The sequence below is a fragment of the Embiotoca jacksoni genome, unplaced genomic scaffold (assembly GCF_022577435.1).
Source record: "Embiotoca jacksoni isolate LCO1_2020_lvr unplaced genomic scaffold, fEmbJac1.0.p SCAF_29, whole genome shotgun sequence".
Lineage (NCBI taxonomy): Eukaryota > Metazoa > Chordata > Actinopteri > Embiotocidae > Embiotoca > Embiotoca jacksoni.
The window spans coordinates 5,767,340-6,055,697 of NW_027185380.1; the positions used below are offsets into that span (position 1 = coordinate 5,767,340).

At 41.3% G+C, this 288,358-nt stretch overlaps 5 protein-coding genes, 1 non-coding gene and 4 pseudogenes across 8 annotated transcripts; 5 read left to right on the forward strand and 5 right to left on the reverse strand.

Moving 5' to 3' along the window:
* The first annotated feature begins 470 nt into the window (after positions 1-470).
* kcnk10a (potassium channel, subfamily K, member 10a) lies at positions 471-31,992 on the forward strand. Of its 2 annotated transcripts, XM_069161578.1 has the most exons (8): positions 524-567; positions 672-934; positions 3,309-3,694; positions 16,526-16,643; positions 19,837-19,997; positions 21,042-21,234; positions 24,322-24,464; positions 27,614-31,992. In XM_069161578.1, exons 2-8 carry the CDS (start codon positions 880-882, stop codon positions 28,289-28,291), a joined length of 1,734 nt encoding a protein of 577 aa, XP_069017679.1. In that variant the 5' UTR covers positions 524-567; positions 672-879; the 3' UTR covers positions 28,292-31,992. The 2 variants fall into 2 exon arrangements, with proteins under 2 accessions (XP_069017678.1, XP_069017679.1); XM_069161577.1 differs by having other exon boundaries at positions 471-934.
* LOC138205516 (uncharacterized) lies at positions 28,351-38,250 on the reverse strand (annotated as a pseudogene).
* A 2,085-nt stretch (positions 38,251-40,335) lies between these two features.
* LOC138205550 (B2 bradykinin receptor) lies at positions 40,336-42,546 on the reverse strand. The gene is made up of 2 exons (XM_069161585.1): positions 42,479-42,546; positions 40,336-41,754 (listed from the first exon to the last, which is right to left on the reverse strand). Exon 2 carries the CDS (start codon positions 41,746-41,748, stop codon positions 40,627-40,629), a length of 1,122 nt encoding a protein of 373 aa, XP_069017686.1. The 5' UTR covers positions 41,749-41,754; positions 42,479-42,546; the 3' UTR covers positions 40,336-40,626.
* Positions 42,547-58,278: 15,732 nt separating this feature from the next.
* LOC138205517 (uncharacterized) lies at positions 58,279-61,467 on the forward strand (annotated as a pseudogene).
* Positions 61,468-74,546: 13,079 nt separating this feature from the next.
* Positions 74,547-74,618, reverse strand: trnad-guc (transfer RNA aspartic acid (anticodon GUC)). Its single transcript has one exon. It is a non-coding gene; the product is annotated as a tRNA-Asp (tRNA).
* A 3,417-nt stretch (positions 74,619-78,035) lies between these two features.
* Positions 78,036-191,006, forward strand: nt5dc1 (5'-nucleotidase domain containing 1). Of its 2 annotated transcripts, XM_069161580.1 has the most exons (12): positions 78,039-78,460; positions 80,130-80,221; positions 89,112-89,183; positions 89,287-89,396; positions 89,498-89,577; positions 89,676-89,757; positions 132,760-132,934; positions 141,755-141,852; positions 151,486-151,607; positions 180,443-180,616; positions 185,422-185,590; positions 189,841-191,006. In XM_069161580.1, the coding sequence occupies exons 1-12, from the start codon at positions 78,368-78,370 to the stop codon at positions 189,951-189,953; spliced, it is 1,380 nt and encodes a 459-aa protein (XP_069017681.1). In that variant the 5' UTR covers positions 78,039-78,367; the 3' UTR covers positions 189,954-191,006. The 2 variants fall into 2 exon arrangements, with proteins under 2 accessions (XP_069017682.1, XP_069017681.1); XM_069161581.1 differs by lacking the exon at positions 185,422-185,590 and having other exon boundaries at positions 78,036-78,460.
* LOC138205666 (uncharacterized) lies at positions 82,528-85,066 on the forward strand (annotated as a pseudogene).
* col10a1b (collagen, type X, alpha 1b) lies at positions 89,747-95,995 on the reverse strand. Its single transcript, XM_069161575.1, has 3 exons — positions 95,891-95,995; positions 95,289-95,421; positions 89,747-92,296 (listed from the first exon to the last, which is right to left on the reverse strand). The coding sequence occupies exons 2-3, from the start codon at positions 95,404-95,406 to the stop codon at positions 90,441-90,443; spliced, it is 1,974 nt and encodes a 657-aa protein (XP_069017676.1). The 5' UTR covers positions 95,407-95,421; positions 95,891-95,995; the 3' UTR covers positions 89,747-90,440.
* LOC138205503 (uncharacterized) lies at positions 153,346-161,628 on the reverse strand (annotated as a pseudogene).
* A 3,008-nt stretch (positions 191,007-194,014) lies between the features above and the next one.
* dse (dermatan sulfate epimerase) lies at positions 194,015-225,913 on the forward strand. The gene is made up of 6 exons (XM_069161571.1): positions 194,015-194,179; positions 196,076-196,541; positions 209,434-209,687; positions 215,398-215,637; positions 218,253-218,460; positions 220,425-225,913. The coding sequence occupies exons 2-6, from the start codon at positions 196,120-196,122 to the stop codon at positions 222,169-222,171; spliced, it is 2,871 nt and encodes a 956-aa protein (XP_069017672.1). The 5' UTR covers positions 194,015-194,179; positions 196,076-196,119; the 3' UTR covers positions 222,172-225,913.
* The last annotated feature ends 62,445 nt before the right edge of the window (positions 225,914-288,358 follow it).

Consider the following 288,358-nt stretch of genomic DNA (forward strand, 5'->3'; position numbering starts at 1 on the left):
GGCCGCTAGAGGGTGCTACAATAAACACATTATTTTTGTAGCGCCCCCTACATTTCGTATGTCATCCAATCTTAATCAAATTTGGTTTCATACATCTTTGATTTTATACACTTTATTAATAATATTTTACAAAATATAGTAGAGTTGGTCAGAAAATAACAGGCTTTCTTTGTTAGTTAAAAAAAAGAGAATTCAAAACAAATCATTGCATTAATTCAATTAATTTCGTTGCATTTTATAAAATGAGGTTTGTAATAAAATCAAGTAGGTTTTTAAAAACCAGTAACAGACGGTTATTCAGCATAGACCGGATGTTTTAAATTCTCCACTTTAACAGCAGCTATCTGCTGCTCATACGGACTCTGAAACACATTTAGCTTGCTGTAATTATTCCACCTCTCCCTTTCCCGCTCCTGGCGGACATCCCTCAGTAAACTCACGTCGTGTCCTGTATTGCGCAGCCGCGCGGCACGTCGGTGCGCCACAGCAGGAGATGCAGCTCTGTGGCGGGGAGTGGTGGATGCTGACAAGGCGCAGTGCAGAGTCGCTGTTCAGTTGCGTCTTCATGTAAATACACAACACACAAATCACTCACAATGTAAACGTGACATTCTTAAATGGAGCGTCGTCTCCCACTGCGCGCGCACACGGTGTTTACTACTCCACTGCAGACGGCGATGCGGAGAGCGGTGGGTGTGCGCTCCTGAAGACGCTGGAGAGAAGAGGAGCTCTCGGTCACTACGGCAGAGCCTCCGTCCGGATGATGATGTGCTTCTACTGCCTGCCGTTCTCCGTCCTCTCCCGGTTAAAGGATAACAACACCCGGAGAGATTGAACCTTTGTTCTCCGACAGCAGCGCCCACACAACGGAGGATCAAGATGAAATTTCCGACTGAGAATCCAAGAAAACCCGGGAGCGTGGACCCTCCACCAGGTGAGACCGTCCATTAGTCTATTATGTTGTGGAGGCTGCGGTGTGTCTGAAGGTTTCACATCGTGCTGCTCTGTTCCCATTAAGATGGTCCTTGTTTTCAGAGGGAAGTCTCCCTCCTGGACCTGGTCTCTCTGGTCTCTCTGGTCCCTCAGGGACTCTTTGAACCAGGCACCTGCACTCTGCAGGATTCATGCTTCTCAGACAGACATGGTGCAGATGTTGCATGCTGAAGTTTACAGACTGTTGCATCTGCATCTTCAGTCTGTCTCCAGACACCAGGGACATGTGTTGATATCGGAAGGATTCAGGGGGAGAGGAGGCTCCTTTGTGCCACTCGGCTGTCAGTCATCTGAAGCTTCAGTGTGCTGCAGTGGAGGTGAAACATTACCTCATCCACACCGAGCATGTGTGTCACGTCCTCCCCAGCATCAGCACCAGCACATGTTCACAGCATGTTCAGGTGGTTCCTGTCTGTTCAGGTGATACAGTTGGTTTCTGTCTGTTCAGGTGATTCTGTTCCGTTCAGGTGGTTCCTGTCTGTTCAGGTGATTCAGGTGGTTCCTGTCTGTTCAAGTAATTCCTGTCTGTTCAGATTGTTCCTGTCTGTTCAGGTGATTCAGGTGGTTCCTGTCTGTTCAAGTAATTCCTGTCTGTTCAGATTGTTCCTGTCTGTCCAGGTGATCACACCTGACGTCTCCACAGGCTAATGGCCCTCTTTCTTTGAAGTTTCACTGCCAACACATTAATTCTGTGATTTCTGAAGAGCAGCTTTCATCCAAACAGCTGATTACATACATCAAAGCAGTCTGTTGTGTTCCTCTAAGAGTGCCTGGTGTCAGTGAGATGTGGCCTAGCGGTCACGACTCCTCGTCTTACATAACACTGTTTAGTGAACAGATGAAGACGTGTTGGGTTTGGTGAGCTGTCAGTCTCATCAACACTTGGCTGAAGTCCAACAGTCTGCAGCTCTCATTGGAGCTCAGCAGCACTCAGCAGTCTGTTGGTCTGTAACACTGTGACACCGGTGAGGTTAAAGCAGGTAACGGTGTCTATTACCTTCACAACAACCGCTGGTCCTCTTCTGTCAGTGTAATCATCATATTCATACATATATGAAGAGGAGCTCAGTCAGGGAGGAAGAACGTTAGAGGTGTTAAAGGGTTAACTCTGCATCTCTCACCTCTCTGTAAAAACTTCACCCACATCAGGAAATCACCAGATCTGCAGTTGAAGACATTAACATGTTATAATGTTGCATATTATAATAATAATAATACCCGTTCTAAGAAGAATGAAGAATGTGGTTGTTTGTGTTGTTGTTGTTGAATCTGGCCATTTTCCTCAGTTCAATGATTCATCGTTGAAAATGTTAGAAAATAATAAAAGTCCTCGGTGACATCATCAGATGGTTTCTTTTGTTTGAGTTCCCGTCCAGAACCTGAAGATGTTCTGTTGGTCCTTGGACATGAACAGTGATGATGACTCTTGCATTAAAGGGTTAACTTGAACTGAAGGGTTTAGTTTGAGGGACTGGAGATGGATCATGAAATCTACCTGTAGATCTACAGGTCATCATTCAGGTCATCCAGACAGGAGGAGGAGTCAGAATACAGGAGGAGGAGTCCGAGTATGGGAGGAGGAGCCTGAGTACAGGCGGTGGGAAGACCTGAGCCATTTCTCAGCCATTTCAGTGGACTGAATGTGAATACATGTTGACACAGGAAACAGGAAACGTGTACCTGGTCAACATCCACATGTTTCCCAGCCAACACTGTCAGGTTGTTGTACAGACATCTGTCAGAGACACAGTCTCTTTTCTCAAACACATATTTCTCACATCATGAGTAGTTTTCTCAGACTTGATTTTTATTTACACTGGATTTTATGAAATCTGAAATGAGAACGATTTATTTGACACTTGTATACCAGTTTGGGCACATCAGTTGTGTTTACTGCAGGAGGTGTTTAAAGAACATCTGTGTAACTGTAAGAGAATGGCAGAAAATACCCCCCCACACCTCCCATTAAATACATATATACATTCTGTGTTCCCCTCTGAAAGCTAATGAAGTCATATCCTGACTCCAGTATGGAGACCCTGTCAGCATTAATGTTTAGTTTTTCTAAATGCAGCGGTGGGAGAGTCTGATTGGTTGAAAGCTGCTCCAATAGTTAAAAAAAAAAATCCCCGGATACCCACTGATACTGTTTGTCACTCCTGATGTCTCCAAATATTAGCCGACCTTTTGGAAATGAAACCAACTGCCTATTTAAAAGCTCATCCGTGCTTGTTCACCTGTTAAATATCAGAGTGCCCATCAACTCTCACACACATCTTTCAGTAACACTGTTCTTCATCTGTCCTGCGTTTCAGTGGCAATCCAGCCCAACTTGGTCCCACCGAAGAAGGTGCAGGCAAGCATGCTTCAGTCCAGCCTGGTGCAGGCTAGTGTGGCCACCATGCAGAACCCGATGGGCTGCGGTCCGTCGCGGCTCTCCGTCTCATCTCGCCCTGCCAGCATGGTGGTCAGCATGGAGGCGGTGGCGGACGGCTCGGCCCCCTTCACCATGATGAAGCTGAAGACGGTGCTGGCGGTGTTCGTGGTGGTGGTGGCCTACCTGGTGGCAGGCGGGTTGGTGTTCCGCGCGCTGGAGCAACCGTTTGAAAATAACCAGAAGATCACCATCACGGCAGAGAAGGCGGCCTTCCTGCAGAAACACCCGTGTGTGTCCCAGGACGAGCTGGAGGCTATCATCAAGGTAAGAATAGCTGCCGGTCGATACTCGAGCCTTTTCCTCAGCCCTTGATGGGCTCCCCAGTGGGGAGTCACGTCTACTGAAACCCGAGCTTCACATCGATCTGATGCCATTGGAGCTCCACACGTACTCCACGGTTTGTTTGCTTTGTGGAACTGGATACAAACCTCACTGAATCATCTAGCACATACAAACCTGTGGATGTTCAAATGAATCCTTAAAACTCCTTGAACTTCTGCTAATCTGAAACTAGTATTTCCCGGCGATTTTTAATATGGATGGAAGGAAATAATACGGCCAGTTCAGGATGATTAATTTAATTTATTTAAGTTTCGGTCTGTTGGTTGGTCAAAGAAAAAGTCTTTGCTGTCATGATGTCACTGTGTGATGGAAATTGTGACGGTATTTTTCACAATTCAAGAATATTATTAATATGATTTGTGAATCACATTAACTCATATTTAAATGGAAATAGACCAAAGACAACATATCAAATATTGAAACTGAGAAATGTTATTGTTTTCTATAAATATATCCTGCATGTCTCTAAAAAGTTGGGACAGGGTCATGTTGCATCACCTCTTCTTTTAACAACACTCTGTAAATGTTTGGGAACTGAGGAGACCAGTTTCTGGAGTTTTGAATGTGAAATGTTGTCCCATAAGAATGGGATAAAGGATTTCAGCTGCTCAACAGTTCAGGTTCTCCTTTGTGGTATTTTTCATGTCATGAAGCTCCAAACGTTACGACCGGCTTGAAGGAGGGACACAACACTGAGTTAGATGCAAAACAAATGTGACATTTTATTACATAACACAAAATAAGATTAATGTGAGAATCAAGCTGAAGACCAGGGTCTGGTGCCAGGAAGGTGAGAGAGAGCGTGGGCGGAGCAAGGATGCACTAATATAGGCCAAACCCACACCTTCATGTTGGTACCCTCTGTAGTTCATCAGGGAGCTGCACCTAGAACTCAAAGGCATAGAATGCATAAGCACATGCATTCACAGCAGGACATAGAATTAACACCAAATGTTTTCAGTGATTGACAGGTCTTGTCTGCAGGAGGTCAGTTTATCAGCAGACTCTTCTACTACGCAACCATGCTGTTGGAATACGTTCAGAATGTGGTTGGACGTTGTTCTGCTGAAATAAACAAGACCTTCCCTGAAAGAGACGTTGTCTGGATGGCAGCATATGTTGCTCCAAAACCTGAATATATCATTCAGCATTAATGCTTCCTTCCAGATGTTCAAGCTATCCATGCCATGTGCACTAATGCATCCCTGTACCATCACAGATGCTGGCTTTAGAACTGAACCCTGATAACCAGCTGGATGGCCCCTCTCCTCTTTAACCTGGAGGATGCAGCATCCATGATTTCCAAACAGAATCTCAGATTGTAATCCATCAGACCACAGGACAGTTTTCCACTTCACCTCAGTCCATCTTCAATGATCTCGGTCCAGAGAAGGCGGCGGTGTTTCTGGATCATGTTTTTATCTGGTTTCTTCTTTGCATAGTAGAGTTTTTGTGAGATTTTTTTTTTTTTTTTTTTTTTTTTTTTAATACCCAATCATGTTTCTGATCTGTTGCCAGGTAACCTAATTAGTTATCAGATGTTCCCCTGGGTGTTTGTTTTTTTTGCGTTACACAACTTTTCCAGTCTTTTGTTGACCCTGTCCAGATTATTTTGAGATGTGTTGCTGCCATCAAATTCAAAATAAGCATATATTTTTCATAAAACAATAAAATTTCTGTTTCAACATTTGATATGTTGTCTTTGGTCGATTTTCAATTGAATTAGAGTTTATGTGATTTGCAGGGCATCATCTGTTTTTAATGAAAATTTTACACAGGGTTCCAACATTTTTGGAAACAGGGTTGTAAAATGATGCACAAACTGGGTTTCTCTGTATAATATTGCTGTAAGGACGTTAATGTGTTAAGTGCCATGAAATAACCTATGTTGTGATTTGGCGCTATATAAATAAAGTTGAATTGAATTGAATTGAATTGGAGGCCTCCTTCTGTTTGGGCTTTAAAGAAGGTGTCTGTAATCTGTTATGAAGTCATTTAAAAATGTCAGTAAAGTGGCTTTCTAGTTTCTGCTATGAGCAGCTTTACAGAGCAGGAAGTGACCGTGGTAATCTTTCAACTTGTTTTTGGCAGATCTGATCTCAATGTGAGTCAGAACACCTTCATTCAATTGCAGTTGAAATGTGTTTTGCTTGTGGTTAAACCTGAACACTTAAAAGTCTAAAGAGGAAAACAAAGAGTTCAGGAGGTTTTGTAAAATGACAAGGCTCCCTGACAGCCTCAGGCTCACTGGCTGAAACCTTCATCCAACAGAAAAGCAACTGTGGGATTGTTTTACCTGGAGTTGCCCTGTAGCAGCAGTTTACAAGGCCTACAGTATAAACCCTCGCAGTTTGATGGAGAGCTACTGAGAAGTCCTTTAGTGAGGTGTCATGTGGTGTGTGGCCGCTGCCACTGGTTGTTGCTGTTTGAGTTCTCTGATTTATAATCTGGGTGCTTGTAATGTTGGCTCTGCCCTTCAGTGACACTCTTTAGGTCCTGGTTGAGGCACCCTGTGGTGACGTGAAATGACACACATTATATCTCTCTTTCACTGGAAATGTGAGCTGACTTCATGTCCGGGGGGCCGTTGTCTCATAACAGATGCAGCATTCTTATTATGGAAAAGGGGGCGTGGCATTAAGAACAGAACAGCTCTGGTTTAGTATGAGACATAGTCTGGTGATGATGATGATGGTGATGATGATGATGATGATGATTATAGTGACGATGATGATGATGAGGATTGTGATGATGATGATGGTGATGATGATGAGGATTTGATGATGATGATGATGGTTGTGATGATGATGATGACGATGAAGACGATGATGATGATGGTGTTGATGGTGATGATGATGATGATGATGATAATGGTGATGATGATGATATTGATAATGATGACGATGATGATGGCGATGGTGATGATGATGATAATGATGATTATGATGATGATGATGATGATACATTGTTGTCAGACAATTCAGAATCTTTTTCTTGTATCACAGTAGCTAAATAGAGAAATATGAAGACTGGAACGCTGTAGTGATTTGATGTTTCTGTCCTCTTGTCCCACTGAAAACTCTCCAACATGGGACAGTCCTGATCAGGTTTATTATTTCTCATTATCTGCTAACTTAACTAGGACCAGGCACAAACCAGATGGAGCCCCGTCGTCCCCTGGCAGGTGTTTCCAGGGATGCACACATTAAAACATAATTTCGATCCAAGACAGACGCCACAAGCTGCCGACCAGAGAACATCAGCACAGTCAGACACTTGCGTGTCTAAAAGACGTGTCGATTGGTGGAGCTCCACGTTCGTTCAGGCAGACACCGAGTCGGTCACCAGCCTCATTCCTTCTGCCTCCGCTCCGGGCTCTCGGCACCGCTCTACGATCCGCTATGGAACCGCTGCACAGTTTAACTTGTCGGTTTGACGTGAATGACAGTGGACATACCGGACATACAGCAGACAAACTCCACAACTGACAACTGCTGTTCGTATCTTCTCCTGAACACAACTTCAATCTAGTTTGATGAGTGATCTGAAAAGTAAGTGGAAATAAACAAAAGCAGGAAACAAAAGTGGACCTAGAAACACAGGTTTTATTCTGCATTTCTGCAGTGGGAAAATACTGCAAAAAAAAAAATCGACCTGCCATTAAAAAGGTGCATGTAGGTGATAGTTATTCACATGAGGCGTCCCTCTCCTTTCAAAAACCCTCTGGCAGGATTTGATTATGACGCATTCCATTTGAGGAAATGGTGTTAAATTAAAGTTTGAACAAACTACTGCAGAGCAGCGCTGGATGATTAAAGCTGGACAACATGAATTTAAACTTTGAGGCCAGATCTCATAAACGGTTCTTAATTTGACTCCTGCTGCAGCACTTTCGCCGACACCAGGTGACATCATCATCTCCACAGCCAAAATGCTCACAGCCACTTTTGTGGTAGCAGCCAGTTGTTTGGCCTGGACCATTATTGACCTTCAGCAGTGAAACCCGGTATGATAATGGAGCGGATAATGCAGAGCGGCCGCTGCAGCTGAATCTGGGAAAGCTGCTGTGGATCGGCGCCAGTTCCATTTTCACCACCTCACACGTTCAGTGGTGCGAACGGAAACACATAAACCCAGAGGCCGTACGGTAAAGCCACCCACCTCTGTAATTAACAGATGCTACTAGTGGTAGTGAGTGCTGTTACTGCATGCCTTAGTTCTGACAGCTCATACAGACAAGGCCATTCATCTTGTTTCAGTGAAAAAGGGAAAGAGGTAAAACCAGGAAGCCGTGAGGTTTCGGATTGATTCCCATTGGAAGGACCAGCTGTGGAAGGAGCTGCACACTGCAGCTGCTGAGGACTCCCTGCTGGGAGCGGTGATGCTGCCACATCACAAGCACGTAAACACCTGCCAGGCTGCTTCCATTTAACAGATGGACAGATGCCATATTTGGCTGCTGTGTGAGCGCTGCGGTGCGGCAGTGTTTTAGTGTCTCTGTGTCGCCAACACAACGTTTATCTCAAGCTTCGGTTTGCTGTGACGTCTGAGGTCTAATAAACACCACCGCTGATATAAAAATACACGTTTTAGCTCAGAGGTTCAATCGAGTCTGCAGGTCTTGAAAGCTTCTGGAAATGCGTTCATTATTCATTCCAGTGGTGACGCCAACAACAACAGGATTTCTTACTTAAGTTATGAATAGGAAGGCTGTCGGTATTTTTGGAACACATTAGTTTCTGTATGTTGTCCAACCACATCCAAGGACCAACCTGTTTTCAGTGTTGCGGCCACGCTGGAACTTCTTTCTGTCTTGATTGTCTTGACATGATGAAACATGAAACAAGTGATGATGGTGCACACAGGTCTTCATATGTTTACACAGAGACATACATGATACATATACTAACCCTAATACCGGATACAAATAATACATATACTAACCCTCCCTCCACCGCCCTCCACCTCCCTTCACCTCCCTTCTCCTCCTTCCAACTCCCTTCACCTCCCTCCACTTTCATTCACCTGCCTTCACCTCCCTTCTCCCCCCTTCACGTCCATCCACCTACCTTCACCTCCCTCCACCTACTTTCACATACCTCCACCTTCCCCTCCCCTCCCCTCCCTTTACCTCCCTTCTCCTACCTCCACCTCCCTTCACCTCCCTCCAATTCCGTTCCCCTCCCTTCACCTCCCTCGACCTCCCTTCCCTTCCCTTCCCCTCCCCTCCCTTTACCTCCCTTCTCCTCCCTCCACCTCCCTCCAACCCCCTTCACCTCCCTTCACCTCCTTTCACCTCACTCTACCTCCCTTCCCGTCCCCTCCCCTCGCTTTACCTCCCTTCTCCTCCCTCCATCTCCTTTCATATACCTCCACCTTCCTCCCCCTACCTTTTCCTCCCTCCTTCTCTCTTCAACTCCCTCCACCTCCCTTCACCTTCCTTCTCCTGCCTCCACTTCTCTTCACCTCCCTTTTCCTTCCTTCAACTCCCTCCACCTGTTACACCCACCATCCTGCTTTTTTTGTTCCTATAAGAGTTCCTGTGGTTAAAAATATTTTTATGTTCCTAGAAGAGTTCCTGTGATTGAAAAGGTTATTATGTTGCTAGAAGAGTTCCTGTGGTTGAAAAGCATCAGAGACTTAAGTCCATCCCTGGAATTGGAAAGAGCTTTGTGAGCCCTGCTGTGATTAATGTTCACTGGTTCCCTTGAGACTATAGTAAGTAATGAATTTGATGTATTATTCATTCTGGTTATATTGTCTTGACACCTTCACAACAGGGTGAGTCTTTATCTTTGAAAATCTATATTTACATTAAATGCTGATGTAAAGCTGACTCGTGGTGGTGGTTTTGCTGAATTTTCCTTTCTTTAATGTGTGCTGCCGGTGATAACAGAATGATGGCTGGGTTCAGTGCACAGGTCCAGTGGAGTATAGAACCTGTGCTTAGGCAAAAATGCTGAAAGATGAACTTGGAAATAGCATTAGGGGTGGTGTGGAAATCGGCTCTGTAGATGTCTAGATGTGAATCCAAAGTTATTCAGTGCTCCGAAAATGTATTAACTTACACTGGTGCACCAAGCATTTAGCAGGTCTGGGTGCAGACATTTTCCTTTACAAATTTTATAAACATATTTTCTGAGTTTTTGACTAAAGTGAACTATCCTGCTGAAGCTTCTTTTTTTCGCACATGGAAACACAAAAGGGCAACAAACCTCTGCGAGCATGTTAGATTGACATAATTCTGCTTTCTGTTTGACATTTATGAACCTTTGAGAAACTTATAATTTTCAAGTGCAGGGCAGGAAAATAATGTCACTGATTTATTAGCAACTTTCCTAAAATACATTATCCTAACTGCCCAGTGACCTGGTGACTGCTGTGAATAAAGCAGCTGACAACTAGGCAACATCCTAGTGACAGCATGGAGGGAGCAGCTGACGGGAGGGAATAGACCTCAACTATGGGCTGACACCTCACAATAGCTGCAGGAAGGTCTGCAAGCAGTCCCACTGCACCCAACCAAACTACGTCTACAGACAATAGAACGATATCCCGAGAGTCTGCAGGTGTGGAGGAAGACTCCCAGGCAGAGTGTACATCAAGCAAAGACAAGGGCTCAGTGGGGGACGGAAGAGAACTGCAGGTGTTGTTGTGGTTGGCAGATGAGTACAGCCAAGAGGGCTTGAAATACATGAAAGGAAGAAAAAGTTATTGTCAGAAGGGGTTTTTGCTTTGAAAAATGACAGAAGCAATAAATGAATGAGCAAATATTTTGATGATTAATTTACTGTTGTTCAACTAATCGAATAATTCTTTCAATTCTGTTTTTACCAGAAACCAAATAAACGGCCTCTACGGTGCTGATTGAGTTTGTATATGAAGAGCAAGCTTAACGTCAAGGAAACATTAACAGTACTGTCACTACGCTCAGTGCGATGTCATCTTTTCCAGCTCTTAACCTGAAACATCTTTGCAATATTTTTCAGAGCCTAATTATGGAAATAGTGTTATACTCGTGACTTTTCACTTGTTTGAAAGATCATTGCAGCATTTTGATATATCTCATGATGTTTCTTTAATGCTAAGGTTCATCCTTTTTATATATATTATACACTTTCACACACTGAGTTATACACACACTGAGTTATAGATAGATAGATAGATAGATAGATAGATAGATAGATAGATAGATAGATAGATAGATAGATAGATAGATAGATAGATAGATAGATACCGTATTTTTCGGACTATAAGGCGCACTTAAAATCCTTAAATTTTCTCAAAAATTGACAGTGCGCCTTATAATCCAGCGCGCCTTATGTATGCACTTGTTGTGCTTATTGATCGATTTTATGTGGTACAATGCGCTCAAAAATCTGTCGAAATGTGTAAGTACGACTTTGGTAAGCAACGAAGCCGCTCCGCTCAATGGATATTCGAAGCATTACGGTACGCTGTGTTACTACCTGATCGGCCCCGTAACAGGAATGTAATGTCTAAACTAAAAGTGCATTCATGTAAGGCAGCCCGCGCCCGGAGTATGCGTTAGCTACAATAAACCAATCAGAGAACAGTATTTAGTACGCTTACCCCCTCCACTTTTTATACGTAATACTTACTGTGCTTCAACATTATATTACAGTACATTTACCGGACTGTGTTGTTTTGCTTAATGCGCCTTATAATCCGGTGTGGTTTATGTGTGAACATAGACACGTTAATTCACAGTGCGCCTTATAGTCCAAAAAAATACGGTAGATAGATAGATAGATAGATAGATAGATAGATAGATAGATAGATAGATAGATAGATAGATAGATAGATAGATAGATAGATAGATAGATAGATAGATAGATAGATAGATAGATAGATAGATAGATAGATAGATAGATAGATAGATAGATAGATAGATAGATAGATAGATAGATAGATAGATAGATAGATAGAAATTCTTCAATAACTGATTAAGTTTCAGTATTGATGCACCTAAAGCATTACTTCTTTCAAAATTATTTAAAGAGATGCATTTTCAAAGGGGCTTAAAACTTATTTGAACGCGGTCCACTAGTTCTGAAGTGCTACCTGCTTATTCAAAGATGTGGTTTTGTTTCTGTGTGAGTTCCAGCCATCAGACTAGAAGTCCCAGTTGCATACCTTTTTTTAAATGTGGAAAAAACAATTCCAACGCTTAATAGTTCAATTGTCTACCTGTCTTTTCATGTTGGACATTATGATGGTTGACCTGTGATTTTGTTTGCTATTTGTTTATGTTTCACGTGAATTATAATAAGGCAACAAACAATGACAAAGAAAAATGCTGGTAGAGACAGAATCTGTTGATATGAGGTGGGGGAGGTGGGGGGAGGGGGGTGGGGGAGAGCTGGTGCAAAGAAACTCATTTAAATGAATCTTTTCAACGAAAACGGAAAAGACGTGTTTGTTGTTGTTCAAGTGTCATTTTTAACTTAAGATTCGACTTCTTAACAGACGAGCTGGAAAACATCCAAATCCTCCTTCTGACGTCTCAGCAGACGAACCGGAGTCCAAAAAAAAATACATTTGCATGATTTAGTCATGAAATTAAAGCTTTTAAGTAAACTTTTAGCTTTTGCAAATAAAAACTTGACACAGCACAAACATGTTCGGTGCAATTCAGTAAGATTAAAATAATAAAAAAAAAAAAAGGTTGTGAAAATGAAATTATTTGCATTAAAAAAAGAAAAAGCTTTCCGTCAAAGTGCTATGTACGATACGTCACAACAAAATCAGGGTCAACTCAAAACAAGAAAAACATTCTTGGCCTCAACCATACACACACAGCAGCATGGAAGACACAGAAAAAGCAATACAAATTTCAGAATAAAAATAGAGGTAGTAAAAGTATAAAAAAAAAAATTAAAATGCACAGTATATACAAATAAAATAGAATAAAAATAGATTAAACGTAATAATTAAACTTAATACACACTGTGAGTAATACACACTGTATTTCCCTCAATTGTTTATTCTATTTTACTGGCGGTGAAATGCAGATAAAACATGCTGTGATGGAACAAAGACCACAGAGCTAAGGCCTGCGACAAACTGAACTTTAGATGAGCGTTTGACTGTGGATGAGCCGGATCAGTTGTGTCCTTGTGTGTTTGCCCTTCAGCTGGCCACACAGCTATCTGTCTCACCCTGAGAGGGGCTCATTACACTGAGACTCCATCTGCCAGGATGGACCCTCACAGAGCAGACTGGCACTGAGTGTGATGCCTGATATCAGCACCGTCTCCGTGACCTCATCCTGCACCTCGGCTGTGCTCAGGCACCTGTGGAGAAACAGTCAGTATTATGTAACAAGATGAACAGCGTGATGGTTAGGAGAAGTCTGAAGAAAAGTTTTTTTTTGCAGGCCCTTGAGAGGTGTTGCTGCAGCCCTGCAGACGGATGATGACACATCGTCTATTCAACCAATCTATAACTAAGTTTCCAAAAAAGCTGTGAAATGTTGAAATATAAACAGAAAGGGATGATTTTTAAATCATATGAATCCACATTTAATTACAAATAGACCAAAAACAACATATCAGATGTTGAAACTGAGAGATTTTATCATTTATATTAAAAGTATCTGCTCTTTTTAATTTGATGGGGGCACCGCTACAATATGGAATTCTACAGGGCTCTGTTCTTGGACCCGAACTGTTTTCTATTTACATTTATCTATTCTACAATTATCACACAAGTCATTTTTTTATGATTAAAGAAGGTTGCATTCAGTTAATCATTTTGTTTGTTTATTCTGATGGTCAAATTCAATTATTTTACATGTTTCCGATATTGTAGGTTCTGTGGTGTCTAAAAGGTAACTCGGGTTAATTAAGTTAAAATTACACATAAAGGTGCAACAATTAAAAAGCACTGTCACCTGCTCATCGGGTTTAGTAATCTACCAGCTGCGCAAATAACCTTACGTCATTTAATTCATGATTGTAAAATAAATTATTCACACTCAAACTCCCGATGCAGTTAATTTATTAACACCACAACATCAGTTTATTAACACCACAACATCAGTTAATTTATAAACACCACAACATCAGTTTATTTATTAACAGCACAACATCAGTTTACTAACACCACAACATCAGTTTATTTATTAACAACATCAGTTTATTTATTAACACCACAACATCAGTTTATTTATTAACAACATCAGTTTATTTATTAACATCACAAGATCAGTTTAATTATTAACACAGCAACATCAGTGCCGTTTGGAGCACATTGCTCTTCATCATTATTGTTAATAAATTAGTTGCTTTGGGAGCTTTAAGTTTGAATAATTTACTTCTGCTCACTGCTCAACATGGTTCCAGCTCCTGATTTCACTCTATCGATGAGTATTCTTTGATCACTTTGATATTTAATTAATGTCAGGGTTTATAAGAAGCAGGTTTTTGTCATCTATTATTGAACCTCTTCCTCCACTGGGTTATGAGCGGTTCTCATAATACCAGTGAAGAGTTATTTATAATATTAGTTACCTCTTCAAAGCTGATTAACAACATCAGACATACATGTCTGGAGGTTCAGGCTCTAATCTCTGAGTACTATAAATCGGCCTCCATGGGAACCATCTCATAAACTTGCAGCAGCAGGGGGACATCAATCTTAAGAAACCAACTCGTTCCTGTCATTTTAATTATCACACTCCTTAAAGCACAGATGGAGGAAGAGGAGTGGCAGCCATCTTCCTGTCAAGCTCATCAATCAATCTGAGAGTGAAAATGAGACATAGCTTATCTGAAAGTCAGACTCTTCGTCTCTCACACCTGAACTGGAAACACAGAAACAGTTCTGTTGTTGTTGTTGTTCATCTCCCAGCGGCTCCTGACTCACACTTTCTAACTCTCTGTTGATCTGATTCAGTGCTGAGTACACATACAGTGATTATAGTGCCTTTAACATTCCTGTCAATGTGGATATTGACTCAGCTTAGGATTAAAAGCCTCAGCTCTCCATTTTCTTTAATTCACTTCATGTCACATTTTATAAATAGATACAATACAATGCAATATTTAATCAATCTGACCATCATGTTCCCCAACCCAGCATCACACCGAGGACTGACTGTCGTGCTGCAGCTGTTGAAATGCAGGATGATGTGACAGGTGGCAGATTCAGGAAAGTTTTGCTACTTTTCCCCCTGTGTGAGCTTTCAAATAGTTTTTGTGACTGAAAGTGCTGCAGTGAACATGTAGTCTGGACTACAGAGCGCAGCGTGTGGAAGCAGAGCGGTAGAAACAGAGTGGAAACAGAACAGTGGAAACAGGTGGAAACAGCGGTGAAAGAAGAGCGGTAGAAACAGAGCGGTGGAAACAGAGTGGTAGAAACACAGCGGTAGAAACAGAGTGGTAGAAACAGAGGTGGAAATAGTGCAATAGAAACAGAGTGTTAGAAAGAGAGCGGTAGAAACAGCGGTAGAAACAGAGCGGTGGAAACAGGTGGAAACAGCGGTGGAAACAGCGGTGGAAACAGTGGTAGAAACACAGCGGTAGAAACAGCAGCAGAAACACAGCGGTAGAAACAGAGGTGGAAATAGTGCAATAGAAACAGTGTTAGAAACAGAGCGGTGGAAACAGGTGGAAACAGTGCAATAGAAACAGTGTTAGAAACAGTGTTAGAAACAGAGCGGTGACTGTTCTGTCTCTGCAGCAGCAACAAGTTGCCACTCACTGCATTTTCTTTTACAACTCTACTGCTGTCACCACCAAACAACATGAACAGACTATCCTCCACCGCCATGTTTGTTTTAGAATAATTCCTCTCCCTGGTTTTTGTCTCCATTTTTGCAGCAAAGAACCACAGATCATCAACTCATTGATCTGCATCAACATTCACGGTACTTTGCATTGATCATTTCTGTGTAGAGAGCACATCATTCTGATCTACAGTATATACATAGTTCATCAACATACTACAGTACTTCAATCACTGTGTTCAAAAGTGTTTTTTGTTGTTAGTTGTCAGAGTTGTAGGCAACTTGTGTAGCTTGTAGGTCAATACTACTGCATCCCATACAGGAGTTTTCTAATCAGAAATTAGCTCAATTGCTTATCGATTTATATGTTTTTCCTGCAAATTAATCCACAGATTGAGCGGCACAGCAAACCCGGCAGCCAGAAACTCAACTCGCCTGCAGGAATCAGCTAGAATCCATCAACACCAATAATTTACAATCTGAATGTTGAACAATAATAACATCACCATGGAGTTAAATCAAAAACCACTGTACCCACTTGTACAGCCTAAGCCAGCTGCCTGTCACTCCCGAGAAAACACAATTTGTACTGAGCCACAGAATTTAACTACACTCATGAATGAAAGCACAGGCAGCACAGCAGCAGATACATACTCAGAGTGCAGCATGATGGCAATAAGTTGAAGTCTGTTGAAGTGTTTCCTGACAGAGCGATCGTGGTCAAAGCAAACAGAAAAACTGGGTTTCTGTTCTGCAGCAGAGGACGCTCAGCATCTTGTGACACATTGCTCCTTAGTAAAGTCATTCTGAAGCAGATGCACACGTGCTGGATGTGCTTATGATATGTTAGTAATAGTAAACAATATTTACAACTAAACATCATTAGCAGCGATAACTACAGCACCATCACCTTCATTTTACCTTTTTTGGGGAATGAAAGACTCCAAAGGACAGTGAGATGAAGTTTTTCTTATGTGCCTCTGTCTTTGCTTGTCTTCCAGCACTCTGTGGAGGCTGTGAATGCTGGAGTGAATCCCATCGGTGATACCTCCTACAACTCGAGCCACTGGGATCTGGGTAGTGCCTTCTTCTTTGCTGGAACTGTCATCACAACCATAGGTACTGAGACTGAATAGGTGAATATATTTCAATCGAGGGGATGTATTACATATTGCCTCATCTTTTATGTATGTAGAGATTTTTGAAGAAAAAAATGTATTTGTCCCAACAGTCATTGCACAACCCTGTTTCCAAACAGGTTGGGATGCTGCGTAAAATGTAAATAAGAACAGCATGTGATGAGTTGCAAATCATGTAAACTCATATTTCATTAAAAACAGACCAAAGTCAACATATCAAGTGTTAAAACTGAGAAATGTTGTTGTTTTATGTAAACAATATGCTCATTTTGAATTTGATGGCAGTAACGGGTCTCTAAAATGTTGGGACAAGGTCACTGTGCTGCATCACCTCTTCTTTTAACAACACTCTGTAAACGTTTGCAAGTCAATGTAACCATTGCAGCGATGAACTGTGTTCACAGACAATGGTTTTCACAAGTGTTCCTGAGCCCATGCAGTGATTTCCACTCCAGAATTGTGTCTGTTTTTAATGCAGTGCTGCCTGAAGGCCCGAAGATCACCACCATCCAATATTGGTTTTCAGCCTTGTCCCTTGTGTTCAGAGATTTCTCCAGATTCTCTGAATCTTTTAATGATATTATGAACCGTAGATGATGAAATCCACTAATTCTTTGTAGTTTTATGTTGAGGAACATTATTCTTAGATTGTTGCACTATTTTCCCACACAGTCTTTCACAGAGTGGTGAACCTCTCCCCATCTTCACTGCTGAGAGACTCTGCCTCTCTGAAATGATCTTTTTTTTATATCCAGTCATGTTTCTGATTTGTTGCCAGGTAACATAATTAGTTGTCAAATGTTCCGCGAGGTGTTTTATTTTTTTTTTTTATTTTATTTTTTTTAATCTTTACACAACTTTTCCAGTCTTTTGTTGACACTGTCCAAAGTTTTTTTTCAAACTTTGTTGCTGCCATCAAATTCAAAATGAGGATATATTTTACATAAAAATATGAAATTTCTCAGTTTCAACATTTGATATGTTGTCTTTGGTCTATTTTCAATTGAATTTGAGTTTACATGATTAGCAATTCATCACATTCTGTTTTTATTTGTATTTTAACCAGAGTCCCGGCTTTTTTGGAAACAGGCTTGTACAATTGTGTGCAAAGGTTTGGGCAGGTCTGGGCAAGTTATATTTTTCTTAGATATTTTAAGTGAAAAGGAGTAAATCCAGGAAATAGACATTTCCCCCAAGGTGCAGATCCTCTAAGCATGGGGGGGGGGGGGGGGATGCTACTTTTAGCTTGTGGCACAGAAAACTTTGTGCAAATAAAGGTAAGAATGATTTCCACTCAATATCAGCAAATATCTGAAAGCAAATGTCATGAACATCATAAAATATCTGTGAAAGATATATCTCAGAACTTTAAGTCATAAAATAGTGATGTAAAAAGCATTTGCAAGCTGTGCCAAAGGGAATTTGTAATTCAATTCAAATCACTTTTATTATTGACAAAACATAGTGAACATTATCAAAGGAAACCCAACAATTCAACAATTTCCACATGAGAAAGAGCTGGAAGGAAAAAGTTCTCTAATGAACAGAAAGAAACCTCCAACGGAACCAGACTCAGAGGTAGGAGGCCATTGGACTTGACCAGTTGGGATACGGGGAGAGGAGGAGAAAGAAGAACAACATAGAGACCCGACAACCAATAAACAGTTGTCAGGTTGGAGGAGCCAGTAACCACAGATCAGAAACATGCGGCTGCAGAAACACCTGCAGAATGCATTGAATGAAAGACAGCGAAGAAGAGAGGAGCTCAGTGAATCATGAGCTCAGCAGCTAGCAGCACTAACAGATGGTGCAGGTCACCTCAACCAGGATGATCTAAGCTAAGGAAAGTTTTCAGCCTAATCTTTAAAGGAGATACCATTTTACGTTCAAGTTAATTTATATAGCAGCAATTCATTATTTTTTATACACGTTAATGCTGGTACCGAGGTGTCTGGGTACTAGCTGTGGGGTCTCTCATACCTTTTATCAGCAGAACATGTCAGGATGGGGGTGGGCAGCGGTCATAGTCAGAGATTTCAGGTGGTTCCATACGTGGCTTCTTGGTTCATCCAGCTCTTGTCTCTTTGTCGCAGCCAAAGCCAAATGTTTCCCTCCTCTGCCTCTGCAGAGGTCTTATAGGGCTTTCTTCACCTTTGCCAACATGAACCTTGTCCCTCAGGAAGCGCCTGGTTGAAAGGTCTCACAAAGCCAACTTCCACTGAGTAGGTTGATGTTCTCAGCCTTACAGCATACCGCTACTGTTTCTGGACTAGCAAGACTCAATTGATCAGTCTGAGATTAACCTGGGGTCTCACAGAGCTGCTGGATTACTAAACCAGATCAAGAGATGAAAACACTTTTGAATTGTTTCCTCATTATGTGTCGTTTAATTACAATTAATTCATAGTTAACCTGAATGTCTTTTATGTATTATGGCTATAACGCCCTGATTGTTTCCTGCTGTGTTCAGTTATCCCCTGACCTCTGACCTCATGTGTATAAAGCCTACACGCTCCTCCCTCCTTTTTTCAGATCGTCCTCGTTGTTCCCTCTGAGCTGCTTGTCTGTGCTCTTTCCTGTGTCGTGTAACTTTTTTATGTGTGACCTGTGTTTTTCCTTTTTGGACTTTGTTTTCCTTTCACTGTTTACTGGGGTGAATGATTTGACATTTGTGAGTTTCAGGACAATCCCTGTAGCAACTGTAACTAGTAAAGGAGTCAAACTTTACTTTTTGTTTTAGTCATGTCCAAACCCCTGAAAATGTGACAAACTGACTGATTCCAGTTCAATAGATTCAGCTCTCATTTTTATATGATTAACTGAATCAGAAGGTTGCATTAAAAAAAAAAAAAATTGAGTTTTAATTATTAATGTAAGTGGGATTAAATCGTAGAACATCCACCAAACTGTCTGTCTCTGCCCTCTGAAGCCTCTAAAGTAGCTCTCGCCACATGTTCAACGACACACACCCCTTCGTCCCGCTCCGTCCATCTTGGCAAAGACAGGTTCAACTCGGTCCTACAAAAATTGCAAATTGGCACACGCTGCGGGTACAAAACCTAGGATACGTAATGCATTGAAGCAGATCCTGACATGCTGCTGTAAGTCCATCAGTGTAACAGTGTCCGCTGGATGTTTGTGTTGGTTTCATGGAAAGTCTCCTTGTTCTCCAGGATACGGGAACATCGCACCGAGTACCGAGGGAGGGAAGATTTTCTGCATTCTTTATGCCATTTTTGGGATTCCACTGTTTGGGTTCCTCCTCGCAGGCGTCGGTGACCAGCTCGGTACCATATTTGTCAAAAGCATTGCCAAGGTGGAGAAAATGTTCCGGGTGAGTAGAAGTGTAAAATTTCATGACTCAGCTTTGTGGAGATGGTGGTGAACTGAACATTTGTAATGTGGGCCCCTGGTTTAACATTTGGACTCTGACACCCAGTAATATTAAATCCAATGAGACACTCAGAGCACAATTTGTTCAGATGCCTGAAGGCCAGTGATGTTTCTATTTTCATTTTGAATTGACAGCTGCTGACAGCTTTGTACCCAGACTGGAACATCTTTAGGCCACCATCACGTTTTTCGGCTTCAGTTATTTAAGGGATGCAGAGCTGTGCTCTCAGATCAGTGTTTCATACTATTTACTGCTTAAAACCTGCTTCCAACATGCCTGTCAGTCAATGAATTACATGAAGCAGTGCCAGGTCAGTACCTTACCATTCCCACATTTTGTGACACACTCGTATTTATTTTTTAGAGCGCTTAAAAACATGGGACGGTCATCAAAGGAGTTGACCAACATAAGGAAGGTGTATATTGTAAAAGGAGGACACAACTCCCTCTTGTGAGACTTCCTGCACAGTCCTGCTGGGCTCATGCTGAGTGCTGGAGGCTTTCACACAGGAATATACAATTACAAACATGGCTCTTGGTCAGTGGCTTTGGTCCACATTAGTATCAGGAGTATGGTCAGCTTGTTTCTGGTCTCTGGGATGCTGCTGCTTCAGGTTTGCAGTTCCATGCTTAAACTGCAGGTGAAATAAGATGGACTGCACGTCCTACACAGCTGACATTTACAATGTTGTGCAATAATCTAGATTTCAATGTGCTGATTTTACACTATAAGTCCACTGCTGCCTTTTATTTATTTGATGTGTTTATTAAATTGTGGGATGTCCTTGGTATGTTCTTTCTTATTTTTATCTACTTTTTGTTTTGATTTTATCTAATAGTTCATCACTGCTGTTCTGTGGGTCACCAAATGTATTTCATTGTAAGCCTACAATGACAATAAATTGTCTTATTTATTTACTTATTGTAATATGGCTCATACAATGTATACACTATATTTGTGCATGTATGTGTTTTTCTTTCACAGAATAAACACAACCAGATCAGTCAGACCAAAATCCGTGTGGCCTCCACCCTCCTCTTCATCCTGGCTGGCTGCATCCTCTTCGTTACCATCCCAGCTGTGATCTTCAAACACATCGAGGGCTGGACAGCTCTGGAGTCCACATATTTTGTTGTCATTACTCTGACAACAGTTGGAATAGGTGACTATGTGGCAGGTGAGCTTATATCTTTGAAAGAGCACAAAGCTGTGATTACACCAACACTGTCGATCACATACTGTGATGGGGGACATATTTCAGTGAAACACGTGCTCTTAGAGTTTCTGCATTTTGGAAAAATTTACTTTTTTATTTGTCCTGCTGTTTCCAGAAAAACTTGGGATGCTGTGTAAAATGTAAATAAACACAATGTAATAATGTAATTTCATGTAAACTTATAATTAATTGAAAATAGACCAAAGACAACATATCAAATGTTGAAACTGAGAAATGTTGTTGTTTTATAAAAAAAAAATAGCTGCTCATTTTGAATTTGATGGCTGCAACACATCTCTAAAAAATTGGAACAAAGTCATGACTACCACTGTGCTGAATCACCTCTTTTTTTAAAAAACACTATAAACATTTGGGAACACTTTCAAAACTCTGGTTCTTTTTTGTCTTGATGGCAGCATATGTTGCTCCAAAACTTGAATATATCATTCAGCATTAATGTTTCCTTCCAGATGTTCAAGCTACCCATGCCATGGGCACTAATGCATCCCTGTACCATCACAGATGCTGGCTTTTGAACTGAGTGCTGATAACAAGCTGGATGGTCCCTCTTCTCTTTAACCTGGAAGATGCAGCATCCATGATTTCCAAACAGAATCTCAGATTGTGATCCACCAGACCTCAGGACAGTTTTCCACTTCACCTCAGTCCATCTTCAATGATCTCGGGTCCAGAGAAGGCGGCGGTGTTTCTGAATCATGTTTATATCTGGTTTCTTCTTTGAAGAGTTTTAACCTGCATTTGTGGATGCAGCTCTTTTAAAACATGTTACTGATCTGTTGCCAGTTAACGTAGTTCAGTCAGGACACTGTGTCAAGTTTAACCATTTATTAAAGACATGCATACATTTATTTGACTCGACGAGTGATGCTCTAGAACGGTCTGAGCAAGCATGACACAGACCAATTCTGAGATCACAACCCCTCCCCCCTTCCTTTTTTTTAAGCACTACACAACTTTTGCAACTTTTTTATAACGTGTCGTGCCATCAAATTCAAAATAAGCACATATTTTCATTTCAAAATTTGACGTTTTTAATCTCTTCAAATATGGGTTTACATGATTTGCAAATCATATTCTGTTTTTAATTTACATTTTACGAAGTGCCTCAACTCTTTTTTGCGAGTGGGTTTGTAGTTATTGGTTGTTTCTTTTGTATAACTTGTGAGTATAAAGTTGGATTGTAGCAGATAGATAAAAGAATTAGTGATCAGTGAAGCGTGTAGCAAGTAAACAGCCACAGTAAAACCAGATATCGACTTCAGTTTGAATGTTTTTTCATTAGCTGCACTAAAGATCAGTTTAGAAATAGCTTAACGATGAGCTAATTGAGATCATCACATATAGCTGGTTAACAAACAGCAAACGGAAATGATCATGTTTTGGTATCCGGCCCCTTAATTTCTGCCAGTGATTCAAATCTGTGATCAGGGCTACTTTTGGCTATAATGGATTTTTGCATTAATGCGATCAATTGCTTTACTATTTCTATTTAATTGGCTGGTTATCTGGTTCTCTCACCAACAAAGTGCCAAAAAAAATCCAAAACATTTACTATATCCAGACATACTGTATATAGTACTTATACTAAGATCAATATCCTTATATTACTGACGATGAATGAGACAGCTGATGTCAAGCAGCTGACATGAGCAGTAATGAGTTTCTACAGCTCATCACAGACCTATTTTAGTTCCCATCCTTCCTGGATCTAAATAACTGTGGGGCTCAAAGTAACCTAAGTCCAATAAATCAATGCTTTAAAGAAGAGACAGTCTGTGACTGTGATAAAGAATACATCGGCCGCTGGTTCTTGAAAAATAAGTACTATAAATGCTTTTTGAAATTAATGACACATATTGTATGCACAAAAACAAAGTGCGGTCTCTTACAACTGAAAGTGTGTTAACAACTAATTTAACACATACTTGTCACTATAACATCACATTTCCTATAAACCCAGGTTTATTTTCCATTATTTTTTTATTGTTTGTTTTGGTGGGGGGTTACATTTTTTTCCCCATCAGCCAGCATGTGGTTCGTTAAAATGATGAGAGGATAACCAGCTGCTGATGGTAAATTGGTTAATTGTTGATAATGCAAGTTCATTTTTTGAAAGGCTTGTTTTGTGCCCAGATACATTCTGCAGAGCTTCTATTAACAATATTCTTTGTTGCAGAAAAATCTTGGAATTTTTTTAAAAATTGCAAACTGCTGCAACTATTCTGGAGATTGCTTGAATTTGCGTAAACTATCGCGAACGCAAGATTCAAGATTGTGATTTCCTGGACAGACTGAGTAATACTATTTTTTTATGCCTTCTTGAACTAACACAAAGTCTGATTCACTCTGAAACAAATGAAAGCTCTATACAGATAGAATAAGGTTCAGACGATACATCCTCAGGAGTCCACAAACATCCGCAGCAATCTAAAAGGAGGCTTGTTCTTTATATTTCTTGTACTATATGTACAACAGTACTGCTGGGAGGTCAACATTATGGATAGCAATTGCTCTCCAGGGAAGATTTTTTTTACCACATGTATGACTCTAAGAATTATACACTTACTTGCATTGCCATCTCCTCACGTGAAAAAAAAAAAGTCACCAATTAAAGTTAGTTCCAAAGTTGGTGTTTTTATATCTGGATTGCCACAACTAACAAACCTTAGTTTTTCTTCGCAAAATATGTAAATCATTGTCTGCACACAAGTAATGTTAACTCTACAGTTTGTGCATGATGGACTTCAGATACTTCAGATAGAGTTGTCATTGTTCACTGGCTGAACTCAGGCTTGTTCTCACTCTGTCTCATTTGGTGATATTCCCAGTGAACAGGTTTATGCATGATGGTTGAATCTCTTACTGGAATATTGTGACATTCACTAAATATAAAAAAGCAGTCGTCGTTTATTGTTCACTTCCAGGCCCGTGTTGGCAGTTGACTGAACTTCTCCATCTTTTCTCTCAAAGATGGAAATGCTGCAAAGTGACATTTCCATGTTCATTCCTGTCTTGTTTTCTGATCAGGGGGAGACAGGAAGATCGAGTACCGGAAGTGGTACAGACCACTGGTGTGGTTCTGGATCCTGGGTGGTCTGGCCTACTTCGCTGCAGTACTGAACATGATTGGTGACTGGCTGAGGGTGCTGTCCAAAAAGACAAAAGAAGAGGTATGCTACTGAAGGAATAATGAATGGTGATCTGGTTAAGATACTGATTTTCAGATCAAACCCTTGAGCTGGGTTGCACAAAGCCTCTGTTGATTTGAGGAAAATGAGAAGCTGTGAAATTTTAAATTTGATGCCAGAACATGTTTCAAAAATGGAGGTTACCCCCTGATGTCAGTTCATCACAGGACCAACTCAGAAAGACAGACAGAATACAGACAACCAGACTCTTATTGACACTGACGGCTAATTTAGAATTACCAATTAACTCGCAAGGACCTCCACCTCGATTGGGTATGAACATAATTTATTGATTATGGTACGGTGGTAAGCGTTGGAGCTGAGCAAGACATGCGGTTTGGGGAAAGCTCAGCTGAGAATCCACTGCAGCTCTCAGGCCTTGCAGATCCCCAAGGTACTTATAAGAATCACGGAGGGAATAGAAAAATAGAAGGACGAGAGGGAGGGTTTGTGGGTCACCAACAACGGGAGCAGCGCACGTACACCAGTAGCAGACAGATGTGACGGATAGGCAGGTATTTGTAGGCACATGGCCGGAAGGGGAGTGTTTGAGGTGTGGTCCTGCTCTTTAAATTCAGATAAACTTTATCTCCAATTAACTAGCAAGGACCTCCACCTCGATTGGGTATGAACATAATTTATTGATTATGGTACGGTGGTATGCGTTGGAGCTGAGCAAGACATGTGGTTTGGAGAAGGCTCAGCTGAGAATCCACTGCGGCTCTCGGGCCCTGCAGATCCCCAAAAAGCCTTCAGAGAAAGCAGTGATGACCAATCCATGCGCAGCTCCTGGAGCCATGACGAGTGAGGAGCAGCTTGGAAGCCAATCTGAACATGGCCCAGGACGACCCAGAACGAATTGATTGATTCAGCCTTTCACAGGACACGGAAGAAGGAGCAAGAGCATTGGTTCCTGGGCACGCGGAAAGTAGTTTACAGGAAGGGTGGAAACGCAGCAGTGGAATACATCGAAGGCGTGAAAAAGGTCGAGAACATGTTCGACTCGGGCATGAAAAGTGAGCAAGTAACGGCCACGCGAGACAACGTGAAGGCGAGGGAGCCTTCTCTTTGCCATTGGTGTCGACGACGGGGAGGTCGCCAGAATGGATCATGGATCACGGCCCCTACTCCCATGAAAGGAAGCGATGATGGTTCTGTTACGTCAGGGTATGATGGAGGGAGTTTTGGAAAAACTGCTTTAATAAGATGGCTATTTGGCAGAGAAAACCCGCCACCATGAGGACCCCCAAAGATTGGCAGAAGAAACGGCAGCCGTTTGGAACCGAAACTCGGCCGGGTGGTACGGTTAATCGCAGAGGTGACACCGTTCCAGTTGGCAACGAGATGTAGGGATGGAGATGACACAAATGAGAGCGAGTGGCGGAAAGGAACGCCCAAAGCTAACCCCGTTTTCACGCGATATGGGTTCCATGAAAAGATACAAAGGGACTGTGAAATTTTCGACCAGTTTGTGACTGAGCTAGAGCTGCAAGTAAAAGACTGCAACTACCCTAATGGGGATAAGATGATTAGAGACCAGATGTTTTCGGCACAAGCTCTCCAAGAGTCCAGGAGAACTACTCCGTCGCCTTCCAGATTTGACGCTCGAGAAAGCAATTGACATTGCACGCTCACGAGTCATCGCAACAGCAGCTAAAGGCGATGGGTTGCTTTGCTGCTAATACAGCAAGTCAGTCTGTCAATGCAGTTAGCAGGCAGCCGTTCAGTTCTGAACAAAGATATCACGGTCGCAAGATAACTGGCGGGAACGATAGCAGCGGTGCCATGTGCAGCAAGGAGTGTGGAGCATGTGGAAGAGAGCAGTTGCACGGACAAACAACAACGGTTTAGCGTCAATGGTTTGTGATGTTGGGCTTTGCCCGTGAGTTTTGAAGTTAGAAGTAGTTCGGCTAACTTATCTCGTAATCGGAGTGGTGGTAACGGTCCCTCTTTCTGATGGGACTTTTGCCGTTTGGAAAGTTTTTGGGTTTTTTTTCAGCATGGCCGGTGGTGTGGATACGACTGGAGGTGCTCGGAGACTCCCTTTACTACAGGAGAGTGCTTGAGCAGGTGAAGGAGTGGAACTACTTGTGCCGGTGACTTTACAAATGGATGTTATTCCTCGGGCGAATCTCGGATGGAGGACGGCAGAGGTGGGGTTTTTTCTGGAACTTCTCCCGACGGCAATTGGACTGGTGACTGCCTTAGCTTGGTCCTTGGTGGAGGCGGGGTTGGTGGGTTTGCTGGACGGTGTGAGGACCATCTGCTGGGTGAAGAGGACGTTGGAGGATAAGGTTGATGATGGGGCCAATCCCGCAGGTAAAATGAGCGAGCGGCGTGGCGATCCTTCAGGAGCTGCGCACGTACACCAGTACCAGACAGATGTACCGGATAGGCAGGTATTTGTAGGCACATGGCCGGAAGGGGAGTGTTTGAGGTGTGGTCCTGCTCCTTAAATTCAGATAAACTTTACCTCCAATTAACCTCACATGCGTATCTTTGTACGTTGGGAGGAAGCTGGAGCACTCAGAAACAAAACGTACAGGGAGAAAATGTAAACACAACAAGGCCCCACCCACAAAAATAGTATCCTTAGTGACTTGTTTATTGAGAAAAATTATCCAATGTTACATATCTGTGAGAGGTAAAAGTATCTGAACCTTTGCTTTCAGTTTCTGCTGCGACTTCCTTGTGCATCAATAACTGAAAATAAATGTTTCCGATAACTGTTGATCAGTCTCGCACATCAGCTTGGAGGAATTTCAGGTGTTTGTTTCCTCACATAGATAGAACTGATTAAAATACACAATATAAACAACTATTGACAGCATTAAAAAGTAAAGACTTTACTTTATCAGACTGATTTAATACAATAATGCACACAGGCCTGAGAACTATCTGATGAATAGCAAGACAAAGAGCAAAGACTCGAGGGAACTTTAAGTGTGACAGACCAGGGATGAGTGTTGTCACAGTTGATGAAATTTACGTTGGTTTACAGGCTCAGAAAGTTTCATGGATTACTCGTGGTTTGTCATTTATCTGGAGAAGGACTGTTTCACTGTGCTGCAGCATTACTTTTGAAAAAGTATACATACACTGATACACTTGGAATAACTGTCTTTGTCCAGGTTGGAGAGATCAAGGCTCACGCAGCGGAGTGGAAAGCGAACGTGCGAGCAGAGTTCCGGGAGACGCGTCGGCGAATGAGTGTTGAGGTCCACGACAAGCTGCAGCGGGCCGCCACAATCCGGAGCATGGAGAGACGGCAACTGGGCCTGGACCAGCGCGCCGTGTCCCTGGACATGCTCTCTCCAGAGCGCCGCGCCATGTTCAACAGCCTAGACACCAACAACTACAAGACCTCTTCCCAGGAAAGCATCGACACCAAGCTAAACAATCTTCGGCTGCGGGGGGCTGAGCAGTGCGACCGGGGCTCTGACCACCAGACCACATCCGAGGACAACATTTTTAACCGCCTGGGATCCGTCACCAAGCTGGCCAAGCGCAACAGGAATCGTGACCTGAAGAAGAACATCCCAGACGAGGCTCGCCGGCCTCACAGTGAGGCCTACGGCTGCAGCACACCTACTTTCGACTGCAGCACGCCAACTGCAGATGAAGGAAAACGGAAGGACGAAGGAGAGGATGAGAATGAAGACAAGGAGTGCAACACCAGCTTGTCTGAATTTCCACTGTTTGTGGAAGCTTGCAAGCCACACAATGGGTTCCTTCCAGAGCAAACCAAAGAGAGCGAGAGTGAGAAAAAACTTGATCCAAAAGAGTTGCATATTGAGATGGACCCTTAGACTGTGTGTACTAATACAAACAAAGGTTGAGTTACCACCATTAGTGCCTTAAGTCTCCCTTACTCCTGTGTGTGCTTGAGCAGGGACAGCACCTGTCCCTTTGTGCTGGGGTTGCAGCGGTATACTGTGGTATTAAAATTGAGGGTACTCATACCGTGCACAAGTTCTTATTACTGGTATCAACAATCAACAGAGATGCTCGCCTCGAGGACGGACATCCAGTTATCCAGTTAACTTGAATGCATAAAAAAAACTTGATTGTTTAAACATCAATCAGAAAATGCGCTATTGAAATAATTTCCCACATCTCAGCTCCCAATTGACAGCAGTGTGTGAGTTTAATGTACAGACGGCACCAGCTGAGCTGAACACACCTCCAATGAACTGTCAACTTTTTAAAGCCCTTCTGATGACACTTCAAACAACGTGATACCGTCTTACCATGATATTTTCTCAGACGGTTGTCACTCATACCGTTGCAACCCTACTTTGTGCTATATACTGTAATGTTCACATATTCACTGTGCCCTATGGATCGGATGGAAAAACATTGTGTTGCATCAATGCAAGACCTTTGTAGGGTGTCTGCAGTGTTGCTGTGCCCAGTGATAATCACATCAAAGCAAAAGTCGTAAGCTAATAGGTTTTTAAAGCAGAACTCCATTCGTGTAGTTTTACTGTTGGCCATTATTTCTCTCAGTTTTGATGTTGCAGCACTCGACTATTTAGATTCAAGTTTCTCGTCGAGGGGATTTGAGTTGGAATCTCCCTCTGGAAGTGTAGCTTACACTGAATTCCTCCTGCTTCACGTTTAGTATACTGTTCATTACATCAACCAGCAGCAATGAACGTTCGTGCTTGACTCACAATTTTTAGGACAGCTTCTGTACAACGAGCTCAGATCCTGAACACACAAGGAAAACACACCATGCCACAGATCACATAATAAACCTGTCAGTGTTACAGCTGCGTAGCCATGAGAGTCTGCACTGACCTTCTATGAGCAGCCTAAATTTATAAACATCAGCGACATGCAGACAAACATAAAGGTGTGAAAAGAAGTGTGTGCATGTTCACATCCAGTTTGAAATATATCTGGTCATTCACACGTATGTTTGTATGGAGTTGAAATGAAATTTTTAAACGCGCACTAGTCCACACACTGGTGCTCATACCTCATACCTACTGACATCATCCAACATTTTTCTGTCTTGTCAGTATTGTTTTTATAGAACATGACCCAGTATGAACAACTTAACGATGATGTCACTGGTCCCTCACTGATGCCGGTGTGGCAGAGTTCCTCCTCGCTCTTGTCTGACTGTGGACTTTGTTCATGGTGAAGTCTAGATGTTCTGTGTTTCTTTCCTTGTCAAACGTTGTACTGATGTCGACACTATTATCATAACTGACAGAAATAATGGCTGAGACATTTTCAGATTGATGGTAACGAAATCTAAAATAATCTTTTGACAACGAACGTGAGTCGTTAGATCTGTGAATCTTAAAGCTGTGAACAGTCTGATGCACCCCGGTGTGAGATGGAGGGCTCTGTAGCAGCATTACAGTGCAGATAAAGATCATTCTGCAAACGGAAAAAATTACTCACGAAACGGGATGTGACATGATGTCGTCCTCTTCCTCTTGCACACGAACTGTCACGTTTAATGGATGACAATGAGATGATTGGAAATATCTTAAATAGGGTCTGACGGGTGCACATGGACCTCTGACTTGGTGCTGTGAGCCCAAATGTGACTCACGTCAGAACACAAGTAATAAATAAAAAAAACTGATCCATCTTTTGTCTATCCCCACTTTGTCCCTCATGCTCACTTTAACAGCTACGGCTGATCTAAAATCATCAATTAAGCTTGCAAGCATGTCTTTAGATTTTGTGAGGAAGTAGGCTGAGGTGCAAACCTGAACCTTGCTGCTGTGAAGGGGGCCGTGCTGACCACTGCACCACCGTGCCACTCCAAAAATACTGATGAACACAATCCAGAATGCTGCTGTGGAAGTATAAAATAGTAACACGTGGAGGGAAAGCTTGATTTTAAATGTAACACTTTCACTACATGCTTGTTGTCATGCTGGTGTTCATGTTGCCTATTGAAACTAAATTCTTGAAATGTGCATTGAAATGTGAATGAAAAAAGATTTACATGCCACATGTTGTTTGTGCATGGTCCCAACCTCAGCCGGTGTCTCACATTATCACCTCTTTGAACAGTATCTCAGGGCTTGTTGTCCTCATGTTTGTTGTTGACATTGTCTGACAAGTGCTGCATTCACACTTTGTGAGGATGAGGGGTCAGTGACTGCCACTGTACTCCGAAGGTTAGGGACAACAGAATGGAAGAGAAGCCATAATCAAAAGGAGGGTCTGTTTCATAATGAGAAGGGAACAGCAATGAAGGGAGGGGATAAGGTCTGAGATTAGAGACACTGCTGTTACTGTCACAGTGCATCGTGTACTCTTTGTTGTGCTTGACTCAAACACATCCACAGACGCTCACAAGTGACATGAAGTTGGATTAGTTCTCCCGAGAGACATTTGGGAGTTTGGAAAACCTGAAAAAAAAAAAAAAAATGGATGAAGCTGAATTGGGATACGCCACCACCACGGCCAGCACGTTTCATAGGCTGAGACACCTGTCAATCAAGTAAACCTGCTCCAAAATATACTTCTCAAGAAGCCTTAATATCTCCTTTGATGGATTCTCAAACTCATCCAAATGACACGCAGAAGAAGGGAAACGAGCTCCGGAGAACCAAACTTAATATTAAAAACAATTTTATTCCTTTGGACAAGTTGGGACACTTTGAATGGAATTCTATGCAGTTGGAGATGTTTGGAGCCAGCACCTGCTGGCCGTCACTGGTACTACATCTTCAGGCACTTGTGCAGCTTTTACCCATGGTGCTAGCTGCTGGAGTGTACAACGTTATTCCCATAAACCACAATACATTTCCATACTCGTGTAACACTGAGGGAAAACATCACATACAAGACAACACAAGGTCACAGCCTTCTATATATCGGTGGAAAGTGGATGAAATGCTAGAAAGCTTTTATTTTGAAACAAAGGCTTTTGATTTGAAATGGTACCAGGGAGTTTCCACATTTGGCCAGGCAGGTAACTTTATCACTCAGTCACTCAGTCACTCACTCACTCACTCAGTGACAGACATAGTCCATAGGGCTGGCCCTTGCAGTTGTGGTCCAGGCAAAAAAATTTGCGGCTGACTATATTACAGTGATATTGTGATGCTTACATTATGTTTTTCACATCCACTCCACAGCATCATGTTAATGTACTCACGTTATACATATACTGATCACATCACAAAGCGAAGCTCTCGGGTTAGTGTGAATGCAGCAAAAGCAAGGACCACGTGTTTTAAAAAAATGCTTCCAAGAAATAAAAAAAATTTAAAGCTTAAAAAGAAAACAAAGACATGGAAATAAAAAAGGCATGCTATATTGCAAAACTATATTATGATGTATATGGTGTTGATTGTATTCAGCCTCATGCTTCAGAGGATGACGCTTACCATGGCATTTTGTTATTTTTACTGTCTATGTTTGGACGCACAAGCAGCACCTGCTCTGTATTTGGACGTTGCTCACAGTATCTCTCATGCAACCATTACGTTCAATGTAGTGATTGCCTTTTGGAAATAAAGATCACTGAAAGAAGTGCTATTTTTGAGTGTGCAGCCATTATTTTCAAGGTCCTCGTGGTGGTTTTGGGTCTCATGTACCTCCTGTCTTTCACAGCTGCTATCTGTGGTTTTTATCAGAGCGGAAAGCAGGTGGATCGGTTTCACGGTCATTGCTGTGACCTCCCCCGACGGGAAATTTTCCAGTAATTTTAGCTGTTCTTTCCTGTGTCCACCTCTGAAAATGTCTGGGAGAATATTCACAGAAATCTAACACCTTCATTCACACTTCCTGACTCTTTCTAACTTTAAAAGCTCATTGGTTGAATCTATCTATCATCTCCATGCACCTTGGTAATTCCCCAACAGACTGTAGCCAGACGTTTTTTCATCAGTGTCACCTCTGGTATGAGCCAATGCAGAAGTGGTGCAACACCCTGTGTAATTTTTATGTACCAAGTACAATAACTCCAGTCGTCAGTTACTCTTTCACACAGACTTGCCGTTTTACTAACTGATTTGTCTCGTCTGATTTCATAAAAACATATGTGGGTGTCGTCTGCATAGCGATGGAAGTTTATGAAGTGTTACTTTACAGAATCGCCTACGGCAGCGGTCTCCAACCCCAAAGTGAAGCATGTATATAGAGTGTGAAAAGTATTGGGCCAAGCACAGAACCATGTGGAACTCAATAACGAGGTTTTGTGTTCCTGGAAGGATCTTTATTGACATAAAAAAATTGGAATCAATCTACTATATATGGTTTGAATCAACCCATTGCAGTTTCTTTCATTCTTGTAACATGTTCCAATCTCTGTCATAATTTTACAACAAAGTGCCAAATTAATTCAGAATAACACAGATAATGTCAACTGACTCAATATCTGCCATACATCTCACTGACACTATGAATGCTATGTTCATACACCAAAGTAGAAACCTCCAAAAACAAAGTAGGAACCACTGAAAACAAAACCTCAGTAACACGGTGACAGTGTTCAGTATCTAGTTAGACATGTGCCTACATACTTTGGCAATGATATCTTTGCTCAACGCCACATGATGAATGCTAACCACATAAAACCGTGTGATCAATCGTATCAAAAGCAGCACTGAGGTCCAGAAGACAAGTCCATTATCTGAGGCTATTAGAAGATGGTTAGTAACTTTCACCGGTGCTGTTTCTGTGCTATGATGAACTCTAAAGCCTGACTGAAAATCTTCAAACAGACCATTTCTTTGTAAATGATCAAAAAGTTGATTTGCAACAACTTTTTCGAGGATTTTAGAAAAATTCCAGGTTGGAAATCGGTCTGTAGTTTCCTAAAACAGCTTTTTTAAATAAAGGTGTAACTATAACAGTTTTAAAAGCCACATAGCTGTTTGAGATAGATGAACTGATTTGATCTAATAAGGAAGTTCTAATGAAGGGTAAGACATCAATGAGCAGTCTTGTCGGGATGAGGTCTAAGAGAGGTTGATAGTTTAAATGAAATAAATATTTCAGTTAAAATTTTTTATAGATCAGGTCCCACGGTTGCTTCCGGGGCTGCTCTCCTCAGCAACACATCAGTGACAGTGGCAGGAAGGGTCTGCCCGATTCTTTCACTAATGGTAGAAATGTTATTAGTGAAGAAGTTGATGAATTGAATTGAATTGAATTGAATTGAATTGAATTGAATTGAATTGAATTGAATTGAATTGAATTGAATTGAATTGAATTGAATTGAATTGAATTGGATTGAATTGAATTGAAGAAGTTGATAAAATCATTACTGCTGAGAGCTGAAGGAATAGACTGCTCAACAGAGCTGTGTTTTCCTCTATTAATGATTAATAATATGCGGTTCTGGCCTTATGAAGAACTTTTTTTTTTATATAGTATTAGACTAACCTTCCAGGCCAGGTGAAATTCTTCTAAATTAGTGGAACGCCATTTCCTTTCCAGTTTGTGCGTTGCCTGCTTAACAGAGCGTAATTGTGAGTTGTACCAAGGAGACGCCTCCTCTGGTTCATGACCCTCTTCTTCAGAGGGGCGACATCATCTAGAGTTGTAGCAGAGATACTGCAGTGTTTTCTACCAGATGATCCACTTGTGTGGTACTAAAGTGGACATAGCTGTCTTCCACTGCTTTAACACACGGCATCGAAGAAGATAAAGAAGTAATCACTTTCTTTAAACTTGGACACAGCATAATCAGACAGACATCTACTGTAATGGGATTTATTTCCACATGCTGTGTTGTCCATTATTGTAAATTCAAATGTTATTAAAAAAAAAGGTCTGTTAAAAGAGGGTTAAATGTTCAGTATCTCTGTCACATGAACCAGATGGAGGGTGTGGTTACCACAGTGAGTGGGTTTATTTACATTCTGAGAAAAGCTTATAGAGTCTAATAATGAGCTGAAAGTAGAACTGAGGCTGTCGTTGTCCATGTCAACATGAAAGTTAAAGTCACCCACTATCATCACTTTATCTAAACTCAGCACTAAATCTGATAAAAAGTCAGAGAATTCAGTTAGAAAGTGTGAGTCAGGAGCAGCTGGGAGATCAACAGCGACGACGACGACAACAACAACAACAACAACAGAACTGTTTCTGTGTTTCCAATTCAGGTGTGAGAGACGACGAGTCTGACTTTCGGAGGAGTGATAACTTTCAGGTTGATTAATAGGCTTGATTAGGAGATTGCTGCCACTCGTCCTCCTCCTCCTCCTCCTCTTCCTCCTCCTCTTCCTCGTCCTCCTGGAGGAGGAGGTCCTCCACCTCTTCAGCCAGAATCTGATAATTGATATGACTGGGAGGAGTTGATTCATTAAGACTGATGATACTGTTGATACTGTTCCTGCTGCAGCCAAAAAAGAAAACAATTTGATGATCAGCTATCAAATTATTATTATTATTATTATTATTATTTTTTTTTTTGGGGGGGGGTTACAGCACTAACGAAACTGCAGACAAAACTACCACAATACTGTTGTTTAATAGAAGCCAGCAGTGTGTTTAATGTGTGCCTTAAAAAAACGCGTTCATTTCTGGGTAAAATGATTAAAGCTGCAAATATGTTGGCAGGTGATGCAGTCAGATGCTTCAGTTATTTCCGGTAAGTGCAGAGAGTCAGAGTTCAATTTGAAACAAAACCACTCTGTTTAAATTGAAGTACTGACTGAGACTGAACACAGAGGAGACTGAGGGAGTGATACCAGGAATAAACTGAACAAACAAAAGGCAGATATAAACCATGACATTTCTACACTTGAACTATTTCCCCATTTAGTCATGCGGGTGAATGTTGAAGACCACAAGTGATTGTGTTGTGTTGTATGAGAGGTGACATCCAAATTTAAACAGTCTGTACCTACTACTGCTTTTCTTCATCCCTGCAGGCATCAACTGTCCATATAAATAAAAGACAACTTCTCTGACACTTTTCAGTGGAAAATCTGCTCCAAGAAACTCCACCTCATCTCACTGACTTTCTCTGTTGGAGTGTTATGTTGCACTCTGTTTACCAAGTGCATGCTGGGATATGTTAAAGTCCACCAAGACAGAGACATAGAGACTATGAAGAGTCTGCATTTTGGCATTTGTCTTTTCTGATGCACATGGCGTGTTAAAAACACAACAACAATATGCTGTTTTAATCCCATCAGATGATCAAGGAGGAACCTTCACATAGTTTACAGTGTGAGTGGAGGAGACAGTTTAAAGATGGTTTTAGTCTTGAGAAAACTGAGACACAGAGGGGGTGAGGGAGGGGCTACTACCGTGTTACCGCTGCTACTGCTGCTGCTGTTTAAAGAACTCGTCGTGATGTTGTCCATTCTGCTGCTTCGGCAGATTCTTCCAGAAAGATGCTGGAACTGGGGAACAGAGTGGTATTGATCCAGTCAGCTCTGTATGCACGTTCCCGGTGAGACTGAAATACTGCACGTCTACCAGCAGCCTGCAGCAGCTCACAGTCGCTTGTGGAGATCAGCCAGACATACGCATATTGTAACTATGGAAACGAGAGCCTTTGGGTCTGCTCGTGTCCAACCCGAGTGAAACGCTGCGTCAACCTTCGGACAGCGTGTCTGCTGCACAACTGTCACTCCAAATATCGAAATCTTTCAGCTTATGATAGATAGAAAAAACAGAGACTGACTTTAGGTTTAGGTTTAGATGTTGTTTATGTACATGTAGATTTGATGTTATGATTCAAGAGCAAGAGGCACACAGTAAAATAAATGTAGAAAAATAAGTCTGCGCATTTATGTTAGTTTGAGAGCAAATTAATTTCCTTTATTAGTTTTGGAAAAGCATTAAATCTTATTGTTTGCATTTCAAATTGAGTTGTATTGTCTTGACGTGTATTATGTAGGCTTGACCACATGAGGGCAGTATCTTCGCATACTGGAAGACGAAGTTGAGAGGTTACAGTTTCTCTTCATTGTTCAGATGTACTGAACGAAATGAGAACCTTAAATTACATTTCATTACATTACATTTCATTTAGCTGACGCTTTTATCCAAAGCGAATTACAATAAGTGCATTTCAACCATAAGGGTACAACACCCAGAACAACAGGAATACAATTTCTTCAAGAAAGCCAAACTACAAAGTGCTATCAGTAAGTGCCATTTTAAGTGCTACTAAAGTTCTACTGTTCAAGGTAAAGTCTGAAGAGGTGTGTTTTTAGTTTGCGGCGGAAGATGTACAGAGCTTCTGCTGTCCTGATGTTGGTGGGGAGCTCATTCCACCATTTAGGAGCCAGGACAGCAAACAGTCATGATTTTGTAGAGTGTTTAGCTCAGTGAGGAGCAACAAGCTGATTGGTAGAAGCAGAGTGGAGGGAGCGGGCTGGGATGTAAGGTTAGACCATGTCCTGGATGTAGACTGGACCCGATCTGTTCACAGCACGGTACGCAAGTACCAATGTTTTGAAACGGATGTGGGCAGCTACTGGTAACCAGTGAAGGGAGCGAGGAGGAGCGGAGGAGGAGAGGAGGAGGAAGAGGAGGAGGAGCGGAGTAGTGTGAGTGAAAGCGTAGTGTGAGTGAAAGCGGAGTAGTGTGAGTAAATGCTCCTTTCACGAACACCTACATCTTAAGCAGAAAGGATTTGTGTTTCACTTCTAAATGTGCAACAACAGAAGTTACAATTTATTTATGATGAGAACAATGTTTTGTGTCCTATAAAAGCAAATTGAACAACTTAACCATCAGTATGATGTACCTTTATACCAAGAGCACAATCGCATGTATGTATGCACATGTATGTTGTATGCAACAGAGTAACATAGTAAAGTAATATGTTACAGTAACTGAGAAAACATGTAACGAAGTTACAATTATTATTCGAAATATTGATGAGTACAAAGGGGATTCATCCAAATATGTTCTTTTTGGTAAAAAGTTTATATTTAGAATACGAGATTCATTCTGCTGTTTTGTATCTTTTTGCTGAGTAGAAATGTCTTCTGTGTCCATCTGGACAGACTGTAAACCATCCATGTTGGGTTTGTTTGCATTTTGTGGGGCGGTGGGACAACTACGTTTAATACGTCACCGGTTTTGCTATGAACTGTGGGTAATTCCATCAGGAACCGTCTGCAGAAATCTGGATTTATGGAAAGCGTGCTTGAAGATGCTGTAAAGCAAATTCCATGATTTGCTTCTGAGTACATTATATACATGTGAAATGAGTCGCTGAAAGCATGTGCAAAGCTAGAAAACTTTGTCACACTGAAATGTGGAGTTAGACCGTTAAACAGTTTCTCACCCATTTTCAGCTCAGGTTTTGTTTAGGCGGAGCTAAAACCCAACCTAATTACCTCACAACAACCTATCTACATCAGATCACAGCCAGTTTATTTAACCTTCTGCATGGCTCCTCCTTTCACACGGTGGAACGCTATAAAAGCCTGCAGCTCATTTGCATAAGAGGTCATCCGACTGGACTTCAGTTCTACTCCTGCCGTAGTCAGATTGTTATTGTACATCAGCTAGCTGCTACAGGACGTCTCCCTCCACCCGCAAGTGCATCTTTCCTGGATACAAGAACCTCCAAACTAGTGTTGCATCGCTATTTCAATTTCCTACTGAGGAAGAAAGGAAAAAGAGGTGGATTGATTTTGTCAAGAGCCACGCTGATGGAGAGCTTCGCATCAACAACAACAGCCGCCTGTGCAGGGACCATTTCACGGCGGATAGTTTCACCAACTTCCACCGGAGACGGATGGAGTTCACGGACACACCGCTCCTCCTGCAGCGCAGAGCCGAACCGAGCTTCACCCTCACGGCCGTTCATCTCTCAGTCGCATCGGCACCGTCCGCTGCCGCTGCCAGCAGTGTCCGCTGCCGCCAGAAGCGGTGGACACCGCCGCCACCGACCGTGTCCACTGGCGACCGTGTCCACCGCTGCCACCGCCGTCGGCAGGGTCCCCCGCTGCCTCCAGCAGTTCACCACTCAGCGCAAATTCTGTGTGCTTGTTATAATTATACTAGATAACTTTTCCACGGTAACTCTGCTATATTTGGCCCGCGTTGCAAATCGCTAACGTGATTTTACTCGGTGTAGACTAACTTTATTTTCATGAAATGGGAGCTAATGTGCTAATTAGCTTCTATTGAGCTCGTAGCCAAGCAGAGTTCAGAGAAAAATGCTCCGATAACCGCGGATTTTTTTATGCGTCTGAATAAGTCTCCGATAAGGAACTATAATATATGTAACTGTATTTTACATGTTGGGGTGATGGTAAACATGGACCAGAGGAGATCTAGTCCTCACGATTAATGAGGGTTGTTGTTTTTGTACTCCGGTGTAACGTTACAATCAGCGACCCTCTCGGTTACATGTACCGGTACCGGTCCGGATAAACGAGCCCAACTACATGTGCAGGAGGCTGCAGAGAGCAGGTGGAGGAGGAGGTGGAGGTGGAGGGACATCAGTGAAAGAGACAGACTGTCGGCTCGACCTGAGCAGGTTCAAAGTTTGAATTGACATGTGATGTAATGAATTGACGTGATGTAATGAATAGACATGTGTTATAATGAATTGACGTGTGATATAATGAATTGACGTGATGTAATGAATAGACACGTGATGTAATGAATTGACGTGATGTAATGCAGCGTTGTGGATGTTGCAGTCGTTACAGAACTAAATCAACTCCTCTGCTCTTATTATCTCCACTATTGTAATGCAGGTGCATTAGAAGTAGTTGGAGACTCACTGTCTGCTGTTTCTGGTGTCCAGTTTTACTCCTGTGTTACAGATCAGGGGGACAAGCTGGATTTGATTGCATCTGTATGTTTCACTCATTGGACAAATCAATTCTAATTCTATTCTGTTTTCCCAAAGCAGGCTGCTCCAACCACCAGAGACAGAGTACCAGTGTGACATCATGCATAAAGTCACAGAGAGGTTGGATGTCAGACGGACCGCTTAGTGGGGAAAAGAACTGCAGCCACAGGACTGTCATACAGAACACTGAATACCTTCCAGCGAGTGGGCGGAGCTTCAGCTCCTTCAGGCCCTCCCCACTCAGAGCGGAGAAGACTGATGATTTTCTCACTATTTCAAAGCCTAATTTAACAAACTTGTCTCTGTTTTTTTTTCATTCAAATTTGGATGAGTAGTTAACAACCCATACTTCTGTGGTGTGATGAACTTAAAACTCATTTTCATTTCTACTTTACAGCATCTTTAAAGGGCTCAAAAGGTCTCCAGAGAGGCCTTAATGGACTGATGATCTGACAGCTGGACAGTCCTAAACCCTGGAGGATTTACCGGGGACGCCTCAAAGTTTGTAAGGGGAATTCTAATCTCTCTTATGAGCATCACAACTTTTTTTTTAAGAATAGTATAACTTCCTTCAGTTTAATCTTAGAAGTGCTGTCCATACTGTTGAAGTGTTGAACAGCTCACCTTCTGAATCTTGCATACTCAAACAGAAGAATGTCAGACACAATGGAAATCTTTATAAATCACTTTGGAATTTATGATCAGCACTTGACAGTAATTATTTGGCATGGATTACATAAACAAATTGTAAAGATTATGAACATGACGTTTTTTCAGGGCATCAGCAAAGAAAAGACAAAGGCATTTAGACAGGGCAAAGAACAGGATGACACAGAAACAGCCTTGTGCACATCTTAAAGGTAGAATTAGTATTTTTTAATATCATCTACAGGTTGCTGAATGAAGGAAATCTGTAATCTACCTGCAAGCCATTAATGTAAATTAGGGCTGGGCATATGGATAAAACTAATATCAAGATATATTAGACTAACAACTAAATTGTAAATACAAGATATTTACACAATTACATTTTTGATAAATAATAATCAGTAATGTGAAAATAATGACTAAATAAAGGTCTGATAAATTGAGAAAATGTTATCACTACAGTAATGCAGCCTTTAGAACCAGGAAAAGACAACACTTTATGCCATATAACGATATTTCAGAGTGTAAAAAAAATATTTATAATATCAAAATGTTACCTGCCTAAATGTAGTCGGAGATTATGGTCCAAAACAGCTGCCCATAAGACTCTCCAGAGTGCCTTGGTGTCTTACTTGTTAATCATAACTCCCAAATGTATTAAATATATATGATAAGATCAACCGTCTTCGATACTCATGATAAACATATGACTTATGCCACTGCTGAATCTTTTCATCGTGTCCTATTATTATTTATTTTATTTATTTTCGAACACTTTTCAAGTTTTTCAGTACTTATCCGCCGTGTTTCATTGAGTCTGTTCATGGAGGTAAAGCTCACACTCAGGTAGGTGATGTCTTTGGACCAAGGGTTCAGAGTTTTTCTGAACACCTCATTTGCCCTTTTCCGGAAATGAATCCCCACGATGACAAACAGGAAAGGGTTAACAGCACTGTTGGTGTACGCCAGATATGTGGACAGCTGTATGCCAATGTCCAGGACATGACCCCAGAGGCATCCAGGTGTGACGTGGAAGTAATCCAGAGTGTCGAGAAACCGCATTACCTGGTGAGGAGTCCAGCAGAGTAGGAAGACTGCCAACACTGCCAGGACCAGGTGGGTGGGCTTCCTCTCTGCCCTCACCCCGGAGAGTCCCTGGGCTCCCTGCTCGTTCAGTGCTGCCACAATGTGACAGGTGCAATAAGCCACCACCAGGACAGGAATTAGAAAGCCTAACAAGTTCCTGGTGATGTTGTGGTACAGCCTCCATGCTGGGTGGGGGTAGTACAAAATGCAGGCAGTCACACCGGGATCCTCTACGTACGTCAGAGTTCGGAAGAACAGGACGGGCAGAGTGAAGAGGAAACCCAGGCCCCAGATCCCCAGGCAGAAACGCTTCGCCCAGGTGGCTCTCCTCAGACGGCTGCGCCTCATGGGCTTCACCACAGCCAGGTAACGGTCCATGCTGACCAGCATGAGGAACAGAATGCTGCATATGTAGTTCATAGAGATGGCCACGTTGACTAGTTTACAGAGGACCTCTCCAAAGTCCCACTGGTAGCCTCGAGCTATGGTGACAGCCCAAAAGGGAAGGCAGGACATCATGACCAGGTCAGCGGCTGCCAGGTTTCCCAGGTACACGTCCGCCACCGAGCAAGGCCTCTTCTGCAGGCAAAATACACAGAGAACCAGGCCATTGCCCAACAACCCCATGATGCTGATCAAACCCAGGTAGGCTGGCTGTAGGGAGGACAGCCACAGCCAGGCTTCAGTGTAGTTCCCACAGGGGTCCAGCTCTGGGTCCATCTCTGGGCCCACCGCCCGGACCAACCAGTCTGATGCATTCGTAAACATTGGAAGCTGTGAGAGTCAAACCAGTGTAATCATTAGCAACATTTTTTAAGATTAATAGGCAGTGAGTTCTAACATGCAGTCACTGAGGTCATTACAACACGGCCGAAACATGTTCATGTTCACAGTTCTGGGATGAAACTTTCTAGACCTGATGTAGACATTAAAGTCCAGAATTAGATTTAATTGTGTTTTTAGAAGGTGTGTACTAAAATGAGATCCAAAGTCTGATCCCTGGAACAACTGGAGGTCCTCTGTTAGTGCTCAGAAGGACCAAAAAAAATCTTTAAATACAGAAGTCCCCTCAAGAACAATGTTTTAAAATCACTCCTGTGAGAGGGAAGAAGTTCAGATTTTTGAAATTCATTTCACATGAATAACTGTTATTGCCTTATCATGGAAATAAGCAGTTCCAACATTCTTGAAAAATAAATATTGTGATAACATTGCCTCCCTTGTGGAAGATCCAGTAGAAAGAAAAAAAAATCACTTACAAGAAACAAAAACCATTGCAGACTGACTCAGCAGGCTGCTTTTTTTCTTTGACTACTTACATTTTTGTCTGACTTTAAATCACACGAAGACCAGAAATAGTCTAATAACTCTTCTACTACTGCTGTTGTTAATGAATACAACTAGTCCAAAGCGTCTGTAAATCATAGCCCTAAAAGTAACTGGCAAGAAGTACGTTTTCTTTTTCATTTGCTTCGGAGAAAGTGTTTGAACCACTTACCTTATCTCTGTGGCTCTGCCCTTTCCATCTAGATGTGGCTCATGTTGATTCCCAGCAGCCCATTGAGCCTTCACTGAATGAGCAGTGGGAGACTGGCTACTCCTATATATGCAGTTCTAGAGATCATCACAGTGTCGTCACTTATAATTTCCTCCTGTTTCTTTCCAGAACTACTGAGCTGTGCTCTGACTCAGAGATAAACCATCTGTTGGACTTTACTTACACAGAACTTTAGTTTTGGCTTCTGTATTAAAACCAGAAGACAAAAATGTGAGTGGGTTTGAATGCCTCTGGGATCTGTGTTTCCACGACAGAAAACAGAACAGTTTTCAAATCCATGGACAGACGCAACATTTAGGTGAGAAAAAAGTAACCCTCTGTTTTCTCTCAGCAAGGCACTAAAGTCTCAGTTTCATCCAAATATGTATATAAAGTGTTTAAATGTTCAGTAGATGCTGGTGCTCTGCTAGAAAACTGGATTCCTCCCTCCAGTTGGGGACAGGGTGCCTTCCTGCAGCAAGTTAATGTCAGGGTGTTGTTCACTAGTTAGTACAGGATGGAGAGGGACTTCGACAGGATGGAGGAGGAAATCGACAGGTGGATCGAGGTGGCGTCAGCAGAAAAAAAAACACAGTTTTGCACATTTTGGTGAAATGGGAGCTGAGTCGAAAGGTGGAACTCTGAATTCGTTAGTCTACGTTCCAACCTTCCCCTACGGTCATGAGTTCTGGGTTGTGACTGAAAGAACGAGATTGCAGTGACAAGTGATAAAAATGGGTTTCCTCAGCAGGGTGGCCGGGCTCAGCCTCAGAGTTCAGGTCAGGAGTCCAACATCCGGAGGGAGCTCGGAGTGGAGCCGCTACTACTTCGCATCAACTGCTATCTTAAACCAGGTCCGAGTGCAGCGCAGCCAGCGCAGAGATATTTAGATCTAATGGGAATCAGGTTTAGTGGATGTGCTATGTATTTCATGCTACTTACATAAATAATTTCAACAATTCTGATTCATTAATCGTGTAAAAAATTGAAATGACTATTGCCTACTGATTTAATTACAATTAAATTACACATAAAGGGGTAAGAATTCTAAAGTGTTTTCATTTCCTCATCTGGTTTAGTAATTTAGCAGCTGTGTAAGACCACTGTGTCATTTACACACTAAAAGTTAAAGCAGGTTACACAGAGCAGATTAGCTCATTGGATTTATGATTGGAAGGTAAATTATTCACACTCAAAGCTCCCTATGCAGTTTATTTTTTAACATCACACCATCACTTTATTTATTAACACCACAATATCAGTTTATTTATTAGCAACACAATGCCAGTTTATTTATAAACAATATCAGTTTAATTATTAACACCGCAACATCAGTGACGTTTGGAGCACATTGCTTTACACCATTGTTGTTAATAAATAAGTTGCATCATTCATTAAGTCTGAATAATTTACTTCTGCTCACTCCTCAACATGGTTCCACTGTATTGATGAGTGTTCTTTGTTCACTTTCATATTTAATTAATGTCAGTGTTTATAAGAAGCAGGTTTTTGTCTTCTATCATTGAACCTCTTCCTCCACTGGGCAGCGGTTCTCATAATACCAGTGAAGAGTTATTTATAATATTAGTTCCGTCTTCACAGCTGGTTTAACATCATCATGGTGGAGGCCGACTGTAGCACCATAAATTCAGAGATTAGAGCCTGAACCTCCAGACAAGTACTGTATGTCAGTTTCCTCCTGGTTAAAGTGTGGATGTTGGTGCCGGTCTGCTCCTTCTTCACTCACTACAAACTAACAACACACTGCACCACAGACGTTTTAAAGGGGAGAAGAGGAGATGATCTGATTGGCAATGATTTTTCTTCCTACATCACCACTGCGTCACACTGTGCGGAGCTGTGCCTGCGCTTGTTTTCACCAAAATACCAAACAAGTTCGCCACACCTACTTGCAGCCCTGTGCTTGCTGCCTGCACTGCGTCCAGGCAGATGAAAATAGGGCCCATCATGTTCAGTTTTGGTTTTGACACTGTCACTTTAATATTGAGGTTGTAGTTTCTGCTACAGCTGTACTGGACTGCATTGGATTGAAATACATTTCCAATACTTATCAAATGTATTTAACTGGACCGATATTTAAGATATATAAGAGACAGGTGGATCATTTAGATGAACTAACTATTGCAGGTAACTCAGAGTTCAACAGGATTGAACCGATTATTCGCCCTCACCCTCTTCTCCAGAGCTGACGACATCTCGTTGGTGTCTATCGCCAAAGACTTTCATTTATTATTCTCACTGTCGTGCACTTGAAATCCCTTTGTGTTTACAGACATGTCTCTCCTGATTGACATCTCTGTTTTCTTGCCATCATCGATATATTTTTGCCAGAGGTCATGAAACCGGGATGTATCTCTTTGTCGTATAGTTACATACGTCACATGTTTAACACTGAAAACAGAAAGTTAATCAAAATAAAACTATGAATGTAAATTAGTAAAATAATGTTTTATTAGCTGGCGAGGGCCAACATTGACACCATTGCATCTCATTAACTTCATGCCTCTTCTTTTCCACTTTTTTGTTCATTATTTGTTTTCAGTTCTCCTCACTCACCATTTCAGAGGTTTTTCTTTCTTTTAAAGGAGAGGTTGTTGTTTTTTTCATCTTCCCAGCTGTCACTCGTAGAAATTGTTGGATTGTTGGTTCCATTCTATGATGTTGTGAGGAATTAAAAATTCTCCTGCTGAATTACAAAGCTCTTCATGACCAGGCTCCGTCTTATCTCAGAGATCTTATAGAACCATATCATCCTGACAGATCTTATAGAACCACATCATCCTGACAGAGATCTTCACTCTCAGCCTGCTTATTGTTCCCATAGTTTCCAAAAGTAGGATGGGAGGCAGAGCCTTCAATTCTCAGACGCCTTTTCTGTGGAACCTGATTATTCATACATGTTTTGTTACGTGTCTGTATGAGTATGACTAAACTATGAGGTCATGACATAAGCAGCGGCCAGCATAGTGTCTGTCTGTAGTCTCCCCTCAGAAACGGTATAAAGTTATATAAACGTGTCAGTAAAATGTCACCATTTAATGAGGATCTGTCTCAGAAGAGGTTGAGTGATTTGTTTGAATATCTAAATGTGAACCTCCTGATGCTGCTATCAAGTCAGAGAATTACATGTTTTCATCTGGGGATCATAAATGTTTCATAATGTTTCATAACTGCATCGTAAGTTTTACTTTGTAGCTCGGTTCCTCAATAAGATATTTACGACTGCATTAGAGATTGTTGGTATTTACATATCTTTTGTTCATTACTGTGACTGTGTAACCAAACTATGAAATGTCTATCACTATATTTAGGCCTCAATGGATAAAAGCTGTTATACCATCATTGTACTATCTCTTTGAGGGCTAACCTACTACAGTCATTTGTATTCAAAGGCATCGTTACTCATGGGTTTTGTTCACTGTGTGGGAGGCTTTCTCTCAGCTGTGCATCATCGTACCTGCTCATCTGCCCTGGAAACAGAGGGACAGGTCTGGCCAGCTCAGACTGTCCACTGAGAGTCAGCGAGCAGCCCCATCTGCAGAGAAACAGCCACCGGTGATTACCCGAGAAATCATTAAGACGTGTGCTGCTGCGGGTCTGCTTCTCCTTATCACTGAGCGCAGAACAGGAAAGACTATCAGAATAACTGACAGGGAATTAATTTGCATGTCTGCTCATGTTTCTCGAGGCATTTACTGAAAGAAGACCAGAAGAAGTTTTTCATAATATCATCAATATAAGTGATAGAGATAAATGTTAACCACCAAAAGAAAAAAAAAATACTGATTTCATAGATGTACACAATTTTCTTTATTGTTCTGTTATCTGCACCATTTCTTCTCCCCTTTCACCTTTAAAGTTCCTTTACTTTTATTGTGAAACCTCTCAAGGAATTGTTGAGTTTTATGAAAGTTAGCATCAAGTTAATAAGAACTGCATGTCCAGCAGACGGTTTTCTCAGTATTCCATTAGAGTTCCATTGTTTCTGGCTTCCTAATAGTTATTGGTCCAACACACTAGTGGATGCCCAAACATTGCTGCTGGAGACTCCTGATGGAAATATTTAGCCTTTTGCTACTCCATGCACAAATATATTCATCTGCTAGGTGCTCACCTTTAGAGTCTGTTGCTTTATCAAACAAAAAAATCTACGTCGAAACATTTCTCTCACAGCTCAACAAGCATGACGTACATAATGAGCAAACTGCAAGGCCCCTTGCATAAATGAACAAATTATTAGGTCGCACGTTTGATTCATTTTATTTTCAGCGGCTGTTTAAAAATGTGGAGGTTGAGAAGCTGAGTTTGAGTGAAAGGTCGCCAGTTCAATTCCTTCGATCCCCTCAGAAAAACATCCATGGCTGAAGTGCTCTGGTACAAGGTGTACAGCTCCTAAATGTAGAAGTAAAATTAATGTGTCAAAACGCGTCTGTAACATTCTGCAAAGAAAATGAATTGTCTTCTTCTTAGTTTTCAAAAAAGGTGTTTTAATACACTGGATGTGTTACACAGTCTGTAATTATGTGCTACTAAACTTACGTTGAGCCAGAAATATCAAATAGTGAAAAACAACATGTTCCAGCCAGAGACACGACCTTTAGGTTACAGAAAGGAGAGATTCAGTTGGTCGGGTTCCTCTGTTCTTTGTTCTTCCTGCAGTGTGTCGATCCCTGGGAATAATTGTGTAACATTGTTGCTTGGCAGGAAATGACTGTGGATAATGATGATTAACTATTGATGTGTCATCATGTTAATCAGTCATTTTGTGCACAATACAAGACATCAGCGCTGAGAATAACCTAATGGAGACCTCACCTTTACTGCACACGCACACTTTCAACTTCAACTGTCAACATTTCAAAGCAAAGGAAGAATGAAATGTTGGCTTGACTCTTATATGACATGAAAGTTGTAATTAGGCAGTATTACACAAGAGGGTGATGCTTTAACGTGATTATTGGCATGATAGTGATAGTAAGCATCACTCAAGCACACATTGCGAATATTCTGTGAGCAGATTTTGCAAAATAGTTTATTTTAGACCGTGGAATCGTTGACACATTCTTATGTCATGTGGCTTTATCAGCCAAACACCTCCCTTCTTTGGTCTGTTACAGTTCAGTAAATGAGGTCACGGCTGTTTGCAGCCAGTCAACTTCTTCGACAGGAACACATTTCCCAGTTCCAACAGTATGTGTTGTGAACCCACTGACTGACATATTTCTGCTAGTTTCTAATTCTAATTGTTTCCCTCTCCCTTTTCACATTTGGTCAGACTGAAACGGATAGTGATAATGACTGTGAATGACCTTTTTTAGTACATACAAACACTACTTACCAGTAGCGTAATGCATGCAGCACTTCTAATACAGCCCTTTGCAGAAGTTCTGCTTTTGATTTTCACAAGTCCTCATATAGTTTTTTCGATGATGTGTTTGCTATTTGCATTAATGACTCTCATACCAAATTGATAACTGAATAACATTCACATTTATTGGGTGAGTGCTTATAAATGGAAGCTACATGTTGCATCACTGTATAAATATCTAAATCGTGACTTTAGGTTTATTTTCTTAGAGTTCCATACAGTTACAGATTGTTATATATGATTCCAAGAAATCTTTTATTGTTTCCAGCAATTGCTTTTTTGATTTATGTACATGTCCAATACAATAAATACATTTAAAATGTAATTCAGCAGATAAACATTATGTTATGTGGTGAGGGGATAAACGAACCCAAATGCAGACACACGGCAAAATCTCTTAGGAATCAGGTCTTTTATTCCCCGGGCAGTGAGAGCAAACAGGAAATGCACGCCAAGAGTCTGTGTCAATCTGCGCTTCGCCACCCGAGGGAATCCCGGGGTTCTCCTTGACACGTGGCCGGGTGACGTAGCTGAACGGCGATGCTCCGCTGGGGGGAATCCCCAGATCTCTCCTCAGCGAGCTGATTGGCTGGATCGACTGTGTGACGTCCGCGACTCGACACAGGATCGCCCAAACCCTCGACAGCGGATCTCCGAGGAACGTACTGGAGGGTCTCTTCGTGCAGGTGATGCCCGTGGCTCGACTCTGGACGGAACCGGCAGGGTCGACTGTGTGACGCTCGTAGCTCGACACAGGATTGCCAAGATTGCAGCAGATGATCTCCGAGGAACGATCTGGAATCTTCTTCGTTCAGGTGGATGCCCGTGGCCCGACACTGAACGGCAGGAAACAGGAAACAGGTCAGAATCGTAATCTCAACAACGGGAGACGGAACGGACTTACTGGACGGGTTGACGGGTAGGCAACGGACGAACTGACACCGGATGGGCAGGAGACTAGGGAATAAGTAGCGGCCGGCGTAATCACTTGGAATGCCGCTCAGCTGTGCTGTCGGAGAGGTGCGGTAGTGGGCGGTGCTTGGAGGAGGGTACTGCTGAGGGAGAAAAAACAGACAGGGGAATGACAGGACACAGGAGGAAAGGTATTCGGGGTTAAACAGGGGGAAACACACTGGGAACAGACAGGAATCCTAACAGTACCCCCCTCTCAACGGGAGCCTCCTGGCGAACCGCCAGGCTTGTCAGGGTTCTGTCGATGGTAGGTGCGAACCATCTCAGGATCCAAGATCCGGGAGCGTGGTACCCAGCACCGCTCCTCAGGCCCATAACCCTCCCAATCTACAGTTGAAACCAGAAGTTTACATACACTGTGCAAAAAGACACGTAACCCTTTTTTTCTCACTGTCTGAAGTTAAATCAGACTAAACCTCTCCTGTTTCAGGTCCGTTAGGATTACCAAAATTATCTAACTTTTGCTAAATGTCACAATAATGAGAAAGAGGATAGTTTAGAGAATTTTTCATTACTTTCTTCAAGGTCAAAAGTTTACATACAGTTCCTTAGTATTTAGTAGCATTGCCTTTGAACTGCATGACTTGGGTCAAACATTTTGGGTATCCTTCCACAAGCTTCTTACAGTACTCTGCTGGAATTCTGGCCCATTCCTCCTGACAGAACTGGTGTAACTGAGTCAGGTTTGTTGGCCGCCTCGCTCGCACACGCCTTTTCAGATCTGCCCACAAATTTTCGATGGGATTCAGGTCAGGGCTTTGTGATGGCCACTCCAAGGCATTGACTTTGTTGTCCTCAAGCCACTTTTTAACTATTTTGGCAGTATGCTTAGGGTCATCACCTCCATGCTTCACAGTTGGGATGGTGTTTTCAGGTCTACAAGCTTCCCCCTTTTTCCTCCAAATGTAACGGTGGTCATTATGGCCAAACAGCTCCACTTTAGTTTCATCAGACCACAGGACATGTCTCCAGAAGTTAAGGTCTTTGTCTTGGTGTCTTTTTGCAAACTGTAATCTGGCTTTTTTTTATGTTTCTTTAGGAGTAATGGCTTCCTTCTTGCTGAGTAGCCTTTCAGCCCATGTCGGTGCAGGACTCGTTTTACTGTGGATAATGACACTTTCTTACCAGCTTCAGCCATCATCTACGCAAGGTCTTTAGCTTTTGTTCTGGGGTTGATTTGCACATGTCGGACCAAAACACATTCATTTCTGGGACACAGAGCCTGTCTCCTTCCTGAGCGGTGTGATGGCTGGACATTCCCATGTTTATACTTGCGTATAATTGTTTGCACAGATGAACGTGGCACCTTCAAGCATCTGGAAATTGCACCCAAGGATGAACCAGACTTGTGGAGCTCCACGATTCTCTCCCTGATTTCTTGGCTGATTTCTTTTGACTTTCCCATGATTTCAAACAAGGAAGCAGAGTGTTTGAGGTGTGGCCTTAAAATACATCACCAGGTGTGCCTTCAATTAACTCACATGTTGTCAGTTAACCTATCAGGAGCTTCAAAAGCCATGACATCATCATGTGGGCTTGCCCACATTGTTTAAAGACATAGTACTTTTGGTGTATGTAAACTTTTGATCTCAAAGAAAGTAATATAAAATTCTCTAAAATATTCTCTTTCTCATTATTGTGACATTTAGCAAAAGTTAAATAATTTTGGTAATCCTAACGGACCTGAAACAGGAGAGGTTTAGTCTGATTTAACTTCAGACAGTGAGAAAAAAAGTGTTGTGTGTCTTTTTGCACAGTGTATGTAAACTTCTGGTTTCAACTGTACCAGATACTGGAACCCCCTACCTCTGCGGCGGACATCGAGGAGGCGATTGACCGTATAGACAGGCCCTCCATCGATAATTCGGGGTGGTGGAGGGGGTGTGGCCGGAGGATTTAATGGGCTGGTGACCACGGGTTTCAGGAGAGAGACATGGAAGACAGGGTGAATTCTCATGGAGGCTGGTAACTGTAGTTTGACTGTGACGGGGTTGATTATAGCGGTGATCGGGAAGGGCCCAATGAATCTCGGGGACAGCTTTCTTGACTCTGTACGAAGGGGAATATCCTTCGTTGAGAGCCAAACTTGCTGTCCGAGCTGGTACACGGGAGCGGGAACTCGGCGACGATCTGCCACCCTCTTGCTCTGTTCCGCAGTGCGGAGTAGGGTGGCCCGAGTCTCCCCCCACACCCGCCTACAACGACGGGCATGGACCTGAACCGATGGGACTGCTACCTCGACCTCTTGGCTAGGGAACAGGGGAGGTTGATAGCCCAGGGAGGCCTCAAAGGGGGACAGTCCAGTGGCAGCGGAGGTGTGAGAGTTGTGGGCGTATCCTACCCACGGAAGGTGACGGCTCCAGGATGCGGGATTGGCGGTGGTCACACACCGAAGAACGGCCTCCAACTCCTGATTCAGCCTCTCGGTCTGTCCATTTGTTTGGGGGTGGAACCCTGAGGAGAGGCTGGGCGTGGCCCCGATGGTCCAGCAAAACGCCTTCCAGACCTGAGAGGCGAACTGCGGACCCCGATCAGACACAATGTCCACAGGGATGCCATGGAGTCGGACGACATGCAGGGTCAGCAGGTCAGCGGTCTCCTGGGCAGACGGAAGCTTGAGGAGTGGAATGAAGTGGGCCGCCTTTGAGAACCGAACCACTATGGTTAGGATGACCCTATTCCGGTCAGATGGAGTGAAACCCGCGACAAAGTCTATGGCAATATGAGACCATGGGCGCTGGGGGGTGGGGAGTGGTTGTAGTAGTCCCACAGGGGGTCGGTGCGAAGCCTTATTGCGGGCACATGTAGTGCAGGCCAAGACGTAGGCTCGCGAGTCCTCCTTGAGGGATGGCCACCAGAAGGTGCGGCGAAGCCAGTGTATGGTTCGGCGGATACCTGGGTGGCCGGAGACCCGGGAGTCATGAGCCCACCGCAGGACCTGGGAACGGACGGACGGACGGAGGAACGAACAGCCGGTCAGGGGGACCTCCTCCGGGGTCAGGCTGGGTCCGCTGAGCCTCACGCACCGCCGTCTCGACCTCCCAAGTCAGCGCTCCTAGCACGCAGGAGGGAGGCACAATGGTGTCCGCGGTTGGCTCCTCCTCATCCGGGGAAAACTGACGGGACAGGGCGTCGGGCTTAGTGTTCTTGTGCCCTGGACGAAAAGTGATGGTGAAATTGAAGCGGGAGAAAAATAATGCCCAGCGGGCCTGACGGGGGTTTAGTCTTCTGGCTGTGTGTATATACTCTAGGTTTTTATGATCGGTGAGGACGACAAAAGGCTGCGCTGATCCCTCCAGCCAGTGCCTCCACTCCTCCAGAGCTAATTTCACAGCCAGCAGTTCTCGGTTACCCACGTCGTAATTCCGCTGGGCTGGGGAGAGTCTTCGGGAGAAGAACGCACAGGGTCGGAGTCTGGAATCAGCGACTGAACGTTGGGACAATACTACCCCGACCCCGGTATCAGAAGCGTCCACCTCGACTACGAACTGGCGCTTCTCGTCCGGATGTGCGAGGATAGGAGCCGAGACGAACAGTTCTTTGAGGGCCAAAAAAGCCTCGTTGGCCTCGGGCGTCCAGCTAAAATTCACCTTGGTGGATGTGAGTCGAGTAAGGGGAAGAGCTGTCTGGCTGTAACCCCGGATGAATCGCCGGTAAAAATTGGCAAAACCTAGGAACTGCTGAAGTCTCTTTCGGGAGGAGGGCACAGGCCATTCTGTCACAGCTTTAACCTTCTCTGGGTCCTTACGGACCTGCCCCTCCTCTATGATAAAGCCCAAAAACTGGACTGAAGGGACGTGGAACTCGCACTTCTCTGCCTTAACGAAGAGCCGATTCTCCAGGAGTCTTTGAAGGACCTGACGGACATGATGGTAGTGTTCCTTGGGGGTAGCTGAGTAGATCAATATGTCGTCCAAGTAGACAAACACGAACCGGTTCAGGAAGTCCCGAAGAACGTCGTTCACCAGGGCCTGGAAAACAGCAGGGGCATTGGTCAGACCGAAAGGCATGACCAAATATTCAAAATGGCCAAGGGGGGTGTTAAACGCCGTCTTCCACTCATCTCCCTCTCGGATTCGGACCAGGTGGTAGGCGTTACGGAGGTCCAATTTAGAGAACACGGTGGCCCCAGCGAGGGACTCGAAAACGGAGTCTAGCAGTGGTAGAGGGTACTTATTCTTAGTGGTAATCTGGTTGAGACCACGGTAGTCAATGCAGGGACGCAGGGTCTTGTCTTTCTTGGTTACAAAAAAAAACCCCGCTCCCAGAGGGGAGGATGAGGGACGGATAATTCCTGCGGCTAGAGAGTCTGTGATGTATTGCTCCATCGCCTCTCGCTCGGGTCAGATTGTAGAGGCGGCTGGAGGGAAACGATGCGCCAGAGAGCAACTCGATGGCGCAATCGTACGGTCGATGAGGTGGTAGGGAGAGGGCTTGTTCCTTACTAAAAACCTCCCCCAGGTCCGCGTACTCCCGGGGAACGGAGGATAGATCGGGTCCAGCCGTAGAACTGCAGGGGATGTTCTCAGGCTGGGGAACGGCGGACAAGAGGCAGCGTGAGTGACAAGCCGGGCTCCAACCCAAGACTCTCTCTCCTATCCAGTCGATCCGGGGATTGTGGTCCCGGAGCCAAGGATGACCCAGGACCAGGGGCGTCAGAGGAGTCGGGAACACATACAAGCGAATCTTGTGGCGATGATTGCCTGACACGAGCAGAGGAATGGGCAGAGTTCGGTGTGTAATAGTCACCAGCGGACTGCCATCCAGGGCACGCACAGACAGCGGCCGCTCCAGAGCCTCCACTGGAATCCTGTGCGTGGAGACGAACGTGGAGTCTAAAAAGTTCTGTTCGGCTCCAGAGTCAATAATGGCCGAGATGTGAAGAGGACCTGATGGCAAAACCAGGCTCACTGGCAACGTCAGGCGGGACTTGGGATGGGGGAAACGCGTGGATTCGCTCGCCAGTATCCCAACCACTACTGGCGAGCCCCCTCTTTTGGGCGAACCGGACAGGAGGCGATGCGATGCCCCGGCTCCCCGCAGTAGAGGCAAATTCCCGACCTGAGGCGCTGCTCCCTCTGCTGCCGAGTGAGATGCGACCTCCCCAGCTGCATGGGCTCCTCGTCCGCTGGCGGCGTCGTAGCGGTGTGGTCCAATTGATCGGGAGTGGGTTGATGTGTGGGTGCCTGGAGCGGGAAACAGGAATAGGAGTTAGACTGACGGCCCGGCAGGGCGGTCCGGCGGGTCCTCTCGCACCTTCTCTCCTGCATCCGGTTATCCAGCCGAATGGAGAGAGAGATGAGTTCATCTAAAGAGTCAGCCTCCTCCCTAACGGCGAGCTCATCCTTAAGTTCCTCAGATAAACTGTTCTGGTACACACCCCGCAGGGCCCTCTCGTCCCAGCCGGACTCGGCGGCTAGGATCCGGAACTCCACTGAAAACTCAGCCGCGCTCGTAGAGCCCTGACGTAGGTGAAGCAGCCGCTGTACCGCATCACTGGAGTACTCCGGGTGATCAAACACCTTTTCAAACTCCTCCCTCAGCCGTGCGAACGAGGTAGAGTCTACTGGGTTCCGAGTCTGCCATGCCTCAGCCCAGATCAAGGCCCGTCCTCGCAGCAACCCTATAATAAAGGAGATCTTCGAACTGTCCGAGGCATAGGAGATAGGCTGCTGTCGGAACACTAACATCACTTGTAATAAGAATCCTCGGCAACCCCGTGTAGCCCCGTGAAATGGCTCCGGGGGCGGAACAAATGACTCACAGGGAGGAGGTGAAGCCGTGACGGGCGGTCCAGCGACGGGTGGAACAGCGACGGGCGGAACAGCGACGGGCTGGAGAGCGAGAGTGAGATCCCGCATCATAGCCCCGAGCTCGGCCACCTGGGAACCGAGAGCCTGCTGAGCATCAGTCAGTCCCTGGATCAGCTGATGGTGCTGCCCGACGAGAATCCCCTGGGTCGTAAGTGCCCTCTGCAGTTGGTCCGCAGAGGTGGATTCTGCTGCGGGTGCTGGGTCCATGTCTGGTCAGTTCATTCTGTTATGTGGTGAGGGGATAAACGAACCCAAATGCAGACACACGGCAAAATCTTTTAGGAATCAGGTCTTTTATTCCCCGGGCAGTGAGAGCAAACAGGAAATGCACGCCAAGAGTCTGTGTCAATCTGCGCTTCGCCACCCGAGGGAATCCCGGGGTTCTCCTTGACACGTGGCCGGGTGACCTAGCTGAACGGCGATGCTCCGCTGGGGGGAATCCCCAGATCTCTCCTCAGCGAGCTGATTGGCTGGATCGACTGTGTGACGTCCGCGACTCGACACAGGATCGCCCAAACCCTCGACAGCGGATCTCCGAGGAACGTACTGGAGGGTCTCTTCGTGCAGGTGATGCCCGTGGTTCGACTCTGGACGGAACCGGCAGGGTCGACTGTGTGACACTCGTAGCTCGACACAGGATTGCCAAGATTGCAGCAGATGATCTCCGAGGAACGATCTGGAATCTTCTTCGTTCAGGTGGATGCCCGTGGCCTGACACTGAACGGCAGGAAACAGGAAACAGGTCAGAATCGTAATCTCAACAACGGGAGACGGAACGGACTTACTGGACGGGTTGACGGGTAGGCAACGGACGAACTGACACCAGATGGGCAGGAGACTAGGGAATAAGTAGCGGCCGGCGTAATCACTTGGAATGCCGCTCAGCTGTGCTGTTGGAGAGTTGCGGTAGTGGGCGGTGCTTGGAGGAGGGTACTGCTGAGGGAGAAAAAACAGACAGGGGAATGACAGGACACAGGAGGAAAGGTATTCGGGGGTTAAACAGGGGAAAACACACTGGGAACAGACAGGAATCCTAACACATTACACATTCATGTCTAGTAAAACACGACTGAATGTGACAAAGTTAAATACTTTAAATCTTGTAGAAATCTTTTTATCAATAAAGTTGGGACACTGTGTAAAATGTACAAAAAAACTGAATTAGTTATGATTTGCTAATCATGTAAATCCATATTTAACTGAATGGAGACCAAAGACAACATATCTAATGTTGACTCTGAGAAATCGTATTGTTTTAAGAAAAGCATATGGCTGATTTGAATTTGATGGCAGGAACAGGTCTCAAAAAAGTTGGGACAGGTTCAACAAAAGACTGGAAAAGTTGTGTAAAGATAAAAAAAAAATAATAATAAAAAAAAACCACCTGGTGGAACATGTCAGAAAAATTACTCAGAGGCTGGATTCAAAATCAAACATATCGGACATTTATTCTTGCAAGAAGGAGCAAATACATGTACACTCAAAGAAAGATGTCCAGCATTGCTCGAAGTCTCTCCTCCGTAGTTCAGCTTATATACAGTGTGACAAACAGTTGACAGTCATCCCCATTTCCTCTGTATATCTGATTTTGTAGATAGTACTGAGTGAGGTCGTAGGTCACAAGATAAAGGTACAGAGACGTTGTAACTATAGAACCATGTTGTGCAACAGATAGACCAACATTTGACAAGTATGATGAGTTCGTTATTTTCCCATCATATCCCTCCTGTTTATACAAGGTATAACATGTACTGAAAAATAAAAATAAAAGAATCATCATTAGGAAAATCATATTGATCACACAACTGTTGTTGTATACTGTTCAACCAGACTTCAGTCATTGACACTTCATCATCTCCACTGCCCCTTCTCTCGAGTTTCGGCAAGGGATTCATTACTTTGTCACACGTCAGTGTCTGAGAACATGCCCTGTTCTCCAGGGAGGAGAACAAATACGTCGTCATAAGGGGGTGGTTCAGTCGTAGGTGGAATCGGTGTCGTATTAGCGGTCTCGTACGTTTGGTCAGTTGTAGGAATTCGCATATAAAGTGTGTCCTGTTTAGTCAACGTAACATTGATTAGTCTTTGGATCAATCCTCGGATACAGGGGATACAACAACAACCACAAATAATAAGTATGGCTGCTATAATTGAAACACTAGTGAAACAGGCGAGGAATAGGTCTTTCCACTTACCAAACCAAGATTCCATCATCCTGAAAAAAGGATAATCAATCCCAGCATTTACAGCAAGTTCCTCGCTTAGTCCCCGTAGAGCCTTGGTGGCAGATCCATCTGGTGCTGTATTGTTAGGAATAAACGTATGACACACAGAGCCAAACATTTTGCATACACCCCCTTTGTCAGCCAGCAGCATGACCAATGCCATGCAGTTCTGCCATGCCATAAGACTAGTTGCATCAAGCTGCTCGCTGAGGCCCTTAACAGCATCTCATGTATAGGACCTAAAAGTGGGCGTGCCTCGGAGCATACAATGCAGTTGGCTTTGCCCACCATCTGAGCTGAGTACTGCATCCACTGTAGCCACATATTGGTATCACCATATCCCGTCTCTAGTGACACCACATCTGTAAATTTAGTTATTTTCAATCGTTGGACTACAGGATCTACGTGTGAGCTCGTATTTGCAACGCTTTGGTGGGGTACAGTGGTGTTTGGTTGTATTACATTTATCTGGATTAAGCCTATTGGATCTGCCCCAGATACTAACAGTCTGGAGTCGCATCGCTTCAGTGTCAGTATTAAGGTGTTGCAGTTTCGTATGTGGCAACCTGGTGTGGTAGATCCCTTAATCAGAGACAGTCATTGTTTTAGGTCGACACAGATGCTACCATGCACAGATATTTGTCTGACCAAACTAAGCTGCGGTCTTTCCCCTTACAGGGAAGAACCGCACATGCGTCAAATGATAGACTGTCCTGTTGCCCTTCCGTGAATGTGAGAATTAATGCTCCCTGTACCTGGTACTGATTTTTTTGTTCCTTGCAAATTGTCCATCAGCCCTTACAAATGCTCTTGTAGTGCAATGAACTTTGTCAGTAGCCTGAGGTCCTATTGTGGTCTTGTTGTCTGATGTCTGATTGTCAGGTATGTTATGTTGGGCTTCGTACCAAAATATGGGGAGTACTATGAGCAGAGCTGTGACTATCAGAAAACAAAGGGTCGCTCTGAGGCCACAGAGTCCTATCCTCCTGAATGGATGCCATGTGATGTTGCCTTGAGTCATTTTAGCTGAACTGTCCATCCACAGATATACCAATACCAAAACAAGTACAGAGACATTGTAACTGAGACTATAGAACCATGTTGTGCAACAGATAGACCAACATTTGACAAGTATGATGAGTTCGTTATTTTCCCATGAAACATCTGACAACTATTGGAGATAAAGTTTTAGCTGAATTTCAGGAGCAGGACCACGCCTCAACCACTCCCCCACTTCCGGCCACACTCCTATAAATATCCATCCACTCTAAACCTCGGCCTGTTCACGTTTTCTGCATCTGGAACCAGACACCACGCAGAAGGAAAAACAAAAAACAAAAACAATCTTACCTTGGACCAAACATGAATCTGCTGTTCCTCAGCCCGTCTGACGACGACGACGATTGTTTTGCCTTCACACAGGCCATCCATGCACCCAAGGGAAGCCCTCGATCTGCTGCCCTCTCCAAAAACCCCAGGGTTACCCACGAGACGCCGCCACCGGGAACACCCAGACAGCACATCGGAGCCAAACCGCCGATCTCCAACAAGCCGACCAGCTGCATCCACCAGAATCCCTCTCTCCGTTCAATCCTTCTGTACGAAAGTTCCGATCCACAGCCGTCCTCCAATAACCCACTCACCGGTAACAGAGGGAGACCTGCCCCCCCCCCCCCCCCCCCCCCCCCAGATGTAGTCAATGGCAACGTAAGTCCCCTCTCTCTTCCTCCGCTCGCTCCAGACCCAGCACTCGGGAACGAGTCTCCGACAACTCCGGCTCCCCAGCGCACCGCGCTCAAAGCCGCCGTCACCGCTCCCAGGGTCCAGCCAGGTCCCCCGTCGAAGACGCACTGGCCAAGATCTCCGACCAGACCGTAGTCCGTCTGCTAAAAGCGTTAAAAGAGAAGGGGATACCTCACCACCGCTCCGACAAAAAAGCAAAACTGTTCCAACTCCTCACAACTTTCCAAAAGTCACGTCAGGCAAAAAACACAGACGTACCTCCATCCAAAACACACCGGCGTAACGTCAATGACAGTGGCATCACCACGCACCTCCAAGCCCCGCCCTCCCACCCACAAAGTTCCGGGTTGCCAGGTTTGCAGCGGGCCACCTCTCTTCCCCCTCTCTCATCCATCCACAGCGCCCATCAACACCACTGGGCTGCCAACTTACAACCCTTCTGCCCCCTTTCCTCTGGCGCCTCCAGCGACCTTCCCCAGCACAAGGAGGGCCGCAGTTTACCCTTCTACCATGGAGAGTCCTGGCACCCGGATGCTTGTCCCTACTCCTTCTTCCCCTACCCTCCAACCATCCTATGCTCTCTTTTCTGGCTCTGTGCCGCCGGCTCTCCTCCCTCCCCATTCTTCCAACCCAGCAGTCCCACGGCCACACTACCGGCGCTGAGATTCCAGCTCCCCTTTCCCCCGCTCCAACCACACACCCAGCACTTCTCCTTGGCGTCAGCGATTCCTCCACCCAACATACCGGCCAAAAAACAAACAAAAAAACTTCTCCCGTCTCCGCGAACTTCCGCCAACAGATAATCTCAGGTAAATAAGTTGACTTGGCACAACTCATCCTCCCTCCCCTCCACCAACACGCTGAACCTAGGGTGATCGATAGCCATGAGAGCCTCATTATCATGCGTACCTCAGCGCCAGCTCGCTCCAAAGAGCTCACCCCGCCTGAGTTCGCATACGCTTTCTCCCTGTATAGAGATGTCCCCTGCACCCCCTACCCAGCTAGGAGGACAGAGTTAGATAATTACCTTTCCATAATCCTCGACCTAGCTCTCCGCTTTGGCGGAGCAGGCTTTTACCAATACCATATCCAATTCGCTTCAGAAGCCGCAGCCCGTCTCCTCCAGTTCAACCAGGCCACTTACTGGGGCACCCTCGACCAGGAACTCTACTGCCGCATTTTTGCCGCCCGTCTAGCTCTCCCCTGCAAATTATGCAGCGCCCCTTCCCATCCCGCCTCCGCGTGCACCATCCCCATCCAACCACGTCCCCAAAGTCAACCTTCAGCCACCACTCACCCGACTTCCTAGTTATAACTCCTCCTTTATCACCTCCAGCCCATGGTCTCTTGACCATGAAATCAGTTTTCACTCAGCTTGGCGTCCCTCTCTCTGAAGAGAAAACAGAAGGTCCTTCACACATCTTGGAGTTTCTCGGGATTACTCTCGACACTGTCTGGTTCCAAGCTTCTTTGCCCGCGGAGAAACTCCACCACATCATTCTCCTCCTACAAAACGTTCTTCTTACTCCCTCTTGCACCAAACGACAACTGCTCTCCCTCTTGGGACATCTGAACTTTGCCTTGCGCATCATCCCCCAAGGCCACTCCTTTATTTCGCACTTGCTTTCCCTCGCATCATCCACACCCTCACTTATCGATCCAGTCTCCATGGATACCCCCTCCAGAACAGAGATGCAGATGCGGCTGCACCTCCTCTCCAACTGGAACGGTATCACCTTCTTTTACAATGACCAACTTTCCAACCCAGAAGGCATTCAGCTCTATACCGACGCTGTTCCTTCCACCGGTTTTGGGGGCCACTACGGCAGAGGATGGTTTTCAGCTGAATGGCCCATCGAGTTCCGCAACTTCCTCCAAGGCTCCCTCCAATCATCTTCAGCAGTCCACGAAATATATTCGATCGTTATCGCCGCTCTCCTCTGGGGGCATGAGTGGCCAAAAAGGTCTATACTCATCCATTCTGATAATATCGCCGTAGTCGACATCATTAACAAAGGCAGAACAAACTCTCCCACGATCATGCCCTTCATACGCCGTCTCACGTGGCTGTCGGTCACTCATCAATTTATTCTCCGAGCTAAACATGTTCCTGGCCACCATAACTCCATCGCTGACTCTTTGTCTCGCTTCTCCTTCTAGATCTTCAGAACCTTAGCTCCAGACGCGGAGGAGAATCCAACCCGTCCTGCCATTTTCAGACACAACATTCCTCATTTGAAACAAACCATCGCAGAACTCATCGCTTTTCCCCAACAAACCATCATCAGCAGCTTAGCCCCCAGCACTCTTTCTACTTACCGGATGGCCTGGAACTCTTTCCGCTCCTTCCACGCCACGTTTAACCTTCTGTTCCCTTCCTTCGACGTGGCCTCCGTATGCAGCTTCATCTCCCATGTCCACTCAATTCTCCACATCGAGATACCTACCATTAAGCTTTACCTTAGCGGTATCAACTTCTTTGCTAAATTACTCACTGGCTCCCCTTCAACGCTCTCCCAGTCGTCTTTACTGTTTAAAGGCCTTCAGCGCCAAACACCTACACCGACTCCTTGCCGTCTCCCGCTAACCACCAATCTTATTTCTCACTGCATTGCCACCCTTCGCTCTAACCACTTTTCCGCCCTCCTGGCGCGCACTCTGGAATCCATGTTTCTACTTGCTTTCTTCAGTTTCTTGCGATGCTCAAAATTAGCTTCTTCTTCAGCCAAGTTTAACCCTAGTCTCCACCTTTGTCAGACCTTTATCCCATCTCCAAAGATTCCCCTGAACTGCTGTTAATCACTGAAACAGGCCAAGTTGTCAATCGATCCTGGTTCCTTTTACACTTCAGAGCAGTTCTAATCACCTCGGGGATTAATCCTGACTCCTTCTCCGGGCACTCCTTTCGCATAGGGGCAGCCACCACTGCGTCAAGCAGAGGAGTCCCAGACCACCTCATCAAGGTCATGGGCTGCTGGTCTTCCCAAGCCTACCAACTTTACACCCGCCACAGCTTTGACGACCTGCGCAAAGGGCAGGCAGCCTTGCTTTCTTAGGATGGCTTCTTTTGGGGATCTGCAAGGCCCGGGAGCCGCAGTGGATCCTCGACTAAGCCTTCCCCAAACTGCAAAACTCTCACCCTGGCTTAATCTCCCCCAATCAATGAAGGTTCGCCCCCAGCCGAGGCGGGGTCCTAGCTAGTGAAATTAAGTTACCTGGCAACAGATCAGAAACATGATTGGGTATAAAAAAGATCTTTTCAGAGAGGCAGAGTCTCAGCAGTGAAGATGGGGAGAAGTTCACCACTCTGTGAAAGACTGTGTGGGAAAATAGTGCAACAATCTAAGAATAATGTTCCTCAACATAAAAGTACAAAGAATTAGTGGATTTCATAATCTACGGTTCATAATATCATTAAAAGATTCAGAGAATCTGGAGAAATCTCTGAACACAAGGAACAAGGCTGAAAACCAATATTGGATGGTGGTGATCTCCGGGCCCTCAGGCATCATTGCATTAAAAACAGACACAATTCTGGAGTGGAAATCACTGCATCGGCTCAGGAACACTTCTGAAAACCATCGTCTGTGAATACAGTTCATCGCTGCGTCCACAAATGCAGTTTAAAACTCTCCAAAGAAGAAACCAGATATAAACATGATCCAGAAACACCACCGCCTTCTCTGGACCCGAGATCATTGAAGATGGACTGAGGTGAAGTGGAAAACTGTCCTGTGGTCTGATGGATCACAATCTGAGGTTCTTTTTGAAAATCATGGACGCTGCATCCTCCAGGTTAAAGAGGAGAGGGACCATCCATCTTCTTATCAGCACTCAGTTCAAAAGCCAGCATCTGTGATGGTACAGGGATGCATTCGTGCACATGGCATGGGTAGCTTGAACATCTGGAAGGAAGCATTAATGCTGAATGATATATTCAGGTTTTGGAGCAACATATGCTGCCATCCAGACAACGTCTCTTTCAGGGAAGGTCTTTCAGCAGAACAACGTCCAACCACATTCTGCACGTATTGCAACAGAATGGCTCCGTAGTGAAAGAGTCCGGGTCATAAACTGGCCTCCTGCAGTCCAAACCTGTCAATCATTGAAAACATTTGGAGCATCATGAAATGAAAAATAGAATTTTGTGCAGCGAAAATCCTATATCGGGCAAGAGCGGCACATTTCACTTTCAAAACTCCAAAAATCTCCTCAGTCAATGTTTCCCAATGTTTCAGTTTCATCACATAATATCGTCTTTGCAAAAGGAAAAAGTATTTATTGAATACATAGAGTCACTCCTGTCCAGTATTCCTGTTGTAAGTTTGTTTTGTGAAATACGTTATAAAACTGATGATGGGGCAGTTTAAAGGTGGCACCCTTTACCAATGCAACAGGACAGTAGGCAGTGGGAATTTAAACGGTAGTATCTCACTGCCTTAATAACTGCCAATTATTACAACAATATATTGGTGTTTGTTTGATGATGACATTCCTTGTAAATGTTTAAACCTTTGATTCAAGTTAAATAACTTAATTTGTTCAGCTCATCTAAACTAATCATCTCTGTGTACTATATCTACTCCTGCTCCTCTCCCCCATCATCAGATCCTTCAGTGTGCTACGCGGTACCATGACTCAGACCTCTCAGTTTACGTATTAAATCTTTGCCTAAATAGAATCCTCGTTCCTGCTTCCTGTTTGCTTTACCTCAGTGGTAGCTCAGCCAGCTGTTCTACTCTGAATAAGTGGCCTGTGTTCTGCTTTGTCTCCAAACGTGTCAAAGTGGCGTGAACTAATGCGGTGATCCTGTCAACTGCACTCTGAACACCGAGTTCAATGTCCTTTCTTTGAATCAGTTTAGAATCCTAATCAATATAATTCCCATTCTAATTTCCATTGGATCTTTCAGAACAAATCTGAGTGCTATGTATTTTTCTAGCTAAATCACTTTACATATGCAATGCTTTGGAAATTAACAGTTGAGGCAAACAGAAAAATATACAGATAAGTGGTGGGATTCAGGAAAGTATGATGGTTTTTACCCTTTGTTAAGCCTAAATATACTAAGTCTTTATCACGGCATTCAAATTGTAAAGTGATCATCATCGTCCTTGACATGAGGCTGAAAAACTGCAGAACAGAGCATCCCTTTTCGTGCCTGAATAAATATCCACGGTGATTAGGTCAACTGGCTACCTGACTCTGATGTAGATCCCTGTGCAGTAACTGCATTACTGAGAGAGGACTCTGTTTTTACAGTGCTTCAGACTCAGACCAAGTGTTTGAAATGTTCAATGTGTAAATAGTGTCTACCGGAAGAGTTATGAGATTCATGCAGTTTAACCTCATATATTTTGATGTTCATGTTTCATGTATATTAATAGAGGAACAATGACTACATTTATGGGAAATATGTCAAATATTTGCCTCCATGACACCAACTGTTCAAGCGATCTAATCCGGCACCATTAGTGTTTAGAGATTAGTGTTTAGTGTGTGTTTAGAGATTTTAATTTAATTCATTTTTTTAATTTAATATCTCCATAGTAACCAACTCTTGTCTGCACCAGAAAATGTCATCAGCTCACCAGGGCTTCAAAAGGAATAAGAATTCATTTTGAGAATTTCATGTTCCTGAATGTGTTCTGCAATCTAGTGAGATGATTGACCTTGCTGACAGCAGATGCGGTTTCAGTGCTTTGTCCATTCACACCGCTGTCTGCTCCATGCTCGCCTCTGTTGGGAACTGTATCAGGCTGCTGAACACTCTGTTTACACGGATACATTCTCCCAGACCATATGAAGACTTCCTGCTGTCAGCTCAACACACTGCACAAACACATCAGTTTATGTAACCACACACTCAGTATAAATCCCTCCTACCCACACATTTTTAACAGGGATTAGACAACACCCATGCTGTGTTTTTCTTGATATTGTTCCATGGGTCATCTCCAGTAAAGCTGTAAACAGTCTATTTCTGTAACACTGTTGCAATAACAGAGTAGGAAGAGAGATTCTTAGTGTAACAGCGGTACAGATACTTGAAGTTTGTGTAAATAAGTACGTCCCACTTTTACGGACATGATCAGAGAGTACTTTCGCTGAACACTCACACAGACATCTGCTTCAGCACCGTAGTTACTGCGGTCCCTCCTGACACTACAGTGGTTTGATTATGTTGTGGACTGGAAATCTGAGATTTTCGTGAAAATCTCATGTTCGTTAAATGCTATGAGGACTGGTAGCAACAAAACTGTATTTGTCAATTTGAGACATTGACGATCATAGTTTTGATAAAGTTGATTAATCTGCTAAGATTAATAGCTCAATGTTCTTTGTTGTAAAGTGTAATGTTAAAAAATAAATCAAAGTAAGCTATTGGAAAAAGTAGTCGTGTGAAAGAACCGTGTGGTCCCAGATAGCTCTGCTCGGTCTAGTGCCGAAGTTTTTCTTGATGCGGTTCCTTCTGCTCAACCAGGTGCTTTCAAGGAGGAAGAGGCCGGACGTGCTACATCAACCTGAGGCATAGAAAAATAAATGGCGCATAGAGCAGATTATAAACTCTGAGTAAAGGTGCATGAACTAGAAACACGGTGCGTAGTAGGGACAAGCGACTATAGCATTATCGTTATGATGATCGTTAGCTGGGTTTTATTATTTTATTAAATAAACTGGCGGTGTGAACCTGGGTGATTCATACAGACAGTCCACATTGAAACGTGCATTCAGCCTTACACTAGATTCTCAGTGAAAGCGCTCAGCTGAGTGAAGATATCTTAACGAGGACGGAGAGACGATGGTGAAAAAGGAAAACAAAATATATATTTTATACAAACCTGATTAAAAACTAGCCATCCATCCATTTTCTCCCGTTTATCTGAGATCGGGTCGCGGTGGCAACAGGCAAAGGAAGTTGACCCAGACTTCCCTCTCCCCTGCAACATTTTCCAGCTCCTCCTGGGAAATCCCGAGGTGTTCCCAGGCCAGATGGGATATATAATCCCTCCAGCATGTTCTGGGTCTTCACCAGGGTCTCCTGCCAGTTGGGTGTGCCCGGAAAACCTCCAGTGGGTCCGACGACCGATCCAACGGTCGATCTCCCGCTCCATCCTCTCCTCACTCGTGAACCAGACCCTAAGATACTTAAATTCCTTTTCTTAGGGCAGGCACTCCGTCCCCACCTGGATTGAGCAATCCACCAGCCGATGCCAGAAATTAACCAGGAGAGTTCCAAGAGTAATTCATGTATAGACTGAGCAGGCGGACAGAGCGTGTGAGCCTGTCTCAGAGTTGGAGGGGGGGCTTGGTGTGTAGCTGCCTGGATGTGTGCGCACAGCTAGTGTTTGTTAGAAGCTTGAGCCAGCACAGATATTGACACAATTATTCAGATGATACTTGTACTCGTCAAAAGTAAATTTTCCGTAATGGATATTTGTTTCAGTCGAGTACTCGTCTCATCCCTTGTGCTAAGCACAACCCTAACATCTGGTTCATTACTCTCTTCTTCAGAGGGGCGACATTATCTAGAGTTGTACACAGAGAGGCTGCAGTGTTTTCTACAAGATGATCCACTTGTGTGGGAGTAAAGTTGACATAGCTGTCTTCCATTGCTTTGGCGCATGGCATTGAAGAAGATAAACATGTAATCACTTCCTTTAAACTTGGACACAGCTTTATCAGACAAACATCTACTATAATGGGATTTATTCCCACATGCTGTGTAGTCCATTGTTGTAATGTTAAATGTAATCAAAAAGTGGTCTGACAAAAGAGGGTTTTGAGGAAATATGATACAATTTTTAGTTTCCTTGCCATACGACAGAACAAGATGGAGGGTGTGATTACCACAGTGACTGGGTTTATTTACATGTTGAGAAAAGGCAATTGAGTCTAATAATGAGCTGAATGTAGAACTGAGGCTGTCATTGAATGTTAAAGTCACCCACTTTCACCATTTCCCTGCTGGTGCGGCCCCAGTTTTGGGTTTTGTGAACTCGGTTTTAAGCTTCAATTTTGCCTTTAAAATCAAAATTTTTTTTTTTTTAATGTGCAGTGTACCGTATGCGCGATGTTTTGACCACTCTGGGTCTTCTCCAGGCTGTGGTACACAAAGTTTTGATGCAAATGTTAGGAAAAATAGTAACTCATTGTCAGTGTGTAAATTAAGTTACTGTTATGTGTGTAAAGTTTCCGTTAGTCTATGCATTAAACTGTAGTTGAAATGTTTCATACTGCATGCACATTCCACGAGTTCCTCACTTGCAGTATATGGCCCCTTGGGGGAAGGAGGAACTGGTTTATCTAGTTTAGCACACATAGGTTAAAAGCAAATGGATGTTAAAAGCAAACATACCCATATAGGAGACAAAGAGACCACATGCTGTTTTATAACCCCATGTATACAATAAAAGGAGCAAAGAGGGAAGTATGTGTTGGAGTTGGCTGATGCCAGGTGAAGAGCTTACAACTCTAAGACCCTGCACGGACTTCCCTTGCTGCAAGTAAAACTCAGATTTGGGTCCAAGCCTTGTTTGTCTGACTGTGGGTTTGATTCTTATCCTATCAGCGCTATGTTATAGTTCTGAACCTAACAGCAAATGAGTGAGAGGGGGTCAGTGTGACCTCACAAAAGACTTTTGTCAAAAACTCTAGAATTCATGCACTTATGACACAATTTCATACAAATGTGTACTCGGATAAAATGGGGAAGTGGTGACCTTTTTATATCCGAAAGGTCAAAGGTTGACGTTGATATCACAATGTTCTGCAAGGCCGGACAAGGGTGCACCTTGTCGGGTTACCGTTAGGTGAGATGCCGGGGCCTGGGATGGGGCTCAGGAACCACAGCAGAAAGCCCGCACTTAGCTCCAGCAGCTTGGGCAGCAGGGATAGAGTCCCCGGAGCTGAAAAAGGGCAGGATCAATCAGTCGTCTGTGTGCTAGCGACACCTGGTGGCAAATGTCTTCATATCTTCTTCTGATAATTTAGGGAACTGTTGGAGGACAGGAGGAGATGGAGGCGGAGCCAAAGGAGGAGATGGAGGCAAGGCCACAGGAGGAGATTAAAGAAAGAGAATCTGATGATGTCACAGAGGAGAATCTGCTGATGTGCCTGTCATGTTAATGAAACACAGATGAACCCCCTTTAAAGGGAGGGAACATCATTCGAGAGCTCACCGAGTGCTGTTTAAGGTGTTGTGTAGGAACCCAGCCTGTGTGGAGCCCAGTCATACTCATGAACAATCACGCACCTGCTGAAGCCCCATGAGGTCAGCACTCAGTAGTTCTGCTACTGAAGCCATCAGGTGGTGGGGAGCAGCTCAGACACAGGGAGTTCAATGATGGTATGACTTGATTTTAATCACAAAATCATCGACCTGAAGTCCGCTTCAGTTGTGAGAAACACTTCCTCTGTCGATCCGTGGCCTTTTTACCACAAACAGCGTGGCACTTGATCATTTCCAGCAACAATACATATTCTTTTGAACAATATTTATTATATCGGTTGTCCCATCCACAATAATTCTTCCCTTAATGCATAAAAAACAAAGAAAAACATAAGCACTGAAGTGGAGAGAAGACTCCTCTGCTTCAGCTGGGCCTTCATTTCTTTGACGATGTCCAGATTTGTTGGACTTCCTTCTGTCCTGATGTACTTTTCATGATGATCGCAGGATATTGCCATGTTCCAGTCCAGCTCCAACATCTGTCCAGCTGTGGACCAAACCCACATTAATGAATAAGTAAATGAATTCTATAGATGTAATGATCTTCTGTTGACGCGGTAAGCGTGATGCAGGAATCCTGCTGCGTACTCCTTTAATTCGGTGGAAACCTGAACTGGCTGCATTTCAGTCTAGTGACATGTTTCACCATTTTTTGGATCTATGAATATTTGTATGCTTTTCACACTTCCACACTGGTGCCGTCCTGAAACATTCCTAAGTGTGCTAACCCCGTGTTCAGCCTGGGTTGTGAGTTGTGAAATGCCAGCCAAGGTGGACTCATAAAGCAACCCTACCTACTGCTCCAGCAGCTGGTGGAGTCTCAGTGGTCTATCAAGTGGCCAATATTGGCTGGATGATGCAGGACCACTCCTCCAGCCGACCTGTTGTCCGGCCACCCTCTCCTGAGCCCGTTTCTCCATCTCCAGAAGCCTATGTCCCCACTCCGGAAGCCTACAATGGAGCCATGGGGAAGTGCAGAGGTTTTCTGCTCCACTGTACACAGGTATTCAACCAACAGCCTTGTACCTATGCTTCAGACGCTGCCAGAGTGGCATACATGGTGGGGTTGTTATGCGGTAGAGCCCTGGTCTGGGCAGAGGCCATGCTCAGCAGATGCGTAGATGGCTCTATTGCCCACTCATATTTTGTCCAGGAACAACAGAAGGTTTAAGATCATCCAGTTTACGTCAGTGACGTTTGTTAATTGTCTGCTTTACCTCTGTCAGGGTCTAGTCAGTGTGGCCGAGTTCTCGGTGGACTTATGGATCCTAGCTGTGGTGTCCGGCTGGGATGAAACGCCCCTAAGGTTGTTTTTTTCTCAAATAATATTAAGGATGAACTCGTGGTTCGGGATGAACCAAACTCCGTCGATGAACTGATTTCCCATCCAACTGGATAATCGGTTAAGAGAGCGTTGGAGGGAGAGGAACTACAGATCCCACACTCCAACTCATCCGGCGTTCTCCGCCCTTCACTTGCAGCTTCCGGTTCTGTCGTAACAGAGTAGCCCCATTTTTTCCTCCCTCTGTCGCCACTGCTACTCCATCCACCTCTCCCGAAGAGCCCATGCAGCTGAGTCGTGCTCATCTGTCCCCTGAAGAAAGAGAACGACGCCTCAGGTTACTGTCTGTACTGTGGGAAGCCAGGACACCTCATCCCTGTCTCTGTCAGCATGAATTGAGTCTAGAGCAGAGTAAAGTCTCTTGGACTCATCTTTTGTGTATGAACACAGCTGGATCGCCCTCTCCTGGTGAGTTTGCTCGATGGTAGTTCCCTGGCCAGGATTAATCACCATACCTGTCCCCTGCCTCTGCTCATGTCTGGGAATCACCATCAGGACCTCCAATTCTACGTCTTCCCCTCACCTAAGACTCCTCTGGCCATCCCTGGCTTGCAGAGCACAACCCTCAAATCGACTGGGCTGGAGGAAGAGTCACAGGTTGGAGCCTCTCCTGTCTTCATTCCGCTCTCCTCCCAGTGTCTGGTCTAACCCGAATGGCATGACCAGATATTCGAAATGTCCCAAAATGTTAAAGGCAGTCTTCCACTCATCTCCTTCCTGAATACGGATGAGATGATAGTCATTGTGGAGATCCAACTGATTGAATATGGTGGCGCCAGACAGGGGTCATCTGTTGTGCGTGCTGCGTTTGGGTCCGTTTCAACCCCATCTCATAACAGGAAGAGCTGAACCAGTGGCAAAAATGTGGCAGAACAGTTCTTTGTTGAGGCTTCCCCAGTCAATGTCAACCAAGACATCTAGTGGAGAAGAGTGGAGGGCCAGGTCGAGCATAATTTTTAAGCAAGAATATGGTCATTGTCTGTGAGAGGAGCAAAGGGTGTCTCTGTAGAGGAAGAAGGCATAGCCGAATTCAAGTAGGGCAATTCAGAGATGTTGACGTCGGGTTAGCAAACAGAAGATCTAACTGGAATGGGAATGAACTTAGAATGCGGCATGGAAATGAGCCAGTGTTCCCGGAGACTTGTTTTCCTCAGGTGTTGATCCTGGAGCGAGTGGAGAAGGAAAGAGGCGATTAACTTCAGTGCAAATTACTTATCTGGATGGTTGGTTTTCCTCAAGTGGACTTTTTAAGCCGGTGTGATCATATAATTGAATCAAATGAGGGACAGTAGGTCCATGTTAAAGATGATTGAGAAAGCTAAGACTAAATTTTAAAAACTTTAGATTTAACAAAAGGCATGGCCTAAAGCTTGGTGAGCAATCTGGCATTCTGGGGATCTGAGCTTTGTTTTTTTTTACACATATGACAGGAATGTTTGAAGTGTTTGAGGTGTGGTCCTGCTCCTGAACTTAAGCTGAAATGATCTCTAATCATTATTGTCATGAAGGTAGGATTTATTGCAGGACTCTTGTATTAAACTTTATTATTTAGACTTTACGGGATATATTAAGATGGTCACTGATTTCGTTTCATCTGTAAATACAAATCAATTTTTCTGTCTAGTCGATGTGATGGTAAAGAGTTGAATCTTAATGGTTTTCACCATAAATATAGAGTCCAAATGTGCTTGATGCTGAGGGACAGACTGACCACTCAGAGCCTCAGAGCTCTGCTGATTAACGCTGCAACAACATGCAACTTTAGCACATGTACAGTTTGTTAAAGCTGTTATGTTGTACAATGAAGAATACTGGTAGAAACACAGAAAGTGATCTCTGATGCAAATAATGCTCTTGTTGTTTACATTCTCACCCTTTAGGAACAGTCTGGTCTCCATGTGTGAAGTTAAGAAGTCTTCCCATAGACCAGTCACTATTAAAGGACAGACAGCTGGGTGCAGGAGAATCTGGGTTCTGCTGAAGGACCCTGATAGAAACAAAGAAGTGTAGCTTTCAGTTTTAACTCTGAAGATTGTGTATTTTGTTGGACGTGTTTACATAAACCTGCAGTCAGAAACTTAATCACAGCTGGAACAAACTGGTATTGTTAGCATGGTGAACTAAAGACACTAAAGAAAGTCAGGCTGACATCCTCTGGTCTGCTGAGGTGATCCCACCCCTGGGATCTTTGACCTTTTTCTTCTAGTGGGCCTCTTTAATTTGATCTTCACTGTCAGTTCAAACATGATCGCTTGCTTTGATGTTCCTGACTGCAGGACCACGTCATGCAGGGTTACTTGTTACAGACAACTCTTCCTCCTCTCGAGCTCCCTGAACAGACTTCCTTCTGAGTCTCTATGTGAAGACAGTTTGGGTTCCTTTCAATGAAGATACAGATTCAACTGCTAAACCTTCCTGTTCTACATCATCTGTCTAAGCTGCTAACTGCCTCTCCAGATGTTACCAATCTTCTATTGATTGTGATCTATTCAGTTCCTTGTTTTACTGGACGTCACTGGTTACACCAGACTGAGAAAGTCGAAGCCGGGACACACAAAGAGTGAAGTTTTAAAGGATGTGAAGAAATCAATGAGTTTAACACAAAGACGTGATGACATCAAGAGGGTTTGGAATCGAATGAAAAACATTTCACATTTGTTTGTTGAACAGAGTGGTGTCCATCTTTGAAGAAAATAGGTCTGTCCATAGATCAGTCACTCTTCATGGACACAGCTGGATGCAGGTCCAGGTCCAGAAGAGTGTGAGAGAGATATGCTACAGTACCTGTCAAAAAGGTATTTATGACCTGATTTATGACCTGTCACGTGATTTATGACCCCTAAGCCCTGTCCCCTTTTATGATGTTGATATTGGCTGTCAAATGATTTATGACCTTTGATTTTAGCCCGGTGCCCTTTTATGACCCCAGGAAGGAAGGAAGGAATTTATGGCCTCTTTGATGATATTGATCATGATTTATGACCCTTTGATGATGTTGATTTTATGACCTGTTCTCATCCCATTGTATGATGTTGACCTTTGACCTTCGCCCCCATACACACTTCCCCCCGATCACGTGGCCCAAAGGTAGAGTTTAAAATGAACCAATTAGAGTGGAGTGGGTCGGCTTTATAGGGAGTGAATGGATTCATACAGTCAAAAATAAGTCGCCGCCCTACGCACCGCCATGACAACAGGTAAATAAAAAGTTAAACAATCCAAGTCTCTGATTACCTAATTCATTGGCCCAGGATCAAACAATGTCCATGCAAGCACTGTTTAGCAAACATTTAGGGTAGTGTGTCAGACAGTCTGTCTCTAGCTTTTCTTATCTTACCTTGAAACCCTTATCACAGAGATTTACACCTGAAACAGAAAATATTTCAACAGTTATTAGGTTTAAAATGTTCACTTCTGCGCAGTTGTACTCGCACATTAAATGGACAGTAATGGATATATGTCGCTTTGTATTATGACATTTTGCAACCGTAAACTGTAAGTAATCCATGTTAAGTCACCACAAGCATGAGACAGACATGAAGACATCACTTTCATTCATTGCACACATTTTAGCTGAACATGTCAAGATGCAGAGTACACTTCTGCATGCTGCCAGAAGTTGCGCTCTCTGTTTATGACAGTTGACGTAAAACAAAGAAGCCAAGTATAGTTTAGTAGCCGATATCAATCAGTTTAAAAAATGCTTTGATGACACTGATACCAATCTTGGAGATCAGCTCGGGATGTCAGTCACGTCATTCAACCTTAGCCAACATGATATAGAAGACCAAAACAACTCCCTCATTTCCTGGTGTAAACTTCTTGAAAGCAGGGACCTGCTCTGTTTCATTCCTTTTTGGTGTTTTGTGGGATTTGAATCAGACTACAGACTATGTATAACTGCTTCACAATCAGTTAGTTGCTACCAGTGCATCTGAAGCAGCTATTACTTTTTCCGCTTCGGTCTCAGACTCAGTGATTTGCTACCCTCTGGTCACTAAATGCAAATTCTTGTACCATTACTACTAAATGACTTTGCTAATTATTACACAATTGATTCACACCTAATAAGAGGCATAGTATAGGCAAATTAAAACAAACTGTTTGAAGAAAGATGAAACACAATCTGTAATTTTAACTTGATTTAAAAATAAGATATAATAAATAAAAAATAATCCCGTACCTGGTAAGGTCTTCCCAATAGGAGTCCCGCTGTTCAAACGCTGAGCTGCTGCAGACCGTCCAGCACTCTCCCAGACCCATGAGCTGATCCACATCTCCTTCCCCCCATCCCCGATCCCCACAGTGCTGTCCCCACAGGGGCTCTGCCAGTGGCTGATGTCCCTGGCCATCTGAACTAACAAACTTGCTGGTGATCACTTACCAAATGTTTTAGCTTCGTGTGATCACTTTTAGGACTATAGGTTTACATGCTTTAAAAAAAAAAAAAAAAACACACACCTGTACTTTCCAGTGTGCGATTCATTGCCCTTTTGTAGACAAGCTTCTATTGGACAGAAAAAGATTGATAAACATTATTAATACAACAAGGATAATAATCTATGTATCTTCCCCCAGACTATGTAGCTTTGTGTTAAAAGTGCAAAAAAAAAGTAGTGTTTATGGTGTGTCCACAATTTAATTCTAACAATGCAATCACCACATTTTCCAAACATTGAAATGCCTATTGTCCAGCTTAACAGCCACTGGTTGTGCTGCAAAATGATGATGATTAAGTGTACAAAATCTACTGATCGCTATTTATTAAACCATGGTGTGTACTTTATGTAGAGAGTAGTGAATGAGTCAGAAATCTGTAAAAGGCAGAGGGTCAGAGTTCATCAAAAAAAGTTGAACTCAGTCAGATAAAATTGCATGGATTTACCTTCCCTCAGCATTTGCTCACCAGAAGGTCCCGCTAACCCACTCTTAAGCACCCTTCCCCGGGTTTAACGCTTTCAACCCTCACCGCCAGGGCGTTCGTGCCCCTGGTACCCCAACAGAAGCTTGGTGCCCCTGGTACCCCCAACATGAGCTAGGTTTCCCGGAAACCTTTTTCTGCGTGCACGTTTACACTGCATTTCAATACCGAAGTTGTCAACGTAGTATTCTGTAAAGCAAAGCACACGTGAGCTGCGGATATAAACACTGGGCCTTATATGTGCGTGCCACTTACTGATCAGTATAGTCTGGGTGGGGCTAGCATTATAATTGGACAGCTTCATTCTGACAGGAGGCTACGTTGTTGTTCCTGCCATTTTGCCTTGGCCATCCTTGGCGAGTCGTCAGCAGCAGCTGGGGGACGAGCCAAAACTCCCCGTCGGGGAATCGAACCCCGGTCTTCCGCGTGACAGGCGGAGATACTGTCCACTATACTAACGAGGACCACACGGACATCCTTTTTGACCTTTTTTTCGGCCGCGTCACAGCCGTTGACCGACGTCTCCCAGATGCCTCGCACGCCAGCCTTCGGTGTACGATTAAATTCACCTTGAATGGATGGTCCATAATCCTCATGCTCAGGCTATTGGTTGACACCAGAGAGCCCGTTCCCTACCTACCTCCATCCCTTTGAGAAACTTTGACTGAATTTAGATTTGAGTAGAACATGATGAAATTTTACCATTTGTTTTGAATTTTTTTTTGTCGTTTTGCTTTTTGCTCGATTTCGCGGGTCATATCCACGATTTGCTGCGGTTCCTTTGCCAAAATAGCTCAAGAGAGCGTGCCTCGTCCGTCTTGTGTTGCCATGGCAATGAAGGCAAAGTTGATTGTGGTGGTGGAATTTCAGCATGTACCAACCTTTGATAGCTCAGATGGTAGAGTGGAGCACTGTAGAGCAGGTATCCTTAGGTCGCTGGTTAAAATCCAGCTCGAAGGATAGGCTTTTAAGCAATGCAATTTGTCCAACCCTTCTTTGCGTTTCTGGACCGGGACGTGGACCTTCTATCAGACCATTTCTGGAACATTCCAAAGGAAACATCCTCTTCACTCAATGATTTACTGGGTACAGCTACTACTCAGGAAATTGGCGACAAAGATTACATTCCATTTAGCTGACGCTTTTATCCAAAGCAACTTACAACATACCGATGGTACACCATCAGGAGCAATTTTAGGGTTCAGTGTCTTGCTCAGGGATGCTTGGGGATGTGGGTGGGGGGAGCTGGGGACCGAGCGACCAATCTTCCGATTGGTGTGCAACCCAGTCTACTGACTGAGCTACAGCCCCAGGGCCACAGAGAAACTGACGGAAACAAAGACCATTCACACCTAAGGGCAATTTCTCGAACCACCAATTAACCTGAGGTTCATGTTTTTGGATGTTGGGAGGAAGCCGGAGCACCCGGAGAGAACCCACGCAAGCACAGGGAGAACATGCAAACTCCCCACAGAAAGGCCCAGGACTGGATTCGAACCCGGAACCTTTTTGCTGTGAGGCGACAATGCTCACCACTGCATCCTTGAAATGCTTCAGAACAGCAATGACAAAGCCAGGTGAGATGTTTTCAGTTCCATTTACATACACAAATGGGCAGAATTTCATAGTATGTCTGAAAAATCCTGTGCTTCCCCCTACCATTTTTTGAATAGATTCGTGTGCAACATGCCAGTAATATCAGGATGTGAAAAACCATCAGCTGGCTGGATTAGTTGAGTGTGAAACCTTCAGTCACAGGATAAATGAGAAACTTTGACTGACATTAGATTTGAGACATGATGATGTTCTGCCATTTTTTGGGGAATTTTTTTTGTCGTTTTGCTTTTTGCTTATCTATTATAGGAGGCTACAAAAAACAACAACCCATCATCGTTATAATGTATTTGGCATGGCACAAACCAGGCAAAAACCTTGAAATTTGAGCAAATGTTCTTCTTAGGGCCCGAGCACCGAGCATCGGTGTGAAAGCCCTATTGTATTCCGTAAACATTTTCTCATTCTTCTCCCTTTTTAGGGCCCGAGCACCGAGCATCGGTGCGAAAGCCCTATTGTATTTCGTAAAAATGTTGTTGTTCTTCTCCCTTTTTAGGGCCCGAGCACCAAGCATCGGTGCGAAAGCCCTATTTTATTTCGTAAAAATGTTCTTGGACGTTCAACGTTCTTATTCTTACGTAAAGTGATTTGCCTTTTTGGAGGCTTTATCATATTAAAAAACTGGAAACTGGAAAGTGGATACACATGTCTCCTGGCGAAAAATTTCGTATTCTAGTGGAATCGCGAGTGGGCGCGGCCAAATGGCTCGAGAGCGCCCCCTAAAGAGATTCCCTGGCGGCCACATTTACCTAAATTCACGAAATCCGGTGGACACGTGTATCACACCCAGACATACAAAAAAGTTACATTGCACCATTACGTCAACTCGACAGGAAGTCCACCGTTTTGAATTTAGTCGCCATTTTGGGCGATTCTGACAAGTTGTACTTTGTCGAACTCCTCCTAGGGATTTTGTCAGACCGACTTGAATTTAGGGTCTATGGATAGATAACATGTTTGGGATTAAAAGTTATCAAAATAATTCGTTTTCGTCGATGCGTGTGCCCGTGAGAGGCGGCCATTTTGAGCGTCTCGCCATGAAACTACGAGTTGCTTTAAATCTTATGTACATGGACCGACCTTCTCCAAACAGCACAGGTATGATAACAGCCCTGCCCTGAAGACCCCATGTGGGGTAATATTCGCTCATAGTCATAGCGCCCCCTGTTGGCCACCGGAAATTACACTTTTCATACTTTCACATTCTACATCAAGCTGGTTGATCCCATGAACGTAAAGTTGGGTCACGATAACCTAAACATGTAGTTGATGATATATTGAGACATTCGTTCGACTTTGTCAATGGGCACATGACGATGCGGCAAAGTTGGATGTCTCGCCATGACACAGGAAGTTGATGTTTAAGGTCAAAGGTTGCTTGAAACCTCACGAAACGTGTGACATACATCCGGCATGGTGAGACGATACATCTGATATGTGTTTTGCGAGTGGGCGTGGCCAAACAGCTCGTTCACCGTGACACAGGAAGTTTATGTTTAAGGTCAAAGGATGCTTGAAACCTCACGAAACGTGTGACATACATCCGGCGTGGTGAGACAATACATCTGATGTGTTTTGCGAGTCGGCGTGGTCAAACGGCTCGCCAGCGCCCCCTGCTGGAGACAGGAAAAGAGATAAAAAATAGCAACTTCAAGCGGGTATACGCGGTCCCTCGCGCTGCACGCCGGGGAGACAGCTTCGGGGGGACGGCTTCGGGGGGACGGCTTCGGGGAGGAGGCGGCGCGCCGGAGTGCGAGGGCCCGTACATCACTGCTTGCAGTTTTAATTAGGGCCCGAGCACCGAGCATCGGTGCGAAAGCCCTGTTGTATTGGAACTTCAAGCAGGTATATGCGGTCCCTCGCGCGCTGCACATCGGGGAGACGGCTTCGGGGAGACGGCTTCGGGGAGGCGGTGCGCTGGAGTGCGAGGGCCCATACATCACTGCTTGCAGTTTTTATCTGGATTTATGTTTTGTTTGTTCCCTGTATTTTGTGTTTTCTGCATTTCTTTCCTGTATCAATGTGCATTTCTTGTATTTTTGTATGGTTTTTTTTCTCAAACTGCATTGTGCTGGGCTTTCAGGGCCACACGATTTTTAATGAAGAGTTTACTGTGCAGTAGTTGTGTCAATGTACTTAGTGATTTTCTATCACTGCTGTACACACGAGAGGAGCTGTGCTGAACACACACGAGGGGGGGCCAGCAGCTCGTGTTTGCCCTGGAAGCTCTATCCGGCCATGCATGGTCGTAAATTCATACGTCTTCAACGGTCTCGTCTCACCCGGAAGCTCTGTATATTTCTCGCACTCGCTTCTCTGTCGCTCTCTTCTGGCACACAGGAGTTTTACTGCTGTTCCCACATGGGCAATTTATTGGCGTTAACCGTTCAGTGATCACCGTTCGTTGTTGAAGGGGAAACTCGGTGGTTTAATTATTTTAGCGGTACTGTTAGCAAAGGTTGAGCGCTGCGGCTACAGTGTCCAGGCTCATCTCCACCGTCAAGTCTCAGTGACATTGACACAGTAGAAGTGTTGTGCCGCCGTGCACAAGTTTGTGCTCCGGAGCGCTTTCCCCCACCTTCCCCCAGCTTCAGCTACAATGAGTGAATATTTCAGCCTGTCGGACAGCGACGTTATCGGCTTCGACCTGGACCATACGCTCTGCCGCTACCATCTGAAGGAGACCTCCAGGGTAAGTATGTGCAGCTTGTGCAGCTAGCTCCCATAAATACGGTGGCCGTGACGCTTGGATCCGGATCACATCTGGATCAAAAAAATAGTTTGGATCCTCCAACGAGCTCAGCGGTCATATTCAGTCTTGCCGCGGAATGAAGACTCACTGGTGCAGAAATCCCAATAGCGCTGTCGGTGGTTTTTATTGTGATGTGTGCAAGATGATGCTACGCTCCCAATGCTGCAGTCACTGCAGTCACTCACAGGTTGAACGTCGGCGGTGATTCTCATGCATAATACGCTACATGTCTTGAAATCCCCTCAGAGGACTATTGACCAGCAGTTCCTCTTACAAGAATGCTTTTCTCCCCTGTTATTAGGGGCTACAGTCACTGCAGATTCGCTGGGTATCTGCTGGATCGAGTCACAAATGACAAATAAATTACAGCTGAACCTCAGTCACTCATAATGGCCTGCAGTTTAACAGGCCTGGAGTTCATTTAATTTGTCCCATCAATGTCATATACTGTATATGACAATGAATCCTGTCTGTGCTTTATGCCACAATATACAACCCCAGAAGAATACAGTCTCAGTTGACTTTGTTTGATAATATTTATTTAAAATAAAAATCTGTCCCTATACAGGTGCACCTATTTGCATCATCAATATTATTTTTTTTAATGACGGCAATGTTTTCTTGTTACAAGCAATTATTAGTTGTTTGTTCCTCATAAAAGACTAAAATGTCAGTGCAAACTTAAAGCTGCACTAGTTGGTATTTTTCGTATTAAGAGTGAATCGAACGACTGTGTAATGTCAAAGGAGTCATTTTTAATGACAATGCCACTCTAGTTGAACACTGGGAGTGGGCAATGTGGCCCTAAAATAATATCAAGATAATTTAGTTTTTTTTTGCAATAATATTCATTGGCAATATGACAAAATACTGAGAAATATCTTACTATTAATTTCAAGAACAACAAAACGAAACAACGAAATAAGCGTTCTCGTATTATATGTCACTTTAGGTCATTGTTTTGGTTGGTCAGCTGTTTCCAGTGTAAAAGCTTTTTGCAAAACCCACTGTACAGTACCTGCCTAGCACCTAACAACAGACAAACACAGTTAGTAACTTGCTGGTTAACATAGTCTACTGTATTTAGCTAGTTAACTAACCAAATCAGAGCCAAAAAAAGTGAATATTGGATTTACATTTGTATAACCAACATAGAAATTGAACATATGGGTAATTGTTCGGTAGCACATTCACAATATAAACTTATTACATAATGAAACGTCAGGTGTTGTATTTTCAGCTTGTTCTCTTGCATCAAGGGGCTGAAAAATCATAAAGCAGCTTTAATTGTAAACTCCTTGATGTAGCAATAATGCAACCCAAATTCACACATCTCTTCTCAACACATTTTTTTTTTGTGGTATTAAAAGTTAGCTGCAAACTGCAGTGAGTTATAAGTCATCAGATAAGTAAAAGTTGATGATTTTACTAATCAGGGTCATTATCTCCAAGACAGAATGGATGAAGAAAGTCTTTAATGTCATCTTAAGTTGGAAGCAAAAACCTGTACGTTCTTGGCATTCAGGGGCACATAGTTGCATGCCTTTATCATTGTGATTGTGCTATATCATTCCATTGTGTGACGTTAATATGTTTTTTATATTTACAGCTCATCTATGAGAGCTTCGCGAGGTATCTGGTGGAACATAAAGGATATGACAAGGACTTGCTCAGCCTTACTCCTGTTACCTGGGATTTCTGGTAAGTGTGACTCAGCAGCAGCAGCGGTTTTCCTATCAGAGAGGGAAACTTTAACAGAAAGAGATATAATGAAGACCAGACGATCCTTCAAGGATTGTAACACGACGTTCACCTAATACTTACGGCTTAAAATTACAATCTTTGACTCATACAGTACCAACTTCCCCTCATCACAGATAAACTTGTTTTCCTGTGTTGATTGTAAGTAGGCCATTACCCAGCCCATATAACCCAAGTAAAATCAATATTCACATCAGTCTTTCCGGACCCACAGATATGAAAGCATTTCTGTGGGATCAAATAAGGGTCATAAGGATTTTCAGCTTGTTAAATAAAGTTCACAAAGTATTTCACCGTCTACAGTTGGAAATAAAGTTTTAGCTGAATTTCAGGAGCAGGACCACGCCTCAACCACTCCCCCACTTCCGGCCACACTCCTATAAATATCCATCCACTCTAAACCTCGGCCTGTTCACGTTTTCTGCATCCGGAGCCAGACGCCACGCAGAAGGAAAAAACAAAAAACAAAAACAATTACCTTGGACCAAACATGGATCTGCTGTTCCTCAGCCCGTCTGACGACGACGACGATTGTTTTGCCTTCATACAGTCCACCCATGCACCCAAGGGAAGCCCTCGATCTGCTGCCCTCTCCAAAAACCCCAGGGTTACCCACAAGAGGCCGCCACCGGGAACACCCAGACAGCACATCGGAGCCAAACCACCGATCTCCAACAAGCCGACCAGCTGCATCCACCAGAATCCCTCTCTCCGTTCAATCCTTCTGTACGAAGGTTCCGATCCACAGCCGTCCTCCAATAACTCACTCACCGGTGACAGAGGGAGACCTGCCACCCCCAGACGTAGTCAACGGCAACGTAAGTCCCCTCTCTCTTCCTCCGCTCGCTCCAGACCCAGTGCTCGGGAACGAGTCTCCGACAACTCCGGCTCCCCAGCGCGCTGCGCTCAAAGCCGCCGCCACCGCTCCCGGGGTCCAGCCAGGTCCCCCGTCGAAGACGCACCGGCCAAGATCTCCGACCGGACCGTAGTCCGTCTGCTAAAAGCGTTAAAAGAGAAGGGGATACCTCACCACCACTCCGACAACAAAGCATAACTGTTCCAACTCCTCACAACTTTCCAAAAGTCACGTCAGGCAAAAAACACAGACGTACCTCCATCCAAAACACACCGGCGTAACGTCGACGACAGTGACGTCACCACGCACCTCCAAGCCCCGCCCTCCCACCCACAAAGTTCCGGGTTGCCAGGTTTGCAGCGCGCCACCTCTCATCCCCCTCCACTTCCTCAGGCAAACTCACCTTTGCACAGCGGCACTGGGATGCCACCTCTTTTCCTCTCTTTAATTTCCACAGCATTCCATCCTACCTTCTGGCTTGGATTCATCAGTCTGTACTACTACTGCTCTTCCACACGCCCCTTTTTTTTGCCCTCTACTCTGGCACCGGGTTGCCAGGTCTTCTTTCCCCCTCTCTCATCCATCCACAGCGCCCATCATTACAACCAACTTACAACCCTTCTGCCCCCTTTCCTCTGGCGCCTCCAGCGACCTTCCCCAGCACAACGAGGGCCGCAGTTTACCCTTCTACCATGGAGAGTCCTGGCACTGGGATGCCAGTCCCTACTCCTTCTTCCCCTACCCTCCAACCATCCTTTGCTCTCTTTTCTGGCTCTGCGCCGCCCCCCCCCCTCCCCATTCTTCCAACCCAGCAGTCCCACGGCCACACTACCGGCGCTGAGATTCCAGCTCCCCTTTCCCCCGCTCCAACCACACACCCAGCACTTCTCCTTGGCGTCAGCGATTCCTCCACCCAACATACCAGCCAAAAAACAAACAAAAAAACTTCTCCCGTCTCCGCGAACTTCCGCCAACAGATAATCTCAGGTAAATAAGTTGACTTGGCACAACTCATCCTCCCTCCCCTCCACCAACACGCTGAACCTAGGGTGATCGATAGCCATGAGAGCCTCATTATCATGCGTACCTCAGCGCCAGCTCGCTCCAAAGAGCTCACCCCGCCTGAGTTCGCATACGCTTTCTCCCTGTATAGAGATGTCCCCTGCACCCCCTACCCAGCTAGGAGGACAGAGTTAGATAATTACCTTTCCATAATCCTCGACCTAGCTCTCCGCTTTGGCGGAGCAGGCTTTTACCAATACCATATCCAATTCGCTTCAGAAGCCGCAGCCCGTCTCCTCCAGTTCAACCAGGCCACTTACTGGGGCACCCTCGACCAGGAACTCTACTGCCGCATTTTTGCCGCCCGTCTAGCTCTCCCCTGCAAATTATGCAGCGCCCCTTCCCATCCCGCCTCCGCGTGCACCATCCCCATCCAACCACGTCCCCAAAGTCAACCTTCAGCCACCACTCACCCGACTTCCTAGTTATAACTCCTCCTTTATCACCTCCAGCCCATGGTCTCTTGACCATGAAATCAGTTTTCACTCAGCTTGGCGTCCCTCTCTCTGAAGAGAAAACAGAAGGTCCTTCACACATCTTGGAGTTTCTCGGGATTACTCTCGACACTGTCTGGTTCCAAGCTTCTTTGCCCGCGGAGAAACTCCACCACATCATTCTCCTCCTACAAAACGTTCTTCTTACTCCCTCTTGCACCAAACGACAACTGCTCTCCCTCTTGGGACATCTGAACTTTGCCTTGCGCATCATCCCCCAAGGCCGCTCCTTTATTTCGCACTTGCTTTCCCTCGCATCATCCACACCCTCACTTATCGATCCAGTCTCCATGGATACCCCCTCCAGAACAGAGATGCAGATGCGGCTGCACCTCCTCTCCAACTGGAACGGTATCACCTTCTTTTACAATGACCAACTTTCCAACCCAGAAGGCATTCAGCTCTATACCGACGCTGTTCCTTCCACCGGTTTTGGGGGCCACTACGGCAGAGGATGGTTTTCAGCTGAATGGCCCATCGAGTTCCGCAACTTCCTCCAAGGCTCCCTCCAATCATCTTCAGCAGTCCACGAAATATATTCGATCGTTATCGCCGCTCTCCTCTGGGGGCATGAGTGGCCAAAAAGGTCTATACTCATCCATTCTGATAATATCGCCGTAGTCGACATCATTAACAAAGGCAGAACAAACTCTCCCACGATCATGCCCTTCATACGCCGTCTCACGTGGCTGTCGGTCACTCATCAATTTATTCTCCGAGCTAAACATGTTCCTGGCCACCATAACTCCATCGCTGACTCTTTGTCTCGCTTCTCCTTCTAGATCTTCAGAACCTTAGCTCCAGACGCGGAGGAGAATCCAACCCGTCCTGCCATTTTCAGACACAACATTCCTCATTTGAAACAAACCATCGCAGAACTCATCGCTTTTCCCCAACAAACCATCATCAGCAGCTTAGCCCCCAGCACTCTTTCTACTTACCGGATGGCCTGGAACTCTTTCCGCTCCTTTCACGCCACGTTTAACCTTCCGTTCCCTTCCTTCGACGTGGCCTCCGTATGCAGCTTCATCTCCCATGTCCACTCAATTCTCCACATCGAGATACCTACCATTAAGCTTTACCTTAGCGGTCTCAACTTCTTTTCAAAATTACTCACTGGCTCCCCTTCAATGCTCTCCCAGTCATCTTTACTTATTAAAGGCCTTCAGCGCCAAACACCTACACCAACTCCTCGCCGTCTCCCGCTAACCACTGATCTTATTTCTCGCTGCATTGCCACCCTTAGTTCTAACCACTTTTCCGCCCACCTAGTGCGCACTCTGGAATCCATGTTTCCACTTGCTTTCTTCGGTTTCTTGCGATGGTCAGAATTCGCTTCTTCTTCAGCCAAGTTTAACCCTAGTCTCCACCTTTGTCAGACCTTTATCCCATCTCCGAAGATTGCTTAGGCTATTCGCTCAAACGGAGCAAAACAAACCAGGTCAGCAACCCAGTTCCCATATTTTACTTTAAATTAAATTCATATCTGAGCCCCTACGAACCCCTCATACAATATCTTCAGCTCAGGAAAACGCAGCAAGCTTCTTCCCCTGAACCGCTGTTCATCACCGAAACAGGCCAAGTTGCCAATCGATCCTGGTTCCTTTTACACTTCAGAGCAGTTCTAATCACCTCGGGGATTAATCCTGACTCCTTCTCCGGCCACTCCTTTCGCATAGGGGCAGCCACCACTGCGTCAAGCAGAGGAGTCCCGGACCACCTCATCAAGGTCATGGGCCGCTGGTCTTCCCAAGCCTACCAACTTTAAACCCACCACAGCTTTGACGACCTGCGCAAAGGGCAGGCAGCCTTGCTTTCTTAGGATGGCTTCTTTTGGGGATCTGCAAGGCCCGGGAGCCGCAGTGGATCCTCGACTAAGCCTTCCCCAAACTGCAAAACTCTCACCCTGGCTTAATCTCCCCCAATCAATGAAGGTTCGCCCCCAGCCGAGGCAGGGTCCTAGCTAGTGAATTGGAGATAAAGTTTTAGCTGAATTTCAGGAGCAGGACCACACCTCAACCACTCCCCCACTTCCGGCCACACTCCTATAAATATCCATCCACTCTAAACCTCGGCCTGTTCACGTTTTCTGCATCCCACCCTCCCTCCCTCTTGTTAAACCGTTTCACTTATGGTTATCATGTTTCATAGCCTTTTTCCTTCTGTCCCACATGGAGATCTCGGGGATCTGCAAGGCCCGTGAGCCGCAGTGGATCCTCGACTAAGCCTTCCCCAAACTGCGAAACTCTCACCCTGGTTTAATCTCCCCCAATCAATGAAGGTTCGCCCCCCCAGCCGAGGTGGGGTCCTAGCTAGTGAATTGTATATCACTTTTTGTGTGCAATGTAAAAAAAAAGTTGCGTAAGCTTCTAAAAAAAACAACAACAATGTCATCACAAATTCAAGTCTGAATCTGTGAAAAGGTTTTGCAACTGTAAACATATTTTTTACATGTGCACAGAGATATAACTTACACAATGTGCTAAAAGTCTTTGTTACAGTAGACAGTCTCAAAGATGGACACACGCATTTCTCTACTTTTTTGTGTGACCCTGAAGTTACGGACACAGATTTCTCACCTTCCTGTGCGACACTGAAGTTACAGCTACAAGCTACAAAATACAGTACGAATTCTGACCCTGTTTTTGCACCTGAGCTGACCAGCCAATCATCACGTTGCCTGCTGACTAACCAATCAAAAGGCAAATGGATTCTGGTGAGTTTTTGGCCATTATAGACACTGCACTAGGCAAGTTCTGCCTGTTGCTGCAATACGTCAGTGTGTCCGCCATATTTGTCTGGGCAAAATAGGCCTGTAATCAAACACAGGCCACAAGTAGACGGTGGAGCTGCCTTTTTCTCCATAAAAACAACACAACAATCTATTTCAATGTGTTGTATTTATATTTCAGGATTCAGTATCCATGTAAAATTAAAAATGAAAGTTTTCTCTCCAATTACTTGAGTGTTGAGTTAGACTATCATCTCAACTAAACGCTCAAGAGAGGAGTGTTTAACAGTGTTAGGTTTGCATGAACTGAATTACTTGCATGGTGGAAAAGATTCATCGTCATAAGGAATCGTTAAAATTTCCATATGTAAACGATGGTTTGGTTTAAAAACCTTGGTTAATACTTGAAATGTGAAAACAAAAATGTATATTGTGGTGCTTTAGGTCAGAATACAGCTTATTTACTTTAGAATACTGCAATTTTTTTTAAAATAATGTCTATTAAAGTTCTAAGAATTGACCATAATTGAGAAAAATGGAACAAAATGGTACAAATAAAATGGTCACGACACTGGCAGTCAGTCTGCTTTCTATATATTTATAGCAGTGAAAGGATTCAGATATACTCCCAAGATGTACAGATAAAGACAATAAAAGATAAATCAAGATACAACTTTATGGATTACCTTTTAAAGAAATTCAGTTGTTACAACAGTATAAATGTTTAAAAGACGATAAAATATAGTCAAATTATAATACCGTATTAAATGTATGGAATATAAGTGTAATATTATATTCAATGTTTCCACTTAAAGTCAAATGTCAAATTCCCTGAAGTCAAAAGTCAAATTTAATGACCTATAATGAACAGTAAAACAGTCCACTTTTGTGCTAATCAGACAAAATCCAGCCACATTATTTTATTCCCAGCAGTTTGCCAGTTTACAGATTTTCAGTACAAAATTATGTTTTTTTTACTTCTAAAACAGTAAATTGAGCAAAATATTTCCGTTTAAATGCATGGGAACATAATGACTGAATGACCACGGGCTGCACCGGCTAAAGATTCTACTCCACTGGGCTGCAGCAGAGCATTGATGTGGGCAGCATGCTTCCTTCTGTTGGCGTTTAATATATATAGTAGTTCGTTACTCACTTTCCATGTGGCTTTTCTGTCGTCTACTCACCCAATCTTTGAAATCATCGAATTGTAGCCAAAGTCCTAGAAATGTTTATTTTTCTGCATGTTTACTGTTGTTAGCAGCTCCAGGAAAAAACACATCTTGATGAAAGTAATAGTTAACAAGCCGGAAGGGGATGAAACCATTTGAAAAACAAGTTAAATAACACTATATATACACAAATATAAAATACTTCATATTGATAAATGGCAACTAAAACTTAAACAAACAACAAACAAACAAACAAAAGTCCATGGTATTCAAGGACTCGGCTCAAAAAGTGATCAAATTCCCTCACATTCCATGTCTGGAAGAGATGTTCTATTATTCCAGGAATTCCAGGACCAGTGGAAACCCTGTAAATTGTGAAATGTAGCAATACAACAATATACAGTGTAGTACAACAGTTTAGCATATTAATAGCCTATAAAAATATTAAGGTCAAATATGAGTATATAATTATACTAAAGGATATACTAATAGGGTAATAGTTTTAAAGTTTTTGTGGTATATATACTGGTATAATAATATAGTAAACAATAAAATAATCATAATAAATAAAGTAGTGACTAATGTAAAGATAGAAGAAGTATAATAATATAATAAAATATAATAACATATATAGATTTACACAAATAATAAATACAAATTTACTAATGTAGTGTATTTTGTGCAGTCCTACTCCCTATATTGCAAGAGCTCATTGCGCCATATGATAGTTATATGATGTTAGAACAGAGACAGTTTATAAACTTCTGAAATCCCTACCTAATGCAATGATTGAATTAAAGAGGAACTCCGTGTGATTCTGGCTAAATTGATATATGCCGCTGAAATTGTAGCAGTCCCAGAATCATCATCACCATAAGGGTGTGAATATTGATGATGAAGCTGATGACAAAAGTCGTAACTGGACTTTTTTCATAAATATCCATGAGATTAGACACAACAGCACAGGGTGACAGGTTCAGGGCGGTTACAAATAGACGGCTCCAGTGGCAAAAGTTTTCTTCCATGGACTTACATGTGCACAGTGCAGTTTAGTCAGAGAGACTCAGGGCAATGACACAAAGCCTACTGGCTGCAATGTCCCTGTTTGATTAAGACATTTCATTCCAGTTTCAAGAAATGAATTATCTACATTAAGGGCAACTAAGAACAAAGTTAGAACAAAACTGGGAAGGCTTGAATCTATGAACACAGCTCATGCATATCATTTCGACACCTGTATGGCACTGAAAAACAATGAACGTAAAATAATTAAAGCAGAATCAAAAATGAAATTATGGTGTCATGAATGTATGAACTCACATGAACAAAAGCTACACAATATTTAAAAACTTGCATAAAAATAGTTTTTAAAGGTCAATTGGAAAAATTAAAAAAATAGTTCGCACAGACTATTTAGTAAGTGCCCTTGAAATAAAAAGTAGGAAGTCTAACAGAGATTGGTAAATGTAAATATCAGATACACATAAAGTTCAAAGTTTTACTGTCATTTTACCCAAATAGAAATCAAGCATCTTTTTCAGCTCTTCATTTATGAGGTGCTTCACCCTCTGATCCCATAGAAGACTATAATAATAATAATAATAATAATAATAATAATATAACATAATAAACCATGTTCTTTGCCCTCTGCTTTCGGTCTTTCACTTTCCTCATCACTTTCGCCAAGGCTTCACTGAGTCTGGCTTTTAGACCACTGGGAGATGCAAGCAATGCATAGGAGTGGGCCGAGTAGAAAGAAGGAGAAAAATGTTCTGAGTAACATTTTTACCACATCACATCTTTGATTCCTAAACATTCAGGAAGAACCAAAACATTTACAGAAAAGAATGACATTGATTCTCAGCTAATTCCTTAAAGCCAAATAATGTACCTACTATTTGCAGATGAGTAAGGAAACTAAAGACAGTTTAGCCCAGACTCTGACATGTCTGGTCAGACTGTGAGGATTAAAGTCCTCTGGCTTGAAGTGCTCAAAATTCAAATCACGTTTGAGTTTTCAGATTTGACTGGATATGTGTGGACTTTTTTTTTTCTCACATGCACTCCATCGTAGGGTAAACACTTACCATGCATGAACGTTTATTCTCACTTGGACAGTGGTGTGCTGGGGACCTTTAGATATCAAAGATAAGCTGTGAAAGATCGCCGAGAAGTCAGATGAGAATTGACCATTTTTTTTCAACTAACTGTAGGTTTTGGCCAGGGATGTGATACATGGCAACATTGGACAAGTGTTTTTTCTCAACACAATAGCTGCAAATGTTCCAGTATATGATCAGTACTAGTAGCATCCTAAAGAATAACCTCCTTCTTTTCTTTCTTTTGCTCTTTGCAAAAATATCATCTGGTGGTTTATGGTTGAGTGGAAACCTACAAAAACTGGCAAACCTTTACAGTGAGAATAAAACATGTTTTTCAAAAACATTATTTTTAGGCCCAGAAAGGAAATGTTAACTGTTAAAACTATTTTTATAACACTGATGTTTCTGTCTAGTTTTAAAGGGCTAGTGGTGGATCTGGAGGACGGGAACCTTGTGAAGCTAGCTGAAGATGGAACTGTCTTGCGGTATGCTCTTGCTGCAGCAAATGTATTGAGTTAGTTTCATTCTGTTCCCAGCCCTTTCAATTGTAATAATGGATTTCTTCAATTTTATATCTTGCTTGATTAGAGCAACGCATGGAACCAATAACCTCAGCACAGAAGAAATCATCAAACATTATGGTCCGAAAAGGGAGTGGAAACACTTCAACAGCCTCAACACGTCCTTCACAAGATCTGGTGCAATGTTTACATTCATCTGTATTTCCGAATAACTGTTTTCACCTTTACCTTTAATGACATTTAATTGATTTATTGATATTTTCTTTTGGTCTTTTCAGCAAAATACTATTTCTATGACAACTACTTTGATCTGCCTGGGGCTCTGCTCTGTGGAAGAGTCGTGGACATGTTGCACAAGGTGATATTTAAGGAGATACATTGTAGTTTGACATTAATGGCTGCCATTTTCATGGGTGAAACACATACTGAAACATGTCTTAATGTTTTTTTGAACAGCGAGGAAATGAGGTGAATTCTAACTTTTGGAAAGATATGTTGGCTGCCATCGACCACAATTACAACACATCTGCATTCAAAGGTATGGATTTTATTCCAAAACAGCACACATTTTAGTTTATTGCTTAATAAGTGAAAACACAGAGGATATTGTTCCCTTTTCAAAGTAGAACTTTAATTTTTTTGTTTGGTCAGTAAGTGGTACATAACTTAACACATCCAATGGTACATAGTTGTTTTGAAACAAAGTTTGAATCTCGTATTGTATGTAGTTTTGCTGGTCACAGTGCTTGTGAGAATGTGCTGTTTTCTAATAACATATAGTACAACAGTTTTCTGTGTCTTTTGTGTGTATATTACAGGAAAATTCTTAAACAACAGACAATAATAAAAACAAACACAGATAAAAGACGTGCTGTAAATGTTACAGGCAGTTGTAGAGCACCACTTAAGATATCTTCCAGTATTGTTTCATGTTTCTTAGAATTGAAAAGGCACACGCAAGGTTAACTGGAGAAATGGATCACATTGAGCCAAAAGATTTTAGTCAGAATTATTATCTTTCAGTCAAATAATTTGTTGAGTAATTCAGTAATTTTTTACTTGAGGACCTTTAAAGAAAAATATGGTTGTGTATTGACGATTTGATTGAGGCATTTAGACTTGAAAAACTAGCAACCTCAATTTTTAATTTTGTAATTGGATCTATTCCTCTGACTACTTCAATGTATTGTTAGGTTTTGAGGTTTATTTGGATTTGTGAAATCACGTTGAGGCAATCAAGAACCCAGAGAAAGAGCAGTGAACATTATCTGCAGCAAATATACCATTACTCTCCTCATCAGGGACTTGGATATAGACTCTATCACCTGCATGCAGCATAAGAACAGCACTGCCTGACATCTGATCCAGGAAGCCCTTGTTGTACTCATCATAGGTAAAGAGAATTGGCTCCTCATTTTTGTAGAGAGCCACCAATGCATTGGCGCCATTGACATGCACATGATAGCTGAAATAGTAGAGGCCTGGGATCTGACAGGTAAACACACCACTATGGGCGTCATAATGGTGCTCCCCATTGTAAAGAACCTGGTTGAACTGAATAGGGGTTGCAGCTGGAGGGTAGGCCCGGGTCAGCACAGCACTAAAAGCAGACATAGGAGCCTTCATCATTTCATGAGGCATCACAACCTCGTGAGACTTGATTGGCATGCTCTTCTCATGATGGTAGACCACCTCTCCTGGTGGACCAGGTACACCGGCAGGCCCAGCAGGGCCTGGGAGACCATCTTGACCTCTGGCACCTGGAATTCCAGGTGGACCTTGAGGACCAGAATGACCCTTAGCTGTCAGGCCAGCTGGGCCAGGTGGGCCTGGAAGACCTGGATGGCCCTTGAGTCCAGTTGGACCGGATGGACCAGAGGGCCCAACAGATCCCATGGGTCCTGGCCTTCCACTCTCACCACTTTTACCTGGAGCTCCTGGGGAGCCTGTGTGTCCTTTTAATCCTGGTGCACCATTTGAACCTGGGAGTCCTGGGGCACCACCATGGCCTTGTGAACCCTTTGAACCCTGAGCACCATTATGACCTGGAATTCCTGAAGGACCTACTGCACCAGGGCTACCTGGCTTTCCAGTGAACCCCTGAGCTCCCTGCTCACCTTTGGTTCCTCTTGGGCCTGGTGCACCTACCATCCCAATGTCGCCTTTGGGTCCAGCCGGGCCTCCCTCACCCTGGAATCCTCTTGCACCCTGTGGACCAGCTGGGCCAATAGGACCAGGACCACCTGACTGACCAGTGTATCCAGTTGGGCCTGGCTCTCCTTTCTGACCAGTGGTTCCTGAAGTACCGGGAGCTCCTCTGCTACCTGGTATTCCAGGTTCACCTGTTTTGCCAACACCTGGCATGCCAGGGGATCCTGGCTGACCGGCAGGACCCTGTGGACCTTTTGACCCCATAGGCCCCGGCATTCCTGGAGTACCATTCTGGCCTGGTTTTCCTGATGCCCCTGTGCCTGGAGCCCCAGTGTGACCTTTTGGCCCTTGCATACCCATTGGCCCAGAAGCTCCGTCTCTTCCTGGCATGCCGGATTTGCCGGGTTCTCCTGGATAGCCGGAGGCACCAGGTTTGCCAACTCCAGGTTTGCCAGGCATACCAGATGGGCCCATTGGTCCAACTGCTCCTGGTGGTCCTTGAACCCCAGGAACTCCGATGCCTCTCTCTCCTTTGAGGCCAGGAATACCAGGAACACCTGGATGTCCCTTTAAACCAGGCTCTCCTCTTTGCCCCACTGCACCAGGGAATCCACTTGGTCCTGGTTTTCCAACAGAAGACAGTCCAGCGGGTCCAGGGATTCCAGGTGTACCAGGTGCACCTCTGTGACCCATTGGTCCAGTTGCGCCATTTGCACCTTTCTCACCTGGAATGCCAGGGCTTCCTGATTTTCCATGGGCACCTGGGCTGCCAGGTTTACCTGCATGAGAGTAGCCGGGGGGTCCCGGAGGTCCCGCTGGGCCTTGTGGCCCAGTATGTCCGATTCCACTTTTTCCTGGAGCTCCAGGGGGTCCCATTGGTCCTGGCTCACCTGGGGGACCTGGCTCACCTGGTGTCCCTGCAACAGCTGGCAAATAAAAAAATACAGATACACATGATGGGATTATTCAGCTAATATAATGCACACATTATAGTGGTACTTACTTCAGTTTGATGTTAATGATTGAATCTACTGAAATGTCATTTTGTTGTACTTAATCAAAAGCTGAAATGTTTAAAGGCTGCATCCTTAGTTCTTCCCAAGGAACTAACAAACTGAAATCGAATTTATATTTTCAAAAAGTAGCACAATTTTTTAAAGAATTTTGTGCCTTTTCAGTATATTATGTAAGTTCCTCGGTCCTTGAAGTACAAGGTTTGGTATTCTACTCCAAAAGATTTTTCCTTCCCTCTGTTGGAGGTTTTTCTCCCTTAAAGAGGAGTTTTCCCCTCCTAGCTTATGTGGGAATTGTAGATTTTTGGGGGGTTTCTCTGTATAATGCTGTAAAGTTCTGCTGTAAGGATTTTAATGTGTTAAGTGCCATGGAATGACCTGTGTTGTGATTTGGTGCTATATAAAGAAAATTTAATTGAAGACCACAACCTGACTTAAAACACTGCTCCCTACGATTGTGGGTTGGGTTGTTGGTAGTACTCCTTTTCTTAAAGGACAGTCTTTGCAGCACCACTGATCAGAGGCGGTGTTCTCACCAAGCTCATGTCTGCTGGCGAGGGACCCAGGAAACTAGTTCCTGTCTACACTATACCGCACTCTTAATAATTTCCTGCACTGCCCGTGGCAATGAATGCATGGTTCGTGGTCTCCAAGTTGTCAACATCACCTTGATGCATTTCCTACAACATAGCATAGACTTTATGGAATAGGTCAAATGCATGTGTATGAACTAAACTAGTATTTGGGGTCAGATTGTTGATTTACTGGAAGTTATTGCTCACCATTCAAGTCAACACGGCGATAACTATATCCTATGAAACCAATATGGAAATGTAGATATAGTTTCCGCTATTGCATATATTTGACAGTAGAGAGATGACAGTGAATGAGGGATCAAAGAAATGGGAATGACATGGAACAAAGTTTAACCGGTGTAACCTTTACACCAACATGGCATCCAGTTGCTCTACGTCTTAAATTGTTTTTAGGATTTTATTTGTGAGTGATGGCTCCCAAATTTAAATGTTAATACTGCTATTTAATGTATTGTTGTCATTAGTATCTAGATAGCCTAAAGCTAATTTTTATAGTTTAGCAGAAATGTGACTTTAAATGCATCTTAAATGTTTTTCTTCAGGCTAAAAATGAAACCTTAGAAAATAATTTTCTAATCATACCTATAAATTGGTAGCTGTATAAAGAATAGTATGAGCCATTTAGGTACATGGGCTCATCGGAAATGCATTATGATTTTAGAAGTATCATAATTTATGGACTGTGGTCAAAGCGTGTCAACCACTATCACACTGCATTCTAGTATACACAATAATTCTGGATGCATGCATTGCCAAAATAAAAGTCCAGCAGTGCGGCCTCTCTTTTGAAATGGTGTTTAGAGAGAAAAATGCTCTGACAGGGCTGTCATTTTCCAGCCACAACTGGGCTGTGCCTGAAACCCCACAGAGGATATTTGTGCCAGAACTGGATCTTTTTGGCAGCCAGGAACACCACAAACGGAAGGTGATAATACTGCCCTCGGTAGCTGACCCAGGATATGAACTGCTTGCTGCCTGTAAACACTAAACAGTATTACGCTTAGACTCAGTGTCGTACCTATATCCCTGTTCAATTTTGGTTGCTTCAGTCTTCACTTTCTTAGAATCTTCTGTGATTTTGCTGTTACTCATTGTGTTTTATATTGGAAAAACTAGCTCCACCATCTGTGCTGCAGAGTAAAACGCCAGTAAATTTGCTGTGTTTTTTTTTGTTAGTTTTACTGTTTGAACTTGTGAGCGTGTTTGTCGTGTGATTTAATACCACAAGGCATTTTGTTAGGGCGTGCCTGCAACATCGAAACAGCATCAGTTTTGAAGATTTGTAAAAAAATTTGCTCTCATTGTCAACTTGGCATTCTGTTTTTATGTCAAGGCAGAGTCAAACCACATCAAAACGTCTTCAAAAACAAAACATCAGAACATTTTCTAATGTTGAGCGCAAAATTTTTATCAAAATACAGTTACATCATACTGGCAGGTACATCATGGCTGCTGCTATGTTTTCTTTTTTTTTTTTTTTATAATGGTGGCAGCTTCTTTCTTCAACCTTTCTTTATCCAGAGCACAAGTGCTCTTTTAGAACTTTACCCTTTCTCCCAGTTATCTATATTAATACACATACACAGCAGTTAAATGGACCTGCTCTTTGTCCCTTAATGAAGGTGGGTATAGCTTTGCGACTCTCATTTAGTGATGTGAATGAGCAAACAGTTTTCCAAATGTGTGTGTGAGGGGATCTTACCAAAAGGTAAAAGTAAAGGGATTCAGATAAAGATGAGTATTGAAAGATTATGGTATTGAAAACGGCTGCTTTGTTTGCAGTGTTAATTGATTTTTAGGTGGTTAAAGTTACAGTCTTGATTTGACAGCTCAACTGGCAGCCATGTTGCAGTGCAGTGACTTCTAAATCTTGTTTTTAGTTACTTTCAGTCAAATTAAAGAAAAATGTAGGCTTTCTTTTACTTTAAATTGGGAGGTGTTTTGTGTCTCTATTTGACAGCAGTCGTGGAGATATGCAACTTAGCATTCCCAGGTAAAAAAACAACAACACACGCAGCAAGTCCCAAAACACCACAAACTGTCCTGTTGCACTATTTAGCAGTTGTAATTTTTGAACAAAAACCTGAATGATAACAGGAGCTGATGCAGTCCGAGACAGTTGTACAGTGGATAATGCAACAAAGGGCTTGGCTAGAGTTGGATTATTATACTAAATAAAAGTAGATGTGTTTTCCAATTCTTCTTTTTGCTTTCCATTGGAATTTGTTTACAGCACCCTCTCCCCAAGGCTCTTATTATACTGTCATTATTGTTATTAAAAAAAGTTTTTATAACAAGACATAGCTCACCATGACTCTTGACAGGGTAAGGACTCTTGCTCACTTTTGGCACATGGTAGTACCTCTCAGGGGTCGCATTTGCCAAAGCAAGGAGAATGAGGATAAGGCTTGTTACCCTCAGGTCCATCTTGTGAAGCTAAACCTGCAAAGACAAAAATAATCCATTTATGAGATTTTTAAGACAATCGGCAATCAAAGACCATACAAGAAAATCTCATAGAAGCACTCCCCAAGCGTTGAGCAGTCGTAATGGTCGAGATAGCTGATTTCTTAACAAACCAAGTAATGCTCATGAGTCCTTAAGGGAGCAGCTTTGGTAAAAAAGTAAGCACAACACCATTGCCTGTTTTTTTTCATGTGTAAATGTTGCCTTTTTTGTCCAGAATTCTCACACGATGAAAACTGCCAAGCTACCTAAAAATCTGTCGTTTAATCTACAGTCACAGGCACAATTTTATCTCCCACTGTAAACTCAGCAATAGCCCATGGCCAATTACACTTGTAATACCAGAAAACATTACACTACCACCGACCATCCCCTCAGTCAGAGCTAGGCTGCAGCTGGGTATCGACCCATGCACTAACTAGAAATCAGACAGGGACCACCTTACCAGGTAGGTTCGCGCTCCAAAGAATCAATCGGAGGAGGGGTCGGGAGGCTGCTGTTCTTGTGCCGTGCTCGTATATCCTTACTTATGGAGTCTGTCTGTCTGAGCGTAAGCTGCTGCCTCCCAGAGCACTGGGCTCAGCGTATTTATACCGAGACGGTCTCCTGCATCGTGGAGGATCTACCTCGCATGGAGGGCCCCTCCCTGCTCTGATGTCATCTTTAATGACGGGTGCCATGTCCTCAGAAAGCCTGTCACTTCAGGGTGACGGTCCTTCCGCCCTTCTCTGTCTCCTCTCTCCCCATCTGGTTCTCTCTGTTTGTGTGGAGCAGCAGTGAGGGGAGTCCTGTAAGACTCCCGTAGGATTACTTTTTTTTATCGTTAGTTTGTTAAGTTGACTCATTGGGGTGATCTGTGGTTAAATGTGTGGCAGTCAGTTGTGGACATCTTAAACATGCTTTATTAACTCACACATTTGACTGCATGTGCCTTTTTGACAGATAACTGATCATTAAATTGCCCACCTTAGTCTAAAAATGTCAAGTTATTGACTAAGTGGCTTGTGACAGGATGTTTTTCTGGAAAAGTAAAAACTGTGCAGGTCTGACAATATTTTCCTGGAGTCTAAAGACTGTAGCAGTGAGGCTGTGGCAGACTTCATGTACCAGAATAGTATTTTCAGTTAATTTTTGTTTAATCTGAAATTGCACCCAATCTTTTAATGGATGCTGGAAAGTTTTTATTTTCTTCTGTAATTTCTCGGTTTGAAAACTAGCTGGCAGTGTACACTCATTTAGATGTTATCTAAACTTGGAGACCCTTAATTTGTGTTCAGGTTTAGTAAGGTCTGTTATAATGCTGGCAGGTTTATGTCTGTATACTGCCTTGTGATTTTTGTAAACTCTTGTGTGGTTTGATGCATAGAGGCACATCGCAGTTTTTAGACACCAGGAGGCAGAATTGAGATTTTGTTCTGAGACGCTCACCTGCTTCCTTCTGTGAAGAGCCTCTAGATCGCAGCTCAGACTTACTGTACCGTCAGCAGGTGAGGAACATGTCTGTGCAACAGTGTAGTTCAGTGATGTGTTGTTGTTGTTTTTTTTTTGTTGTTTTTTTTTTTGTGGAGCTCTATAAGCTTAAAGGGCAGTGTGGCTCCTGTCTAAAGTTGTAATCTAGAACATCAACATCGAGCATAGAAATTGCTCACATTTCTATAGAGAGATCTGCATTACTATCACAATACATTTTCTCATATTTAACTGTAGTTCTAAGGATAAAGTTTCTGATGTTACACAAAAAAAAAATATGGGACAGTCAAAGCTGTTTTGATACCTAATAGACAATCAAACTTTGAAGAAGAAATCCACTGGAATGGCCATCTGCCTTTAAAATATATCTGAAAGTACGCATCAATCTTTAACTTAAAGAAATTACTTTTAGTCGACATGCCTTCTCTATCTCTCCTTATTTCTTGTCATATCTCTACTGGCCATTAATAATGAAGGTATAAAATGCCCCCCAAAAAACATACTTCCATAACATTTTCAGTACTGATCAACTCATTTCAAACAGATAAGAATTGGGCATAATGTGGTTTGGTGGTTAAGTTGCACATAGCAACCACAACAGCCACAGTTCTATTCCTGGCTGGGGGATCTGTGTTGTGCCTAATTAAATCTAAAGTTAAATCAAAATTGTTAAGGCATCTTCGGATCTTATTGCCATCTGGATATCATAATAATGTGAAAAGATCTTATATCTGCGAGACCCGGATTTTGAAATTGGCAACCAACAGTTACTTCACCCATTGGTGGGTCAACTGCCGTTTTGAGGCCTTGAGTTTGGATTTTGGTCGCCGCAAGGAGCCAGAAATGACCATATTTAGACAAGCTGAGGAGGATTGAGCGATTTCGCTCTATATGATTGGAAACCTGACGACATTATGTACTGTCCACCAATAGCAGAAATTTGACTGCACCACAGGCCTGTCAGGCCTGTTTCAGTGTTTCGGAAAATGTCATGTTAAAACTCTTACTTGTGTGAGATGTAAACATCAATGAGAAACAGGAAGCATACAGTGTTGCCATGGATACAGTGAGTTAAACTGGGCTGCAGCACAAGCACAATTTTGTAGTCTATATTTCTATTCATTTTGGAAATTTAAGTGTGCCGAGTTAGCTGTTGAACCCTAAAGCTCACAAGGCCAGAATTAGATTTGCAAAACTTCAGCATAAATTTACATATGTATTTCCCCCTTTGGAAGAACCATAAAAGAAGGAAATTATGTCTGCTGTTGCCAGTGTACAACTTGGTGCTGAAACTGTGGCAAAAAGAGAGACTGCGTATGATTGTTAAGTAGCTTTTTCTGACTTGAATCATGGAATGGAAATTAAGAACAAGACTGACAGACTCCATAAGAACTTAAGTGTATACACTCCAGCATACATCTCTAGTTTTGATTCTATTCACATGTATAGGAACAACAGATGGAGGGAATGTGACGCGAAGTGATGTGGTAGAGTGATATGTGGACAGACAAAAAGGAAAACAATGTTTGGTTTTCTATTACAGATGTAAGCTTCATCAATTGAAAATGTGAAGAAATACATCCAGAAAAATGCATGCTGTTGAATTTAGGCTGTTTTGATACAAAATGTGTATTGAGTGTCAATTTCTTTCAAAAAAAGCTTGTTCAGCTGGTTTGGGTGGAGCTCAAACCAGCTGATGTGAGCTAAACTTGAGTAGCTCTGGGACACTCGTTTTGTCAAAGTAGCACTTAGTGGAAAAAAGGTTCAGGACCTCTGTTTTACACTTTTTTTGGTGTTTTATGTATCTACATCAATTCTCTTAAGCTTTCTCTGGAGCCCTTCAAAGAACAGGCTGTTTTGTGTCTGTGTCTTTAAGGTGCCTTAATATCAATTACCCTCTCTTCTTATTGGCTCACTCTTTTCTGAGTGATGCTTGCCTGGGCCAACCACAGGCTTGTAATTCGCTAGCTCCGTTACAATGATCGCACAGTATTTTCTTTTGCATTAATGACTGAACAGGACAGACATATCACATGAGCACGAGTTTGTGACATCATTAACCTACGGAAGTCCAAATGGCTCTTCCAAACAACCAAGTTGCTGAACATGGGTTCTATGCATTATTGTGTGGTTTGAGCATTTTGACATTTGTAGAGCATTTTTATAGCACCTAGACTTGCTTAATAAGTACAAAATCAAAAAAAAAAATGCCATGGGAGCTTTAGTCTTTTAGTATTTTTTATGTTTTGTTTTTCCAGCTGTAACATCGAGCATTTAGTACAATTATTTGCAATGTTTGTTTTTTTAAATTGCAGAGTACTCTGCAAGTACTCATTTATCAAAATTCATACAAGTTCCTGCCCCTCCTCTACACCGCTGATTGTCAAATGAAGGCAAAAGCGGCAAAAATATGGAATACTATTTTTTTAGGGAGATAAAAAAGAAAAAGGACAAGAAAAATCCAAGAACTTAGTCAAAAGTAGTCCTAAAGTAAGTTAATAAGTAAGTCACTTGTTCCAGACTACATATTATCAGGATGATCATAGTCTGACCCAGAGCACACTCAATCATATCATCGTGGATGACAATGCTGTTTTTTAACTTTACTTCTGCAGTATGGGGGCGTGCTGATTGGTCAAGCCACTCAGTAAAATAACTTTGGTTTTTGAAAAGCCTCTCCTTCCCCTTCACCGTATCATTTAAACTGCCACCGTCTCAGCAGCCACAGATGAGTGCTTTTTGCAAGCCGAGGGCATCTTCGCTAAACTCATTGAATGAAATGACAGAGTAACGTGGGGGTGGAGTCAACATTTAACAACTTTCTAAACTGCAGATATGCCATTGAATCTCACCATAAAAGTGGCTGTGACCACGGCCACAGTGAGGCATGGTAGCTTTTTATTTCACTGGGATTTTTTTTTATTTTTTTCTCTCGTGTGTCAGAATTAAAACCTCCCTATCTAAATTTGGCCCCTGTGAGGTTTAATGTAAAGGGCTACTTAGATTCCCATGCTCTTTCTGGTTTAACTCGTGCTGTGTATGGCAAAAGGCAGTGACAGAGCATAAACATATAATTAGGGGAGGAGGTTATCTGTATGGAAAACAGTTCTGTCATGGTAAAATATGGAGTCACCTTCAGTGTTTTCAGACACCTCCCTAAGCAGGGTGGGTGATATTGCTGGGAAGGGTCTGCTGTAACCATTGTTTTACCCTCCAAACATCTTAATGCGCTGCTGTTTCATCCCAGACGTGACTTAATGTTCCTTCGTTGGATTTAATGAGGTCAGCAGAGCTTCTCCCTCAACACACTCAGCCCCTGCTTTTCACATTATCTTTAAACAGTGTTTATGCTTGAGTCACATTTGAGTTTCCAAAATAATTCTGAGGAGATATACTTTGCACCTGTCACCTGTGGAAAGATGAAATATGATCTTTTGTTGATCCTTTTTTCAGATTTTTATTGTGATTTGTTGTTAAATTATAGTTTTTCTTGGAACTTAAATACATGATCTAACTTTTCAAACTGTTGTTGATTAATAATACTGCTTATATTCTTTTTTTATATTTCTATTTTTCTTGTCCTTCTTAGACAGGGTGCCCTTCTTTGAAGATTGTAATAATGTTTTTCGACTTAACACTTTTATTCATTTAAGAAAAGGAGCCAACCCATGCTAAATGCTAAATCTAGAGCTGGACTCAAACTGGATTCCTAAAGTTTAGAGATATAAATATTTGAAGCTTTAAAAAATTATCTGTTTTAAACTGAATAGGACATATTACTACTGAAAAATGTGTCTTCTCGTGGACCGGCTAAAAAAAAGGACAAAACACTTTTTTTTTTTTTTTTTTTTTTTTTTTTAAAAACAGCTTCTTTTGTAATTCCTGTTCTTCAGTTGTAAAAAGCTGATATTGGCCAATTCAATGTTGCAAACTCAAGCAGAAGTACAACTTACAAAACAAAAAAACGTACATTCTGGTTGAAGTTTCTTACCTTGGCTTTTAATATCTCGACATTGCATCAACCAATGATAATTATATATAAAGTGGACAAACTATGTAACAGAGATATTGTTTTTAAATTACCTTAAACCTTCATCGGCATTTCTGTACAGCACTTTCTTGTTTCTTTTTGGCCGACATATAAAATAAGATGTACCAGCTTATTAAACTTATCTTGGCCGATATCATGGCCTGGCCAATTTATCAGTATAGCTTTCTGAGTCATGCAAGTTGCAAGTTGGAGCCGCACTAAATCAGACTTGCTCGAGCACGTCCCTCAACACCCTGCCACCGGTTCATGGTCTGTTTGTCCTCAGTCCACTGTCAGTAGATACTGCTGAATGGGAGCACCGCCCAAGCCTTGAAGTTTGGGAGGAGCTCCGATTGTGTCATCTACCCATCACAATTTGGCTGTTTCCATCCATGAGTTCCTCCATTATGACAACTTATAACGGAAAGCCCTTAAATATTCACTTTGTTGACTGATATCATCATCTTAGTAGGCTCGAGGTCTAAGAACCATATAATTCTTATGTCACTGTTTTGTTTTGGGCAGGAATGTACAATACATATTTTCTGATGTGTATTTTTATTTTTTTTACGTGTTGTTTATTATTTTTATTTTTCTGGATTGTCTTGTCTCCATTTGGTCCCAAAGATTTGAGGATGCCCTGGTGCCTCAGAGAAGGAAGAGAATAATTGCCGGTTGATGTGCCGAAGCCAGAAAGGAAGAGTGGAAAGCAGGAGTTAAAGATAGAGTGTTTGAGGTTGGAAGTCACGGAGGCTCAGATTTAACATTTTAATAAACCAAATATGCCACTAAGAGGCACTTTAAAGCTTTATGAATGGAAGGACTAAAGCTGGACCTCCTGGCTCAGTGTTGGCTGCAATTACAGGGATCCAAAGACAAAAATCATGGTTGGGAGGTTGACCAAGGTGAGGCTAACGGTAACTGCTTCTTTCTGGATCTTTGTTTCCTTTTTCAACCTGACAAAGTCTTCCCCATGTCATTTTGAAATATGGCAAGGCCTCATATGAAAAGAGAATTAAAGTCAGAGAAACTGAACTTCTTTGTTACCAAATCAGATTTTGCTCTCATTTTAGGATTTATTTTAGGAGCAGGTAATGGGTTACTTTAATATCAACTATCTTAATCAAATCTGAGTAAGTGCTTTAATAACAAATACTTTTCACGTTTACTGTACCTGCAACTCCAGCTCATTATCCGCAATTTTTACAAGGGTGACGTTGCAGTCTGTATATTCCAACGGCTCCACTAAAGCTCAGTGGCAGTCAGTTATTGTTTCTGCATAGATTCAGCGGTCGCTCTGAGGCTCCTTTTGTGTCTGTCGTATCAGGTGTCCATAGTTATCACAGCAAGTCCCTCTTCGCTCATCCTCCAGTGTCTCCGGGAAGCACAGCCGACTGTGGAGGTGGTGTTAGTGGTGAGAAAAGGTGTTGGAGGCCAAACCCAACGTCTTTTCCAGCTCCAATGCTATTATGTGTATATTTATGTGGAAGGATCGCCAGTGTTTTCCAAATCACGCAGGGCTCAAAATAGTTATGGTGCACAAAGGCATTTTTTTGTCTTTGTGTAGCAGAAAGAACGTCAGAAAGAACGTCAGCAGCTGGCAGCTCCTTCAAACATAGGCAAATATACGGATAACTCTTCGAGTTATCAATTAAACATTTAGGCTTGATATTAAGATCTTATCGATCATTTTAAAGGTTCTTCAAGGCCTGGCGTCAGAATTCATTCTTGACCTCTTAATGTCTGATGAACCTTGGCGCAGTTGAGATCCTTAGGCAGACAACTTCTGTCTTTTCCAAAATCCAGGCTGATAACTAAAGGCCACAGAGCTTTTCTGTCGGGGCCATGAGATTCTGGAACAACCTGCCTGAGGACATTTGAATGAGTCAGTTTCTTCGAATACATCTCTTCTAAAAACATACTTCTATCAGAAAGATTTTATTTTAACTGCCTGTTTAGCTTACTTGTTTAAAATATATATATTTTAGTGAGATTTTCTCTGTGAGGCATTTTGTAACTGTTTTCAAGAAAGTTCTTCAATAAATAATTCTTGTTGTTACAGCTTGATCCCATCAGTCATCATGCCAAAATCATATTCATAATCTCTTGTCTACATTAGATTTATTTCAAATTTTTGTATTCAAAATGTCAAGAAAAAAGTCAAAATGTTGTTGTTTATGAGTTATACTTTTTGTAGTCCTTGTGTGGAAGTTAAGTGGTTTCTTGTTACTTAAAAAAATAATAATCTGATTTTGTAGATGGGAGTAAAATTAGAGAACACTAAATTCCACCAAACTGTCAGAGTTCCAGCTATTGTTAATGTTTTTAAAGAAGGATGTAGTTTGATTGATTGGCTGAGAAAAGGTAAGTCTGAAATCTGAGTGTCTTCACATACTGATTGTTCTATGTCTAACCATGTGTTGTCTGATTGTTTGGGGTGGAGCCATTTCTATATGTATTGAAGTTGATTTGCCAGAGAGTAATGGTAAAAATGTGGGGCTTCAAGTCCTCTTTGTGTTTTTTGTTTTTGTAAAGTGGCCAGTTTAATTCTTGTGGTCTTGTTTCTCCAGTAGAATTTGTTTAAGATTGAATATAGTGATTTGAACAAGGTGGGGGTATTGTCATTTTAATGGTTGCTATTCTGCCCATAATGGATCGTGGAAGGTTCATCCAGCAGAGGAGGTCGTCATTTATTGTTTGAAGTGATGGAGTGAAGTTGAGTCCGTGCAGCTCTGACAGCCTGGGGGAAATATTAATACCTAAGTACATGATGTGACCTGTGCATAGAGGGATAGGTGGTTTATAGGCTGCCACATCCCAGCTGTTTCTGCGGAATGGAATTATGGCGGATTTATTCCAGTTGATGGCGTAGCTAGAAATGTTGGAGTATGATTCAGTTTAATTGTTTCCTGTAATGATAGCTGAGGGTTTTTCAAGAACAGCAATATATCATCTGCATAGAGACTTATTTTATGATGTGTGTTTGGTGTTTGGATTCCTTCGATATGAATGTTTTGACGAATGGCAGCAGCTAACGGTTCAATGAAAATTAGGAATAGAGAGGGTGAGAGCGGGCATCCTTGCCTTGCCCCCCCTTTTGCAATGTGAAGCTTTGTAAGATTGGTCCATTGATGAAAACAGATGAATTTTGACCCAGTTAATATATCATTCCCCAAAGCCAAATCTGTGTAATGTGGTAAAAATAAATTACCAGTTAATTACCAGCTAACTCTCAAAGGCTTTTTCGGCATGTCAGGGGGCTATGATGGTTCCTGTTGTGAAGATGAATAGTGCATTACATTAAAAAAGTATTTGTGTGTTGTTGAATGCATGTCTCCCTTTATTAAAGCTGGTTTGATCTGGGCGAATTATGGATGATGTGTCTCTTTCCATTCTATGAGCTAGTGCCTTAGTGATGATTTTTATATCGACATTGAGAAGACAGATTGGACGGTAACTCAATGGTAAAGATGGGTCTTTATAAGTTTGAGGAGCAGTGAAATTGTGGCTGTGTTTTTAATAGGTTTTAAAGGACAGATGCAAAGGTATTGATGGTTACAGCTGCGCACAATACAAAGAGGATATGTGATAATCACAAAATACTGTAACACAATTAACCAAGTTGAGCTCCGGTGAGCGCAGCGTATGAGGTGCAGGCATTACCACAACAGAGGTCCCAACAATCTTCCTTTGCTTCTCAACATTTTGACTTTATTCTTGAAATATAATATCAACTTTATTCTTGACATTTCCTCTACATCTCAACTTTTTTACTTTATTGTCGAAATGTGATGTAAAACGATTCTTCTTAAACGGTACATGCCGTTGCAAATACAAGCAGCATACAACTATGTATCCCACTGAAAACATTGACATGACGATGGCATTGACAATGTGAAATATAACCAAAGTGAAAGTCGTGCTGCTACATTACAATAAAAAAGACCAATCTAACGTAAGCAGACCTCCGTGTAGCTTCACAGACATTCCTCAGAGGGAGTGAGGTGTGTGTCCAGAGCATTGCTATGGATCCAAATCTCCTCCATCAGCGTATGTCTGGCTCATTACCTCCACATAAACTCGCAAAATTTTGATTCACAAGTGACTCGCAACCGAAGTGTTTTGGGGCCGTATTCACAAAAATTCTTCGATCTAAAGCAGGGGTGTCAAACATACGGCCCACGGGCCGCACCCGGCCCGCCAGGGGGTCCAGCTCGGCCCGCCGGATGACTTTGCTAAGTGTGAAAATTACAGAAAGACATAAATTGCATTTGTATGAGAATATGGAGGTTTATGAGTACAAACGTTTTGTAATTTTTTTAATCGATCCAGTAATTGCTTCAAAAACAGCGTAAATGCGATGTCTGCTCCGGAGGCAGAAGCGCTCGTTGCCACAGGCAGCAGCGCTCGCTGCTCGCTTTGTGACGTCAAACGCGTCACAAAGTGACGAGGAGAGCCCTGGCAGATAAACAGTGGGCTGATGTCTGAGTTTTTGGTCTTTATGTTTCTAGTTTATTGTAGAAAGACCTTAAAATAGGGTTTATCATCCAAAAACCTTCACCAATGATTTAAACATAGAGAAATATTGTCGCTACGTATACGTTATTATGCTATGATTTTACTGGTCTGGCCCACTTGAGATCGAAGTGGGCAGTATGTGGCCCCTTAACTAAAATGAGTTTGACACCCCTGATCTAAAGGTTCCTCATAGTGGCGAAATTCTAAGAAAATTCTTAGAGTTGGGACATTTTCTAAGAATTAAGAATGACGCTGAATGAATGCTGAATGACGTCGCGTTAGTAAAATGCCACAAATTATATCATGCGGGGGTGGTGTGTTGTCGATCTCATTTAAGATGCTCACTTCTCCCACTCAACACAATAACAGCAGAAATGAAAGTGATCACAGCACGAAGATATTTGGTGACTGTAAAAATGACTCGGGTCTGTTGCAACCTTCACCAGCAGTGATCACAAACAAAAACACTTTCACAACCTTGTATTGCGCCACAGTTAAATTTTTCTACACTGGATGTCACTGTTCATTCTGTGCCCCTTTCTCATAAAGAGTGCATTTTTTGGATCAACCAATCACATCTTTTAAAAGGAAGTGTCATCCCTAGCAACAGGTCGACCACACCTCCTCACTAAGATAAGAGTTTCTGCCTTTCCTTGCTCAGAGTTGCTCTGAGAAGTTTCCTAAATCACTCCAGAGCTAAGACTCCTTGCTAAAAAATGTTAGGCTAAGTTAAGAGCTTAAGAGGGATCTAAGAATATTTGTGAATACGGCCCCGATTGATCACACAAGCAAAATTGTGAAGTCTGGAACTAAAACTAATAAAACTGGAAGACATTTTTTTCCCACAATCCAAATTATTTTATTCTCGGTTCAAATGCAAACCCCTCGAGGTTCAAGAGAGCGTTTCATATTACTTCTGAACTTGATTTTTGATTGCAGCGTGAGAAATTTGCTCTCAAAACAGTTTTTTATGCTTAGAAAGAAAAGACAAAAAGATTGCCTTCATAGATGTGGCCCTAATACTTGGTCGTACATACAGTAAATGCCTGTGGTTGAATAATGTCAGTTTTTTTTTATTGAGCTGCAAGTGCGTTTGACAAACACCGAATACAGCTGCATCTGCTGCCATTGTGCTGCTGACGTTTAGCTTTTCTTCAAGATATCAGAAAATGGGAATCATTTTCTTTAACCATATAATAATCACCTGTGTATAAAAATCCAGAGGAATCGTTTGATGGCAAAGAGTAGAACATTTTACTGTTGAGTTCTATTTTCATGGGTTTTAAAGGTCAAAACTTGACATGTGGCAACAGGGAATACTTTTAAGATAGAACCTTGCTTCCATAAAAATCTGCACTCTTCACCTGTTGGTTGTTTATTTCCTCTCAGTGACGTTGGGTCCTGGCGTACAAACAAGTGCTTTTAGAGGTCTTTATGGTATTGCGAACCCCATGCTTATCAGCCCCGGTGGCCTGTGTCCTAAATATACTGGAATCTCTGTGGATTTTCCTCGCTGGGCTGCTCTCATGGCTCAGGTCTGTTGTTGTTTTTGTCGGTTTATGTTTTATTTTAGGTGTTGGGCTGGGATGGGTCACTGAGAGCCATTCTTAGCATGGTGGGAGGAATCCATAAGGAAATTCAAAGTCCTTTGGCTTTTTTTCTCCCTCCAATTCAAAGGAACTCAGCATCCCGCAGTAGAAATGAATGAAGAGGAAGTCAAGAATAGCAGGATAAATGTCTCTGGTTTGATTTTCTTCCACAGCTGATGAATAGATAGTACAAAATGGCCATTTATTTGATCGTAGTTGAAGCTTTTATACCCATTATGGTGGTCATGCATTTGGATGTAGTCAAGGCTATTATACCCTTTATGCTGGCTAAAATAAGACTTAGGATGTACTCTCAGAGGAATTCTCCCTGAGGAAAAATGCAGGGTTCAAAATTAGTTGAATAGTATTTTTCCTTCAGGAAAAATCGGGCATCACAAATAGGCAACATCTTAATTTTGCAGTAAAATGTTAGAATTCAATTAATTTTACCTGCATTGTTTTGAAATGTTCCAAATAGTTCCACACTCCCACTGTAGCTTTTGAATATTTTCAGTTAAACTGCTGAAGAATGAGAAAAGCATCCAAATATGTGTTGTTTACTGGCGTGCTTGAGAGAGAACACAGTAGGACTGTGTAGGAATGATACAAAGCTCAGGAACTGCAGTCAAGTATAAAGGTTGTTGTTTTTCCCCAAATGTTCTCAAAAGTTACTGCAGGAAAGCTTAATGGCCTTGACTCTTGCGTTGTTGACAGCAGCACTGAGTTATGATTTACAGGATAATGTACGGTGGCACTGAGGTGCAAAACACAACAACAAAAAGAAAACGTAACAACAAAAACGAGCAGTACCGAAGAGCAAAACACATTCTTACAAAAATAAAATGCAAAAACTCCCCAAAAGCCTGTAGTCCTAAGGTGCAAAACAAAAAGAAAACACAACCACAAAAATGAGCAGCTCTGAAGTGCAAAACACAAATACAGAAAGAAAAACACTACAACATTAAGGAGCAGTCCTGAAGTGCAACTTGCAGCCCAAAAATTACAGAAATAGCGTCATCAGCTGGTCCGTCAACTTTAGCTCCATTTCCGGAGGATTTCGGGCAGGAGCACCAAGATGGGAAAGTGGCTGTTCCGTCAGTATAACAATCACGTAAGCGCTATATCACTGCTATGTACCGATCCCCAGTGGTATGCCGCTGCTTTACCACCGCTAGATGTGCCGAAAGCAAATATTAATGACGGCCGTAGTTAACAGAGTTAATGTTAGCCTAGCCACCATAGCCAGTCGGACCAATCAATAACAGAAATTCAGTCACCAAGATGGCTAAAACTTAATAGAGAGAGAAGCAGCAGGGAGTCATACCCAGTAATTAGGGGTGGTGGGGAGCTATGAATGTGTTGTTGTAGGCGGGAAACATAACTTGCCTTTAAAGGGTTTTCATTGTGATGCCGCAGTCGGTAATAGGTAGTGACCTAACAAGCATTTATAGAAATTTAATTATTCAAGATTATTACTTTAATAATACTTACAAAGTATAAAGATGGGTAAACTTTGGCATATGACATTACATTACTGAGCAGTTGCAAGTCATTTTTGTCAGTGGGAAGCTTTCATAATAGCTCTGTCGCACCACTCATTGTTGTGTAAATGCAGCGGTTCATCATCACTTCCGACACATGCAATTTACTGCTCTGTTCCTGGGCAGGTCGACTTCCTCACCTCTTTCTGTTGAAGACTCACTGTGGTTGAGGGGAGAAGTGTTGTCAAGGTCAAGAAATATCCTGCGCTGTACGCAGTCTGTGTATAAAAGTGGACGTAGCTTCTGGCTTCGAAAAATGTGGCCGATGCGGAAGTGCCTTAAACTGTAAAACCATCGGTTGCCACTGGAGGTCGGCTCCAAAAAGCCTGCGGCTCCATAGACTGCCGTTCAACTTCTCATCAAATTCTCAGTCAATAAAATGTCTCCACTAATTTTCTGTATGTCATTCGCTAAATTCACTCTTCCAGATTAGTGTTCTGGCCGTCCAGATTAGCGTCAGATCCACCGCTCGCTCCTCCCCCAGCTCGTCCAAATGTGGTCACTAATGGTTCCAAACCACTCGGCAAGATGGCGTCGGCTCAATTCCGAACTTGAGGCTACATAACAGCCATTTACAAACTGATGGGTGATGTCACTGCTGGTTGCCGCTTGTGTACAACCCATAATGCTGTTATTACTTCATACGTTGCTAATCGGTTGACACACGTTACATGACGCGCTGAAGCGTCAGTGTGTTTTCAGCTTTCGAGCTCCCTACGTCAGCAGTGTGACATCTTTTTAGGCTTCAAGTACATGTTCCCCTACTTGTACCATGGTTTCTTTTCGGGTTTGCAGTTGACTGCCTCATTTACTTGCTTTGGAGCAGATACACTCAGATTTTAATTGATGTCACCCAGCTGTCTGAAACGGGCTCAAACTCGTGTGTTGTTAATGCATTTTAAATTCTACTGTCTCGCCTGGATTCTATTTTCTTTCATTTACTTTTGTCTTCGGTAATTGCATGTTAAAAGTGCATACAGTGCATCCGGAAAGTATTCACAGCGCTTCACTTTTTCCACATTTTGTTATATTACAGCCTTATTCCAAAATGGATTAAATTAATTTTTTTCCTTCAAAATTCTACACACAATACCCCATAATGACTGTGAAATTAAAAAAAATTGAAATTTTTGCAAATCTTTTAAAAATCAAAAACGAAAAAAATCACATGTACATAAGTATTCACAGCCTTTGCCATTACACTCAAAATTGAGCTCAGGTGCATCCTGTTTCTACTGACCATCCTTGAGATGTTTCTACAACTTGAATGGAGTCCACCTGTGGTAAATTCAGTTGATTGGACATGATTTGGAAAGACACACACCGTCTATATAAGGTCCCACAGTTGACAGTGCATGTCAGAGCACAAACCAAGCCATGAAATCCAAAGAATTGTTTGTAGACCTCCGAGACAGGATTGTATTGAGGCACAGATCTGGGGAAGGATTCAGAAAAATTTCTGCAGCACTGAAGGTCCCAATGAGCACAGTGGCCTCCATCATCCGTAAATGGAAGAAGTTTGGAACCACCAGGACTCTTCCTAGAGTTGGCCACCCGGCCAAACTGAGCGATCGGGGGAGAAGGGCCTTAGTCAGGGAGGTGACCAAGAACCCGATGGTCACTCTGACAGAGCTCCAACGTTGCTCTGTGAAGAGAGGAGAACCTTCCAGAAGGACAACTATCTCTGCAGCACTCCACCAAGCAAGCCTGTATGGTAGAGTGGCCAGACGGAAACCACTCCTCAGTAAAAGGCACATGACAGCCCACCTGGAGTTTACCAAAAGGCACCTGAAGGACTGTCAGACCATGAGAAACTAAATTCTCTGGTCTGATGAAACAAAGATTGAACTCTTTGGCCTGAATGCCAAGCGTCATGTTTGGAGGAAACCAGGCACCGCTCATCACCTGGCCAATACCATCTCTACGGTGAAGCGTGGTGGTGGCAGCATCATGCTGTGGGGATGTTTTTCAGCGGCAGGAACTGGGAGACTAGTCAGGATGGAGGGAAAGATGAATGCAGCAATGTACAGAGACATCTTTGATGAAAACCTTCTTCAGAGCGCTCTGGACCTCAGACTGGGGCGAAGGTTCATCTTCCAACAGGACAACGACCCGAAGTACACAGCCAAGATAACAAAGGAATGGCTTCGGGACAACTCTGTGAATGTCTTTGAGAGGCCCAGTCAGAGCCCAGACTTGAACCCGATTGAACATCTCTGGAGAGATCTGAAAATGGCTGTGCACCGACGCTCCCCATCCAACCTGATGGAGCTTGAGAGGTCCTGCAAAGAAGAATGGGAGAAACTGCCCAAGAATAGGTGTGCTAAGCTTATAGCATCATACTCAAAAAGACTTGAGGCTGTAATTTCTGCCAAAGGTGCTTCAACAAAGTATTGAGCAAAGACTGTGAATACTTATGTACGTGTTATATTTTCGTTCTTTATTTTTAATAGATTTGCAAAAATTTAAAAAAAAAAACTATTTTCACTTTGTCATTATGGGATATTGTGTGTAGAATTTTGAGGAAAAAAATGAATTTAATCCATTTTGGAATAAGGCTGTAACATAACAAAATGTGTAAAAAGTGAAGCGCTGTGAATACTTTCCGGATGCACTGTATGTCCACAAAATCAAAGTACAACAAGTCACGTAGCTGGATGAATTATTGCTTTCAGAACCTTTCGGATTAAAGGTAAAACGTTTTCAAGAAACTCAAGCAAGTTTGTTCCATTGATGTGAATGTCAGGTCGGCTACATTCTATTATGAAGTTAAGGATGGATCGTTTGATGAATAACTGGTCAGTCCCATGAGGTAGTTGACTTGCTCCCATCAAACAAGGGGCTAATGACCCTTAATGACTATTGGTTGGTTGAATTCAACCAGCCCTCCTCTCCATTATAATTGCTCATTAATGGCATTTTCACAAAATTTTAAATAAAAATAAATAATAATAAAAAAACGTTTTGCAGCCGTTGGCTTCATGTAATGTATGTGGACAAGACCCATTTTATTGAATGTTTTTGTTCAAGTAAAATATTAGGCCGCTGCTGAAAGTGATAAGGAATAGTTAAAGGGTCTGATTTTTATACTGAATGTCTTAAAACCTATGCATTTTGGTCATTTTTTTAAAGTTTATTAGCAATATACACGTGTTACTCGTGCCAGTTTGAAGTCAGTGAGAGCCTCCAAGCATAGGTGGAGCAACTGAAGTAAAGTAATGCCTAATTTTCTCAGTAAAATAGGGTACAGCCTTGGTGAAGGAACATGTGCACTGGTTTTTATGGTAATCCAGCAAATCCAAAATAAGACGGCTTTAATGTCAGCAGTTTCATTTCAACCATGGAATTAAGCTACAAAAATACCAAAATGCTCTCATCAAATCCACCACGTCTCTGACCACTCATTCACCTCAGCATCCAGTGCTAAATTGACTGCTGAATTTGTGAACTGCGCAAAGTAAATTTTCTGTCCTGTATCTGATACCATGGCTGCCCTCTGGCAGCCTCTTTTTTAGCCATAAATCTGTGGTTTAATTTTTCTCCAGAATCCTATTGCAGTTTTGTAAATTTTTTTCCAAATTCCTCACTTATCAGCAACTGACCTGTTTCCAGACAAGTTACTAAGGAACTGTCTGTACTGTCATATACCCTGAGAGCCTATTATTTTAATCAGTAACTTCAGAACTTAGATTTTCATGGTGATCCTAGCTTGTCACAGTAGATGTTTTTCTATACATCAAATGGCCAGTGTGAATGGCTTAAATGACCTTGTCAAAAAGTGAATATTCTCATGTATGACTTGATGTTGACACAGCAACTGTATCCATGTTTTTACAGCCCCATAAAGATTTAAGTAAACGATAAAGTCATCCATTCCACAAACCTAAATTAGTTTGCAAAGTGGCAAATTGAGTTATTTTGACATTTTATGAACATTTTCTGTAAGAGGAACTGAAATCATACAATTCAGACACCTTAGAGCAGGGGTGTCAAGCATACGGCCCGTGGGCTGGATCTGGCCCACCAGGGGGTCCAGCTCGGCCCGCCGGATGACTTTGCTAAGTGTGAAAATTACAGAAAGACATAAATTGCATTTCTATGAGAATATGGAGGTTTATGAGTACAAACTTTTTTTTAATCGATAGAGTAATTGCTTCAAAACCAGCGTAAATGCGATTTCTGCTCCGGAGGCAGCAGCGCTCGCTGCTCGCTTTGTGACGCGTTTGACGTCAAATGCGTCACAAAGCGAGGGAATCTGCAGAGGAGAGCCCAGGCAGATAAACAGTGGGCTGATGTCTGAGTTTTTGCTCTTTATGTTTCTAGTTTATTGTAGAAAGACCTTAAAATAGGGTTTATCGTCCAAAAACCTTCACCAATGATTTAAACATAGAGAAATATTGTCGTTATGTATGCGTTATTATGCTATGATTTTACTGGTCTGGCCCACTTGAGATCAAAGTGGGCAGTATGTGGCCCCTTAACTAAAATGAGTTTGACACCCCTGCCTTAGAGCCTTCTTCCATTTGTGTCACATTCTTTTCCATATACTTTTTTTAAGTGCCATAATTGTAAACCATTTCACCGTTCTAAGAACGGTGGGAGGGGTTTCCTCCTTTTTTTGTGTGTCCACACCGGGGGAATTTACAACCTTTGACGTTCCTGTAATTATGCTTTGTGGGATGTTTTTAGCTGCTATACCTCTGCCTGGGCACTCTCCCCCGTTACTATAGGAACTGTTGTGACACACACAGGAGCACAGACAGCCTCCGGGTTTAAAACACAGTAAGCCCTGTAAACTCCAGTAAACTATAATTGTGTGTGCCTCCTACTGTTTTCAAATAATGAGGAATGGCCCAACAACAAATGTGCAGGCTTTATTAAGCCGATAAACATCAGAGGAAATACAGCGTGACTTCGATTCAACAAAGAGAAATATCCAAAGTCGCTCCATTTACTTCCTACTATGCAGTGGTGTGATGCCATTTGAAGCACCGGAGGCTCTTGTGGAGTTTTTCATGTAAAGTGTGATCGTCTGGCTTCAGGCACCACACGTTCTTGCAAATGTTTGACAATAAACGTCTTTTTATGGGGGGGTTTCTTTCTTATAAAACAGACAAAGTTTCTATTGACCCGTAATGCAAAACTGACAATGCAAATAATAGCGCTTCATAACGGGGCTTCAAGTGAATCAGTTAATACATCTTAAATGTAATTCTAAGAAATTTTACCGTTTGCATCGTTGTTTTATTGAACATTACATCCTTGGATAAAAGGTGCACACTGCAGACTAAACTGCAAACATGCTTCCTTGTTACCAGACTTTATTGAGTAAAATCCACACCCTGTGGATAGATAGAAAATAGATTTTCACTCCTTCGTACTGCGTAGCCAGAGCTAAAATCTTGTTAGCAAATACAAATGTGTAGCCATGTGGAAAAATAAGGTACTCCAATAGAAATTGTAACCTGACAAGCAATATGGTTTGATACATTGAACCATCTGAGAAGTTGTTGTTGGAAACTGTTTGAAAACGACAAGGCACTTTCTAAAACTACTTGGGAGTTGATTGGATGGACCATCTGTCTATCGCCCTGATCTTCACAGTTTCAAAGCTTGACAGCCGTGGGTAAAGAAGATCTTCTAAACTCTTCAATCCTGCAGCACGGCGAGATTAACCGACTGCTGCAACTGCTCCTCTGACCTGCCGCAAAGTCGTGGCAAGGGTATTACCTGGTATTGTCCATTACACCTAGCTCTGTTTTCGTCTCCCCACTACCATTCCCAATCACTCCAGACTCCTGCCAAGGACTGAGCCAGCTTCTCTTGGCCAGCTTGTCCATCCGCCGAGTGTTCCTGACAGCCATGCTGCCACCCCAAGATAATACAGTATAAAAAAAAAGGACACTCAACAACACTGACTGGTAGAATATGTATATGTATATACTGTATATATATATATATGTGTAGCATTTCACTGCAGACATCAAAGGACCTGAACCTCCTTTGGAAAAGCAGGCAAATGATAAATAGCATAGTTGTAATAAATAGGAAAAACTATTAACATCACAAAAGCAGTGGCACGTAAACATAACTTATTTTTAAAACAAACAACTTATTGTCGTAAAAACTCTTTTCAACTGCGGTACCCAGCTAGGACATTACACGGTAAACATGTTGCTTAGAACATGAAGATCACTTAAAAGGTTCTATTATTAACAGTTACATAAAAAATGTTAGCCAGCTCCTAAAGGTTTGAGCTATAGCTACGTCAGCCTAAATGAGCTGACGTAAGACTTTGTCCGTGGTGCATTGCCGCTACATAAGTCATTTTTACATGTTACATGTCAGCATGTGAACATGGAGACAGTACGTTTTTAATGTAACGTTAACAACTGAAACTCTAAACTTGAATTCTGTGTACACATCTGGAGCTTCATTTATACCTGTTGTGTACGCACGAAACAGGGCCTGAGATTGGCGTACGTTTTAGAGATGGGGGGAAATTATCGACACAGACGGTGAGCTGATGAATTGAAGCCAGATTGTAGAAATTAAATGTGACAGATAATTTGATACGTGTAACGAAACCTCTCACACATTTAATTTCACTTCATATCACATCTTTTTTTGGACATGGGTCCACTTTATCGTTAACATTTTAACCAGCAGAGTAATTTTTGCTTGTGGCCTATAATTATTCTAGAAGCAACTTTGAACTATGATTGATAGAAGGAAATCTATGTCTCATTTAATTCCGCTCATCATATCATACCTGCTGTCACTCCAACACGTTCCTTTTCACCGCGTTTACATTGCAAAGTAATCATCATCCTTTGTAAAAATCCAAGATAACATCAAACAGCATTAGGTTAAAGAACAGACAGTTTAAACATTTTTTTTCATATTTTACACATGTAGTTTAATGCAATTATTGTGTGTAAAAGTGTTTCCACTGCGCTCTCGGGCGTAATGGAGACATCGTGATGGAACTTCTATCACTGCAGCAGCAACACGTTACCACTCGCTGCATTTTCTTTTGTTTTTGGCTTCAGCTGTGACCACCGAACAAATATGTGCTTCATATCCGGCTACTTCGTCCACAAAAACCTCGAGTTCTGTGTCGGAAAAAATTCCATTTCCGGGTTTTCCTCTCCATTGTTGCCACGATTCACCAAAGAACCACTGATCTACAGGGCTAATTCTATATTCATCAGCCTTTATGATATGCTGTGCATTGACCATTTATGGTTGAATGTGGGCATGTTGAAGGTGGGATATGAGGCAGATCTACGTGCGCACATTTCCACGTGCATTGTGATTTATAAAGGGAACATTGCGTGCAAGTGTGCATGCGCACGGTTTCATAAATCTAAAGGCTTCTGATCTGAATTTTGCGCACGCCATTTTCTGTTTTTGTGCGCACGTACACGTTTACATAAACAATGCTGGCCTTTTAGTATGGGTCCCACACAATGTTTCATAAATGAGGCCCCTGGATTTGCTGTCGTTGAGCTGCTTACATACAGTGCATCCGGAAAGTATTCACAGCGCTTCACTTTTTACACATTTTGTTATATTACAGCCTTATTCCAAAATGGATTAAATTCATTTTTTTCCTCAAAATTCTACACACAATACCCCATAATGACAACATGAAATACATTTTTATGAAATTTTTGCAAATCTGTTAAAAATCAAAAACGAAATATAACACGTACATAAGTATTCACAGCCTTTGCTCAATACTTTGTTGAAGCACCTTTGGCAGAAATTACAGCCTCAAGTCTTTTTGAGTATGATGCTATAAGCTTGGCACACCTATTCTTGGGCAGTTTCTCCCATTCTTCTTTGCAGGACCTCTCAAGCTCCATCAGGTTGGATGGGGAGCGTCGGTGCACAGCCATTTTCAGATCTCTCCAGAGATGTTCAATCGGGTTCAAGTCTGGACTCTGCCTGGGCCTCTCAAAGACATTCACAGAGTTGTCCCGAAGCCATTCCTTTGTTATCTTGGCTGTGTGCTTCAGATCGTTGTCCTGTTGGAAGATGAACCTTCACCCCAGTCTGAGGTCCAGAGCGCTCTGGAGAAGGTTTTCATCAAGGATGTATCTGTACATTGCTGCATTCATCTTTCCCTCCATCCTGACTAGTCTCCCAGTTCCTGCCGCTGAAAAACATCCCCACAGCATGATGCTGCCACCACCACGCTTCACCGTAGAGATGGTATTGGCCAGGTGATGAGCGGTGCCTGGTTTCCTCCAAACATGACGCTTGGCATTCAGGCCAAAGAGTTCAATCTTTGTTTCATCAGACCAGAGAATTTAGTTTCTCATGGTCTGACAGTCCTTCAGGTGCCTTTTGGTAAGCTCCAGGTGGGCTGTCATGTGCCTTTTACTGAGGAGTGGTTTCCGTCTGGCCACTCTACCATACAGGCGGCACGGTGGTGCAGTGGTTAGCACTGTCGCCTCACAGCAAAAAGGTTCTGGGTTCGAATCCGGTCCTGGGCCTTTCTGTGTGGAGTTTGCATGTTCTCCCTGTGCTTGCGTGGGTTCTCTCCGGGTTCTCCGGCTTCCTCCCATCATCCAAAAACATGCACCTCAGGACTGTGCTGACAGGTCATCATTGTAAATGAGAATTGGTTCTCAATTGATATTACCTGGTTAAATAAAGGTCAAATAAAAAGGCCTGCTTGGTGGAGTGCTGCAGAGATGGTTGTCCTTCTGGAAGGTTCTCCTCTCTTCACAGAGCAACGTTGGAGCTCTGTCAGAGTGACCATCGGGTTCTTGGTCACCTCCCTGACTAAGGCCCTTCTCCCCCGATCGCTCAGTTTGGCCGGGTGGCCAACTCTTAGAAGAGTCCTGGTGGTTCCAAACTTCTTCCATTTACGGATGATGGAGGCCACTGTGCTCATTGGGACCTTCAATGCTGCAGAAATTGTTCTGTACCCTTCCCCAGATCTGTGCCTCAATACAATCCTGTCTCGGAGGTCTACAGACAATTCTTTGGACTTCGTGTCTTGGTTTGTGCTCTGACATGCACTGTCAACTGTGGGACCTTATATAGACGGTGTGTGTCTTTCCAAATCATGTCCAATCAACTGAATTTACCACAGGTGGACTCCAATCAAGTTGTAGAAACATCTCAAGGATGATCAGTGGAAACAGGATGCACCTGAGCTCAATTTTGAGTGTAATGGCAAAGGCTGTGAATACTTATGTACATGTGATTTGTTCGTTTTTGATTTTTAATAGATTTGCAAAAATTTCAAATTTTATTTCAAGTTGTCATTATGGGGTGTTGTGTGTATAATTTTGAGGGAAAAAATTAATTTAATCCATTTTGGAATAAGGCTGTAATATAACAGCACTAACAGGCATGAAGGATAATATGCTTTACTACAGTACGTATATGCTTTTTCAGTCTTAAAAGGCAAGAATAATGACATATAATAGGCCACTGTAGGTCAGAAAATGACATTCGGGCAACTGAGATGCACCCCCTGGCTCTTACACTTACTACACAGACCACTCACCCCATAAAAATCTGTTGATTAAATCTGCGATGATTAAACCAGAGGTGATACAATGTTCCCTTGCTCTCACTCAGGCTGTACCATGCAACCTTTATACCATAATACCTTGAGCAAAGATGGGCGAGATGATTAGGAAGGTGTTAGTGGGCTGTTATTGTTACACCTCATTCTCCCTTTCCGACTGCCTTATTATTTCCTTCTTTTTTCAGCAAACAAATTGTTACTGAGTGCTGGCCAAGGTGGCATAATGATCTTTCAGTTGATTTGCTTTAAAATATTCATTAAAATGTGGAAAAAGTGAAGCGCTGTGAATACTTTCCGAATGCACTGTAAGTGTGAAGTGTTTTCCTACTTTCGTCCAAGATGCCCTGTAAAATCTTTTATAAAAGGCCTTTTGGTTGTCTATAACTTGTTGCTGATCATCTGACAGTACCAAACAAAGAATATCTCCATACAACATAAAAAAAAAATTAAAAAAAATGTTTTTACACAAGTCGCAACAGACCTGTTGCTGCAGGCCAATGCCATTTCACATATTAACTTCTGGTACTTGTTTTTCTGTTATCAAAGATACCACAGAAGACGAATTTAGAATTTTAGTCCTGACTTGCTACCAAAGTATTAATTCTTGTGACACCCTCAACAGGATGTGTCTGATCCATTCTAACTGTATTTGGTTAAGGATAAGATCCACAAAGATAACTGAAAGCTACTCAACTTAAACCAAAGCTGGCAAAGCATGGCAAATTTTCACCAGAAGTGACAAAATATGTTTCTTTATGAATTTGGGGAAAGCATTCATTTTAGCCATGAGAATAGTGCGCCAGCATTGCAGACCATTCATTTCCTTGATGAACGAGGAGACGTGACGGATTTGGATATACGTGTCTATCTGTTTACAATTTGCTGCTCTCATATGTGTGTTCAGGAAAGGCAACGTTTACCTTCACCCCTCCTGTCTCTGTCTCTGTCTCTGAGGACGGAGCCAGATGTAAACACCACAAATCCACAACTGGCGTCTAAATGCTGGTTCTCTGTTAGGATCAGTTTAAGCCTATTTTCATGTGCAAAACAATCTGTTTGCTATTTGATTTCCTTTGTCATTCTCTTACAGCTTTGCAACAGACGTGTACATTTTTTGCTACAGTGAGACATCACCGATCAGGGTGGGGATGTACACTGTTATGTCTGACTTGCTAAATTAAGTTGTAGCGGCGCCTGCGCCTTGATCTGGTCCGTGTTTGCTCTCAGATAAGCTAAATACGTGTTTTGCGTGCAACGATAACAATTGAAAACATTCTGCACGGTAGCAAATAAACAACACATTACTAATGAACTTGTAGGGTGACTTGGATCAGGCTTCCCTTGGAGATTGAATGGTACAAGGATAGACTGATGTGCAGCTATAAGGAAATATATGGTTGAATGTTAGATTGATCAGCAGGTTTCAGTCTTAAGATGTAAGAAACTTTATAGTTACTGCACTGGAAGGAAAATATTCCTGACCTTCTGCAGTGAATGCTCGAAGAAGTACTGCATACAGGAATCTCTTTATTAGAAAGTCATAAAGCACTCCTCATTAAAACTCAAGTGTCCAGTAACACTTGGAGTCTGATGAAAGCTGGTCCCGCAAGACTTTGTTTAATGTTTTTATTTACTGAGAAGACAATAGTAGCACTCAGCTTATTAAGCATTGAATAGTCTTCCTTGCTGCTATTTAGGTTGTGGAATATGTGTTCATTCAAATTTGAGTTGTGCTGAACCACAGCATACTGCATACTGAACATTTTCTGATTTCTGTTATAGAAGTTTCTGTCATAGAAGTACACAGATGAGCCAAAACATTGTCAAATGCCAAGGTCTGAGATTTATTAGAGGAAAGGTGAACAGTCACTTCTTGTAGTCAACTTGATGGATCCAGGAAAAAGGGTTGTGCATCTCCTAAATGCTCCCTCCCAAAACGTGTTACAGTTGGGCTTTTGACCTTTTGAGTGCTGAACCATAACTACACTGCACTGTCTCGGCCTCATAGCCACAGTTTGTCTATCATATCATGTATTATATGTTCTGGTTGGATGTCCTTTTACTCTGCCTTCCTCAGGAATTGCCCCATAGGGATAGATAATGACTTTTGAAAATGAGGCAGATTTCAGGAGGCACATCATTGTGGAATTAGTGATATTTAACTAAATTGAACATTTACTTTAAATTGTGGTATTGCAACAGCTTATTTTGGCAGTTTGTCTATGCTAGGGTTGGGCATCATCCAATGATGTGATGATGGCTGACAGATTTAAGATGGAATCCCGGCACCGTTTAATCCCCAGTGATAAGTAGCGGTAGAAAACACGTTTGCCAGGTTTTCAGCAATATGCTGTCCTGATATTACTTTGGTCTGTAAAACATCACTCTTTATTTCCTAGTTGAGTATGTTATGACTGGTGACCATTTCTTATGATTTAACTGTAAGTGCTTCGAATAGATTTGTAGTAAGAGATTCAACATGTTAAGGGAGTACTCATCTGACTTGCAATATTGTCATACAGTATTACAGTTTTACTGAGTTCATCAAGCCCACCAACTAGAGACGAGAGTACTCGGCTGAAACGGGTATCCGTTACGGATAGTGTACTTTTGACAAGTATGAGTATTATCCGAGTAATTGTCTCGATATCTGCACAGATGAAGGCTTCTAACAGGACACGACCTGCGTGCACACGGCTACACACAGATCCCCCCCGCCTTCCCTGCACACGGACTGTTTCAGACACAGATGCTGAGACACGCTCTGTTGGTCTCCAGCGTCTGCAGGAATTAACAACGACCTGCGACTCGTCTGGTTAATTACTGGCATCGGCTCAATTCCAGCAGGTTTGCATAAAATATATTTAGCCCAATTGCTCAGAGTACTTTGCTCTTACCGGACAAGTCCCAAGCTCGTGACTCTGCCTCTCTCAGGTTATTTTCCTTTTTTTCCATTGGCTTGCTCCTGCCTCGTTCAGATATCATCACTCAGCTGACCACTTTCAGTGAGAATATAGTGTAAGGCTGAATGCATATTTCAATGTGGACTGTGCATAAATCACCCAGCTTCCCACTGTCAGTTTTTTTTAATAAAACCAAGATAACGATCACCACCCCCAAAACACACACACACACACACACACACACACACACACACACAGAGACAGACAGACAGACACCCACATTATTTGCTGAACAATATAAAAAAGTAAAGTATATTAACATCAAATTTTTTTCATATGACTACCCTGACATTTCTTTTCACTATAGCCCAACAATAACAATAAATATAGAATTGTTTTATTGAAAAAGAAAAATAGTTCTCACTCTTTTGATCAAAAACATTACCCCTAAGCTTCATTCTGGGGCTGTTCTGTAAATAGTTTTCTTATAAATAATACATTTTGCAATTTCTGATCATCATATCAATCTTAAATATAGAACTTCTCGTTACTTCCCACCCACCTCCAGTCTAAGCACAGCCCATTTTCAGATGAAGCCCCGTGCCACCCGAGTATGGTTATGGATACAGACAATTTAGTTGGTTTAACAGATAAAGTTACAGATAATGATGTACTCGCTCGTCTCTACCTCCAACATCGAGTCTCCACTGACGCCAGCTTACAAGACACACTCCCAGAGAAGTGCAGCACTGCTGTAGAGACCATGATTAAATGCCACATACCTGCAAATGTTATTTCTGTGCAGTTATTTCTCAGGGATAATAATAATCAAGCAGATATTTCATAGAGTTTTTATGGACACATGACAGAATTAGAGGTTTGTACTGAGAAAACGGTACATGTTTTGATCATTTTGACATTACTGTCTGTGTTATGCAATTTCAGGAATTTTAGAAAAAACAAGGATCCAATCAGATTAATAATGGCTAAATTTTTTTTTTTTTTTTTTTTTAAATCAATAACAACAACAAAAAAGAATGAAACGTGACCATTACATTTTTTCCATAAATCATCAAAACACCTCAGCTACATGTCAGTGCTGCATAATGATGATTGGTGAACCAGAATTTTTAACAAGTGCAGTGCCATAAGCAAGGCTTTCCAGAGTTTTATAAGTAACTCCACATTCTGCAAGTGAGAGCACTCCCTCCACGTCATCATGTCTTACAGTAAACTCTGCGCGCAGCAATACGCTACGTCAGACAAGGAGACGTGGTCACTGTGACCATGAGAGGGCTATATATAGTACATCTGGATTGGATATGGATGTGTTGGAGTCAGGCAGCTAGAATTGCACTCACCAGTAAAAATAAGGAAAAGAGAGTTTAACACTTGAAACTGAAAGTCAGTTGAGTTTTAAGACGTCCTGAAGTGTTTTCGGTTCAAAACAGATATGCAAACAGATCTTTATCCGTCCTATAAATTTCATTATGATTTACTACTACTTTTTTTTTTTTATTAAGGCAGTTTATCTAGTTTTCAACATATGAATGAAAATGCAATTTCTTTCTGTTTATTTTTGTATTGATGTAGTTGTATTATGGTGTACTAATTATGTTGGGGTGGAAATGTTCAGGATCAATTGTGTTTATTTTCCTACCAAGCGAAAACATTTGAATTTCTTTTACTTTCAGGAAAGAAATACATTTTCTTAACGATTATTGATGTATATGGTGAATTTGCGAAGGAGATTTATGAAAACACATTTTGTGCTTAATAATTAACTAATGTGACTTTACAAAAAACAACAAAACCGGGCTAGCTGGAGTATAGATAAAAAAAAACGATGTATCCCCATGTGTATTGTCACGTATACAGTCTTGTATATAGATGATTCACAGCATGCTCTTGGGGCTCTGATGGTAAACTATTGTTTATGGAGATTGCAGCTTGAGATAGATGAATGATTCATAGCTGCAAGTGCCATAAATCTCATGTTATTAAATCAAACCTAACTGTACTAGTTCAGGCTTTGAACCATTTTTATTTCTGTGCTTTTTTTTATTGTTCTTATGAGTGCCATCAGAATGCAGCTACTGTAAATATAAGTCAATATGTGGTACCTAAAGTTGAAGGGGAGTTTAACTTGTTTAAAATATGTAGGAATACATTGTGGATCGGCATTTTTTTATTTTTATTTTGGATGCTTGAGCACCAAATAAAGTAATGTGTAGTGTGATAGGTCATATTTTAGCCTTTGTGGGGAATTCAAGATATGATCCTCCTGAGATCAGACTTTGAAGCATGAATCCTCACAGTTTTCTTACAATTGCTCTTGCTGAATATAGCTCTGGTTTGGTATAATGACAGATTGCAGTGTTGCTCTGAGGGGAGAGTGATTGTGCAACTGGCGTCACCGTCCCCCACAGTGATCTGCACATTGATGTAAAAAAACCGCTGTCCCTCTTTTCTCAGCTGCCATTGTTCTTTGTGTTGCCTTTCATCACCATTTGAGTAGCACTTCTTCACAAGGAAAGGTTGGAGGTCCTGGCGACTTCTGAAAACTGTACCTGTTACTTCAAAGTGTCTCCTTATCATGTTCACATTCATTAAGATGAAACATCTGAATAACTACAACAGCTCAAAGAGGGACCACATGGGACCATTTCAGTACTTTGTATATGTTGTCTTGGTTCCAGACCTCTGATTCTATAGATTTTATAGACTCCACTTGTAACTTATATAGAAACATATTATTGCCCACGTATTGTAACGAGTGCTTACTGAAATTGATGACACTACACAAATTTAGTTGCGTTACAGTTTCTGATCCCAGTACTGTGTTATTACCTTAACATTTGAAGTGGTTGGCTTGTTTGCTTTGTTACCAGTAGATAGATGGGAGATCTGATATCAATTTTGGACCCTGCGCAATCAGTGGATAGACTGGTCTGTGGTGTAACTTTGTACAGGGTCTGTCAGTGGGGAAAACATGGCTTACTTCCGCCAAAAGGTTAGTATATCGCTTTCAAACTTGTATTACTTACAAGTCTTGTTCGTGGACTAACTAGTTTTGATACTCCTGCATTCAGGAATCACCTCCCTTTGTTCAACGATAAGTGAATATGTAAAGCCGCAAATGTTGTGTTGAAGGTTGTTCTCCCTCTAAGCTGTGTTTTCTACCCCCAACCCAGTCCTCTTTTTCTAATGCCGAACCTCAATCAAACCTTTATCCCAACCCCAGCTAGTCGTCTCATACTTAACCTGACCAAACCACTCACAACAACTTGAAAGGCAAGCAGTGCTCTGACCAAAAGAGTGCTAAGCTTGCTTATCATGGACAGTAAATGCCTTCAGCAGCAAATCGTACACACTAAGGGCCTGATTTACTAAGATCTCAAATAAAGGGTACTAAATTGTGTGTTTTTTCCAAAAGTTTGCACATTTATTTTGCACCCGTTTTGTGGGTGATTTACAAAGAGTATTTGCGTCATTGAAATCAGGTGCAAATTGCTGTATTTAAATGAGTGGTTTGCGTGTGTTAAAGTGATTCCAGCAATGGAAAACAGCGACCGCAAAAGGAAATCTGATCCCATTAAAATGAAGAAATATAAAAATAACAAGAACAAAACGCTGTATAGGAGATTATCAGTAAGGAAGTCGATGCTGTGGGAAAAACAAAAAGGCAAAAAAAGCGGCTTAATAATAAAACGTTGGCAATAAAAGAGGAGGGACGGTGGATGAGATCCTCTGACAAACACCGATCAGGAGGTCCAGCTCTTTCTGTGACTTTTCATTCAGTGCCTCGCGACTGCTCGTGAACCTTAAGAAGCTACCTGTGAATTCTGCGGGACACATTCAGGACCTGTGACAGCACACCTGGATAACGGGACTGGGTGGGATATCCAAGCAGCAATAAACAGAGGCAGGAAAATGCTGAGTCGTAAAATGTTTTCTTAATTGCTGGTATTTCGTGGCTCCTCCTCCTTGTTGACTGTCAATCATCATTCAGTTTATTCAATAACTCAGAAATGTCATCACTGGACAAACGATATGTCTGAATAATTTTGTGTCTGTTTGTTTAAACGGGTGGAAAATCACGTTCTTTACATATTCTTTGTTTCCCTGCGTCTCCTTCAGACCACAATAAGAGCAGCCCTCTCTCATGATGTTCACCTGATTAATACGTGCCTTTTAGTTGTACTAAAACACACAACAATCACTTCTCCTATTTCTACTTCCAGGTTTAGTAAATATCATTGCGGGTGCTAAATTGTTCTATTTGCATATTCCCTCCCAGTATTTTGCACCTTCAATCAGAAACGCCCAATATTACAAATGCATTCAGGCAAACACGCAAAAAACGTGTGTTAAATTATACATTTGAAAGACGCAATCCTCGCTGCACGTCATTAGTAGATCAACTTGGACATTTTTTTGCGGGTGATGTGAAGTTTGCATGTGATTTTATACACGCAAACCTTTCGTAAATCAATGAAAAAAGTCAAGGAATTACACATCCACACTTTTTATATCACACGATGCTATTTCAAGATTGTACCTCTCTGTGAGCCAGCCAAGACATTGAAAAAAAATCTGCATCGAGGGACATAATTCAACAATTTGTGGTCAGTCTTCTAAAAATGGAAAGTCCACAGACAAAAGGGCCTGGCCAGTGTTTTCCACATAGTTCCAACAGGTGCTGGAAAACTGTCTGGATGCATTTAAAAAAAAAAAAAAAAAAAAAAAAAAAAAAAAAGACAAAAGACTCAAGATTATTGCCTCTCTGCAGAGATTCTGCACAGCTGCCTCTTTTATTATATACAGAGATTGATGCTAATTTCTATGTTGAGAAAATGGATGAATGCATTTTCTTTTATACATATATAATTTGCTAGCCTTTATCTTCCCTGCTGAGTAACGACGGGATACCAAAAATGAATGTACTTCTTAGATTCTCCCCCCTCATCATTTTTTGGTGTGGCTGTTTGTGAAACGCTTTCGTGCTCAGCCCTAATTTGCACTGCAACTGTTGATTTTTGTGTCCCGCTTTGATGTGTGATAGAGATTGAGCTGCTGCCGGCCGTGGTTCTCTCTGCTGCCGGTCGTGGTTCTCTCTGTGACGCTGGGCAACTCTCCAGCTGTCCAAGCCCGGCGCCTGGCCTGCACGGCGTGGTGCCCAGCCACAAGCCTGCGGGCCCTCAGGGCACTTCAGTCCTACATTCACAGCCAGAGCCTGCAAAGGCACATTTTAGTCTGTCACTCACACACTATAGTATCCTGGAACTGGTGCTGCAGCAACGTTTTGAATATGCTGTTTCCTGCAGAACTTTTCTGCGCCATTGTATAAGCCTGGCCTCTTCACTCTCAGTCTTAGGCCACACAGAGGGCTACATAGATAAAAGATGACAGGGCAGATGTCATGCAAATAAGAAGTTGTATTTGTGGAGATTACACTGTGGCATCACGGCTGTAGTCAAACCAAGTGAAGCTGATTTCAACGTTACCGGACAGTTTCAAAGATCCAGCACAAGTACTTCTTGGTAGGCCCATTGTTCATAGATGTTGGTTAGTGAAGATACGATGAATTGTAGATGGAGTATTGGTCTCCAGCAGCAACAGATCCGTCTTTACCACCTACTGCCAAATTAGTAGCCATAGCTGTGTGGTAAATTCCAATCCCAGAGTTCAATTCAATTGCTATTATGCATCTGCGCAGGCATAGTATATGATCAAATATAACACGAGGATGGTGGCGAGATCAAACTTTGTTTACCTTCTCATGTACATAACTGCGACATGGGATTTTGGTAGCAGAAGAGCCCACTTCCCCCCCTGCCGCTCCCCTCCCTGGCTGTGGGTAATGAAGCAGGACAGCGCTTTCAACTGTGGGGTCCCAGAGGCGGAATGGCCTTTAAACTTGGGGTCGTCTCGACCGGCTATTTCTGTTTATTTGAAGATCTAATGATCTGTGGGAACAATTAAAACTTCAAAAGAAATGTGTTCAAAGATGTTTACATGTGGAACATTTTCAGAGTTGTGGGTTTTGGTGCTCCTGATGGGAAACTCAGCCTTTGCTTGTTTGTGTTTGTCGCCATCTTTTGGTTAAAACCCTCTACTGCTTTCTATACAACCTACAGGAGCTTTTTTTTTCCTTCTTCAGTGTAGTTTGGTGTTCTACCACTGAAGGGCAGCATGTCCAATCTTTTTCCTCACATGACCGGACTCTTAAGTGAGCTTCTTCAATCCGTTATTCAGGCTCACACACAAGACCTTAGTGTCTGTTTCTTTTCTTTTTTTTTTTTTCATTATCACTATACTGTTTATTTCTATTATGCCTATATGGGCAGATGCAAAATGAGTGGTCAGTCAAATCATATCGACAAGAAATGTGGGTGAAAAGAGCATGGGCATGGCTTAAAGCAAAGGTTTAACTGGATGGGAGTTAAACTTTGGACGCGAAGGGCTTTTAGGGCGTATTTTCTGCCATCACTTCGCGAGTGCACTTTACAGGATTTGTTACTCAAACTGGATTGTATTTTATGTTTCCACACACCCCTAGTAATGCTGCTTTGTCTTACTATTTCGAACACACCATGCCTTTTCAGTTGTCATCTGTAGTGCTCATGAGGGGATAAACCGATTTCATTGTTGTGACCTTTCCTCTTTTTTAACACCTTCAATAAAACACCTTCTGCTTTTAGGTCCATGACTAGAAATCCTCCAAGAAGAAAGTAGCCACACTGCCAGTTTGTTGATCTCTTATTTTAACACTTTTCTAATGTGGTGTTGAATTGGTGGGTTCTAGCTTTAGAATTTTATTTTAGGGTTGCTACGAATCAATGTGGCCCAGAGTGCAATTTTAAATTTTTTAAAAGTACAACTTCATTGAGCTTTTTGCTGTTCACACTTATAGGAAAAAAGGACAGAAACAGAATTAGGTTTGCGCCTCAGTGTAAACACTGTCTGTGTCAGTCTTAGGGCTCAGTGATGTTTCTGAGAGGCCGCCACTCTCTGCCAAGGTAAATACCTTCGCTCATGAACACACACCACTCATCCACACCCTGTTTTCCTAAGCCCTCTTTTCTCCTGCTTGCGAAAGGCGAAACACCACTTCTCACTTATTAGTTAACTCCTTCAGCTCAAGAGCAAATACCATGTGTAGGTCACCTCATTTTTTTAAGTCCCATGGTTGAAATCAAACTTTGTTCTGCGCTTCATATTATAATATAATTCCATTTAAAAGTAAATACTTTGCAAAACTCAAGGGTAACGTTTTTCTATGTAACCCATCAGATGACAAAGACAGTTTGATTTCTTGCCATTACAAACCTTTTGTATACCATTTTTATCACATTTCCTCACATTACCACACTAAATTGAACTATTTTGTAACTTGGTGTTCATGCATGGCCATACTGTACCATTCTGGTGACTAAGCATATTCCTGAATCAGTGATGGTTTATTTAGGGGTTCTCTGTGAATAAAGCATTTAGAGAACGTTAGGGCAAGATTTCTTTTCAGTGACTGAAAATAGTATCTGTATAGCAGGCAGACAGCTATAAAAATTAGCTGGGAATCTTCAAAAAAGAGTAAACACATTGATGGTGCCTCAGAAGAGGGAAATGTGCTCCTGATTTCTCCTTTACTTGTGTGAATACAAATGTGCAAAATGAAGCAAAACAAAGTTTACCTTTGTTGTTGTACACAGAATCCTATTTAGGTAGTTTTGAGTCTTTTTTTTATACATGCACAAAAAACAGTTTTGAGAGCAAATACCTTGCAATTCAATCAAAAGTAAAATTTATAAGTAAATATAGCCTGAAGCGGCAATTGGGGGGCTTTCGAGCCCTTTTGCAATCAACAGAAGCAAGCAGCTCATTTTGCTATAGCTGAAGCCGCAAGTAGTGAAGAGCTGGTCAGAGATAAATATCTGCCAAGTTTTCAAATTTTTCACTTTTTGAATGTTAATTATAGCACTAATATTTGGCCAGCCAACTATAATCATGTATCTTGGGAAGCAGTAGTACAGTAATTTTACCAAGTTTCATGCCTCGAGCTTGTGTAAGAGAAAATTCAGCGAAGGCATAAGATCAAGCACAGTAATGAATAGGCCGTGACCTAATGTCCTAATCAAATGTCTGTTTAAAGTTAAAACAGACAGATTTTTACACTTTATTTATATAGCGACAATTTATAAAGCAACAGGTTATTTTAAGGCACTTAACACAGCAAAGTCCTTACAGCAGAACTTTACAACATTTCGAGGGCAGATCAATAATTTCCGAGACTACTGCTCGTGCGTGCACGGAGAACAGCACCATGACGTGCACAGAACAGGAGAAAGGTATAACCCTAATAACTAACTGGCGCAAATTTTGTGGCTTGATCATCATCAGTTCCTGAGTAACACACGTTTTTGTGAGCAGTGGACCGGGTGGGTCGGCGATGTTTTACACACCTGAAACTTTAGCAGAGAACGAACATCAAAGTTTGTGAAAAAGTTCTTGGGAACCAGAGAGAAGTCAAAGGGAGCCAAATCCAGTTAGTAGGAGTGGTGAGGAGCTACAATTGTGTTGTCGTGGGCCAGAAACATTAGCGTTTTCATTGCGCTTTGAGCGGGCGCACTTGTCATGTTGGAGAACCAGTGCCATCGCCACAGTTTAGGTTATTTGAGCTCAACTTTTTTTACTCAGATGCCTCAGAACATCACAGCAGAGCTCCGTGGTTTCACTCTGACCCTCCTGGGATGAATTCACGGCACACAGCCCCGCGAATTTCAAAGAAAACCCACCTGCTGCATGCCTGACCTGATGCGCTTTGTTTCAGTTTTGGACAGGGACGTTCTGCCCCTCGGAAACGTGAATGAAAAACAAATCACATCCTTCTGATGATGTCTGGTATAATGTCAGGTATTTTGGTGAAGTTTAAGCAAACATTTGGCAATGTAAAAAATCTTGTGTATACAGTACAAAAAAATAGTGATACATTGAATATCTCTGTAAAGAAGGCCTGTAATGATTTTGGGAGCATTTAAATGAAGGAAATATACATCTTAATTCCTTTTTTAAAAATAGAGAGTGATGGGCTTCTGAATTGGCAACGGTTTGCAGCGAGCCAAACTCAGCTCAGTAGGATGTACGGGAGATTTATTTGGATTTTCTGAAGTTTGGTATGTGAAATGTGAATCTCCTGTGATAAACCACGCCCACTTTAATCTATCATTATCATCATAACTAACAGGTCTAGTCTTGGTTAGTCACTATTACCATCATACTGCTACCATTATACAGTACATACTGTTGCTCTTAGTGTCATTATTACTTAGTGTCTTAGTATACTTAGTGTCAAAAAAAAAAAATGTCCCCTCGGGGATTAATAAAGTAAATACCTACCTACCTACCATTATGCAGATACATATGTTAATATATATCTGACCAGGTAAGTGATATTCCCCACATACACCACTGTCTCTGACTATCCTGCCAAACAAATGGAGCCAATATCAATCATACAAATACCCGAAATCAGGTTTGACTGCAATTCAAGATATATTCAATATTTGACTCAAAAAATATTCATCAAAATTGCCGAATTGTCTTTTTTTTGGCAAACTGCAAATCGTTGGATTACATCAAACAATCCCTAAATTCTTTGATGACCTTTGAGTGAGGTGTTTCACAAGGGGAATTGTCTCAGCGTAACCAACTACGAAAGCACCGATGACACCACATTCGTCTGTTAAAGACAGGTTGAGCCGTGCTTGAGCTACGCCCTCATCATATCATCACAGGCTAGGCGCACTACCCCTCTCAACTCATTCCAAGCAGGTTTCTCTCTGTGCCTATGCAAGGAGGTAAATGTTGGTAAAACACCCCACTCTATTATCAAAGAACCAGTGTTTATGTTAAGTGGCGCAACGTTCTATTTCTAACTTCACTCGGTGTTTCACTAAGTTTAGTCCCAGATTGCAGTCGTTCCCCCTGAAGCCGTGAAACTACATCAACCCAGGACAAGGTCTATTAGGTCTGACTTGATGCACCTGCATCCAGCACTGCATGAGCCAGTGATGGCTATGCAATGTCAAGCCTGTAGGAGCACACAAATGTGTGCGTGGCCTAACTTGCTGCTGTACAAATATCCTCAACTCACATTCCGCTGAACAGGGCCCATGGTGTGGCCATGCTACTCGTAGAATGGGCTCTGAACCCCTGAGGAGGCTGAGAGCCCTTACACCAGGGGTGTCAAACTCATTTTAGTTAAGGGGCCACATACTGCCCACTTCGATCTCAAGTGGGCCAGACCAGTAAAATCATAGCATAATAACGTATACATAACGACAATATTTCTCTATGTTTAAATCATTGGTGAAGGTTTTTGGATGATAAACCCTATTTTAAGGTCTTTCTACAATAAACTAGAAACATAAAGAGCAAAAACTCAGACATCAGCCCACTGTTTATCTGCCAGGGCTCTCCTCTGCAGATTCCCTCACTTTGTGACGCGTTTGACGTCACAAAGCGAGCAGCGAGCGCTGCTGCCTGTGGCAACGAGCGCTTCTGCCTCCGGAGCAGACATCGCATTTACGCTGTTTTTGAAGCAAGGATGCCGGATGCGGCCCGCGGGCCGTATGTTTGACACCCCTGCCTTACACCTTTCAGCCAGAGATATGGCCAACACAATACAGTGTGCAAGCTGAAATCTCTGCCAAATAAAACCTAAATTGTGGAAAAAAGCCTTCCTCATGTCCAGTAATTCCTGTAGAAAACAGAGCACATCTACCTCAGAACAGTCAACAAGAATAATATTCCTCACATCACACCATTCTTCAAACACCCACCATTTGCCACGGGTGGAGGACACTCTTGCATTGTGGAAGGTGTCACTGACCTCTGGGGGCAGACCGGCAGCATTCAAATTCCACCTTTCGTCCCTTTTACTCATTACATAGCTTTAGTGATTTATGGGAGTTGCAGAGTTAATATACATTATCAGAGCAGTGCAAAGATGAGTGGTGTGTGATTGATTGTTGTGGGCCGATCTGGACAAAAATGGTAGGGACTATTTTCTTGTCCCATTCAAGTCATCAATGTGCTAGCCACCCACAATAGCTCACCAAGCAAGCTGACAAGCGGTCCAGGTTGGTCAGTAGCCAGACTATGGCTCATGGACAGTGGGCTGTGTCTTAAAATCAGTTCTTCCCTCACTCATTCACCTCTTCTGGTTTTATAAATGGCACTAAATTGAAATTGTAAATACTTGGGGAATATTTTGCACTGTGACATTTTTAAAAGTAAATCGTGTACATAACACACTTTTTTTCTATTAATTCCCAATGGATTTGAGGGCCTTATATAGGGCACTCAGAATCCAGCTGACATTAAATGTAGCGCACTGTCAAATTAGTAGGTATTGATTGGACCCAGCAGTTTTTGTACCACTGTCTGGGTGTGCTCCTCATTCTTGGAGCATACTGGAGCAGTAATCTGCATCTGATTTCAGAGAAACACATATAATAAGCTTTGTCTTTTTTGGTCACTTGTTTTATCTGCTCCTCGAAGGTTAGCCACGTCCAGATAATTAGTCAATCGCAAAATGTAGAAAATTGATTGTAAACGAGAAGTAGAATCAGCTGTTTTGTTTTTTTTACATGAGGCAGTTGGAAGGAAATGTTTCAGAGCATTTGTCTATGTTTGTGTCCCTGTACAGAGGATTCGGGGACATACTTCCCTAGTGTGAAGAGGGATCCAGGCCGCTACCTGCAGCCTTGCTCTGACTCTGTCAAGACCTGGCTGCGCAGCATGAAAAACGCTGGGAAGATTCTCCTCCTCATCACCAGCTCCCACAGCGACTACTGCAGGCTAATCTGCGAACACATCCTGGGGTAAGCCTGCCCACACGGGGACCACAGACTGGCCCCCTCCCTAACAGGACCAGGACATGGGCACTCATTTTAAAACATTGTGTAGGATTCATACTGAAGTGTACGTGCGTATAAAAGCCAAAAATGGCCTTCGCAATTATTATTTTTTATTTGTAAAACTGTGCACCCACACCTGCACGGAATACTCCCTTTATAAATCACAACGCCCATATTCACCCATAAATGCAATTTAATTGTTTTAATGTTTTTATTGCCGTCTTTAAGTAACGTAACAGCAACACCAAAAAACTAAAATTACACCTGAAACCCAACCGATGCAAGCAATCACACCAACCAGCACGTGCACACACACACACACACACACACATTCATAAACACTCACACACACACACACACATGGGAGAGATGGCAGTGACTTAGAAGTTGATCCTAAATGAATGCCCAGGACACCATAGCCCATAACAGCACTTATCATTCACATAAAAAGCAATGAATACACATTGAAATTGGGAGTTGCAGGAGCAGGGACAAAAGAAAAATGTAAACAAACAAAAACAAGACATATCAGAGAAAGAAACTACATATAACTATCTATATACAGAAGCAGTGACATTGTGTCCAGATATTGCAAGAAGGGACCCCATGATTGTTCCCATTTCTGCTGACATCTTGAGTTAAAAAAAAAAAGATAAATGCCTTATGGAGGGTGATGCATTTAAAATGAGTCATGTAGCTCTGTGGTTCTTTAGTGAATCGTGGCAACAACAAAGAGGAAAACCAGGAAATTGAATTTTTCTGACAAGGAAATCCAAGTGCTTATGGATGAGGTGGAGGATATGATTCACATAATGTTTGGTGGCCACAGCATTGTGTCACAAACAAAACAAAAAAAAGAAAATGCAGCGAGTGACGACATGTCGCTGGTGCGATAGCAGTGCCACTGCAGTGTCTCCGTCGCGCTGCACTCAGTACACTTGACAACGCAGTCATGTTCACTAAAGCACTTTAGACTATATTAATCCCACAGTGGGGAAATTTAGTCATCACAGCTGCATAGAAATACAAAAAAGGTGCACACTATATGAAAAAATTACAAATACGTTTACAATAGCATAAGATAGATAAAAATAACTTTTTGAAAAAGTAAACAATGAGTAAATACTCAAAAATACACAAAAGAAGTTTTACACTAGAAACTAGGCTACACTAAACTATAGACACAATATTATAAGATATTAACAACAGACTCTGTTGTACAGTTCTTTAGCGTCATGCTATTTGATGTTATCTTGGATTTCTACAAAGGACGATGATGATCAATTTTCCATGTTAATGCGGTGAAAAAGATGAAAGTATATTTAGGCCTAATATCGGGTAAAGACCATCAGACTTTCCTGAATCCTGCCACATCCCAGCATCATCCTGCATTTTAACAGCTGCAGTGCTCCACGACTGAGAGTCATTTCAGCCCTCTCCTCTGCACTTGGGTTACAGCATGCAAAATTGAGCAAAATTAGATTTGAGATTTATATTTTCTTCTATCATTTTCAATTGAAAGCTTATTAACTTACTTTCTAATTATGTGTCAGTGCTGTGTTTACAGATTTTTGCAATGCCCCAAAGTGGCCATAATATCCTGTCTTTTTTATGTTCAGTTTGAATCTTAATTTTTGAACTTGGAAAAAGTAGTTCAACAATACATTCCTCCCTACTCTACTCCTTACTAAAATCTAACTTATTTTAAAATTTTAGCTAGCTAGGTGCCTTTAAATGGCAGGAAAACAAATCAATTAAGTGGCCTTGATATAAGACTTTTTTGCGACACCTATCAGTTATTGGTTCTGAGAAGTTGGTGGAGCCAAAAAATGGTAGACTTCAATTTGTTGTTTGGCTAGATGCAAGACTCCAGGAATCAAGTAAGCTGGAGATCAGAGTTAAATGGCACTGGTGTACCAGTGGCAGGTGAAGTGGAGGTCAAATCTGGAAAGGCAGGGCTCAGTGTCTAGGCGACAAACCACATTTAAACAAAAACGTAGGAGAAAAAAAAAGGGGCAAAAAGAAACAAATGGGGATCAGGGGAGACATAAAGTAGCGAATCCCACTCCATACACGAATGCTAATGTTGCTTCATATTTACTGGCTATTTGCAGAAGGCGCTGTTTGCTAACTTCTTTTAGCAATTTGAGAGGTTTATAAGGCTGGATATGGCATGTTTAGCTGCTCCTGCTGCCGTCATGTTGCCAGAAACAAATTACTGCAAGTTCAAAAGCTCAATTATTACAGGTGTAATTGATAAGCAGTGGGTCCAACAATGAAATACATTACTTTGTCATAATTTCTTATTTTGTGAATTATATGAAGTCAAAACACCATCTGCTCACAGTTTGCTATTTCTTACCAAACCAGAATTAATACTCACCACTTTATTTTACAGCTGTAGGTACGGAAAAAAATGGATGACTGTCTTTTTATAGTTTAACACTGGCTTTGTGCATTAATGGCCCTCCCAGTGTTTGCCGTGCCCACTATGAGGCTTCGGTTATTTTTTGTAGGCTAAGCCCTGTTTCACACTCTATTAACCAGCAAGTGAGGCTTGAAAAATGACAAATGTCCAGGCTGCTGCTGTTATTTTACGCTGCTGTTCTTTGTTCTCTATAGTCAAGCAGAGGTGAACTGCAGGTTAAGGTAAAGCTGCCTGGCTTTGGACAAACGTACACACGTGCGCACGCACACACACACACACACACACACACACACACACACACACACACACACACACACACACACACACACACACACATTGTTTCCTGTTTAAACAGCAAGCTTCCTGTGATTGTGGGATGGGTGCTCGTTCTCAAATTTGGCTCCACCTACATACAGTGGTGTGAAAAAGTGTTTGCCCCCTTCCTGATTTCCAATTTTTTTGCATGTCTGTCACACTTAAATGTGTCAGATCATGAAACAAATGTAAATATTAGTCAAAGATAACACAAGTAAACACAAAATGCAGTTTTTAAATGAAGGTTTTTATTATTAAGGGAGAAAAACAATCCAAACCCACATGGCCCTGTGTGAAAAAGTGTTTGCCCCCTCCTGTTAAAACATAACTTAACTGTGGTTTATCACACCTGAGTTCAATTTCTCTAGCCACACCCAGGCCTGATTACTGCCACACCTGTTCTCAATCAAGAAATCACTTAAAGAGGACCTGCCTGACAAAGTGAAGTAGACCAAAAGATCCTCAAAAGCTGGACATCATGCAGAGATCCAAAGAAATTCAGGAACAAATGAGAAAGAAAGTAATTGAGATCTATCAGTCTGGAAAAGGTTATAAAGCCATTTCTAAAGCTTTGGGACTCCAGTGAACCACAGTGAGAGCCATTATCCACAAATGGAGAAAACATGGAACAGTGGTGAACCTTCCCAGGAGTACCCAGCCGACCAAAATTACCCCAAGAGCGCAGCGACAACTCATCCAAGAGGTCACAAAAGACCCCACAACAACATCCAAAGAACTGCAGGCCTCACTTGCCTCAGTTAAGGTCAGTGTTCATGACTCCACCACAAGAAAGAGACTGGGCAAAAATGGCCCGCATGGCAGAGTTCCAAGATGAAAACCACTGCTGAGCAAAAAGGACATTTAGGCTCGTCTCATTTTTGCCAGAAAACATCTTGATGATCCCCAAGACTTTTGGGAAAATACTCTGTGGACTGACGAGACAAAAGTTGAACTTTTTGGAAGGTGTGTGTCCCATTACATCCGGCGTAAAAGTAGCACCGCATTTCAGAAAAAGAACATCATAGCAACAGTAAAATATGGTGGTGGTAGTGTGATGGTCTGGGGCTGTTTTGCTGCTTCAGGACCTGGAAGACTTGCTGTGATAAATGGAACCATGAATTCTACTGTCTACCAAAAAATCCTGAAGGAGAATGTCCGGCCATCTGTTCGTGACCTCAAGCTGAAGCCAACTTGGGTTCTGCAGCAGGACAATGATCCAAAACACACCAGCAAGTCCACCTCTGAATGGCTGAAGAAAAACAAAATGAAGACTTTGGAGTGGCCTAGTCAAAGTCCTGACCTGAATCCTATTGAGATGCTGTGGCGTGACCTTAAAAAGGCGGTTGGTGCTGGAAAACCCTCCAATGTGGCTGAATTACAACAACTCTGCAAAGATGAGTGTGACAAAATTCCTCCACAGCGCTGTAAAAGACTCATTGGAAGTTATCGCAAACGCTTGATTGCAGTTGTTGCTGCTAAGGGTGTGTTGGAAAAATTACTCAGAGGCTGGATTCAAAATCAAACATATCGGACATTGTATTGCTCAACGTCACTCCTCCGTAGGGCAGCTTATATACAGTGTGACAAGCAGTTTACAGTCACCCCCATTTCCTCTGTATATCTGATTTTGTATATCTGAGTGAGGTCGTAGGTCACAAGATAAAGGTACAGAGACGTTGTAACTGAGACTATAGAACCATGTTGTGCAACAGATAGACCAACATTTGACAAGTATGATGAGTTCGTTATTTGTCCATCATGTCCCTCCTGTTTATACAAGGTATAACATGAACTGAAAAATAAAAATAAAAGAATCATCATTAAGAAAATCATATTGATCACACAACTGTTGTTGTATACTGTTCAACCAGACTTCAGTCATTGACACTTCATCATCTCCACTGCCCCTTCTCTCGCGTTTCGGCAAGGGATTCATTACTTTGTCACACGTCAGTGTCTGAGAACATACCCTGTTCTCCAGGGAGGAGAACAAATACATCGTCATAAGGGGGTGGTGGTTCAGTCGTAGGTGGAATCGGTGTCGTATTAGCGGTCCCGTACGTTTGGTCAGTTGTAGAAATTTGCATATAAACTGTGTCCTGTTCAGTCAATGAACACAATGCAATGATTTGCAAATCCCATAAACCCACATTTAATTGCAAATAGATCAAAAACAACATATCAAATGTTGAAACAGAGAAATTATACTGTTTAATGAAAATTATTATTTTAAATTTGATGCCAGCAATACATCTCAAAAACGTTTGGACAGGGTCAACAAAAGCCTGGAAAAGTGGTGGAACATCTCACACCTAATTAAGTTCATTGGCAACAGATCAGTACCATGATTAAGAATAAAACGAGCATTTCAGAGAGGCAAAGATGGTGAGAGGTTCATCACTCTGTGAAAAGACAGCGTGTGAAAATAGTGCAAAAATTTAAGAATACTGCTCCTTAACGTAAAATTGTAAAGAATTTGAGTATTTCATCATCTTCGGTACATAAAATCATTAAATGGTTCAGAGAATCTGGAGAAATCTCTACACAAGGTATAAGGAAGAAAACCAATGGTCTAAGGGGCATGAAAAAATTGTCCACTGACAAATACATTTTTTAAAATTCTTTTTGGGAAATCATGGACGCTGCATCCTCCAGGTTAAAGAGGAGAGGGACCATCCAGCTTGTTATCAGCGCTCATTTCACTTTAACTTTAACTCTTCTATTGCTGGCTAAAAGTACAGACATTCATCAATTTATTCTACCTGCCATAGCCCTCTTTCAGCCTGCGATACATCATGCATCAGCGGTAAATCCTCTCCAAGTCCTCAATTAAAAGATAAAATTACATAGAATCAAAATGACTGGCGAAGTAGTCAAGCATACCTTCACCTATGTTCTTTAAAAAAGCTACACAGCAATACCACAAGCCAGGCAATCATACTGCCAAACAGGCTATTTCCAACAGGCACGGTACTCGTCTCTTCAAATTTGGCACAAACACTCACTCGGACTCAAGGAATGTTTGATATGGGTTTGGACAGATTTGCATCTAAACTACAATTTGAGTGGTGGCATACAACTTCTAGGCGGTAATTCTAGTTTACTAAAACCTGTGAGGACGCCATTACAATAGTCCAGCCTGCAGTAAACAAACACATAAACAATCTTCCCTCTTCCCTCTTTAGTTTTTTCTGTGTTCAAACGTGTTTAATATGCCATAATATTTACTGTAACAGTCGAGACACATGACAAATGCTGTACAGCCATCTTGCTTGAAACAAAACAAAAAATCACAAGCAGTGTCACTGGACAAAACCAACCAGGGGGTATAATGTTCAGTGTTAGCTCCAATTGGTGTCTAGTAGATTGACCTGTACAATGCCAACAGATAAATCACAACTGTTTAAGCATGCAGAAAGGTTGAATGATACATGTAGTCTGAGTTAACACTTTAATTAGAATGAATAAAAATCACACATTGGCTTCCCAGCTTTCAATACGAAGTGGAACTTGTTTATGGGTGTAATAGTACATGTGCTGTTTTCATCCCAAACTGTCGGGTAGAGGTGATTCGGTTCCGAGTGAGACTTCTGTTCCGTACAACCTGGCAGTTACTGTCAGAAGTCTATTTATGTCAAAAACAAAAACAAAAAAAACAAAAATCCAGAGCTAGTACTATACATTATCCTTGTTAGTGGTTAGCACCTCTACATGCTCTGGTGCCTGGCTGAGTCATTATATAATTACAGATATCTTATATGAGCATTTTAACTTGTCGTAATTGGAATATATGAGTCTGAAAAAGGTATACTGAGAGTTTGTAGCAAGCTATTTCATCATGCAGCATAAACAGCTTGTGCTTAGGGTTCGGTGTCCACACTTTGATACACCAAATTGATTGGTTTACATGTTTTCAGTAAGAACTCCTTCTTGTGTCATTAGACCCCATCCAGCTCTAAACATGCTCATTGTCAGTGTGGATGTGTATATTTCCCCCTCAAAGTCTTCCTATTGCTCCCACAGTGCTGTATAATAATAATAATAATAATGATAAATTTGAATTGTATAGCACCTTTCATACAAGAAATGCAGCTCAAGGTGCGTCACAGCAAGATAATTACAGTGCATCCGGAAAGTATTCACAGCGCTTCACTTTTTACACATTTTGTTATGTTACAGCCTTATTCCAAAATGGATTAAATTCATATTTTTCCTCAAAATTCTACACGCAATATCCCATAATGACAAAGTGAAAATAGTTTTTTTTTTAATTTTTGCAAATCTATTAAAAATAAAGAACAAAAATATAACACGTACATAAGTATTCACAGCCTTTGCTCAATACTTTGTTGAAGCACATTTGGCAGAAATTACAGCCTCAAGTCTTTTTGAGTATGATGCTATAAGCTTGGCACACCTATTCTTGGGCAGTTTCTCCCATTCTTCTTTGCAGGACCTCTCAAGCTGCATCAAGTTGGATGGGGAGCGTCGGTGCACAGCCATTTTCAGATCTCTCCAGAGATGTTCAATCGGGTTCAAATCTGGGCTCTGACTGGGCCTCTCAAAGACATTCACAGAGTTGTCCCGAAGCCATTCCTTTGTTATCTTGGCTGTGTGCTTCAGATCGTTGTCCTGTTGGAAGATGAACCTTTGCCCCAGTCTGAGGTCCAGAGCGCTCTGGAGAAGGTTTTCATCAAGGATGTCTCTGTACATTGCTGCATTCATCTTTCCCTCCATCCTGACTAGTCTCCCAATTCCTGCCACTGAAAAACATCCCCACAGCATGATGCTGCCACCACCACGCTTCACCGTAGAGATGGTATTGGCCAGGTGATGAGCGGTGCCTGGTTTCCTCCAAACATGACGCTTGGCATTCAGGCCAAAGAGTTCAATCTTTGTTTCATCAGACCAGAGAATTTAGTTTCCCATTGACAGTCCTTCAGGTGCCTTTTGGTAAACTCCAGGTGGGCTGTCATGTGCCTTTTACTGAGGAGTGGCTTCCGTCTGGCCACTCTACCATACAGGCCTGCTTGGTGGAGTGCTGCAGAGATGATTGTCCTTCTGGAAGGTTCTCCTCGTCCAACGTTGGAGCTCTGTCAGAGTGACCATCGGGTTCTTGGTCACCTCCCTGACTAAGGCCCTTCTCCCCCGATCGCTCAGTTTGGCCGGGTGGCCAACTCTTAGAAGAGTCCTGGTGGTTCCAAACTTCTTCCATTTACGGATGATGGAGGCCACTGTGCTCATTGGGACCTTCAATGCTGCAGAAATTGTTCTGTACTCTTCCCCAGATCTGTGCCTCAATACAATCCTGTCTCGGAGGTCTACAGACAATTCTTTGGACTTCGTGTCTTGGTTTGTGCTCTGACATGCACTGTCAACTGTGGGACCTTATATAGACGGTGTGTGTCTTTCCAAATCATGTCCAATCAACTGAATTTACCACAGGTGGACTCCAATCAAGTTGTAGAAACATCTCAAGGATGATCAGTGGAAACAGGATGCACCTGAGCTCAATTTTGAGTGTAATGGCAAAGGCTGTGAATACTTATGTACATGTGATTTTTTTTCGTTTTTGATTTTTAATAGATTTTCAAACATTTCAAAAAAATGTATTTCATGTTGCCATTATGGGGTATTGTGTGTATAATTTTGAGGGAAAAAAATTAATTTAATCCATTTTGGAATAAGGCTGTAATATAACAAAATGTGGAAAAAGTGAAGCGCTGTGAATACTTTCCGGATGCACTGTACATGCAGTGTTTCACATAAAATTGTTTAAATAAGACATTTAAAATATAGAAATGAGATAAAATGGAAAAAATGCACAAGAAAAGATTAAATCAATGAGAAAACAGATCAAATGCATAAGAAGCAGATATGTGCCATGTTCCATCATCTGTAGATACTGTTTAGCATCACGGTGCCTTACTATGTTCGCTTGTCTAACTCAAGTGTATCTGGATGCTGTCCAGACATTTCCCTTTACATATTTGTCAGGCGCCGGTCACAGAGGCTAATGTTGCTTTCTGTGGATGTTACAGGAAGGATTTTGAGGCGCTATTTGACATCATCATCACAAATGCTCTAAAGCCGGGATTCTTCTCCTTGGTGCCCCAGCAGAGGCCCTTCAGGACCCTTGGTAAGTACTGCATCCCCACACTCATATCCTACTGCCACTAAATCAATTATTTTAAAATTACATTACATTTCATTTAGCTGATGCTTTTATCCAAAGCGACTTACAATAAGTGCATTTACAACCATGAGGGTACAAACCCAGGACAACAAGAATCAAGAAAATACAATTTCTTCAAGAAAGCCAAACTACAAAGTGCTATCAGTAAGTGCCATTTTAAGCTACTAAAGTGCTCCTATTCAAGGTAAAGTCGGAAGAGGTGTGTTTTTAGTTTGCGGCGAAAGATGTACAGACTTTCTGCTGTCCTGATGTCACACATCTGTGTGTCCCAAAATGTCTTTAAAATGTCAAAAAGAGTAGAAAAGCCTGTCTCTTTGCTCCCAGCTTGAGTGATGTCCAAGATAAAGTCAGAAATATTATTTTTACACGTCATGTAACTTAGCTTGGTGACTTGACTCTGTTGAAAGGATTTAAACCCGAAAACGGATATCAAAACTGTCAGATTAATTATTTTGATGAATGAAAGTTTTAACTCCCAAGAACAAAACAACTGAAAAAACTCACAATTTACATACACAAGACATACAGTTGTAATTAAGTTGTTTTTTTCGATGCCAACTGGTAGCATCTCTGAAGCTACTTAAGACATGTTTAAATAAAAAGTTCACAACCTTAGAGCAGGGCTATTCAACTTCAATGGCAAGTTGCCCGAATAGGAAAATCACTAGTAGTTCGATTGCCTCTCAAAATATTTTGTCAATTAATGTCTGCAAATAAATCTTAATATGTTATGTTAATACACATACATTACATACATTACATACATTACATACATAACAATAGTAATAATAAACTTTATATGTATAGCACTTTTCTAAACTCAAGTTACAAAGTGCCTCACATGAAATAGGTCATTAAAACGAAAAAACAAGTGAATTCTAACAAGCCGTAACAACACAACACCCAACAACACAGTGATCGTATAAAACAACCATAAAAACAAATTAAAACAGGGTATAAAAGAAATGAGTTGATCACTAAAGTCAACTAAAATCAGCAAAGGCTCTCCGATAAAAGTATGTCTTAAGGAGAGATTTAAAAGATGTCACTGACTCGGCAGACCTTATTTCTTCAGGCAGCTCGTGTTCAGTGCAAGGAGGCTAAAACGGGCGTGATGTGGTCCCTTTTCCTGGTTTTAGTTAAAAGTCTGGGAGCTGAGTTCAGTCCAATTTGAAGTCGACTGATGGATTTTTGATTGAGGCAGGTTGTTGCAGTAGTCTACGCATGAAGGCATGTATAATGGTGTCAGCATCATTACATTTTAAAATAGGATGTATTTTTGAGATGATAAAAAAAAAACAGGACTGCACAAGTTTTGTGGTATAGTGTTCGAAACTCAAATTGCTATCAAACCAAACCCAATATTACATGAAATAAACCAGTCATCTGCATCCCTTTTCTTTCACTTCAATAGTATAAAATTTCAGAAAGCAAAATGCAAGATAAGCATAGTATGACAGTATGGGTTTGTTAATGATACTATCAAAACAATTCCAAGCGGATAAAAGGGCCACATTCATATTTGGTAAAGGGGAAAACAATGTAACAGTATCCTGACTAACGATAAGTAGGCCTTTTTGAATCATCATATAAGTCTTTATTCCTTTATTCCTCGCATTTTATCAAGGACAGCATTGCATGCCTCAATCGGTTATTTACCACAATATAAATATCATACATGTCAAACCTCTGTCTGTTGAACCTGTTTGAGTCAGTGAGAGTACTTTCATACGTTTTGATCTGAAATATTGAATATCCAAAGCAGGTTAGCTCTGCAGCCTAAGTTACTGTGGCGACGTATCCTGGTAAGAAGTGAGCAAGCTTTGTAGAGTTAAACCTGAAGTTACCTCGATAACTGCAAATGCTGCTTTGTAGTGCAAACCTCGACTCCAGGGTAGGTTGTGTTCGAGATAACAAATCAGAACGTATAAAAGTACCAACAACTGACCAACCAATTCTCTTGGATAAATGTCATCACCAATCATGGGGCTTGGTGCACTGGCACAATCGACTGTGTTCAGAGGTCTTTGGATTTTTATACCGTCAAGATTCCATTTCATTCTGTTTTTTATCGATATAATCCTACAACAGAGACTGATTGAAGCACAACTCAGCACTGATTTCAGCCTGGATTATTTTTTTAACTTCCTCATATTTGTTGAATATTATAGTTTGATCTTCGTATGTAAAATTTGTCACTGTGCTACCAGTACACTAGTCCATGTTTGTGATTGGGCGCAAATGCAGCAAATACTTCTCCTTGTATGTGAACACGCTCATAGCTGGATTGGAAAACCTTGGGTTGACATAGCGAGTTGTTAAATAGCTTTGTGTGACTGTTTAGCGCAATGTAATTTGTTAGGTTTTGTTAAGCCAGATAACGGAAAGATATACGTATGTCAAATTTGCTTTGTAGTACTGGCCTCAGGCGTTATTCCCAGTGATTCCCAGCATCCTCTTGAGTGACCCGTTTCTGTTCTTGATGCGAGAAATTTTGACTGGCTTTTTACGCAGCATTTTTTATACCTCAGCCAGATTGTTTGACTTCCTCGTTTTGACCACAGCTTTTGTTTGGACTCTTGTTTGGACGCCTTTTGCCTTATCACTGTCACCTACAGCCTCGATGGTTTGCACTGCGCAAACCAGTACAGAGTGCAAACTTCAACTTAAAATCGAGACAATCTTTTGAAAAATCTCCTGTGGTGTGACTTGCCTCAGAAATCTTCGCAAAAGCGATGTAGATGTAATGTTCTATGTGAAAATGATCACGGGTCACTCGTTGAAAAGATGCTGCCAGTCCCTTTAATTTCCTTCTTTTTTCCACTGAGCCCCCAGGAAAACTGGGTAAAAATAATCTATGTTTTGAATCATTGTGCCTCTTCACATTCTATATTTTCATCACAGCAATAGGTTTGGTGCATAATTACTTGTTGCAGTCGGCAAAGAAAATAAATACCTTTGAGTCCATTTGCTTTGGAAGTGGCTATTTCATATTTAACTTTTGGCTTCAAAAGAAACATTTTGATGCTTGTAGTTTAGCTAACGTTAGTTTCTCTTTGGCAGGTGCCAAGCAGGAGAAATCTTAGCACATACTGTCTCTAACACACACACACACACACACACACACACACACACACACACACACACACACACACACACACAGGGTTTCCCAGTCCCAAGAACCTGTCTCCAAGGTTACCCACAAGGATTGTCTATTACACAAGATGCCCATTTCTTAAAGTAGATTAAAGGCTTACACCTTAGTTTTATTTATCATATCACTCACATGCTTGGCATCCTCTCTAGAAAAATTCAAAAGCACCGTTCTTTAACACAGCTGAGGTCTATAATGTCAGCATTTCTCTGCATATGACAATGTAAATTAATGTGTGAAGTTAACAAAGCTGTTGTATTTTCTTTCTTATTAGTAAAGACCAGCTTGCAGCTCACTTTTAGCCAGTGCTGACTGTCACTTGCACTGGTTAAAATGACAACCATGGCTTCGTTGCTAATTAATGTTAATTATGAGAGCAACTTGATGGCAGAACAAACTTTGTCAGTTTTCTGCTCACGTTGTCTGTGCCGTTTCTGTCCGTTTTCTTTTTTAGGATACTTTTTTTGGTATTTATCATTTATTGAGACAGTCAGAGTGAAAGAGGAAGAGACAACAGGGTATAAAAACGCAAGAAAAATGCTATGCTCAGAAATTGCACCATAGAAAGGCAGGTATGTGGTCATATGTTCACGTAAAAATAAATAATCAGAAAGTTTGGGGATTTAAAAACACAAGTTCTGACATGTAAATTAAAGACAAAATATTTCAGATTTCTGGGCCAATAATCAAGCTGAACATTGATCCTGTTTTGTACAAAGGGTCATATTTCTTTGAGTTGTATCCCTCCATTGAAACAGCTTTGAGGTGACACACTGGAGTATTTGGTAAACTCAACAGAAGCTTGTTCAAATAAATCAACTTGCAGCCATTGTTCACCTGTTATAAATATGACTGATGGGGACGTGCATGACAATCTAAAATATGTTGTGGAAACTGAATCAGTTGTTTCCAAAGCACGTTTAGGCAGACCAGCATTCACACCATCGAATAATCAATACATCAAGCTTTGTTCACTGAGAGATAGAAAAGCAACTACATCACAGATACAGAATTTACTAAATAAAGAACGCAAAACTCCACTTAGCACAAACTAAATACTCCAACAGAAAACACACACAGACACACAGTAATCTTTTAAATTGGAGACATAAGGTCAGAATTGTAATTTTGCCTTCATTGTGTCAGGAGTTCAGTTTTGTCCTCCGTTTTGCCCCCGATCACCTCTCCTCCTGTGTCCCCTGTCTTTGTCTGTGGCCACGCCACTCACCTCCCGTGGCCACGCCCCTCACCAGTCCCAGCAGATGCAGCCACTCACCTCTGATCACCACCTGCAGGTGTACTGCATCTCCCTGATCACCTCCCCAGACTATATGTAACCTGCCCCTGCACAACTCTGGTTGTCGGTGCATTTTGTTTAGCCACCCGTCCGTCCTCTGTCAGCTCTCCGTCCGTCTTCCGTCTGCTCCCCGTCAGCTCTCCGTCAGCTCTCCGTCAGTCCTGTACCTGTTCCCGTTCCTCCAGCCTCTGTGTCTCCTGCGGATATCCCCGTCAAAATCATCAGTCGGTGGAGTTGCCCTCCCGGCTTGGAAGATTGTTGACGCCGTCCCTTCCGCTGGTCTGCCGGCTGCCCTGTTACCCGTATCCCCCTGGAGCTGTCGGTTGAGTTGCCCTCCCGACTGGACGTAAAGTGGACACGCTCGGTGCCACATTTTGGTTTGTAGTTTTTTGTTTGTTTTTTCGCTGGACAATAAAGACTGTATTTTTGGAACTTGAAAACCTTGAGTCTGTGAGCTTGCATTTGGGTCCTGGAAAAACACCCCACCACATAACACATTGTAATTTGCGTGAATAGACCCTTTCGTAAAGCAGTGATTCTTAGGCATTTGCAATATCCCTTGTATTTGATTTGAGTTAAGCTGTAATCACCACTTTTTTTATGATTTATATTTAATGTTAGTAGTGTTAGTGATTAGTATTTGCTGCCCAGGTTTTACAGACTCAGATCCTTATCATCACCAGTCCATAGAACTCCTGTTACCTTCCCAGGCCGTCTGTCCTCTCTCGTTAGCCCAGATATCTGATCCGGGATGCTGGTTTAGAAGTGCTGCGTTTGGATTCTTCCCCTCATCCAATAGAGAGTGTATTTCAGTGTATAGAATGTTGTTCACAAGTGGCCAATTCAAAATAGATCTTGTCCACTACATAGTCCAAACACAGCAAAAGTGTGAGCTGGTGGAAAGGGCAGCCAGCTGGAATGTTCCCCTCATCTGGATTGTCTCGCTGCCAGTAACAACACTGGAAATGCATTATGTGTGAAGACGGCATGATCCACTCACTGAAATATTCTCTCCCTCGCCTTTCCTCAGTTATGCCACATTGACAGAAAAAGCATCAGCATCTACTGCTCCTCTGGCATCCTCTCTCTCTTCTTTTTTTTTTTGCGGGAAAACATAACTTGTTACAATTCACAGTAATTATTAGCCTATAAAGTTTTATCGAGAAGAATTTAATGGATGAAGTTTAATACATTAGTGCTGATTGTAATGCATGCTCAGCTAAATGTCGTGATTTATAAGGAATGTATTATAGACTCATAAATGACTAATTTAAAGAGAACTTCTACTGTTCTGTAAATTTTATTATTATCTGGGATCTTTCTGTTTGGAGTTTACATCTTTTACTGAAGTTCCGTTCAACAGCCCAAAGACATTCAGGTTTGATGAATAACGGGTGGAGTTTTGAAATTCTGAGGTCGCGTTTATGCAGACCTATCCACAGAACCATCGCACAAGTCAGTGGCTGTACTATACATTGTCTCAGCTTGGCCTTTTGACAAGTGTTAGGAGAGTACATGCACGTAGAAAGTGTCACATCATTCATCTAATGGGAGCAAGAGAAAACACTGAAAAATCCAAAAGACTTGTAACTTGTAATCAATAACATTTCAGGGAAAGGCATTACATAAATCCGTTTTTTTCACATCATCATCATCATCACAATGCTTTCTTTTCAGTGCCACAAGGCAGCTTCAAGCTTGCTTTTTATTTCATGCACTTCTCTTTGCTGCAGACCACATTCCACTCATTCCTGTCCCTCTCGAAGTCCACCGTCCTCACAGCTGTTACTGCGCGTGTGTTTGCATGCGCCCTGTTCTTTCACTCTCTCCTGTCACAATATTTAAAGCATATTTAACCGCTGTTTGAACTTAAGTGGGAATGTACTCCGCAGAACACCACGGTTTTGTTGGCTCGAGTTGTTTTATCCTGCTACTGCTTGCTGCTGCTGGTCTTACATGGCAAGTCAACTGTTACCTGCTTTAAAGAAGGCAGTCTATTCATTTTTAGAAGCAGACAAAGGAAGAATGCAACATTTACATTTTCCAGTCTTTATTGTGATTAAAGACGCCTGCACTACGGTTTTGCTGAGCTTTTATTTTTCTCTACAACACACACACACACACACACACACATATATATATATATATATATATATATATATATATATGTGTGTGTTTGTTAGCAGCAACTTTGGAGAGGAAATTTTACCTATTGCTATTCAGCTTAAAACTAGATGGCAGTAATGTTCAATAATGATAAAACACAGGCCATCCTAGAAATACTATGACAATTAGTATCACAATCCACATTCACAGGTACCAGTGATGACTGTGATACACATGTACGTACTCAAAATAAATACAGCAAACAGTCACTGTAGAGCACTTGGGGACAGAGGTTTCATAAAGGAGAGCCGGTACAATGGTGCCATCGCCACCATTGTAATTATATAAAAAATCCTCCTGATACGTGCGAACCAAGCCATGAAGTGCGCTGAACAGAAGGGAAGCTATGACCTTTGTGAGAGAGTGTTCTGCTTGACTAAACATCAGCATCTGCAATTTCACCAAGGACCTGAAGCTTGAGTCAAATTTTGTGAAACCCATTAAATGCTTCCTATGGTAATAAAAGAACAGTGAGCCAAGTGAGGTATTTGGAGGTGCACTCAAATTTTCCAATGGGGCTGAGCGTTACTATCAAAGTCAAAATAAGCCGCAAAGCGCAACAAGGTGTTTGTTTTTTTTATTTGACATTTGCAGGTTTGTGTCCTGTGAATTCCTCTCCCAGGGTCACGCTGTCAATGCTGAGTTCAGCTGTAATGTTGCGAGTCATCTGAGGGAAAACAATTCGTCGCACACAGACCTCAATTGTGGCGCGATGAGCCACATGACTTGGGTTCCCCCAGGTTTCACACCCACGACAAACAACCGTCTCTTCTCACCGCTCCTACTCACTGGATTTGGCTCCCTGTGACTCCTATCTGTTTCCACAAATTCCAACGAAAAAATTGCTGCTTAAGTTTCAGGTTCATGAAGTCGTCAGGTGCCCGATGTTGATCAAGCCGCAAAACTTGAAATACTTATTACATAGGTTAAAGCTGACCGCTGCGTGCAACAGGAGGATTCTCATAATCTTTTGACTAACTTCTCATGTAGTGTTTGCGGTCACAGGTTTGTATTTCATCAAGGAGTGGACTGTGCACACCAAGTGCCCCTTAATAGTACAACTGATTAAACCCACTGCTCAGGACCAAAATAATCACCGAGCTGAAAGTTTATGAAAGTTTTATATTTTTGGTTTAGTAGTTATGGCAAAATGGAGAGTGGCACCTTAATTCTGCGAGCACAACTATGCTCTCGCAGTTTGTCGACTTGTGAATTTGCAGATCATGTACTACCCAGTGAAAAAGGGTTCATGATATGCTACGACTGTAACCTTTAAAACAAACACAAACGTATGTCCTGGTATTATTTTTGATGTTCAGGTATGTGGGTGGAGGTAGTGCATCAGAGTTTATATTCCAGTCACTGGTCTGCCAATTCATACTTAGTTTGTCTGAATATCTTTGCATTAAATTGCATTTAAATTTCTTCCAGTAAGGTTCCTTTTCTTTGTCTCACCTTTCACAATCACTTCCCCTCTCCATCGGCTTTACCTTATTTAACATTTTATTAAACATCAATTGTGTATCATTGTGTGGTAAGAGCTAGCTCTTCCCTCACAAAATGTCACCATCATCCCAACATGCAACGGGGTTTGACGTATCTACTGTCATGTTTGTTTAGTGTTCTTAGAACAGCTCAAGAAACAATCATATATTTCAGTTATTCTCTCTGCCAACTCAAATACTTATCGTGCTGAATTTGTGTTACCCAGCTAGCCTATAAACATGAATGAAGAATGATGAATCCAACATTAACATTAGATGTGTCAGTTGCAGTAGCTTATCTTTTCAATGTTGCCTTCCAGTTCTGCATGTTTGTGTGGTTTATCCCAGTTAGTCTTGAAACATTCCATTCCATCAATCTGTAGTTTATTTTTGCCTTGCTAACATTATATAACATCCCTGGCAGAAAAAGATAGATAATTCTGGAAAGTGCACGATACTATTTTAGCATTAGCAATATACAGTTTACAATTCCATAGATGTGTGCAAGGTTTTCAGTGAGACTTGGCATTAAATTGTACTTAGTTATTTAGGCCCTATTCTATTTGCACAGATAAAAGAAAGTGAATATTGGAGTTGTATGTATGTTTACACGACTACTTTAATTACATACTCTACTTTATGCTTGTGGCCAGTTTTGTGTTTACAGCTTGAACTGCTGCCACCAAGTGACCAAAAATGCCATGACAGCATGATTATTTTCATGATTTAAACTTTTTAAGACAAGAAAGTAATTAGTGTACACCGCTGTCTTCATGTAATCATTTAGTTTTAATTCTGTGAGGAAAAATGTAATGTACATTTTGTAAAAATATTTTCATTTCAGTAGTTACCTTTTATCATGTATTTATTTTGATTTTGTCTTATTTTTATTGTGGAAATAGGGTCATCAACATATTTTCGGTCATAGTTTGGTCATTATGAGGAATAACAACACAAGGGAGGAAAATCACAGCAGTAAAGAACAGCACATGTATATTGTTGTACTACGATGATTCTAAATGTAAAGTTTCTGGTCATTCAACTGTTTGTGATCACATTGTTTAAATTGAAAGTTAAAGTAATGAGTGACAAATAACTGTTGTGAAGTAGCTGCCAGTTTCTTCAACATTTTTAATTTTTTAATTTTTTTTAAATTTATATTCTTTAGTAATCCAAAAGAAACAGCAACAACGAGAGAAAAGTCTAAAGAAAATATAATTTTCTGACAACCCCAAATAATTACCTTTGATCCTCTCCAAGGCTGATCCCAAAGTTGGGAATCAGTTGTGAGCTTTAGCGGTAATATCGGTAATAACATCAATTGACACTCTTCCTTTGCCACCCTGTTTTCTTGAGGGTTTGTGGGTGAGGTTTAAAGCTGGATAGATGCAAGGGTGCGTCAGCTCCTGTGGCAGCTGGTCTGTTTGTTCAAACTGTTTCAACCTTGTTGTCTGATTCTGTTTTTGCTCCTTCAGTTAATGACGTGGAGGAGAGCGAGGGGCTGCCGTCACTAGACAAACCTGGCTGGTACTCCCAGGGCAACTGGCCCCACCTCTGCAAGCTGCTCGCGACCATGACCGGAAAACCAGAGCCCAAGGTACGTCTTCTACCATGTACATTACAGCAGTAGGCAGCCAGACCTATGGCTGAAGGGCATCTGTAGCTGGCTTTGAGCTTGACTCAACTTCAGTTTTTGGCAAAGGCTGAAAAACAAGAGAGGTTCATAAAAATTGTGCTAAGGCATATTGATGAAAGGGCGGCACAGTAGTGCAGTAACCACTGCACCAAGCATTGTCATCTCACAGCAAAAAGCTTCTGGGTTTGAATCAAGGCCTGGGCCTTTCTGTGCGGAGTTTGCATGTTCTCCCTGTGCCTGCGTGGGCTCTCCCCGGGTACTCCGGCTTCCTCCCACCATCCAAAAACATGCACCTCATGTTAATTGGTGGTTCTACAAATTGCCCTGAGGTGTGAATGGTTTCCTTCTGTCTCTACGTGTTGGCCCTGTGATAGACTGGCGACCTGTCCAAGGTGTACCCTGCCTTCGCCCAAAGTGAGTTGGGATAGGCTCCAGCCCCCCTGTGACCCTGTTCAGGATAAAGCGGGTCATTCACCAATGTCAGAAAAATGTGTTCGTATAAAATGGCTTTCTCAGTAATGATTTTTATTTTATGTACCGGATTTATTATTATACCTATAGGCTGCTGTAATTCCTTATACAGTAAGACCAACCAAACTCAGATCAGTCAGCATCAAATGAGCACTTTACAAAAGTTCCTCCATCTACATGGTTTTGTTTCTGCACAAACTAAAGTCTTTTAGAGCATTGTGACATACATCTTTGCTGTCACTCTGGGTTCTGTCGGCTAAACGCACAACAGTTCACCAAAGTACGATGTTCCAATTTGTTTATTCCAGACAAACGATCACTTTTAACTCTGGTGCTCTCCTACCATGCATTCGAACACAGGCCACGCAACCTGTCCGCAGCCAGCCAGCCAGCCAGCCTGCCCGCCCGCCCGCCCGCTTTCTTTCTTTCTTTCTTTCTTTCTTTCTTTCTTTCTTTCTTTCTTTCTTTCCTTCCTTCCTTCCTTCCTTCCTTCCTTCCTTCCTTCCTTCCTTCCTTCCTTCCTTCCTTCCTTCCTTCCTTCCTTCCTTCCTTCCTTCCTTCCTCCCTCCCTCCCTCCCTCCCGACTGACTACAATGACAATCAGTCATTGATTTCAGTTGGGGCTAATTAAGCCCCTTCCAGGCACCTTTCCCTGAACCACTCCCCCAATCAGTCCCTCCTGCAGCTGAGCCAAACCACGCCCCGCCACCACAAGCATCCATCGGCTTTTTTGAAGTCATGACACCTTTTTTTCTTTTCCCCGGCTGTCTCTTCAGAGAGTTAGTCAGTAAATTCTCAAAAAGTGGTGCTTTACACTGGGATGGACTCCTCTTTCTTCACATCCGACGAATTAACGAATTCATTCAAATCAATTTTCAATTCATTTTTATTTATACAGCGCCAAATTACAACACAGGTTATTTTATGGCACTTAACACATTAAAGTCCTTCCAGCAGAACTTTACAGCATTATACAGAAAGAAACCCAACAATTCAACAATTCCCACAAAAGCTAGGAGGGAAAAAACTCCTCTTTAAAGGAGAAAAACCTCCAACAGAACCACGCTCAGAGGTGAAGAACATCTGCCTCGACCGGTTGGGGTGAGAGGAGCGCAGAGACTGAAAAGGAAAGCATTGAGATCCAAAACATGAAATGTTGGTGGGGCAGGGTTTTTAATGAATAATTTGGACATCCTAACAACAAGGAATTACAATAATCCAGATATGACTATAGCTGCATGTCATATGCATAACAATGGAAGTTTATGCAGTGCTTCCTGATGATATCACGTAATGGAAGCATGTACAAAGTAAAAAGTATAGGGCTTGTGAGCCTTGTGGAACTCCATAACTGACTCTTGTTTGTCTGGAAGAGTCATTGTTGACATGAACAAACTGAAATGTATCTGAAAAGTAAGATTTAAACCAGTCTGATGCAGTTCCTTTGATCCTCGTAACATCTTCCAATCTCTGTAATAAAATCGTGTGCTCAATTGTATCAAAAGCAGCACTGAGGTCCAGAAGAACAAGTACAGAGACAAGTCCATTATCTTAGGCTATTAAAAGGATGTTATTAACTTTTACCAGTGCTGTTTCTGTGCTATGATGAACTCTAAAGCCTGACTGAAAATCTTCAAACAGACCATTCCTCTGTAAATGATCACAAAGTTAACTTGTAACAACTTCTTAAAGAATTTTAGAAATAAACGGCAGGCTGGAAATTGGTCTGTAGTTTCCGAAAACAGCCGGATCAAGAGTCGGCTTTTTAAGTAAAGGTTTAATTACAGCTCCTTTAAAAGCCTGGGGTACATAGCCGGTTAAAAGAGATAGGTTGATATGATCTAATATGGAAGTATGAATTAAAGGGAGGACTTTCTTGAGGAGTTTTGTTGGGATGGGATCCAAGAGATAGATAGATGATCCAGATGAAGAAACAATTGCAGTTAGCTCAGAGAGCTCAACAGGAGATAAATGTTTAAGGTACAAATCTGGTCCCACGGTCGCTTCCACGGCTGCTGTACTTAGCATCACATCAGTGACAGTGGCAGGAAGAGTCTGCCCAGTTCTTTCCCTAATGGAAACAATTTTATTAGTGAAGAAGTTGATGAAGTCGTTACTGCTGAGAGCTGAAGGAATAGACAGCTCAACAGAGCTGTGGCTCTTTGTCAGCCTGGCTACAGTGCTGAAAAGAAACCTGGGGTTGTTCTTGTATTCCTCTATTAATGAATTAGTGAAATGCTACACATATATATATGCTACATATATGTAGCATTTCACTGCAGACATCAAAGGACCTGAATATATATATATATATATATACACCAAATATACAATGGTGTGAAAAAGTGTTTGCCCCCTTCCTGATTTCTTATTTTTTTGCATGTTTGTCACACTTAAATGTTTCAGATCATCAAACAAATTTAAATATTAGTCAAAGATAACACAAGTAAACACAAAATGCAGTTTTTAAATGAAGGTTTTTATTATTAAGGGAGAAAAACAATCCAAACCCACATGGCCCTGTGTGAAAAAGTGTTTGCCCCCTAAACCTAATAACTGGTTGGGCCACCCTTAGCAGCAACAACTGCAATCAAGCATTTGTGATAACTTCCAATGAGTCTTTTACAGCGCTGTGGAGGAATTTTGGCCCACTCATCTTTGCAGAGTTGTTGTAATTCAGCCACATTGGAGGGTTTTCCAGCACGAACCGGCTTTTTAAGGTCATGCCGCAGCATCTCAATAGGATTCAGGTCAGGACTTTGACTAGGTCACTCCAAAGTCTTAATTTTGTTTTTCTTCAGCCATTCAGAGGTGGACTTGCTGGTGTGTTTTGGATCATTGTCCTGCTGCAGAACCCAAGTTGGCTTCAGCTTGAGGTCACGAACAGATGGCCGGACATTCTCCTTCAGGATTTTTTGGTACAGCAGAATTCATGGTTCCATTTATCACAGCAAGTCTTCCAGGTCCTGAAGCAGCAAAACAACCCCAGACCATCACACTACCACCACCATATTTTACTGTTGGTATAATGTTCTTTTACTGAAATGCGGTGTTACTTTTACGCCAGATGCAATGGGACACACACCTTCCAAAAAGTTCAACTTTTGTCTCGTCAGTCCACAGAGTATTTTCCCAAAAGTCTTGGGGATCATCAAGATGTGTTCTGGCAAAAATGAGACGAGCCTTAATGTTCTTTTTGCTCAGCAGTGGTTTTCGTCTTGGAACTCTGCCATGCAGGCCATTTTTGCCCAGTCTCTTTCTTCTGGTGGAGTCATGAACACTGACCTTAACTAAGGCAAGTGAGGCCTGCAGTTCTTTGGATGTTGTTGTGGGGTCTTTTGTGACCTCTTGGATGAGTCGTCGCTGCGCTCTTGGGGTAATTTTGGTTGGCCGGCCACTCCTGGGAAGGTTCACCACTGTTCCATGTTTTCTCCATTTGTGGATAATGGCTCTCACTGTGGTTCACTGGAGTCCCAAAGCTTTAGAAATGGCTTTATAACCTTTTCCAGACTGATAGATCTCAATTACTTTCTTTCTCATTTGTTCCTGAATTTCTTTGGATCTCTGCATGATGTCCAGCTTTTGAGGATCTTTTGGTCTACTTCACTTTGTCAGGCAGGTCCTCTTTAAGTGATTTCTTGATTGAGAACAGGTGTGGCAGTAATCAGGCCTGGGTGTGGCTAGAGAAATTGAACTCAGGTGTGATAAACCACAGTTAAGTTATGTTTTAACAGGAGGGGGCAAACACTTTTTCACACAGGGCCATGTGGGTTTGGATTGTTTTTCTCCCTTAATAATAAAAAAAACCTTCATTTAAAAACTGCATTTTGTGTTTACTTGTGTTATCTTTGACTAATATTTAAATTTGTTTGATGATCTGAAACATTTAAGTGACCGACATGCAAAAAAATTGGAAATCAGGAAGGGGGCCAACACTTTTTCACACCACTGTAGTATTAGACTAACCTTCCAGGCCAGGTGAAATTCTTCTAAATTAGTGGAATGCCACTTCCTTTCCAGTTTTTGCGTTGCCTGCTTAACAGAGCGGACTTGTGAGTTGTACCAAGGAGATGCCTCCTCTGGTTCATGACTCTCTTCTTCAGAGGGGCGACATCATCAAGAGAGGCTGCAGTGTTGTCTACAAGATGTTCCACTTGTGTGGGAGTAGCTTCCTTCCACTGCTTTGGCACATGGCATTGAAGAAGATAAACACGTGATCGCTTGGACACAGCATGATCAGACAGACATCTATTCAATTCAATTCAATTTTATTTATATAGCGCCAAATCACAACATAGGTTATTTCATGGTACTTAACACATTAAAGTCCTTACAGCAAGACGTTACAATATTATACAGAGAAACCCAACAATTCAACAATTCCCACATAAGCTAGGAGGGGAAAAAAAAAAAAACTCCTCTTTAAGGGAGAAAAACCTCCAACAGAGGGAAGGAAAAACTCCCTCTTCACAGGAAGAAACCTCCTACAGAACCTAGCTCAGGGGTGGGCGGCCATCTGCCTCGACCGGTTGGGGTGAGAGGAGAGCATAGAGAGAAAAGGACAGCATAGAGATAGAAGAGAAGAACTGTTGGTGGAGACGACAAGCGCAGGGCAGAGACATGCAGCTCCATGGCGGGACATCGGCAAAAGAAAGAAGAGAAACTATGCGAGCGAGGGAACTGAATGGAGACAACAGACAAAAAGCAAAAAATATGGGAGAGAAAAGGATGGTGAGGTATGAGTCAGTTAAAGAGTAGGAGGAAAGAAAAGAAGCTCAGCATGTAACAAGGTCTCCCAGCAGCCTCGGCCTATAACAGCATAACTAAGGGTTGGTTCAGGTCTACCTGAGCCAGCCCTAACTATAGGCGTCATCAAAAAGGAACGTTTTGAGTCTAATCTTAAAGCTAGAGAGAGTTTCTGCCCCTCGAACACAAACTGGGAGCTGGTTCCACAGGAGAGGAGCCTGAAAACTGAAGGCTCTGCCTCCCATTCTACTGTAAACTCTAGGAACCACAAGCAGACCAGCGTACTGAGAGCGAAGTGCTCTGCTAGGATTATATGGTTCTATAAGATCTCTAAGATATGATGGAGCCTGGTCATGTAGGGCTTTGTAAGTCATCAAGAGAATTTTAAATTCTGGTCATGTAGGGCTTTGTAAGTCATCAAGAGAATTTTAAATTCTATTCTTGATTTCACAGGAAGCCAGTGAAGAGAAGCTAAAACTGGAGAAATATGATCTCTCTTGCTAAATCCCGTCAGTACTCTTGCTGTAGCATTTTGGATCAGCTGCAAGGTTTTTAATGAGTAATTTGGACATCCTAACAGCAAGGAATTACAATAATCTAGTCTAGAAGTAACAAACGCATGAATGAGTTTTTCTGCGTCACGCTGAGGAAGGATTTTCCTGATTTTATTAATATTACGTAGATGAATGAAGGCAGTTCTGGAGATTTGCTTTATATGGTGGCTAAAGGACAAATCCTCATCAAATATGACTCCAAGGTTCCTCACAGTGGTGCTGGAGGCCAAGACAAAGTCATCTAGAGTAACTAAGTGATTAGAGAAAGAGTTTCTGAGGTGTTTAGGACCAAGTACAATAACTTCCGTTTTGTCTGAATTTAGAAGCAGGAAGTTTTTGGTCATCCAGGCCTTTATGTCTTTTAGACAGGCTTCAAGTTTTACTAACTGATTAGTTTCATCTGGTTTTATAGAAAGATATAGCTGACTGTCATCTGCATAACAATGGAAGTTTATGCAGTGCTTCCTGATGACATCTCCTAATGGAAGCATGTACGAAGTAAAAAGTATCGGGCCCAACACTGAGCCTTGTGGAACTCCATAACTAACTCTTGTTTGTCTGGAAGACTCATTGTTGACATGTACAAACTGGAATCTATCTGATAAGTAGGATTTGAACCAATCTAATGCAGTTCCTTTAATCCTCGTAACGTCTTCTAATCTCTGTAATAAGATCGTTATGATCAGTCGTATCAAAAGCAGCGCTGAGGTCCAGAAGAACAAGTACAGAGACGAGTCCATTATCTGAGGCTAATAAAAGGTCGTTAGTAACTTTCACCAGAGCTGTTTCTGTGCTATGATGAACTCTAAAGCCTGACTGAAAATCTTCAAACAGACCATTCCTCTGTAAATGATCACAAAGTTAACTTGTAACAACTTCTTAAAGAATTTTAGAAATAAACAGCAGGCTGGAAATTGGTCTGTAGTTTCCGAAAACAGCTGGATCAAGAGTCGGCTTTTTAAGTAAAGGTTTAATTACAGCCACTTTAAAAGCCTGCGGTACATAGCTGGTTACAATAGATAGGTTGATCTGATCTAATATGGAAGTATTAATTAAAGGGAAGACTTCTTTAAAAAGTTTAGTTGGGATGGGATCTAACAGACAGCTAGAGGATCCAGATGAAGAAATAATTCTAGTTAACTCAGAGAGCTCAACAGGAGAGAAATTTTCCAAGTTTACATATGGTCCTACAGTTGCTTCCAGGGCTGCTGTGCTTAACATCACATCAGTGACAGTGGCAGGAAGGGTCTGCCCAATTCTCTCCCTAATAGTAAGAATTTTATTAGTAAAGAAGTTAATGAAGTCATTACTGCTGAGAGCTGAAGGAATAGAGGGCTCAACAGAACTGTGACTCTTTGTCAGCCTGGCTACAGTGCTGAAAATAAACCTGGGCTTGTTCTTGTTGTCCTCTATTAATGATGAATAATATAAAGTCCTGGCCTTACAAAGAGCTTTCTTATATAATATTAGACTATCCTTCCAGGCCAGGTGAAATTCTTCTAAATTAGTGGAACGCCATTTCCTTTCCAGCTTTCTAGTCGCCTGCCTAGCAGAGCGTAATTCTGAGTTGTCCCATGGAGACAACTTCCTCTGATTCATTACTCTCTTCTTCAGAGGGGTAACATTATCTAGAGTTGTGCACAGAGATACTGCAATGTTTTCTACCAGATGATCCACTTGTGTGGGACTAAGATCAACATAGATGCCTTCCACTGCTTTAACACACGGCATCGAAGAGGATAGGCATGTAACTGCTTCCTTAAACTTGGCCACGGCATTATCTGACAGACATCTACTGTAGTGGGATTTATTCCCACATGCTGTGTAGTTCATTATTGTAACTTCAAATGTTAATAAGAAGTGGTCCGACAAAACAGGGTTTTGAGGAAATACAATTAAATTTTCAGTTTCCATGCCATACGACATAACCAGATCGAGGGTGTGGTTACCACGGTGAGTGGGTTTATTTACATTGAGAAAAGCCTATAGACTCTAATAATAAGCTAAAAGTAGAACTGAGGCTATCGTTGTCCATGTCAACATGAATGTTAACGTCTCCCACTATCATCACTTTATCTGAACTCAGCACTAAATCTGATAAAAAGTCAGAAAATTCAGTTAGAAACTCTGAATAAGGACCAGGTGGGCGATAAACAACTGTAATGGAATTTATTCCCACATGCTGTGTGGTCCATTATTGTAAATTCAAATGTTATTTAAAAAAAAAAAAGGTCTGTTAAAAGAGGGTTTTGGGGAAATATGACAACATTTTCAGTTTTCATGCTGTATGTCAGAACCAGATGGAGGGTGTGGTTACCACAGTGAGCGGGTTTATTTACATTGAGAAAAGCCAATAGAGTCTAATAATGAGCTGAAAGTAGAACTGAGGCTGTTATTGTCTACATCAACATTAATGTTAAAGTCACCCACTATCATCACTTTATCTGAACTCAGCACTAAATCACATAAAAAGTCAGAGTTCAGTTAGAAACTCTGAATAAGGACCAGGTGGGTGATAAACAACAACAAATATAATCGTTTTTTGTGTTTTCCAATTTGGGTGTGAGAGACTAAGAGTCAGACTTTGATCTCTCGGGTTAATCGATAAGCTTAAGTGGAAGATTGGTGCCACTCCTCCTCCTCGACCAAAATCTCAAGGAATATGATAATTAATATGATTGGAAAGAGTTGCTTAATTAATATATTCTTCCTGCTGCAGGCAGGTCTCTGAGACAGCATAAATAATTTTGATGATCAGTTATCAAATCATTTACTAACAGAGATTTAAATGAGAGAGAACTGATATTCAATAGTGCACATTTAATTGTCATATTTTTTTTGATACATTAAATTGGTAGGATACATTTTCATAACATTTTTATTGATAGATCTTTTGTGGAATTTTCCGTACTTTTTAAATGTAGGTTATTGGGGAACAGACACAACCTCGATGGGGTTTTGGAAATTTTGTGGGAGTGGCAGCTCTAAAGAAGCTGCAGAGGACTGCAACTCTGCGTCCTGGCCTCTACTCTGGGCACTGACCTGAGAGAAAATAGGAGAACCAAAATAAAGATTAACTTTAGATAATATGCTGTGCTGGAATATACAGTGGGTACGGAAAGTATTCAGACCCCTTTAAATTTTTCACTCTTTGTTTCATTGCAGCCATTTGCTAAAATCAAAAAAGTTCATTTTATTTCTCATTAATGTACACTCAGCACCCCATTTTTACAGAAAAAAACAGAAATGTAGAAATTTGTGCAAATTTATTAAAAAAGAAAAACTGAAATATCACATGGTCATAAGTATTCAGACCCTTTGCTCAGTATTGAGTAGAAGCACCCTTTTGAGCTAGTACAGCCATGAGTCTTCTTGGGAATGATGCAACAAGCTTTTCACACCTGGATTTGGGGATCCTCTGCCATTCTTCCTTGCAGATCCTCTCCAGTTCCGTCAGGTTGGATGGTGAACGTTGGTGGACAGCCATTTTCAGGTCTCTCCAGAGATGCTCAATTGGGTTTAGGTCAGGGCTCTGGCTGGGCCAGTCAAGAATGGTCACAGAGTTGTTCCGAAGCCACTCCTTTGTTATTTTAGCTGTGTGCTTAGGGTCATTGTCTTGTTGGAAGGTGAACCTTCGGCCCAGTCTGAGGTCCAGAGCACTCTGGAAGAGGTTTTCTTCCAGGATATCTCTGTACTTGGCCGCATTCATCTTTCCTTCAATTGCAACCAGTCGTCCTATCCCTGCAGCTGAAAAACACCCCGATAGCATGATGCTGCCACCACCATGTTTCACTGTTGGGATTGTATTGGGCAGGTGATGAGCAGTGCCTGGTTTTCTCCACACATACCGCTTAGAATTAACGCCAAAAAGTTCAATCTTGGTCTCATCAGACCAGAGAATCTTATTTCTCATAGTCTGGGAGACCTTCATGTGTTTTTTGGCAAACTCTATGCGGGCTTTCATATGTCTTGCACTGAGGAGAGGCTTCCGTCGGGCCACTCTGCCATAAAGCCCCGACTGGTGGAGGGCTGCAGTGATAGTTGACTTTGTGGAACTTTCTCCCATCTCCCTACTGCATCTCTGGAGCTCAGCCACAGTGATCTTTGGGTTCTTCTTCACCTCTCTCACTAAGGCCCTTCTCCCCCGATCGCTCAGTTTGGCCGGGTGGCCAACTCTTAGAAGAGTCCTGGTGGTTCCAAACTTCTTCCATTTACGGATGATGGAGGCCACTGTGCTCTTAGGAACCTTGAGTGCTGCAGAAATTATTTTGTAACCTTGGCCAGATCTGTGCCTTGCCACAATTCTGTCTCTGAGCTCCTTGGACAGTTCCTTCGACCTCATGATTCTCATTTGCTCTGACATGCACTGTGAGCTGTAAGGTCTTATATAGACAGTTGTGTGCCTTTCCTAATCAAGTCCAATCAGTTTAATTAAACACAGCTGGACTCCAATGAAGGAGTAGAACCATCTCAAGGAGGATCAGAAGAAATGGACAGCATGTGAGTTAAATATGAGTGTCACAGCAAAGGGTCTGAATACTTATGACCATGTGATATTTCAGTTTTTCTTTTTTAATAAATTTGCACAAATTTCTACATTTCTGTTTTTTTCTGTCAAGATGGGGTGCTGAGTGTACATTAATGAGAAATAAAATGAACTTTTTTGATTTTAGCAAATGGTGTTATGAGGTGAGGGGATCAACGAACCCAAATGCAGACACACGGCAAAATATCTTAGGAATCAGGTCTTTATTCCCCGGGCAGTGAGAACAAACAGGAAATGCACGCCAAGAGTCTGTGTCAATTTGCGCTTCGCCACACGAGGGAATCCCCGGGGTTCCCCTTGACACGTGGCCGGGTGACGTAGCCGAACGGCGATGCTCCGCTGGGGGAATCCCCAGATCTCTCCTCAGCGAGCTGATTGGCTGGATCGACTGTGTGACGTCCGCGACTCGACACAGGATCGCCCCAAACCTCGACAGCGGATCTCCGAGGAACGCACTGGAGGGTCTCTTCGTGCAGGTGATGCCCGTGGCTCGACACTGGACGGAACCGGCAGGGTCGACTGTGTGACACTCGTAGCTCGACACAGGATTGCCAAGATTGCAGCAGATGATCTCCGAGGAACGATCTGGAATCTTCTTCGTTCAGGTGGATGCCTGTGGCCCGACACTGAACGGCAGGAAACAGGTCAGAATCGTAATCTCAACAACGGGAGACGGAACGGACTTACTGGACGGGTTGACGGGTAGGCAACGGACGAACTGACACTGGATGGGCAGGAGACTAGGGTATAAGTAGCGGCCGGTGTAATCAATTGGAATGCCGCTCAGCTGTGCTGCCGGAGAGGTGCGGTAGTGGGCGGTGCTTGGAGGAGGGTACTGCTGAGGGAGAAAAACAGACAGGGAAATGACAGGACACAGGAGGAAAGGTATTCGGGGGTTAAACAGGGGAAAACACACTAGGAACAGACAGGAATCCTAACAGTACCCCCCTCTCAACGGGAGCCTCCTGGCGAACCGCCAGGCTTGTCAGGGCCCAATGAATCTCGGAGACAGCTTTCTTGACTCTGTACGAAGGGGAATATCCTTCGTTGAGAGCCAAACTTGCTGTCCGAGCTGGTACACGGGAGCGGGAACTCGGCAACGATCTGCCACCCTCTTGTTCTGTTCTGCAGTGCGGAGTAGGGCGGCCCGAGTCTCCCTCCACACCTGCCTACAGCGACGGGCATGGACCTGGACCGATGGGACTGCTACCTCGACCTCTTGGCTAGGGAACAGGGGAGGTTGATGGCCCAGGGAGGCCTCGAAGGGGGACAGTCCAGTGGCAGCGGAGGTGTGCGAGTTGTGGGCGTATTCTACCCACGGAAGGTGACGGCTCCAGGATGCGGGATTGGCGGTGGTCACACACCGAAGGACGGCCTCCAACTCCTGATTCAGCCTCTCGGTCTGTCCATTTGTCTGGGGGTGGAACCCTGAGGAGAGGCTGGGCGTGGCCCCGATGGTCCGGCAAAACGCCTTCCAGACCTGAGAGGCGAACTGCGGACCCCGATCAGACACAATGTCCACAGGGATGCCATGGAGTCGGACGACATGCAGGGTCAGCAGGTCGGCGGTCTCCTGGGCAGACGGAAGCTTGAGGAGTGGAATGAAGTGTGCCGCCTTCGAGAACCGATCCACTATGGTGAGGATGACCGTATTCCGGTCAGATGGAGTGAAACCCGTGACAAAGTCCATGGCAATATGAGACCATGGGCGCTGGGGGGTGGGGAGTGGTTGTAGTAGTCCCACAGGGGGTCGGTGCGAAGCCTTATTGCGGGCACATGTAGTGCAGGCCAAGACGTAGGCTCGCGAGTCCTCCTCGAGGGATGGCCACCAGAAGGTGCGGCGAAGCCAGTATATGGTTCGGCGGATACCTGGGTGGCCGGAGAGCCGGGAGTCATGAGCCCACCCCAGGACCTGGGAACGGACGGACGGAGGAACGAACAGCCGGTCAGGGGGACCTCCTCCGGGGTCAGGCTGGGTCCGCTGAGCCTCACGCACCGCCATCTCGACCTCCCAAGTCAGCGCTCCTAGCACGCAGGAGGGAGGCACAATGGTGTCCGGGGTTGGCTCCTCTTCATCCGGGGAAAACTGACGGGACAGGGCGTCGGGCTTAGTGTTCTTGTGCCCTGGACGAAAAGTGATGGTGAAATTGAAGCGGGAGAAAAATAATGCCCAGCGGGCCTGACGGGGGTTTAGTCTTCTGGCTGTGTGTATATACTCTAGGTTCTTATGATCGGTGAGGACGACAAAAGGCTGCGCTGATCCCTCCAGCCAGTGCCTCCACTCCTCCAGAGCTAATTTCACAGCCAGCAGTTCTCGGTTACCCACGTCGTAATTCCGCTGGGCTGGGGAGAGTCTTCGGGAGAAGAACGCACAGGGTCGGAGTCTGGAATCAGCAACTGAACGTTGGGACAATACTGCCCCAACCCCGGTATCAGAGGCGTCCACCTCGACTACGAACTGGCGCTTCTCGTCCGGATGTGCGAGGATAGGAGCCGAGACGAACAGTTCTTTGAGGGCCAAAAAAGCCTCGTTGGCCTCGGGCGTCCAGCTAAAATCCACCTTGGTGGATGTGAGTCGAGTAAGGGGAAGAGCTGTCTGGCTGTAACCCCGGATGAATCGCCGGTAAAAATTGGCAAAACCTAGGAACTGCTGAAGTCTCTTTCGGGAGGAGGGCACAGGCCATTCCGTCACAGCTTTAACCTTCTCTGGGTCCTTACGGACCTGCCCCTCCTCTATGATAAAGCCCAAAAACTGGACTGAAGGGACGTGGAACTCGCACTTCTCTGCCTTAACGAAGAGCCGATTCTCCAGGAGTCTTTGAAGGACCTGACGGACATGATGGTAGTGTTCCTTGGGGGTAGCTGAGTAGATCAATATGTCGTCCAAGTAGACAAACACGAATCGGTTCAGGAAGTCCCGAAGAACGTCGTTCACCAGGGCCTGGAAAACAGCAGGGGCATTGGTCAGACCGAAAGGCATGACCAAATATTCAAAATGGCCAAGGGGGGTGTTAAACGCCGTCTTCCACTCATCTCCCTCTCGGATTCGGACCAGGTGGTAGGCGTTACGGAGGTCCAATTTAGAGAACACGGTGGCCCCAGCGAGGGACTCGCAAACGGAGTCTAGCAGTGGTAGAGGGTACTTATTCTTAGTGGTAATCTGGTTGAGACCACGGTAGTCAATGCAGGGACGCAGGGTCTTGTCTTTCTTGGTTACAAAAAAAAAACCCCGCTCCCAGAGGGGAGGATGAGGGACGGATAATTCCTGCGGCTAGAGAGTCTGTGATGTATTGCTCCATCGCCTCTCGCTCGGGTCGGGACAGATTGTAGAGGCGGCTGGAGGGAAACGATGCACCAGAGAGCAACTCGATGGTGCAATCGTACGGTTGATGAGGTGGTAGGGAGAGGGCTTGTTCCTTACTAAAAACCTCCCCCAGGTCCGCGTACTCCTGGGGAACGGAGGATAGATCGGGTCCAGCCGTAGAACTGCAGGGGATGTTCTCAGGCTGGGGAACGGCGGACAAAAGGCAGCGTGAGTGACAAGCCGGGCTCCAACCCAAGACTCTCTCTCCTATCCAGTCGATCCGGGGGTTGTGGTCCCGGAGCCAAGGATGACCCAGGACCAGGGGCGTCAGAGGAGACGGGAACACATACAAGCGAATCTTGTGGCGATGATTGCCTGACACGAGCAGAGGAATGGGCAGAGTTCGGTGTGTAATAGTCGCCAGCGGACTGCCATCCAGGGCACGCACCGACAGCAGCCGCTCCAGAGCCTCCACCAGAATCCCGTGCCTGGAGACGAACGTGGAGTCTAAAAAGTTCTGTTCGGCTCCAGAGTCAATAATGGCCGAGATGTGAAGAGGACCTGATGGCAAAACCAGGCTCGCTGGCAACGTCAGGCGGGACTTGGGATGGGGGAAACGCGTGGATTCGCTCGCCAGTATCCCAACCACTACTGGCGAGCCCCCTCTTTTGGGCGAACTGGACAGGAGGCGATGCGATGCCCTGGCTCCCCGCAGTAGAGGCAAACTCCCGACCTGAGGCGCTGCTCCCTCTGCTGCCGAGTGAGATGCGACCTCCCCAGCTGCATGGGCTCCTCGTCCGCTGGCGGCGTCGTAGCGGTGTGGTCCGACTGATCGGGAGTGGGTCGACGTGTGGGTGCCTGGAGTGGGGAATAGGAGTTAGACTGACGGCCCGGCGGGGCGGTCCGGCGGGTCCTCTCGCGCCTTCTCTCCCGCATCCGGTTATCCAGCCGAATGGAGAGAGAGATGAGTTCATCTAAAGAGTCAGCCTCCTCCCGAACGGCGAGCTCATCCTTAAGCTCCTCAGATAAACTGTTCTAGTACACACCCCGCAGGGCCCTCTCGTCCCAGCCGGACTCGGCGGCTAGGATCCGGAACTCCACTGAAAACTCAGCGGCGCTAGTAGAGCCCTGGCGTAGGTGAAGCAGCCGCTGTACCGCATTACTGGAGTACTCCGGGTGATCAAACACCTTTTCAAACTCCTCCCTCAGCCGTGCGAACGAGGTAGAGTCTACTGGGTTCCGAGTCTGCCATGCCTCAGCCCAGATCAAGGCCCGTCCTCGCAGCAACCCTATAATATAGGAGATCCTCGAACTGTCCGAGGCATAGGAGATAGGCTGCTGTCGGAACACTAACATCACTTGTAATAAGAATCCTCGGCAACCCCGTGTAGCCCCGTGAAAGGGCTCCGGGGGCGGAACAAATGACTCACGGGGAGGAGGTGAAGCCGCGACGGGCGGACCAGCGACGGCCAGGGGAGCGAGAGTGAGATCCCGCATCATAGCCCCGAGCTCGGCCACCTGGGAGCCGAGAGCCTGTTGAGCGTCAGTCAGTCCCTGGATCAGCTGATGGTGCTGCCCGACGAGAATCCCCTGGGTCGTAAGAGCCCTCTGCAGTTGGTCCGCAGAGGTGGATTCTGCTGCGGTTGCTGGGTTCATGTCTGGTCAGTTCGTTCTGTTATGAGGTGAGGGGATCAACGAACCCAAATGCAGACACACAGCAAAATATCTTAGGAATCAGGTCTTTTATTCCCCGGGCAGTGAGAACAAACCGGAAATGCACACCAAGAGTCTGTGTCAATTTGCGCTTCGCCACACGAGGGAATCCCCGGGGTTCCCCTTGACACGTGGCCGGGTGACGTAGCCGAACGGCGATGCTCCACTGGGGGAATCCCCAGATCTCTCCTCAGCGAGCTGATTGGCTGGATCGACTGTGTGATGTCCGCGACTCGATACAGGATCGCCCCAAACCTCGACAGCGGATCTCCGAGGAACGCACTGGAGGGTCTCTTCGTGCAGGTGATGCCCGTGGCTCGACACTGGACGGAACCGGCAGGGTCGACTGTGTGACACTCGTAGCTCGACACAGGATTGCCAAGATTGCAGCAGATGATCTCCGAGGAACGATCTGGAATCTTCTTCGTTCAGGTGGATGCCTGTGGCCCGACACTGAACGGCAGGAAACAGGAAACAGGTCAGAATCGTAATCTCAACAACGGGAGACGGAACGGACTTATTGGACGGGTTGACGGGTAGGCAATGGACGAACTGACACCGGATGGGCAGGAGACTAGCATATAAGTACCGGCCGGCGTAATCAATTGGAATGCCGCTCAGCTGTGCTGCCGGATAGGTGCGGTAGTGGGCGGTGCTTGGAGGAGGGTACTGCTGAGGGAGAAAAACATACAGGGAAATGACAGGACACAGGAGGAAAGGTATTCGGGGGTTAAACAGGGGAAAACACACTAGGAACAGACAGGAATCCTAACAAATGGCTGCAATGAAACAGAGTGAAAAATTTAAAGGGGTCCCCACTGTACCCACTGTATCTGCTAAACCGCTCCCCAAAAAAGCTTACTCTGTGTTCCGAATCACACACTATTTTTTTTTTTACATTTAGTATGTACTGCAGCTACCCTTACAAAGTAAGTACTGTTGCATGTAGTACGTATACAATTGTGACCTACTACTTCATCATAAAATTGCGCCTTGAACTTTGACCCTCTTTGTTATATCCGTCGCGATCCCTAACCCAACATTTGAAGTAAGGAAAAAAAGGATTCGATTTGGAATGATTAGGCTTCCTTTCAATGCCTCTTCTCTTCTTTTTATCCTTTGTTTTGTGGGCTTAGCTTTAGCACCACTAAATCTCTTATGGCTCAGTCAATGTGACGTATCTTCCGCAACACTGAGGATTGTGGGTCAGAACAGCCAGAGTAGCCTGCTGGCCTGCATACTGTAAAATATGATCGAATGTAGTAGCACATCATGATACTTTTGACATACTATATTTAACATACTATGCATTGGGAGTTACTAAATATTTTTCTGGCATACTAAATAGTATGATAGTATGGATATTGGAACACAGGGATAGTTTAAGTCTGTTCGTCAGCTAGCACACCAGATAACTTTGTGGGTTATTGTGGCAGGCTAATTGTAACTTGTGAGTTATCGGGTAGCTTGCGCTGCAATTACTGACTTTGTCACCAAGCTTCTTCCATCACCTACTTTACACAAAACATATTACTTTTTGTGGTGCCTGGGCATTGAGTTCAGATGTTGGCAATAACACCAATAACACACACACACACAGACACCATGTTCGGAATATCAGCTGTTCCATTCGCCTCTGTACCTGAGAGGTATAGCATTTCTCTTATTTAGCATTTCTTGCATCTGACTTTCTGGGGGGGGGGGGGGGAAGCTTTTTCCCTTGAATGTATGGTTTATATATTGTAGAAGTAAAAATGTCCCTTCTAGTAGCCTGGTAATGTGGACAAATACATTAGTTGTATTTCAAAATTCTCTCGAGTGGATGTTTTTTCAGGTGGGACTTTTACAAAATATCCAAGGGTTTAACTGGTTTCTTTGTGTGCACAAAAACACTACAGATTGCAGTAAAATGTTCAAATACTGTTATTTTTGGTATTGTGACTTCATACCCATAAAACTCACCAAAGCGCTCTTCAAAAGTCATTTTCCCTTTGTTTAGGTTTTAATATCTCCCCTTCTAAAACTTTTACTGTGTTCAGTCCTGTTTTTTGAGCTGTTATTACATTCTTGTTTCAGCTAACGCATAAGCCACTCATGGACTTGCCTCTTTTGTCTATGTTTACATATGTCGTGATGTTTATGTTTTGCTCATGTCTTGTGGGAGGGAAGGTCATCACAGAAAAGATTCCCATGTTTCGGACATTGTACATTTCAAGATAGCCATTGCTGGCCTTCTTTTGCTACTGCTTTTCAGTCATTATCGGAAATTCCATCTGTTTTGATTAATATACACGAACATAACTAATTCGAAAATCTCCATAAATAGTCCTAGTTAAAGGCAGCGAAAAAAACTGACAAATTAACTGTCACAACAATACAGCCATTTAACATACTGATGAGAAAGAATCTGTTCTAAGGTGGTTTTCAAAGCTTTACTTCAGGTAACATTTCTAATAACATAGAAAACAAATCGGTTAACCTGTGTGCAGTTTAGTACCTCGCAAGTCAAAGGAATAAAAGGGTATATGCACAGGTCAGTCGCAGGCAGAACAGTGTGGGGCAGCCAGCAGTACTTGTCATCGTCCACATCCCCATTTCTTCTCCCCTTTCCTCCCACCCTTCTACTCAATGTTCCTTCTGTTCCCCAGCCATGTGGAGAAAGCTCTCTTGGAATTCAGTGTCAACCTGCCCCTATAACAACCTTAAACACTCCTCGGGGATGACCTGAGTTGCTCTGTGTTTTCAGTTCTCTTCAATTTCACCTGACAGGACATAGGGAAGGTGGGCTGAATGGAGGTATTCAGGAAATATTACAATTTGCTCTCAGCACAGTACTGAAGTGGATGGGGCCTGGGCTGATAGGACATGATCATACAGATTCTGAGTCTGGCTGGTTCCTTCTGAGGTTTATTTGTCAGGGTTAGGGTTAGGTCTCAGCTGAAACTACTGATAACATGTTTAATGATGCCATTCGTTTGGCAGGATGTTTCACACCTTAAGAGTAGTGTTTGGAAGATTGCTTTCTAAATGTACTAGGTTACAGATGACTGGTTACCTTACTGGTTCCTGGTTAAAAATGCAATAAGTAATGTAACTATTTTATTCAATCCATTTAAATAATGTACTGTATTACATTTCATTACTTGTTGATTACTTTGTTAACTTTTAAAACTAAAAGACCCTAAAAAATATATTTAAACTATGCAGTGTATTCAAGAGCTACTCAACCACAACAATGGGTTTCAGACCCACGTCATCGACCAGATCTCTCGTTAGTCTGTGCAGATTCAGCAGCTAACCACTCATCTGACTCAGCCTGCAGCTCCAGCCATCCAGCTATCTCCGGCTTCTGCTTCCGTTCCGGCGTCGGTTTCCCCTGCTCCTCCTTTGGCTGCCCTGCACCTCGCCCAACCTGAGCAATTCTGGTGACTCCAGAGCCTTTCTCACCCAATACAGTCTCCACTTTTAGCTTTAGTGAACAGCTTATCCCATCAAGAGATCAACGACCACTTATGTCATCTCCCACCTGTTTGGTCCGGCTGAGGCCTGGGCCACCGCGGAATGGACGAGCAACTCCCCTGTTCGTGTTTCTTACAAGACTCACTGCAAAAAATGTTGGACCAGACTCCTCCGGGGCCCGAAGCAGCCCGTGCTCTCCTTCATCTGCACCAAAGGCAACGTCGGCTGGCAGACTACGCTACAGAGTTCCGCACACTCTTCGCTGACAGTAGATGGAATGCTACTTCTCTCCACTCTGCCGATCTCCATCTTTTGTCGGACCAACTCAGGGATAGGAGATCCCCTGGACTTCCCCATTGACCTCGACTTCCTCATCGCATTGACCATCAAACTTAACAATCAGCTGAGGGAGAGAGAAACGTCCAGGTATCCATCTTGTCCTTAATCACCAGAAGGCAGTTTCCACATTCACGCAATCCTTCATCGCCTCCACCATCTTCCTCCTCATCTTCCTCTGAACCTTCACTCCCCCTGGCGGACTGGAGGAATCGTGCAGTTAGGCGCGGCTGTCTGTCTCCCAAGGTACAGCAGCATAGCTTTCATGAGGGAAGGTGTATCTACAGTGGCTAATTGCAATGTTTTGTTGGGGCCTGCCCAGTAAAAGGCCGGGCTTGCCAGTGAAGAGGAGGACACTGGTGAGCTGTCTGGGACTGATAAATGCTTTATAAACGCCAACATTTAAGATTCATCCCCTCACTATAACAATGGAAGCTAATGCTTTTGAAGCTAGTGCTTCTGTAATTATCCACACCATGTTGTCACCTGTTAGGGCTGGGTTCCTTTTTTGTGGACAAGAGGAACAAGTCACTCTGCCCTTGCATCAACTACCTAGGCCTGAATGACATAACGATCAAAAACAAGTACCCCCTTCCGTTAATCTTACCTGCTTTCAAACTTTCCGAAGGCGATATAATTTTTTACATAACTTGATCTGTTTAATGCCTACCACCTCGTCAGGTTTAGGGAGGGGGATGAGTGGAAAACGGCGTTTAATACTCCCGTTGGTCATATTGAATATCTTGTAATGCTATTTGGCCTGACCAATGCCCTTGCAGTGTTCCAAGCCTAAGTTAACGATGTGCTACATGACATGCGTAATCAGTTTGTTTTTGTATATTTGGACGATAGGTTGATCCATCTCTATGTAAGGGCAGAGAAATGTAAAGTCTATGTGACTACAGTCTCATTTCTCGGTTTCATTGTCTCCCAAAGTAACATTCACCTGAGAAGATGAGTGCAGTCTTTAACTGGCCCACTCCCTCCCGTCGGAAGGAGGTACAGAACTTCTTGGATTTTTCCAACTTTTTCTGAAGCTTTATTAGGAACTACAGCACCATTGCCTCACCACTGCATGAGCTCACCTCTCCCACCTCTAAGTATTTCTGGTCTCTGCAAGCTGAAGTTGTTTTCTCATGCCTCAAAGAAAGCTTTACCTCAGCTCCCATCCTTGTAATTCCTAATGTCCATCATCAGTTCATCATTGAGGTTTGACGCTTTTCAGATTAAGGCGTTGCAGCGGTCCTTTCTCAGCGCTATCCTGAGGACAAGAAACTTCACCCCTGCGCCTTCATGTCCCATAAGGTCTCTCAAGTAGAGCGAACTGTGATGTTGGAGATTTTGAACTGCTGACCTTCAAAATTGTGCTCGAGGAGTGGCCTCATGGTTAGAGGGGGTGGAGACTCTCTTCCTCGTGTGCACCACAAAAATCAAGAACACCCCAAGACTGCCAGATGATTGAAATCCCGCCAGGCCCTTTAGGCATTATTTTTTAACCACTTTAACTTCTGTCTCTTTTACCGTCTATGGCACCAAGCCGGACACCCTGTCTCACCTGTCCGGCATCGGAAAATTGGCAAGTCCTTGTCTGTCCCCTGTCCACCTAACAAATTATCCTAGTTTGCCTTGTAAAATATTGGACTCTCCACATTATGTTATAATTGTAATGTAATTTCACCAGTTGTTAGAGTAGAGGTTCAAACAATCATAATTACCTCATTTGGATTATCACAGATGATAAGCCCTGAACAGGTGCAAAACACAGGGTGCAGGGTGAGTCTCCCCCAAGCAATCTTTCACCATCCTGACTGCCTCCTTTATTGTGGGTGCAGTCACCTAGGACCATGGTAAAGAAAGTAATTTTAAATACTGGATGTATTTCCTGGAAACCGGTTGTTTGTCCCTCCTCCTCTGTGGTCCCAGATTATTCAGTAGGCGCACATCAATTGAGTGGCCTGTTACCCCGGGACCGCTCGGATGCTCTTCTTCCTAGACCAACATTTCAGGTGGTCTTTTATGGCCATATAAGACCCAAGACGTTAAGGAATATGTTTCTGCCTGTCCCACTTTTGCTCAGTGCAAGACCTCTCGTCAGCCTGCTGTTGGTCTGCTCCAGCCCCTCTCTGTTCTATCATGTCCTTGGTCAGACAAATCATTAGACTTTGTCACTGGACTTCCTCCATCCAAGGTCCTTACAATAGTTGACAGATTTTCCAAGTTGGTACCCTCAACCAAAGAAACAGCCAAAGTAATGTACAGGATGTCTTCCACATACATGGTTTTCTTAGGGATATGGTGTGTGACCATGGTTCCTAATTTGTGTCACAATTCTGGAGGGCCATCTGTTCCTCTTTGGGTGCCTCGGTCTGCCTGTCTTCAGGTTATCATGCCCAGTCAAATCAACCTCCACTCTTCTTGGCTCCAGAGAAGGAGGTCAACGTCATTTCAGCACAAGCTCTCATCCATCTCACCTGGCGCCATCTCCTTAAGTCTGCGGCTTGTAGCAAGCTTCTGACGGACCGCCACCAACAGCCCCCTCCTTCCTACAAGCCCGGCCAGAGGGTCTGGCTCTCCACCCTGTGACTATCCTCTCAGGGTGGAACCCCACAAGCTGGCTCTGCCTTTTGTGGAGTTTTTTCCTCTCCAAGGTGGTACCACATTGTTGCTGTTCGTCTCAAGAAGCTTGAGACGAACAGTAACAGATGATGCGCATCCATCCCACATCTACTAGCAAATATAACTTTTAAAGATGGAATATAAGAGTAAATGACAAAATGGCGCAATGCCCTTGTGCCTTGTTGGCCCCCTCCCCTCCCTGTGCTACAGGCCCCACACATAGCGCAGCACAGTGGGTTCATTAAGGCTCCTTTTTATACCTGCTACATACCTCTGTTTAGCTAGGCTTGACTTTATCTTTAACTGCACCCCTGAGTGATGAGCTGACAAAAGATGGGGGTCCATAGGACCACTCTGCATGTCATCTTAAAGTTGTAGTAGCTGCTTCTCCTAGCAAGATGATGGAAAACATACACAACAAATGAGCTTAAATGTACAATAATCACTTCATGCCAAATGTGAAAGTCCTTGCCTGTCACCTGTTCACCTTATAATCCAACAAAATATCCTAGTTTGCCTAGTAAGATATTTGACTTTCTTTAGCATCCACTTACTATTATGTTTTAATTGTCATGTCATTACACCAGTTTTTTGAGAGACTCAGCAGAGGTTCAAACAATTATAATTACCTCCTTTGGATTTTCTTTTGCAGGTGTTATGTTGACCTTTTAAGATGATATTAAAAGTTTTGCAATACATGTGACTTTCGATTCAGTTCAATTTGAAGAGAGAAACCCAACAATTTTCCCATTTGCAAGCACTCATTTTCGATAGCATAATGTTTTGGCTCAGCAATGTAGTAACACATAATGTTGCATATTACATGTAAACAAATTAGAAAATATTTGGTAAATGGCCATGCTTTTGTGCCAAAAGTACATCATCTTTGTGTCAACCAGTCATAATATTTGGCAGGGTTCAGGTCTGGAAACCTTTCTTAGCAGATGCCAACACGAGCTGTAGACTAGCACAGCAAGTCTTGTTCAGGATTAAGTCCTAAAGACAACAACTAAAGGCTGCATTTATAACAAATGCACCGTGATCTGTCTGTTCGGGGACAGAGAAGTTTCTGCTTAGCTGATTTATCTGAAGGCTATAGCCCAATTCTCTTCGTGCTTCTTTCCTTCATGCATAGCTTAGTATTGTACAGGCTAATGTGACTGTATCCATCAACAATGAGACTCTTCTGTGATATGTTGCCTCTGTGCTGGAATCCTTGGCCTCTGTAAATATTTATCAGAGTTAACCCATGACTTTGGCCACAGCGCTCCTTACCAATGAGACGGGTTGGATTTTTGGGGCATACACAGACCAGCTGTGGCCAGTTCTGGGAAAGTATGGTGGAAATATGATTCCTGTAGCCCTTGCCTCGGCCCAGGCCCACAGCGGCCCGATTAGCCCGCATGTTTGTTTACATGTAGAAGGGCTGGCCTGGGACACAGAACAGCCCTGTGGAGGGGAGGGATAAGACCAAGCTACTCGAATGCCTTCCATTCACTTTATGGCCTCCTGTAAGAAGGTTTGATACAGAGACATCTCACACACAACTATTTATATAACACATGTGCGTCATCCCTATTTATTACAGCTAGAATTTAAACGATTTGGTATTGGCTTTGGTTGGAAACAGAAATTATACAGTATACAATGCAGTAAGGTAAAACATTTTGATCAAATGTTGCCAGTCTATAATCAGCTTTAAGTTGCACTTAAAGTTTCAGTAGCAGTAACATCGAATGGCTATTTGTGACAGGAATCATTTATAGTGATGAACCTGCATAGGATCATCAATAATCTGTTGAAAGTTTCTGGTGTGGTGTGTAACCAAGGACAGGAAAGATCAAGTTTGAGTTCTGATGTAATTGGTGCAAGCTTTTATTAACAATAAAGTAATACATGCATTCTTAATGTTTGCTTTGATGGGTAACACAAGTTGAGAAAGCTTGATGAGTCACCAAAATTTGTACTCTTCATAAATGAAGAGACCTAGCAGCTGTCACCCAAAATATATATTTTTTTGTTGAACAAATTATAGGTGTAGGCTATCTTTTTTCCTCTTGGACTTCATGCTGGCATTGTTGTCTCACTGTTTAAGAAGCCTGTTTTGAATGGCTTATTGTCACAGTAACATAATTATGCAGCTCATGGGTTACAGGATGAAGATGTACCCGAGCTTGGTGATGAGGTGGGATCCATTTTTGTGGCACTCGTGAATTAGATCATTTAAAAGCAGAACCACGAGAATGATTAAGCTAACTTAGACCTTTTTTTTTTTCATATCCAGATTGTATCCGAATGGATTTTTGAAAGTTTAGACAGCAAGAAACATTTCCACTTAAGAATAAGGGCCACAAAGTGCATTAACAAATGGTTAAATATGCCCAATTATGGTAAGTTAATGATTTTATAACATGCTCAATTATTTATGTTTGGCTATAAGTAGTTAAGGAAGAAACGTCTACATGAAGATAAAAGAACAAGCAAACCTCAATATGAAGACATAAATCACAAGTTGGAAGACAAACCATTATTTAAAAAAAAAAAAAGAAGTTTTCTCTAAATCAGAGGTCTTCAACAGGGGGTCTCCCCCTAGGGAGTCCTCGGAGGTACTGCAAGGGGTCCGTGAAATTTTTGGTTGATTAGACAATTTTTTTTTTTCACAAATTTAAATGTCTCTAAATACACATTAACATGAATCCAACATATTTTAGCGAATGGATAAATGGAGGCAGAAGATGTTATCTTTCAGTCAGAAATGCACACATTCAGCGACACACAGGAGCTCTCTCAAGCTGGGCACCGGTTCACTCAGCGCGAGACTAGCCTGGACCTGTCCATCCAAGCCTCCTGCACTCCTCCAGTTTAATATAAAACACAATTATTATTTTTGTATCACTAATGCTAATATAAGCTATTCAAATATGTAATGCATGAGGTAACATGAACACCCTTAATACATTATTTTAGACTCAATAGTTAAGTGTATAAATTAACTGGTAGTTAAGCCTAATTATTATATTCAATAATGCTCGAAGAATCTTTGTAAACTATTGAATTCTGTATAAATGAATATTAACATGAACAATGATTCGAGACACAATATTGAATTATTTTACCAGCAGCTAGTTAATTTACTAATACCTACAGCATCTTTATTAACTCATAAGTAAGGCATAAACATTAGTTCACATGAACACACTTAATAGATAGTAATTTAACCAGTAGTTAACTGTTAATTAACTGTAAGTTCATGCTTACCACAACACAAGTTATAGGTGTGTGTGTGTGTGTGTGTGTGTGTGTGTGTGTGTGTACACCACCAAATTTGCTATAAACCAAGGGAAAGTCCCTCAAAAAAGTCTGCTGCTGACATTTGCCACAACTCTTTTGGTGAAGTAAGAAGCATTTTCTAAAATGGCAGCCATACGCTCCAAGGGCATTGACTGAGCCAGAATGGGACGCAGCTGATTCAGTTGGGAAATCTTAGTTGCTAAGACCCCCAAGGTATGTATAGTATTTCAAAAAAGACTCTTGCATTTAAAAGATCAGTGTACAGAATTTAGTGACATATAGTGGTGAGGTTGCACATTGCAACCAACTCACCACTACTCACCTAACCTTCCACTTCCAAGGCCCATTCTCTAACACATCCACTATGTACGATGTCCCTGCAATGGCAGAAGGTCATGGATGGTAAGCAGCTCTGTCCTGCTGTTTATTGGATTTATACAGTCCAGCTGTTACCTGAGATAGGGTCACATTTGGTAAATGCGTCATTTGGTCCTCATCTTAAAAACCTTAATTTTAAAAGCCTTATTATTTGAAGTTTTTATTATGTTTGCATGGTACTTACAACCCCATTTCCAAAAAAGGTTGGTCACTGTGTAAAATGTAAATAAAAACAGAATGCAATGATTTGCCAATCATATAAACCCATATTTAAATTGAAAATAGAACAAAGACAACATCAAATGTTGAAACTGAGAAATTTAACTCTTTTGAAACATATATGCTCATCTTGAATTTGATGCCAGCAACACATTTAAGAAATGTTGGGATGGGGCAAATGAAGACTCGAAAAGTTGTGCTGTGCTAAAGACAAAAACACCTGGTGGAACACCTCTGTGAAGATAGGGAGGGGTTTACCACTCTATGAAGGAGTGCATGGGCAAATAGTGTAACAATTTAAGATTATTTTTTTTTTCAATGTAAAATTGCAAAGACTTTGGGGATTTCATCATCTACAGCAGTGGTCCCCAACCCCCGGGCTGCGGACCGGTACCGGTCCGTGGATCAATTGGTACCGGGCCGCCCAAGAAATAATTAATTATTTCCGTTGTATTTATTATCTGAGTCTGAACAATCTTTTATTTTGAAAAATGACCGGATTCTCTCAGTTACATCTCGGTCACTTGAGCGCCAAAAATTTAATCCACAAGCTAGCAAAATGAACAAAACACAGACGTCTTTGGAAAGTTTCCTTTCGAAGGGGAAAAGGGCCAGTGAAGAGACAGAAGAAGAGCCTACAACCTCCAAGAAAAGTAAAGTTTTTAACAGACAATACCAGGAGTTCTACTTGAAGTATGGATTTATTGCGACAGGTGATTCCCACAGACCAAACCCGCTCTGCATAATATGCGGCGAACGGCTCTCTAACGAGGCAATGAAGCCTTCAAAATTGCTTCGCCGCTTGGAGACCAAGCACCCTGGATTAAAAAAACAAGCCCCCGGAGTATTTTGAAAGAAAAAAACAGGAACACGAAAGACAGAAGGAATTATTGGCGGCCACCACATCAATAAATGCGAAAGCACTGAGAGCATCATACTTGGTGGCTAACCGTATTGCTAAGGCTAAAAAGCCATTCACTATTGGTGAAGAGTTGATCTTGCCCTCCACTAAAGACATTTGCTGCGAACTTCTAGGAGAGGCTGCTGTTAACAAGATAGCACGGGTACCTTTGTCGGCTAGCACTGTGACCCGGCGCATTGAGGAAATAGCCGAACCCTGTTGCCATTTCCGACATCCTATCTGTGTGAAGCGGGGTTTTCTGCCGTGACAGCAACCAAAACAAAACAACGGAGTAGACTGGACATAAGCAACACACTTCGGGTGTCAGTCTCTCCCATTACCCCAAGATGGGACCATCTCGTTGCAGAGAAACAAGCTCAGGGCTCTCATTGATTTAGCGTTATGGTGAGTAAAAATTTTCATGCACTTTATATTCATTTTTGTGGTGTATCTGTATCTTATCGTGAAGGCATGTTTAAACGTTACCATAGCGACCAGAGTCCGAGAGCGTTAGGGCTGTGGTCGCCAACAGAGGGGGATGAGGGAGAGGGGAGAGGAGAGGAGAGGGTTCAAACCGTACCCCCCCCCCCCCCCGTCCGCAGTACAATTGTCAAGCATTGACCGGTCCGCGGTGATAAAAAGGTTGGGGACCACTGATCTACAGGACTTAACATCATTGAAAGATTCAGAAAATCCATGCAAATCTCTGCACAATGGACAAAGTGGAAAACCAGTTTTGGATTGCCATGATCTTTGTGCCCTCAGGCGGTAGTGCATTAAGAATGGAAATTAATCTGCAGTGGAAATCACTGTATGGGCTTAGGAAAACATTCCAAAAACCCTTGTCTGTAAACACAGTTTGTCGCCACATCCACAAATATATGTTAAAATAAAGTTTTAACATGTAAGTGCAAAAAAGAAACCATGATCTAGAAAAGCCAAGGCCTTCTCTGGGCCCAAGCAATTTGCAAATCATCACATCTGTTTTTATTTACATTTTACACAGTGGTCCCAACTTTTTTGGGAAACGAGGTTGTATTCCAACATCTAGTTAATCAAAATATAACAAAGTAGCACAAAATTATTATTCCAAAATAGAGTCAGTGGAATAGTGTGTAGGCTGTATTGACATCTGGTGGTGAAGCAACCAAAAGATCACCCCTCCACTCATCCTCCCCTTCCAAACATGTAGGAGAATCTACGGTGGCTGCAGAACTTGCAAAGTGAAAACATGAAAAGCCTCCTTTAAAGCCACTTTTTGGTTTGTAACTTTTTAGCTGCTGTAGAAAAATGCCAGTTCAACATGGTGGGCTCCATAGAAGGGGACCCGCTTCCTAAATAGATATTAAAGACTCATTCTAAAGTAGGGAAAGATAACTAGCCTTAGTTTTAATGAAAACATACTTATAAATATAATTTTTTTTGCTACTAGATCCTTCTAAATCCAACACATCAAACCTTTAAGGGTGCTCACTGGTGGGTTCATTTCTAAGTATTACACACTGTGATAAATCAGGGCGTAGGACTCAAAACAAATTAGTAAGATTTGAAATTCTTTCCTTGGCAGATGGTAAAAACAAGCAAACGCACCAGAGGATAATCCAAAAACATTAATAGAGACAGTCCAAAAATCCAGGAAATGAGGCAATCACAAAGGCAACAGTACCAAAAAGGGCAAGGCCAAAACTCACAAGACACTAGGAATAAATACTGGAATGATTAGCACATTGACTACAATGATCTGGCACGGGAGGTAAGGGAAACGCTCACTATGTACACATGAGGGCAGGGAAATAATTGGACACAGGTGAAAACAATCAGGGCGGGGACAACTATCCCAACGGCAGGAAGACACGAGGGCAGGAAGTGAAGAGACCTGAAAGTGAGTACAAAATAAAACAGGAAATGAATATGGCAAAAAAATGGAAAACATACAGAAAATAACTAAACAGAAAGGACATGTTGTGACACATTAAGTATAATGTATGCGTGTAGTATTCCTGTGTACTGGTATTTTAATTATTTTAGCCAGACATATGTGTCTTGTCACTTTGATGTCCAGCATCTCCACTCCTCACTCCATTTCCTCTCCCACTTTGAGATGAACAGAAAGAAATTGCTGTGGAAAAAGGATTCGAAGCTTTTAGCGTCTGCGTTTCAGACTATCTGCTGCTGAGGGAAGAGTTCAGTGCAGGTTGAAAGTAGGCAGTTGAATGTAGGCGAGCTGTTTTCTCAGTCTCTTTTTTTTTTCTCACCCCGCAGGTTGTGTATTTCGGAGATAGCATGAGGTCAGACATGTTCCCCGCCAGCAGCTTTGGGAAGTGGGAGACGGTGATGATAGCGGAGGAAATGGAAGGGGAGGGTGTCCCGAAGAGCGACGCAGCGATGTCCAATGAGGCCCAAGTGGAGCCGCTGGAGAAAAAAGGAAAGTTCGAGGTAGGTTTACCGAAGCAGCTGTTTCCATTTAACAGGCATTCCCCACCCTGATCTAACCTCCATCCCCTCCGCCACCCCCACCACCCACTCTGCTGCTAACCATGTACCTTTTTGTTAGTAGATGAATGCTTACGTGCTACTTTTAAACAAGCGTGTTTTTGAAAGAGGCAAAAGTTCATTGATCAGTCAGCAAAAACTTTCAGAGGAACTCTTAAAATACAGGAACTCTTACCTAATACAAAAACTGCAAGAAAAAAATAAATTACTATAATCACAGAACACAATATTGAATAAATAGTAAAAGAGACAAAATTGGAGTTTCTGTTTTGGGTATTCAACCATTGTTGCGATTCTGACAGTTAAAAAGTGAGGAGTCAGCACACTGTTTGGCAAGAAAGACCAGGACTAGACTTCCTGTTTTTCCAAAATGCATTAGGCTGTGGTATTATACTACACTTTTGATGTGTCCTCAACAGTAACCACAGTCTTTCACTTAGTCAGTGCAGGTAATTCACACTACTGTGGAGAAGTTAATGATCCCGGGCAAAGATGAGGCCTGGAACCATGGTATCCCATGTAGGAAAAGTTTTGAACTGTCTATAGATGCTGAATAAATGGCATCCAGGACTGCCTTTTTGACTTTTTTGTTGTATGCAGGAAAGAGATTTACAGTACATAAATCCAGCATTGAAGAAATACAGAAAATGTCCTCCAATAGCTTCAAATACACAGTCAGAGTTAGCTTTAACAGGCGTGAGACTGACACTGACTTTTTTTTTTTTTTACATTTACTGACTATGACATCCATGGTGAAAGAAAAAACTCCAGTCTGTCTGTCTTTCCCAAGAGAAATTCAAATTTCTAGCACTGACTGTGGAGAAGTAATATATCAATATTACTTCCCCATTAATGTGTTTGTTGCATTTTACTGCCGTTGTTATGGTGGATCAGGAAACATCAGGAAACTGACCCAAAAGCAGAACACAGAGTTGAATGATAAAACCAGGTTTATTGAAAACGGGTTGTGGTGTGGTTAATGTCCAGGAATGGGTGGACAAAATGTCTGAACAGTCCAGGTCCTGGTCAAAGCTACCCAGCAGCGTTGACCGAGCAGAAGCTGCAGGGCAGCAGTGAGTCAGTGGCTGAGTCCTCAGAGAGGCAATCCAGCTGGGAATTCTATTTGCAGGGTGGCCACCAGGGTTACTGCTCAGCAGTAACAGACTAGCATGGTTGGTGAATGCATCTGGCCAGATGAGTGCAAGTGAGTATCGTCAGACACTGGAGCCAGTAGTCCAGAGGATCCGAGGTTTTGATGAGGTGAGTGCAGTCTTGGCGGGCTTGGAGCAGCAGGTTTAGACAGGTTGGCAGGCAGGAAATCATCCGTAACGGGAAGGCAGACTCCCATAGAATGGGTGGCAAGGTCAGCAACTGAAGACGAGTCGGACAGACAATAATTGGGACTGAGTTCAGATAACAAAGACTTACTCTCGTCGGGCAAGGTGGTCTGAGATGCAGTACCACATAGCAGACTGAACGATCTGACAAGATGGTGTGGAGAGCCAGGGTTGATATACTGTAATGGGTGATAATTTGAATGATGATCAGCTGCACCAGCCATCCAGGGGAGTGAGCAAGGGAAGAGCCTGCAGAAGGTGACACCCTAGCCGAGCCACACAGACAGAAAGGACAACAAATGACAACGAGCGGGGAAAGGAGGGGGAACACAGAAAGGGAGAAGACAGGGATCCTGACAGCCATAGATGTAAGGTTGTGCTTATACTAATAACTACATTCTTGGGTAGTTAAATGAACAGCAACATCATATAAATATCGGTGCAATAACTTATGCACATGTTTCTCACAGGACACTGTGAGAAACATGTGCATAAGTTATTTTACCAGTTACATACCAGTTATTTTAAATATAAAATTATATTTTCTGAGTTAAAGATTAAGTGTTTCATGCACTCGAAGCAAAAAAAAACAACAGAAAAGACAGATCTCAAAACGTCTGTAAATGAAGTTATCACGTGGCCATTAAAAAGATGTTTACGTAATTCACTTCTTTTTTTTGATCTACCATTGGGGCTCTTTAAACTTCCTTTGCCAATATCATTGTTTATAGAAGGACCCCCCCCTTATTTAGTGTAATTTAATTTAGTTCAAATCCAATAACGAATCAATTTGCCATTGAATCATAATTTATTTATATGTAGGCCATGTTTACATTGATGGTTGACACCGCAAATAGTGTAGCTACATACTTTTTACCTATTACACAATCTGTCAATTTTAAGCCACACGTTTTTGGCACCACACACATGGCTGGTCAAACATCAGACCTGTTTTTTTCTCTGGTTCTAGATATTGATTACATACGCTGAAAGGAACTACGGCTTATAGTGATAAATGCAATTTCTTTGATCTCTCTACAAAGGTTGACTGCTTGTGTCCCTAAGGAACAGTGCATTCTTGCATTGTCTCTCAGACTACAGTTGATAATTTTTTTTAAAGAGCATTCTAATGATTTTAATACAACTTCTAATGAATGAAGTTTCAGCAGTATAGAGTTTTTAATGGATTTTCTTTTAACAAGCATTGAATTATTTTACTGGACTGCTTGGCATAGTTGAAGGCTAGGACTAGGGCTATTCTCCATGGGTGACATTGTAGACCATCATATCCTGATTAAGAGGCTTTGGGACTGGGTGGGCATATTAGGCATTAGCACTAGACAGGTTCTCATCTTAGCTCTCCAACAAAATTATCTCTTTTGCGGACTTTGTGTCTTACTCGTGTCTGACTTGTGGTATCCCACAGGGCTCTGTTCTGTTACCTCAACTATTGTCCTTATATCTGCTGCCCCTGGGATAGATCATGCATTATTTTCTAATTCCATATTACCTATTTGCAGACAATATCCCCCTCCACCTCTCTTTCAAACGTGGTGAGACTTGCAGGTTATCTTAGCTCTTAGAGTATCTGAATGCTATAAGGGACGAGGCAGCTGAAAATGTTCTACAGCTCAATGCAAAATGTTCTGATTGTAGATCCAGAAAAAGGTTGTTTCCATTTTCATACGAACTATTGGGACCACTTTCCTCTGCTGTACCCACAAACTTCAGAAACTTGGAGGTAATATTTGATTAGGCCATGTCGTTTGACTCCCAGCTGACCAAAACGTGCTTTTTCTATTTGAGAAATACTGACAAACTGAGATCTGTTGTTGAGATCGGCTAAACTAACTAAATCACTTTTGTCTTTACTCAATACGTCTAGTCCTTATCGTCTACAGGTTATCTAGAATGCTGCTGCTGAACAGAATTCATTTTAAAATTCTGACTCTGCTTCCAGAGCATTGCACAGTCCTGCATATGTGGCTGATGTACTCAAACCCAATTTCTCTGCTCGCCTATTGAGATTGAATAATTTAAAGTTTGCTCTCAGTCCCATGCACTCGCCTTCAAGTTTTTGGGTTGTAGCTCCAGAAGGAAAATTCCATTCCATTATGAAATGCTCTGTTTGCACACCTACAGTCTGCTGATTCTCTTGACTCTCTCAAAAGACAGCTAAAGACATTACCTTTTACACAGGCATTTGTGTAACATATAAACACTGGCTCAGCATCTTTGAACTTTGTCTACCTCTTCGTGTATTGTGTTGTTATCTTGCATTGTGTCTTTATGTCTTAAATGTGGTTTACCATATCTTTTGATCTCTCTTTGATATCTTCTTTTTTACTTTGTAAATATACTTCACTTACTTACTTTGTATTCCAAATGTAGTGGTGCAATACGTTTTCAAGGCTGCAGTGATCATATTCTCATACTTTCATGCAGTATTAACATTTGTGAATGTGTTCAAGAGGTGGTGCCTTTGAGTAGTTCTAACCTGTGTGACATGACAAGAGTGATGCTCAACGGGCGCAGCCCAAACTGCAATTACGCATTGGGATATCAGTGGCCATACTACATGTTCAATCTATCACGATGCTGTATGCCAGGTACAGTTTCCACTCTAAAAAAAAAAAACTCTGTTCGAATTGTAATATGATAGCTCAGGCAGCTTTGCTATAGTGGGATAGAATACGTTATCAAAATTTGATAAAGTGTTGGATGTTTGTGTAATTAAACCTGATTAAAAAAACAATACTGACAGAAGGAATCTCATTGGTGATGAGTCTGCCTCAGTCTGTGGATGAAACTCTTCTCATTTATCAGCATTATTTCAAATATTGAATCAGATCAATCTAGTTACTCAATACTGCAAACAAAGATATGTAAATGTAGAATAAGCAATATACGTAGTATAAAGGCTTTTCAGTATGTTGCAGAAGGAATTAATGAACTTATTCAGGACGAAGTTTGGGCATGATCTTGTGTTGTCATCAGCATGTTGGATTTGTTATTTTTCCATCTTCAATACCCCTGGCAATCCTACTTCTTTTGTTTTGTTTTTTGTTGTTGTTGTTGTTCTTTGCCATTAATACAATTAATATTTGAGACCTTTTTAAACACCACCTCCTACTGTCTGATCTCTGCTTATCAACTGTATTTGCCTATAAAATAGAAATAATGAGCAGTAATTGAGTAACAGAATGGGGGGATTTCTCGAAAACAATGATTCAATGCAGTTCTCAAAATAACCCTCAAAGATGCTTGGGTTAAAGCCAGTTTGAAGTCTCCATATATTAACCATGCTCGGGATATTAATTCCCACCTCCTTTAATCAGGTCTGCACTTGTCTGAAAATTAATCTTAACACAGAGTTACATAGTTTGGTTTGTGTTTCAACTGTCTCAACAGGAGCAGGGCATGAAGTCACCGTCTGCTGTGTCCAATCAGTGGGGCTCCTACTTCGTCGACCTACATAGAAGTGGGGGAGGGGACGAGGAGAGCCAGAAACTGACCTGGTGCTGCCAAAGCATTCATAAATACAGCACCATGGCTATCCCCAGTGTTGAGCACATAGCAGGTATGTGGAAGGAGACAAATGATGGTCGGACAAGATTAGAAAGAAAAGAAGATCTAAAATATAATAATAAGCTTAAACTTTATTTAAACGTGTTACCACAAAAGGTTAACTTAAATTTAACATTACATGCCAGACGGTTCGGAAAAGAGAAGGCACTTTCAAAAATACTTGGTGATTTCCTAAAGCACCTGTCTATCACCGTCTATCACGAGCTAACTTCAACCGATCAGATTTTATTTTTATTTTTTTCAAACAAACAGTAGCTTTTATATGCAGATAGACCCTGGCTCTAAAAACTGAAGCCAATGTGGAATTGCCTTAAAGTGCAATACCACTAAGAAACGCTACGGGAACGCTCTACAAAACTTCCAATAGACTCCCATTGAAAAAATGTCAAATTGTCAATACATTTTTCCCCCAAGTCATTATGGTGTCAGTAGCTAAATTCACTCCTTCTGATCAGTGTTCTGGTGGCTGTTCTGAAAGTAATACCATTAATAAGATATTAGGCCTCAGACCAAAGAGTATGGCAATATGATGCACATTGGTCAAGATATAAAGATTTAAAATCTAACATCTAAATAAAAAGACAGAAAGTGTAAAGAGTGTAAAGCCATTCTGTTTCTTTTTCAAAGTAAATTATAGCTAAGCTAGTAAAGTAGTGCAGTAAACAAGACACGATGGCAAGATGGTAGTTTGTGCACATTTTTAATGCCAACAATTGTTCTATGCTGATAAAATATGACTGAACTGGCTCTTCGTAGCAACAGGTTTAGATGACAGTGGGTCATAGGCTGATGACCAATACACTTTTTTTTTTTAATCTTAGAGTTAGTATTCATTTCCAGTCAGATTTTAATAGAAACAGTTCTTTAGTAAACACAGTACTTAAACTTCAGTGAGCTTTTAGAAAACTGTTGACTGCATGAAAGTGACAGATGATGCCATGGCAGCAAAGGATACTGCCAGGGAGAGCTCGCTCTCTCTCTTTTATTCATGGGCAAAGTAGACTGACCACATATTTGACCTCCAGACATGATTTTGGCCAATAACGAGAGATGACCATTTAAGGAAATACTGAACACATTTTTTTTGCAGGTGTAGAGAAGGCCCATTTATGGTAAAACTGGTGGTATTGTTCATTCATACATTCACTTGTTCTTGTCCATTTTCATAAGCGCAAATAAAGTGTAATACAGTTGTCTCATTCAAAACTGTGTTTGTTTGTTTTTTAAAAACTAGTGGGCACTAGTTTTTAAAGGATTTTGTTGAGATTTTTTTGTTTGTTTGTATCAACAGCAAACAGCACTAAGAAAACTAGTATGTTTTTCTACAGAAAAAAATCTATAAAACAGAAAAACATCAGAAACAGATCCAGTTTTCAAAAGAAAGACTTTATGTTATAGTTACAATCTTTTGCTTATTAGGGTTGTGGTAAAAATATCAGGTCACAATTGATTTTATTCCCAAACCCAAGTCATAACCTTTTAACCAGGCACAGAAAAAATGGGTGGCAGTGTGTTCTTGTAAATATGCCCATATGTTACACAGAAAATGCATGAGAATCTACCCTGTGGAATAGGAGGAGAAAAAAAAGTCTGATGACATTCCATGGATAAAAAAAACCCTCCCAAAATCACCACATCAGACGGCTCCTTCCTTTTGTTTCCACACAGAAACATTCACATGATTCCGAACAGGGCCTGAACCAGACACAGATGTAGAAACTTAGAATCATAATTAGCTTCAACGAACCACCACTGTGCTGTGCAACAAATCTTGGGAAATTTGTGCCACTCACCCATATAATATTAAACTTTGAGAGGTTTTGACACTGGCGACATTGGCGCTTGAACTTGGTCAAATTCCCTCAGGTCCCCCTAACCCTGTTGGTCTGCTTTTACTTTTGTGTACTGTTGCTATGATACGTTTGCCAAGTGCTTCTCTCAACAAAGTGCAGGCATTTGCAATGGTTGCCCGGAAATCTCAGTTTTGATGTCTCAGGTTTCACAAAAACATCGCTATTTGTGTTATCTTGAAATGTGAGCGGTCTTCTTGTATGATCTACTTGGTACAGATTGTCATGTGATTTCATACAAACCACTTTTTAATTGGAACTCATGTCAGGGTTTGGTTATGGTGTTTTAGCTTAACTGCAACCCCGTTTCCAAAAAAGGTTGGGACACTGGACAATGTAAATAAAAACAGAATATGATTTGCAAATCATGTAAACCCATATTGAATTGAAAATGAGACAAAGACAACACATCAAATGTTGAAGCTGAGAAATGTTCTTGTTTTATGAAAAATAAATACTCATTTTGAATTGGATGGCAGCAACACATTTCAAACACATCTCACAGAAGTGAGGGTTGACAACTCTGTAAAAGACTGCAAGGGCAAATAGTGCAAATATTAAGAATATTGTTCCTGAACATAAAATTGCAGCGAATTTGGGATTTCATCCTTTAGGGTACATAATATCATTAAAGGATTTAGAGAATCTGAAGAAATCTCTATAGTCAAGAGAAAAGGCTGAAAACCAATATTAGATGGCTGCAATCTTCGGGCCGTCAATGCATTAAAAATAGCCATGATTCTGTGGTGAAAATCACTGCATGGGTTCAGAAGCACCTCTGAAAACCCTTGTCTGTGCATATAGCTCATCGCTGCATCCTCAAATGCTGTTTAAATCTCTACCATACAAAGACGGAAGCATATATAAACATGATCCAGAAACGCTGCTGCCGTATTTGGGCACAAGTTAATTTAAGATAGACTGAAATAAAGTGGAAAACTGTCCTGGGGTCCAAAATTTGATTTTTTTTTTTATTTTTTTTTTTTTAATGGAAATAATGAACACCACATTCTTCAAGCCAACAAGTAGAGGGACCACCCAGCTTGTTATTGGCGCACAGTTCAAAAGCCAGCATTTATGACAGTAGAGGAATGTGTTACTGCACATGGCATGTAGCTTGCACATTTGGGAAAGCACCCTTAATGCTCAATGATATAATTAGGTTTTGGAGCAGCATATACTGCCAGTCAGATATATTTTTTAGGGAAGGCTAAGCTTATTTCAGAAGGACAATGCCAAACCACATTCTGCAGGTCCAGGTGCTTAACTGGCCGGCCAGTAATCTAGAGCACTCACCCAATGAAAAGATTTGGTGCATCATGAAACAGTTGAGCAGCTGAAATTCTATATCAGGCAAGATTGGGACAAAAAACTCCAGCAACTGGTCTCCTTAGTTCCCAGATGTTTACAGGGTGTTGTTAAAAGAAGAAGTGGTGCAACAGAGGGGTAAACATGCCCCAACTTTAAAAATATTAGCATATATTTTTCATAATACAATAGAATTTATTCGGACATACATTTAAAATACATTTAAATAAATGTAATATATTGTCTTGATATCTGGCCTCTTTCTCACCTCCATACAGCTACTTGCTAAGTGAAGTGGGTATAAATTTCAGAACCAGTTTCTGCAAGTTACTGAAAAACGTCACTACAAACACCCTCTATCTTCAATGATGGTCGATGTTCCAAAGCTATCTAACCATCGGACATGCAGTTCAAACAGAGCATAAATCTAGCTAGCATTTGTACACTATGATGTCAAACAACCACTAAAGCAAATGTTCTGTGTATATGTATTGCGAATGGCCAAAAGTGCAGGCACCAATTTTGACATCCAAAAGGAGCTTTAAGAAGCAAACAACTTCTCCAAAACAACAAGTACTTCAAAGGTACTTAGGTCATGATTCAGGTGGTACAATATCCTTTTTTGGGGGCAGAATTACTCACTTCATCTTGATGTGTGAAAATAAAAAAACAACAGGTACTTCTTGTAACTTTTGTATCTACATACTAGTGCAATACCGTTATTGCCGTTGAAGAAATATTGTCTGAAAATGTGTGTTGTTATCACCACCTAACCAACGATCACGTTTTGCTGCCTTATGATAGAAGATTTTTGCCCACAAGATGCCCACATCTTAAAATTCTGGCCGTATGTCTGTTTTTCTGTCTGTTTTCATCCCCGTTAAGATTGCAGGGCTGTAATTTATGATCGAGTTTTCTCTTTGGAGGTGAAAGATCAAACATGAGTCCAACTTTCTCTGGACTGAAATTATTACTACCTGCCATGGAGAACAAAATGTGCTTTTCCACTTAATATTCAATCATGAATTACTCTCACAATCACTTGAAGCTGACTTTTCTGTTGGATTTGTTTTACTCTTTCTAGATCTCCCTCTGGATTACAAGTTCCCCAGGTTTTCCCCTGACAAGCCCTGCACCACTGGTTACTACCCCAAACCCCCAGATTCCTTGCTGAAGATGTGTGAGAGTCTGTTGTAAAAAAAAAAGGGGGGGGGGGGGGGACTCCTCCCTTACCCCTTTGCCTCAGGAGAGGAATGTGCCTCCATTTTTGCCTGTAGTTTTCCACCTGACTCCACCCACATCTACGGAGCACAGGAAGCATACACTCCTCACCCATTCACAGAAACCATGTGAATGTAAACCACAGCATCTCTCTGTATTGACGCATACATTTGAACATTGTGTTGTGGTTTTGTGTACCGTACATGTGGAAATACGACAAAATAAGTATGCGCGTGTGTGTTTCTGCATACAGTAATAATATAGTGGTGTTACTGTTTTACATGTGTAACCACCCCCCCCATTAATTTCCATCGTAGATTGTTTAAAAATCTGAAGTCTTCGAACTTCTCCGAAAATAAAGTGAACATTTTACATCTTTTTCCTTGAAGTGATTACCTCAAAAGTGTGAGCTACTGTAAGCAAGAACAGCGAGTACTTGTCCCTTAAGATCCTTTGGAGTAATTGTGTCAGTATTTCTATACAAAACATTTATTGTAAAGTCCTCTTTTTTTAATGATTTAATTGTATGCATTTTAGTAACTTTGACATGAGGTTTAAGGTATATTGTGTCAGTTTCGTTGAAGGTGTTGATCATCAGGTCATTGTTACTAAAGAACTAGCACAATACTGTCCTTTGTGTTGGCTGTTTCAAAAAAAGAACACAACGATTAGAAACACTTAATAATAATAATGGATGATGAAGACTATGCTAGATGTTCTCTGTATTACTTTTGGTGCAACTGTGCTCTTTGAGTGATTGTGTAAAAATGTGGACTCTGTGCTTCATTCATATGCACATTGAAACATGCTTTAACCGACTTCTGAATTGTTATTTTGTCGGTGTGCATATACAAGTCGTGCCATTGTATTTAAGGAATACTTGGGGGAAATGTAAAGTTTGCTTGTTGCTGTCAGAGGATTGGTATCAGGGTTATCTTTGTGCATTCGGGAAGAACATGCCATTACATGTTGTTACATGCCATTTGTATGAAAAGTGCTATACAAAATAAAGTCTGATTGATTGATTGATTCATTGATTGATTCATTCATTGCTGAGCATAATTTAGAAGTAACACTGAACTACCGGAGAAAAATGTTAGTCTCTGTCCAAAGTGGAAGATTACAACTTGCAGCGACTCCATGAAAGCTTAGTGCAAGCGCAAGAATCATTTTGAAAAATCACTTGGGTTTATTTGACACCAGAGTCAGTACTCCAAACTAACAGTCTTTATTGGTCTACTTGGTTTGTAGTAACAGACACACTAGAACCCAGTCGTGCCAGGTCAAAACTATTTTCCATATAATTTATGCCCAGTTCAGACTATAAACAATATTACAGACAGACAAATTGATAATTTTATGTTGTGTTGTATCCTATTGTGTACTACCAATACTACATTTTAAATGCCTCACAACCTTCCAACAAAAAAAAAACTATCAGATTTTTTTTTTTTTTTAATTTTTTTTTTTTTTTTTTTTTTTTTACTTTCTCTCTTGTCATGAAGGTCTTGAAAGACAGCAAACCTATGACTGGTGGTTTACTGATGTGCAGTCTGTCATGGGCCTCAGCCCAATCATTGCAAGAATTTATATCTCTATAATAGGCACACAATGACCAGTCAGACACAAATTTCTTGAAGACTGCAACTGGCATTTGACTGACTCAGTCTAAGTCAACTTGGGTTGATCCTTGTATCAGTTCAGCTCAAGTCTGACTTTCTTAAGGTCAGGTAGGGTCTCCAACTCTGGGTAGACGTTCTACAGTAAGGTTTTGGAAAGGACAGCAAAATTGTCATCAAGATTCTGGTGTAAACCTGGCAAGGAGCAAGAAGAGAACATTTGAAATGCTACGCTACAAGTTATTTGAACTCAATTAATAAACAGTTTAACCTTCTTTCATAACTTTTTCATTCTATAAGTCACAATCCAAAATTCTTCCATGTCACTTCTCAGATGAATCTGTGATATATAAACAAAAGGCAACATTCTGAAAAAAAAAAAAACATTGTTTTGGAGTTATAGCTTGACTAGCTGCTAGATATTTTCTTCCAGTCCTTGTTCAAAGCTGAGCTAAACATTCCAGAACCTGGCTCTATGAAACTGGTTAAAAACTTCTCATTTGCTCTGAATGAGTCATCAAACAAGAGGATTTACAAAATCAATTTACAAAAAAGTGTTATTTTAAGATGACCATCATCTCACAAGTGAAGAGAGAATATTTTGACAATAAACTGTCAATTTGTAAGTAAGATTGGTCATCCAGAGTAAATTATTACTTGTGCTGTGTGCACATATTTTAATCCATACAGCTGTAGTGATTGTACTCATTTCTCATCTGACCTGGGAAATTTGCCATGCACATTTACCTTATGTTGGATTCATTTGTGGTCTATAGTTCTTGATAAAGGAAGGGAAAGTTTAATTCTGTGTTCAAATGTTGAAATACTGTCAATGAAATAAATTGTGACACAATTTTTCTACATGAGGGATTTTCTTTTTTGAGTTTTCTTTTGCAAACTTCAGTACTGTACACTGACAATGTGGTCGAGTTGAACAGGGTTAAAGAAGGACATCTGAGGCCGAGGCCGAGACTGAGACATGAGCCAAGTCACTCCATTCAAGACAACAGCTGAATTGTGTACTTCGGTGGTATTCAAAGCAGTTCAGCAGCACAGACCATTTAACTGCTTTAATTCTTTTAACGAGAATAGAGAGACAAAATCATATAAAGGCACTTTTGTGTCTTTTTCATGCAAGCATAAAAACTATTTCGAGAGCAAATTTTGCACACTGCGTTTGAAAATTTAATTTTTAAGTAAAAATATATGGACTCAGAATAACATTATTTGGATAACAAACAAATTATCCTTCACAGTTTTATTGGTTTTGGTGACAGACTTGTGAATTTGGCTAATGTCACAAAGTTTTAGTCACAAATCAGACCTCCTTGGTCATGGGTCAAAAACATTTAGTTGTGACAAAAGAGCACCCAAAGAGGATTGATTGGCAACCATAGCTGTGCAAGAAATTTGCTCTGAAAATGTTTTTTTTTTTATGCTTGCATAAAAAACGAACACAAAATTACCTTGATAGAATCAGAGCTCTGTATCACTTCTCTTTCCCCTCCCCCATTACTAATTACCAGCCAGTGTGAGACAACAGCAAAACCTATTCACTTTTTGAAAACAAATTAATCAGGTTTTATAACCTGTCAAACAAAATCATTCTGTTTTAGTGTAATTTGCTGAAAAAATGTTTTCTGCTCCACTTTAAAATTGATTCTTAACCCCTTGTTGCATTTAGAATTAGAATGAGAATAGAAGTTTCATCACTTTGATTAAATTTAGCAAATTCTTCCCCTGTCATAAGTAGATGGAAAAATATAGGTGAAACATATTTATTTAACGATGGCTCATTTCGATTGGGTGTCCCAGGAAGCAATTCCTATCAGCCAAAATGCACAACACCAGGACCCCAAACATGAGTTGGTCTCAAGTCCTTTCACTTTGTTAAAGTAGCTCTCTGGTTTGGGTTGGAGAACCCACTCCTACACGTTTGGAAGGGTGGGGTAGAGATTAGTTTCAATCATAGATGCCACTAAAAACCTATACTGCTCCTTGAGAAATTTTACCAAGTTTAAAGTTGCCTCAATATTGTCAGCTGTTTTGCTTGGTTTTTCTGTTTCATATGCATTTTTGTTTGTTTAAAGAAAAGCATATAAACAACTCCCAACACCGGATGCCATAGAGTCTCTATGTACAAATATTGTTTGCAAAGAGCCATACCTTGCCAGATGTTAAATATTGATACTTAGGGGACTTTTTTAGTTCAAAAGCCTGACAACTGTAAGTAATGCAACATTTATCTGAAGAAGTAAATTATATTACCGCATTACTTTGCAGGTCTTTCTTCACTACCTGGCTGAATTGAGTGGGAGGAGGGCAGACACTTAATTCATTAGGTCCCCTTTAAGCCTCTTTTCCTTGCTGCCCCTCCTTATTCGCCAGCATGACGCTCACTCCACACTCACATACTCAACTCCGCTCTCTAACTTTGTTGCGTCCCTTAAAAAAACAATAACGAGCTAAAAACCACATTTCTCAACAACATTGATTATCGAACTAAATTGCCTGCTGCGACCGGGAGAGATGACCGCTATTCGGACGGGGTCGGTACGGATTTGTGAGCACCACGTCTGAGAGGTAACGTAAACCACTTTTTTTTCTTTCCCTTTTTACTGCTCCCGGAGTCTTTGTGGTCGACGCGAACAAGGCTACTTTTGTTTGGAGATGAGGATTATTAATATCATCGATTCTTGATACGTTTGCCAAATTCAGTATCGGTGTTTTCTGTGGTGAGGGTCTCCCTAAACTGGAGCTGGAGCATGACTACATTAATGAAACGGAAACAGGCCAAAACTAGTGAGCAAAAAACTTTGCTGGATATTTGGAAAAAAGTGAAGCTGGCAACTTATAGGCACGAAGCAAAGAGAGGTAGTGTTTATCTGCGGAGGGAGAAACGCCTTTACAACCAGAAGTGTTTGTGGTGGTTTTGGAATGAAACGGCTGCTTTTAACATAGACTGTTGAACAATGTTGAATGGCACTTATGAGTAAACAATGTATTTGAATAACACTTCATTCTTTTATGCCAGGTTCTTTGACTTAGCGAGAGAGGGTCATGGTAAAGTAGCCTGCGATCTTGATTATAGTTTTGGCCTATTATGACAGGCGTCATAATAGGGACTGGAAGGATGTATTTATAAACTTAATATAGAAACACATAGCCTACATGTTCAGTATTTTCTTGTTAAGATCCTCTTAATATGAACACTTTTAGATGCACATGAAATAGATTGATAGTTAACAAGGGCACTGTATTAATATTCATGATAGTGTTCATAACAATACCTTATGCAACCTCCTTTTTTTTTTCTTTTCTAAAAAAATAGCTTGAAGTGATAAAAGTTGACCCGGAAATAAGTTCTCAAAGCCCTATGGATAATCTTTGCTGAGAACAGATGGCATGTGATACTTTCTTTTGGTTTGATACTGTAATTTTTTTTTTTGCTTGATAATTGATTTGTTTATTTATCAATTATTAAAATAGTTTGCTAATAATTGTAAAAAATATAAATGAATAGCTAATTGGTAATTTTTTTTAAATTTTTTTATTAAAGCATATGAAAGTTTATAAAGCTCTGCCTAAAGTCCAGAGTCTCTATTAGGACACACAGATTACATACACATCATTACAGTGATGCTGTATGTTCTAATGTATGACGTCATGGCTAAATAATACAAACCTAAAACACACCTATCAAAATATTATCCAGTGAATCTATTCAGTCGAGAGTTGTCTCGATTGTTTGATCTTCAAGTATTTTACCCTGTTGTTCCCCACAAAGGAATGTGATGACTCATAGGGTCAGAAGTCAAAATTGCCTTAAAGAGGAAAACCAGTTTTATATCCCAGTTTGAGTTTATTATGTTTATCAAACACAACTCAAACTGCATGGACAGCCAGTTAGAATGGACTATCAAATGCTTTTCTGTTAGGCCTTTTGCCAAAGATCCACTAAGGTCATGGAATGTAATCTCATGTTCAGAGCATAGACGTTGGGCCATCTCATGTCTCTGTAAAGTGCAGCAGTGTGGTTTAGAGCTTGTTTCAGTCGACCAGACTAATGCTACTGCACGAATGGGCCATTTATGACCTGCAGGCCTGCTTGTCTTGCCATCTGGGTGTGCATGACTAGACTTGTATGATCAGACATAGTAAGAAGTGACTCTTTAGGAGTGAATATAGGTGTAAAACATTCAGATTTGAAAATGACCTTTTTTTTTTTTTGGTATTGTAGTGTCAATTAATACGAAGAATTTAGAAGAAACGTGGACTTCTTATGTATCAGGCTGCACTGGTCAGTTCCTAACTGCACTACTCTATAATGGCCAGCATCAGTATGGAAAGCCTGCATCATCAGGCCTGCAGCTGTATCTAATTATTCAAGGAATGCAGGGCTTTTGTAAGAAAAAGCTGTGCAGAATATGGGCTGGCTTTCTTAAATCCTTCTCCCCCCTTCACCCTTCTCCCTCTCAGCTGAGCTCCTTCGGCGATGCCACAGTCTCATCTCTGATGAGACGATGAGAACGCATACCCGCGGGGCCCCCACAGTCTTCTTCTTAAGCTTCCTATGGCCCCTGCTTGCTACAGCGGCCGCAGCAGAAGTGGACCCAGGCAGAGGAATCCCCTTCATGGGAGGCAACTACGATGGTCATCCAATGCTGTACTTCAGTCGCGGGGATGTGGAGGAGCTGCAGTATGCAGCCGCAGGGACTCACCGGGATATGGCGAAGAGGATCCGCGAGGCTGGGGAAACGATGCTGGAGCACCCAGAGGAGTACCTGCCCCCCTGGAGCCCCGCTGAGTTCAGTGCCCGCTGGAATGAGGTTTATGGAAACAACCTGGGTGTGCTATCCATGTTCTGCCTGCTGTATCCTCACAGGCCCGGGGCCCTTGACCTGGCCAAGGACTACATGGAGAGGATGGCGGCTCAGCCTAGTTGGTAGATTTTCTGTCTTTTTTTATTATTTCATCTCCTAAATTTTACTCAATGCGTTTTTTCTTTAATAACTACTTGTATCATTCCTTTTAGTCAGTTTACAGAGAGTTTACGCATGGCAGGGCTCTAGAGTACAAGTCATTCGCTCGTATATGTGATGAAAAATAGATTTGTGCTAGTTTGAGAAATAATTAAGGAGCACAGTGTGTGAGTAAAGATGACAACCTCCGATAATCTGTTGTTGCAAACATAATGTAGAATATCAGCTGAACAACTTTGCACTTACTGCGCTGAATCTTAGCCCTGATCGTGACAGCGGAACGACTGTAACTAAACACACAGAGTAGAAGTCAACTGCAGAATCAAAGGTGATCACATTTTCCTCACCGAATTGGAATCAGATGAACAGATAAAATGGGTCTCTGTGCACAGCTGGCTCAGACGAGTGCAGGGACCGTCTAAAAAGTGCAACGCTGAAAAAAACATTTTTAAATAGTGTAGTCACAAAGTCACTTCACACAGCAATGATCCCTTTTGTTTTTTTAAACAATAAGAATTCCACAAAATGATGAAAACATATGTACCTAAATTAAAAGTTGTAGTAAAAGAAACAAGGTCAAGGTCTAGCCACATACTAGGTTTTGAGTTTTGACCAAGTCTTGTAATATGCAATCTTTACATCTGGTGGACATGGACCAATATGTGATTTTGGTAGCATGTTCTATTGCACAGATGTGTGCACCTTAGTAAATGCACATGCCCACACATACACAGACACAGTGAAAAAAAAAAGACCTATGCTAAAAGTGTAACTGAAAATCTATTTCATTGTTTCTAAAAATCTTTGTCAGTATTTTAAGACCAATGCTTTGCAGATACTAAAATCTTCCACATCCATAGACCCCCACTGGCTTTCTCACAATTGCACAGAAGGAAAAGTAACACAAACACACATGCAGGTATAAGCATGTTTAATAATAATTTTTTTTGCAAAGAAACTTGCCACCTAAACAGTTTTGACTGCCCTCCAAAATTTGTTTGTGTGTTCCTAATTTTTTGTTTCATTTAGGAGCAATGTGCTCCTTGGGAAAAAGGTTAACGTAAAGCCCTACAAAGGCACCTGAGATTCCATTTCCATCCACATGAAGTGGATCATTAATACTAAAGCTCTCTAGCCAATTCCATCTCCAGAGTGTTCTCATCTTTCTCTGTGGGTGGAACCTCTAGTAAAGATGTATTGTAGTATAAGTCTGTAGTCCAGGAAATATGTTATGCAGCTGTTTGCTGAACATGCCCCCTCCCACCCAACCCCCTCGTGAAAGAAAATGAACTATTCAGATGTGAGTGCAAAAGTTCAGGCTGGGTTTAAGGCAGAAGCTCAGGGTCTAGGTAACCAAGCACGGCTTTAATTATACACTCAACAAAAATATAAACTTAACACTTGTTTTTGCATTTTCTTTCACAAGTTGAAGTAAAAATAAATCCAAGACTTTGTCTAGGCACACAAAAGGTTTACTTCTCTCAACTTTTGTTCCCAATTTGTTTTAAATCCATGATAATTAGCACATCAATGATTATTGCTTAGTCATGATTATTGCACAGTTGTGCCTTGAAGCACACAAATGTTTTTAATGTAAATTTGGGTGGGTGGCAGGAATATCTATGCCAATGCTGCTTATCTGTACCGACACTTAATGATACAATTATTATTGGTAGAAAAAAAAAGATAGAACATAAAGATTAGACAAGATTCAACGATTCTTTTTTTAAATTATTGCTTCTTTGAGCTGAAATAATTTAAATTGCTTCTTGATTTTCCTGTATGTACAGTAAGTGAAGAACAGCACCATTAAGATTTTTATGATACTACTTATTGATCCAACACTCTAATGACACTCTAATTAGCTCTTTAGGGTTTTTTAAGAGACAAAAACACTGCAACATACACTGTATATAAAATTTCCTTCTTTCATTCTTTAGTAGAAAACTGCAGCAGCATTATTTGAAGCAGGACGTTTTCTTTGACAGTACTTTCACTGTGCAGTAGTTTACCTTGAGCCCCCCTTATCACTGAAGGATTGATCTGCCTTGCTCTGAGTTGAAACTGTGAGTTTCTGATGGACAGGTCAGATGACACTCCGACCCATAACTATAAGCTGGTTACTGTTGATTATTAATCCGTTTTTGTATTTATTTAACCCCGTGTACGCTTTCATACTGGAACACCGACATATGAATTTTGAGCTCGTCTGTAATTTTGCATCTCTCCGCCTGAATACGACGGGCTTTCTGGAGGTTTCGACAGTTTGCTCGTGTTTTCACCCCTCGCATGCAAACGACCGTCAGCATCAAGTGTCGTGAGGAGTAACCGCACTTTTCTCTCCGCCGTTGTCACTCAGGCGGTGTGTGAGTACACAGATCTCGCGTAGTAGCGAGAGAAGCGTAAAGCCTGGGTGAAAAATCCTGCCGGCTAGCTTCATTTATACTCGACGTTCGCGATTCGCGATATAGTCATTTCACACCTCCCACGTAAGCTGCTATACAGAGTTGATCGTGTTGTTGATTGTGACCTCTGGAATGCTGGTCCACCCTTCTTCAATGGCTATGGGAAGTCAGTGGATATTGGCAGGATAATCTGTTATCTAAAGGCAACTGGACTTTTTTTTTCATTTACATATTTTTTTTTGATTTAAAACAAAATGTCCAATTACCTATGGATACCCCTGAGACTGTGGGTCATAACCCAGATGACAGACAATTTTCACATATAAAGGCAGGAACTGGAACACATGCCAATCCTGAGCATCCCAAACATGGTCAATAGGTGACATGTCTACTGAGTATGCAGGCCAGGCAAAGAACTGGGATTATTTACAGATCCTTGTAACATGGGGCTGGTTAGTTTTTTTGTTACCAATTTCATGACATTGAAATTGAGGCATTTTAGAGGGGGACGATGTCTCAACGCAAGATCTGTGTGTTGGAAGTTCTTGTATTGTGCTGTCTTTCCTCACCACAACGCACACACACACACACACACACAGAGACCCACCTGCCGTAACACACAGCGAAGGCAAGAATAAACACTCAACAGTGTGGTACAGCCAATGCTGACATAGCCCCAAGTCTGTCACACGTAAGGGTTGAAATACAAGCAATCTGTCGAAGACATCCAGAAAGTTAATCGCATACAGGTGGAGAGATGCAAAGTTACCTACAAGTTCGAAGTTCATGTGTTGGTGTTCCAGTATGAAAGCAGCCCGCAGTCCACACACAGAGTCGACGAAATTAAACCAACATTGGTTACCAATTAAAAGTAACCGTTATCCAGTTAATAGTTGTGGGTGCGTTCATGAATTCAATCTGAAATGGTTATAGCGTCATCTGAACTGTCGTTCAGAAACTCAGTTTCAGTGTGGTATCATTCAGAGCAGGGCCAGATCTAGTGATGGAAGCTACAGCTAAACTGACTGAAGTCCTGTTTGAAATAATGCTGTTGCAGTTTGATACCCAGGAATGTTAATTCATATACAGTACGCAATGTGGTGTTTTTCTTTCTCTTAAACAAATCAAAAAGACTACTGGATCAATAAGCAGTACAAAAGCAGCACTATTACAATTTTAACATTATCCATCCCTGTTCCTCACTTACTGTACATACAGGAAACTCGGGAAGCAATTTAAATGATTTCAGCCAATAAAGTAATAATAATAATTTAAAAAAAATCATACCAATAGGCGGACAACACTTCTCTAAAGTCCCAGACCTGTTGCAGCAGCTGTCTAGGTGGCTGGTCTCAAACGATGTTGCTGATGAAGCTGCCAGATGTGGTAGTCCTGGGCTGTCACGTTTAAAGCTGGATGTGGTTGAGAGGCCAATTGGATGCATTTCCAAATTATTAGGAACGATGTTGGAGACGGCTTATAGTGAAATGAAATGAAATTTATGGGCAACATCTTTGGTAAATATTTCAGCAGTCAGAATACCAATCGCATGCTGTCTCAAAACTTGTGGCATCTGTTGCATGGTGTTGCATGATAACGGTTTCACATTTTAGAATGGCCTTTTATTGTGGCCAGTCCAAGAGACACCTCGGCAATAATTATGCTGGTTAATCAGCATCTTGCTGTGCCATGCCGGTCAGGTGGGTTCATTATCTTGGAAAAGGTGAAGTGCTCACTAATGTGTTTTTTAACAAATTTGTGAAAAGATTTTGAGAAAAGTAAACCTTTTTTTTGTGCCTAAAGGAGTCTTAAACGGTAAGTATTATGAAGTGGATATTGCCATATTCCCAAAAAGCTACATCCATTTCCCAATTGTTGTCTCCAAAAAGACCATGGCAGTTGCCCACTTTTCCCAGTTGGCAAGCTTTGGCATTGTGCTTTGTTTGAGGGTGATCTGTATTTAATCATGGATAATGTGTTTCCAATATGTGCTTACTTCAATTTACACAAGGCTGAGTTAATCAGAGTGGTTTTGACATAAAGCACATGTCAGGCGTAGTGGTTGAACACAGCTACAGAATATACAAAGCTGATGCCATGAGTCAGTTTTCTGTTTAGAACAAAGTGTTTGATTTTGAATTGGCTGCATATTGTCTCTAATCTGATTGTCTAAATCAGATGTTTAAAGAACAGATGATGAAGATGACTAAATTACAAAGGCTTTGCTGTTTTTAAAACCACCGTCTTGCAGCATCATTTGAGAAGGACACTAGCACAGTGAGTGTTCTTATCAACTCTCTTGAACACAGTAAGAGCTTAAAAGACTAAAATGTATTCCTTTCTTTTTTTTCATTTGAAGGTCATTTACAACAAATTAATAAACATTTTCTTACCGAAAGACGGTGGCATTCAAAAATGTAGATTTCCTGTGATAAGCCACGGCAACTCTAATCTATCATTACCAAATTTTATGTATTGACTGAGTCCTTACCTTAGATCGTGTGGATTTTGTACAGTTTTTTTGTGCGACTCCATGCAGCCATTAACGAAATATAATCTTTTTACATCTGTTGCACCCCCTACAGGTCAAGCTTAGAATGCTTTGGTTGGCCTATTCCAAACACAGTCTTTACACAGTCCGAAGATTGGAAGAATCACTAATGCATTATAGCCAATTTCCTGTTAACCCCCTCCCCTTATACAGGTTATCGCTCAATATGATGAACACCAAATATGATATCAACAGTCCTTGTATACTTTTAATCAGACCTGTCCAATGATGATCTTCAAAAAATGTGTTGGCAATGGGACCCATGGTTGAGGAGGAGACATCAAAAATGTGTTGTTTTTTTAATTATATGAAAATGAATAATTTTATCGAGTCCAAGGCCATAACCCAATGTCCGCCCTAAAACCTAAACCCTAAGGTTTAGCAGGAATGCTTAATCTGAAACTATTTCAGGGTAAAGTCAAATTGAAAGTTTCAAGTCATAACTGTTTTCAAGTAGGAGGTATAGACATTATTGCACATTAGGACAGTCTTCCACAGCAGTTATTTCACTGTGTAGTTCAGTTCAATAATAGTTCTATAAAACAAAAACAGTTTTTGAGCCAAGAGGTGCTGGTCTGCTGGGCTCTGTAGTGCCTACCAGATGGCAGCAGAGAGAAGAGATGATGATGGGGGTGGGATGCATCTTCCACAGCCAGTGATTCTTGAAGGGAGACAGCAGCTATCCTGTTGGCTGCTGTACAGTTCGCACACTATACTTTGATGCAGTAGAAGTACTCTTTATAGTGCACAAGCAGCTTTGTAGACAGGTTGGTTTTCTTCAGAGTTCTCAAGAAGTAAAGCTGCTGTTGAGCCTTTTTTTTTTTTTTTTTACCAGGGTTGTGGACTTTGTTGTCCTCTGTGATGTGGGTTCCCAGAAACATGAAACTGGAAACCCTCTCCACTTCTGCTCCTGAGATGCTGAGAGGAGAGAGGTTCTCATGATGTCTCCCACAGTCAATGATTAGCTCTTTTTATTTTTTTTGATGTTCAGTGCCAAGCTGTTCACCAACCTGCCAGTTTTTATATATACAGTGGGTACGGAAAGTATTCAGACCCCTTTAAATTTTTCACTTTGTTTCATTGCAGCCATTTGCTAAAATCAAAAAAGTTCATTTTATTTCTCATTAATGTACACTCAGCACCCCATCTTGACAGAAGAAAACAGAAATGTAGAAATTTGTGCAAATTTGTTAAAAAAGAAAAACTGAAATATCACATGGTCATAAGTATTCAGACCCTTTGCTCAGTATTGAGTAGAAGCACCCTTTTGAGCTAGTACAGCCATGAGTCGTCTTGGGAATGATGCAACAAGCTTTTCACACCTGGATTTGGGGATCCTCTGCCATTCTTCCTTGTAGATCCTCTCCAGTTCCGTCAGGTTGGATGGTGAACGTTGGTGGACAGCCATTTTCAGGTCTCTCCAGAGATGCTCAATTGGGTTTAGGTCAGGGCTCTGGCTGGGCCAGTCAAGAATGGTCACAGAGTTGTTCCGAAGCCACTCCTTTGTTATTTTAGCTGTGTGCTTAGGGTCATTGTCTTGTTGGAAGGTGAACCTTCGGCCCAGTCTGAGGTCCAGAGCACTCTGGAAGAGGTTTTCTTCCAGGATATCTCTGTACTTGGCCGCATTCATCTTTCCTTCAATTGCAACCAGTCGTCCTGTCCCTGCAGCTGAAAAACACCCCCATAGCATGATGCTGCCACCACCATGTTTCACTGTTGGGATTGTATTGGGCAGGTGATGAGCAGTGCCTGGTTTTCTCCACACATACCGCTTAGAATTAACGCCAAAAAGTTCAATCTTGGTCTCATCAGACCAGAGAATCTCATTTCTCATAGTCTGGGAGACCTTCATGTGTTTTTTGGCAAACTCTATGCGGGCTTTCATATGTCTTGCACTGAGGAGAGGCTTCCGTCGGGCCACTCTGCCATAAAGCCCCGACTGGTGGAGGGCTGCAGTGATAGTTGACTTTGTGGAACTTTCTCCCATCTCCCTACTGCATCTCTGGAGCTCAGCCACAGTGATCTTTGGGTTCTTCTTCACCTCTCTCACCAAGACTCTTCTCCCACGATTGCTCAGTTTGGCTGGACGGCCAGGTCTAGGAAGAGTTCTGGTCGTCCCAAACTTCTTCCATTTAAGGATTATGGAGGCCACTGTGCTCTTAGGAACCTTGAGTGCTGCAGAAATTATTTTGTAACCTTGGCCAGATCTGTGCCTTGCCACAATTCTGTCTCTGAGCTCCTTGGACAGTTTCTTCGACCTCATGATTCTCATTTGCTCTGACATGCACTGTGAGCTGTAAGGTCTTATATAGACAGGTGTGTGCCTTTCCTAATCAAGTCCAATCAGTTTAATTAAACACAGCTGGATTCCAATGAAGGAGTAGAACCATCTCAAGGAGGATCAGAAGAAATGGACAGCATGTGAGTTAAATATGAGTGTCACAGCAAAGGGTCTGAATACTTATGACCATGTGATATTTCCGTTTTTCTTTTTTAATAAATTTGCACAAATTTCTACATTTCTGTTTTTTTCTGTCAAGATGGGGTGCTGAGTGTACATTAATGAGAAATAAAATTAACTTTTTTGATTTTAGCAAATGGCTGCAATGAAACAAAGAGTGAAAAATTTAAAGGGGTCTGAATACTTTCCGTACCCACTGTGCATATATATATATATATAATTTTTTTTTTAATTTTATTGTACTCTATTAATCCCCGAGGGGAAATTCTTTCACTACAGCTGCATCCCGAGGGGGAACTGCTGCAACAGGCTGCCACGATCATTCATACATACGTACAAACACACACACACACACACAGTACCAGTCAAAAGTTTGGACATACCTTCTCATTTCAATGCTTTTTCTATATTTTTATTTTTTTCTACATTGCAGATTAATATTGAAGACATCCAAACTATGAAGGAACACATGGAATTATGTGGTAAACAAAAAAATGCTCAACAAACCAGAATATGTTTGGCATTCTTTCAATAAGCGTCATGAGGTGGTCACCTGGAATGGTTTTCCAACAGTCTTGAAGGAGTTCCCAGAGGTGCTGAGCACTTGTTGGCTGCTTTGCCTTCACTCTGCAGTCCAACTCATCCCAGACCATCTCAATTGGGTTTAGGTCAGGGGATTGTGGAGGCCAGGTCATCTGACGCAGCACTCCATCACTCTCCTTCTTGGTCAAATAGCCCTTACATAGCCTCGAGGTGTGTTTGGGGTCATTGTCCTGTTGAAATACAAATGCTGATCCCACTAAGCGCAAACCAGATGGGATGGCATGTCGCTACAGAATGCTGGTTAAGTATGCCTTGAATTTTGAATAAATCACCAGCAGTGTCACCAGCAAAGCACCTCCTCCTCCTCCATGCTTTACGGTGGGAACCACACATGTAGAAACCATCCGCTCACCTTTTCTGTGTCTTACAAAGACACTGTGGGTGGAACCAAAAATATCTCAAATTTTGACTCGTCAGACCAAAGTCCAGATTTCCACTGGTTTAATGTCCATTCCTTGTGTTCCTTGGCCCAAGCGAGTCTCTTCTTCTTGTTCTTCCTCAGTAGTGGCTTCTTTGCAGCAATTCGACCATGAAGGCCTGATTCATGCAGTCTCCTCTAAACAGTTGATGTTGACATGTGTCTGCTACTTGAACTCTGCGAAGCATTTCTGTGGGCTCTAATCTGAGGTTCTGTTAATTTGCAGTTTCTGAGGCTGGTAACTCTAATGAACTGATCCGCGGCAGCAGAGGTAACTCTTGGTGTTCCTGTCCTGGGGCGGTCCTCATGAGAGACAGTTTCATTGGAGCATTTGATGGTTTTCGCAACTGCACTTGAGGATACATTCAAAGTTCTTGAAATTTTCCGGATTGACTGACCTTCCTGTCTTAAAGTAATGATGGACTGTCATTTCTCTTTACTTAGTTGAGTGGTTCTTGCCATAATATGGATTAGAACTGTAGTCCAATATGCCTATTCACTGTACAGAACTGTGCACCAACCCTGCCTCTGCACAACACAACTGATGGTCTCAAACACATTAAGAAGGCAATAAATTCCACAAATTAACTCTTGACAAGGCACACCTGTTAATTGAAAATCATTCCAGGTGAAGCTGATTGAAAGAATGCCAAGAGTGTTGCAAAGCTGTCATCAAAGCAAAGGGTGGCTACTTTGAAGAATCAAAAATATAAAACATGTTTTGGTTTGTTTAACACTTCTTTTGTTTACCACATAATTCCATACGTGTTCCTTCATAGTTTTGATGTTTTCAATATTAATCTGCAATGTAGAAACAAATTTAAATAAAGAAAAACCATTGAATGAGAAGGTGTGTCCAAACTTTTGACTGGTAGTGTATATATCCAGAAATGGCATTAATGTAAGTAAATCCAATGCAGATGTTTAAGTTAAAAAAAAAAAAAACTTCACAAACCTGCAATAAATAACCCCAGCACCCCAACACCACCCATGGTTTGTTTGTTTATATTTTGTGGGCAGCAGACTATAGGCAGGACAATAAGATGGATCCAGCTGTAGCCGAACCTTATTGGAGAGAAGACAACCACATTTAATACATCACAAATTGTTGCTATGAACTGTGGGTAATTCCCTTTGGCAAGTCTGCAGAAATGTGGATTTATGAAAAGGGTGCTTAATGGGCTCAAAATATCTGCCAGAGACTTGATGATTTGACAGAGACGGTCCTAAACCGGACGGGAACGCGCCTCAAAGTTCATGAGTCTTTGAGGGTGGACATTGGGATTGGGCGCAAGTAAATGTTTGTGAACAAGAATTGATCAACTTGAGGTCACAGTGACATTGAACCTTGACCTTTGACCACCAAATTCAAATCAGTTCATTCTCGAGGGCAGGTGAACGATTATGCCACATCTGAAAAAAATTCTTCCAGGCATTCCTGAGATATCTTGGTCAATAGAATGGGTTTGAATTGGGGTCATGGTGACCTTGGCTTTTGACTTCCTAAATTTATTCAGTTAATCCTTTGTACAGAGCGAGTCTTTTTGCTAAGTCTGAAAAAATTCACACTGAGATATCGACAGACTGATAAACGGATGGCCATTGCTATAACAGCCGTGGAGGCATCTTTTTTTTTAAAGCCTTTTTGAGGCCTTAAAACAAGTACAGAAGGGTGGATTAGTGTTTAACTGAATCTCAGGTACCAAAGGAACTATGCCTTTTGTCTGTCTCCCGGGAGAGCACCCTGTGCCTACTCATTTTGCTGCATTGCTGCCTTGCTGCCTACAGCAATTGAACAGGAAACGTGGGATTTTCCAGATGCTCACTTCTGGGGTTTCTGATGGTGTGACATTAGTGCAATCTGCAGGGCACTTTTCACAATATCAGTTGTGTGCTACAGTGCAGAAACAAAAAGCCACTGAGCATGTGTTTTCACATCTTAAGAGCATACTGTGAGTTCTCTCCTTGGCTGCACTTTTACTATGGTCAATGAACCACTTAGGGTTTCTGCAGAGTGACTCCAAGAATCAGACAGCTGTGGTATTCAAGACCTTCAATTATGTCTGCGACAACTGCGGGAACCATGTTTAGATGGAAAGCCTCCACTTTGTGACAGATTGGTGTCAGCTTCTTTCTTTTTTTTCTTTTTACACAGTCTTAGCAAACATACAGAACTTAGGTTTTGTGTGCTTTGGCATAACTCAATATACAGTCCAAGAGTGACTTCATTTTGTTTTACAGTTTTCCTTTGCGCCGTAAGGGCAAACTACCACATACAGAAGTGATGATTCTCAAATAAATCCCTGCTACAACTTAATTTATCACAGCTATGTATTATGAACTTGGGCCTTTTGGATTAAACAAACAGCACGAAATGACAACTTAAATGGCATGTGTTCAAGGAATGTCAAAGAAAAAACAGCCTTGTTGATCAAGTCAAATTCATCATATAGTCATTTGTCCCCATCCAAAATCAAAACTTATTGTCTGTGGTCTGTTTTAGCTTTAATGCTTTAATGTTTCAGCCATAGCCTGAAGTATTATGTTTTCGGATTGTTCTTCCGTCCGTCTGTCCGCCCGTCCCATTCTTGTGAACTTGATATCTCAAGAACACCTCGAGGGAATTTCTTCAAGCTTGATAAACACATTAACTTGGTACCAACCATAAAACTGTTAAGACTTTGGTCAACTTGTCAAAATCTAGGTCACTGTCACCTCACATTGACTCTTGTTCATGAATGCTATATTTAAAGAACACCGAGTTGGAATTTCTTCAAATTTGTCAGAAATTTTCACTTTGGCTCAGCAATAAACTGATTAGATTTTGGAGGTCAAAGGTCACTGTGACCTCACCTCTTTCCAATGCTTCTAAACGCAATATCTGAGGAACGCCTCGAAGGTCCTTTTCAATATTTGGCACAAGTGTTCACTTGGACACAAGGAACACGTGAATAGATTTTGGTAATCAAAGGTCAAGGTCAATATGACCTCACATCTATCCTTATCCGTCCATTCCATTCCCATGAATGCAATCTCTAAGGAACATCAAGATAGATTCCCTTCAAATTTGGCACAAACATTCACGTTGACTCAAAGATGAACTGATAAGATTTTGGTTTCAAAGGTCAAGGTCACTGTGAGTTTACATCCATTTCACATTGTGAATGCAATATCTCAGGAACACATTCAGGGAATCTCTTCAAATTTTGCAAAAACATTCACTTGGACTCAGTGATAAAGATTTTTAGGATCAAAGGTCAAGGTTACTGTCGCCTGACGTTGACCCATGCTCTTGAGCACAATATCAGAGGAATGTCTTCACATTTGGCACAAATGTTCACTTTGCCTCAACAATGAAATGATTTGATTTTGGTAGTCAAAAGTCAGAGGTCATCCTCTCTGTGACTCCCATTTTTAGGAACGCATTACAGTAATTTGGCATAAACATTCACTTGGGTATAAGGATGAAGTAAGTACATTTTTGTAAACAAAAGTCAGAGGTTAAGGTTAACATGACCTTAAATCCATCCTATTCGTCAGTTATTTTTTTGTGAATGCCATATCTCAAAAAAGCCTTGAGGGAATTTCATAAAATTTGGCACTAAGAATTGCTTGGACTCAAAGATGAACTGATTACAATTTTGTGGTCAAAGGTAACTGTGACCTCACAAAACATTTTGCGACCATAACTCACTAATTTAAATATCTGAAAGGATTATAGGATTGTTATTCTTTTCTGACTATTATTCAACACCATAACTGAGGGGATAGAAGGGGGGATTGTGACCATATTTTACATTTATGACGGATACTAAATTGATGACATCTTACTGAGGTATCTATCGAAATTGTAATGATTTTATAGACCTTCTCTGCTGTCAGAATTGAAGTTGTGTGTGAACCGTCCACATTTTAGAATTTATTGCTTCTTTGCAGCAACATCTATGTGGGTTTGGACAGATATGCTTGTAAACTACAACTTGAGTGGTAAGCAGAGGCATACAACCGCTTGGTGGTAATTCTAGTTTTGACAGATATACAGAAAGAGATACTATTATGATTTAACGTATTAAACAAGATTGTATCATTTTTGGAAATCCCTTGAGCATGCAATAAAAACATCCTACGTTCTCATGTCGGTGTCTCTGCTTTCTGAAAACACAAAGCTACTGAAGAATTTATTGCTTCAATTGACTACATTTACCATCAAGACTGACAGAATATCCATCTAAAAAGTGATTCATTTTCTATTTAATTAAAACCTTTGCGCAGGAATGGTATCTTGTTCATGGCAACCCATTCAGGAGAAGTTCATTGAAAAGACAGAAAATTTTACACTGACTGAAATGTTTTTCCCCCCATGTGATCTATATGTGTCTGATGCTTGACTTTCAGCTTTGTCATGTCTGGTTTGCAGGCTGGTCAAAGATGCCCCCTGGGATGAAGTTCCTTTGGCACACTCTTTGGTTGGGTTTGCCACCGCTTACGACTTTCTGTACGAGTACTTGAACAGGGGTCAGCAGGAGCGTTTCCTGCAGGTGATCGGCAACGCGTCTCGCCTGATGTACGAGAAATCATACATTCGAGGCTGGGGGTTCCAGTACCTGCATAACCATCAGCCCACCAACTGTGTGGCTCTGCTCACCGGAAGTCTAGTTTACATGACCCAAGGTATGTGTATGATTCATGTCTTTCTAGTTGCTGCGAATCAGTTTGTATTCCTTCTGTTAGTCATAACCAAGTTGCAACCCACCGTTTTGGTTTGTGAACTGCTATTGTGAAGCCTAATATCTGATTAATTATGGAATTATTGTCAGGACCAGCAGATATCCACATTTACTCCACAGATCAGAAGGAGTTCATTTAGCTAACGACACTAAAATGACTTGTGAAACTTAATTGAGTTGGTATTTCAGGAGAGAGGTTGGGGCTTTTTGAATGGGGTTTAGTTGGAGCCAGCCCCTAGTAGTAATTCTCAGTGGTATTCCACCTTCAGGCACTTATTTGGATTTACTTTTCAGACACGGAAACTATGTCCATATGTATATACAGCCTATGGTCATAATTCAATTCAGTGTCAACATACCAAAAGCATACATGCATGTATTTATTGCGACTCATTTGGCAGAGAATGTCCACCTAGAAATCGTAGAAAAAAGACACGCCTTACAACTTTTAGAGCGTGTACGAGAATCATCACATATTTAAGTTTACTTCAGTATCACAGTAATCCAGTAATAGGTATGTGTACATTCATGGATGCAATGCAAATAGGTGTATTTGCGCAAATCTAGATAAATACAGACGAGATGTCAAAAATAAGGGGCACTTTGCTGTGAAATTTACTGAACACAATATCTCACTTCTCTTTATCCACAGCCTACATAAAATGGTAGTGAAATTACAGGTCAATTTAAATGGGTAACAGCCTGAATAAAAAAGCTACTTCTAGTTTAACTCCGTTATGGTTAGCAGGGCTGTATCTGTTGGGGACACGGCCAAAGCTTACATGAGGCCTGAATACAATGAGAGACTGCCAACAAATCAAATCAGGTTTTGTGTTTCACACGCAAGTGTAAAACGCTGTCATCTTACTGGGGGGGGGGGGGGTACCCATTTAGCCCGGCGTGAATGTAAGCCATGATGTAAGGTGCCGCTTAAATTCCGAAGCACAGATCTATCCCTCTTTTTTCTGTGCAACTCACATTGCTGCAAGTAAAGGTGCAACAAATGTTTAAGTTTTTATTTTTCTAGGTTTAGGCCACAATCCTTACCCTTGCTGGACAATTATAATTGATAATTTATAATGGATAATTTCTATCTCTGATAATTGTTAGTCATTAGTAATAAATAACTTTGATACTTATTAATAATACTCCAATATCCAACTAGCTCACAACATATCTGACCATTATTTTCACATTGATTTAAAAATAAATCAAATTGATTCAATGGTTTTGTTTTGAACACTCTAAAATCCAAACATTCAGTATTTAAGAATCACAAAAAACAGAAAAACTAGAGTCCTTGACAATGGAGAAGATGGAGATGATAATTGATTAATTGATTCATTTTTTATTAATTACTTTATTAAACTCTGAAGTTTTCTAATGTCAATACTTTGTACGGCTTTTATACTAAGACTAAATACAGAAATATAGTTAGCTGTTAAAAGTTGCTAATAATTTTTCTCCTCCATATTTCTTAATTGTGAAGATTTGATGCTTTTCTTTGTCATACATGATGGTAAACGGGATGACTTTCTGTTGTGGGCTGTCATTTGAGAATGTTACTACAGACTGGGATAATTTAAATGTCTTCACTTTGCAGTATAACTGTTGAGATCTTCTTGTCATTCTGGTCACTTGAGTGATTTGTTTGATACATTTTCTTTTGTGTTATGATGCACACATTTTTATTGATTTTTTTTTTCTAATGACAGACTATTTATTTACACTGTTAGGCTCAACAACTTCACTTGACCTTTGAGATAAACTCTGATTGGAATTCCCACTGTGGGTCTGAGATTATCTGTTTGAGCTGCACGTACCTTTGTAATTGTTCTCCAGATGAGGTCCTCCATGCAACTTTAAGGTTCAATTTCTTATTGTCTCCAGTGCAGCAGTAGTGTTCAGCAACTGCTTGGGTGCTTTGTTAATGACAAAATGTTAAAGTCCCCCACTAAATTCAATTTATCTGTACGAAGCCCAAATCAGATAAAGAGTCTGACAATTCAGTTAGAAACTCTGAAAATATAATTGTTTTTTGTGTTTTCCAGTTTGGGTGTGAGAGTCTAAGTGTCAGACTTTCAAATGAGTTATAACTAAGTTTCGGGTTAATTGATGAGCTTGAATGGGAGATTGCTGCCACTCCTCTTCCTTGGCCTCAAGGAATGTGATCATCAATATGACAAAGAAGTTGATGAATTAATACTGACATACTCTTCCTGCTGGAGCCAGGTTTCTGTAAAACAGAATAAATCGATTTGACGATCTGTTATAAGATCATTTACGAACAAAGATTTAGACGAGAGATCTAATATTTCATAGTCCAAATCTAATTGTCATATTTGTTTGATCTGTAACATTTTTTGTGTTAATTTTAATTAGATATTTGTTGATAACTCATTTGTGGAATTTAGATTTATTAAATGTAGGTGGTCGGGGAACAGACATAACCTTGATTGGTTGTTGGAAGTTTTTGGGAAGTGACGGCTCCAAAGTAGCTATTGCGTTGTGTTGTGTGCAAGTAGATTTGGTTATTAGCAAATACATTATAATTATCAGAAATGTTCATTAAATTATAAAAACAGGTAACAGGGATCAATAACCAAACTGTAAATGAAGTCACATTAAACTGTGTTCACTTTTAAGTGAACAGTAAAGTTGTGAATCTGAGCACTGATTTCGCAATCCAGCTGTTGTCTCAATAAATGTGCACGAACATTTAACAGAATTTATTAACAGCAGCGACAATTAATTAATGATCCATATTATTCTTAATGGATAAAGTCATGGATAATGGCAATCAGTGTAGCTTCAATATTAATCAGTCAGTTATTTACCAAGTGTGAAAATACAAATAACGAATCAACATTACTCTAAATCAATAAAATGCATCTAATCAAACACAACTATATACAAGAAATATACACAAGCATGTGGCATCCATGGTTTGTGTTGCAGATCGCTCACGGCTGTGGGTCTGATGTGTGTCGGAAATGACACGATATTAACTAAAAAGGAAAATAAACTCAGAAGGCCTTGGTGAAATCAGCGTCATGTGTGTTTTAATTCACGAGTCAGCTGCTTCATAATATAAATTTGCAGTAAGTTTCTCCTGCTGTCAGTCAGCTACAGTACAGCTACAACTCAGCAAAATCACACAGCACATTAAATACAAATAAAAGAGCAGGCAGAGATCTCCATTCAGTCGTGAACGACATGACGGTAACACATCAGAGCACTGGGTCAGATCGGAACACAGGAACGGGGAGTGACATTTGTTTTTATTGATATTCAGAGGACATCAGCTGAGGAGGCGGTCTTGCAGTGCATCTTCAGGACGCGTTGCGTTTAACTGCTAAAGGAATGTGCCAGGCCACCTCTGAATGCGGCCTCAGCAGATTGGATCTAACGCATCCTGAGTGTGTTTCCACCTGTACTTTTGCTGGCCACTTGTGATCCAATCACGGCCAGGTCGGATATGTCCGGATTGAAATAGCTAAATGAAACCACCCTCGGGGATCTCAGCCAAGTCAGTTTCACACTTAGGTGTGAAAAGCAACCTGATAGGATCTGTAGGCACTGTCTCTTGTGGTCAAGCTTTTGTGTTTCATGTAGGTCTCTTTTTTTTTTTTGTTCTCCATTCACGTGGCTGTAGGCTGTAACCTCAACAGAAGTGTGTGCATATTCCACTCAACATGGTTCCAGCGTGTGCACAGCGATTTGTCTGCCTGCTTTCTGATTTGGTTATGTTTCCTTGATTTTTGTGCTTTTAGCATAGGTAAAAGTTGTTAAGTGTCCATTTGTGTTTATCGTCGTCATTTCCTACTTCGCCCATGGTGTATATTAAACATCCAAAGTAAACCACTGATCAATGCATGAAGGCCAGAATTAGGCCATTACCCATTGATCCAGCCATCCATCCATCCATTTTCTTCCACTGTAACCGGGGTCGGGTCGCAGTGGCACCAGGTCGAGACTTCCCTCTCCCCAGCGACATTTTCCAGCTCATTCTGGGGGATCCTGCTGCGATATATAATCCCTCCAGTGTGTTCTGGGTCTGCCCCGAGGTCTCCTACCAGTTGGGCATGCCCGTAAAACTTCCAGTAAGAGACACCGAGGAGGCATCCTGCACGAGCCCCCTCAGCTGACTTTTTTCGACGCAAAGGAGTTGCAGCTCTAATCTGAGCTCCCGCCTGATGTTGATTAATAAAACAATAATACTTATATGATAATGAAATATCTAAATTAATCGATTAATAATCTAATAAAACAACACTTAAATTTTGGTAACAACTAGAATTGAGCTTGTACGATTTGAGATTTCAGACACTACAAACACAAGAGATCAATCCTGAAAAGAATCCCTTCCATCAGCTTTACCTTATCTGGTCACTGATCATATATCACACAAAAGACACCTATGTGGAACATTCGACGAATCAAAGTAAAACTCAAAACAAACTTCATTGCTATATGGCCCTAAACCATGAATACAACTTCGCAGAGTATCTTTATCAGAGATACTAAGCAGAAACATATTTGGACCAAACACAAGACTAAGTGACCAGAGTCTAGCCATCGAAAAAGGATGACACATGACACAAGGGTAATGTCAAGTCCCTGAATAACAAGTGCAACGAGCTGGAGGCACTTGTGAAAAGTCATTGGGCTTGCTGGGTGGGCAGCCTTATGTGTTTCACGACCACATCCCTGACTCCTGTGTGGATTTATCCAGATTCAGCACAGTACGAGTGGACAGATATGTCAGCGAGTGGAAAAAGGAGAAGGACTGATTTTGTTAATGAACATGAAATGGTGTAACCCTGGTCATAATAAGGTATGGAAGATGATGTCCTGCCAGAACATTGAACTTTTGGCAGGTGGTATTCAATTTTATTTATATAGCGATTCAATTTTATTTATATAGCACCAAATCAAACACAGGCTATTTCATGGCATTTAACACATTTAAATTCCTTACAGCAGAACTTTATAGCATTATACAGAGAAACCCAACAATTCAACAATTCTCACATAAGCCAGGAGGGAAAAACTCCTCTTTAAGGGAGAAAAACCTCCAACAGAGGGAAGGAAAAACTCCCTTTAACAGGAAGAAACCTCTGACAGAACCAGTCTCAGAGGTGGGCGGAGCATCTGCCTCGACCTGAGGGGAGAGCAGAGAGAGAAAAGGACAGCATAGAGATACAAGACATGAGCTGTTCGTGGGCCGACAATCACAGAGCAGACCTTAGGTATGGACCTTATTATGTACCGAGGGAGTTCTCCCACATTATCCCCATTATTGTTTACATTCAACTAAAAGCCAGGGGTAGCATGTTACGTCCTCCATGAGACTTTCAAGAGACTACATTGTGTGCATTGTCATACTGAAATTGCAATAGCAATAAATAGGGATCTGCACAAAAAGAAAATTATAACCAAGCAAACTGACACCAAATGAAAGCAGTCATGATGTCTACTAAGATGGATTATGTCTCAGGAGTGGTTCAACTCTCCGAAAGTTTCTTATATCACACTGAAGTTTTGATGCACACTAGTATAAAATATCAAATGATGTTTTTTGTGAAAGCAGTAAATTGAGAAATGGAGGGAGTATTTTACCTATGACACCATTTTAACTTCCTGTGTTGCAGGTTACCTTCAGGAGGCCTACCTGTGGACCAAGCAGGTCCTGTCCATCATGGAAAAGTCCATGGTCCTTTTGCAGGATGTTACCGATGGTTCCTTGTATGAAGGAGTGGCTTACGGAACTTACACCACCCGCTCTCTGTTCCAGTACATGTTCCTGGTGCAGCGCCACTTTGCCATCAGCCACTTTGACCACCCCTGGCTCCTGAAACACTTTGCATTCCTGTACAGGACCATTTTGCCCGGTAACTGTTACATCTCCTGGTGTCAGCATGTTTTCTTTTTAAAGCTGTGAAATTTATGATAGACTTTTTACTGAAATAAATATATTTAGGCAGCCAAATACAGTCAGCAATCGGCAGGGAAGTGTTTACTTAGCTATGAATGGCTGCCACATTCAGCCTAGTGCCCACTAGAAGGCTCCCTCCTAAAGACTTGATTACTTTAGTTCAGTCAGACAACTTATGTTTGAAATGTTTATTTCAAAAATAGATTATAGTTTGGCATTAGACTCCGGATTCATCACTCCCCATAGATGGGATTACACTGAGATATTTGGGTAGTGATGAGAAAATATCTTAAACTCACCATAACTACATGCATTTGGAGCCTGACATGTTGGTGTGAGAATCTTTTATGTGTGGGCCTTGGCACCAGCCGCCGTGAGACTATTCCCAATGAGCACCGCGGCCAAGAGGGAACATACTATCGAGTGAAACTAGTGTGGGCCTTTGCATTAGCCACCGTGGCCATTCTCCACGAACACTTCAGTCACAAGGGGAATATTCTAACTCGTGAATGCGGACCCACTGCAGGCACATTAGGTCATTACTAGGACTGCTTCTAACATATGGTGAAAACCAACCTTGCCCTAACCTTGTCACCAACACATGCACCAGTGATAAAGAGAAAGGCAGTCTTTTATCATTGCTTGGAGGATGCAGCTTTTTGAGGCCTATTGAGTTGGAGTTGGATGGAAGGATTTCCGAGGAGGCTCAGGGATGTTAGATCTTGGCATCGCATGAGAAACTGAATCCCTGCTAGCATGGCCTCGATACTTTGCATTGATTCAAAACAAAATACAACAAAATCAAACACTACAGAGATGTCAACTGGAAGAGTTCTCAGAAGGAAACAGGCACACAAGGAAGAGTCGAAAAAACCAGGCTGAATCATAGGCTTTAATTGTGCTTTTGGCTAAACCAAGTGTCATGTAATTGGAGGTAAAGTGCAAAAGATCCTGAAGGGGTTGGACATTGTTAATTGAGGATCATCTGATTGAATGGAGGGTTTGGCTAGGGGACGCATAGTTTTGAACTCCTGAAATTTAAAGCGAGAGAGCATCAGCTACACGATGAGATGAAGATTGCTTGCGGAATGAAGTTATTTAGAATGAGGTTAGGACCAGGTTAAACGACACGAGACTGTTAATTACTGCAATTTTTGAGCGGCTTTTATTTATTATTTCTACTGTTGCAGCATTGTCGTAAAACACCATAATGTGTTTACTGGTCCAACTACTACCCCATAGCAAGCAAGCAGCAACAATTGGGCAGAGCTCATAAAGCACAGTAGATTTAGAGTTCCTTTTAAGGGAATTAATTTCAGTTGGCCAGAGATCTACAAACCACAATCATTGTAAAATCCCCCAAAACCAACTGAAGGGGTTGCATTGGTAAAGAATAGCAGCAGCGGGAGGTAGGAACCTCAAACCCATGAATGGGGCTGGAAATGCAGTTACCAGAGTCCTGTGGGGTGTGATGTCTGCAAGAAGTGGAGTCGTCTAAACCGTCTCAAAGGTGGCTCAGGTTGGGCCCAGATTGTTCACATTGCAGGCAGAGGGAGTCGCGTTGTCTTCTAGAGCTAATTCTAGCATTCATGACATTAAGTGCAGATTTTATCTCCAAAAGTGATCCCAAGTTGAAAGCTTCAGTAGAGGGGCAGGGATCTGTCTTCCTGGTTCTTTTTGAGGGAATGTTGTCTGCAGGTCTGGGAGAAGTTGACTGAGAGGCAATGCTTTTCTGGAGCTTTGCCTTTACATTGGGCAGAGGTGCTGTTTGAATTGCCAGTGCTTGGGTTCAACCCCTGGGCATCGCCATTTTTTGTGGGACAGGAGGTAATCGAAGAGCTCCTTGTGGTTAGGGCCTGATGGAACTAGAATGCTATGGGCATAGAGCTCTTCCAGGATGTGGTGCATGGGCCAGCTGGCTAATCAGTTGTGAGAGCTACGGCACAGACAAGGGGCAACTGAATCAATCTCAGAGCGGACCTCAGTGGACTGAACTATATATATAACAAAATGTTATGAGTGTTGCCAATCTCATGCAATTTGGAGTTTTTCTTGCAAATATATCAATCAGCTATCAATATGTGAGATAATTTCACTTCCATATAATAAGAAATATCTAAAGTGCGCTTCAAAACTTTTCACAAGGTGGTTACAGAGAATTGCTTAACATTCTATTTGTCATTCTGACTTAAAAAAAAAAACAGACCAGTTCAGAGAAGTGGGTTTCGCAACAAAATTATAGGAGGATATGGTTGTGGAATAAAAATTGAAATCCAAATTGAAACAATATGCTTCCAAGTTACCGTTGGTGCTTGGGCCGCAATTTCTAGATGGACACCCAAGGTTATGTTACCAATTTAGTAGCTGTCATAAATGTCAAATATGGTCCCAATCCTCACTTTTGTCGCTCAGTTTTGGTCCCGAATTGTTTAAAGAGATATTTATGCTTATTTTTGGCCCTACAAACTTAAATCCCACTCTGTACATCAACATTTTACCCAATATTTATGATATAAGAGTTATTTCTGCATAACAGCCACCTCTGAACCTCTGTTTTCATTGTCTCACCAGGATTTCAGCGGACTGTCGCCATTGCAGATTCTAATTATAATTGGTTCTATGGGCCGGAGAGCCAGCTAGTCTTCTTGGATCGCTATGTGTTGCGTAATGGGAGTGGAAACTGGCTGGCAGATCTGATTCATCAAAACAGGGTGATGGAAGGCCCAGGGCAAGCTGGAAAAGGTCAGCGATGGTGTACTCTACACACCGAGTTCATTTGGTAAGCATCAGATTTAGGTATCATTGAAAGAAATAATCCGGCCGCTGCTTTTTATTTATGTAATTTGTTTTATTTACAACATACAATGCACCTCTGTATTGTTGTTTGGTGTCTACTACTCTTCAATATTTGGTCTTGCACGGGAGATGGTTCGATAATGTTTTCAGTTAATTATTTGGTCGCTTTTACGGATGTTGAAGAATTAATTATATATGGTTGCCTTTTAGTTTTAGTACATTTAATGTTCAGGCTGACCTCACAGGGAACTCATTCAAAAGCTAACCCTGTCTGTTAGCTTCTAAGAGCCGAAATACAAGGACCCATGAAAGAAAAATATGGATGTGACAAATTTTCATACTTGCATACAGTAACTATACAGCTGACTAATACAGAAAACCTCCTTGACAATTCCCATAATTACCAGAGTTAGCTGTTCTTTAGCTTCTAAATTTTAGTCATAATCACATTTTTACAATTGTGTACACAGTATGGACAGGTTTGATTGATAGCTCTCACACCAGCCCAAACATCCATACCTGCTTTATCCTGGACAGGGTCATGGGGGGGCTGGAGCCTATCCCAGGTCACTTTGGGCAAAGGCAGGGTACACCCTGGACAGCTCGCCAGTCCATCACAGGGCCAACTCTTATAGACAAACGGAAACAAAGACCATTCATGCTCTCATTCACACCTAAGGGCAATTTGAATCACCAATTAACCTGAGGTGCATGTTTTTGGACAGTGGGAGGAAGCTAGAGTACCTGGACAGAATCCATGCGGGCACAGGGAGAACATGCAAACTTCATACAAGGGGGAATGAGCTCCCCAACGACATCAGGACAGCAGAAACTGTACATCTTCCGCCGCAAACTAAAAACACACCTCTTCCAACTTTACCTTGAATAGGTAGCACTTTAGTAGCGCTTAAAATGGCACTTACTTTTAGCACTTTGTAGTTTGGCTTTCTTGAAGAAATTGTATTTTCTTGATTCTTGTTGTTCTGGGTTTTGTACCCTCATGGTTGAAATGCACTTATTGTAAGTCGCTTTGGATAAAAGCGTCAGCTAAATGAAATGTAATGTAATAAAGAAAGGCCCAGGCTCAGATTTGAACCCAGAACCTTTTCGGCAACAATGCGAAACATTGCACCACTGTGCTGCCCTTCTATCCCAAACAAACCAAACTAAATGGGCAATTGCACCAAAGTTTGCTTAAACTAAACTAAACAAGTGTGAAAGTAGGGCTGGGCGATACGGCCTCCAAAATGATTAAACATGCCCATCATCAAATGTCATTCAATTTATTTTCTGAGACTAACTGTTAAGGACTCAAAGATATCAAATTTACAACTCAAAACAGAATAATAATAAGTCTAAGATGTTTGGCATTTATTTTTATATTGAAATTGTTGTTTTACTACCAATAGTCTAATTAATAATTTATTTTTGGAGATGCTTACATTTTCACTTTATCCACACCTGGGCTCTGTCAAAAGATATTTGGAAAATGAATTGGGGATCCCTTGAACATCCACCCTTTTTTAAGTTATGAACAGCTTGTAAGTGTTTTGTTTGTTAAACTCAGTTAGATGGTGAAAATGGTGTGTAGAACATAGAGATTTACCATGTGCCACTATAGATAATGAAAATGGTAAGAAAATCTTTTTTTTCTTTTATCCATTCCTATTAAAAAGTAAGGAACTATTGTTACTGTGTGTACATGTAGATAAACCAAGTTGGAAAAAAAAGTCCTCCATTTAACTTAATCATGATAAACATCCTTTCAGTTTTGGGCTTGTAAAAGGAACCTGAAAAAGATCATTTGTAGTCCAAACCTTGTGGTCTTGCAAGGTTAAAAAGGAAATGGGAATTAGATAGCTGGGTTTGGAAGTTGTATTTTTTTGTTTGATTATTATCTTTTTTTTTTACATCATCTCCATGTATCTGTGTTCTCATGTTCTGCAGGTATGACCCAGGCCTGATCTCCAAACCCCCATCAGATTTTGGAACGTCCCAACTACACTACTTTGAGGACTGGGGCGTGGTCACGTACGGCAGTGCTTTACCTGCAGACACCAACTGCTCCTTTCTCTCTTTCAAATCGGGAAAGCTAGGGGGACGCGCAATCTTTGACATCGTTCACAGGAACAAGTACAAAGAGTGGATCAAAGGGTGGAGGAACTTTAACGCTGGCCATGAGCACCCTGATCAGAACACTTTCACCTTTGCACCCAATGGTGTACCGTTTATCACTGAGGCACTGTACGGACCCAAGTACACTTTGTTGAACAATGCAGTATTGTTTAGCTCAGCCATCTCAGGGAGTTGCTTTAAGCCATGGGCTGGACAGGTTACGGAAGCCTGCGACTCCAAGTGGTTGAAGTACAAGATGGGCCTTGCAGCTGATGCCCAGGGTAGAGTAGAAGCTGCTATGGTGAGAGAGGAAATGGTCTTTATCCGAGGCGAGGGACATTCTGCTTATAATCCAGAATTGAAGATAAGGAACTTCCAGAGAAACCTACTCCTTCTTCACCCACAGCTCCTGCTCCTTGTGGACCACATCCATCTGAATTCAGACAGCCCTGCCAGGGCCATGAGTGCCTTTTTTCACAACACAGAGCTGCCATTCCAGAGTACAAAAGTAGATGGTGTTCATGGAGCATTTGTATCACATGGGGAGGATATATATAAGATGTTTTGGATGGATGATACAAGCTACAGTAACAAAGGAGTGGTAGGTTACTGGAATTATCCTCGAGGGTACCCGTATAATGGCTCTAACTATGTTAACATCACAATGCCATTGAGGTACCCTCACACCAGGGTGGCATACATATTCTTTGGACCAGGCGTGGATGTACAGAGCTTCAGCCTGCGTGGCGACGAACAGAGAGTGGATATTTACCTGGCAACCAAAGACCACACCTACACGATCTACCTGCTGACCGGAGAGGTCACGAGCAAACCACTGTTTGCCATGGTGCTGCTGGACCACAAGAAGATTGTATTTGAGAAGGCGGCAGCTGTGCTAGACAGATCACCAGAGGAAGTAGAGGAATACGTCAGTGTGATGGAGGACAACCTCCAGCATGTCAAGCCTGTCTTCCAGCAAATGGAGAGGCACATCCTGGGACAGGTCCTCAACACTGCCAGCTTCCGTAAGACTGCAGAGCGCCTCCTCCAGTTCTCAGACAAGAAGAAGACAGAGGAGGTCATTGAGAAGATGTTTGCTATGTCCAAGAAACATGGCAAGGGTAAAGGCGGGAAGAAAGTGAACCTTGGGGAAAAGCTTTCTGAGAGTCTTCCTGATATTTTTGCACAAATTGAGGTCAATGAAAAGAAAGAGAGACAGAGGACTTCAAAGCGTACCTATGAGGACAGTCCAGAGGAGGGGGACACAGACTCACGGGCCTTCATGGATTATACAGACGGCCGCAAGAACAGAAGAGGGGGCTTTGTCAAGGGCCGCAAATTCAAGGAGGTTCACATGGTGGCCACGGCAGGGAGTGAAGGTCCACCCAGCACAGCTTCTTACATAAGACTGTTCCTCCTCCTAAACACTGCCACCTTTTTCTTACTGCTGGCTGTGCTCCTGACTCCCTTTCAGAGAGGTCGAAGCCTGCACACGCAGAGATGTTTCTACACCATCCTTCTGATCGACTGCTTCATCCTACTTTACCTCTACTCCTCCTGCTCGCACACACAGTGCTGACATCATGAGCAAGTGTGTGTGGGGGGGGGTCCTCCATCTACAGAGTAAATTACCAGTTGTTCATGGCTAACTGAATGCACCTCACCCCTCACTGATCTGGGTTGTCTCAGAATAAGATGGCCACTGTTCAAAAAATATTGTTTTGAGATTTCTAGAAAAAGGTAAAATATTTTTTAAGTCATAATGTTATCAAAGAAAAATGTTGATATAATAGGAGTAAACAAAAATAATGCAACATGAAATAAAAAAAATGCGATGATTTCCAAATCATGTACACCCATATTTAATTGAAAATAGACCAAAGACAACATATCAAATGTTGGAACAGAAATGTTATTGTTTAATGAAAAATATATGCTCATTTTGAATTTGATACCAGCAACAATTTTACAAAACAGTTTGAACAACTGGAAAAGTTTTGTTGTTTTGTGTAATGCTAAAAAAACAAAAAACAAAACACCTGGTGGAACATCTCACTAATTCACAACAGATCAGTAATGTAATTGTGTATAAAAAGAGCATCAGAGAAGCAGAAGATGGGGAGGATTCACCACTCTGTGAAAGACTGCGTGAGCAAATAGTGCAACAATCTAATAATAATGTGAAAATTGCTACGAATTTGGGATTGTGTCATCTACGGCAGTGGTCCCCAACCTTTTTATCACCGCGGACCGGTCAATGCTTGACAATTGTACTGCGGACCGTCTCCTCTCCTCTCCCCTCTCCCTCATCCCCCTCTGTTGGCAACCACAGCCCTAACGCTCTCGGACTCTGGTCGCTATGGTAACGTTTAAACATGCCTTCACGATAAGATACAGATACACCACAAAAATGAATATAAAGTGCATGAAAATTTTTACTCACCATAACGCTAAATCAATGAGAGCCCTGAGCTTGTTTCTCTGCAACGAGATGGTCCCATCTTGGGGTAATGGGAGAGACTGACACCCGAAGTGTGTTGCTTATGTCCAGTCTACTCCGTTGTTTTGTTTTGGTTGCTGTCACGGCAGAAAACCCCGCTTCACACAGATAGGATGTCGGAAATGGCAACAGGGTTCGGCTATTTCCTCAATGCGCCGGGTCACAGTGCTAGCCGACAAAGGTACCCGTGCTATCTTGTTAACATCAGCCTCTCCTAGAAGTTCGTGGCAAATGTCTTTAGTGGAGGGCAAGATCAACTCTTCACCAATAGTGAATGGCTTTTTAGCCTTAGCAATACGGTTAGCCACCAAGTATGATGCTCTCAGTGCTTTCGCATTTATTGATGTGGTGGCCGCCAGTAATTCCTTCTGTCCTTCGTGTTCCTGTTTTTTTCTTTCAAAATACTCCGGGGGCTTGTTTTTTAATCCAGGGTGCTTGGTCTCCAAGCGGCGAAGCAATTTTGAAGGCTTCATTGCCTCGTTAGAGAGCCGTTCGCCGCATATTATGCAGAGCGGGCTTGGTCTGTGGGAATCACCTGTCGCGATAAATCCATACTTCAAGTAGAACTCCTGGTATTGTCTGTTAAAAACTTTCTTTTTCTTGGAGGTTGTAGGCTCTTCTTCTGTCTCTTCACTGGCCCTTTTCCCCTTCAAAAGGAAACTTTCCAAAGACGTCTGTGTTTTGCTCATTTTGCTAGCTTGTGGGTTAAATTTTTGGCGCTCAAGTGACCGAGATGTAACTGAGAGAATCCAGTCATTTTTCAAAATAAAAGATTGTTCAGACTCAGATAATAAATACAACGGAAATAATTAATTATTTCTTGGGCGGCCCGGTACCAATTGATCCACGGACCGGTACCGGTCCACGGCCCGGGGGTTGGGGACCACTGATTTACGGTACCTAAAATCATTAAAAGATTCTGAGAATTCTGAGAAATCAAGGGACAAGGCCAAAAAACAATATTAGATGGCCGTGATCTTCGGGCCCTCAGGTGGCAGCATTAAAATCAGACACAATTCTGTTGCGGAAATCATTGCCCGAGCTCAGAAACACTTTTGAAAACCGTTGTCTGTGAACACATTTTGTCACTTCATCCACAAATCCAGGTTATAACTCAACTATGCAAATAAGATACAATACATATACATGATTGTATGACATGAGCCTGAGCTCATTTAAGATGGAATGATGGGAGGTGAAAAACTGTTGTGTGGTCTGAAGAATCTACATTTTTGTATTGTTTCTGGAAATTATAGAAGCTGCATCCTCCAGGCTAAAAAGGAGAGTAACAATCCATCTTTTTATCAGCACTCAGTTTAAAAACCAGTATCTGTGACAGTATGAGGGTGCATTAGTGCACATGGTATAGGTAACTTGCACATATGGGAAGGCACCATTAATGCTGAATGATATATACAGTTTTTGAAGCAACATCTTTTTCAGAGAAGGCCCTGCTTATTTCAGCAAAACAATCCCAAACTGTACTCTGCATGTCTAACAACAGCATGGCTCGGTAGTAGAACATTATTGGTGCTAAACTGGCCTGCCTGCAGTCCAGACCTGTCACCAATTGAAAACATTTGATGAAATTTAAAAGCAATATGACAAAGGAGAACCCAAACTATTGAGCAGCTGAAATCCTATATCAGGCATGAATGAGATATTTCACTTTTAAAACTACAGCAACTGGTCTCCTCAGTTCCCAGACGATTACAGTGCATTGTTAAAAGAAGACGTGATGCAGCACAGCCAAGGGCATAGGTTGTATCACACAAACAGCAATCTTCGGGTTTGAGTTTACCTCATTTTAAATTTGAATTACAAAAATGTGTCTCAAACACTACTGCAAAATGTGTTTTATACAATCAATATATTTATACAGTTTATACAATAATACTATATGATGACTTAATACTGATGCTATGTTTGTATTGTTGGTAAATGGGACCAATAAGTTCCACTGTAATTACCAAAAAACTCAGAAGACACCTTTGGGATAGTTTTAATAGGATCAGGTCAGTCAGTTTTTGATTGTGTTTAACAGCACAGACACATAATGCCCATCCTATCCTGTGGGACATTACTAGCTCTTTTTCTCTCATCTCCATCACATTCTCCCTTTCTCACAGTCTCCTCATCCTGTCCTGTTTCTCTCCTCACCCTAAGGCTAAGCTTTGACTGATGCAGTCTTTTCATGTCTGTCTGTGTCAGTAAAACAAAGTAAAGACAGGCTTAATGTTTGCAGGATAATCTTGCAGTGAAATTAAAAACATATGGGGATAGTTTACTTTCTTTTAACATAAATAAATGCAATCCCCTTAAAATATTGGTAGGTTGTCCTTACTGTCCATACGCAAATCTACGCTCCAGAACACAGTGGAAAACGTGTCCCTTTTCCAACTTTTCTGAGACGTGTTGCTGGTATCAAATTCAAAGTGAGCATATACTATCCAAAAAACAAAACATCACATTTCTCAGATTCAACATTTGATAAATTGTTGTTGGTCTATTTTCAATTAAATATGGATTTTCATGAATTGCAAATCTGTTTTTATTTACATTTTACATAGCATCCCAAATTGTTCAGAAATGTGGTTGTATAAATGTAAAAGAAAAATGGTTTCAATTTTTAAAGAATAAATTCATAATGATTGGAGACGCTTGCATTAAACCTTTATTTTAGTTATTTGCAGCTTTTGCCTGTCAAAAAATTTACAGTGCACAAAGGATCCGAAGTCTCAGGTTTATCTATATATTTTTGAACACTTAAATTACATTGAACTAGAAATTATAATCTTATTGTTAAATGAAGGATTTTTATTTTCAGGGGATTAATATTGTATCTGATAATAAAACAACTTTTATCCTATAATATGATATATTATCGTAACATTACAACTTTTGTTGTCATATTACAACTTGAAATCCTAGTAAAGTCACAAATTCTATCTTACTTACTTTCGGTGTTTCTAATGCATAATACTACCACTTTTATTCTCATAATTTTCTGACTTTTAAGCATGTAAAGCACTGTCTCATAATATTAAGACTTTTTAATCTTGTAATATTAACACTTTTATCCTTGGAGTAGTGTGAATTACATTCTCATAAGGCATCTTGAAAAAAAAAAAATTTTCCCCAAATTACTCTGTATTTTTCATTGTATGAATTTCATTCTCAGAATCGGTATTTAATTTTATGTTATAACTTGAAGTTCATGACTTTTGGTGTCTCTGTTATTCAAAGGCAACTTGACTTGCTTGCGGTTTTTGTTGCCATGACCAGGATGACTGAGAATCTTTACAGACAATTCTGAACCTCATAATTGTAAGACTTTATAGCATGATACGATGAGTTTTTGTCTTGAAACTATTACATAATACTTTGAATATTAAGACATTCTTTTAATTTTGACTTTCTCAAAAGTCTATTTCCATAATACATACATTTTTATTGTTGTAATATTTTTTTCTCGAAATTTCAACTTAACTATTGGGATTTTTTTTCTATTAAAGGCCATTTTATTTATACAACCTAAAATCACTGACTTGGTTCAGGGGGAAGAAACAATAATATATAGACAAGGACTTTATGCTTGTAAAATTACAACTTTTACTCTTTTGATGATTGTTTTCTTGAAATCTCTGACTTTATTTTCTAACAGTGGCCTTAATACTGGGAAGAACTATCTAACTGGTCATTCCAAATAGGGATTGATGAATTGCAGGCATGAAACCAGTCCACTGCTGATGAATTAAGCTTCTGTGGAGCTTTATAATTGAGTCTGTGATAAGTTTGTCCTTTGCAGTGTTCAGAGGTCTTCAGCCTTGGATCTAAGATCTCAAAGGTTAGCCACTATAACACAGTTGCCACATCTGTGATTGAGATTGGTCCTGTTCTAAACAGCAAATACTGACACATTTAAATGTATATATGTTAAAGCAAGATATATATTTTTATGGTCTTTTTTTTTACCATATGTATATAAAATTACAACATGCATAGGTCTGCCTTCATTGTGTGCTTTGTCTGGTGGATGTGTAACATGAAAGGTAAAATATCTTGATAATGGAGCACAGCGCAAGTTCAATCAGGAAGACTTTCTCGCATTCTCTTTTCTCACTGCACGCTGCCGCCGTGATCATTTATCAGCTGACCGTGGGCGTGTCCGGTAAACCAATCAGATGATCCCATTCAGCCAATCATACCATAGCTGTCAAACTTTAAATATGTTCTCTTCTTCCAAGTCTGATGTCATCTCGCTTGCGTATGGCTTTCAACATTATGTCAGACTCCGATCTCGATCCTCTCCCGGAGGAGTTTGATCCCTGCACTGCCATTCGGCAGGACCTGGCATCTAATTCTTCAGGCGGTCAGCAAAGGAGCGCTCGCCTCGCTGCAATCTGCGGCTCCCCTGCCGACAAACCTGATTTCCTGCTATCTATTCTACAAGATTGCAGCATCACTCTTGCTCCAGTCCTCCCTCTTTCTCAGCTTCACGAGCTAACGTCTTAATGTCTCTACCCCGACGGTTCTTCTGACGACCAGACAAGTCTCTGGTCAAATCCATACAAGCTTTTCCAGTTAACCAGCCCTCTACATATCCCAGTCCAATATTCGCCTGAATTGGTCTGTTTTGGTGTTTTGGTGATGGTCGCCAGTGGCTGTCAAATGGTCTGCTATAACTCCTGCAGAAACCCGGGTCATGTTGCCTTCCTCTGCCCTGCAGTGCACTTCCAGCCATCATCCCCCACTCCTGCTCTCCCTGCCACCCCCCAATTCAGGCCGCCAGGTGCAGTTCTTTTACAAAATACCAATATGCAATAACTTCAATGAAAGCATTTGTACCTACCCAAACTGCCACTACACTGCAGCTACTGCAAAGAGGCTCACCCTCAGTCAGTCTGCCCCTGAATCCACTGTCAAAGATCCAGAAATAGTGTCCCAGCTCTTAGAAAAGGAGCTAAATAAGGGTTACATCATTGCCCCCATTTCAGTCCTCTCTTTTTCCCATATTTCACACTAGACATAGGTGTTGCCCCTAGGAAATGTGCAGAAAATGTAAAGATCCTTTTCGACCCTTCTGCCCCTCGCTCCGGATCCTTCCTCAGCGTTAATTGCCTCATTCAATCAGTGCCGTTCTCCCTTCATTACGCTTCTGTCAATAATGCCATTAAATTAATTAAACTGGCAGGTCAAGAAGCCTGGCTCTCTAAAGCAGACATCACTGACGCTTTCAAAATCGTCCCCATTCACTTCTCGCAGTAGAATCTCTTTGGCATCAGGTGGGATTCCAAATATTATTTCACGTCTCACATTCAGGGTGGCCCCTGCATTTTTAACAAAGTCTCATTAGTAAGTCATTCTGCGCAGCAAAAAAAATCACCAAACAACAGCTGCTCTCATTCCTTTGCCATCTAAACTTTGCTATGTGCGTCATACCTCAGGGCCGCCCTTTCTTCTCTCGCCTTTTGGACTTCTGTGGCCATAAGTGAATTTTTTTTTAATTAAAAAAACAACAACATTTAAACAGATTTAAATCAAGTAAATACAGAGTCACTAAAATTCCAACAGAACTGTGGGGAGGTTACAAATCTGACATTTTACAGTGGAAACATTTAACAGCAAAAACATGATCAAATGGATGATGGCTGAATTCCCATTAGATGCTTCAGTTTCCGCATTCTAGCACTGAGCATGCTAGCTCATTGCCACACAGTCATAACTTTTATGTAACAAATCATCATGTTATTAGTAATACCTTTGCCAAGCAAATTGTAACTGATAATAAAAGGGTTTGATGCTCACAATAAAACAATTATTGCCGATATTAACACCTAGCACTAGCCGTTTCCCTACAATAATTACTGCCATCCTATGAAATGGGTGGTAGGAATCGTGGAGATTCTTATGTAACTTACACGCACTTGCGTTTGCGTCAAAACAACTCAGGAAGGTTGTAAGATTACAAAACTGTCTATGATAAATAGATAACACCTTATCTATTTAATTAGGCTTCAATGATGTTAACCAAACCAAATAAGGATAAAAAAAAAAAAAGAAGGAAAGAATGGAGAAAAAATACAAGGAAAGAAGGAAAGAAAGAATTAAAAAAAAAGGTAAGAAAGAAGGAAGGAGTGATGGAAATATAGAAGGAAAGAAAGAATAAAAGTAGGAGAGAGGGAAAAAGGTTGAAGAAAAGAAGCAGTAAAACATGAGGAAAGAATGATAAAAAATTAGGAAAGAAAAAAAGGAAATATAGAAGGGAAGATAGAAAGAAGGAAGGAGTAAAGTAAAGATATAAGGAAAGAAAGAATGAAAGAAGGTTGGAATGAATAAAAAAAGAAAGCCAGAATGAAAGAAGGACCAAAAGATGTAAGGAAAGAAGGAAAAAAGAAGGAAAGAAGGAAAGATATAAAGACAAAAGGAAACACAAGTCAAATCAAAGTCAACTTTATTGTCAATTCACCATATATACAAGACAGAGATATCTAAATATTGTTTCTAACAGTCCCACGGTGTGCAAAAATAAAAAGATAAAACAAGAAAAGTGTAAATATTTAATAATAAGTACACAATTTCCCAGAAAACACGATTTCAAATCACCGTTTTTCAGCCTAATGTTAAACTGGATTACAATGCCAAGGCTTACACTAAGTGTTTACAAAAAAGTTTCCTTCTCAGAACTATGGCAAATGGGATAACCTACATAGCCAAAGCGGTTTCAAGTTACTTTGTGTGGACAATTTCACAGGAAACACAATGTTTCAAAAACAGCCTTATCTCAGCGAGAGAATCTCAAACACAGCATAAAACTGCATTACAGTGCCACGGCTTAAACTAAGTGTTTACAAGCAAGTTTCAGACTCAGAATTATGGCAAATTGGATACACTACGTGGCCAAAGTGGTTTCAAGTCACTTTGTGTTCACAATTTCACAGAAAACAGCATTTCAAGTCTCACTTTCTCAGCCTAATGTAAAACTGCATCACAGTGCCACGGCTTAAACTAAGTGTTTACGAACAAATTTCTTCATCAGTACTACGGCAAATGGGATAAACTACATGGCCAAAGTGGTTTCATGTCACTTTGTGTCTGCAATGTCACAGAAAACAGCATTTCAAGTCTCACTTTCTCAGCCTAATGTAAAACTGCATCACAGTGCCACGGCTTAAACTAAGTGTTTACGAACAAATTTCTTCATCAGTACTACGGCAAATGGGATAAACTACATGGCCAAAGTGGTTTCATGTCACTTTGTGTCTGCAATGTCACAGAAAACAGCATTTCAAGTCTCACTTTCTCAGCGTAATATAAAACTGCATCACAGTGCCACGGCTTAAACTAAGTGTTTACGAACAAATTTCTTCATCAGTACTACGGCAAATGGGATAGACTACATGGCCAAAGTGGTTTCATGTCACTTTGTGTCTGCAATTTCACAGAAAACAGCATTTCCAGTCTCACTTTCTCAGCGTAATATAAAACTGCATCACAATCCACAGCTTAAACTAAGTGTTTACGAACAAGTTTCAGACTCAGAATTATGGCAAATTGGATACACTACGTGGCCAAAGTGGTTTCAAGTCACTTTGTGTTCACAATTTCACAGAAAACAGCATTTCAAGTCTCACTTTCTCAGCCTAATGTAAAACTGCATCACAGTGCCACGGCTTAAACTAAGTGTTTACGAACAAATTTCCTCATCAGTACTATGGCAAATGGGATAACCTACATGGCCAAAGTGGTTTCGAGTCACTTTGTGTTCACGATTTCACAGAAAACAGCATTTCAAGGCTCACTTTCTCAGACTAATATAAAACTGCATCGCAGTGCCACAGCTTAAACTAAGCGTTTACGAACAAATTTCCTCATCAGTACTATGGCAAATGGGATAACCTCCATGGCCAAAGCGGTTTCACATCACTTTGTATTCACAATTTCACAGAAAACAGCATTTCAAATCTCACTTTCTCAGCTTAATATAAAACTGCATCACAGCGCCACGGCTTAAACTAAGTGTTTACAAACAAGTTTCAGACTCAGAATTATGGCAAATTGGATAAACTATGTGGCCAAAGCGGTTTCACATCACTTTGTGTTCACAATTTCACAGAAAACAGCATTTCAAGTCTCAATTTCTCAGCGTAATATAAAACTGCAGCACAGTGCCACAGCTCAAACTAAGTGTTTACGAACAAATTTCTTCATCAGTACTACGGCAAATGGGATAACCTACATGTCCAAAGTGGTTTCATGTCACTTTGTGTCTGCAATTTCACAGAAAACAGCATTTCAAGTCTCACTTTCTGAGCGTAACATAAAAATGCATCACAGTGCCACGGCTTAAACTAAGTGTTTACGAACAAGTTTCAGACTCAGAATTATGGCAAATTGGAAAAACTACGTGGCCAAAGTGGTTTCAAGTCACTTTGTGTTCACAATTTCACAGAAAACAGCATTTCAAGTCTCACTTTCTCAGCGTAATATAAAACTGCATCACAGTGCCACGGCTTAAACTAAGTGTTTACGAACAAGTTTCAGACTCAGAATTATGGCAAACTGGATAAACTACGTGGCCAAAGTGGTTTCAAGTCACATTGTGTTCACAATTTCACAGAAAACAGCATTTCAAGTCTCACTTTCTCAGCGTAATATAAAACTGCATTACAGTGACTCGGCTTAAACTAAGTGTTTACGAACAAATTTCTTCATCAGTACTATGGCAAATGGGATAAACTACATGGCCAAAGTGGTTTCATGTCACTTTGTGTGGACAATTTCACAGGAAACACAATGTTTCAAAAACAGCCTTATCTCAGCGAGAGAATCTCAAACACAGCATAAAATTGCATTACAGTGCCACGGCTTAAACTAAGCGTTTACAAGCAAGTTTCAGACTCAGGATTATGGCAAATTGGTTAAACTACGTGGCCAAAGTGGTTTCAAGTCACTTTGTGTTCACAATTTCACAGAAAACAGCATTTCAAGACTCACTTTCTCAGCGTAGGAGGAGCTGATGTTATAGCGTGACTTTTTTCATATTTTACACGACATGCTATAGTATGACTTTTTGTTCATATTTCAGACAACATGCTATAGTATGACTTTTTTATAATATTTTATACGACATGCTATAGTATGACTTTTTTTTATCATATTTTATACGACATACGTATGACTTATTTCACTTTTTGGACGACATGCTATTTTGTGACTTTTTTCACTTTTTGGGTGACGTTATAGGGTGACTTTTTTTCATATTTTTAATGACATGCTATAGTATGACTTTTTTTCACTTTTTGGACATGTTATAGGGTGACTTTTTTAATATATTACACAACATGCTATGGTATGACTTTTTGATCATTTTTCGGACGACATGCAATAGAGATTTTTTTCATCATATTTTAGATGACATGCTATCGTGTGACTTTTTGTCTAATTTTGCACGACATGCTATGGTATGACTTTTTTTCATATTTTGGACATGTTATAGCTTGACTTTTTTATATTTTAGACGAAATGTTATAGGGTGACTTTTTTTGATATTTTACACGACATGCTATAGTGTGACTTTTTTTTCATATTATACACGACATGCTATAGTATGACTTTTTATCATATTTTAGACGACATGCTATAGTATGACTTTTTGTCATATATTGGACGACATGCTATTTTGACTTTTTTCACTTTTTGGATGACGTTATAGTATGACTTTTTTGTCATATTTTAGACGACATGCTATAGTGTGACTTTTTTTATCATATTTTAGACAACATGGTATAGTATAACTTTTTTGTCATATTTAAAACGACATGCTGTAGTATGACTTTTTTTCATATTTTGGACGTTATAGTGTGACTTTTTTTCATATTTTGGACGACATGCTGTAGTATGACTTTTTTTCATATTTTGGACGTTGTAGTGTGACTTTTTTCATATTTTGGACGACATGCTTGTTAGCCTTTTTTTCACATTTTACAAGACTAGTCCTTCTAGTCCTCCTAGTCATCTCCTAGTCATCTCCTATTCCTCCTAGTCATCTCCTATTCCTCCTAGTCATCTCCTATTCCTCCTAGTCATCTCCTAGTCATCTCCTCGTCATCTCCTAGTCCTTCTTGTCCTCCTAGTCCTCCTAGTCATGTCTTAGTCCTCCTAGTCATCTCCTAGTTCTCCTAGTCATCTCCTAGTCCTCCTAGTCATCTCCTAGTCATCTCCATGTCCTACTAGTCATCTACTAGTCCTCCTAGTCCTCCTAGTCATCTCCTAGTCCTCCTAGTCATCTCCAAGTCATCTCCTAGTCCTTCTAGTCCTCCGAGCCATCTCCTAGTCCTCCTAGTCCTGCTAGTCCTTCTGGTCATCTCCTAGTCATCTGCTAATCCTCCTTGCCCTCCTAGTCCTCCTAATCATCTCCTACTCCTCCTAGTCATCTCCTAGTCATCTACTAGTCATCCTCATCCACCTAGTCATCTCCTATTCCTCCTAGTCCTCCTCGTCATCTCCTAGTCCTCCTAGTCATCTCCTAGTCCTCGTAGTCCTCCTAGTCATCTCCTAGTCATCTCCTAGTCCTCCTAGTCCTCCTAGTCATTTCCTAGTCATCTCCTCGTCATCTCCTCGACCTCATCGTCCTCCTAGTCATCTCCTAGTCCTCCTAGTAATCTCCTAGTCCTTCTAGTCCTCCTAGTCATCTCCTAGTCCTCCTAGTACTCCTCGTCATCTCCTAGTCCTCCTAGTCATCTCCTAGTCCTCGTAGTCCTCCTAGTCATCTCCTAGACCTTCTAGTCCTAACTAGGAGATGACTAGGAGGACAAGGATAGTATGACTTTTTTGTCATATTTTGGACGACACACTATAGTATGACTTTTTTATCATATTTTAGACGACATGCTATAGTATGACTTTTTTTTATCATATTTTATACGACATACGTATGACTTATTTCACTTTTTGGACGACATGCTATTTTGTGACTTTTTTCACTTTTTGGATGACCTTATAGGGTGACTTTTTGGTCATATTTTGGACGACATGCTTTCGTATGACTTTTTGGTCATATTTTAGACGACATGCTACAGTGTGACTTTTTGATCATTTTTCGGACGACATGCTATAGTATGACTTTTTGATCATATTTCGGACGACATGCTATAGTATGACTTTTTGGTCATATTTTCGACGACATGCTATAGTATGACTTTTTTTTAACATATTTTAGACGACATGCTATAGTATGACTTTTTTATCATATTTTAGACGACATGCTATCGTATGACTTTTTTATCATATTTTATACGACATGCTATAGTATGACTTTTTTTTATCGTATTTTATACGACATACGTATGACTTATTTCACTTTTTTGACGACATGCTATTTTGTGACTTTTTTCAATTTTTGGATGACGTTATAGGGTGACTTTTTTTCATATTTCGGACGGTATTCTATAGTATGACTTTTTGATCATATTTTGCACGACATGCTATGGTATGACTTTTTTTCATATTTTGGACGTTATAGCTTGACTTTTTTATATTTTAGACGAAATATTATGGGGTGACTTTTTTTTATATTTTACACGACATGCTATAGTATGACTTTTTTATCATATTTTAGACGACATGCAATAGTGTGACTTTTTTTCATATTTTGAACGACATGCTAGTTAGCCTTTTTTTCACATTTTACAAGACTAGTTCTTCTAGTCCTCCTAGTCATCTCCTAGTCATCTCCTCGTCATCTCCTAGTCCTCCTTGTCCTCCTAGTCCTCCTAGTCATGTCCTAGTCCTCCTAGTCATCTGCTAGTCCTCCTCGTCATCTCCTAGTCCTTTCCTTGTCCTCCTAGTACTCCTAGTCATCTACTAGTCATCTCCGTGTCCTCCTAGTCATCTACTAGTCCTCCTAGTCCTCCTAGTCATCTCCTAGTCCTCCTAGTCATCTCCAAGTCATCTCCTAGTCCTTCTAGTCCTTCTGGTCATCTCCTAGTCATCTGCTAGTCCTCCTTGCCCTCCTAGTCCTCCTAATCATCTCCTACTCCTCCTCGTCATCTCCTAGTCATCTACTAGTCATCCTCATCCTCCGAGTCATCTCCTAGTCCTCCTAGTCATCTCCTAGTCCTCCTAGTCATCTCCTAGTCAACTCCTACTCCTCCTAGTCCTCCTTGTCATCTCCGAGTCATCTCCTAGTCCTCCTAGTCATTTCCTAGTCATCTCCTAGTCATCTCCTCGACCTCATCGTCCTCCTAGTCATCTCCTAGTCATCTCCTAGTCCTCCTAGTCATCTCCTAGTGCTTCTAGTCCTCCTATTCATCTCCTAGTCCTCATTGTCCTCCTAGTCCTCCTAGTTCTTCTAGCCATCTCCTAGTCCTCCTAGTACTCCTCGTCATCTCCTAGTCCTCCTAGTCATCTTCTATTCCTGGTCGTCCTCCAAGTCATCTCCTAGACCTTCTAGTCCTAACTAGGACATGACTAGGAGGACAAGGATAGTATGACTCTTTTGTCATATTTTGGACGACACACTATAGTATGACTTTTTTATCATATTTTAGACGACATGCTATAGTATGACTTTTTTATCATATTTATTACGACATGCTATAGTATGACTTTTTTTTATCGTATTTTATACGACATACGTATGACTTATTTCACTTTTTGGACGACATGCTATTTTGTGACTTTTTTCACTTTTTGGATGACGTTATAGGGTGACTTTTTTTCATATTTTGGATGACATGCTATAGTGTGACTTTTTTTTCACTTTTTGGACATGTTATAGCGTGACTTTTTTCATATTTTACACGACATGCTATAGTATGACTTTTTGTTCATATTTCGGACGGCATGCTATAGTTTGACTTTTTGGTCATATTTTGGACGACATGCTTTCGTATGACTTTTTGGTCATATTTCGGACGACATGCTATAGTATGACTTTTTGATCATATTCTCGACGACATGCTATAGTATGACTTTTTGATCATATTTTAGATGACATGCTATAGTATGACATTTTGATCATATTTCGGACGAAATGCTATAGCATGACTTTTTGTCATATATTGGACGACATGCTATTTTGACTTTTTATACTTTTTGGATGACGTTATAGTATGACATTTTTGTCAAATTTTAGACGACATGCTATAGTGTGACTTTTTATCATATTTTAGACAACATGCTATAGTATGACTTTTTTATAATATTTTATACGACATGCTATAGTATGACTTTTTTTTTCATATTTTGGACCACATGCTATAGCATGACTTTTTTATAATATTTTATACGACATGCTATAGTATGACTTTTTTTTATCATATTTTATACGACATACGTATGACTTATTTCACTTTTTGGACGACATGCTATTTTGTGACTTTTTTCACTTTTTGGGTGACGTTATAGGGTGACTTTTTTTCATATTTTTGATGACATGCTATAGTATGACTTTTTTTTCACTTTTTGGACATGTTATAGCGTGACTTTTTTCATATTTTACACGACATGCTATAGTATAACTTTTTGTTCATGTTTCGGACGGTATTCTATAGTATGACTTTTTGATCATATTTTCGACGACATGCTATAGTATGACTTTTTGATCATATTTCAGACGACATGCTATAGTATGACTTTTTGATCATATTTCGGACGACATGCTATAGTATGACTTTTTGTCATATATTGGACGACATGCAATAGAGATTTTTTTCATCATATTTTAGATGACATGCTATTGTGTGACTTTTTGTCTTATTTTGCACGACATGCTATGGTTTGACTTTTTTTCATATTTTGGACATGTTATAGCTTGACTTTTTAATATTTTAGACGAAATGTTATAGGGTGACTTTTTTTGATATTTTACACGACAAGCTATAGTGTGACTTTTTTTTTCATATTTTACACGACATGCTATAGTATGACTTTTTTATCATATTTTAGACGACATGCTATATTCTGACTTTTTGTCATATATTGGACGACATGCTATTTTGACTTTTTTCACTTTTTGGATGACGTTATAGTATGACATTTTTGTCATATTTTAGACAACATGCTATAGTATGACTTTTTTGTCATATTTAAAACAACATGCTATAGTATGACTTTTTGTAATATTTTGGACGACATGCTATAGTATGACTTTTTTTTCATATTTTGGACGTTATAGTGTGACTTTTTGTCATATTTTGGAAGACGTGCTAGATAGCCTTTTTTTCACATTTTACAACACTAGTCCTTCTAGTCCTCCTAGTCATCTCCTAGTCATCTCCTATTCCTCCTAGTCATCTCCTAGTCATCTCCTCGTCATCTCGTAGTCCTCTCTTTGTCCTCCTAGTACTCCTAGTCATCTCCTAGTCATCTCCGTGTCCTCCTAGTCATCTACTAGTCCTCCTAGTCCTCCTAGTCATCTCCAAGTCATCTCATAGTCCTTCTAGTCCTCCGAGCCATCTCCTACTCCTCCTAGTCCTTCTGGTCATCTCCTAGTCATCTGCTAATCCTCCTTGCCCTCCTAGTCCTCCTAATCATCTCCTACTCCTCCTAGTCATCTCCTAGTCATCTACTAGTCATCCTCATCCACCTAGTCATCTCCTAGTCCTCCTAGTCCTCCTCGTCAACTCCTAGTCCTCCTAGTCATCTCCTAGTCATCTCCTAGTTCTTCTAGTCCTCCTAGTCATCTCCTAGTCATCTCCTAGTCCTCCTATTCCTCCTAGTCATTTCCTAGTCATCTCCTCGTCATCTCCTCGACCTCATCGTCCTCCTAGTCATCTCCTAGTCCTCCTAGTAATCTCCTAGTCCTTCTTGTCCTCCTAGTCATCTCCTAGTCCTCATTGTCCTCCTAGTCCTCCTAGTTATCTCCTAGTCATCTACTAGTCATCCTCGTCCTCCTAGTCATCTCCTAGTCCTCCTGGTCCTTCTAGTCATCTCCTAGTCCTCCTAGTACTCCTAGTCATCTCCTAGTCCTCCTAGTCATCTCCTAATCCTCCTAGTCATTTCCTTGTCCTCCTAGTCATCTCCTAATCCTCCTAGTCCTCCTAGTCATCTCCTAGTCCTCCTAGCCATCTCCCAGTCCTCCTAGTCCTTCTAGTCATCTCCCAGACATCCTAATATCTCCTAGTCCTCCTAGTCATATCCTAGTCCTCCTCGTCATCTCCTAGTCTTCCTAGTCATCTCCTAGTCCTCGTAGTCCTCCTAGTCATCTCCTAGACCTTCTAGTCCTAACTAGGACATGACTCGGAAGACAAGGATAGTATGACTTTTTTGTCATATTTTGGACGACAGACTATAGTATGACTTTTTTTTTTTTTATCATATATTAGACGACATGCTATAGTATGAATTTTTTTTCACTTTTTGGACATGTTTTAGTGTGACTTTTTTTTTTATATTTTACACGTATGACTTTTTGTTCATATTTCAGACGGCATGCTATAGTATGACTTTTTGTTCATGTTTCGGGCGGCATGCTATAGTATGACTTTTTGATCATGTTTCAGACGACATGCTGTAGTATGAATTGTTTTTATCATATTCTAGACGACAAGCAAAAGTATGACTTTTTGATCATATTTCGGACGACATGCTACAGTATGACTTTTTTTTTTTCATATTTTGTACTTTATAGCGTGACTTTTTTTCATATTTTGGACGACCTGCTAGTTAGCCTTTTTTTCACGTTTTATAAGACTAGTCCTCCTAGTCCTGCTAGTCATCTCCTATTCCTCCTGGTCCTCCTAGTCATCTCCTAGTCCTCCTAGTCATCTCCCAATCCTCCTAGTCATCTCCTAGTCATCTCCTCGTCATCTCCTAGTCCTCCTTGTCCTCTTAGTCCTCTTAATAATCTCCTAGTCCTTCTAGTCCTCCTAGTCATCTCCTAGTCCTCCTAGTCATCTCCTAATCCTCCTAGTCATTTCCTTGTCCTCCTAGTCATCTCCTAGTGCTCCTAGTCCTCCTAGTCATCTCCTAGTCCTCCTAGTCATCTCCCAGACCTCCTAATATCTCCTAATCCTCCTAGTCATCTCCTAGTCCTCCTCGTCATCTCCTAGTCCTCCTAGTCATCTCCTAGTCCTCGTAGTCCTCCTAGTCATCTCCTAGACCTTCTAGTCCTAACTAGGACATGACTAGAAAGACAAGGACAGTATAACTTTTTTGTCTTTTTTTGGACGACACACTATAGTATGACTTTTTTTTTTTTTATCATATTTTAGACGACATGCTATAGTATGACTTTTTTTTTTATCATATTTTATACAACATACTATAGTATGACTTTTTTATCATATTTTGGACCACATGCTATAGTAAGACTTTTTTATCATATTTTATACGACATACGTATGACTTATTTCACATTTTGGACGACATGCTATTTTGTGACTTTTTTCACTTTTTGGATGACTTTATAGGGTGACTTTTTTCATATTTTACACGACATGCTTTTGTATGACTTTTTGTTGATATTTCAGACGGCATGCTATAGTATGACTTTTTGTTCATTTTTCCGACGACATGCTATACTATGACTTTTTGGTCATATTTCAGTCGACATGCTATACTATGACTTTTTGGTCATATTTCGGACGACATGCTATAGTATGACTTTTTGGTCCTATTTTAGACGACATGCTATAGTATGACTTTTTGTCATATTTTGGACGACATGCAACAGTATGACTTTTCTTATCATATTTTAGACGACATTCTATAGTCTGACTTTTTTCACTTTCTGGATGACGTTATAGTACGAATTTTTTCATATTTTAGGCGACTTGTTATAGTGACTTTTTTTCATATTTTGGACGACACGCTATGATATGACTGTTTTTCATATTTTTGCACGTTATAGCGTGACTTTTTTCATATTTTACACGTTATAGTATGACTTTTTTTCATGTTTTGGACATGTTATAGTGTGACTTTTTTTCATATTTTACACGACATGTCATAGTATGACTTTTTTATCATATTTTGGATGACATGCTATGGAATGACTTTTTTATCATGTTTTAGACGACATGCTAAAGTGTGACTTTTTGTCATATTTTGGACGACATGATATAGTATGACTTTTTTTTTTTATCATATTTTGGAGAACATGCCATTGTATGACTTTTTTTCACTGTTTGGACGACATCCTATTTCATGACTTTTTTCACTTTTTGGATGACGTTTTAGTATGACTTTTTTCACATTGTAGACGACTTGTTATAGTGTGACTTTTTTTCATATTTTGAACGACATGCTATAGTATGACTTTTTTGTCATATTTTAGACGACATGCTATTTTATGACTTTTTGTCATATTTTGAACGTTATAGTGTGACTTTTTGTCATATTTTGGACGACATGCTCGTTAGCCTTTTTTCACATTTTACAAGAATAGTCCTGCTAGTCCTCCTAGTCATCTCCTAGTCATCTACTATTCCTCCTAGTCCTCCTTGTCATCTCATTGTCATCTCCTCATCATCTCCTAGTTCTCCTAGTCCTCCTAAAAATCTCCTAGTCCTTCTAGTCATCTCCTAGTCATCTACTAGTCCTCCTAGTCATCTCCTAGTCCTCCTAGTCATCTGCTAGTCTCCTTATCCTCCTAGTGATCTCCTCGTCCTCCGAGTCATCTGCTAGTCATCTCATAGTCCTCCTAGTCCTCTTAATCATCTCCTCGTCCTCTTAGTCATCTCCTATTTATCTCCTAGTCCTCCTAGTCATCTCCTAGTCAACTCCTAGTCCACTCTGAGTCCTCCCAGTCATCTGCTAGTCATCTCTGAGTCCTCCTAGTCATCTCCTAGTCCTCCTAGTTATCTCCTAGTCCTCCTAGTCATCTCCTATTCATCCCAATCCTTCTTGTCATCTCCTAGTCCTCCTTGTCCTCGTAGTCCTCCTACTCATCTCCTAGTCCTCCTAGTCATCTCCTAGACAACTACTAGTCCTCCTCACCCTCCTAGTCATCTCCTAGTCCTCCTAGTCAACTCCTATTCCTCCTTGTCCTCCTAGTCATCTCCTAGTCCTCCTCATCCTCCTCGTCATCTCCTAGTCATCTACTAGTCAGGACTAGGAGGACTAGGATAGTGTGACTTTTTGATCATATTTTGGACGACATGCTACAGTATGACTTTTTTTTTTCATATTTTGTACTTTATAGTGTGACTTTTTTTTAAATATTTTGGACGACATGCTAGATAGCCTTTTTTTCACTTTTTATAAGACTAGTCCTCCTAGTCCTGCTAGTCATCTCCTATTCCTCCTGGTCCTCCTAGTCATCTCCTAGTCCTCCTAGTCATCTCCTAGTCTTCTCCAAATCCTCCTAGTCATCTCCTAGTCATCTCCTCATCATCTCCTAGTCCTCCTTGTCTTCTTAGTCCTCTTAATAATCTCCTAGTCCTCCTAGTCATCTGCTACTTGTCTCCTAGTCTTCTCCTAGTCCTTCAAGTCCTCCTATTCATCTCCTAGTCCTCCTAGTCATCTCCTAGTCCTCCTAGTCATTTCCAAGTCCTCCTAGTCATCTCCCAGACCTCCTAATATCTCCTAGTCCTCCTAGTCATCTCCTCGTCCTCCTCGTCCTCCGAGTCACCTCCTCGTCCTCCTAGTCATCTCCTAGTCCTCCTAGTCCTCCGAGTCATCTCCTAGTCCTCCTAGTCTTCCTAGTCATCTCCTAATCCTCCTAGTCCTCCTAGTCTTCTCCTAGTCGTCTCCTAGTCCTCCTCGTCATCTCCTAGTCCTCCTATTCCTTATAGTCATCTCCTACTTCTCCTAGTCAACTCCTAGTCCTCCTAGTCATCTCCTAATCCTCCTTGTCATCTCCTAATCCTCCTAGTCCTCCTAATCCTCTTAGTCATCTCCTACTCCTCCTAGTCCTCCTAATATCTCCTAGTTCTCCTGGTCATCTCCTAGTCCTCCTAGTCCTCACGAGGAGATGACTAGGAGGACAAGGATAATATGACTTTTTTTTATAATATTTTGGACAACATGCTATAGTATGACTTTTTGTCTTTTTTTTGGACGACATGCTATAGTATGACTTTTTTCATATTTTAGACGACTTGTTATAGTATCACTTTTTTTCATATTTTGGACGACATGCTATAGTATGACTTTTTTGTCAAATTTTGAACGACATGCTATTTTATGACTTTTTTTTACTTTTTGGACGACATTCTATTTTGTGACTTTTTTCACTTTTTGGATGACGTTATAGTGTGACTTTTTTGATATTTTAGACGACATGCTATAGTATGACTTTTTGTAATATTTTGGACGACATGCTATAGTATGACTTTTTTTTCATATTTTGGACGACATGCTAGTTAGCCTTTTTTTCAAATTTTACAAGACTAGTCCTCCTAGTCCTCCTAATCATCTCCTCGTCATCTCCTAGTCATCTGCTAGTCCTCCTAGTCATCTCCGAATTCTCCTCATCGTCCGAGTCATCTCCTAGTCCTCCTTGTCCTCCTACTCCTCCTAATCATCTCCTCCTCCTCTTCGTCATATCCTAGTCATCTACTAGTCCTCCAAGTCCTCCTACTCATCTCCTGGTCATCTCCTAGTCCACCTAGTCCTCCTAGTCATCTCCTAGTCATCTCCTAGTCCTCTCCTATTCTTCCTAGTCATCTCCTCGTCCTCTTAGTCATCTTCTAGTCATCTCCTAGTCCTCTCCTAGTCCTCCCAGTCATCTGCTAGTCATCTTTGAGTCCTCCTAGTCATCTCCTAGTCCACCTGGTCCTCCTAGTCATCTCCTAGTCCTCGTAGTCCTCCTAGTCATCTCCTAGACCTTCTAGTCCTAACTAGGACATGACTAGGAGGACAAGGATAGTATGACTTTTTTGTAATATTTTGGACGACACACTATAATATGACTTTTTTTTAATCATATTTTAGACGATATGCAAAAGTATGACTTTTTTTTATCGTATTTTAGACGACATGCGATAGTATGACTTTTTTTCATATTTTGGACGACATGCTAGTTAGCCTTTTTTTCACATTTTACAAGACTAGTCCTCCTAGTCCTCCTCATCATCTCCTCGTCATCTCCTAGTCATCTCCTATTCCTCCTAGTGTTCTCCGAATCCTCCTCGTCGTCCGAGTCATCTCCTAGTCCTCCTAATCATCTCCTCCTCCTCTTAGTAATATCCTAGTCATCTACTTGTCCTCCTAGTCCTCCCACTCATCTCCTGGTCATCTCCTAGTACAACTAGTCCTCCTAGTCATCTCCTAGTCATCTCCTAGTCCTCTCCTAGTCTTCCTAGTCATCTCCTAGTCCTCCTAGTCATCTCCTAGTCCTCCTAGTCATCTCCTAGTCTTCCTCGTCCTCCGAGTCATCTCCTCGTCCTCCTAGTCATCTCCTAATCCTCCTAGTCATCTCCTTGTCCTCCTAGTCCTCCTAATCCTCTTAGTCATCTCCTACTCCTCCTAGTCCTCATAGTATCTCCTAGTTCTCCTAGTCAACTCCTAGTCCTCCTAGTCATCTCCTAATCCTCCTCGTCATCTCCTAGTCCTCCTAGTCCTCCTAATCCTCTTAGTCATCTCCTACTCCTCCTAGTCCTCCTAGTATCTCCTAGTTCTCCTAATCATCTCCTAGTCCTCCTAGTCCTCACGAGGAGATGACTCGGAGGATTAGGATAACATGACTTGAAGGTCTATTTTGGACGATATGCTATGGTATGACTTTTTGTCTTCTTTTGGACGACATGCTATAGTATGACTTTTTTCATATTTTAGACGACTTGTTATAGTATCACTTTTTTTCATATTTTGGACGACATGCAATAGTATGACTTTTTTATCACATGTTAGACGACTTAATATAGTATGACTTTTTGTCATATTTTGGACGACATGATATAGTTTGACTTTTTGTCTTCTTTTGGACGACATGCTATGGTATGACTTTTTGTATCATATTTTGGACGACATGCTATAGTATGACTTTTTTGTCAAATTTTGAACGATATGCTATTTTATGAGTTTTTTTTACTTTTTGGACGACATTCTATTTTGTGACTTTTTTTACTCTTTGGATGACGTTATAGTATGACTTTTTTCATATTTTGGACGACATGCTATAGTATGACTTTATCATATTTTGTACAACATGCCATGGTATGACTTTTTTCACTTTTTTGATGACGTTATAGTATGACTTTTTTCATATTGTAGACGACTTATTACAGTCTGACTTTTTTTCATATTTTGGATGACATGCTATAGTATGACTTTTTTGTCATATTTTAAACGACTTGCTATAGTATGACTTTTTGTAATATTTTGGACGACATGCTATAGTATGACTTTTTTTTTTCATATTTTGGACGTTATAGTCTGACTTTTTTTCATATTTTGGACGACATTCTATAGTATGACTTTTTTTTTCATATTTTGGACGTTATAGTATGACTTTTTTTCATATTTTGGATGACATGCTAGTTAGCCTTTTTTTTTACATTTTACAACACTAGTCCTCCGAGTCCTCCTAGTCATCTCCTCGTCATCTCCTAGTCATCTCCTAGTCCTCCTAGTCATCTCCGAATCCTCCTCGTCGTCCGAGTCATCTCCTAGTCCTCCTTGTCCTCCTAGTCCTCCTAATCATCTCCTCCTCCTCTTCGTCATATCCTAGTCATCTACTAGTCCTCCTAGTCCTCCTACTCATCTCCTGGTCATCTCCTAGTCCACCTAGTCCTCCTAGTCATCTCCAATCATCTCCTAGTCCACTCCTAGTCTTCCTAGTCATCTCCTAGTCCTCCTAGTCCTCCTAGTCATCTCCTCGTCCTCTGAGTCATCTGCTAGTCATCTCCTCGTCCTCTGAGTCATCTTCTAGTCATCTCCTAGTCCTCCTTGTCCTCCGAGTCATCTCCTAGTCCTCCTAGTCATCTCCTAGTCATCTCCTAGTCCTCCTTGTCCTCCTAGTCATCTCCTAGTCCTCCTAGTCATCTCCTAGTCATCTCCTAGTCCTCTCCTAGTCCTCCCAGTCATCTCCTAGTCATCTCTGAGTCCTCGTAGTCCTCCTAGTCATCTTCTAGACCTTGTAGTCCTAACTAGGACATGACTAGGAGGACAAGGATAGTATGACTTTTTTGTCATATTTTGGACGACACACTATAGTACGACTTTTTTCATATTTTAGACGACTTGTTATAGTATCACTTTTTTTCATATTTTGGACGACATGCAATAGTATGACTTTTTTATCATATGTTAGACGACTTAATATGGTATGACTTTTTGTCATATTTTGGACGACATGATATAGTTTGACTTTTTGTCTTCTTTTGGACAACATGCTATGGTATGACTTTTTGTATCATATTTTGGACGACATGCTATAGTATGACTTTTTTGTCAAATTTTGAACGACATGCTATTTTATGACTTTTTTTTACTTTTTGGACGACATTCTATTTTGTGACTTTTTTTACTCTTTGGATGACGTTATAGTATGACTTTTTTCATATTTTGGACGACATGCTATAGTATGACTTTATCATATTTTGTACAACATGCCATGGTATGACTTTTTTCACTTTTTTGATGACGTTATAGTATGACTTTTTTCATATTGTAGACGACTTATTACAGTCTGACTTTTTTTCATATTTTGGATGACATGCTATAGTATGACTTTTTTGTCATATTTTAAACGACTTGCTATAGTATGACTTTTTGTAATATTTTGGACGACATGCTATAGTATGACTTTTTTTTTTCATATTTTGGACGTTATAGTCTGACTTTTTTTCATATTTTGGACGACATTCTATAGTATGACTTTTTTTTTCATATTTTGGACGTTATAGTATGACTTTTTTTCATATTTTGGATGACATGCTAGTTAGCCTTTTTTTTTACATTTTACAACACTAGTCCTCCGAGTCCTCCTAGTCATCTCCTCGTCATCTCCTAGTCATCTCCTAGTCCTCCTAGTCATCTCCGAATCCTCCTCGTCGTCCGAGTCATCTCCTAGTCCTCCTTGTCCTCCTAGTCCTCCTAATCATCTCCTCCTCCTCTTCGTCATATCCTAGTCATCTACTAGTCCTCCTAGTCCTCCTACTCATCTCCTGGTCATCTCCTAGTCCACCTAGTCCTCCTAGTCATCTCCAATCATCTCCTAGTCCACTCCTAGTCTTCCTAGTCATCTCCTAGTCCTCCTAGTCCTCCTAGTCATCTCCTCGTCCTCTGAGTCATCTGCTAGTCATCTCCTCGTCCTCTGAGTCATCTTCTAGTCATCTCCTAGTCCTCCTTGTCCTCCTAGTCATCTCCTAGTCCTCCTAGTCATCTCCTAGTCATCTCCTAGTCCTCCTTGTCCTCCTAGTCATCTCCTAGTCCTCCTAGTCATCTCCTAGTCATCTCCTAGTCCTCTCCTAGTCCTCCCAGTCATCTCCTAGTCATCTCTGAGTCCTCGTAGTCCTCCTAGTCATCTTCTAGACCTTGTAGTCCTAACTAGGACATGACTAGGAGGACAAGGATAGTATGACTTTTTTGTCATATTTTGGACGACACACTATAGTACGACTTTTTTCATATTTTAGACGACTTGTTATAGTATCACTTTTTTTCATATTTTGGACGACATGCAATAGTATGACTTTTTTATCATATGTTAGACGACTTAATATGGTATGACTTTTTGTCATATTTTGGACAACATGCAACAGTATGACTTTTCTTATCATATTTTAGACGACATACTATAGTATGTCTTTTTTTCATATTTTTGGACGACATGCTAGTTAGCCTTTTTTCACATTTTATGAGACTAGTCCTCCAAGTCCTGCTAGTCATCTCCTATTCCTCCTGGTCCTCCTAGTCATCTCCTAATCCTCCTAGTCATCTCCTAGTCATCTCCCAATCCTCCTAGTCATCTCCTAGTCATCTCCTCGTCATCTCCTAGTCCTCCTTGTCCTCTTTGTCCTCTTAATAATCTCCTAGTCCTCCTAGTCATCTCCTAGTCCTCCTAGTCATCTCCTAGTCATCTCCCAATCCTCCTAGTCATCTCCTAGTCATCTCCTAGTCCTCCTTGTCCTCTTTGTCCTCTTAATAATCTCCTAGTCCTCCTAGTCATCTGCTACTCATCTCCTAATCATCTCCTAGTCCTTCTAGTCCCCCTAGTCATCTCCTAGTCCTCCTAGTCATCTCCTAATCCTCCTAGTCATTTCCTTGTCCTCCTAGTCATCTCCTAGTCCTCCTAGTCATCTCCTAGTCCTCCTAGTCATCTCCCAGTCCTCCTAGTCCTCCTAGTCATCTCCTACTCCTCCTAGTCCTCCTAGTCATCTCCCAAACCTCCTAATATCTCCTAGTCCTCCTAGTCATCTCCTAGTCCACTCCTAGTCTTCCTAGTCATCTCCTAGTCCTCCTAGTCCTCCTAGTCATCTCCTCGTCCTCTGAGTCATCTGCTAGTCATCTCCTCGTCCTCTGAGTCATCTTCTAGTCATCTCCTAGTCCTCCTTGTCCTCCTAGTCATCTCCTAGTCCTCCTAGTCATCTCCTAGTCATCTCCTAGTCCTCTCCTAGTCCTCCCAGTCATCTCCTAGTCATCTCTGAGTCCTCGTAGTCCTCCTACTCATCTTCTAGACCTTGTAGTCCTAACTAGGACATGACTAGGAGGACAAGGATAGTATGACTTTTTTGTCATATTTTGGACGACACACTATAGTACGACTTTTTTCATATTTTAGACGACTTGTTATAGTTTCACTTTTTTTCATATTTTGGACGACATGCAATAGTATGACTTTTTTATCATATGTTAGACGACTTAATATGGTATGACTTTTTGTCATATTTTGGACGACATGATATAGTTTGACTTTTTGTCTTCTTTTGGACGACATGCTATGGTATGACTTTTTGTATCATATTTTGGACGACATGCTATAGTATGACTTTTTTGTCAAATTTTGAACGACATGCTATTTTATGACTTTTTTTTACTTTTTGGACGACATTCTATTTTGTGACTTTTTTTTACCCTTTGGATGACGTTATAGTATGACTTTTTTTCATATTTTGGACGACATGCTATAGTATGACTTTATCATATTTTGGACAACATGCCATGGTATGACTTTTTTCACTTTTTTGATGACGTGATAGTATGACTTTTTTCATATTGTAGACGACTTATTACAGTCTGACTTTTTTTCATACTTTGGATGACATGCTATAGTATGACTTTTTTGTCATATTTTAAACGACATGCTATAGTATGACTTTTTTTTTCATATTTTGGACGTTATAGTATGACTTTTTTTCATATTTTGGACGACATGCTAGTTAGCCTTTTTTTTCACATTTTACAACACTAGTCCTCCGAGTCCTCCTAGTCATCTCCTCGTCATCTCCTAGTCATCTCCTAGTCCTCCTAGTCATCTCCGAATCCTCCTCGTCGTCCGAGTCATCTCCTAGTCCTCCTTGTCCTCCTAGTCATCTCCGAATCCTCCTCGTCGTCCGAGTCATCTCCTAGTCCTCCTTGTCCTCCTAGTCCTCCTAATCATCTCCTCCTCCTCTTCGTCATATCCTAGTCATCTACTAGTCCTCCTATTCCTCCTACTCATCTCCTGGTCATCTCCTAGTCCACCTAGTCCTCCTAGTCATCTCCAATCATCTCCTAGTCCACTCCTAGTCTTCCTAGTCATCTCCTAGTCCACTCCTAGTCTTCCTAGTCATCTCCTAGTCCTCCTAGTCCTCCTAGTCATCTCCTCGTCCTCTGAGTCATCTGCTAGTCATCTCCTCGTCCTCTGAGTCATCTTCTAGTCTTCTCCTAGTCCTTCTTGTCCTCCTAGTCATCTCCTAGTCCTCCTAGTCATCTCCTAGTCCTCTCCTAGTCCTCCCAGTCATCTGCTAGTCATCTCTGAGTCCTCCTAGTCATCTCCTAGTCCACCTGGTCCTCCTAGTCATCTCCTAGTCCTCGTAGTCCTCCCAGTCATCTCCTAGACCTTCTAGTCCTAACTAGGACATGACTAGGAGGACAAGGATAGTAATTTTTTTATCATATTGTAGACGACATGCTATAGTATGACTTTTTTTTTTGTCATATTTTAGACGACATGCTATAGTATGACTTTTTTTTATCATATTTTATACAACATACTATAGTATGACTTTTTTTTATCATATTTTGGACCACATGCTCTAGTATGACTTTTTTATCACATTTTATACGACATGCTATAGTATGACTTTTTTATCATATTTTATACGACATACATATGACTTATTTCACTTTTTGGACGACATGCTATTTTGTGACTTTTTTCAATTTTTGGATGACGTTATATGGTGACTTTTTTCATATTTTGGATGACATGCTATAGTATGACTTTTTTATCACTTTTTGGACATGTTATAGCGTGACTTTTTCATATTTTACACGACATGCTATAGTATGACTTTTTGTTCATATTTCAGACGGCATGCTATAGTATGACTTTTTGTTCATATTTCCGACGACATGCTGTACTATGACTTTTTGGTCATATTTCAGACGACATGCTTTTGTATGACTTTTTGTTCATATTTCGGACGACATGTTATAGTATGACTTTTTGATGATATTTTAGACGACATGCTATAGTATGACTTTTTTTTTATCATATTTTATACAACATACTATAGTATGACTTTTTTTTATCATGTTTTGGACCACATGCTCTAGTATGACTTTTTTATCACATTTTATACGACATGCTATAGTATGACTTTTTGTTCATATTTCAGACGGCATGCTATAGTATGACTTTTTGTTCATATTTCCGACGACATGCTGTACTATGACTTTTTGATGATATTTTAGACGACATGCTATAGTATGACTTTTTGTTCATATTTCAGACGGCATGCTATAGTATGACTTTTTGTCATATTTTGGACGACATGCAACAGTATGACTTTTCTTATCATATTTTAGACGACATGCTATAGTATGTCTTTTTTTCATATTTTTGGACGACATGCTAGTTAGCCTTTTTTCACATTTTATGAGACTAGTCCTCCAAGTCCTGCTAGTCATCTCCTATTCCTCCTGGTCCTCCTAGTCATCTCCTAATCCTCCTAGTCATCTCCTAGTCATCTCCCAATCCTCCTAGTCATCTCCTAGTCATCTCCTCGTCATCTCCTAGTCCTCCTTGTCCTCTTTGTCCTCTTAATAATCTCCTAGTCCTCCTAGTCATCTGCTACTCATCTCCTAATCATCTCCTAGTCCTTCTAGTCCCCCTAGTCATCTCCTAGTCCTCCTAGTCATCTCCTAATCCTCCTAGTCATTTCCTTGTCCTCCTAGTCATCTCCTCATCCTCCTAGTCCTCCTAGTCATCTCCTAGTCCTCCTAGTCATCTCCCAGTCCTCCTAGTCATCTCCTAGTCATCTCCCAATCCTCCTAGTCATCTCCTAGTCATCTCCTAGTCCTCCTTGTCCTCTTTGTCCTCTTAATAATCTCCTAGTCCTCCTAGTCATCTGCTACTCATCTCCTAATCATCTCCTAGTCCTTCTAGTCCCCCTAGTCATCTCCTAGTCCTCCTAGTCATCTCCTAATCCTCCTAGTCATTTCCTTGTCCTCCTAGTCATCTCCTAGTCCTCCTAGTCATCTCCCAGTCCTCCTAGTCCTCCTAGTCATCTCCTAGTCCTCCTAGTCCTCCTAGTCATCTCCCAGACCTCCTAATATCTCCTAGTCCTCCTAGTCATCTCCTAGTCCTCCTCGTCCTCCGAGTCATCTCCTCGTCCTCCTAGTCATCTCCTAGTCCTCCTAGTCCTCCTAGTCATCTCCTAGTCATCTCCTAGTCCTCCTAGTCATCTCCTAGTCGTATCCTAGTCCTCCTAGTCCTCCTAGTCATCTCCCAGACCTCCTAATATCTCCTAGTCCTCCTAGTCATCTCCTAGTCCTCCTTGTCCTCCTAGTCATCTCCTTGTCCTCCTAGTCATCTCCTACTCATCTCCTAGTCCTCTCCTAGTCCTCCCAGTCATCTGCTAGTCATCTCTGAGTCCTCCTAGTCATCTCCTAGTCCACCTAGTCCTCCTAGTCATTTCCTAGTCATCTCCTAGTCCTCCTCATCCTTCTAGTCAACTCCTAGTCCTGCTAGTCATCTCCTAGACCTCCTAGTCCTCCTAGTCCTCCTAGTCATCTTCTAATCCTCCTTATCCTCCTAGTCATCTCCTAGTCCTCCTAGTCAACTCCTAATCCTCCTAGTCATTTCCTAGTCCTCCTAGTCATCTCCTAGTCCTGCTTATCCTCCGAGTCATTTCCTACTCCTCCTAGTCATCTCCTAATCCTCCTAGTCATTTCCTAGTCTTCCTAGTAATCTCCTAGTTCTTCTAGTCATCTCCTAGTCCTACTAGTCATCCTTATCATCTCCTAGTACTCCTAGTCATCTCCTAGTCCTCGTAGTCCTCCTAGACATCTCCGAGTCCTCCTAGTCATTTCCTAGTCCTCCTAGTCCTCCGAGTCTTCTCTTAGTCCTCCTAGTCATTTCCTAGTCCTCCTAGTCATCTCCTAGTCCTCCAAGTCATTTCCCAGTCCTCCTAGTTCTCCTAGTCATCTCCTAGTCATCTCCTAGTCCTCCTAGTCCTCCTAGTCATCTGCTAGTCCACCTAATCCTCCTAGTCATCTCCTAGTCCTCCTAGTCATTTCCTAGTCATCTCCTAGTCCTCCTCATCCTTCTCGTCATCTCCTAGTCCTGCTAGTCATCTCCTAGACCTCCTAGTCCTCCTAGTCCTTCTAGTCATCTTCTAATCCTCCTTATCCTCATAGTCATCTCCTAGTCCTCCTAGTCATCTCTTAATCCTCCTAGTCATCTCCTAGTCCTACTAGTCCTACTTATCATCTCCTAGTACTCCTAGTCATGTCCTAGTCCTCCTAGTCCTCCTAGACATCTCCGAGTCCACCTAGTCATTTCCTAGTCCTCCTAGTCATCTCCTAGTCCTCCAAGTCATTTCCCAGTCCTCCTAGTTCTCCTAGTCATCTCCTAGTCATCTCCTAGTTCTCCTAGTCCTCCTAGTCATCTGCTAGTCTACCTAATCCTCCTAGTCATCTCCTAGTTCTCCTAGTCCTCCGAGTCATCTTCTAGTCCTCCTAGTCCTCCTAGTCATCTCCTGGTCATCTCCTACTCCTCCTAGTCCTCCTAATATCTCCTCGTCCTCACGAGGAGATGACTAGGAGGACTAGGATAGTATGACTTTTTTGTCGTATTTTGGTCAACAAGCATTAGTATGACTTTTTGTCATATTTTGGATGACATGCTATAGTCATACTATACCAGACATACCATACATACATACCAGACTTACATACCATACATACATACCAGACATACCATGCATACATACCATACACACCATAAATATCAGACATACCATACATACATACCAGAAATACCAGACATACGTACCAGACATATGTATGGACGACATGCCATAGTGTGACTTTTTTATGATATTTTAGACGACATGCTATAGTATGACTTTTTTTCATATTTTGGACGACATGCTAGTTAGCCTTTTTTTCACATTTTACAAGACTAGTCCTCCTCGTCATCTCCTGGTCCTCCTTGTCCTGCTAGTCCTCCTAGTCATCTCCTCCTCCTCTTCGTCATCTCCTAGTCATCTCCTAGTCCTCTCCTAGTCATCTCCTAGTCCTCCTTGTCCTCCTAGTCCTCCTAGTCATCTCCTCGTCCTCTGAGTCATCTCCTAGTCATCCCCTAGTCCTCCTAGTCATCTCCTAGTCATCTCCTCGTCCTCCTCGTCATCTCCTCATCCTCCGAGTCATCTTCTAGTCATCTCCTAGTCCTCCTTGTCCTCCTAGTCATCTCCTTGTCCTCCTAGTCATCTCCTACTCATCTCCTAGTCCTCTCCTAGTCCTCCCAGTCATCTGCTAGTCATCTCTGAGTCCTCCTAGTCATCTCCTAGACCACCTAGTCCTCCTAGTCATTTCCTAGTCATCTCCTAGTCCTCCTCATCCTTCTAGTCAACTCCTAGTCCTGCTAGTCATCTCCTAGACCTCCTAGTCCTCCTAGTCCTCCTAGTCATCTTCTAATCCTCCTTATCCTCCTAGTCATCTCCTAGTCCTCCTAGTCTTCTCCTAATCCTCCTAGTCATTTCCTAGTCCTCCTAGTCATCTCCTAGTCCTGCTTAGCCTCCGAGTCATCTCCTACTCCTCCTAGTCATCTCCTAATCCTCCTAGTCATTTCCTAGTCTTCCTAGTAATCTCCTAGTTCTTCTAGTCATCTCCTAGTCCTACTTGTCATCCTTATCATCTCCTAGTACTCCTAGTCATCTCCTAGTCCTCGTAGTCCTCCTAGACATCTCCGAGTCCTCCTAGTCATTTCCTAGTCCTCCTAGTCCTCCGAGTCTTCTCTTAGTCCTCCTAGTCATTTCCTAGTCCTCCTAGTCATCTCCTAGTCCTCCAAGTCATTTCCCAGTCCTCCTAGTTCTCCTAGTCATCTCCTAGTCATCTCCTAGTCCTCCTAGTCCTCCTAGTCATCTGCTAGTCCACCTAATCCTCCTAGTTATCTCCTAGTCCTCCTAGTCCTCCGAGTCATCTTCTAGTCCTCCTAGTCCTCCTAGTCATCTCCTCGTGAGGACGAGGAGATATTAGGAGGACTAGGATAGTATGACTTTTTTGTCGTATTTTGGTCGACATGCAATAGTATGACTTTTTGTCATATTTTGGATGACATGCGAAAGTTATGCCATATCAGACATATCATACGTACCATACATACATACCAGACATACCAGACATACATACCAGACATATGTATGGACAACATGCTATAGTATGACTTTTTTGTCATATTTTGGACAACATGCTGGAGTATGAAGCTATAACATGTCCAAAACATGAAAAAAGTCATACTATAACATGTCGTGTAAAATATGAAAAAAAGTCACTCTATAATATGTCGTCTAAAATGTAAAAAAGTCAAGCTATAACATGTCCAAAACATGAAAAAAAGTCACACTATAGCATGTCGTCCAAAAAGTGAAATAAAGTCACGCTATAACAAGTCGTCTAAAATATGAAAAAAGTCATACTATAACGTAATCCAAAAAGTGAAAAAAGTCTCAAAATAGCATGTCGTCCAAAAAGTTAAAAGAGTCATAAAATACCATGTCGTCCAAAATATGACACAAAAAAGTCATACTATAGCATGTCGTCTAAAATATGATAAAAAAAAGTCACACTATTGCATGTCGTCTAAAATATGATAAAAAAATGTCATACTATAGCATGTCGTGTAAAATATGAAAAAAAGTCACGATAACATGTCCAAAACATGAAAAAAGTCATACTATAACATGTTGTGTAAAATATGAAAAAAAGTCACGCTATAATATGTCGTCTAAAATGTAAAAAAAAGTCAAGCTATAACGTCCAAAATATGAAAAACAGCCATAATATGGCATGTCGTCCAAAATATGAAAAAAAGTCATACTATAACAAGTCGTCTAAAATATGAAAAAAGTCATACTATAACGTCATCAAAAAAGTGAAATAAGTCTCAAAATAGCATGTCGTCCAAAAAGTAAAAAAAGTCATGTCATCCAAAATATGACGAAAAACTCAGACTATACCACGTCGTGTAAAATATGAAAAAAAGGCACACTATAACATGTCCAAAACATGAAAAAAAGTCACACTATAGTATGTCGTCTAACATATGATCAAAAAGTCATACTATAGCATGTTGTCTAAAATATGATCAAAAAGTCATACTATAGCATGTCGTCTAAAATTTAAAAAAAAGTCAAGCCATAACATGTCCAAAACATGAAAAAAGTCACACTATAGCATGTCGTCCAAAAAGTGAAATAAAGTCATGCTATAACAAGTCGTCTAAAATATGAAAAAAGTCATACTATAACGTCATCCAAAAAGTTAAAAAAGTCATAAAATACCATGTCGTCCAAAATATGACACAAAAAAGTCATACTATAGCATGTCGTCCAAAACATGAAAAAAGTCATACTATAACATGTCGTGTAAAATATGAAAAAAAGTCATGCTATAATATGTCGTCTAAAATATAAAAAAAGTCAAGCTATAACATGTCCAAAATATGAAAAAAAGTCATACTATTGCATGTCGTCCAAAATATGAAAAAAAGTCATAATATAGCATGTCGTCCAAAAAGTGAAATAAAGTCATGCTATAACATGTCGTCTAAAATATCAAAAAAGTCATACTATAACGTCATCCAAAAAGTGAAAAAAGTCTCAAAATAGCATGTTGTCCAAAAAGTTAAAAAAGTCATAAAATACCATGTCGTCCAAAATATGACACAAAAAAGTCATACTATAGCATGTCGTCTAAAATATGATCAAAAAGTCATACTATAACGTCATCCAAAAAGTGAAAAAAGTCTCAAAATAGCATGTCGTCCAAAAAGTTAAAAAAGTCATAAAATACCATGTCGTCCAAAATGTGACACAAAAAAGTCATACTATAGCATGTCGTGTAAAATATGATAAAAAAGTCATACTATAGCATGTCGTGTAAAATATGAAAAAAGTCACGCTATAATATGTCGTCTAAAATATAAAAAAAGTCAAGCTATAACATGTCCAAAATATGACAATAAGTCATACCATAGCATGTCGTGCAAAATAAGACAAAAAGTCACACGATAGCATGTCGTCCAAAATATGAAAAAAAGTCATAATATAGCATGTCGTCCAAAAAGTGAAATAAAGTCATGCTATAACAAGTCGTCTAAAATATGAAAATAGTCACACTATAACGTCATCCAAAAAGTGAAAAAAGTCTCAAAATAGCATGTCGTCCAAAAAGTTAAAAAAGTCATAAAATGCCATGTCGTCCAAAATATGACACAAAAAAGTCATACTATAGCATGCCGTCTAAAATATGATAAAAAAAAAGTCACACTATTGCATGTCGTCTAAAATATGATAAAAAAAAAGTCATACTATAGCATGTGGTGTAAAATATGAAAAAAGTCACACGATAACATGTCCAAAACATAAAAAAAGTCATACTATAACATGTCGTGTAATATATAAAAAAAAGTCACGCTATAATATGTCGTCTAAAATATAAAAAAGTCAAGCTATAACATGTCCAAAATATGAAAAAAAGTCATACCATAGCATGTCGTGCAAAATAAGACAAAAAGTCATACGATAGCATGTCGTCTAAAATATGATCAAAAAGTCATACTATAGCATGTCGTCTAAAATTTAAAAAAAAGTCAAGCTATAACGTCCAAAATATGAAAAAAAGCCATAATATAGCATGTCGTCCAACATATGAAAAAAAGTCATTCTATAACAAGTCGTCTAAAATATGAAAAAAGTCATACTATAACGTCATCAAAAAAGTGAAAAAAGTCTCAAAATACCATGTCGTCCAAAAAGTAAAAAAAGTCATGTCATCCAAAATATGACGAAAAACTCAGACTACACCACGTCGTGTAAAATATGAAAAAAAGGCACACTATAACATGTCCAAAACATGAAAAAAAGTCACACTATAGTATGTCGTCTAAAATATGTGAAAAAAGTCATACTATAGCATGTCGTCTAAAATATGATTAAAAAAAAGTCACAAAAAACAAGTTTCGCACTCAGAACTATGGCAAATGGGCTACACTACATGGCCAACGTGATTTCAAGTCACTTTGTGTTGACTATTTCAAAGAAAACACAATGTTTCAAAAACATGCGAGAGAAGCTCAAAAACAGCATAAAACTGCATTACAACTCCACGGCTTAAACTAAGTGTTGAAAACAAGTTTCGTACTCATCACTATGGCAAATGGGATAAACTACATGGCCAAAGTGGTTTCAAGTCACTTTGTGTGAACAATTTCACAGGAAACACAATGTTTCAAAAACAGCCTTATTTCAGCGAGAGAAGCTCAAAAACAGCATAAAACTGCATTACAGCTCCACGGCTTAAACTAAGTGTTTCCAAACAAGTTTCGTACTCAGAATTATGGCAATGGGGATAAACTACATGGCCAAAATGGTTTCAAGTCACTTTGTGTCTGTAATTTCACAGAAAACATCATTTGAAGTCTCACTTTCTCAGCCTAATGTAAAACTGCATCACAGCGCCATGGGCTTAAACTAAGTCTTTACTAACAAGTTTCCTAATCAGAACTATGGCAATGGGGATAAACTACATGGCCAAAGTGGATTCAAGTCACTTTGTGTGAACAATTTCACAGGAAAAACATTGTTTCAAAACAGCCTCATCTCAGCGAGAGAAGCTCAAAAACAGCATAAAACTGCATTACAGCTCCACGGCTTAAACTAAGTGTTTCCCAAACAAGTTTCCTACTTAGCATTATGGGCAATTGGGATAAACTACATGGCCAAAGTGGTTTCAAGTTACTTTGTGTGAACAATTTCACAGGAAACACAATGTTTCAAAAACAGCCTTATTTCATCGAGAGAAGCTCAAAAACAGCATAAAACTGCATTACAGCTCCACGCCTTAAACTAAGTGTTTACAAACAAGTTTCCGAATCATAACTATGGCAAATGGGATAAACTACATGGCCAAAGTGGTTTCAAGTCACATTGTGTGAACAATTTCACAGGAAACACAATGTTTCAAAAACAGCTTATTTCATCGAGAGAAGCTCAAAAACAGCATAAAACTGCATTACAGCTCCACGGCTTAAACTAAGTGTTTCCAAACAAGTTTCGTACTCAGAATTATGGCAAATGGGATAAAATACATGGCCAAAGTGGTTTCAAGTCACTTTGTGTTCACAAATTCTCAGAAAACAGTATTTCATGTCTCACTTTCTCAGCCTAATGTAAAACTGCATCACAGCGCCATGGCTTCAACTAAGTCTTTACTAACAAGTTTCCTACTCAGAATTATGGCAATGGGGATAAACTACATGGCCAAAATGGTTTCAAGTCACTTTGTGTCTGTAATTTCACAGAAAACATCATTTCAAGTCTCACTTTCTCAGCCTAATGTAAAACTGCATCACAGCGCCATGGCTTCAACTAAGTCCTTTACTAACAAGTTTCCTAATCAGAACTATGGCAATGGGGATAAACTACAATGGCCAAAGTGGATTCAAGTCACTTTGTGTGAACAATTTTCACAGGAAACACAATGTTTCAAAAACAGCCTTATTTCAGCGAGAGAAGCTCAAAAACAGCGTAAAACTGCATTACAGCTCCACGGCTTAAACTAAGTGTTTCCAAACAAGTTTCCTATTCAGAATTATGGCAAATGAGATAAACTACATGGCCAAAGTGATTTCAAGTCACTTTGTGTTCACAAATTCTTAGAAAACAGTATTTCATGTCTCACTTTCTCAGCCTAATGTAGAACTGCATCACAGTGCAACGGCTTAAACTAAGTGTTGAAAACAAGTTTCGTAGTCAGCACTATGGCAAATGGGATAAACTACATGGCCAAAGTGGTTTCAAGTTACTTTGTGTGAACAATTTCACAGGAAACACAATGTTTCAAAAACAGCCTTATCTCAGCGAGAGAAGCTCAAAAACAGCATAAAACTGCATTACAGCTCCACGGCTTAAACTAAGTGTTTCCAAACAAGTTTCCTACTCAGAATTATGGCAAATGAGATAAACTACATGGCCAAAGTGATTTCAAGTCACTTTGTGTTCACAAATTCTTAGAAAACAGTATTTCATGTCTCACTTTCTCAGCCTAATGTAGAACTGCATCACAGTGCAACGGCTTTAAACTAAGTGTTGAAAACAAGTTTCGTAGTCAGCACTATGGCAAATGGGATAAACTACATGGCCAAAGTGGTTTCAAGTCACTTTGTGTGAACATTTTCACAGGAAACACAATGTTTCAAAAACAGCCTTATTTCATCGAGAGAAGCTCAAAAACAGCATAAAACTGCATTACAGCTCCACGCCTTAAACTAAGTGTTTACAAACAAGTTTCCGAATCATAACTATGGCAAATGGGATAAACTACATGGCCAAAGTGATTTCAAGTCACTTTGTGTTCACAAAATTCTTAGAAAACAGTATTTCATGTCTCACTTTCTCAGCCTAATGTAGAACTGCATCACAGTGCAACGGCTTAAACTAAGTGTTGAAAACAAGTTTCGTAGTCAGCACTATGGCAAATGGGATAAACTACATGGCCAAAGTGGTTTCAAGTTACTTTGTGTGAACAATTTCACAGGAAACACAATGTTTCAAAAACAGCCTTATCTCAGCGAGAGAAGCTCAAAAACAGCATAAAACTGCATTACAGCTCCACGGCTTAAACTAAGTGTTTCCAAACAAGTTTCCTACTCAGAATTATGGCAAATGAGATAAACTACATGGCCAAAGTGATTTCAAGTCACTTTGTGTTCACAAATTCTTAGAAAACAGTATTTCATGTCTCACTTTCTCAGCCTAATGTAGAACTGCATCACAGTGCAACGGCTTAAACTAAGTGTTGAAAACAAGTTTCGTAGTCAGCACTATGGCAAATGGGATAAACTACATGGCCAAAGTGGTTTCAAGTCACTTTGTGTGAACAATTTCACAGGAAACACAATGTTTCAAAAACAGCCTTATTTCAGCGAGAGAAGCTCAAAAACAGCGTAAAACTGCATTACAGCTCCACGGCTTAAACTAAGTGTTTCCAAACAAGTTTCCTACTTAGCATTATGGCAATTGGGATAAACTACATGGCCAAAGTGGTTTCAAGTTACTTTGTGTGAACAATTTCACAGGAAACACAATGTTTCAAAAACAGCCTTATTTCATCGAGAGAAGCTCAAAAACAGCATAAAACTGCATTACAGCTCCACGCCTTAAACTAAGTGTTTACAAACAAGTTTCCGAATCATAACTATGGCAAATGGGATAAACTACATGGCCAAAGTGGTTTCAAGTCACATTGTGTGAACAATTTCACAGGAAACACAATGTTTCAAAAACAGCCTTATTTCATCGAGAGAAGCTCAAAAACAGCATAAAACTGCATTACAGCTCCACGGCTTAAACTAAGTGTTTCCAAACAAGTTTCGTACTCAGAATTATGGCAAATGGGATAAAATACATGGCCAAAGTGGTTTCAAGTCACTTTGTGTTCACAAATTCTCAGAAAACAGTATTTCATGTCTCACTTTCTCAGCCTAATGTAAAACTGCATCACAGCGCCATGGCTTCAACTAAGTCTTTACTAACAAGTTTCCTACTCAGAATTATGGCAATGGGGATAAACTACATGGCCAAAATGGTTTCAAGTCACTTTGTGTCTGTAATTTCACAGAAAACATCATTTCAAGTCTCACTTTCTCAGCCTAATGTAAAATTGCATCACAGCGCCATGGCTTCAACTAAGTCTTTACTAACAAGTTTCCTAATCAGAACTATGGCAATGGGGATAAACTACATGGCCAAAGTGGATTCAAGTCACTTTGTGTGAACAATTTCACAGGAAACACAATGTTTCAAAAACAGCCTTATTTCAGCGAGAGAAGCTCAAAAACAGCGTAAAACTGCATTACAGCTCCACGGCTTAAACTAAGTGTTTCCAAACAAGTTTCCTACTCAGAATTACGGCAAATGAGATAAACTACATGGCCAAAGTGATTTCAAGTCACTTTGTGTTCACAAATTCTTAGAAAACAGTATTTCATGTCTCACTTTCTCAGCCTAATGTAGAACTGCATCACAGTGCAACGGCTTAAACTAAGTGTTGAAAACAAGTTTCGTAGTCAGCACTATGGCAAATGGGATAAACTACATGGCCAAAGTGGTTTCAAGTTACTTTGTGTGAACAATTTCACAGGAAACACAATGTTTCAAAAACAGCCTTATCTCAGCGAGAGAAGCTCAAAAACAGCATAAAACTGCATTACAGCTCCACGGCTTAAACTAAGTGTTTCCAAACAAGTTTCCTACTCAGAATTATGGCAAATGAGATAAACTACATGGCCAAAGTGATTTCAAGTCACTTTGTGTTCACAAATTCTTAGAAAACAGTATTTCATGTCTCACTTTCTCAGCCTAATGTAGAACTGCATCACAGTGCAACGGCTTAAACTAAGTGTTGAAAACAAGTTTCGTAGTCAGCACTATGGCAAATGGGATAAACTACATGGCCAAAGTGGTTTCAAGTTACTTTGTGTGAACAATTTCACAGGAAACACAATGTTTCAAAAACAGCCTTATCTCAGCGAGAGAAGCTCAAAAACAGCATAAAACTGCATTACAGCTCCACGGCTTAAACTAAGTGTTTCCAAACAAGTTTCCTACTCAGAATTATGGCAAATGAGATAAACTACATGGCCAAAGTGATTTCAAGTCACTTTGTGTTCACAAATTCTTAGAAAACAGTATTTCATGTCTCACTTTCTCAGCCTAATGTAGAACTGCATCACAGTGCAACGGCTTAAACTAAGTGTTGAAAACAAGTTTCGTAGTCAGCACTATGGCAAATGGGATAAACTACATGGCCAAAGTGGTTTCAAGTCACTTTGTGTGAACAATTTCACAGGAAACACAATGTTTCAAAAACAGCCTTATTTCAGCGAGAGAAGCTCAAAAACAGCGTAAAACTGCATTACAGCTCCACGGCTTAAACTAAGTGTTTCCAAACAAGTTTCCTACTTAGCATTATGGCAATTGGGATAAACTACATGGCCAAAGTGGTTTCAAGTTACTTTGTGTGAACAATTTCACAGGAAACACAATGTTTCAAAAACAGCCTTATTTCAGCGAGAGAAGCTCAAAAACAGCGTAAAACTGCATTACAGCTCCACGGCTTAAACTAAGTGTTTCCAAACAAGTTTCCTACTTAGCATTATGGCAATTGGGATAAACTACATGGCCAAAGTGGTTTCAAGTTACTTTGTGTGAACAATTTCACAGGAAACACAATGTTTCAAAAACAGCCTTATTTCATCGAGAGAAGCTCAAAAACAGCATAAAACTGCATTACAGCTCCACGCCTTAAACTAAGTGTTTACAAACAAGTTTCCGAATCATAACTATGGCAAATGGGATAAACTACATGGCCAAAGTGGTTTCAAGTCACATTGTGTGAACAATTTCACAGGAAACACAATGTTTCAAAAACAGCCTTATTTCATCGAGAGAAGCTCAAAAACAGCATAAAACTGCATTACAGCTCCACGGCTTAAACTAAGTGTTTCCAAACAAGTTTCGTACTCAGAATTATGGCAAATGGGATAAAATACATGGCCAAAGTGGTTTCAAGTCACTTTGTGTTCACAAATTCTCAGAAAACAGTATTTCATGTCTCACTTTCTCAGCCTAATGTAAAACTGCATCACAGCGCCATGGCTTCAACTAAGTCTTTACTCACAAGTTTCCTACTCAGAATTATGGCAATGGGGATAAACTACATGGCCAAAATGGTTTCAAGTCACTTTGTGTCTGTAATTTCACAGAAAACATCATTTCATGTCTCACTTTCTCAGCCTAATGTAAAACTGCATCACAGCGCCATGGCTTCAACTAAGTCTTTACTAACAAGTTTCCTAATCAGAACTATGGCAATGGGGATAAACTACATGGCCAAAGTGGATTCAAGTCACTTTGTGTGAACAATTTCACAGGAAACACAATGTTTCAAAAACAGCCTTATTTCAGCGAGAGAAGCTCAAAAACAGCAAAAAACTGCATTACAGCTCCACGGCTTAAACTAAGTGTTTCCAAACAAGTTTCCTACTCAGAATTATGGCAAATGGGATAAACTACATGGCCAAAGTGGTTTCAAGTCACTTTGTGTCTGCAATTTCACAGAAAACAGCTTTTCAAGTCTAACTTTCTCAGCCTAATTTAAAACTGCATCACAGCGCCATGGCTTCAACTAAGTGTTTACAAACAAGTTTCCGAATCATAACTATGGCAAATGGGATAAACTACATGGCCAAAATGGTTTCAAGTCACTTTGTGTCTGTAATTTCACAGAAAACATCATTTCAAGTCTCACTTTCTCAGCCTAATGTAAAACTGCATCACAGCGCCATGGCTTAAACTAAGTCTTTACTAACAAGTTTCCTAATCAGAACTATGGCAATGGGGATAAACTAAATGGCCAAAGTGGATTCAAGTCACTTTGTGTGAACAATTTCACAGGAAACACATTGTTTCAAAAACAGCCTCATCTCAGCGAGAGAAGCTCAAAAACAGCATAAAACTGCATTGCAGCTCCACGGCTTAAACTAAGTGTTTCCAAACAAGTTTCCTACTTAGCATTATGGCAATTGGGATAAACTACATGGCCAAAGTGGTTTCAAGTTACTTTGTGTGAACAATTTCACAGGAAACACAATGTTTCAAAAACAGCCTTATTTCATCGAGAGAAGCTCAAAAACAGCATAAAACTGCATTACAGCTCCACGCCTTAAACTAAGTGTTTACAAACAAGTTTCCGAATCATAACTATGGCAAATGGGATAAACTACATGGCCAAAGTGGTTTCAAGTCACATTGTGTGAACAATTTCACAGGAAACACAATGTTTCAAAAACAGCCTTATTTCATCGAGAGAAGCTCAAAAACAGCATAAAACTGCATTACAGCTCCACGGCTTAAACTAAGTGTTTCCAAACAAGTTTCGTACTCAGAATTATGGCAAATGGGATAAAATACATGGCCAAAGTGGTTTCAAGTCACTTTATGTTCACAAATTCTCAGAAAACAGTATTTCATGTCTCACTTTCTCAGCCTAATGTAAAACTGCATCACAGCGCCATGGCTTCAACTAAGTCTTTACTAACAAGTTTCCTACTCAGAATTATGGCAATGGGGATAAACTACATGGCCAAAATGGTTTCAAGTCACTTTGTGTCTGTAATTTCACAGAAAACATCATTTCAAGTCTCACTTTCTCAGCCTAATGTAAAACTGCATCACAGCGCCATGGCTTCAACTAAGTCTTTACTAACAAGTTTCCTAATCAGAACTATGGCAATGGGGATAAACTACATGGCCAAAGTGGATTCAAGTCACTTTGTGTGAACAATTTCACAGGAAACACAATGTTTCAAAAACAGCCTTATTTCAGCGAGAGAAGCTCAAAAACAGCGTAAAACTGCATTACAGCTCCACGGCTTAAACTAAGTGTTTCCAAACAAGTTTCCTACTCAGAATTATGGCAAATGAGATAAACTACATGGCCAAAGTGATTTCAAGTCACTTTGTGTTCACAAATTCTTAGAAAACAGTATTTCATGTCTCACTTTCTCAGCCTAATGTAGAACTGCATCACAGTGCAACGGCTTAAACTAAGTGTTGAAAACAAGTTTCGTAGTCAGCACTATGGCAAATGGGATAAACTACATGGCCAAAGTGGTTTCAAGTTACTTTGTGTGAACAATTTCACAGGAAACACAATGTTTCAAAAACAGCCTTATCTCAGCGAGAGAAGCTCAAAAACAGCATAAAACTGCATTACAGCTCCACGGCTTAAACTAAGTGTTTCCAAACAAGTTTCCTACTCAGAATTATGGCAAATGAGATAAACTACATGGCCAAAGTGATTTCAAGTCACTTTGTGTTCACAAATTCTTAGAAAACAGTATTTCATGTCTCACTTTCTCAGCCTAATGTAGAACTGCATCACAGTGCAACGGCTTAAACTAAGTGTTGAAAACAAGTTTCGTAGTCAGCACTATGGCAAATGGGATAAACTACATGGCCAAAGTGGTTTCAAGTCACTTTGTGTGAACAATTTCACAGGAAACACAATGTTTCAAAAACAGCCTTATTTCATCGAGAGAAGCTCAAAAACAGCATAAAACTGCATTACAGCTCCACGCCTTAAACTAAGTGTTTACAAACAAGTTTCCGAATCATAACTATGGCAAATGGGATAAACTACATGGCCAAAGTGATTTCAAGTCACTTTGTGTTCACAAATTCTTAGAAAACAGTATTTCATGTCTCACTTTCTCAGCCTAATGTAGAACTGCATCACAGTGCAACGGCTTAAACTAAGTGTTGAAAACAAGTTTCGTAGTCAGCACTATGGCAAATGGGATAAACTACATGGCCAACGTGATTTCAAGTTACTTTGTGTGAACAATTTCACAGGAAACACAATGTTTCAAAAACAGCCTTATTTCATCGAGAGAAGCTCAAAAACAGCATAAAACTGCATTACAGCTCCACGGCTTAAACTAAGTGTTTCCAAACAAGTTTCCTACTTAGCATTATGGCAATTGGGATAAACTACATGGCCAAAGTGGTTTCAAGTTACTTTGTGTGAACAATTTCACAGGAAACACAATGTTTCAAAAACAGCCTTATTTCATCGAGAGAAGCTCAAAAACAGCATAAAACTGCATTACAGCTCCACGCCTTAAACTAAGTGTTTACAAACAAGTTTCCGAATCATAACTATGGCAAATGGGATAAACTACATGGCCAAAGTGGTTTCAAGTCACATTGTGTGAACAATTTCACAGGAAACACAATGTTTCAAAAACAGCCTTATTTCATCGAGAGAAGCTCAAAAACAGCATAAAACTGCATTACAGCTCCACGGCTTAAACTAAGTGTTTCCAAACAAGTTTCGTACTCAGAATTATGGCAAATGGGATAAAATACATGGCCAAAGTGGTTTCAAGTCACTTTGTGTTCACAAATTCTCAGAAAACAGTATTTCATGTCTCACTTTCTCAGCCTAATGTAAAACTGCATCACAGCGCCATGGCTTCAACTAAGTCTTTACTCACAAGTTTCCTACTCAGAATTATGGCAATGGGGATAAACTACATGGCCAAAATGGTTTCTAGTCACTTTGTGTCTGTAATTTCACAGAAAACATCATTTCAAGTCTCACTTTCTCAGCCTAATGTAAAACTGCATCACAGCGCCATGGCTTCAACTAAGTCTTTACTAACAAGTTTCCTAATCAGAACTATGGCAATGGGGATAAACTACATGGCCAAAGTGGATTCAAGTCACTTTGTGTGAACAATTTCACAGGAAACACAATGTTTCAAAAACAGCCTTATTTCAGCGAGAGAAGCTCAAAAACAGCGAAAAACTGCATTACAGCTCCACGGCTTAAACTAAGTGTTTCCAAACAAGTTTCCTACTCAGAATTATGGCAAATGAGATAAACTACATGGCCAAAGTGATTTCAAGTCACTTTGTGTTCACAAATTCTTAGAAAACAGTATTTCATGTCTCACTTTCTCAGCCTAATGTAGAACTGCATCACAGTGCAACGGCTTAAACTAAGTGTTGAAAACAAGTTTCGTAGTCAGCACTATGGCAAATGGGATAAACTACATGGCCAAAGTGGTTTCAAGTCACTTTGTGTGAACAATTTCACAGGAAACACAATGTTTCAAAAACAGCCTTATTTCATCGAGAGAAGCTCAAAAACAGCATAAAACTGCATTACAGCTCCACGCCTTAAACTAAGTGTTTACAAACAAGTTTCCGAATCATAACTATGGCAAATGGGATAAACTACATGGCCAAAGTGATTTCAAGTCACTTTGTGTTCACAAATTCTTAGAAAACAGTATTTCATGTCTCACTTTCTCAGCCTAATGTAGAACTGCATCACAGTGCAACGGCTTAAACTAAGTGTTGAAAACAAGTTTCGTAGTCAGCACTATGGCAAATGGGATAAACTACATGGCCAAAGTGGTTTCAAGTTACTTTGTGTGAACAATTTCACAGGAAACACAATGTTTCAAAAACAGCCTTATCTCAGCGAGAGAAGCTCAAAAACAGCATAAAACTGCATTACAGCTCCACGGCTTAAACTAAGTGTTTCCAAACAAGTTTCCTACTCAGAATTATGGCAAATGAGATAAACTACATGGCCAAAGTGATTTCAAGTCACTTTGTGTTCACAAATTCTTAGAAAACAGTATTTCATGTCTCACTTTCTCAGCCTAATGTAGAACTGCATCACAGTGCAATGGCTTAAACTAAGTGTTGAAAACAAGTTTCGTAGTCAGCACTATGGCAAATGGGATAAACTACATGGCCAAAGTGGTTTCAAGTCACTTTGTGTGAACAATTTCACAGGAAACACAATGTTTCAAAAACAGCCTTATTTCAGCGAGAGAAGCTCAAAAACAGCGTAAAACTGCATTACAGCTCCACGGCTTAAACTAAGTGTTTCCAAACAAGTTTCCTACTTAGCATTATGGCAATTGGGATAAACTACATGGCCAAAGTGGTTTCAAGTTACTTTGTGTGAACAATTTCACAGGAAACACAATGTTTCAAAAACAGCCTTATTTCATCGAGAGAAGCTCAAAAACAGCATAAAACTGCATTACAGCTCCACGCCTTAAACTAAGTGTTTACAAACAAGTTTCCGAATCATAACTATGGCAAATGGGATAAACTACATGGCCAAAGTGGTTTCAAGTCACATTGTGTGAACAATTTCACAGGAAACACAATGTTTCAAAAACAGCCTTATTTCATCGAGAGAAGCTCAAAAACAGCATAAAACTGCATTACAGCTCCACGGCTTAAACTAAGTGTTTCCAAACAAGTTTCGTACTCAGAATTATGGCAAATGGGATAAAATACATGGCCAAAGTGGTTTCAAGTCACTTTGTGTTCACAAATTCTCAGAAAACAGTATTTCATGTCTCACTTTCTCAGCCTAATGTAAAACTGCATCACAGCGCCATGGCTTCAACTAAGTCTTTACTCACAAGTTTCCTACTCAGAATTATGGCAATGGGGATAAACTACATGGCCAAAATGGTTTCTAGTCACTTTGTGTCTGTAATTTCACAGAAAACATCATTTCAAGTCTCACTTTCTCAGCCTAATGTAAAACTGCATCACAGCGCCATGGCTTCAACTAAGTCTTTACTAACAAGTTTCCTAATCAGAACTATGGCAATGGGGATAAACTACATGGCCAAAGTGGATTCAAGTCACTTTGTGTGAACAATTTCACAGGAAACACAATGTTTCAAAAACAGCCTTATTTCAGCGAGAGAAGCTCAAAAACAGCGAAAAACTGCATTACAGCTCCACGGCTTAAACTAAGTGTTTCCAAACAAGTTTCCTACTCAGAATTATGGCAAATGAGATAAACTACATGGCCAAAGTGATTTCAAGTCACTTTGTGTTCACAAATTCTTAGAAAACAGTATTTCATGTCTCACTTTCTCAGCCTAATGTAGAACTGCATCACAGTGCAACGGCTTAAACTAAGTGTTGAAAACAAGTTTCGTAGTCAGCACTATGGCAAATGGGATAAACTACATGGCCAAAGTGGTTTCAAGTTACTTTGTGTGAACAATTTCAGAGGAAAAACAATGTTTCAAAAACAGCCTTATCTCAGCGAGAGAAGCTCAAAAACAGCATAAAACTGCATTACAGCTCCACGGCTTAAACTAAGTGTTTCCAAACAAGTTTCCTACTCAGAATTATGGCAAATGAGATAAACTACATGGCCAAAGTGATTTCAAGTCACTTTGTGTTCACAAATTCTTAGTATTTCATGTCTCACTTTCTCAGCCTAATGTAGAACTGCATCACAGTGCAACGGCTTAAACTAAGTGTTGAAAACAAGTTTCGTAGTCAGCACTATGGCAAATGGGATAAACTACATGGCCAAAGTGGTTTCAAGTCACTTTGTGTGAACAATTTCACAGGAAACACAATGTTTCAAAAACAGCCTTATTTCAGCGAGAGAAGCTCAAAAACAGCGTAAAACTGCATTACAGCTCCACGGCTTAAACTAAGTGTTTCCAAACAAGTTTCCTACTTAGCATTATGGCAATTGGGATAAACTACATGGCCAAAGTGGTTTCAAGTTACTTTGTGTGAACAATTTCACAGGAAACACAATGTTTCAAAAACAGCCTTATTTCATCGAGAGAAGCTCAAAAACAGCATAAAACTGCATTACAGCTCCACGGCTTAAACTAAGTCTTTACTAACAAGTTTCCTACTCAGAACTATGGCAATGGGGATAAACTACATGGCCAAAATGGTTTCAAGTCACTTAGTGTTCACAAATTCTCAGAAAACAGTATTTCATGTCTGACTTTCTCAGCCTAATGTAGAACTGCATCACAGTGCAACGGCTTAAACTAAGTGTTGAAAACAAGTTTCGTACTCAGCACTATGGCAAATGGGATACACTACATGGCCAACGTGATTTCAAGTGACTTTGTGTGTACTATTTCAAAGGAAACACAATGTTTCAAAAACAGCCGTATCTCAGCGAGAGAAGCTCAAAAACAGCATAAAACTGCATTACAGCTCCACGGCTTAAACTAAGTGTTTCCAAACAAGTTTCCTACTCAGAATTATGGCAAATGGGATAAACTACATGGCCAAAGTGGTTTCAAGTCACTTTGTGTCTGCAATTTCACAGAAAACAGCTTTTCAAGTCTAACTTTCTCAGCCTAATTTAAAACTGCATCACAGCGCCATGGCTTCAACTAAGTGTTTACAAACAAGTTTCCGAATCATAACTATGGCAAATGGGATAAACTACATGGCCAAAGTGGTTTCAAGTCACTTTGTGTGAACAATTTCACAGGAAACCCAATGTTTCAAAAACAGCCTTATTTCAGCGAGAGCAGCTCAAAAACAGCGTAAAACTGCATTACAGCTCCACGGCTTCAACTAAGTGTTTCCAAACAAGTTTCCAACTTATAATTATGGCAATTGGGATAAACTACATGGCCAAAGTGGTTTCAAGTTACTTTGTGTGAACAATTTCACAGGAAACACAATGTTTCAAAAACAGCCTTATCTCAGCGAGAGAAGCTCAAAAACAGCATAAAACTGCATTACAGCTCCACGGCTTAAACTAAGTGTTTCCAAACAAGTTTCCTACTCAGAATTATGGCAAATGAGATAAACTACATGGCCAAAGTGATTTCAAGTCACTTTGTGTTCACAAATTCTTAGAAAACAGTATTTCATGTCTCACTTTCTCAGCCTAATGTAGAACTGCATCACAGTGCAACGGCTTAAACTAAGTGTTGAAAACAAGTTTCGTAGTCAGCACTATGGCAAATGGGATAAACTACATGGCCAAAGTGGTTTCAAGTTACTTTGTGTGAACAATTTCACAGGAAACACAATGTTTCAAAAACAGCCTTATCTCAGCGAGAGAAGCTCAAAAACAGCATAAAACTGCATTACAGCTCCACGGCTTAAACTAAGTGTTTCCAAACAAGTTTCCTACTCAGAATTATTGCAAATGAGATAAACTACATGGCCAAAGTGATTTCAAGTCACTTTGTGTTCACAAATTCTTAGAAAACAGTATTTCATGTCTCACTTTCTCAGCCTAATGTAGAACTGCATCACAGTGCAACGGCTTAAACTAAGTGTTGAAAACAAGTTTCGTAGTCAGCACTATGGCAAATGGGATAAACTACATGGCCAAAGTGGTTTCAAGTCACTTTGTGTGAACAATTTCACAGGAAACACAATGTTTCAAAAACAGCCTTATTTCAGCGAGAGAAGCTCAAAAACAGCGTAAAACTGCATTACAGCTCCACGGCTTAAACTAAGTGTTTCCAAACAAGTTTCCTACTTAGCATTATGGCAATTGGGATAAACTACATGGCCAAAGTGGTTTCAAGTTACTTTGTGTGAACAATTTCACAGGAAACACAATGTTTCAAAAACAGCCTTATTTCAGCGAGAGAAGCTCAAAAACAGCGTAAAACTGCATTACAGCTCCACGGCTTAAACTAAGTGTTTCCAAACAAGTTTCCTACTTAGCATTATGGCAATTGGGATAAACTACATGGCCAAAGTGGTTTCAAGTTACTTTGTGTGAACAATTTCACAGGAAACACAATGTTTCAAAAACAGCCTTATTTCATCGAGAGAAGCTCAAAAACAGCATAAAACTGCATTACAGCTCCACGCCTTAAACTAAGTGTTTACAAACAAGTTTCCGAATCATAACTATGGCAAATGGGATAAACTACATGGCCAAAGTGGTTTCAAGTCACATTGTGTGAACAATTTCACAGGAAACACAATGTTTCAAAAACAGCCTTATTTCATCGAGAGAAGCTCAAAAACAGCATAAAACTGCATTACAGCTCCACGGCTTAAACTAAGTGTTTCCAAACAAGTTTCGTACTCAGAATTATGGCAAATGGGATAAAATACATGGCCAAAGTGGTTTCAAGTCACTTTGTGTTCACAAATTCTCAGAAAACAGTATTTCATGTCTCACTTTCTCAGCCTAATGTAAAACTGCATCACAGCGCCATGGCTTCAACTAAGTCTTTACTCACAAGTTTCCTACTCAGAATTATGGCAATGGGGATAAACTACATGGCCAAAATGGTTTCAAGTCACTTTGTGTCTGTAATTTCACAGAAAACATCATTTCATGTCTCACTTTCTCAGCCTAATGTAAAACTGCATCACAGCGCCATGGCTTCAACTAAGTCTTTACTAACAAGTTTCCTAATCAGAACTATGGCAATGGGGATAAACTACATGGCCAAAGTGGATTCAAGTCACTTTGTGTGAACAATTTCACAGGAAACACAATGTTTCAAAAACAGCCTTATTTCAGCGAGAGAAGCTCAAAAACAGCAAAAAACTGCATTACAGCTCCACGGCTTAAACTAAGTGTTTCCAAACAAGTTTCCTACTCAGAATTATGGCAAATGGGGTAAACTACATGGCCAAAGTGGTTTCAAGTCACTTTGTGTCTGCAATTTCACAGAAAACAGCTTTTCAAGTCTAACTTTCTCAGCCTAATTTAAAACTGCATCACAGCGCCATGGCTTCAACTAAGTGTTTACAAACAAGTTTCCGAATCATAACTATGGCAAATGGGATAAACTACATGGCCAAAATGGTTTCAAGTCACTTTGTGTCTGTAATTTCACAGAAAACATCATTTCAAGTCTCACTTTCTCAGCCTAATGTAAAACTGCATCACAGCGCCATGGCTTAAACTAAGTCTTTACTAACAAGTTTCCTAATCAGAACTATGGCAATGGGGATAAACTAAATGGCCAAAGTGGATTCAAGTCACTTTGTGTGAACAATTTCACAGGAAACACATTGTTTCAAAAACAGCCTCATCTCAGCGAGAGAAGCTCAAAAACAGCATAAAACTGCATTACAGCTCCACGGCTTAAACTAAGTGTTTCCAAACAAGTTTCCTACTTAGCATTATGGCAATTGGGATAAACTACATGGCCAAAGTGGTTTCAAGTTACTTTGTGTGAACAATTTCACAGGAAACACAATGTTTCAAAAACAGCCTTATTTCATCGAGAGAAGCTCAAAAACAGCATAAAACTGCATTACAGCTCCACGCCTTAAACTAAGTGTTTACAAACAAGTTTCCGAATCATAACTATGGCAAATGGGATAAACTACATGGCCAAAGTGGTTTCAAGTCACATTGTGTGAACAATTTCACAGGAAACACAATGTTTCAAAAACAGCCTTATTTCATCGAGAGAAGCTCAAAAACAGCATAAAACTGCATTACAGCTCCACGGCTTAAACTAAGTGTTTCCAAACAAGTTTCGTACTCAGAATTATGGCAAATGGGATAAAATACATGGCCAAAGTGGTTTCAAGTCACTTTGTGTTCACAAATTCTCAGAAAACAGTATTTCATGTCTCACTTTCTCAGCCTAATGTAAAACTGCATCACAGCGCCATGGCTTCAACTAAGTCTTTACTAACAAGTTTCCTACTCAGAATTATGGCAATGGGGATAAACTACATGGCCAAAATGGTTTCAAGTCACTTTGTGTCTGTAATTTCACAGAAAACATCATTTCAAGTCTCACTTTCTCAGCCTAATGTAAAACTGCATCACAGCGCCATGGCTTCAACTAAGTCTTTACTAACAAGTTTCCTAATCAGAACTATGGCAATGGGGATAAACTACATGGCCAAAGTGGATTCAAGTCACTTTGTGTGAACAATTTCACAGGAAACACAATGTTTCAAAAACAGCCTTATTTCAGCGAGAGAAGCTCAAAAACAGCGTAAAACTGCATTACAGCTCCACGGCTTAAACTAAGTGTTTCCAAACAAGTTTCCTACTCAGAATTATGGCAAATGAGATAAACTACATGGCCAAAGTGATTTCAAGTCACTTTGTGTTCACAAATTCTTAGAAAACAGTATTTCATGTCTCACTTTCTCAGCCTAATGTAGAACTGCATCACAGTGCAACGGCTTAAACTAAGTGTTGAAAACAAGTTTCGTAGTCAGCACTATGGCAAATGGGATAAACTACATGGCCAAAGTGGTTTCAAGTTACTTTGTGTGAACAATTTCACAGGAAACACAATGTTTCAAAAACAGCCTTTATCTCAGCGAGAGAAGCTCAAAAACAGCATAAAACTGCATTACAGCTCCACGGCTTAAACTAAGTGTTTCCAAACAAGTTTCCTACTCAGAATTATGGCAAATGAGATAAACTACATGGCCAAAGTGATTTCAAGTCACTTTGTGTTCACAAATTCTTAGAAAACAGTATTTCATGTCTCACTTTCTCAGCCTAATGTAGAACTGCATCACAGTGCAACGGCTTAAACTAAGTGTTGAAAACAAGTTTCGTAGTCAGCACTATGGCAAATGGGATAAACTACATGGCCAAAGTGGTTTCAAGTCACTTTGTGTGAACAATTTCACAGGAAACACAATGTTTCAAAAACAGCCTTATTTCATCGAGAGAAGCTCAAAAACAGCATAAAACTGCATTACAGCTCCACGCCTTAAACTAAGTGTTTACAAACAAGTTTCCGAATCATAACTATGGCAAATGGGATAAACTACATGGCCAAAGTGATTTCAAGTCACTTTGTGTTCACAAATTCTTAGAAAACAGTATTTCATGTCTCACTTTCTCAGCCTAATGTAGAACTGCATCACAGTGCAACGGCTTAAACTAAGTGTTGAAAACAAGTTTCGTAGTCAGCACTATGGCAAATGGGATAAACTACATGGCCAAAGTGGTTTCAAGTTACTTTGTGTGAACAATTTCACAGGAAACACAATGTTTCAAAAACAGCCTTATTTCAGCGAGAGAAGCTCAAAAACAGCGTAAAACTGCATTACAGCTCCACGGCTTAAACTAAGTGTTTCCAAACAAGTTTCCTACTTAGCATTATGGCAATTGGGATAAACTACATGGCCAAAGTGGTTTCAAGTTACTTTGTGTGAACAATTTCACAGGAAACACAATGTTTCAAAAACAGCCTTATTTCATCGAGAGAAGCTCAAAAACAGCATAAAACTGCATTACAGCTCCACGCCTTAAACTAAGTGTTTACAAACAAGTTTCCGAATCATAACTATGGCAAATGGGATAAACTACATGGCCAAAGTGGTTTCAAGTCACATTGTGTGAACAATTTCACAGGAAACACAATGTTTCAAAAACAGCCTTATTTCATCGAGAGAAGCTCAAAAACAGCATAAAACTGCATTACAGCTCCACGGCTTAAACTAAGTGTTTCCAAACAAGTTTCGTACTCAGAATTATGGCAAATGGGATAAAATACATGGCCAAAGTGGTTTCAAGTCACTTTGTGTTCACAAATTCTCAGAAAACAGTATTTCATGTCTCACTTTCTCAGCCTAATGTAAAACTGCATCACAGCGCCATGGCTTCAACTAAGTCTTTACTCACAAGTTTCCTACTCAGAATTATGGCAATGGGGATAAACTACATGGCCAAAATGGTTTCTAGTCACTTTGTGTCTGTAATTTCACAGAAAACATCATTTCAAGTCTCACTTTCTCAGCCTAATGTAAAACTGCATCACAGCGCCATGGCTTCAACTAAGTCTTTACTAACAAGTTTCCTAATCAGAACTATGGCAATGGGGATAAACTACATGGCCAAAGTGGATTCAAGTCACTTTGTGTGAACAATTTCACAGGAAACACAATGTTTCAAAAACAGCCTTATTTCAGCGAGAGAAGCTCAAAAACAGCGAAAAACTGCATTACAGCTCCACGGCTTAAACTAAGTGTTTCCAAACAAGTTTCCTACTCAGAATTATGGCAAATGAGATAAACTACATGGCCAAAGTGATTTCAAGTCACTTTGTGTTCACAAATTCTTAGAAAACAGTATTTCATGTCTCACTTTCTCAGCCTAATGTAGAACTGCATCACAGTGCAACGGCTTAAACTAAGTGTTGAAAACAAGTTTCGTAGTCAGCACTATGGCAAATGGGATAAACTACATGGCCAAAGTGGTTTCAAGTCACTTTGTGTGAACAATTTCACAGGAAACACAATGTTTCAAAAACAGCCTTATTTCATCGAGAGAAGCTCAAAAACAGCATAAAACTGCATTACAGCTCCACGCCTTAAACTAAGTGTTTACAAACAAGTTTCCGAATCATAACTATGGCAAATGGGATAAACTACATGGCCAAAGTGATTTCAAGTCACTTTGTGTTCACAAATTCTTAGAAAACAGTATTTCATGTCTCACTTTCTCAGCCTAATGTAGAACTGCATCACAGTGCAACGGCTTAAACTAAGTGTTGAAAACAAGTTTCGTAGTCAGCACTATGGCAAATGGGATAAACTACATGGCCAAAGTGGTTTCAAGTTACTTTGTGTGAACAATTTCACAGGAAACACAATGTTTCAAAAACAGCCTTATCTCAGCGAGAGAAGCTCAAAAACAGCATAAAACTGCATTACAGCTCCACGGCTTAAACTAAGTGTTTCCAAACAAGTTTCCTACTCAGAATTATGGCAAATGAGATAAACTACATGGCCAAAGTGATTTCAAGTCACTTTGTGTTCACAAATTCTTAGAAAACAGTATTTCATGTCTCACTTTCTCAGCCTAATGTAGAACTGCATCACAGTGCAATGGCTTAAACTAAGTGTTGAAAACAAGTTTCGTAGTCAGCACTATGGCAAATGGGATAAACTACATGGCCAAAGTGGTTTCAAGTCACTTTGTGTGAACAATTTCACAGGAAACACAATGTTTCAAAAACAGCCTTATTTCAGCGAGAGAAGCTCAAAAACAGCGTAAAACTGCATTACAGCTCCACGGCTTAAACTAAGTGTTTCCAAACAAGTTTCCTACTTAGCATTATGGCAATTGGGATAAACTACATGGCCAAAGTGGTTTCAAGTTACTTTGTGTGAACAATTTCACAGGAAACACAATGTTTCAAAAACAGCCTTATTTCATCGAGAGAAGCTCAAAAACAGCATAAAACTGCATTACAGCTCCACGCCTTAAACTAAGTGTTTACAAACAAGTTTCCGAATCATAACTATGGCAAATGGGATAAACTACATGGCCAAAGTGGTTTCAAGTCACATTGTGTGAACAATTTCACAGGAAACACAATGTTTCAAAAACAGCCTTATTTCATCGAGAGAAGCTCAAAAACAGCATAAAACTGCATTACAGCTCCACGGCTTAAACTAAGTGTTTCCAAACAAGTTTCGTACTCAGAATTATGGCAAATGGGATAAAATACATGGCCAAAGTGGTTTCAAGTCACTTTGTGTTCACAAATTCTCAGAAAACAGTATTTCATGTCTCACTTTCTCAGCCTAATGTAAAACTGCATCACAGCGCCATGGCTTCAACTAAGTCTTTACTCACAAGTTTCCTACTCAGAATTATGGCAATGGGGATAAACTACATGGCCAAAATGGTTTCTAGTCACTTTGTGTCTGTAATTTCACAGAAAACATCATTTCAAGTCTCACTTTCTCAGCCTAATGTAAAACTGCATCACAGCGCCATGGCTTCAACTAAGTCTTTACTAACAAGTTTCCTAATCAGAACTATGGCAATGGGGATAAACTACATGGCCAAAGTGGATTCAAGTCACTTTGTGTGAACAATTTCACAGGAAACACAATGTTTCAAAAACAGCCTTATTTCAGCGAGAGAAGCTCAAAAACAGCGAAAAACTGCATTACAGCTCCACGGCTTAAACTAAGTGTTTCCAAACAAGTTTCCTACTCAGAATTATGGCAAATGAGATAAACTACATGGCCAAAGTGATTTCAAGTCACTTTGTGTTCACAAATTCTTAGAAAACAGTATTTCATGTCTCACTTTCTCAGCCTAATGTAGAACTGCATCACAGTGCAACGGCTTAAACTAAGTGTTGAAAACAAGTTTCGTAGTCAGCACTATGGCAAATGGGATAAACTACATGGCCAAAGTGGTTTCAAGTTACTTTGTGTGAACAATTTCAGAGGAAAAACAATGTTTCAAAAACAGCCTTATCTCAGCGAGAGAAGCTCAAAAACAGCATAAAACTGCATTACAGCTCCACGGCTTAAACTAAGTGTTTCCAAACAAGTTTCCTACTCAGAATTATGGCAAATGAGATAAACTACATGGCCAAAGTGATTTCAAGTCACTTTGTGTTCACAAATTCTTAGTATTTCATGTCTCACTTTCTCAGCCTAATGTAGAACTGCATCACAGTGCAACGGCTTAAACTAAGTGTTGAAAACAAGTTTCGTAGTCAGCACTATGGCAAATGGGATAAACTACATGGCCAAAGTGGTTTCAAGTCACTTTGTGTGAACAATTTCACAGGAAACACAATGTTTCAAAAACAGCCTTATTTCAGCGAGAGAAGCTCAAAAACAGCGTAAAACTGCATTACAGCTCCACGGCTTAAACTAAGTGTTTCCAAACAAGTTTCCTACTTAGCATTATGGCAATTGGGATAAACTACATGGCCAAAGTGGTTTCAAGTTACTTTGTGTGAACAATTTCACAGGAAACACAATGTTTCAAAAACAGCCTTATTTCATCGAGAGAAGCTCAAAAACAGCATAAAACTGCATTACAGCTCCACGGCTTAAACTAAGTCTTTACTAACAAGTTTCCTACTCAGAACTATGGCAATGGGGATAAACTACATGGCCAAAATGGTTTCAAGTCACTTAGTGTTCACAAATTCTCAGAAAACAGTATTTCATGTCTGACTTTCTCAGCCTAATGTAGAACTGCATCACAGTGCAACGGCTTAAACTAAGTTTTGAAAACAAGTTTCGTACTCAGCACTATGGCAAATGGGATACACTACATGGCCAACGTGATTTCAAGTGACTTTGTGTGTACTATTTCAAAGGAAACACAATGTTTCAAAAACAGCCGTATCTCAGCGAGAGAAGCTCAAAAACAGCATAAAACTGCATTACAGCTCCACGGCTTAAACTAAGTGTTTCCAAACAAGTTTCCTACTCAGAATTATGGCAAATGGGATAAACTACATGGCCAAAGTGGTTTCAAGTCACTTTGTGTCTGCAATTTCACAGAAAACAGCTTTTCAAGTCTAACTTTCTCAGCCTAATTTAAAACTGCATCACAGCGCCATGGCTTCAACTAAGTGTTTACAAACAAGTTTCCGAATCATAACTATGGCAAATGGGATAAACTACATGGCCAAAGTGGTTTCAAGTCACTTTGTGTGAACAATTTCACAGGAAACCCAATGTTTCAAAAACAGCCTTATTTCAGCGAGAGCAGCTCAAAAACAGCGTAAAACTGCATTACAGCTCCACGGCTTCAACTAAGTGTTTCCAAACAAGTTTCCAACTTATAATTATGGCAATTGGGATAAACTACATGGCCAAAGTGGTTTCAAGTTACTTTGTGTGAACAATTTCACAGGAAACACAATGTTTCAAAAACAGCCTTATTTCATCGAGAGAAGCTCAAAAACAGCATAAAACTGCATTACAGCTCCACGGCTTAAACTAAGTGTTTACAAACAAGTTTCGTACTCAGCACTATGGCAAATGGGATAAACTACATGGCCAAAGTGGTTTCAAGTCACTTTGTGTGAACAATTTCACAGGAAACACAATGTTTCAAAAACAGCCTTATTTCAGCGAGAGAAGCTCAAAAACAGCATAAAACTGCATTACAGCTCCACGGCTTAAACTAAGTCTTTACTAACAAGTTTCCTACTCAGAATTATGGCAATGGGGATAAACTACATGGCCAAAATGGTTTCAAGTCACTTTGTGTCTGTAATTTCACAGAAAACAGCATTTCAAGTCTCACTTTCTCAGCCTAATGTAAAACTGCATCACAGCGCCATGGCTTCAACTAAGTATTTACTAACAAGTTTCCTAATCAGAACTATGGCAATGGGGATAAACTACATGGCCAAAGTGGATTCAAGTCACTTTGTGTGAACAATTTCACAGGAAACACAATGTTTCAAAAACAGCCTTATTTCAGCGAGAGAAGCTCAAAAACAACGTAAAACTGCATTACAGCTCCACGGCTTAAACTAAGTGTTTCCAAACAAGTTTCCTACTCAGAATTATGGCAAATGAGATAAACTACATGGCCAAAGTGATTTCAAGTCACTTTGTGTTCACAAATTCTCAGAAAACAGTATTTCATGTCTCACTTTCTCAGCCTAATGTAGAACTGCATCACAGTGCAACGGCTTAAACTAAGTGTTGAAAACAAGTTTCGTACTCAGCACTATGGCAAATGGGATACACTACATGGCCAACGTGATTTCAAGTGACTTTGTGTGTACTATTTCAAAGGAAACACAATGTTTCAAAAACAGCCGTATCTCAGCGAGAGAAGCTCAAAAACAGCATAAAACTGCATTACAGCTCCACGGCTTAAACTAAGTGTTTCCAAACAAGTTTCCTACTCAGAATTATGGCAAATGGGATAAACTACATGGCCAAAGTGGTTTCAAGTCACTTTGTGTCTGCAATTTCACAGAAAACAGCTTTTCAAGTCTAACTTTCTCAGCCTAATTTAAAACTGCATCACAGCGCCATGGCTTCAACTAAGTGTTTACAAACAAGTTTCCGAATCATAACTATGGCAAATGGGATAAACTACATGGCCAAAGTGGTTTCAAGTCACTTTGTGTGAACAATTTCACAGGAAACCCAATGTTTCAAAAACAGCCTTATTTCAGCGAGAGCAGCTCAAAAACAGCGTAAAACTGCATTACAGCTCCACGGCTTCAACTAAGTGTTTCCAAACAAGTTTCCAACTTATAATTATGGCAATTGGGATAAACTACATGGCCAAAGTGGTTTCAAGTTACTTTGTGTGAACAATTTCACAGGAAACACAATGTTTCAAAAACAGCCTTATTTCATCGAGAGAAGCTCAAAAACAGCATAAAACTGCATTACAGCTCCACGGCTTAAACTAAGTGTTTCCAAACAAGTTTCGTACTCAGCACTATGGCAAATGGGATAAACTACATGGCCAAAGTGGTTTCAAGTCACTTTGTGTGAACAATTTCACAGGAAACACAATGTTTCAAAAACAGCCTTATTTCAGCGAGAGAAGCTCAAAAACAGCATAAAACTGCATTACAGCTCCACGGCTTAAACTAAGTCTTTACTAACAAGTTTCCTACTCAGAATTATGGCAATGGGGATAAACTACATGGCCAAAATGGTTTCAAGTCACTTTGTGTCTGTACTTTCACAGAAAACAGCATTTCAAGTCTCACTTTCTCAGCCTAATGTAAAACTGCATCACAGCGCCATGGCTTCAACTAAGTATTTACTAACAAGTTTCCTAATCAGAACTATGGCAATGGGGATAAACTACATGGCCAAAGTGGATTCAAGTCACTTTGTGTGAACAATTTCACAGGAAACACAATGTTTCAAAAACAGCCTTATTTCAGCGAGAGAAGCTCAAAAACAACGTAAAACTGCATTACAGCTCCACGGCTTAAACTAAGTGTTTCCAAACAAGTTTCCTACTCAGAATTATGGCAAATGAGATAAACTACATGGCCAAAGTGATTTCAAGTCACTTTGTGTTCACAAATTCTCAGAAAACAGTATTTCATGTCTCACTTTCTCAGCCTAATGTAGAACTGCATCACAGTGCAACGGCTTAAACTAAGTGTTGAAAACAAGTTTCGTACTCAGCACTATGGCAAATGGGATACACTACATGGCCAACGTGATTTCAAGTGACTTTGTGTGTACTATTTCAAAGGAAACACAATGTTTCAAAAACAGCCGTATCTCAGCGAGAGAAGCTCAAAAACAGCATAAAACTGCATTACAGCTCCACGGCTTAAACTAAGTGTTTCCAAACAAGTTTCCTACTCAGAATTATGGCAAATGGGATAAACTACATGGCCAAAGTGGTTTCAAGTCACTTTGTGTCTGCAATTTCACAGAAAACAGCTTTTCAAGTCTAACTTTCTCAGCCTAATTTAAAACTGCATCACAGCGCCATGGCTTCAACTAAGTGTTTACAAACAAGTTTCCGAATCATAACTATGGCAAATGGGATAAACTACATGGCCAAAGTGGTTTCAAGTCACTTTGTGTGAACAATTTCACAGGAAACCCAATGTTTCAAAAACAGCCTTATTTCAGCGAGAGCAGCTCAAAAACAGCGTAAAACTGCATTACAGCTCCACGGCTTCAACTAAGTGTTTCCAAACAAGTTTCCAACTTATAATTATGGCAATTGGGATAAACTACATGGCCAAAGTGGTTTCAAGTTACTTTGTGTGAACAATTTCACAGGAAACACAATGTTTCAAAAACAGCCTTATTTCATCGAGAGAAGCTCAAAAACAGCATAAAACTGCATTACAGCTCCACGGCTTAAACTAAGTGTTTCCAAACAAGTTTCGTACTCAGCACTATGGCAAATGGGATAAACTACATGGCCAAAGTGGTTTCAAGTCACTTTGTGTGAACAATTTCACAGGAAACACAATGTTTCAAAAACAGCCTTATTTCAGCGAGAGAAGCTCAAAAACAGCATAAAACTGCATTACAGCTCCACGGCTTAAACTAAGTCTTTACTAACAAGTTTCCTACTCAGAATTATGGCAATGGGGATAAACTACATGGCCAAAATGGTTTCAAGTCACTTTGTGTCTGTAATTTCACAGAAAACAGCATTTCAAGTCTCACTTTCTCAGCCTAATGTAAAACTGCATCACAGCGCCATGGCTTCAACTAAGTATTTACTAACAAGTTTCCTAATCAGAACTATGGCAATGGGGATAAACTACATGGCCAAAGTGGATTCAAGTCACTTTGTGTGAACAATTTCACAGGAAACACAATGTTTCAAAAACAGCCTTATTTCAGCGAGAGAAGCTCAAAAACAACGTAAAACTGCATTACAGCTCCACGGCTTAAACTAAGTGTTTCCAAACAAGTTTCCTACTCAGAATTATGGCAAATGAGATAAACTACATGGCCAAAGTGATTTCAAGTCACTTTGTGTTCACAAATTCTCAGAAAACAGTATTTCATGTCTCACTTTCTCAGCCTAATGTAAAACTGCATCACAGCGCCATGGCTTCAACTAAGTCTTTACTAACAAGTTTCCTACTCAGAATTATGGCAATGGGGATAAACTACATGGCCAAAATGGTTTCAAGTCACTTTGTGTCTGTAATTTCACAGAAAACATCATTTCAAGTCTCTCTTTCTCAGCCTAATGTAAAACTGCATCACAGCGCCATGGCTTCAACTAAGTCTTTACTAACAAGTTTCCTAATCAGAACTATGGCAATGGGGATAAACTACATGGCCAAAGTGGTTTCAAGTTACTTTGTGTGAACAATTTCACAGGAAACACAATGTTTCAAAAACAGCCTTATCTCAGCGAGAGAAGCTCAAAAACAGCATAAAACTGCATTACAGCTCCACGGCTTAAACTAAGTGTTTCCAAACAAGTTTCCTACTCAGAATTATGGCAAATGAGATAAACTACATGGCCAACGTGATTTCAAGTGACTTTGTGTGTACTATTTCAAAGGAAACACAATGTTTCAAAAACAGCCGTATCTCAGCGAGAGAAGCTCAAAAACAGCATAAAACTGCATTACAGCTCCACGGCTTAAACTAAGTGTTTCCAAACAAGTTTCCTACTCAGAATTATGGCAAATGGGATAAACTACATGGCCAAAGTGGTTTCAAGTCACTTTGTGTCTGCAATTTCACAGAAAACAGCTTTTCAAGTCTAACTTTCTCAGCCTAATTTAAAACTGCATCACAGCGCCATGGCTTCAACTAAGTGTTTACAAACAAGTTTCCGAATCATAACTATGGCAAATGGGATAAACTACATGGCCAAAGTGGTTTCAAGTCACTTTGTGTGAACAATTTCACAGGAAACCCAATGTTTCAAAAACAGCCTTATTTCAGCGAGAGAAGCTCAAAAACAGCGTAAAACTGCATTACAGCTCCACGGCTTCAACTAAGTGTTTCCAAACAAGTTTCCAACTTATAATTATGGCAATTGGGATAAACTACATGGCCAAAGTGGTTTCAAGTTACTTTGTGTGAACAATTTCACAGGAAACACAATGTTTCAAAAACAGCCTTATTTCATCGAGAGAAGCTCAAAAACAGCATAAAACTGCATTACAGCTCCACGGCTTAAACTAAGTGTTTCCAAACAAGTTTCGTACTCAGCACTATGGCAAATGGGATAAACTACATGGCCAAAGTGGTTTCAAGTCACTTTGTGTGAACAATTTCACAGGAAACACAATGTTTCAAAAACAGCCTTATTTCAGCGAGAGAAGCTCAAAAACAGCATAAAACTGCATTACAGCTCCACGGCTTAAACTAAGTCTTTACTAACAAGTTTCCTACTCAGAATTATGGCAATGGGGATAAACTACATGGCCAAAATGGTTTCAAGTCACTTTGTGTCTGTAATTTCACAGAAAACAGCATTTCAAGTCTCACTTTCTCAGCCTAATGTAAAACTGCATCACAGCGCCATGGCTTCAACTAAGTATTTACTAACAAGTTTCCTAATCAGAACTATGGCAATGGGGATAAACTACATGGCCAAAGTGGATTCAAGTCACTTTGTGTGAACAATTTCACAGGAAACACAATGTTTCAAAAACAGCCTTATTTCAGCGAGAGAAGCTCAAAAACAACGTAAAACTGCATTACAGCTCCACGGCTTAAACTAAGTGTTTCCAAACAAGTTTCCTACTCAGAATTATGGCAAATGAGATAAACTACATGGCCAAAGTGATTTCAAGTCACTTTGTGTTCACAAATTCTCAGAAAACAGTATTTCATGTCTCACTTTCTCAGCCTAATGTAAAACTGCATCACAGCGCCATGGCTTCAACTAAGTCTTTACTAACAAGTTTCCTACTCAGAATTATGGCAATGGGGATAAACTACATGGCCAAAATGGTTTCAAGTCACTTTGTGTCTGTAATTTCACAGAAAACATCATTTCAAGTCTCTCTTTCTCAGCCTAATGTAAAACTGCATCACAGCGCCATGGCTTCAACTAAGTCTTTACTAACAAGTTTCCTAATCAGAACTATGGCAATGGGGATAAACTACATGGCCAAAGTGGTTTCAAGTTACTTTGTGTGAACAATTTCACAGGAAACACAATGTTTCAAAAACAGCCTTATCTCAGCGAGAGAAGCTCAAAAACAGCATAAAACTGCATTACAGCTCCACGGCTTAAACTAAGTGTTTCCAAACAAGTTTCCTACTCAGAATTATGGCAAATGAGATAAACTACATGGCCAAAGTGATTTCAAGTCACTTTGTGTTCACAAATTCTTAGAAAACAGTATTTCATGTCTCACTTTCTCAGCCTAATGTAGAACTGCATCACAGTGCAACGGCTTAAACTAAGTGTTGAAAACAAGTTTCGTAGTCAGCACTATGGCAAATGGGATAAACTACATGGCCAAAGTGGTTTCAAGTCACTTTGTGTGAACAATTTCACAGGAAACACAATGTTTCAAAAACAGCCTTATTTCAGCGAGAGAAGCTCAAAAACAGCGTAAAACTGCATTACAGCTCCACGCCTTAAACTAAGTGTTTACAAACAAGTTTCCGAATCATAACTATGGCAAATGGGATAAACTACATGGCCAAAGTGATTTCAAGTCACTTTGTGTTCACAAATTCTTAGAAAACAGTATTTCATGTCTCACTTTCTCAGCCTAATGTAGAACTGCATCACAGTGCAACGGCTTAAACTAAGTGTTGAAAACAAGTTTCGTAGTCAGCACTATGGCAAATGGGATAAACTACATGGCCAACGTGATTTCAAGTTACTTTGTGTGAACAATTTCACAGGAAACACAATGTTTCAAAAACAGCCTTATTTCATCGAGAGAAGCTCAAAAACAGCATAAAACTGCATTACAGCTCCACGGCTTAAACTAAGTGTTTCCAAACAAGTTTCGTACTCAGAATTATGGCAAATGGGATAAAATACATGGCCAAAGTGGTTTCAAGTCACTTTGTGTTCACAAATTCTCAGAAAACAGTATTTCATGTCTCACTTTCTCAGCCTAATGTAAAACTGCATCACAGCGCCATGGCTTCAACTAAGTCTTTACTAACAAGTTTCCTAATCAGAACTATGGCAATGGGGATAAACTACATGGCCAAAGTGGATTCAAGTCACTTTGTGTGAACAATTTCACAGGAAACACAATGTTTCAAAAACAGCCTTATTTCAGCGAGAGAAGCTCAAAAACAGCGAAAAACTGCATTACAGCTCCACGGCTTAAACTAAGTGTTTCCAAACAAGTTTCCTACTCAGAATTATGGCAAATGAGATAAACTACATGGCCAAAGTGATTTCAAGTCACTTTGTGTTCACAAATTCTTAGAAAACAGTATTTCATGTCTCACTTTCTCAGCCTAATGTAGAACTGCATCACAGTGCAACGGCTTAAACTAAGTGTTGAAAACAAGTTTCGTAGTCAGCACTATGGCAAATGGGATAAACTACATGGCCAAAGTGGTTTCAAGTTACTTTGTGTGAACAATTTCACAGGAAAAACAATGTTTCAAAAACAGCCTTATCTCAGCGAGAGAAGCTCAAAAACAGCATAAAACTGCATTACAGCTCCACGGCTTAAACTAAGTGTTTCCAAACAAGTTATGTACTCAGAATTATGGCAAATGGGATAAAATACATGGCCAAAGTGGTTTCAAGTCACTTTGTGTTCACAAATTCTCAGAAAACAGTATTTCATGTCTCACTTTCTCTGCCTAATGTAAAACTGCATCACAGCGCCATGGCTTCAACAAAGTCTTTACTCACAAGTTTCCTACTCAGAATTATGGCAATGGGGATAAACTACATGGCCAAAATGGTTTCAAGTCACTTTGTGTCTGTAATTTCACAGAAAACATCATTTCAAGTCTCACTTTCTCAGCCTAATGTAAAACTGCATCACAGCGCCATGGCTTCAACTAAGTCTTTACTAACAAGTTTCCTAATCAGAACTATGGCAATGGGGATAAACTACATGGCCAAAGTGGATTCAAGTCACTTTGTGTGAACAATTTCACAGGAAACACAATGTTTCAAAAACAGCCTTATTTCAGCGAGAGAAGCTCAAAAACAGCGAAAAACTGCATTACAGCTCCACGGCTTAAACTAAGTGTTTCCAAACAAGTTTCCTACTCAGAATTATGGCAAATGAGATAAACTACATGGCCAAAGTGATTTCAAGTCACTTTGTGTTCACAAATTCTTAGAAAACAGTATTTCATGTCTCACTTTCTCAGCCTAATGTAGAACTGCATCACAGTGCAACGGCTTAAACTAAGTGTTGAAAACAAGTTTCGTAGTCAGCACTATGGCAAATGGGATAAACTACATGGCCAAAGTGGTTTCAAGTCACTTTGTGTGAACAATTTCACAGGAAACACAATGTTTCAAAAACAGCCTTATTTCAGCGAGAGAAGCTCAAAAACAGCGTAAAACTGCATTACAGCTCCACGGCTTAAACTAAGTCTTTACTAACAAGTTTCCTACTCAGAACTATGGCAATGGGGATAAACTACATGGCCAAAATGGTTTCAAGTCACTTAGTGTTCACAAATTCTCAGAAAACAGTATTTCATGTCTGACTTTCTCAGCCTAATGTAGAACTGCATCACAGTGCAACGGCTTAAACTAAGTGTTGAAAACAAGTTTCGTACTCAGCACTATGGCAAATGGGATACACTACATTGCCAACGTGATTTCAAGTGACTTTGTGTGTACTATTTCAAAGGAAACACAATGTTTCAAAAACAGCCGTATCTCAGCGAGAGAAGCTCAAAAACAGCATAAAACTGCATTACAGCTCCACGGCTTAAACTAAGTGTTTCCAAACAAGTTTCCTACTCAGAATTATGGCAAATGGGATAAACTACATGGCCAAAGTGGTTTCAAGTCACTTTGTGTCTGCAATTTCACAGAAAACAGCTTTTCAAGTCTAACTTTCTCAGCCTAATTTAAAACTACATCACAGCGCCATGGCTTCAACTAAGTGTTTACAAACAAGTTTCCGAATCATAACTATGGCAAATGGGATAAACTACATGGCCAAAGTGGTTTCAAGTCACTTTGTGTGAACAATTTCACAGGAAACCCAATGTTTCAAAAACAGCCTTATTTCAGCGAGAGAAGCTCAAAAACAGCGTAAAACTGCATTACAGCTCCACGGCTTCAACTAAGTGTTTCCAAACAAGTTTCCAACTTATAATTATGGCAATTGGGATAAACTACATGGCCAAAGTGGTTTCAAGTTACTTTGTGTGAACAATTTCACAGGAAACACAATGTTTCAAAAACAGCCTTATTTCATCGAGAGAAGCTCAAAAACAGCATAAAACTGCATTACAGCTCCACGGCTTAAACTAAGTGTTTACAAACAAGTTTCGTACTCAGCACTATGGCAAATGGGATAAACTACATGGCCAAAGTGGTTTCAAGTCACTTTGTGTGAACAATTTCACAGGAAACACAATGTTTCAAAAACAGCCTTATTTCAGCGAGAGAAGCTCAAAAACAGCGTAAAACTGCATTACAGGTCCACGGCTTAAACTAAGTGTTTCCAAACAAATTTCCTACTCAGAATTATGGCAAATGAGATAAACTACATGGCCAAAGTGGTTTCAAGTCACTTTGTGTTCACAAATTCTCAGAAAACAGTATTTCATGTCTCACTTTCTCAGCCTAATGTAAAACTGCATCACAGCGCCATGGCTTCAACTAAGTCTTTACTAACAAGTTTCCTACTCAGAACTATGGCAATGGGGATAAACTACATGGCCAAAGTGGATTCAAGTCACTTTGTGTGAACAATTTCACAGGAAACACAATGTTTCAAAAACAGCCTTATCTCAGCGAGAGAAGCTCAAAAACAGCATAAAACTGCATTACAGCTCCACGGCTTAAACTAAGTGTTTCCAAACAAGTTTCCTACTCAGAATTATGGCAAATGAGATAAACTACATGGCCAAAGTGATTTCAAGTCACTTTGTGTTCACAAATTCTCAGAAAACAGTATTTCATGTCTCACTTTCTCAGCCTAATGTAA

Excerpts from the sequence above, each read along its gene's own strand:
- LOC138205550 (XM_069161585.1), bottom strand. The coding sequence starts at position 41,748 with ATGTTTACGAATGCATCAGACTGGTTGGTCCGGGCGGTGGGCCCAGAG.
- kcnk10a (XM_069161577.1), top strand. The coding sequence starts at position 880 with ATGAAATTTCCGACTGAGAATCCAAGAAAACCCGGGAGCGTGGACCCT. Across the intron at positions 935-3,308 it reads GAGCGTGGACCCTCCACCAG|TGGCAATCCAGCCCAACTTG; the intron begins GTGAGACCGTCC and ends CCTGCGTTTCAG. Across the intron at positions 21,235-24,321 it reads AATAGGTGACTATGTGGCAG|GGGGAGACAGGAAGATCGAG; the intron begins GTGAGCTTATAT and ends TTTTCTGATCAG.
- nt5dc1 (XM_069161580.1), top strand. The coding sequence starts at position 78,368 with ATGAGTGAATATTTCAGCCTGTCGGACAGCGACGTTATCGGCTTCGAC. Across the intron at positions 89,184-89,286 it reads GAAGATGGAACTGTCTTGCG|AGCAACGCATGGAACCAATA; the intron begins GTATGCTCTTGC and ends TTGCTTGATTAG. Across the intron at positions 151,608-180,442 it reads CCGGAAAACCAGAGCCCAAG|GTTGTGTATTTCGGAGATAG; the intron begins GTACGTCTTCTA and ends CTCACCCCGCAG.
- dse (XM_069161571.1), top strand. The coding sequence starts at position 196,120 with ATGAGAACGCATACCCGCGGGGCCCCCACAGTCTTCTTCTTAAGCTTC. Across the intron at positions 196,542-209,433 it reads ATGGCGGCTCAGCCTAGTTG|GCTGGTCAAAGATGCCCCCT; the intron begins GTAGATTTTCTG and ends TCTGGTTTGCAG. Across the intron at positions 218,461-220,424 it reads CTACACACCGAGTTCATTTG|GTATGACCCAGGCCTGATCT; the intron begins GTAAGCATCAGA and ends CATGTTCTGCAG.
- col10a1b (XM_069161575.1), bottom strand. The coding sequence starts at position 95,406 with ATGGACCTGAGGGTAACAAGCCTTATCCTCATTCTCCTTGCTTTGGCA. Across the intron at positions 92,297-95,288 it reads TTACCCTGTCAAGAGTCATG|CTGTTGCAGGGACACCAGGT; the intron begins GTGAGCTATGTC and ends TTTATTTGCCAG.